This window comes from Vidua chalybeata, chromosome 1, assembly GCF_026979565.1.
Source record: "Vidua chalybeata isolate OUT-0048 chromosome 1, bVidCha1 merged haplotype, whole genome shotgun sequence".
Taxonomy (NCBI): domain Eukaryota; kingdom Metazoa; phylum Chordata; class Aves; order Passeriformes; family Viduidae; genus Vidua; species Vidua chalybeata.
This window is the reverse complement of record NC_071530.1, coordinates 56,939,541-57,227,898: the sequence shown is the minus strand read 5'-3', so window position 1 is coordinate 57,227,898 and position 288,358 is coordinate 56,939,541. Positions and strand designations below refer to the sequence as shown.

Genomic DNA, 288,358 nt, shown 5'->3' with positions numbered 1-288,358 from the left:
ACTACAAAAATGCAACGCAAAATTCCAAGAAGATAAATTGACTTGCTATGAGTTACTAAAAAGGATGTGCTCACATCAGATGGTTCATTTCAGAGTTAGAGAAAGCACACTTCATTTCTACAGATTTATCCAGCTGAAGCTCTTCTATCCTCTTACTCTGGGTGGAATACCCAACAAAACAAGTTATTCATGTAACATTTTAAGTACTGTAGATATGTAATTCATACAAAGTAACAATATACTGTTGTATGGAGACAGAACACAAAAAGAAAAAAAATGTACATTTGCACTTAAACTGATATTTCAGTGTGAGGGAACATTAATAAATTTCTACCAAAATGGTTGAAACATAGTTTTCCCTACACACTTGTGTACTTTTCCATTTTATGCAACATAGTTCTGAAGTGTTTTACACATGAGTGTGTAACACTTCATACTATACAGACACAAATAAGTATATGTTTAATCACTGTGTGTGTTTATTCAAGCCTGATTTGTCTCATGATACTGAATGTAAAAGTCATAAAAAGGGAGAGCTGATCCTGGATCAGATATTCCTGTCTGCAAATGAGAATTCTTTCCCTTACCCACCAGCCTACTCCTCCCACACCAAAAAGAGCCTTTATCAGAGTTGATATGTTCCCCAAACATCTAGTTTCTATTAATCTTCATGAAAATAATTTCTAATTAACAAATTATCAATCCTACATTTGTACCTACATCTAGAAGGGTGTATGTACACAACATATCTCAGCTTCCACTGGTGAAAGAGTGAGATCAAAGCCATGAGATACTGTTACAAAATGCTAAAAGTATTCATGCATTTCAACTAACAGAAGATGAAACTTGCTGTTTAGAATCTAATCCCAGAATTGAATTTAACCTGTTATATTATTTCACTATATATTCAAATATAGCTGAAACTAGTAAGACTGAAAATAGTAATACACCTGAAAATAGTAAGACTGATTATTTAGTCAATAAATAGCTGCACTTCAACAACAGTTAGTTGTACAGTTTTCTCTTCTATTGGTGTTACCAATATCAAGAACAGGATCTGCCTTGGCTGGTCTGGCCCTGCTGCTGAACCAAATAGCAGCAACTGTGGTGTTTCACCCCAGAGACACTTTCAGCTAGCTGGATGTTGCAGCTGAGCACATGGAGACAAGTCCAGACATGCCGAAGCTCAGGTGGTGGCAGGATGGAGCTTCTTCTCGTAGAGGGTCTGCTTCCTCAGGATTTTCTCTGCCGGGTAAGCTTTTAAGGCTTGGTGAAGGACAGGAGTCAGTTCTGATGGAGGGTTTTAATTCAGATCTTTTATTCTGGCCCGCAGGCCTCTGAATCTAGCAACAGCTCCAAGCAGAACTCCCAGACTGCATGGCTGCTCACCCTTTTACCTGGGGAGGGGAGGAGGGGACGCGTAGGGAGCCCACCAACCAGGTAAGGGAGAGGAGGTCTCAAGGGACAAAGACCACCTGGATAGCTCAATGCCCCCTGGGGGTGGAGGGCATCTTTTGAATCTGCCCAATCACTCGACACCCTTTCTGGAATTCCAGGAGTGACAGACAGTGCTGGCAGGGGTCAGGGTGGGGAAAGGAGGGGTGATTGACACACCTGGGAGGACATCTTCAGGAGAGGAACCAGGATTCTGTGGTAAACCATGAAATCACACTGCAACACTCTTCTCTTGCTCCCTCAAGAAAAAGAACCACTACCAGCATCACGACAACTATCAACCCTATCTGCTTGCTCTCCAAACAAATTTGATTCTTGATGGCGTTTGTTTAACTGATCTCTATCCTAGAGTTACCCCCCTTGGCTGTGAGATATTTCACAGTCACATTTCACACTGCTTGCATGATGAAGGTGATTCATAATTAGTTACTTCCACATTGTGCTCATATTCAAGTTAAGTCAGACCCTCTATCCTCCTTTTCTAGTCTCATCAGGGTAACATATTTAGGATATATTTCCTGTAAGTTCTCATTAAGAAGGAAGAACTTTCTGTACAAGTATAAGTATAAAGGATTTTTTAGCTCTTAAAACAAAGAGTGGAAATTAGTCATCATGCAAATAGGCTCTGTGTTGTTTTTCAAGTCCCAGGTTACTAGAATAACTGAATCCTCTCAATTCCCAGAAATGTGGTAAAATTTAGGCTGGAAAGAGGGAAGAGATGAACAGGGAGTGAAAAAAAAGTCAAAACAAAGACTAAAGAGCTATGACTAACAAAACGAAGCAAAAGGAGGAATAATAGACACTTTTTCTATTAGAACCTAATGAAACTGGCAGTAGTGGTAAAACAAAGATGTTATTGTTATTCCTACACTTTAAAAATGTGATGACAAACTCGTGAAACAACAGTTCTTGATTAGGTCCAAAGTGCCATTAGCACCTGAATAAAAAAAAACTTATCTTGAAAAAAATGCAAGGCATGGAGATTATACTGGTATATTATGCCAAAACTCATAATCATAACGTGATGAAACATGTGACACAAAAAAAAACTATCACTGTAACACTCTACACAGTAAGAGTGTTGTATTATATGATCTTTTAATGTTTACAACAAACAATGGTATCATCACTGCAGATATACTATGGTGTAAATACAGCACACCTCCACACTATCAAGAGATGCACAGATTTGGAGTGCATGGTGTGTGAAGGGATTTAGGTCCAAGTACTAGTTACAAGCTGCAGGCACAGATATGCAAAGCATAGCCAAGTATTTATTTTACTAAGTATTTTTGTGATTATAGGAAGCATTCAAACTTATATTGTTTGAATTCTCTGATCTCTATAAAGTTGAGTTGACTACTTCTCATAAAATTAAATTGTGTGAGACTGTATAGTTACCATCCCTGCTTTATGAAAATATCATGAAATAAACAGCTAGAAAGGTCAAAGGATTTTCAAGGATTTCATGGTCTGTGAACAATAAAGTTCAGTTCATACAGGAAAGAAGATATACCCAGTCCTGATGGACAAGAATATATATTTACAGACTAATGGAGGGTCAAACCAACCCCTGTTAACTTTGTTTTTAACAGCATCTTTTCAATGAGGTGCTTCTCACACTACTACTTACATTTACTTGCTAGATTCTGATCAGGGAAATTCTCTTCTGTCAAAATGTGGTTTGGCAGTTTCACTTCTGAAGAAAAAAAGAACACAGCGGTAGTGTAAAATGCTCTTTGTTTAAGAAATGCTCAGCAGCTGAAAGTGACACAAAGCAGAGGCCAGAGAAGCAGAAAGGACTTGATAGTACAAACTAAGTAGTTCCTACTTCTCTTTGTTCCTGCTTTTTTCTTCCTGGCCATCTTTCAAAAATCCACACTTGAAGATTAAAACATTCTGACATTGCAAAACCAACACAGAAGAAAATTCATTGGCATATCCAGATTATAGATGTAAAGCATGCGCAGAGTACCAGGCTGAAAAGCACAAGATATGTGCTGCTCTGGTTATCTGCTTTTTAGATATTTCAGGTTTGATTTTCTAGTGGCACAAATATGACAAGGCAGTAGTTAAGGCTTTTACCCTCATTGCTCTTCTGTGATCAAATCACTCTCAAGGCCTATCATGGAAATTTCTGCAACCACTTTAGCATCTCACTGAATTTTAAAGGTTAAAATCCTTTGAATATAGAAACATCAAAATCAACAAGAACAAATATGCATATGCTACTCATTAAAGGAATACATTGTTCTCATGAGACTCTTCTTAATCAATATCAATGATCTCTTCTATAATAATCTATATCAATGATTTTTCATCAAAGAAAACATGTGAAGCACCAGCTTCAGTGAACAAAGTCAGATTTTTGAACTGGACAGGTAACAATCTACAGAAATGAAAACATTTCCATTTTGTTTCACTCAGTATCAGAATGGGACGAAAGGTAAGCAAGAGAAGTCCCAGAAGGCCAAAGAGGAAAGACCTAGAGTTCTTCCCTACAACTCCAAAAATATAACTTAAAGGCCCTGTTCTGCCTGAAAAATGGGTTTCTCAGTCCTAGGGCAACAGAAAACATACAATGATTGGCTACAACAGTTTCTATTTTCTCTTTGCTTTAAAAAAAAAAAATTATCAAAATAAAAATACATTAATTGCTTCCCTGAAAAACTTAAGAGTGGGAATAAAACTGGCATTGTCCTTACATAAAAAAATAAAATTAGAGAGCCTTTTGAACGTATTGATGTTCCCTACAGAAATCATATTCAGCTCCATGCCATGTCAAGGATGTATAGTTATTGTTCCCTGTAGCTTTTCTTCATGAAGAATGAGGACTCAAAAACATTAATGCAATAAAGTAAAAGAAACACTCATTTTTGCTGGCCATTGATGCAGATAAGAGTAAGAAATGATACCTAAATTTATCTGCATGTTTCATTTTGAAGAATTATTAAAACTGCATCTAACTCCTATGACATTAAGCATTCGTGCCTAATAGTACGGGCCTAGTGTCTGCTTGTGGGTGAAATTTTACAAACCTTAGCATAAAAAGGTTAATCTCTTGGTGCTGATTCTGAAATATTATACCCTTTCACACATTCACTTTATGGTACATTTGGTTGTCTCACTTAGTAGCATTGTCAAATACAGTATTATCCAGCTTGATTTAAAATGCAAAACTAAATCTGTTGTCTAAAAAAGGCAGAGGAAATAAACATTTTAAGAAATGCTTGCAACTATTTAAGCAACTAATGCTTCTGCACGAGAGAGATTGAAGGCTGAAACCTTGCAAGAGACAGAATTCAGAATTCTTTGGAAGTCCATTGTGATACAGAAATAAGATGTCCCATTTAGAAAATGTTATGAGGACTCTGCTAAGAGGCCTACAGAAATATGTTCTTTAGTAGGAGCATGTAATACTAACCTCTCACATGGCATTACTTTATGGGTGTATGTCTAACAACACTTAGTGAATATTTAGCTTGTTAAATCAATTTTGATTTTTTTTTTTTTGGTCATGTTGTCTTGGTTTGAGATAATTTAAAGAACACTCTGAAATGAGTTGTCTCCCTCTATGTGTTCAATCTATCCCTTTCCACCAATAAGGACTGAATATAAGTAGATATAAGTGAAAAAATAAGTTTACTAGCAAAAAGACAGGCAAGAGAAAAAAAAAAAAAAGTAAATTACTGCTAGATACCAAACTATTAAAAACTCACACCCCCAGCCCCACAGCAACAAAGAGAGACCTGAAATATGATAAATACCCTCCCCAAGATAGCACTGGGCAGGGACAGCCTCAGGCCTGTAAGACAAAGGAACAAGATCCCTCTCGGGAAGCAGGAGCCTCATAGAGCAGTTCCAGCAGCAGATGAATGTCCAACAGCTTATCTGGAGTCAACCTCCTCCCCACAGACTAGGCAGCAGGGCAGGCAGGGCCAGGCGAAGCAGCTGAGCTGGAGCCACTTGGTGTTTTCTCTTCTTGGCTGAGCACTGTGGATAGTGACCCAGATTGGGGCCAGGGATGCTCTGCTACTGTTGGCACGATGCCTCAGCTGCAGAAAGGCACCTGTAGAATTCGTCCCAAGGCAGGTCAAAACTGCAAACTGCAGCCTCTCTGAGCCAAAGGAAAAAAAAAAAAAAAAAAAAAAAGCAAAAGTGAACACAAAAAGGGAAGAAAAAACCTTTTCCTGAGCAGAGCAAAGACCAAGCAGCATGTGAAGCAAATGCCACATGGCAAAGACCTGGGAGCTGCCTGGGATCACCAATTTAAAAAATGCCAGCGATACCATCCCTCACACACACAAGGTTCTCATTTGTAGTGTCTTAAATGTACAATAACAACTTCAGGGTACAGGTGGATATGGAATACAATAGCATTATGAATCACCTCAGTACATATGTATTGAATTAGGAAATAAAAATACAACAAATTATAAGAAATAACTATGGCTCTAAGTGATTATTTTTGAATCATATTTTCCTTCTGTTTTTCAGATTCCTATTACTTATTACATCTCCTTCTATATTTTTGCTTAAGCTGATGACCCAACTGTTGAATTTGAACCTAAACACTCTAATTGAAGTAAGGCAAATTTTTATTATTTATGTTGAGAGAGGAACTAATGAAACAGAAATATCTTCCCTAGAAAGGTCAGAAAAGGTAACAAATGGTCAGAAAATGGAAAGTGTTAGAATCAACATCTGTTACTTTTGGTACAAAGACTTCCTATATTTACACCAAGATGTTCATCTAAAAGGGTTTTTTTAATCAATTAGGAAAATCTGTAAGGTAATTTCCCTTTACAGAGCGGGTATTTTCCCATTCAAAGAGTAAATCCAATATCATAAATTGCTCTGATATTCTGTATATTTCTTTCTTCTTAGATTTACTGCTAATACTCTTAGCAAAGATTTTAAAAGAAAATTAAGTGATGAATGGAATAGGAAACAAGCAAGCAAGGAGAACTTCTTAGGCTAAATTATAAAAAGAATGTGTATGGCTAGTGGGAGTAAGGTCAGATGATGTGTGTGTGTTTATATGAAGTAGAAAGTTTCTGACCATTTCTGCTTAAATTATAGGGGCTTAATTCTGCTCCTCTTCCTTCTCTTTTAATTCAGGGTGTTGAGTACCCTGAGAACAACCTTGCCAGTAAAGATTGAGGAAATGAAGGCATCAAGTATCTTAGCCTTTTCCTCATCCTTTGTCCCTATGTGTCCCCTTGCATGCAAAAAAGCATGGTAATTCTCTTTAACCTTTCATTTGTTGCTGATGTATTTATAGAAGGTGGTTTTGGTTGATTTTGGGGTTTTGTATGGTAGTAGCAAAATTAAGTTCTAGTTGGACTTTGGTCCTTCAAATTTTCTCACTGCAGAACATTGTGACATTCCTGTAGTCCTACTAAGTTATCTACCTCTTCTTCCAAAGGTCATAAACTCTCTTCTTTTTTTTTTTTTTTTTTCTGTCCTGAGTTCCAGCCAAAGCTCTCTGTTCAGTCAGACTAGTATTCTTACCCCATCTCATCTTTTGGCACATGGGCATTGGGTTTCTCCTGTGTCTTTTAGATTTATTACTTAAAACATGTCCTGCCCTACTGGAGTCCTTTGCTCTTCAGGACTGCCTCCCAAGGGAATCTCTCAACCATGGTCCTAAACAGGCCAAAATCTGTCCTCTGAAAGTCTAAGGTGGCCATTCAGCTGATCTCCCTCCTTACTTTTCTGACAATTGAAAACACTATTATTTCATGGTTTGCCAAAAAAAGTCTCCAACAATCACAACAGTAACAAGTCCTTCTCAGTTCATAAATAGCAGGTCCAGCAGGGCATGTGCCCTGGTTGGCTTGCTCACCAGCTGTATCAGGAAGTTCTATTCCACACACTCCAAGAACCTTCTAGACTTTACTCTCTGCTGTATTTAATTTCTTTCAGACATATGGAAAGTTTAGGTCCCCCACAAGAACAAAGGCCAGTGACCATGAGACTTCTCCGAGGTGTTTATAGAATAATTTATCTGCCTCTTCATCCTGGCCAAACAGCCTATAATAAAGAGCAATCAACTTCCTCCTCAGGTTACCTTAGCTTTGTTTTGAGCTAGTTGAATTTAGAGTGTTTGGCAAATCCATTACATGCGTTTATGAATGCACGTATAAATTATTTTTCTGAAAACAAGCATTTTATTGGCATAGAAATAATACAAAGTCATTCAACACCTCATCCTCCTAAAAAAAACATATTGATACAAATCTACACAAATAAGTAGTCCATCATAAGGAACTGTAAATGGAAGGCTCACATATGTGGAAACCCAGGGCACTGGGAATATTTCTCTGACTGCTCTGGGGTGTCCTGACCCCCAGGGGAGCACTGAATTTGACCGTCATTCATGGAGAAAACTTCCAAAGCCTCAAGGTAAACTAGAAACCACAAAGTGTGAGATAGATTGTAAAGATTATAGATAGTAGTGTAGTATGTCACATGGGTGAGAAATTTAGGTTTTGGGATTTTTAGTATGTCCTAGATGGGTTCAAGATGGAGGATATAGGGTGTTGTCTTGAGTTCCTTTCTTCTTCTTCTTCCTCTTTCTTCTTGGGTTTAGGTGGTGTCTTGCAATTGGGTAGAAGAATCTGCATTGTGGGTCTTTAGGGGTCAGTTATTGGGTTAGAAAGGAAAAAAAATTAGGTGTTACTTCTTAATTGCATAGCTTAGTTTTTGATTAGACTTAAAAGGCCTTGTAACATGAAATTGTTAGCCATTTTTGTGCTGTTTTCCTGCACGCAGAATCTGGTTCAGACAGTGTGCTGAAGTTTTGATAAGATAACAATAAACAAAAGCTGAAGACCGAAAAAGTCCAATGCGTCTCTTGTTCCTGACACAGAACTGCTCTAGAAGGGTCTCCCCTGCCAGGGGAGCTCCCAGGAAGTTGCCCAACTTGGGGCCCACAAACTCACACACATACATTCTTATCAGTTATGGATTTTGCTGTAAATGGAAAGAAACCCAAAAGATACCTGTTTTCAAATAGAAACTTCTAACATCAAAGTGAAATAATATCAAGTGAAATACAAGAACAATTTCTCTATTATACAAAGTTTGATTGGATAATTTGAAAGGAAAGGAACTTGAGATCTGTCAAACAGAAGGCAAGTATTAGTACTTAGAAACAAGACAAACTGATTACTTCCTCTGGGACAAAAGTAATTTTGTTGTTGGAGGAACTAGTGGGATTAGTATGGGGCAGATTTGTTTGATCCTCTTATCAAGAAGATACTGTGTATTAGCATCTAGTAGAAAGACATCCCTTCAACTCATTTTGCTATGCCACAAAGCCTAGAAGAATACTGTAGGTTTGAATGTGTATTTTCCCATTCTGGTTTAAACTCTGTGCTACATTCATTACATCCAGTTATCAACTGCATAATCAAGAGAGATAAAAGTTGAGGGAGTAGAGATTATTAGAATTTTGTAGAAAACATGGGGAAAGCTATATATCCCCAGATACACAGAAAAAAAGGGTGAAGACATCTAGAATAACTGTATCCATTTACCACACTCACTTTACTTGTCAGCAATAGACTTCTGTTCCTGTAGTTGAGAAGAAACACAATACAGATGCCACTCACAAGCTGACCTCTTCTAGGCATGATCCACAACAACAAACATCAACATTGTTGAGGTCTTCTTCAGACTTACAGTCTATGTGTGGTGTACTTTACAGAGTTGTGCAATTTTTTTTCTCTGAGTGCTATTAAGAAATTTTAGTGCTCTTACAGAAATCCAAATTCCCGAAGATTATAACTGACTAGATGATATTGGCAATGTCACCATAGCAGCACTACAGGACTTTGACTTCACTTTCAAAAGCATAGCAGACCTTTTCACAGAGTGACATCTACTGCTTCAAAATGCACATTCATACCAATATTGATCTGGATAATTATCTAACTGTGGAGTTAATGCATACAGTTTCACTTTATATCAACCTTTCCTGTACTTTCCTGTGCTTGATGTGTGGCTTTTGGCAAGATCATAAAAGATATGACTCAATCACTTGTCAGCACGATTTTTATGAGCTAAGAATAATTAACTAGTAAGTAAGCTTGTCTCTAAAGCAACACCTTAATTGATTATTAATTTTTGAAGCATTGTGTTTGAAGTGGAATTAGCAAGAGACAGTTCCATAAGTTTCCCAATGATTAGGAAGCATGTCTGGAAATACTCAAGGGAAGTGTGTAACCAGCCATACATATGAATAATTAAAACAAGTTTGCCTTGCTTCACTAGTGACTAAATTTTCCAACACCTTACTAAAATAATTGTGGTTTCTTTTTAATTCTTAATTTAAGATCATTATACATTTACTATAAAATGCCCAAAAGCTAACACCAAAAGCAATATTACTCTGGACTTGCTGCCCCATTAGCACAACAAAAATGTTACTTTTCCTATGTGTTGCTTACTTCATGGTCCTGAAGTTACTGAGCAAGATGTGCTTGGGACTGAGTACATGAATATCTGTTTAGAGGACAGACCATTTTCTGACACTGTTGAACAGGATGGGAACAGAGAACTCCACAATAGAAGGCAAAGAAAATGAACTCTGATTTATTTCAAATGTACTGCGCTATATATAGAGAACATTGAGAAGACTAATTTCATTGGTCTTAGAGAAAAAACATCTCACACCATTGGGGTACAGTGAATGACGCACAGCAGCAGAATATATCTATAAACAATATGAACAAGATAGATTAGAGAATTATTTACATTCTTTCCCAACTGCTTCCCAGGCTCTTGCCTGGTTAGAAAACCCTTTTCTCTTTCTCTCTGACTGAGCTGAGAATATCCACATTTCCCCCTTTTTGTTTAAAGAAGGAGGCGGTGCTTGTCATCCTCCTGCAGGGCCCCTTGCAGGAAAGAGGACAAACACAACTCCGAGGATTATCAGTTGACAATCGAAACCCCCATCGGACATTAGCTCAGTTCAGTCAAAGAGATTTTAACTTATTCTTATATTATAAACTCTCTATCAACTTAATTATTAATTTCAAGAAACCCATCACCAACTCCAAAACATTGTTAGTCTGCATGTTACACAGGCAGCCTAACTCATCAACAGTCTGTTTCCAGAAACCAAACAAATGTTCACTCTCCACTCGTGGAGGGACCAGCTGGCTGATGGTTGGTGTCTTGATCATCATCTGAAGACCATGATGGATGGTCGGCACCACGGTCACTGTCTGAAGGCCATCTGCCAACCACCTTCTGTTTCTGCTGTCGCAGGTCAGGGCGAACACACCTCGCAGGTATCCATCGTACCCTGGTACCTGTGGAGACACATGCATACCCAAGTGGCCCCAAGTGATGAGGTCGCACAGGCCTTCCCACTTGTTTGCGGCAAGGTCCTGCACCCAGACCTTTGCTCGGGGCAGGTGCGTCTCACCCGCTGGATGCAATGAGGGAAAATTATTCAAGATAACAGGAATCTCTGAATTTTTCGGCACTGTCAAATGGTTGATTGTATATAAAGCTTTCTCCAACCTACTGTGTGGGGTCTCCTCTGGCATTCCCCCTTTTTGTTTTTCCAGAACACGCTTTAGAGTGTCACGAGTGCGTTCAACAATGGCTTGACCAGTTGGCGAATGTGGAATGCCAAATTTGTGAGAGATTCCCCACAAGTGTAAAAACTGATGCATCTTCTGTGAGACATAGGCAGGGCCATTGTCAGTTTTCACTGACAATTCCCAAAACTGCAAAAGCCATCCTCCAATGGGCAATCACATCGCGACCCTTCTCTGTGAGACCCATCTGTGTGAGCAGATGCCCACATGGCAGAGGAGAAGGTGTCAACGGACACATGCACATACTTGAGTCGACCGAACTTGGCAATGTGAGTAACATCCATTTGCCAAAGCTGCAAGGCCTTTAGGCTTCTGGGGCTCACCCGTGCCGGTAAAGGTGCAGCAAACCCATGACAGTCAGCACAAGAACTGACAATGTCACGAGCTTCGGTTGATGTCAGATCGAATTGCTTCAGCAAAGTATGTGCACTTTGATGAAAGAAATCATGTGACGCCTTGGCTTGCGCAGTTCTATCAGGCTGAGCCGCCACCCATGCAGGGTTGGCCAACCTGTCAGCCCTGATGTTACCTTCTGTTACAAAACCTGGTAAAGTGGTATGACTCTGAATGTGCAGGATGTAGTACGGATGAACCTAGGCTTGAATTGCGCACCACAAGGCTCTCAACAATTGGAACAAAACTGCATTGTTGACCTCTTTCAGCAGTGAGCAGTCCAACCGCTGGGTTATGTCTGCAACATAAGCAGAGTCAGTGACCAAATTCAAAGGCATCTGAGAAAATCTCTGAAATGCCATTGCAACAGCTTTCAGTTCAACCAATTGAGCTGAACCAGACACATGGCCTTCCAACACTTGCCATCCAGACTCATCCTTCCAGGTCACAATGGCCTTTCCCGTTTTTCCCAAACCGTCGGTAAAGACGGTCGGTCCCCACAGTGGCACTCGACTGTTTTTCGGTCGTACGGACAGACTGGTTGTTTTTGCCAGTTGCAATAATTTATGACTGGGCAGATGGTAAACAATTTGCCCTGGAAAATTTTGCAGTGCACTTTGCAAGGGAGCACTGTTAATGAAACACCATTCAAAAGTTCCACTCCACTGAAAGAACGATTCTCGTGGCATCAGCTGCCATCAATTGTAAACACCGATAACGGCATTTGATTATCAACTGGGTGAATAAATCAAGCAGCAAAGATGCTGTCTTTTTCAGTTGATGGGGCAAAAAGACCTACTCCAAGATGTGCAAAGGATCAGGCCATTTGTCATTCCATTGGCCAATGACACCTGTGGGATGACCGTCTGGACATCTAATGAAAATAGTGATATCAATGGAAGGGTCTACTCTATAAACTTGATGAGCAGACAAGCCTCCACCAACGCTTGTCGTGCTTCAGGAGTCAATTTCCGAGGTGAATTCAGATCTGGGTCCCCCTTTAAAAGGTTGAGCAGCAGGGACATCCGCCCTGTGGTCAGTCCCAGATAGGGACATAACCAATTGATGACCCCAAGCAATTTTTGAGCATCATTCAGGGTCGTGATAGACTTTGAGAATTGCACTTCTTGATGCTGAATAGTTTGTTCAAGAATTTTTACTCCTAAGTATTTCCAAGGAGGATGGCTTTGAACCTTTTCTGGAGCCACTTGCAGTCTGTAAGAATGCAAGGCGGCGAACAACTGAGGCTGTACCTTCAGCAGTTCCTCCTGAGTGGGTGCCGCCACCAGGATGTCATCCATGTAATGATAACAATACATGTCAGGGAACTGCTCGCGGACTCCTGACAAGGCCTGAGCCACATACCATTGACAAACAGTCGGACTGTTCTTGCAGCCCTGTGACAAAACTTTCCATTGATATCTCCGCACAGACTCAGCATTGTTGATGGCAGGCACAGTAAAGGCAAACTTTGGCCTGTCATCAGGATGCAACGGGATTGTAAAGAAACAATCCTTTAGATCAATGATTAAGATTTTCCATCCAGCAGGGAGCATGGTAGGTGAGGGCATACCAGGCTGCAATGCCCCCATACTCTCCATGACTGTATTAACTTTCCGGAGGTCTTGTAACAGCCTCTACTTCCCCGACTTTTTCTTAATTACAAAAACAGGAGTGTTCCAGGGACTGGTAGAAGGTTCAATGTGTTCCTGGCGAAGCTGATCCTGAACTAAATCATGAAGGGCAACTAACTTTTCATGTGGTAGGGGCCACTCGTTCTCTCAGACAGGTCTGGTCACCAGCCACCATAAAAGCAGCATAGGATATTCTGCACCCTTCTGCACAGTGACCCCTATTAAACACCCGTTCTGATCCGTATCCCTCAGGCCTCCAGCACATCCCGCCCCCAAAGAGTGATTGCAGCTGCAGTAACATAGGGCTGAACCTTAGCAGTCCGCCCTTCTGGATTTTTGATCAACACGGCCTGCCAGCTCAGAAATGTCTGCATTGCACCCCCCAACCCTTCAATGGCCGCTCCCACAGAATCCAAAGGCCACTTAGGAGGCCACGCAGAAGAGGAAACGACTGTCACGTTGGCTCCGGTGTCGATCTAACCTTGCATCTGAATCCGAGGCAGATTGGCACCTGGTAAAATCACGGAGCACGTCATCTGCAGACAGTCAGCAGAAATGACCTTGGACCAGAAGATTTGCAGCGGTCCTGTGGATCTGAAACCACCATCCCCATGCGTCCGCTGGTCTGCCCTGGGAACACATGACTAGAAATGCACAAGTTGAGCAATGTGGGTCCCTGCCGGAATAATGACAGGAGGGGAGGGTGTGGAAACCATGGCACAAATTTGGCCCGTAAAATCAAAATCAATGACACCTGGGTGCACAAAGATTCCCAAAAGGGTAGCACTAGATTGTTCTACCAACAATGCACTCAATCCATGGCCTAAAGGCCTGAATGCGTTCAGAGGAATCTTATGCACCTTACTAGAATCTAAGATGACTACTGCTGCAGTGTGTACATCCACCTCGGCAGAGCCGCAGGTGCTTGCACTGAGTTGGCTGAGACACCCTGTGCTGGTGCCGTGCCCTGGGGGACCACTTGTGTTGGCACGCAGTACCCCATGCGCTCTTTCCCCTGTTTCCCGAGCCCGTCAAATGCTTACCGTTAGCATGGTAAGTAGACTTGCATTTGTTTGCAAAATGACCTGGCTTCCCACACCTGGAACAGAAAAAGTTAGTCTGGCCATTTCCTCACTTTTGCCCCCTGTACCTGCTTGCCCTTCTTTTTTCCCTTCTTGTATCAACCAGTCCCTGAGGATGGCATGCCTGCCTGCAAGGTTGCTGCCAGAACAGACATTTTACGGTCCACCGTACCAACCCTGGAACAAGCCTACACCATGTCTGTCAACAATGGGTCACCTGGCAGCGTATTTATAATTTTCCTGCAGTCCTCATTTGCATTGTCCCTTGCCAAAGTCTTGCACAAAACCTGCCTTAAATTTTCATCCTCAATCTGCTTTTCCAAAGCAACTGCAAGCCTTTCAACAAACGGCAAGAACAATTCCTTGGCTCCCTGTATTATCTTCACATATCGTTGCTTCGGAGCGGCCATCTCCATAGTTTTCATCAATGCCGCAAAGCCCACCTTCTGGGCCTGCTCAGGTATGATGGGGTGCCAAGTAGCCTGAACATCAGGATTGGCAAAGGCATTCTGCCCCATGAGCGCATCCACCCCCACACAGAATCTAGGGTCCATCTGAGGGTAATGCGCATTCTCAGTTGCAACCCTTTTGGCCAGCCTCCTCCAGTTGTTCATAAAAACGTCAAACTGCACAGGTTGGAACAACACAGAAGCCAGATGTTTAATATCATAGGGAACCAGCAGGTCAGTGTTCATCACTCTGAGGACCTGCAGCAATGGAGCAGAGCCCAACCCATATTTTGCCACCTTATCCTGCAAATCCTGCACAACCTTCCAGGCCATAACCTCATGCCTGTCCTGCTGTCCCAAATTCGGGACCGCCTTGTGCACGGGAAAGGCCTGAAGCTTAGGTTGTGGTGATGCCTCATCGCCCTCATCCTCTTGTGCCACTTCCGGAGAGGCCAGAGGAACCAACTGACCGGTAACTACAGTCTCCTTTCCCTGGATCAGTGGGTTCAAGACCGCACCCCCAGTTTTTCCCACCCGCTCTATCAAATCTCAATCACAAGCCTCCAAAGCCCGTTCTCTTACCGCTTCCCAGAAGCGGCGGGGATTTATCGGCCGCACAGACACTTGACAGGGAGGCAGCGTCCACAGATTTCTCTGAGACGCCTGTCCCCCCCAGCGGTGTCAACGTTCTGACATTCGGTCACGCCCCCTCGGCGGAGTGGGGCAGGACAAATCTTCACTGTCGCTGCCAGCCTCCTGGGACGGGAGCAAGCGGGACAGCTTTCGATCTGCATGGAAAGGCGGGCTGACGGGAGGCAGTGAGGCCGGAGAAGCGGCTGTTGACCGCGAAACAGAAGAACTGGACACAGCTTACGAGCCCGCAGTCCCCGAGAAGGAGGGGGCAGCCGCCGGTGATGGGGCGGGGACTCGGTGGACTGTCCAATTGCAGGCTGCGGCACAAAGGGATCAGCCGGAGCCTGCGACACAAGGGGTAGGGTGTGCACCGAGGCTGCAGTCATCGGAGGCACAAACGGCACTGGCTGCTGGAATGCAGCAGGCAGTACAGGCACCGAAGCCACAGCAGTCGAAGCAAGAGGCAGAGCTGCCGCTGCTGCTGGAACGACGGGTGAAACGAGGGACAAAGACGATGCTGTCGCTGCCACAGCGGACAGGGCAGCGGGCAGGCGAGCCCTGCGGTCGACAGGGGTGGCGCCATGGCAGAGGAGGCGGCGGGGGGCCGCGGGTGGAGCGACGAACCCCGCGGCCGGCAGGGGTGGTGCTATGGCTGGCGGGGCGGGGGGAGGCCATGGGTGGAGCGACGAACCCCGCGGCCGGCAGGAGGGGCGCCATGGCCGGCAGCGCGGAGGCTGTTCCCTCCCCCGGCACAGGAGCCAGTCCCACAGAGGGCAGAACGGAAAACGTCATGGTGGTCCCACCCAGAACATGCTGCTGCACAATTGACGCCGGCACTGCAAAAGAAATTAAGTCAGCCGGTGCACCTGGCGCACCATGGGGCACACCAAGAGGCAACTGCGCCTGCCCCGTTGGCAGAACTGGGGCCCCCACAGGCGGCGGGGGGCGTGCCAGGGGGTGGGTCAAGGAGTCCATCACCAATCCCGGCGATGCCTGGGGGCGGGACCCATGCATCTGCGCAGGCTCCATAGTTAACAAAGAAGGGAAGCCGGGGGCTGTAGCCCCCGCTGCGTCACGTGCCGCGGGCCACACCCCCCCCTCCCCCCGCCTGCAGGCCGGAAAGGGGAGCCAGCAATGGCTGAGTCAACGGAGCCGTCTGTTCCACCACCGGACGGGCTTCAGCCGCGACAGCCCCCAACAAGCCCTGCAGTGTCGGGTGTGCTGAAACTGATGGTTGTGGCAAAGGCACCCCCGCTGCCTCCTGAAAGGCGGGCGATGTCACTGGCACCACGCCCACAGTAGAGTGCGACGACAACGTGTCGCAATGTGTCGGCAACGGCACAGACTGCTGCACAATCAGCGGCCGATCTGTCAGCAAAGAATATCTTGGCTGAACATAGTCACAGGGATGGGAATAGTTGGGCTTAGCATGAATTCCCAGCAACATGTAAAGACCGCGGGGCATCCCAGCGTCTCTCGCCGACCCACTCTGCGCCGGGGCGGGCCTGAGCACCACCCCACCTGCCTGTCACCCACTCATTCCCGAAACGCCGCTGCATACCGAAACGGCATCCTCAGTCCCCGAGAGTTCCCATTTGGAGTCACTGTTCCTCAGGGTCTTGCCACGCAAGGCCGTATAGATGCATCCCCAGACTGTGAACAGTACATCTCCTTCAGGAGGCATCGGCCCAAGTCGCGCCAGACTCTACGATCAAAGGCGCATTCAGGATCCGCAGGGAATCCACGGTCCCGAGCCCAACCCAGGAGTATGACGAGCTCATCATCAGAGACCTGGACCCCCATGTGAGGGGCACAGCTCCGCCAGGCGGCCAAAACAAACCGTTCAGCCGTAGATGGCTGGTTCCCCATTGTTAGAAAACTCTCCCTTAGCAGACGTCCATTTCAAGAGACAGACAGTCCGGTACTTCAGGGAAAACCGTCCCGCTCAGTTCTCGGCTTCTAAGAGCCGACCCGCGGTCCAGACAGGACCAAGCCTTCTCCAGAAGGCATGCGGTTTCAGCGTTACCTCTCTCAGGAGGGCAAAGGTGTCTGGCCAGAGCCTCCAGGCTACTGGCATGGAGCCGCGGCCGCAGAACCCCCCTCAGGGCGCTGGGGCTCGGGACTTCAGCCGAGGCTGCAATTCCACAAGGGGTCACCAGATGACGCCGTTGAGCAGGACGGGAACAGAGAACTCCACATTAGAAGGCAAAGAAAATGAACTCTGATTTATTTCAAATGTACCGCTCTATATATAGAGAACATCGAGAATACTAATTTTATTGGTCTTAGAGTAAAAACATCTCACACTATTGGTGTACAGTGAATGACACACAGTGGCAGAACATATCTATAAACAATATGAACAACAAGATAGATTAGAGAATTATTTACATTCTTTCCCAACTGTTTCCCAGGCTCTTGCCTGGTTAGAAAGCCCTTTTCTCTTTCTCTCTGACTGAGCTAAGAATATCCACAATTTTCAGTATTTGAAAAGACACATCTACTTATCATGAAGAGGATTATAGTAAGGTGTCTACTACTTGTATATATTTGCAGTGAAGTACAGCAAACCCATAGTTATGCACTTCCAATCTGTTATTACCTAGCTAATTTATTTGAGAAAATACCTTTTACTTAGTAGAGGATCTTTACCTTAGAAAGACTGAATAAAAATTTGTGATAACATATGAAGATCTCTATCTTGTTTCCCAGAACAACTGGGTTTTTTGCTCTATATTCGCTTGTGTTTTGCCCACTTTAAGGCTAAACAGTTTAAATATTAACATTACCTGTGAAAAACCTTTCTATTTAATTACACAGCACTAGTCAGCAGAAAAATTATTTCCTGATAACATAATTCTGATACGGCTGTCATACAGCACCAACAAGTTTTAGAGTTGGATGAATCTCAAAATCCTTTTTGTGTAATTTGCGCTAAACAGATCAGTCCATACTTTGTTTATATCAGGATAGAAGATATTTTCCAACTCTAATTAAGTTATGATTATTATTATGATTATGATTATTAATTTCTTACCGAGGTAAAAGAAGTTCACAAAATCTTTGCCTATTCTTGGATCACTCTTACTTCTTCCAATGTTTCTTTGGCACAAAAATCTTTTGTATGCTCAAAGAAAACTTACAGTATTTTCAAGCAATAGTCTCTGTTTTGTGATTCTATGTGAACCACCGTTTGACAGCCAAAAATTCTTCTTTTCACAGAGAAAAGAAGTTGCCCTTCCAACTAGCACATCACAAAATCTGGTTTACATTACTAGTTTTCAGTTCAGCTTCAGTATAAATTTCTTTGCCTCATGTTTTGCCATTTTCTTCAAGTCGGGATCTAACCAAAATGTCGTAATGCTCCACTCTTGGTCGTTCATTAGAAATGGTTTTCTTACCTGAGAACAGCAATAGCTAGTTCTACCACAGATTAATGATTAGGTGAGGGCTCAAGTGTACCATACCTTTACTGTAAGAACAGATATATCAGCTTAAAAAATCTAATATTTGAAGATTTATACATTCTCTTTTCTAACATACCCATGACTACCAATATGGCTCTAAATCTCATCTGTTCATTATCTTGTAAAATTATGTTAAAACACTTTTTCATAGTGTTTCATAGAAGATAAATAGTAACATTCTATACATTTCTGTGTGGCATAAATATCTAAAACTATGTCATGTGTATGTATTTTTTGTAATAAAGGAGAATGCTAATATGGTATTCAACATACAGCAAACAAATATTTCCATATCTTTGTTACATGTAATTCTAATTGATGAAAGTACAACAGTTCCACCAGGTAGAGAGCTCTTGTATAGTGCTATTGGGTTTTGGTGGCTTTTTAAATTAAGATTAATTTACATTTTATTTAAATAGAATAAATAGGTTTCTCTTTCTTTTTTTTATTTTGTGGTCTGTTTTTGCTTTTCTTCATAAATAACTCTTCCTCACATCTATTGTAGCTTCTAGAACTGTATGTTTTAGCTGGAATATTCAAACCAATTTAAATATATAAAAATTAAGGAATGTTGAATGAGAGGAAAAAAACACTAAGCACCAGTTCAAACAAGTACAGCACCTCATGAACAAACTTTTCTATCCACTTTCTTCTGCTATTTTCTTTATAATTTGGAACATATGCAACTAGTTTTGAGACAAGTGGAACTATATTTGTGATCATATTATTCACCACCTTTCAGGCATAAAAGAAAGACAAAGCTATTATTTTTACATCTCAAATTAGTCTTGTATGATAAAATAAAACATCTTTTTAATTACTAGTTTAAGTTTATTTTTGCTGGCATAGTGTTTTGGAATCACATGATGATGGATGTACTTAATCTCTTGTCTGCTTCCTGTGACTTAATATGAAGCCTTCAAGCTGCTGTCACTACTTAATCTGATTCATTAACCTCATTATTGCAAATCAATCATTTTCATCATGCTACTAAAATAAATCAAAATGAAAGACAGAATTTATTAAATACTTTAGGGAAGATGTAACTAATCCTGATACATGGATTTATATTATTATGGAGAAATGTTACTCTGCTCATAATTGAATGGTTACTTTGTAATAAGAAAATATTTTATTCTCTTAACTTTTCCTCCCCCATCAACCTTACTGATGAGACCTAAAAAGTAAGTTGTTTATTTAAGTATTTAATATAATTTAAAATTAATTCAAAGGAAGAATTTCACAATTTCCTAAATATTGGAGTTATAACACATTGTTACTTGGATCAGAAACTTCATATTTTATATTGTGATATTCTGTGGCAAGATACACAAAGAAGTTATGAATCGAGAGTGCTGTACTCACTTTCTTGCCAAATGCCTCATCATGGCCAGATAGGAAGTAAATCCCTTCAAACATCAAATGCTGCTTTTTTTTTTTTTTGCTTCTTTTGGCTACTTCTATTACTTCCTGTTCCTATAGACTTGCAATTCCTTTTCTTGCCAACAGCATTAATGAGGCAAAAATGAGAATATCTAATTGGTACTGAACTAAACTGCTCCAGGTTTGTATTCTGGTACCTGAAACAAGAAGAAGGAGAAGAAGGAGGAGGATGAGGAGGAGGAGGAGGAGGAGGAGGAGGAGGAGGAGGAGAAGGAGAAGAAGAAGACGAAGAAGACGAAGAAGACGAAGAAGAAGAAGAAGCAGAAGAAGAAGAAGAAGAAGAAGAAGAAGAAGAAGAAGAAGAAGAAGAAGAAGAAGAAGAAGAAGAAGAAGAAGAAGAAGAAGAAGAAGGAGAAGAAGGAGAAGAAGGAGAAGAAGAAGAAGGAGGGGAGGAGGAGGAGGAGGAGAAGAAGAAACAAAGCCAAATAAAAATAAAGTGGTTTGAAAAGTTGACATTTTCTTGAGATTTTTTTCTGATCACTCTGTTCATACAATATGTATAGCAAACAAGTACATAAACCATAGATTTAAGCAGAAATATAATAGAATTTTTAAATACCAACCCAAGCATTGCATTGTCCATATGATTTCCCTGTCTGAAAATCTGGATGACACTTCCATAACTTAAGGGGATCATAGGGATAGAAACTTCAAGGAGTGAAGGGTGCTTTAGTTCTGAAATAACATGGTCCAACATGTATCTAAATCCTCCATCTAATGAATATCATTCATTTAAATTTTATTATGTTTTTTATTGCCCTTTCATGTTTTAATACATAGGGCAGTTCAAATGCATTCCAACTTTAATGTTCTAGATTTCAGATTATGAATTATTTTATTCAGTTATTTTTTAAAAATAATTACTTGTGTAACAAAGAAAACCTCTAATATGACAAGGTACTATGTGTGAGTAACCAGTACCTGTACACAAGTGCAAGACTTTCCTCATTGTAAGGCAAACACCCACAGTAAAGAAATTAGCTTTGTGCTAATTTTAGTGCTTGATAAAGGAGAAGAAAATCCCCAGTTAATTCATTCAAATACAATAGTGCTATATGGGGCTTAATAATCACAAAGCAGTTACAAACAGTTATTATAACATTGTAGAAAAGATGTTTGATTTTAGATAGACCTGAAAGAAAGCATTCTGCTGAACATAACCAATATATACAATATGTACAAGATATTTTTACAGAGCTTAGTGCAGGGATTCCCTGAACAGGTGTGTGATATTTGATTGTTTAGATCTTAAAGAGTTCTATGGTTGTGAAATCAAGGACAGTAAATGAATTCTTTTTTCTTTATAGTTATTCTGAAATAACCATATTTTAAATTTAATCAACGTCACAACAACAAAAAAAAAAGATGTTACGGCATAAATCCTATGTTTAGATCAGTCTACGTAATTGCAGTGTTTCACTTTGAAGTCTGTGGCCTTCTCAAAATTCAATACAGAAATATAATAACATTCCAAGGCTAGAGAGGTGATTTTGGAACATCAAAAAGTATGATTACCTATAGAATATTTTCCCATTTACACCAGCCATTAAAAAATAAAAGAAACAAAGTAACAAGAAAGAAAGAAAATAGGAACCCATGAACTGACTCTTGCAGAAAATATGGCAGTCTTAGACCAGTAAAGTTTTTTAACATACATACAGGGGTAAAAACCAACTGAAAATACAGAAATACAGCTTTATTAAAACGATTAATTCTTAATAAATAGATTAACATCTATAACAGGTGTTGAGCTCATTCATAATTGTTTCCTTACAAGTAATAATCTAGTAATATTGGCATGCTCTGAAAAGGCTATCTTGGCAAGAAATCTTGAGTAGGTAACTTTCCATAGGCTTGGCAAAAACTAAAAATTTTCTGATTATGTGCAAATCTCCTTCTCTAAAGTTTAGTGCCCAAATCCGTCTGGCAGCTTAAGGCCTAAATAATTCATCTCCAACTATGAGAGACCTGAGAAGGGAAGAATCTTTACATGCCCTTTCCAACTGCAACTAATATTTTCAAAATTTAAAGAAGTGGCTTGCAAGTTGAAAAGGTATTATATTAGAAGGTTAGTGTTGAATTATTTTGGCATCGGTATGTAACTGAGTAACTTTCACTCAAATCAAGGGCATCTCAATAATAATTTTATGAAAAGTCAGAGAAAGGAAGTATATACAATAGCTTGGTCTTCAAATTAAAAAACAAAATCCTAAAATCAATGGGCACTTTGAATTTATCACCTTCTCTACCACAAAATATTTTAAAGTATTCTATAGGCAAACTTAATTAGATCTCTTGCTGGTACACAGTACATAGCTGTTGAGGCAGGACGGGAACAAAAGAATTCCAGTTCAGAAGGCAAGAAGGAAAACTTTACTGATTTATTTCAAATACATCACTCTTTTTATAGAGAACATCGTGCAGACTAATTTCATTGGTCTTAAAGTAAAAACACCTCACACCATTGGTGCACTCTGAATTGGGTAGCCCCAGGTTTGCGGTGAAGTCCCAAAGGTCTTATGTCTTTTTACCAAATTGAGGACAGAAACTTCTGGGCTTTTTGTCTTTTTAAGCAGACAAAGAATAATTTGGTCACTCCGTCAACAGGGGGCACATTTCTACACTACTGAAAACTAATTATTACTTTTAAAAAAAATTACTGGATTTTAATTTGACCTCATGTCATGCAAATTATCAATATAACTTCATGGAAATATTTTCCATTTTTTTTCAGCCAAAGCTGAAAAATTTCTGTTAAAAAATGTTGTGAGGAGAATTTATTTATAAAAATAATATTTTAATCAAATATACTTTTCCTGCAGTTTTATGGCGATTGAAAATTAACAAAATTGCGAGTATATGTATAATCCAACCTCTTGAGTCTCACACAAGATGAAATGTTCTGGAGTCTAGCCATTCTGAGGTACAAAATTGGCAAAACTCTTCCAGGTTAGTTTTTGTAGGCTATTTCTTTTTATATATAATTTTATAAATATGTAAGTGTCACTCTCTTAAATTCTTGGTTATGACCTAGTATGACCATGTTGAGTCCTCTTTTGAAGACTGGGCCTGCAGCATAGTTCCAAAAAAGAAATAGGAGATTCCTTGCCTTTTGCAGATGCAAAACTTGAATGAATATATTTGGTCCATATATTTGGGACAATGATGGCTGGCAATACTGAGAAGAACTAGGTAGAAAAGTTAATCCACGTAGTCTCAGCTAACTATCTCAACTTTTAAAATGTCATTTGAGGAGAAGCACTGAAAAGCTCTGAAGAGAGACCATACTATCACAAAAGAAAACCAAAAAGACCTTATTTACTGCTGAAAGGCATGTGGCAAAGATACCTAGCTTCAAATCAAAAACAAGACAAAATTAGATCAATTTTGTTGCTGATGCTTCCAGGCTGCTGTAGAAGATATAGCTTACCTTTGTCACCAAATGCAAGGGTAGTGAATACTTTGAATTTTGAGCTTAAACATGCCCCACTTGTATCTAATTAATTCTCCTCAGGAAGATTCTTGCAATTGTTACTCCATAAATTCTGCCGGAGTGAGCTCAAAATATATATACACTTATGTGGGAAAAGTGACGGGAGACAAGCACATCCGATGATGATCATCAAGTCTCGTTTATTCAAAGCATGCAAGTACATTTATAACTATAATAATAAGGCTCATACATATTGCAAAAGCTAAGCTCCTTACTGGTTTGTGCAATGAAGATCAGTCCCGCCTCTCGGTACTTTCCATGGTGGCATGTTCCTCATGCCTGTGGTTACTGCCTCTTGATTTTCTGTCTGCAGACCTTGGTTACGCATCTTGTTATCGTATAACACCTGCCCTCAAGGGCACAATGACCTTGAGGCCTTAGGCCCGCTTAACTAGCTGAACTGAATCATGTCCTTTATCCCTTAAGCAATCCTCTACAAAACTCTCCACACTTGCCCCGTTTTCTTTTTGAACTAACAAGTTGGCTTGCCACATGTTTTGAATTACTCATTTGACTAACCTTTGAATGCAACTGAATAAACACGGCAATATTAGCAAAAGCAGCAAAACAACAGCTATAATTCCTACTGCATATATAATCACGGTTCTTAGCTAGGGACTAATTTCTAAATTCTTAAGCTATTTTTTTTTATTTCTAAACTATCTTCTTCTTTTAAGTGATGTACCCTTTGCTGTAACTCTTTGATTTTAGTATGTATTGATTTTGAATGGTCTGAAAGGTTCATGCAACACATTTCTTTAAACTCTTTACATCTGTGTCCTGGAGATAGCAGTAAATAATTAATGGCTGCTGTATTCTGAAGCACTGCATGATTTATACTTTGCACATCTGTGGTAAGCATGTCTAGTATCTTTGACGTTCTGTTAAGTTCATCATAACTAACATACAAAAGTTTTACTGGAAGTTACTTTAGTTTATTTAAAAATAAACTAAAGTAGAAACTTATAGAAAAAAAACAAACAGCTGTCACTTTTAGTTATCAAAGACACATAAAGTGCATTTTTGGTTATCTCTTGGTCAAACAGCTGTGGGTTTAAAAGCTTGATTTTTTTATTTTTTTTTTTTTTAGTCTGGTATTTTTAACAAAAGTTTAACGATATTCTAATATTTTGATGAATTTTTACAGCACTACTAAACTTAGTCTGAAAAATCTAGGCTCTGCTTTAGCTCTTTTAATTGCTAACTAAGTATCTAAAGAGTCACTTGAAGCTTTGTACTAGTAAGAAAAACTACCTTTTCTTTTCTGTCAAGCACTATCTTGCCCAGTTAACACTGTTTGCACACTCTGTAAACAAGAACAGCTTAAAGCATAATTAAAGCAGAACACAGGTTTATCTTGAACATCTTCTTCTTTCTTTCCCTCTCTCTCTCACCCCCGTCCCGGTAGTGTTTAATGTTTGAGTGTATAAAGCATTATTACATTCTTAACTACAAAATACTGTAAGAGTTACAACAAAAAAGCATACGTTGAAAGTGACATAGCAATACTGCTTTAATAAAATGGGGTATTTTGGGGAGATCTAAGATGTGCTCTGCTAATTTTAACTCTATCTTTACCTCATTATAAATATGTTATATTGCCAGGAAAGTTACTAATAGGGTAAAGAATGCTGCACTGGTTAGAACCACAGCAGCCATAGTTGTTTTTTATAGCTCCTTTACTGTAATTCATTGACTTTTGATTCTAGGAGAACATAAACTCGCCATTTAGAAATAAATTACTAATTTTGAGTAACAGTTTAAACTTGATTAGCACTGTATAATGAATGGCTACTTTTAAAAAATAAAAACTTTATATACTAAAAAACATGCTATATGTTAAGAAACTACTTTTTCATGTTTTATCATGTTGTTTACAATTTTTACTTGTTAAAGTCTTTCTTTTACTAGTTGAAGAATCTACAGCACTTAAAATTTCAAGTGTTTGAACTGAACATGATTCAATTTCAAAAAGTGCTAAATTAAAAAAAAAACTTGCACATGTAGCCAAGCTCTCATAAAAATCCTTAAACAAGGTAAAAAAAACTAGCCTCAACGAAATTATGGGTTACTAGCTTTATACATGTTTTTAAAGCTGTATAATGTTTACCTAAGCACTCTACTTACTAGCATCGGAAGTTTAAAAACACAGAACACTTTCAATGCAAATTGTTTGCAGAGTGCACCCTTAAACATATGACTACAACACTAAGCAGAAAACCTTTATTTTATTTGGCTATTTAGACATCTATGTCACATATACTTACTTATCTATTTCCTGATAGCATTACATTATCTATTAGGGCTTCTGAAATAATACAGAGCTAAAAAACTTAGAAGAGACTAGTTAAAAAAAAAAATAATCTACAACTGTATAGCTTTCCTGCACACAGCAATGTTGTGCAACTGATTGTTCAACGTAACTAAGCTTAATGGCATCTAAACAGGCAGGCCTGGGTTTGGAAGCTGTCTTACGTCAAATTTTGACCATGTAACTACTCTAAATAGAAAGGTCAAAAAAAAAAAAACCTCATCTCTTCTTTTTCTGCTGCCTCAACATTTTCCTTCGCTTAATTATCATATCATGTAGCTTCTCTAGTCCCTCTTTAAGTCCGTCTCTAATGATTGCACAGGTAGGCTGCAAATGCCAGGGTGTTGAAGAACTCAGCTCACTCATTGCTAACATTTTCTCTATTTCAGAAAGGGAGAGGGAGTTCCTTAGGTCCTGCTTGTTAGCAATGATAAGGACAGGCACGCCTTGATTCTTAGATAGCCTAGTAATTTTATGTAGTTCTGTTTCGGCCTCCTCCATCTTCTCAACGTCAACAGAGTCTACCACAAACACAATGCCATCAGTGCACCTTGTGTACGACTTCCACAGCGGCTTCAGCTTTTCCTGGCTGCCTACATCCCAGAAGTGGAAAGTGACCGTCTTTGAGTTGCCCAGCATCACTTTGATTTTCTCCGTGTTAAATCCTTTAGTGGGGACAGTGTTGACGAACTTATTGAACTGCAGTCTGTAGAGTACTATCATCTTCCCAGCGCAGTCTAGCCTCAGGATGACGATGTGAAAGCTCTGGAAGGAAGGCAGGCTGGAGAGGATCGGCGTCTGGTCCGAGAGTCTATTTCCCATTGCTAGAAGGGAAGGTGACAGCAGGCTGCTACGAGCAGAGGCAGCTCCTGTGGCTGCGCTCGGATCTGCTGCTCCCTCAGCGCGGGGAGGGGCGCGCTGCCCGCGACCCCATGTCCACGCGCCGCCACTGCTCCTGCGGCCGCTTCTGCTGCGGCTCTCGCAGTCGCTCTCGCTGCTGCTACTGCTGCAGCTCCGGCTGCCGCAGTTGCTGCTGTCGATGCTTGGAGGGGCACAAGGGCGGCTAACACTTGAGTCTGTGATGCCTTTGCCTGCTCTTGTAACCCCAGCCCAAGTTCTTTGACAGCCTCAACTAAAAAAGCCTGTTGCCCTGTTGGCATTGTAGCCATTCTCTCTAATGCCTCTTCTATGGACCAATTAGCTCGTAATGTGTTAAGCACACTCCTTGTAGATGCATTACAATTTTGCAAAACACACTGTTTCAATAAAGCACCCCGCATATACTCGAGTACTCCAGCTCTCTCTATTGCTGCCACTGCCTTGTCAATAAATGCTCCAAAGGTTTCATCCCTCCCTTGCTTAATCCCCATATATGCTGGCAAACCTCCTGGTTCCTTCACCTTTTCTATAGCCCGACGAGCCAACCTCATTGCTTCCCGACACTTATCAGGTCCCAGTAATGCTTGTGCCTCTGTACGAAAGTACAGCCCTGTACCCATTAATTCCTCTATAGTAACCCCTTGTAGCAGATCTCCTGGTTGTCTCTGCATGGCTATGGATTCATTAACCTCCGTCTGCCAGTGTGCACTGAACAAGAGCTGCTGATGTGGTGAAAAAATAAGCTTAGAAATTCCTCTGCAATCTCCTGGTAACAGTATGTTCGTACTCCAAATATAATCTAGCATTTGCTTAACTGGCTCACTAGTTACCCCAAATTGGCTCACTGTAGCCCACAGCTGTGACAGTAACTTCCAATCTAATGGCATAATCTCTGCTGTTCGACCTCTGCCTGCTGCTTGCTGATAAAGTATGGGACAAGCCAATTCTGCTGCTAGCTGCAAATCTTGCCCATCTCCTCCGCCCATTTCTTCTTTTGCCAGAGCCGCCCAAGCCTCCCTCCGATCCTTGGCCAGGGCCTCCGCTAGGTCAGATTCGGCCCCAGGGATCGGCTCACTGACAAACGGATTATCGGGGATCTGCGGTCTCCGATCGGGGGGGGCTGGAGGAGCCATGGGCTCACAGCCAGGCTCTGCCTCCGTACCCACCGAAGTGGGACGTAATGGAGGTGGTATTACCATAGATACAGCAAGCGGCATTGAAATATCAGGTAACCATTCCCCATTATAGGCTTTATTCTTTTCCTGTGTGGCAGTTGCTTGTTCAGCAGCTTTTTTTTCTAACTGGCACTGTAACAATTCAATCTGCACTGGTTTCCACAATTTTCCCATTTTGTTAGCTGTCTTATCATCCTCTAAAACCGCCTCCCACAACTTATCTCCAAACTTTCGCCATTCGGACAGTTTGTGTACCATATGGGGATTCACAAAAAACCCTTTATCATACCCATATGCTAACAACCCCAGCAATTCCTTCTGCAGGTCAATTCCCTTGACCTGTCTTTTCTGCAAGAATGCAGTAAATAAATCATATGCTGCTTGCCTCTCCATACCTATTTCATCAGTGCTGTTGCAGCCCTCCAAGGTCTCGGCAGCACGTATCGGCCAGGCTCGCCTATGCGGTCACCTGGGGCGCGGTGCTCCTGATTCTAGCACTTTTCGCCATCCTTGCTGCGACAGGACCCGAACCCCTTCGTCACTCCACCGTGGTGCAGCTGGTATCACGTCAGGGTCACCATTTGTGGGAAAAGTGACGGGAGACAAGCACATCCGATAATGATCATCAAGTCTCATTTATTCAAAGCATGCAAGTACATTTATAACTATAATAATAAGGCTCATACATATTGCAAAAGCTAAGCTCCTTATTGGTTTGTGCAATGAAGATCAGTCCCGCCTCTCGGTACTTTCCATGGTGGCATGTTCCTCAAGCCTGTGGTTACTGCCTCTTGATTTTCTGTCTGCAGACCTTGGTTATGCATCTTGTTATCGTATAACACCTGCCCTCAAGGGCACAATGACCTTGAGGCCTTAGGCCCACTTAACTAGCTGAACTGAATCATGTCCTTTATCCCTTAACCAATCCTCTACAAAACTCTCCACACACTTGCATCCTCGTGTTTCGTGAAATCTATATGTCCCTTTCTGTGGTGGCTAACAACTGGCCTGAAGGCCTCACAATTATAAATAATCCCAGTCTTATAACTGAAATATAACTAATTATGTAAGTGCCTTGATTATCTAACTCAACCAGTGTGGACAGTGTGGACTGTTGGAGAGCAGGCCTAGTTCACTGGGGACACGAGCAGCTATTGGCTTGTTGGCCAGGTGGCAACTGGTTTGGCCAATGGGGATTAAACGCACAGACCTTCAAATCTATATAAGGAAAAGATCACTCAATGAAAGCTGGCTGTTGTGCATGAACCTTGGTATGTTTTGTTGCATTCCTGTCTCCAGCACCAGTGACACCTTTCTCCAGCCTTCAGTTTTAAGGCAACAGCAGTGTTCTGCATGATTGTGCGGGCCATGAAAAAATACCATGTTGGATTAATGCAGGATTCCCAGGGATATCTCTCAAATTTGTCCTCAACACAGAGTTTTATGTGAATATTACTAAATGCATATTGCCATTTGGGACAAATGTTCAGTGGAACACAAATTTGACAAGAAACTTGATAGACAAGTGTCGTGGTTTGACAAGGAAGTGAATTTTTTCAGGAAGTTGGGGTCAAACCAATGAGTGGTCAGATTTGGATACTGATGCTTGGAGTGACCACTGAAGGCATTGGACACGCCTCTGAGAACACAGGAAGTTAAAAGCAGAGAACTCCCAGGGGAACGCTGTCTTTGGTTTTGGTAAGCAGAAGAGTGCAGACCTCCCCCGCCCAGCCACTGGCTGAGGGAGGGGAAGCCATGCAGCCTGTGGCTGAGGTAGGCCGGAGCCCCAGAGAGAGAGACAGGGGTGAGGGGCATGGAACCAGGCTGGCCCCCCACAGGACAGAAGGGTGGAGAAACACTCAGATGTCCCAGGCAGCCCCCCTTAAGAGAGAGGGAGAGAGAGAGAGAGAGAGAGAGCGAGAGAGCCCGTTCCACCTGGAAATTTGATGTCATGTGCCAGCAGAGAAGACTGAGGTGCGGGGGGGAGGCAGGTGCCCAGCTGTGGGAGTTCGGCAGCCTGCTGTGAGATCTCAGCCATCCGTCCTGGGAGGCCAAGACTTTTAACCCTTTCCAGGGAAAAGAAGGCTTTGCAAAACACTACTCCTCCTTGATTTGAAAGAGAAAAGAGAGAGTCTGGGACCTGAGATGTTAGAAAAAGAAATCCTAGGTGGGAGGAGATGATGGAGTGGCCTTGGCTGGACTTTTCTTGTATAGCCATAGACTGAACCAATTTCTCCTGCAACACAGAGACTACATTTTTAGGGGGATGCAATGACTTGAGCCAAGGGAGTGCAGGAGTGGGAGTGACCTGCTTCAGCAACTGTAAGTACAGGAGTAGAGTGAACAAAGAAAAGTTGAGGAGGGTGTGGTGGTGCCCTCTGTCTCCAGGAAGAAGGAGATCTCTGTTCTCAAGACATTCAGCCCCAGGGGAGGAGAAAATGGGGGGAACTGTTGTCCCAAAAATCAGAAACTGAACTGTTGTTCTTTTGGTCCTTGGCAAAGCATCCTTAAAGGAGCCCTATGAGCAGTTGCAGTCCATGCACAGTGGTGAGAGCACTGTGACATGGAAAGGAGGGTGTCACAATGGCAGATTTTCTCCAGGCGGTTGCCATGTGTGACATGGAAACACAAGAGGTTGCAATTGTGTTTCCTGGGGGTCTATGGTACAAGAGAGACTCCTCTCTCCCTTGATGAACTAAGAATTGATTATCTGAAAGGTGGTAACTTGATCAGGAATCCAGGGTTGTCTCACTGTGTTTTGGTGGAAATTGGGTGGAGGGAGGAGGAATGTTTTGGAGGGTTTTCATTCTGGATTCAGTGTGTGTCTTTTATTATAGTTATAGGGTAATAAAGTTTTTTACTTTGTTTTTAAGCTTGAGCCTGCTCTGCTCTCTTCCTGATCACATCTCACAGCACTCATTTGGGGAGGGTGTATTTCCATGGGGACACTGGCATTGCGCCAGCATCAAAACATGACAAGTCTTAAAACACTTAATAGATGCAGCATTTACTTTTACCACAGAATATGTTTAAGAACAGTACTATTTGTAAATATTATGTGTGATGGTCATTTGATGAATACAAGTGAACTCCTTTGACATGGAGGAAAACAGCAGTGGGCAAAGAATCATGAGTAAAACTTCATACATTTCCTTTGCTACGTGGTAATTCTTCTCCCCTGACTTCCCCCCTAATTTTTTCCTGTACATTTGTTATCAAATTAACTGTCTTGAAAAGATGAAGAACCCTGAAAAGATTTTGTCCGTTTGGAAACATGAACCTAAAATTACAGCATGTGCCTTATGCTCACTAGTGAGAGTGATATCACATTTTTAACAGGTAATTACTGCAGTATGACAAATGTGTAGCATTAAGAGCTGAGCTCATATGAAAGGAGTGTTTGTCTTTGGAGTTTTCCCCCTATAATGTGCTTTTAATATATTCATAAATTATTTTATTTATCATATTTATCCTGCAGCATTCTGAAAGCTAAAATTTTATATAATTAAAATCAACTTTGCATTGACATTAGCAGATTCCTTTGAAGCAGATTTTTAGTAGCCTCCATAATTCAGAAGACAGAATGACTTTTCTAAATTATGTGAAAAATAGAAAAGTATTTTCCTGGGTGACCCAAAAAATGTGTATTTTATTCCATTTTTCTCTACATCAATCCATGCAGTTTGTGTTACCAAAATAGAAATTGCCAAATTGCCAATTGTGTTACCAAAATAGAAATTGCAGTTTTGACCCCAAGTTTGCAGGGACTGGGGGATTCTCAGGTTCTGTTTAAGAGAAAGGTAACAGGCACACAAAGCTCTCTTCCATTCACACTGGGCTGCCAAGAGAGTTAGCTAGGGTAAGTTCTCTGAGCCAAGGCAGCATGAGGCAAAATCCTTCTTTTGTTTCTTTCTGAGGTCTGTTGGAAGTTGCCTGGCACAGATCTCCAAGAAACTGCAAATTTCACAATCCAAAACTTTCTTTCAAATTTCACAATCCAAATCTTCGTTTCAGAGAAGATTTCACAATACGCAGCTGTACCACCAAGCTGGAGCTGTTGGGCCTGCACTATGGGTTTCAATGCCCAGTAAGTCCATTTTCTTTCTCCAGAACACAGCAGCAGCTCAGGACTGCAGCACCAACATCAACTGGGTCCAGCCAGCCAAAAAGAAGCAGAGGAACTAACACCACAGGGGGAAGGTTGAGCTGAACAGGGCTTCTCTGCCATCTTATCTTTGCCCCATGGGCCACACAGTTGACTAAAGAGGTAGCCATATTGGGCGAGGGATTTGTCTATGTTTGGGGTTAGGTTTCTTCAAGGAATTTTCTTCACATTTGTTGTCATGGAAATGGCAAACAGATGTTGATCTTAGCTGGGGGTGTAGCAGTCTTTTACTGGCTTGCAGGGGAGACGGTTGTGGTGGTTGGTGCTGGACTTTTCCAGCCTAGGAGGTCTGGCGCTGGTATGAAGTTTTCTCCTGACTGCCTATTGGTGAGGCCACTGCTTACAGTGAACTGCCAGTGGACTAGAACTCACTCTGCAGCACCCACTCTCATCAGGAGAGACTCCTACCATCTGTGTGGGTAATTCCAAGGGAAAAGCCTGGGCATCCACCTCCTCTCTCTCTCTGTCTCTGGAGAGACCATCTCCCAGCTGCTGGTAGACTAGAACCTCACTAGAGCCACCATTGCCAGGATACTGCACCAGACACCTGAAAACACAGGGAAACCAAACAGCCTCCAGCCCCTCTACCTTCTCTCTCTTGCCAGGGCCACCATAAACCCCTTGGGAGGCTCAGCGCCTGTATCAGAGCATACCCTGAAGCCACACAGGAGTCACTACAGCCCCTCTGCCTCAACACAAGCCATCAGTACTCCCTACCAGCTGTAGTCATAACTACACGAAAGGGCGGGAGAAGGCTGTTTTTGTGTTGTTGCTGTTGTTGTTTCTGTTGTTATATGTGTGAGTGTGTGTGTGTATATATATTCTAGTAAAGAACCATTGTTATTCCTTTCCCCCTATCTTTGCCTGAAAGCCCGGCAATTTCAGAGTTATAAAAATTTGGAGGGAGGAGGTCATCTTCTCCTCTCCAGGAAGGTTCCTGCCTTCCTTGGCAGACCTCTGTCTTTTAAAGGACACTCCACCATATTGCTTTGGTCCCAGGGAGTACACAGGATTCAGCACATTAATATCTAGTGCTTATTACTGTTATCTTGGTTGTTGCTGTTTTGTTTTTTAGTAAACAGTTATTTTTTCACTTATACCTTCTTGCATTCATCTCTCCTTATTGGTGAAAGGGTTAAATTGGTTAAAATTATTTAAATTAAAGGGGAGGGAGCTTGCTTCCCAGGTTCCACCATGTAAATTGTCTTAAACAAAGACAAGTATGTAATGAGTTTTTCTTACTAATATATTATTCCAAATATTTTCAGAATTTAGTAAATAAATTTTGAAATTTAATGTGAGAAATTTAAGTCATTTGAACTTAACAAACTGATTCCTTACCGTCAAAGCGAAGTTGACAACCTGAACAAATACAGGAATTTCAAGGAAATTCTGAATCTTTAGGTTCACATCCCTAACATTCAGTTCAGGTCATATGTAACACTAAACTGAGTCCCATTTTAAACACAGACAGGATTAACAAGCCTTAAACATTTGTGTCTATAGTGACAAAAAAAAAATTGTCCCTACTGTATCTATTTGTTCAAATGTTTGAAAAGCTCAGCTTTTAGCTGATAGAAATGTTTCTCCTATTTTTAATATTTAAAGAGATTACATATTTAAAGAAAACCAACATTTCTTTTTCTCTTGTGAAGCAAGGTTTCTATTCTCCCATTTATCTCTCTCTGCAAGAGACTCAATTTGACATTGTACACACTACTCAAATGACACTTGATCAGTTTGATTTAAAATGACATCCAAAATGACATATTCTTACTGAAAATACTTCATGCAATACAATTAAGGGCTTCTGCCTTTTTCATGGTAGGTAACCATTGCAGTTTGACATTGGCAAAATGCCAGGCTCTCATGAAAGCTGCTCACTCACTCTCCCCTGCTAGAGCTGGACAGAGGAGAGAAAACTTTAAGGAACGGTTGATGAGTTGAGAAAAGAACAGGGATGTGATAAATTGAGGCGAATAATTTGATTCAGCCTTTTTAAGGTCAATTAGAATTTTATTAATTACAGCAAGCAGTAGCAAGCAAAAAAGCACTGGGTGGGTAGGGGTCTCCAAGCTGCCCCTCCTGCAGTGTCCCACACTGCAGTGCCCCACACCCCACTCCCTTATTCAGTCTCTTTTTATAGTTTCTTGGAGGTTTCTTCATTCGTGTCTCTTGCGATAGCGGTGTGCGTAGCTTGAGCATCCCTCTGCATCGTCTCTGCGTTGTGTCGAGGCAGGTGATCATTGATTTCACAATCGGTTCCGGACAGTGATGGGCGTACCCAGAGCACTCCTACGTTGTCTAGTCCGGTGGCCGTTGCCTGGTGGTCGTTGATTTCATAATCAGCTCCGGCCATCCCCCAACATCCTTAGCCTGTGTCTGCAAGAGAAGCTAAGAAAACCTCCCTATATGGTGATTAATCATACTTGTGATCTTGCGGTTTTGCAATATGTCTATAGTCTTGCAATATGCCTATAGCCTTGCAGTTTGTAGCAGTTGCTTCTTTATTGTCCTTTTTTTAGTAAAACCCACAAGTTGCTGTTTCCCAACTTCACAAATACTTCCCCTATCTCCTAACAAGCAAGCTAATCCCTTATACTTTAATTTTATATTTCCTCCTTTAATATTCCAATTCTTTTGATGAACAAACAAGTTACCACAGTTTATCACAATCCCCCATTTTCTTTTTTACCATTTTGTTCATCAAATCGCTTTGCTGCTTCGTATGCTAGAAGTAAAGTGTCTTCTATTTCAGGACAGTTTTCTTTCAGCAGGATTCCATGAGTTCTAAAGAGTGAAGTCAAAGTAGCCACGCGTTGCAGCATCCTCCAATTCCATAGGAGTGTTAAAATGGACATTATTAAACTTATAGTGACCAGAATTAGTAAAACTATAATGGGGTGACTTAAAGTGTTCATGATCCCAGTTGCAGTTGGTGACCATCCGAATAGTGCATCCCACCAGTTATGGCTTGCATCCTTTTTTACTCTTTGCAGGACTCTGTTTATTTCAGTTATGTCATGATGGACAGTTATGAGAGTTTTTCTGCCCATTCTTGTGAATTTCTTCTATAATTTTGATTAGATCTTGGTGTTTCATTAATTGTTTAACCAGGGTTAAATTCATTCCAATGGGTGTGGGTGGTAATTTGTTGTATGTTGTGTAGTTTGATTTTATTAATTGGTGGGATACAACTGGTGCTGAGTAGTTAAAGTCGCACCCAGTAACTTTGATAAAGTTGCAAATACAGAAATTGGAATGATTTCTAGTAAATAAGGAGACCTTGATCTTATCAATTTCTATAACCTCACACACAGTCCTTAAACACACACAGCCATTACCTATATACACTAATACAGTTCGTGGGTTGGGGTCTGGGTGGATTTCAAAGTAGCAAATGCCTTGGTCAGTGTCAAGGCATACGTCTTGAGCGCTAATTAAATTAGTCTCACAGATAAATCCCTGCTGTTCCCGAGCAATGCAAGGCTCTAGGTTAATGGTTTGCCATTTCCCGTAGTTTTTTTCCAGGCCCATACCCTATGTTCTGAGGGGTATAATACTGACTTTTCATTACTTATTCCTAAGGCAACAATAGGGTGTATAGTGTGAATTATGGCATTCCGTATAGTGAGCACAAAGGCAGTAGCGGTGTTAGTGGTGGGATTATAGGTAAAATTTACCAAGGTCCACCAAGATTGGGTGTCCCTCTCAAAGTCTGTGGCATTGTCCCAGATGACCCTTCGTACTTCAGTTAGAAACACCCCCTCACTTCCTTCTCTTATGATTAAAGCTGCTGTTGATTGTATCCATAATTGTGCTTGTATACAACTAAGGGCTAAAGATATGTTCTCTTGTGCCACTTGTAACATGTCTACCAGTAAGTCATGGTTGTGATCCTCAATATCTCTCCATCTTGGCAGTACCTTTGAGACTTGCCACTGATTATCTCCTAGTGCTAATAGAGATGACTGTAAAGGCTGCTTTAATTTTGTAAGATCGTTAGTTGCTGCAGCTAATTTGTTCATTAATATCTCAGAGTCAATCCCATTCAAAAACCCCCAATCCGGTTCCTAACATCCCGGTTAAATCCCTTCGCATTCTACCTCGGAGATGTACTTGTTTTTGTAGCCACTTTGTCCATCCTTCGAAGGATGACCTTAGGAAGGGAGAGCAGGCTGGCTGAACTGCCGAGATATTAGTTTCCATTAACAGTTCAACACGTTTAAGGGACCATTCTGGGTTAAAGAGCAGTTTTTGTTGACCCGTATTTCTTATAACATATGGGCCGATTTCATAAACCTTGGGTTCAAGATTGAATGGTATATTTTGGGTGTGTACTTGAATGCTGGAGTGGTTTGTAAAAGGCTTGGCCATGGCGTTTATTATAAATTTGAAAGACAACCCAATGGTGTTGTGGGCCCAGAGGCAAACCACGTCAACAGTTTGTCTTAATGTGAAGTTATACCAACAGTCTAATTCACTTGGATGATTGCAGACCTTCAAATGCTTGTGATTATCCACACTGATTTGGATAACTTTATTGTAGGTAGTCCCATTAATCATTCGACACCCTATCTTAATTTCCTCTCCTATGGTTCCTTGAAGTGACCACCCCTCCTGTCTTTTCCACTCCTGCTTAGTATATATCTGGTTATCGTGCATGACTAGAGTTGTTAAATTTAAACCTTCTAAATCAGGCTGGCTTCCCATAGATCCAGTGTATTGGGTAAAGGCTTGGGACCACAGCCATTCAGCATTGTCTTGACCAGAAACCCCACTAGGACAGAGCAATAGAAAACTAATAATTTGCCAATAAGGGTGGAGTCCTAGCCTTGTTTTTGTTTCGCAATATCCTGCTTTCCCCTTTTGGGCTTGCTGCTCCCTTGGTGTTTCGGAGGCACTTAGACTGGTCCTTTGAGGGAGCCTAGTACTCGGCTGGCAATGGTTGGAGCATTTCAGCATTGTTCCACTTAGAGGGGGCTTGGCCTTTTCCTCTCTGCCTCGCTCGCCGACTCGGGTGCTTCGAGCCGCGAGGTAAACCATCTTCTCGGCAGCAGTGGTACTCGCCTGAGTGTCCCCTTTTCCGCTCCTGCCTAGCCTTGTTCTGTTCCCAGTTCTTATCTTTGACCAGAAGTGGGTTGCAAGGAATCCCCTTCAGTTCCTTTCGACAACACCCTTTTATTATCTGAGAAGCAAATGGAGTGGGCTCGTTAGTATGTAAACAAAAATACTCAGGGTATACTCCCTTGGTAAATATTTCCCACCACTCAGATCCAAAACTGACCCACCGATTTTCCAATTCTCCTATCCTTAGCACAGTTTCAGTTAGTTTTCGCTGAGTTTTTATAGCACTCAGTACAAACCCCAATTGGTGGTCTTCCCCTCTGGCAATGGACCCACCACCGTTCTTGGCAAATTTTACATATAAAGCACACAAAAGGATAACAATCTCCACAACCTTCCTTATTACAAATCACTATAGAGTCTAAAGCACACAAAAGAATAACAATCTCCACAACCTTCCTTATTACAAATCACTATAGAGTCTTCAGCTAGTTTGTAATTGTATCCCTTTTGCTCCCCCTTATGGTTGATTTGGATAATGTCCACAGAGTTCATTAGTTTTTCTTAAGAGTCACTTTCAAGTTCCCAGGCTGGCTAGTCACTCTCCACTGGTTATTTGTGGCAACCGGGCCTTTCACTCGGCTGGCGTGAGTCCACCCCTTTTCGGCCATCCTGACTGCCGTTTCTGTGGTAAGCAAAACAAGAAAAGGACCGTCCCACATGGAGTTAAGGAATCTTCCTTCCAAGACTTAATAAGTACTTGATCCCCTGGTTTTATCTTATGGATTGTGATATCCAGAGGTGGTCTCTGTGCCAACACTCCTTTCTTCCTCAATTCCTGCCTTCTGCTCATAATTTGGGTGATGTAAAATTTAATATGAGAATCTTTTAGGCAGGGATGATCTGTGGGGGCTTCCATATCATAAGGCATTCCAAATAGCATTTCAAATGGGGAGATTCCCACATCAGTTCGGGGTTGAGTTCGAATGTTCAATAAGGCAAGAGGTAGGCACTTAACCCATGACATTTTTGTTTCCAGCATTAATTTTGTGAGTTGTTTCTTTATTTCTCCATTCATCCTTTCCACCCTCCCCGAGCTCTGTGGATGCCATGGGGTGTGATATTTCCATTGAGTTCCCAAAGCTGTCAGGACATCTTTTGCAATTTTAGAGGTGAAATGGGGTCCCCGGTCCGAGTCTAAACACTCAATTAATCCATACTGGGGGATAATTTGCTCTAATAATACTTTTACCACAGTGTTCGAAGTAGCTCGGGCCGTAGGATAAGCTTCCACGTAATGGGTTAAGTGGTCTACCAGTACCAATAAATATTTATACCTCCCCACTTTTGGTAATTCTGTAAAATCTATTTGTATATGTGAAAAGGGTCGTTGTGCCAGTTCCCTTCCGCCCATTGGTCTTTCTCTTAATTGTTGTTTATTTATTCTTTGACAGGTTAAACATTGTTGGGTTACCTGTTTTGCAAGATTATAGACCCCTATGCACATATATTTAATTGCAAATTGGTCAACCAGGGCTTGAGTTCCCCAGTGGGTTTTCTCATGGATTGCTTGCAGGACCCTCATTGCCATTCCTTTTGGGAGTACTCCCGCCTGTCCGGTAGTATCCACTTGCCTCCCTCTTTTTCCTTCACCCCCATTTGGTTTAATTTTTGTTTTTCCTGTACCGTGAAGGCTAACACATGGTTAATGGAACCGGCAATGTTTCTCTTGGGGGTTATCACAGGCACACTGTATGGAATCAATTCCGTATGCATCCCAACAAGTCCAACATGGTTCTTCCTCTAAGTCAGCTCCACAAGTGGAGCAATCTTCCCTTTGTGCGACCCCCCCCTTATATGGTTTTAAACTCATTAGAGCTGCCTTTTTCGCCTCCTGGTCGGCTAAGTTATTTCCCTGTACTGAGTTTCCCATCCCCACTTGATGTCCTTTTACATGAACAATAGCTATTCTTTCCGGACCTCTCAAGGCCTGGAGCACTTTCCAAATTAATTCCCCATGTATCAACCCCTTTCCCTGTGAATTGATAAGTCCCCTTTCTTCCCAGATTTTACCAAATGTATGAACCACCCCATAAGCATATTTTGAATCAGTATAAATGGTCCCAACCTTTCCTCTTAAGTAGTTCTAAAGCTCTGAGTACTGCATACAATTCACATGCTTGTGCTGACCAGCTGGGACTAAGAGGACCAGATTCTATTTTCTTAAGAATCTTCCCATCCACAATAGCATACCCAGATTTCCTTTTCCCTTCAAGGACCCGAGAGGATCCATCTACATAATATCGATATCCTTCTGCTAATTCCTCCTCTTCGAGATCTGGTCTTATTTTTGTTTGTTCCTCTATTTGCAAAAGACAATCATGAGTTAGTCCCACAACTGGTTCCCCATATAGAAACTGGGCTGGATTTTGTAAGCTTGTGGTTTCAATACTTAACCTAGGAGAAGAAATTAGGATGCCTTCATACTTTAGGAGTCTGGCATCTGTTATCCATTTATCTGCTTTTTGTTGTAGTACTCCACGGATGTTATGAGGAGATAGAACCTTCAGTTCACTCCCAAAAGTTATCTTTCCTGCTTCTTCTACCAAAAGGGCAGCAGCCACTATTGATTGCAGACAGGCAGGCCACCCTCGACTAACAGGGTCGAGAAGCTTTGAAAGATATGCCACTGGTTTCTTTCCTCCGGCCCATTCCTGGGCTAACACCCCGTACGCCACCCCTTCATTGACATTAATGAATAAAAAGAATGGTCTTTTTAGATCCGGGAGGCTGAGAACCGGGGCACTGACGAATTCAGTTTTTAATGATTTTAACCGGGTCTCATCCTCGGAGCTCCATTTTAATAGCCCGTCTGTTGTTAATTTTTCATACAGAAATTTAACTTTCCCACTAAAATTTTCAATCCATTGTCTGCAATACCCAAAAAGTCCCAGTAACTGTCGAACCTGCCTTTTAGTTTTTGGAGCTTCCAGGGAAAGTATTCCCTGGACTCTATCAGTATCCAATTTCTTAGTCCCCTGAGTCAGCCAGTGTCCGAGGTACTTAACTTCCTCTTCCACAAATTGTAATTTCGACTTTGAAACTTTGAGTCCCTTAAGGCTTAAATAATTTAGGAGTTTTATAGTTTCTTCCCTTACTCTTTCTTCTTCTTTCCCTGCAATTAATAAATCATCTACGTATTGTAGAAGCATAGTCCCCTCCCCCTGTGAATATTCTGCCAATATTTGTTCCAGAGCTTGCCCAAACAAATTTGGGGATTCACTAAACCCCTGGGGAAGGACTGTCCACCTCAGCTGTTGTTTTCTATGTGTATCCGGGTCTTCCCATTCGAAAGCAAAATAATCTCTAGAAGTTTCCTTAAGGGGACAGGCCCAAAAAGCATCTTTAAGATCTATTACACTATACCACTGGTTTTCTGGGCCAAGTTGGCTTAAAATAGTATGTGGATTGGCCACGACAGGGAATCTTTCAACTGTTCTTTTATTGATTTCCCGCAAGTCATGCACCAATCTGTAACTGCCATTCGGTTTCTTTACCGGCAGAATGGGGGTATTGAAAGGGGACATGCAGGGTTCTAAAAGTCCCTTTTCCAAAAGTCTCTTTATTTCTGTTTTTAGTCCTTCCCTCCCCTCCTTGGGTATGGGATATTGCCGAATCCTGACAGGGATTTCTGGGTTCCTGATAGTTACCTCAAAGGGTTCAATATTTAATTTCCCCACACTGTCGGGGGTATACCAAACTTCTGGGTTAATCTTTTTCTCGTCTTCAGCCCGGAGAGGATATAGTTTTACTGTTAGTTCTCCCTTTTTTGCCTCTATCCCTATCCCCAACTCGACCATTGTTGTATTGTGTTTGCTATTACTATTGTTATTACCCATGTTATATGGTTATGATGGTTTGCCCCTGTTGCTCCCCCACATCCCTTTGGTTCCTTCCTTGTCACTCTTCCCTTAGACGACCCCTGGACTCAGCAGAACTGCTGAGTCATTCCTGTGTCCCCTCCCTGGTGCCCTGTCCATCACTCGGCGGCCCATTCCCACCACCTGGAAACTTCCATCAGGGGCGTCGAGTGATTGGATCAGGACCAGGGACCCCTCCCCTACCTCCCCTTAATAGGTTGTCATCCCTGTCTGTTTCCTCGAAAGTCACTCCCCGGTTTGTCCCTATTGGTTGTTCTCCCCTTCCACTCCCCCCTTTATAAGTCGCCGCAGAGCCTTTCTCGGGGCTCTCGTCGGTCGGCTGGAGTTAGGTGCTGTTGGAGCTCTTGGAACTATCAATAAAACCTGACGTTTGCCCCCGAGGAGAGTCAGCCTCTTTTCTCAGTGTCTCGCCGTCCCGTCACTCCTCCAGAGGCACCCCTGGCAAGCCCTTCGGGGAACCCAAAGGGGGTGCCCTCTGCCGTCGCCGTGTCACCTAGCCGGGTCACTTGAGCGATCACTGAGTGGACACGACGGCAGACCATCAAATCTCTCCCTAATAGATTATAATCTGCTTCTGGAACTAGTAAAAATGACCCAATTCCTAATTTAGAATCACTTTCTAAGAGTACATCCTTAATTACAGGTACTCCAAAGGGTTCCCCTTTCGCCCCAATCACCTGTATTATTTCAGATGAAACCTTACACCCTTGGGGAAGGGTCTGGACGGTTGATCTCTCCGCCCCTGAGTCCACAAGGAACTCATATTCTTGTTGCTGGGGACCTATTTTTAATTTTACCAGGGGCTCTGTTCTTTCTCTTGTCCCCAGCAGATAGAGCCCCCGACCCCCCTAATCTTCTTTGAACTGTTCCTCATCAGCAATCCTCTGCCGACTCTCTCTCCTCATGTGTCCCTTCTTCCCACAATAGAAACAGACAATGCTCTCTCCACCTCTCGACTTCCCTTCAAACCAACTTCAATGCTCTCCACCTCCCGACTTCCCTTCAAACCGACTTCGCTGCTCTCCACCTCCCGACTTCCCTTCAAACCGACTTCGCTGGACGTCAGTCTGACCTCTGGAATGACCTCCAGTTCTTCTTTGGGGATTCTGTTGTCCCTCCCTTACTGCTGCCAACATGATTTTAGACTGCTTTTTAAAACTCTCATCTTTTCTCCCAACACACACCTTTTGAGCCTCTCGCAACAACTCATCCAATCCTCTCGCTTGCCATCCTTCTAATTTCTCCAACTTCTTCCGAATGTCTACCCAAGAATCGACTACAAAATGCACCTTCAAAAGTGTCTCACCCTCTGGGGTATTGGGGTCCACCCCTGAATACAACTGGAAAGCTTTCTTCAATCTCTCCCACTATCCAAAGAGCTGCATATTCGCTCTCCTCTTGGTTAAAGGGCTCTTTGGAGTTAACATATATATTTAGATCTTGACAGATCCAATCCTCAAACAACCCAAATACGAGCCAATATAGTTGGTTTCCCCTTATTTGCTTACCTCCCCAAATTTCCATACAATAATGGATCATTTTAACCTTATCTTTTCCTTTTCTAGAAGGAAAGGCATCCCAATACTCTACCATTAAGCCTAGTGGACTTTCCTCTGGGATCTGAGGAAGTTTTACCGAGATTCTCCCACCCATGGGTTCAGCAGATTTACTTTTTCTCTGACCCATCTTCTAGAGTGCCTTCTCACACTCAACACAAACAATACGACAGTCGCTTCCCCCAATTCGTGGCCCACTCCGTCACTGGATATGGGAAACGCACTACTATGGGGTCCACACTCACTTGGGGAATCTGAGCTGCCAGTTCCCCTCTCACACACATGTTCGCATTCGCTACACTCCAGGACTCCCACCCCTGACCGAGCGACCGAGCGGACCGGACTACTCACGTCTTTCTGGCGCCTCCGTTTCTTGACAGGGGCTTCGCCCTGTGTGTCTTCTCACTCACCTCAATCACCCCGGGACTACACACCCCTAAACGACTCTTAATGACCCCGTTTCCGGGGTCGAGGCTTTGTCCCTTTCACACACACTCCGGAGCCCACTTGTACGGGACCCACCGAGCACATACACTTATACCAAATTAGTAAGCCGAAACTTGGGGAAGTTTCTCCGGGGATCCCCTGCCCCAGGAACTTTGATGCAGTCCACCTCCACGTCTGGGTTAGGCCCGCTTGCTCTCCTCCTAACCCAGGAGCCTCCCCACCGAGGGTAACTCAACGCCGAGGGGGTGCAGCTCTCCCCCTCCTACATCACCCAACCCTGGAAAAAAGAGGCCCACCGCCCACCGGGGGCTACTTACGCTTCCTGCGTGTTCACTCTTCCGCGGTTCTTCGTGCACAAAGATTAACGGGGGTAACTTTGCTTGCTACTGAGTTTTAGGTTCGTCGGTAAAGGCCCAAGGAGGAAGCCCCCCCCTTAGGTCCACCGCAAAAAGGCGGTGGGGCGCCTCACCCTAGTGGGGCCTCCCTCCCGGGTTTCTTTTATCCAAGTCACGGCACCAAATTGTGATAAATTGAGGCGAATAATTTGATTCAGCCTTTTTAAGGTCAATTAGAATTTTATTAATTACAGCAAGCAGCAGCAAGCAAAACAGCACTGGGTGGGTAGGGGTCTCCAAGCCACCCCTCCTGCAGTGTCCCACACTGCAGTGCCCCACACCCCACTCCCTTATTCAGTCTCTTTTTATAGTTTCTTGGAGGTTTCTTCATTCGTGTCTCTTGCGATAGCGGTGTGCGTAGCTTGAGCATCCCTCTGCATCGTCTTTGCGTTGTGTCGAGGCAGGTGATCATTGATTTCACAATCGGTTCCGGACAGTGATGGGCGTACCCAGAGCACTCCTACGTTGTCTAGTCCGGTGGCCGTTGCCTGGTGGTCGTTGATTTCATAATCAGCTCCGGCCATCCCCCAACATCCTTAGCCTGTGTCTGCAAGAGAAGCTAAGAAAACCTCCCTATATGGTGATTAATCATACTTGTGATCTTGCGGTTTTGCAATATGTCTATAGCCTTGCAATATGCCTATAGCCTTGCAGTTTGTAGCAGTTGCTTCTTTATTGTCCTTTTTTTAGTAAAACCCACAAGTTGCTGTTTCCCAACTTCACAAATGCTTCCCCTATCTCCTAACAAGCAAGCTAGTCCCTTATACTTTAATTTTATATTTCCTCCTTTAATATTCCAATTCTTTTGATGAACAAACAAGTTACCACAGTTTATCACAGGGAGAAAACACTCCTGTTGCAGTGTGACGCCACCTTGGAGGTATTTGGGCTTAGCCCAGCTGTGTCAATCACTTCTCCTTTCCCCACCCTGACCCCTGCCAGCACTGTCTGTCACTCCTGGAATTCCAGAAAGGGCATTGAATGATTGGGCAGATTCAAAAGATGCCCTCCACCCCCAGGGGGCATTGGGCCATCCAGGTGTCCTTTGTCCCCTGAGACCTCCTCTCCCTTACCTGGTTGGTGAGCTCCCTATCCCTTCCCCCTGCCCTTCCCCCAGGTAAAAGAGAGGGGAACCAGGCAGTCCGGGAGTTCTGCTTGGAGCTGTTGCTACATTCAGAGGCCTGCAGGCCAGAATAAAAGCTCTAGTTTAAAACCCTCCATCAGAACAGACTACTTTCCTTCACCATAGCCTTAAAGGCTTCTCTGACAGAGGAAAACCTGAGGAGCGGACCCTCTGCAAGAGGAAGCTCCATCCACCACCACCTGAGCTCTGGCATGTCAGAACTTGTCTTCATGAGCCCAGCTGCAACATCCAGCTAGCCAAAAGTGTCTCTGGGGTGAAACACCACAGCTGCTGCTATTTGGTTCAGCAGCAGGGGCCAGACAAGCCAGGGCATGTCCCATTCTCAATATTGGTAACACCAATATTTTGGCGCCCCAACATGGGGGCTGGTTCGAGCCTGCCACCCCAACGGGACGCTCCAAAGCTCCCAGAGCCTCACAAGACCATGGAGAGACTTTAGGGCAGCTTGGCGTCCACTGGCAGAGCTGTGAAGACATAGCTCTCCAGCAGAGACTTTGGGATTTATCCCACAGAAGACTCATAGACATTCTGTGCCTCTGGGAAGCGCTGCTCCTTTTTGGTGAGCCAGACCTTCTGAGGGAGAATAGGGTAGCTCCTGCTGCCCCGAGGAGTCCTATTCAGATGAAGACCCCGCCGGACCAGGACACTGACCGCACCGAGCTGGGTGAATATCCCTGCTCCATAGGGGGGTGGGAAGCTCAAAAACAGTCCCTGACAAGGATCTTGTTCTTTTTCACTCTTACTTAAAGCATGGAAAGGCTGCGCAGCCCCGCAGAGTCAGTAGCGAGCACGCTAGGTGCAGCCCTGGGTCAGTGCAGCTCTGCTGTTTTTAGAACCCGTGCGCTGGTGGCAGCAGTGGCAGCGCCGGCTCAGAGGGAGCGGGGGGGGCTCTGCCTGCCCCTCCCCTTCGCAGCGGCGTGGTGCGGCATTACTGCCAGTGGCAGTTTTAAAAGCCGCACAGGCTGCTGCACGGTCAGGGCTAAAACCTGGGTGCTTTCACTTCTTAACCACGGTTTTTGGAAATCGGTATCGAATTCGGTTTTGGTCTTGGTCGGTGTGAGGTTGTGCTGTGCCTTTTACATCTAAAATCAGGGCTAAGCTAAGCACGGCACAGAAAGGAGTATATTATCAGATTATAGGAATTTTAGTTAGCGGAAATGTATAGTCTTCTAAGGGAAAATTGAAACAGTTTATATGGTGGCTTTTTCTACACTTCCCGCAAGTTTCTCCCGAACAAGTCTACAATACCCACTTTTGGGACACAGTGGGTCACAAAATTTGAACAATCCTGTTATTTTAAATCATGTTCTTTCATTGCAGTCTTCAGGCGTCATCCTTTGCTAATTGCTTATATAAAATCTGTCTCAAGTTATTATCCTCAACTTGCTTTTCTAAGGCTGCTGCAATTTTCTCAACAGATGGCAGAAATGGTTCCTTTATTTCTTGGGTTATCGTCACATACTGTGGCCTGGGAGCAGCCATTTCTATAGTTTTAACAGTGCCCCAGTGCCTATCTTTTGACCCTGCTTGATAATCCCAGGGTCCCAGGTAGCCTGAACATCAGGATTAGAAAAGACGCCGTTCCCCATAACAGCATCTACTCCAACGGCATATCTGGGATCAGCCTGAGGTAATTGCAAGTTATCTGCTGCAGCCTTATCAGCTATCTGCCTCCAGTTGTCCTCAAAATCTCTGAATTGCACAGGTTGGAACAACACTTGACCCAGATGTTTAATATCAAATGGGGCAAGCAGATCTGTGTTTAACACCCTGATAACTTGCATAACTTCTGAAGAACCAAGCCCATAATTTGCTACTTTATCTTGTAAATCTTGCACAATCTTCCATGGGGTGACATCATGCATGTCAACTTGTCCCATTTTGGGAACAGCCTTAAATACAGGAAAGGCTTGGACACCCCTTTGTGGGGCTACACTGCCTCCCTGATTCACCTGCAAACTTCCAGTAGAGGCTGGAACAACCGCTTGACTTTCCTTTGTGTCTCCCCCCCTGCATCTACGGTCTTGATAATGCCACTGCCAGGCATTCCCATCTTCTCCAGCAAGTCCCAATTCTCCATTACCAGAGCTCGCTCTTTGATCAGTTTCCAAAAATGTCCAGGGTGCTCTGGTCACACGGTGACCTGAGAGGGTGGCAATGTCCACAGGTGGCTCTGAGGCATTCTCGCAGTTCATCGGTGACGCCTCTCAACTGCCAAGCCACTCCTCTGCTGTGGGACAGGCTGTGGACTTTTATCTGTGTCACTGTCCACGTCCTGGGGTAGCAGCATGTGGGTCAGCCTGGAGGAAGTGGAGGAGGGTGGGCTGGCTTGAGGCGCTGAGGCGGTTGGGGTAGCTATGGCGGGTGCTGCATGTCGATACAGCAAAAACAGAAGGCATGTCAGGGCAGGGGGAGGAGGTAGTGCAGATGCTTGCGCTGACCCTGCTGATGGGAATGAGGGGGCTGAGGGGACAGTGGCTCCTGCCACGCCACCTGGCTGCAGTGGAGGTACCCCTGGTGCCACTTGAGGCATGGAGAGAGGAGGTATCGGCGCGGGAGGAAAGAAGCTGTCTGCTGCAAAAGCTCCATTGCCGCTGCTTGAGACGCAGAGGGACGAAGTGGCAAGGTGGGAAACGAAGCGGGGTGCCACAAAGGCTCCGCCACTGCTGCTTGCGGTGCTGGGAGAGGTGGTGTTGGGATGAATGGAGGAGGACGCCCAGAAATTTCTGGCTGGGGCTCGGATAACGAAGTCCTTGCAAGCTATGTGACCGGTGACGCATATGTTGGCATTATATAGTCACGGCAAGAGGGATGTATTGGGGAGATGTAATCTCATGGCAAGGGATATATTTTATGAGCAACTTCTGTGTCCCTCAGGGGTCCTGACGGAACTGAGGGAAAGCCACTAGCAGCCTCCTCAGCCTCCTTGCCTTCCGGCACATCAGTGTCCAGTGATGGATCATCCACCCCCTCTGAGTCCACCACATCCATTTCACCCTCCCCAGGTGTCCCGTTTTGTAATGCTTTAAAAAGAGTGCCCCACATAACAGCTAATTCAAATGCATCCTTATCTCCACTGGCGATTTCTTGCCACAGCCAGTCTCCTAGCGACTGCCAAGTGTCTAAACTAAAAGCAGTCCCAATGTCCAGCGAAAAATCTATGAGCCTTTGTCCAGAAAAGCAGGGCGTACATGGAGTGATCCAATACAGCAACTCCCATGCATGGCAATGCGTCCTTCCGCAAAAAAAATGCGTCCTTCCCTATTCCTCCGTATAGGTTTGATTCCCCATCTTGAAGGAAATCTCTTCCCAGCAGTCTGTCTAAGCAGTGGTTTGACCCGGAACACAAACTCTCACTTGCTGGGGACCCGTCCTAGTAGTCTCAGCTGTCTCCACTACCTGTGGTCAGAAAAGACCAGCTCCCTCTTAGGAGGGCATGAGGAAAAGGCACCATACTTCTCATCTTGGAGGATGGGGACAACTCCGAGTCTCCAGTCTTGGCTGCAGGGAACATTGGAGATTACCAGACTCCTTGTTCGTCAGTCTCGGCTACAGAGGACGGCGGGGTCCACCAGATCCCTGGTTCTTCAGTTTTGGCTGCAGTCACCTGACGTCACTGTTGTATTGAGGATGGGTGAATAAAGCAACATAGACTCTAAGGTCTCAGAAGGCAAAATGCAAAGTTTATTAGAAACCAGCCATTCTTTTTATAGACAGTTATAATAAAGGTGGACCTGATTGATCCTTAATCAACACCCCTCACACCATTGACTAATTAGGAACAACACCCTTCTTGCACCTCTTACAAGTAAACAACAGGTTCAAAACACCAGCTGCAGGATTGTTTTAATTCTTTCTCTGAGCTTTCTCAAAACTTCCCAGAGGAATGTCTAGGAAAGTTTATCTGACTCTTTCTCTTCCCAGACTCTCAGTATCCACAGTCAGCCTCACTGATCAAAAATTCAGTGAATTATGGTATCTTTGGATAATCTTTTAAGAAGCCTTAAATTTACACCCAAGATGAATGCTGGCTATCAGGCTGGAGTTCCATAGTTTTTTAAAATAGAGTAATTTAAAAGGTTTCAGTGTTTGTGCAGGCCCTGACCTGGTGAGAACTAGTCAATCATAATACATACTTGTATACTGTGCCACTTAGATGTATTCAGGTTATCAGTACCCACTTCTGTTCTCAGTCTTAATAATTCAATCAACATAATTCAACCTATTAAATTCAGAAGGGTGTTCAGGACAACAGGCACCTATCCCATTATGAACAGTAAAACAATACATTCAACAGAATAATAAGCACCACTGCACAAAAATGCCTACAACTGCCTAAACGTTTACCATCACCCAGGGTCTGCCATAGCTGGGGAGCCCCTTTTCCTAGCAAAGACTTGGAAAACCCCTCCTGGGCAAGGCCTCAAAGCCTACCTTGAGAAAGGGAGTCCAGCTTTTATAGGACCAAAATTACAATTCAAAGTGCCTTGATTTCATTTTTAGGACAGAAACACCTGGGCTTGATGGCATACTTCCCCTGCCAGCCAGGGCCATGGCTTGACCAGAGCCAAGACCTTGGCTGGGAGGTTTTCCCTAACATATCCTAAAAACAAACCTCTATTAATATATACAGGAAAAGTTTCTTAACATAAATAACTTAAAAATAATCAAAGGAATGTACACAACTAACATTGAACAATATCTTATGTGTGCCAGGCATTGAGTTTAAAGCTTAGTAAAAATACATACTTAAGAGATGACATTCAGATTTTGATTTCAATTTTGTGAAGTATTACTAAATTTTGCAAATGCATCATCAGTACATTTAACAACATCCCTCTCTGGAATCTGTAGCTGACATGATCTTACACCAATTCCAAAAAGGCACCTTTAAAAACCTTTAGCTTATTTCTAAGTGGATAAATATTAAAACTAGTTAGCAGAATTAAACACCTGCATCTCCAGAAGTCATTCCTGTGCATAGTTAAATGCTGCAAGATAATTTCACATTTAATAAAGCAGACTTGCATTAGAGTTGTGTAAGTCATAATCACATCTAAGTAGTTTTTGTTAATTCAAAGTTTACAGCAATATCAAAAAAGACTTGGCAAACATCAATAATATTTAACAACTCACAGATATGGTCCTTAAATTCCATAATGCCAGACATTTCAAAATTTAGCAAGCTGTTGGTTGTTGTTGCGTCTTTCTACTGCTGGAAACTTCCTGGCTAAGAATTTCTATGGTAATCACTTGACTTGTCGTGTCTGATTATCAGTTCTTTGGAAGACCTCACCAAAGGAGCCTTCCTCAATGCATCTCAACTTGGTAAATAATTCTGGGTCTGCTCTGCACATCAGGCATCTGCACCACCACAGGCAAGAGGGCCATGACAGGCTGCAGTGGTCGGGAAGGTGCCGCTCACTGCTCTCCACGGCTACCTGGCCCATGCCCCGTTCCCCAGTCCCAGGGCAGGGGTGGCTGCTTGGGTCCCCTCCAGGGTAGTGATTCTTGGCACAGAAGTGGTTGGTTCAGAACACTGTGTTGTGCTCTGGCTGTAGACAGTTGTTGCTAGACAATCTGACTCGTCGCCCGCTTCAAGGTGGCTCTCGGTGGCATGCAGTTCCGGTCCATTGGTCCCCAGGGTCATTCACAGCCGGTAAGGTCCTCCAGCCACTCGGGCACTGACAGTGGTGCTGTCTGCCGCAGTGTCCCCCAAGCTTCTCAAGCCCCAGCTATGGACATGGCAGAATGCGGTGTTCCGTGGTTCCGGCTGCTGGCAACCTCCTGCTGGTGCTTCCAGGTTTGGGCGGCCGCAGCTCCGCACCAGCCCTTCTAGCACTGAGTGTTGCTTGATTTCTGAGTTCCACATGCACATTGAAGCTGTAAGTGGGTGTGCCAAGCAGTGGCTGGGCTACCCAATCAGCTTCAGGCAGGGGTGTGCTGAGTGGATTTACAGTGACATGGGATATAAAACAAGATTCATATGGCTCTGGAGGCCATGACACAGATGAGCCCACTGTGTCATGTACGCCTGTGCGCTCAATGCTGACGGTGGTGGCTCAGGCACTTGTGGAATGGGCAAACCCGCACACAATGCAGATGCTGCCAATGCTGCTGGCAGTTTGGGTGGTTGCAGCGTAGGTGAACCTGCATGCGATGCAGATGCTGTCAATAGCAGTGGCGGTGCAGGACCTCCAGTGGCATGGTGAGGCGGCGCCACAGGGACAGGGAGCTTGGGTAACAGTCGCTCCCTCCTTGGCTTCTCGCCTTTCCTCTCCACCCACATGCCTGAGATGGCATTCACTCTGCCTGGCGCTCCACCCCGCTCTCCATCCCTGCTGGATGTTCCTGCAGGCAGGGCCCATGGCATCTCAGCTGCAGCTCTAATCTGTTTTAAAGTGTCCAGCACCAGCCAACAGGTCATTAAAAGTCTTTATCAGTTCTGTCCAGTCCATGGCTTTTGCACCACGACAGCAAGGCTTGTAGAACCTGTTCATATATGTATTTTATCTTCTGTTTGCATAAAAAGAGGGTCCATACCGATACCATGGCATTTTCTTCAGTGGAAACTTGTGTCCCCATGTCCCCAGTGGCTTTTTCTATTTACACAGTCCGGACCTTGGCAGCAAACCCCACTGCTGGCAGCTCTCCCTGGCTGCTCTTCTCCGCTGGGGTTCCATCTCTGCCACTATCCCCACAGCCTGGCTATTACCGATCACGTAGAGTATCACCACTTGTCACAGTCAAGATGGACATGCGACACAACACTCGAGGTTCATGCCACAACAACCAGCTTTTATTGAGTTCCTTTTTTATAGTTTTAGAAAGTCCACACGGTTGGTCCCAATTGGCTGAATTTCATTACCACCCAGCTTACTGGCCAATAGCTATCTGTGTCCCTAACAGCCTAAACTGGTTCCCTAATGGTCTAGACTGGTTGAGTTCTATAATTAGGGTTATCTATAACTGCGAGGCCTCCAGGCCAGCTGTTGGCCACCACATGTCTCCACTACCGCTCCTAAGAAGCTGCAGAGAGCACTGTAGCCACCCTTGAGCTCCCTTCCCTCCAAACTACATAAGCCCAGTGTCCTTAGCTGCTCCTCAGAGAAAATACCTGCCAGTCTCTTCCCCAGCTTTGTTGCCCTCCTCCCGATTCAACAACCTTCACATTATTTTTATATGGTGGGTCTCACACGATATCCCATTGTGAGGCCATGCCAACAGTGAATACAGCAAGATAATCACCTCTTTGGACTGTGTTTGATGCATGCCAGGACTTGGTTTGCCCTCTGGGCTGCCCAGGCTGCCAATATTGATATTGGCATGATAATGAGCCTGCTGCCAATCAGCAATCCTAGCCGCCTTCCCGCAAGGCAGCTCTCCAGCCACTCCTCACCCAAGTTAGACTTGTGCCAAGTGCTACTCCATCCTAGATGCATTTAGACTTGTTAAATGTAATCCCTTTAATCACTGTCCAATGCTCCAAACTACCCAGATCCCTCTGCAAGACATCTTGTCCCTCAGGAGCACCAGCAGCACCTCCCAGTTTGGAATCATCAGCAAACTTGCTAATGGTTCATTCAAGCCTGCATCCAGATCACTGAGAAATATATTGAACAGAACCGGCCCTAGAATGGAGCCCTGAGGAACACCGCTGGTGACCAGTCACCAGCCAGATGTGCCCTGTTCACCGCAACCCTTAAGCTCTGCCCTTCAGCAAGATCTTCACCCAGCGCACCATGAACTCACTCATCTCACAGCTGCACAACTTGTCTGAAGAACAGCCTTACCATGTAAAATACTGAACCAATTCCTTGTTTAGCTTTGCTTGTTTGTGCAGCTATTGCTTTACCTGCTAACCTGTCTTTTATCAACTCAACCCATGAGTTTTCCCACTTTCACTCTTCCAAATCTGTCCCCCATCCTACTGCAGGAGAGTGAGAGAGTGGCTATGTGGGGCTCTCACTGCTTGCATTGCCAACGCCCATCAGCAGGTCCAGGATCTGCTGGGGGAGAACAACCTTTGTTCAGACAAGCTCTGCCTTCTCCATGTGTGTCCCTTCTCCTGGACCTGCTGCTCCCATTGTGCTGCTCCAGTGTCCACCACAAACAGGTGGAAACCAAGAAGTAGAAAAACACAGTAACAGCTCTCAAAAGAGTTGCTCAGGAAACCTGCATAGGGCTGTGCTACTGTGAGCTGCATCACTACAGCTTTGTGTCTACATCATTCCATCAGCTGGCAAGAGGTCAGATCAGGAAGAGACAAAAAGGCAAAAAAAAAATCAGGATTTCTATTGATTTTTTTTCACTGCACTTTGCCTTTTATAAAGGTCTCAGAAATGGATAATTACATGAGAAGCTGAGCTATAAGTTTTAAAAATTAGCATGTTTCGAACCCTGAAGAACTTCTGGAGGACTAGCACCCAAGAACCCCCAAAACCACAAAGCAACCTTTGGGACATCTTTCCTGATTTCTTGAGTATTCTTTGCAATTTTTAATTTCTCAAGGTCAGCATTTTTTTTTTTTAACAGGGAAAGGATTTTACATTTTCCTTAATGACCTGGTTTTGTCTAGATCTTCCACTTTTCAATTTTTTCCTATATCACTGCCCTTATGTAAACCTAAATGTAAGGCAAATTAAAGACTCAACTATAGTAATCAGAGTGATCCCCAATGGGGAAGAATGATGTGCAGGACTCCAATTATTTCAGAAAGCTAATTAATTACTTTATTATATTATATTATAGTATAACTATATTACACTATATTAGACTAGTAAGAACTATCACTAACTAACTAACTAACTAACTGGAAATCCTGTGATTCTCTCCTGAGAGTCTCAACACACACATGGATCCAATTGGTCAATGAATCCAAACACCATCACCAGAATACAATCAAGCCATCACCCTGGGTAAATAATCTCCATACCACATTCCACATGGGCACAAACACAGGAGCAGCAAATTAGATAAGAATTGTTTTGATTCTCTTTTCTCTGCTTCTCTCACAGCTTCTCTCAGGAGAGATCCTGAGAAAGCTAAGTCTCTCTCTGTTCAGAGGGTATGTGAATACCACATTTCCCCATTTACTATAATAAAAAGAAAAGGAGCTGTGTTAGCAATTCTTCTGCTGGGCCCTTGCAGAAGAGAGAATGAAGACAGCTCGAGAGGTTCCCTTAGCAATTTGCTGGTTGTCAATCAGAACCTCAGTCAGATGCTGATGTAAAATGATAGGGAGATTCTTTACCTGTAGAGTATCTACCTCTATCATATCACTAAAACAAGGCTTACAATATAAGAAACCCAAACAACAATGCAAAGAATGCTCATTGTTTCAAGTCCAAATAGCCCAGTTTCAGGAGAAGGTCCATTGACTGGAGATGTTCATCTTTGACATCCTTGAAGGTCCTTCTTGATCCTGAAACAGAGAACAGCTGAAGAAAGTCACTAACAACTATTAGAAATCCATCAGATGTGACATTATCTAACTATCAAGCACTATTGAGAAATCTCTGGAATGCCATGGCCACAGCCTCTAATCCAATCACTTGGGCCGGCTGTCTCGTGACTTCCCAGTACTTTGAGCTGGTAGCTCTTTGAACCTTTTTTTTTTTTTTTTTTTTTTTTTTTCCCAAAAAGGCCAGCAGCAGCAGCAAGTCTTAGGACCCTAGGGTGCTGGGCGGGGTGGGGGACCCAGTCCGGGTGGGCGGACCAAGGGACCCAAACCTGGCAGTGGGGCGGGGAGCCCAGCCCCTCTGCCGAGCCCAAATTCATTCAGCTCGGTCCCTCCCCTCAAGTGGTATCACTTGAGGCTCCAGGACCTGGGCTCCCCAGGACAGCCAACGCCCAACTGCAGATGGGCGATTCATTCCAACCTTTGTTCTCACCGCTCGACCCCACCATGCTGCCAGTGCCTCGGCAATTCCTCCGGCATTTCGCCCTCCCCCTGCCCCACCCAGCCATGCACCAAGCCACAGCTTCTCGGGGCCCCACCCCTCCTGCTCAGCGAACGGGAGCGGACACACAGGGTGCTCCAAAGCACGGCAGGGGAGGCGTTATCCCCAGAGGAATCTTCAGATTTCACAGCATGATTGGGCTGGTGCTCAGCCGCGAGGGCACACCCCTGCTCAGAGCCAGGCTGCTGGTGCATGTTGCTGTTCCTGCCCGCATTGCCTGGTGACCCAATGGAATCAATGGGGGGTGGGGCAGGCGGGAGGGGCGAGGCGGGTTGGGGATCTTCCTCAGTGTCACGGCTGGGCAGATGGAGGTGGCAGGGGCAGCTCCACACCCTCCCGCCACACAGGAGGAGAAGAATCCAGTGGTAGAGCTGATCCACACGCTGCAGGAGGAGGAGGAGGAGGAGGTGGGGCACCAAGCAAAGCCGCTTCAACGTTCTCCGCCAGCGGGGTGGATGAAGCCAGAGGCGCAGCAGCGGGCAGTGCGTGAGGCGGGGCCGCCGCGGTCGGAGCTATGACAGACAGCGCGAGAGGCAGGGCTGCCGCCGCCAGAGTGGTGGGGTGCTGGTCGGCACAGGGGCCACAGGCACGTGAAAAAACGCTGCGGCAGCTTCTCTCGGTTCCGGGGTGGGGCAGAGGAGGAGGCGGTGGTCCCTCCTCCACTGGTGAAGGCAAATGGGCAGAAGGCACCACGGCTCCACTTGAAACAATTGCTGATTGAGAAAGGGGAGCTGCTGAAGGCTTCGGTCCCTCTTGTGCATGCTTCAGGGAAGAAAAGAAAGATGCTCTGTCTGCACCATGGGCAAAGCGGGCCCCCCCTGTCCCGTGGTGGGGGGAGAAACCAGAGGAGACTGTCCTTGAACAGATTTCTCCCCTGCCAGCTTGCCGGGGGGGGGGGGGGGCGGTTCTGGCGGGCACCCACCCGGGGCGAGGCGATCCTCCACGTCTGAGGCGGATGTGCCGACCGAGTCGAATACACTTTTCAAAGGGGTGTCCTTCCCCCTCACAAATCTGAAAAGCAGCACCCAGGTTGGCAGTTGCCAAAGGATTTTCCCAGTTCAGTCGAACTCCCCCAAAAGGTAAACACCCAGGGTGTCCCAGGCCTGCGGATCCTGGGAGGAATCCATGCCCATGGGGAAGCCATGACCTCTTGCCCATTCAAAAAAGTTGTAGAGTGCTTCGGTCAACACAGAAACCCTGTGGTCATGAACGAGAAGCCTCCATGTGGTAAGTTAAAAAAGACTCTTTGTTCATCAAGACAGAAAGGAGAAGCCTTGTGTAGATAACAGAAAACCGCCAGACAGAAACTAGTTAGTATGTTGATTACTTAAGTGGTTGTGTAATTAGAACTTAGGTGCATATGGAAAAGACCATTACAGGGCCGTGGACTTTCACCAAGGAAGAAGAGAGGAGCCTTCCTCAAACGACCACCAGAGAGTAGAAGAAGACCCCCTAGCAACAGAGGGCACAAGCGCAGAGTACACCCAGAGATACCGCGGCCCCGGAGAAAAAGAGTATAAAAAGACTGTGGGAAGGGGGAAACGGTGTGAGCCGTTTGCGGAGCGGTAACTCCCCGGCTCCACCCAGCGCTGTTTGCTTGCCATCGCTTGCTGTAATCAATAAATTTCTGATTGACTCTTGAAAGGCTGAACAAATTATTCGCCTCAATTTATAATAATCTGGTGCCGTGACTCGGATAAGGGCTATCCACTGGAAACTCCTCCCGGGGAGGCGCCCTCGCTGCTTTGGCAGCGAGCCCCGTTCAGGAGTCCCCCCTCTGGGACCCTTACCGACGAACCCAAATTCAGTGGCAAGCAAAGAATAGCTGGCAACCCCTTAATCTTTGTGCACGAAGTCCGGGCGAAGACACAGGACTGTGTAAGTACCTTTCAGTGGTCCTTCGGGGCTACTGAGGTTGCTCCGTTCAGAGGGAGCGGGGCCCGCTCGGTTGGGGTTGGGATCCCGGAGTGTGGTGAGTGAGACGTCTCTGTGAGACGACGTGAGTGTGGACCTCATAGTAGTGCGTTTCCCACACCTGGCGACGGGCTGGGCCATGAATTGAGGGAAGCGAAGAGGTGTGTGTGAGAAGGCACTCCGGAAGATGGGACAGAGGAAAAGCAAGCCCTCTGGTCCCATGGGTGGGGGAAACCCTGTAAAGCTTCCCCAGATTCCTCCAGATAGCCCATTAGGACTAATGATTAAAAGTTGGGATTCCTTCCCTTCCAGGAAAGGAAAGGACAAGGTGAAAATGGTGCACTACTGCATAGAGGTTTGGGGAGGGAAACAAATAAGAGGGGACCATTTGTACTGGCCAGTGTTTGGCTCATTTGAGGATTGGATATGTCAGGCTTTAAATATTTACGTGAATTCTAAAGAGCCCTTGAACTCAGAGGAGAGCGAGTAAGCCTCCCTCTGGATAATGGGGGAAACTCGCATTAAGTTGTTTGCACTTAGTACTAGGGAAAAAAAGAAAAGATTGAAAGAGGATACAGACCTACCCAATTCCACCCCTCCACCCTACATACCTCCTCCCCCTCCGTCACCTCCTCTACCACCAGCTCCCCCTCCCCGTTCTCCTCCCCGGAACCTTTACCCTCCCCTGCCTCCACATTCACCACAACATCCTGACCCCTCTGCCCCGGCACAAAACGACTCAGCAAAAGATGACTCGGAGGGGGATGAGTTGAATGCTGAGCTCCAGGGGAATAACCAGTGGGTAACTAGAAGCCAGACTAGGAAAAGGCGGGAGGAATTGGGATTGTTCCCACTCCGAGAAGCAGGAATGGGGATGGTCCCTAACCCTAATGCAGGGCAACTGGGGCAACCAGCCCAAATCTTAGGAGTTGGATATGTGTCTGTACCCTTGAACTTGGGAGATGTGAGGGAGTTCAAAAAGGAAATGGGACATCTCTTATAGGACCCCCTTGGAGTCGCCGAAAGGTTAGACCAATTTCTGGGTCTGAACGTTTATACTTGGGATGAGATGCAATCTATTTTAGGTATATTATTTACCTCTGAGGAAAGGAGGATGATTAGAGATGTAGGGATAAGAATATGGGATGATGAACACCAACAAGGGCCCCTCGCAGACACCAAGTGGTGTATAAAATTAGGTCCTCCGGGGGTTCCCTGGGTTCCCAGCCAGTCCGGGGGGTGATCCTCGGCTGGCCGGTCCGCAGGGAGGGGTAGATGTAACCCGGAAAGCTCCACCAAATAAAGACGAGACGTCTCCCGAGCAGCAGGATCCGAGAAGTTTATTGCCAGGAGCAGCAACCTCCCGAAGGAAGAGCTGACTTCGGGAGCACAGCATTCGGGCGGGACCGAGAATATAAGGGCAGAGGGATAGGAGTGGCTAGGGCACAAACCAACCAATGGGTAAAGGGTAGAGGGGAGGAGACGGGATGGGGTGACATGTAATGAACCAATCGGGATACAGGAGAGGAGTGGCATTCTAACAGGGTCCAATGGGATTAACAGAAGAGAAGAACTTTCTAGAACTGGGGAGTGTGTTAAGCTTTGACAGACAGCCTCAACTGGGGAGGGAAACAGCATGTGATTGACAACTTTTGGCTATATTGAAGTTGCCTCCCAAGGGAGGGCGGGGACCCCTCCCACAACTCCCCCTTTTTGGTTTATTAAAAAAAACATTTCCCATTGTCCTAGTTAACAATTTCTTAAAGATGGTTAACGCAACAGAAATTAAGAAAATTATGATTAAAACCCAAACTAAACCTTTAACAATTGGAATGGCCCACCCAGGAACACCCCATTGAGAAAAGATCTTGTTCACAGCGTCCACAGCCCCAGTTTCAGTCTTTAAGTCCTTTACCAACGCCTGGATCCGCTGGATGCTGGCTTGGATGGATGTGCTCTTCGATGACAAATTGAAGCAGCACATCCCCTCAAAGTCCTCGCCACTGTGGCCATGGGCGAGCAGCAGAAAGTCGATGGCACACCTCCCATGGCCATGCAGAGTTGTTCCTGCCCGATGGACTTTGCCAGCATGACCCAGACGTTCTCTTTGGGCTGTGGTACGATCCAGCTTCCTGCTAGGTGACTGCTGCAGGAAGCCGGTCACTGCAGGGTGTTCTGGCTGCTGCGACTGCCATTCTGGGTGGACCAAAGTCTAATAAATAGACACATAATGGAAATAAGAATAGTGACCCCTTTGAATCCCCATCCTCCCCCGTGTAAATCGAAATAGTAACAAAACAGGAAAACAAAATCAGGTCAGGTATGAGGGAAGAAAGGGTGAGGAAAGTGGTAGGACGGAAAAGGGTGAGGGATGGTAGGGGATGGGGTCAGAGGGTAAACAGTCCAAGTGGGCGGGAAATGCAGGTTCGTTATTAAAGTCCTGACGGCGATATTGGCTGGTCTAGTCGTCTTCCTTTTTCTTCGACTCCACGCGACGGCGGTTTCTGATGGAGCTGGCGTCTCGGGGGAGTGTTCCGGGGGTTGGCTTTCTGTAGAGATGTCTTCCCGGTATGGTTTGATGAATTTTCCGGGGATCCACCTGGGGCCCTGTTCTGTTGAAACACATCCATACCCTCTCCCCCACGTTATTAGAGGGTATGGACCTTTGATAACTTTAGACTCAGGGTCTTTTATGAGCACAGGAGGCCTCTCCTTCAACTGCGCCCTGGTGTTATTATGGAAATGGCGCAGGATCGGGGGATTTGGCTCACGGTCTGAACAGTTCATGAAATTGAGAACGTACAGGGCCTTGCACAACCTCTCTACAGGGCTCGTGGTGATGGCCGAATCGTTTTGTTGTTCTAATAATTTTTTAATTTCCTGGTGTTTCCGTTCCACGATTGACTGCCCTGTAGGGTTGTGTGGAATTCCAGTAACATGGTCAATGCCCCATAGTTGCACAAATTCCATGAACTGTTTGGACACAAACCCTGGTCTGTTATCAGTCTTTATAGTTTTTGGGACACCCAGAGTGGAGAAAGCCATATATAGGTGTTTTATAATGTCTTTGGTTTTTTCCCCCGTATGTGTGGAGGCGAACACTGCCCCCGAGAATGTGTCCACCGACACGTGGAGATATTTGAGCCGCCCAAAGGAAGGAAAATGAGTAATGTCTGTCTGCCAGATGTCCAATGCTCCCAGTCCCCGGGGGTTAACCCCCGTCGCTACTGATGGTAATGCGTGGGACTGGCAGTTGGGGCAGGTGGCTAAGATGGCTCGCGCCTGCTCCTTAGAGATCTTAAATTGGCGGCATAGAGCTGGAGCATTCTGATGGTAAAAGGCGTGGCTCATCTTAGCCTGCATATGAACATCTGGCAGGGTGGGTGCCAAAGCTGCTGAGTTTGCAGTGTTCACTAACATAGCCAGAGTGTCCGCTCTCCGGTTGCCCTCGGTGATGTCTCCTGGCAGGTCTGTGTGTGACCTAACATGCAAAATATGATAAGGTTGCTCTCTGTGGGAGATCAGCCAAATTAGTTCTGAGAGCAAGCTATAGAGCGTTTTGTTTTGAATTTCTTTGAGCAGGGCATGTTCGGCCCGCTCTGCTATCCCGGCTACATATGCCGAATCAGTGACCAAATTGAAAGGTTGTTGGAATTTTCTGAAGGCTCTCACAACCGCTGCAAGTTCAGCGATTTGGGGGGATCCCTGAACTATTTGGACGTCAGATTCCCACTTCTGACTGTCCGGGTCCTTCCAAGTGATCACTGATTTGTGGGATCTTCCTGACCCATCAGTGAACACTGTGAGAGCATTTTTTAATGGTATTTTGCTTTTAAAAATTTTTGGGGCCAGATATAAAGTGTCTTTAAATAATTTGTGCTTGGGATAGTGTATCCGAATTTGACCAGGATAGCTGTCTACTGAAATCTGCAAATTTTCATTTGTTTGTAAGAGGAAATCCAATTGGTCCAAATTTAATGGTAAATAGATGCATGCTGGGTCACACCCTGCGAGGGTCCGGAGGCGCTGGCGGGCCTTAATGATTAGTTTAGCCATGATTTCAGGAAATGTTGTTACTGTTTTAGCGGGTTGGTGGGGGAGGAACAGCCACTCGATGATAAGGAGTGGGTCTCTCTGGCTGTCATCCCACTGGAATAGCAGGGCATGTAAGTTGGGAGACTTACCCAGGATGGCACACTGGATTGGGAGGGACCGCGCGACCCGATGCGCCTGGCGGGACTTGATAGCAGCTGCGACTCTCTCCAAGGCCTCACGGGCATCCGGTGTGAGATGTCGTGGGGATGCCAGGTCACCGTCGCCTTTCAGCAGGTGGAAAAGTGGCGACAGCTCCTCTGTGGTGAGTCCCAGGAGAGGTCGAATCCAGGTGATGGTACCGCAAAGCTGCTGCAGATCCCGCAGGGTCCGTGGGTCGTCCTTGATGACAAGAGACTGGGGCGCGACGGTCCTTCCCGTAATCAGGAAGCCCAGGTATTTCCAGGGGGACGACAGCTGGATCTTGTCTTCCGCAATTTGAAAGCCCGCAGCTTTGATGGCTTTAACTGTCCTGTCTAAGGCTGCTTGTAGATATGTTGAGTTAGCAGCACAAATCAAAATATCATCCATATAGTGAAGGATGATGGCCTCTGGGAAAAGGCGACGAACTGGGGAAAGGACCTGTGCCACAAAGGTCTGGCAGAGCACCGGAGAATTCTTCATTCCCTGGGGCAGAGTGGTCCATTGATACCGTTTGTACGGCTCACCTCGGTTGATAGACGGAACCGAAAACGCGAACCTGGGAGCATCTCCGGGGTATAACGGGATGTTGAAGAAACAATCCTTGATATCAAGGATTGCGAGCTGCCAATCCCGGGGCAGCATAGAGGGAGAGGGAAGGCCCGGTTGCAAAGGTCCCATATCTTCAATAACATCATTAACCCTGCGTAGGTCTTGGAGCAGGCGCCACCTGTCTTTGCCGGGTTTTTTAATAACAAAGACAGGTGTGTTCCAAGGGCTGGTGGAGGGTATTAAATGCCCTAGGCGCACCTGCTCCTCTACTAGTTCGTTGAGCGCATTAAGTTTTTCGATTGGCAAGGGCCACTGGTCCACCCACACCGGTGTATCAATTTTCCAATTAAGCGGTGGGGAGGTGCGCTCCGCAGTGGCCCAGACTAAAAATCCCACGCAGGGCTAGGGATGTCGAGACGGGCACCCCATTGGGACAACACGTCCCTGCCTAATAATTTGATATTGGCTGCAACTACAAAAGGCCGAATTGTGGCAATCTGGCCCTCCGGTCCCTCTACACACACGAGGTGCTTACTGCGTCGGGAATTGACGGCTCCTCCCACGCCGGAGATTGTGCCACAAGGGGACACTAACTCCCAGTCGTGCGGCCACTCTGCCTGAGGGACGATGGTAACGTCCGCACCGGTGTCTGCCATCAGGTCCAACGAAATGTTTTTCCCCTGAAAGATAAAAGTAGTTTTAATGATAGGTCTTTGTCTGCTAACGTTCTGAATGAAGAAAGCAGAAGGGTCTTGATCCGTAGGAAAGTCTGATATAATGTTGCAGCCAGTGTCATTGAAGTGCATATGTGAGATGTAGCCAGTGTCCTTGTAGTGCATATGTAAGATGTAGCACAGAGCTAAAGGAGACCCTCTCGGCAGAGAGAACGGAGGATGATGGCACACCACGGAGACGTTGAGCTCTGCCCCTGGCTCGAAGTAGACGACCTCCGGGATGATGGTGAGGTCGTCCGGCGTGCTGATGGAGTCCCCGATGAACAGCACTGTGACTGGGTGGTCGCAGTATGGTGGCGGCAGGAATCCTACCGGGACACGGACCAAGTCCTCATCCGGAAACATAATGTGGATGGAACTCCGGAGGACTTGGCGGCGGGCGCTGTTCAGTTGTTGAGTCCGTCTGAGGAGTCGGAGCCCGTCCTCCTGGCTGCGGATGTCCGGAGAAACGTGCCGTTGGGGCAGTGGTTTTCCGGGAGCGATGGCAGCACAGGGCGTTGGGACGGGCCATTTGTTGTCGTAGCGCGGCCCCTCAGCGCGCTCCGCCTCCCGTTTCCCGGCCGATGATAACGAGGATTCCTGTAAGGTGGTCTCGGGGAGGGGTTATACTGAGGGTAGGACCTCTCTGGTGGCCAGTGTGGGCAATTGGCTTGTATATGACCCAGCTGGCCGCAGCCGAAGCAGCGCGTGTTCATGAGGTCCACCATTGCCTCCCCCACACCCCTGCTCACCGCAAACGCCACAGTCTGCTCCATCGATGCCGCTTTTGTGCACGCCTCGACCATCTTGGCGATGGTCGGCTCCGGATCCTGGGGGAGAGCTCGCAGGATCTTCTTTGTCTCCGGGTTAGCGTTGGTCAAGGCCATCTTGCGCAGCAGTTCTTCTCGAGCCTCGACGTTCTCAATCTGCCGGTCTATAGCCTCCTTTAACCTGTCAATATACTTAATAAAAGTCTCATCAGGGCCCTGGAGGATGGATGTGAAGTTCTGGAGAGGGGTGGTTCCATCAGGTATTTTTAGTAGGGCCTCCTTCCCAGCTTCTCGGATGTCATTTAGCAGGTTGTCGGGAAGGAGGATCTGATCTTCTGGTTTACTAAATTCCCCTTCCCCTGCCAGCGCCTCCAGGCCCTCGGCGCCATCTCCCAGCACCTCCTTAAGGTTGTATTTGGTTAGAATAGGTTTTAATAGCTTTTTCCAATGTATTTCCCACAGAAGAAATTCTGTGGGGGACAGCAGAGCCTTTGCTATATATCGAATGTCATGCTGCACCAAAGTATGTCCAGTAAACGTAAGGTCCAATATGTTTTTAAAAAATGGGGAATTTCTCCCATAGTCCTTGGCTGCCTTCCTCAATTCCTTCACCTCCGTATATGGCAGCTGTTCCCACCGTGGTTCCTTCCCCCTCTTGAGCCTAACCGGCGCCGCGATTGGGCCTAGATCCCTGGCGAGATCTAGGTCCCCATCCCTAATTGCCTTGGCCCTTATCCGGGCCCAGCCCTCCCCTGGCTTGGTTGTTGGCCGGGGGTCGTCATTGTCCTCATCCTCTTCCGAGGATGAGGCAGGACAGGCTAGGGCTCGAAGCCTCTCCCTTGCCGGTGGGTCCTGGTTATGAGAGACCCTGCAGGCCAAGATGGCCTGCTTCCGGCAAGGCCTACTTCCGGTTCCGGTAGCGTGGGAACCGGAAGTGGCAGGAGAGGGGGCGTGGCCTGACCCACCCACTGGGGCATGGCCTGACCCACCCACTGGGGCGTGGCCTTCTGGTAGGCCTGTCCCACCCACCAGGGGCCCGCCCAGGGGTGTGGCTAGGGAGGCAGGGTGGGAGGGTCCCGACGTCACCGAGATCGATGCATGATGGGGGGCGGGACCCGACGCGGGGGCGGCAACCGACGAAGGGGGCGGAGATGGTAAAGTGGCGGGAACCGGAGGGGTTGAGGAGGAGGAGGCACCATTTTGTGTCTCAGGGCAATCGGCCACGAGGCCGCCGCCATTTTGAGGTATTATTAAAACAGAACTGGAACTGGGAGTAAAACTGGGGTTGGGGGCATGAGGATCGAGGGAATGGATAGGGCTCGTGCTGGGGTGGCCAGTCCCAGCACAAGAGAAGGACAGAGTGGAACGGGAGGCAGCAGGGAGATGGTGGCAACCCTGTGCCTTATTTTGGCAGGATCTATCTCCCGATCCACCCTTAGGGGAAATGGGGTTAGGAGCGAGGGGGGCGGAATAAGGGGTAGGAAAACTGGGACCCGAACTTTCCCCTTTTAGTTTAACTAAATTAAAAATAATATCATAAATAGGAAAAAATCTCCCGACCCTAAAATTCCCAGAAACTTGTAAATCATAAATATAACGCCCAATTTTTCCCCAGAATGAAATAGAAAGAACATCCTCAGTAGAGGCATCTGGAAAATGATCAAAAATGAAAATAACAAAAGATTTAAGGACCCGCTTATTAAAAGAAACATTCCCCAACTGAAGGGTAGCTTTAACTTGGCAATAAAAGTCTCGTCTTGCAGGGGAGAGGCGGTTACCCATCTCCTCACTGCAGAAGAGAATCCCCACCCGAGCAAAGGAAAAGGAAAGGAAAAGATAAGAGCCTGCGTCGGCTGCTCTCCTCGAGCAGCTGCACTCACCCAACTACGACGCGGCGAAAAGAAAAGGCTGAGGTGGGGTAGTGGAGCTCTGCTGGTGTCGTGGAATCCGGGGCTTCCCTTGAAGCTGCAGAATCGGATGTCCACGACTTGTCAGCAGATCCAGGAGATAGGAGTCTTCTTAAAACAGAAGAACAGCTACTCCTGGGATTGGCGGCGAACGGCGCTTTAGTCCCGCAGCGCAGGGTCACAGATCCTCACGCGGCAGGAGACGCTCGTCGGAAACCGGGGCAGCGATCACCGTGTTCGCGGCGCCAATTGTATAGAATTAGGTCCTCCGGGGGTTCCCTGGGTTCCCAGCCAGTCCGGGGGGTGATCCTCGGCTGGCCGGTCCGCAGGGAGGGGTAGATGTAACCCGGAAAGCTCCACCAAATAAAGACGAGACGTCTCCCGAGCAGCAGGATCCGAGAAGTTTATTGCCAGGAGCAGCAACCTCCCGAAGGAAGAGCTGACTTCGGGAGCACAGCATTCGGGCGGGACCGAGAATATAAGGGCAGAGGGATAGGAGTGGCTAGGGCACAAACCAACCAATGGGTAAAGGGTAGAGGGGAGGAGACGGGATGGGGTGACATGTAATGAACCAATCGGGATACAGGAGAGGAGTGGCATTCTAACAGGGTCCAATGGGATTAACAGAAGAGAAGAACTTTCTAGAACTGGGGAGTGTGTTAAGCTTTGACAGACAGCCTCAACTGGGGAGGGAAACAGCATGTGATTGACAACTTTTGGCTATATTGAAGTTGCCTCCCAAGGGAGGGCGGGGACCCCTCCCACAAAGTGGCCTATGCAACGCCCTGACTGGAACAACCAGGATCCGCAACACAGAGCCCATATGGTAGATTTGCGGAACATTATAATACAAGGAATAAGAAGATCTGTCCCTCGAGGACAGAATATTCACAGGGCTTTTCGAGAACAGCAAAAAAAGGATGAAGACCCCACAGAATGGTTGGAAAGGTTGAGAAAAATCTTTCAGTTATATTCTGGAGTGGACCCTGATACCCCAGTAGGGGAGGCCTTGCTAAAAACACAGTTTGTAGCAAACTCATGGGTGGACATTCGGAAGAAGCTAGAAAAATTGGAGGATTGGCAAGGAAGAGGATTGGATGAATTATTGTGAGAGGCGCAGAAAGTTTATGTAAGGAGGGAGGATGAAACTCATAAAAAGCAAGTTAGGATGATGGTAGTGGCAGTTCGAGAAGGGCAGAAAACTGCCCCCTCCCCTTTACAGAAGGGGGCAGCCGTGTGGGGAAGTAAGCGAATTCCAAGGCGGACTGATGGGATTGATGAGAGGAAGGAGGAGAGAAGAATTGCCTGCTTTTACTGTGGGAGGAGGGGTCACATTAAGTGGGAATGCCGACAAAGGATGGCTGATGAAAAACAGTTTCAGGAAGACTGGGGGTGTCAGGGGCTCTATCTGCTGGGGACAAGAGAAAGACGGAGCCCCTGGTAAAGCTAAAGATAGGTCCCCAGCAGCAAGAATACGAGTTCCTTGTGGACTCGGGGGTGGAAAGATCAACCGTCCAGACCCTTCCCCAGGGGTGTAAAATTTCATCTGACACGGTACAGGTAATTGAGGCAAAAGGGAAGCCTTTTGGAGTACCTGTGATAAAAGATGTCTTTTTGGAGACTGATTCTAACCTGGGGGTGGGATCCTTTTTATTAGTTCCCGAGGCAGATTATAATCTACTCGGACGGGACTTGATGATTGAACTAGGAATAGGAGTGGAAGTAATAGAGGAGAAATTGAGCATAGAACTGTGTCCTCTACGGACCACGGATTAAGCTAAAATCAATCCAGAAGTGTGGTACACCCCTGATACTGTAGGAAGATTGAATATCGAACATTTTGAAGTAACCATCCAGGACCCTGAAATACCTGTGAGAATAAAACAATACCCTCTGTCTCAAGAAGGGAGGCAAGGGTTAAAACCCAAAATTGAGAGACTCTTAAAACAAGGTCTCCTCGAACCATGCATGTCTCCTTTTAACACACCCATCTTACCTGTAAAGAAACCGAATGGTAGTTACAGACTAGCTCATGACTTAAGAGAAATTAATAAAAGAACGGTTGAAAGATTTCCTGTAGTAGATAACCCATATACACTTTTAAGTCAATTAGGCCCTGAAAATAAATGGTACAGTGTAATAGACTTAAAAGATGCTTTTTGGGCCTGCCCTCTTAAAGAAGCCTCCAGAGATTATTTTGCCTTTGAATGGGAAGACCCGGATACCCATCGAAAGCAACAATTAAGATGGACTGTCCTCCCTCAGGGATTTACAGAATCCCCTAATTTATTTGGACAAGCATTAGAGCAAATATTGGCAGATTATTCCTTAGGTGAAGGAACAGCTTTGGTACAGTATGTAGATGATTTACTAATTGCAGGCAAGGAGGAGGAGATAGTAAGAAAAGAAAGCATAAAGCTACTAAACTTCCTGAGTTTGAAGGGACTTAAGGTTTCAAAGTCGAAGCTACAGTTTGTAGAGGAAGAAGTTAAATACTTGGGACATAAGTTAACCAAAGGAACTAAGAAATTGGATGCTGAAAGGGTCCAAGGTATACTCTCATTACAAGCCCCACAGAATAAGAGACAGATACGGCAGTTGTTAGGACTTTTTGGATACTGTCGACAGTGGATAGTGAACTTTAGTGGGAAAGTTAAATTCCTGTATGAAAAGTTAACTCAAAAAGGATTACTCAAGTGGACACCTGAAGATGAGGACCGACTAAAGGCCCTAAAGGTTGAATTGGTAAATGCACCAGTCCTCAGTCTCCCTGACCTAAAAAGACCATTCTTCCTATTTATTAATGTGGAAGAGGGAACTGCATATGGGGTGCTGGCCCAGGACTGGGCCGGGAACAAAAAAACCAGTGGCGTATCTCTCAAAACTTTTAGACCCTGTTAGTAGAGGGTGGCCTACCTGCTTACAAGTAATAGTAGCTGCTGCTCTCTTAGTAGAAGAAGCAGGGAAAATAACTTCTGGAAGTGAGCTGCGGGTCTTATCTCCTCATAACATCCAGGGAGTTTTGCAACAAAAAGCTGAAAAATGGATAACAGATGCCAGGCTGCTTAAATATGAGGGCATCCTAATATCATCCCCTAAATTGACTATAGAAACTACCAGTTTACAAAATCCTGCTCAATTCCTATATGGGGAACCAACTACTGAGCTGGCACACGATTGCCTCCAACAAATTGAGGAACAAACCAAAATACAGCCAGATTTGGAAGAGGAAGAACTAGCCTCAGGGGCCCGGTTATATGTAGATGGATCCTCTCGGGTTGTTGAGGGGAAACGGAAATCTGGATACGCTGTGGTGGATGGAAAAACCTTCAGGGTAATAGAATCTGGCCCCCTTAGCCCTAGCTGGTCAGCACAAGCATGCGAATTTTATGCAGTACTCAGAGCATTAGAATTGTTAAAAGAAAAATCCGGAACCATCTACACTGACTCTAAATATACTTATGGGGTAGTACACACTTTCGGTAAAATTTGGGAAGAGAGAGGATTAATTAACTCACAAGGAAAGGGGTTAATACACGAGGAATTAGTCCGATGAGTTTTACAAGCTCTCAGATATCCGGAAAGGATAGCAGTAGTGCATGTCCGTGGCCATCAGACAGGAATGGGAGCCTCCATTAGGGGAAACAATTTAGCTGATCAAGAGGCCAAGAGAGCTGCGCTACTGACTTTAAAACATAAGCTTGAGGTTACACAAAGGGAGGATTGCTCTGCTTGTGGGGATGATTGAGGAACAACACCATGTTGGTCAGGTTGTAAAATGTTTGGAGATGATTCCGTAAGAAGTGCTTGTGGTAACCCCCAAAAGAAACATTGCTGGTATCATGGCTCAAAGAAATATTTACTAACATTCACAGTACAAGAAAAAGAAAAATTAGACCAAATGGGAATACGGGAAAAGGAGGAAGGCAAGTGGGTATTACCCGATGGTCGAGAAGTACTCCCAAAAGGAGTAGCCATGAGAATCCTGCAGGCTATACATGATAAAACCCATTGGGGCACTCAGGCCTTAGTTGATCAGTTTGCTATCAAATATATGTGTATAGGGATCTATAATCTGGCTAAACAGGTAACCCAATGCTGCCTGACCTGTCAAAAGGTAAACAAGCAGCAACAAAGAGAGAGACCAATGGGTGGGAGAGAGTTAGCACAAAGACCTTTCTCTCATATACAAGTGGACTTTACTGAACTACCCAAAATAGGGAGGTACAAGTACTTGTTGGTATTGATAGATCACTTGACACACTATGTAGAAGCATTCCCCACCGCCAGAGCAACGTCTCATGCGGTGGTTAAGATACTTTTAGAACAAATCATACCTAGATACGGGATGATAGAGATCCTAGATTCTGATAGGGGCCCCCACTTTACTTCAAAAATAGCAAAAGATGTTCTCACCGCCCTGGGGACCCAGTGGAAGTATCACACTCCATGGCACCCGCAAAGTTCTGGGAGAGTGGAGCGAATGAATGGGGAAATCAAGAAACAGCTAACTAAATTAATGCTAGAAACAAAGATGTCTTGGGTCAAGTGTTTGCCCTTGGCTCTCTTAAATATCCGCACTCAACCCCGAACTGATGTGGGGATATCCCCTTCTGAAATGCTATTTGGAATGCCCTATGATATGGAGGCCCCTGTAGATCACCCTTGTTTGAAAGATTCTCAGATCAATACCTATATTGTGCAAATTATGAACAGAAGGAGAGAATTGAGGGAAAAGGGGCTGTTAACTCAGAGACCTCCGTTAGACCTAACAATACATAAGATTAAACCTGGAGATAGAGTACTCATTAAATCATGGAAAGAAAATTCTTTAACACCTCGTTGGGAAGGCCCCTTCATTGTTTTGCTCACCACAGGGACAGCAATTCGGACCGCCAAGAAGGGATGGACCCACGCAAGCCGAGTTAAAGGACCGATCACTACGGCTGACCATTGGAGAGTAATGAGCCAACCCGGAAACCTGACGGTCACCTTGAAGAAGAACTAACGGACTCAGTGTGGGTAATCCAAATAGACCAAGAGGGGGAACAGAAAGGATACACTTACCCCTCGGCTGATGATTATAGAGTAGTATCTAAAGAAATACGTGGTGATTGTTATCCTTTTGTGTGCTTTGTTTGTAAAACTTGCCAAGAACGGTGGTGGGTCCATTGTTGCAAAGGAAAGCCACCTACTGGGATTTGCTCCAGCTGCTGCAAGCTAGAGCGAGGATTAACAAGAATCATATTAGAGTTAGGAGAATTAGAGAATAAGTGGGTAAGGTTCAAATCAGAAGAGTGGTGGGAGGTTTACAGAAAAGGGGTTAACCCTGAGAATTTTTGTTTCCACCTGAATGAACCTGCCCCCTTTTTTGCCCATATTGTAAACCGGTGTTGTCGGAAAGAGCTGAAAGAAATCCTATGTAACTCATCCCCGGTCAAGGATAAGAACTGGGAGCAGTATAAGGCTAGAAGGGAAAAGGGAATGGATGTGCTGGAGAGTACCGCTGCTGCCGAGAAGATGGTAATCCCTGCGGCTCGAAGCACCCGAGTCGGTGGGCGAGGCAGAGGGGAAAGAACCAGGCTCTTCCCAATCCCAAGTTGAATAATACAGAAATACTCCCGACTCGGTATTGATAATCTCCCCAAAGGTACTGACTCAAACACCCCGGGTAGACACAAAGGGCAACAAACTAAAAGGGGAATAGTAGGGAGTTATGAGTTAAGTGCAAAAACAGGACTCCATCCTCCTTGCCAAGTTATCATTATTGTAACTCTGATTATGTTATTGCCAGGAGGATATTCTCAATTTTCACATCAACCCTTTAAGTGGATACTAACCCGAGTAGATGGGAAGGAAATCCAAACTCCAATATCATCTGGATCTCCTAGTTTTACATTGTCATTCTGCACACTGGCCCCCATCAAACCATGTCTAAATAAAACAGGTTTCTATATGTGTCCAGCATCAAATCCAGGAAAGGGATATTGCAATTACCCCGGGGAATACTTCTGTGGGTATTGGGGCTGTGAAACAATAGCATTGGATTGGTCAGTAGAAGGAGATCAATGGCTTACTGTTTCTTGGGGACCCTACGGCTGTAAAGCTCCGCAGAAGGACTGGTTGGGCGGCATAGTCAATCAGGGGAATTGTCAGTTTGTGTATCTGAATGTAACTAAACCATTAGATCCAGGATGGACAGTGGGACGGACATGGGGTTTTCGGTACGTGGAACCTGGTAAGGACAGAGACAACATGTTCACCATAAATAAGGAGCCTATCTCACCAGATACCCGACCAGTAGGCCCTAACCCGGTAATAGCTAAAGATGGAGAGCCAAGCTATGTTGAAATACTCAATAATCAAAGTAACGCAGGAATGGAAAATTCAACTGTTGTCACCCAGACAATAGCACCCCCTAGCGAGGATTCTCGATTTAACACCCTTTGGAAGCTGGTAGAGGGAGTGTACCAGGTCTTGAATGTAACTAACCCCCGGCTTACAGAGCATTGTTGGCTATGCTTTGATGTTAAACACCCATTTTATGAAGCTATTGGAATATCAGAAAAGGCAAGACATGCAAATGGCAGTAACCCCCCTTCATGTAATTGGAAAGATCCGTGGGGGCAAGGAATCACATTGGCCTCAGTAACAGGGAAGGGGAGATGCACTGGCCAAGTGCCCCAGCACATGGAATTCCTGTGCGAAATAATAACTACAGCAAAACGAGAGGATAAGCCAGCCAAGTGGTTACTCCCTGCTAAAAACACAAAGTGGATCTGTGCAAAAGGAGGACTCACACCCTGCATCTCCCTGGAAATTTTCGATGAGACCTCAGATTACTGCATACAAGTAGTCATAATCCCAAAAATTATCTATCACCCTCAAGACTATGTATATAACCTACAAACTACCCCAGCACACCATCTACAAAAACGAGAACCTTTTACTACACTTACAGTGGCTGCTTTAATGCTCATGGGGGGAGCAGGTGTAAGCACGGGAGTGGCCTCCTTAGTAAAACAAACAAAAGAATTTCACTCTCTAAGGGTAGCAATAGACGAGGACTTAGAGCGAATAGAGCAATTGATATCAGCCTTAGAGAAATCAGTGAGATCCCTATCTGAAGTAGATTTGCAAAACAGGAGAGGATTGGACCTCCTGCTCCTACAGCAAGGAGGGCTATGTGCAGCGCTCAGAGAGGAGTGTTGTATCTATGCAGATCACACAGGGGTAGTCAGGGATACAATGACAAAACTAAGAGAAGGATTAGAGAAACGAAAAAGGGAAAGAGAAGACCAACAAAGTTGGTATGAAACCTGGTTCAACAGTTCCCCGTGGCTGACTACCCTATTGTCCACAATGGCAGGGCCCCTAATTTTGCTGATTTTGGGACTAAACTTTAGCCCGTGTATTTTGAATAGGATCATAGACATAGTAAAGGGGAGATTGGAGGCTGCTCACCTCATGTTAATAAGGGCCAAATATGAACGCGTACCAGAGGATCCTGAGACTAATGAAACCTTAGCCCTTAGCTTACAAGAACTAAAAAGGTTTGATGAACAAAATAAAGAAAAAGAAAAGGGGGGGGGATTGTGATAAGTTAGAAAAGACTCTTTGTTCATCAAGACAGAAAGGAGAAGCCTTGTGTAGATAACAGAAAATCAAAGGAGAAGCCTTGTGTAGATAACAGAAAACCGCCAGACAGAAACTAGTTAGTATGTTGATTACTTAAGCTGGTTGTGTAATTAGAATTTAGGTGCATATGAAAAAGACCATTACAGGGCCGTGGACTTTCACCAAGGAAGAAGAGAGAAGCCTTCGTCAAACGACCACCAGAGAGTAGAAGAAGACCCCCTAGCAACAGAGGGCGCAAGTGCAGAGTACACCCAGAGATACCACGGCCCCGGAGAAAAAGAGTATAAAAAGACTGTGGGAAGGGGGAAACGGTGTGAGCCGTTTGCGGAGCGGTAACTCCCCGGCTCCACCCAGCGCTGTTTGCTTGCCATCGCTTGCTGTAATCAATAAATTTCTGATTGACTCTTGAAAGGCTGAACAAATTATTCGCCTCAATTTATGACATCCACAGTTCCAAAGTGAGTCATTCTCCCCAAGAATATCAAGTGCTCAAATTGGCAGACATCTTTTCGCAAAGTCAAGCCCATCCCAGGTCAGGGGCAGTGCTATTGTTGGGAGAGCTTTCCCCACCCCAGCCTCTAAGGCTACTGGGCCAAAACACGGTTGGAAGAGACTGGTCTCCCTGCTAGGGATATGAGGGAAAGGACATCATTACCTCTTCAGGGAAAGCAGGCAGGGTCCAATTGCAAGCAGGCTGTTCAGGGCTCCACAGGGTCCTAGCGAGGGTCCTAGCGGTGTCTCTCATCCCGTGACTCCTCAAAGGGTCTCCGGATGCACCTTCTGAGAGGGTTCAGCAGAACCTCTTGTGTTCAGCCTTGGCTGTGAACTCCACCCAAACCATCAGGGTTCTGGTTCTTCAGCCTAGGCTACAGCCAACGTCCAAAGTCACCACTTATAGTAAAATGTGGTGTCTGACTGGCAGGAAGAATGATGTGCAGGACTCCAATTATTTCAGAAAGCAAGTAAATTACTATATTATATTATATTATATTATATTATATTATATTATATTATATTATATTATATTATATTATATTATATTATATTATATTATATTATATTATATTATATTATATTATATTATTATATTATATTATATTATATTATATTATGCTATAACTATATTACTCTAATAAGAACTATCACTAACTAACTAGAAAACCTGTGACTCTTTCCTGAGTCTTGACACACACATGGATCCAACTGGTCAATGAATCCAACCACCATCACCAGAATCCAATCAAGCAATCACCCTGGGTAAACAATTTCCATACCACATTCCACATGGGCACAAACACAGGAGCAGCAAATTAGATAAGAATTGTTTTGATTCTCTTTTCTCTGCTTCTCTCACAGCTTCTCTCAGGAGAAATTTTGGGAAAGCTAAGTCTCTCTCTGCTCAGAGGGTATGTGAATACCACATTCAACCACCTAAATTTTAACTAGAGTAGAAATAAGTACTAAGAAAATAAATTAATTAAATTCCCACTTATTCTCCCTGTTCACAATATCCCACTTTCCAAAAACCCTAGATCTAGTTCTGCAGCCTCCTTTTTTTCAAGGCTAAAGTTTTTATGTTTTTTTCACAGCATACCATACTGCTATCTTCCTCTCTAGGAATGGTGCTCTTCCTTTCTCAGTACAGCCAAAAGGATCTTGAGGATAGTGGGCAAGATTCTACATGGCTATAAGAGCACACAGGTTTAAGGACAGAAAAGCCAGCTCTAGAATACAAACATATACAAACAGAGAAACATGTCCAGAGATACCAAGTCAACCTCTGCTACTGCAATTAAATGTAGAAGGAATAGGTCAAAGTCATTATTTTTTTGATATACGTCCCTACAACTTTACCCACCTCAGAAATCACAATTCACAATTTTACCATAGTATTAATGTTTACAGGCATTTGCCTACAACTACTTGTCTAGTTTAAAGACCAAAACTTGAGACTGGGTTTTTCCTTGCAAGCATCTACCATTTTATAAATGATTAATCATCTCCCCAAAACAAAAACAAAAATAATCTAATCAAGTCTTGTGAAATATTTTACATTGTTTTTCTTTTAATGGTTCTAGGATCTCAAACTCATGTGGGAATTTTTTTTTTGTCTTTTCAGTAGTTTCTAAAAGTCTGATCTATCACAACTCAGCAACATCTTGCCTGATTCTGAAAGTACATACACACTTAGATAGCCTTACTGTGAACATAGTACTTTACAAAAGCCTTTGTGTGTCGTGGTTTGACACTGGCCCAACACCAGGCATCAACAAAAGTCACTTGCTCACCCTCCCCTGCCACAGCTGGGCAGAGGAGAGAAAAGAAAAAATTAACAAAAGGTTCATTAGTTGAAATAATGACTGTAAGAAAACACTTCAAGGGCAAAACAAGCTCAACTTAAAGTTGCAAAGTGAATTTATTACTAACCGAATCAGAGAAGGATAATGAGAAGTTAAATAAGCCCTTAAAACACCTTTTCCCCCCCAGCCCCTCCCTCCTTCCCACTGACTGCGTGGAGGCAGGGCATGGGGGTTTTGGTCAGTTCACCACCCCAGATCTTCTTCAACTGCTCAGGGAGAGAAGTCCTTCCCCTGTGAGACCGTGGGATCTCTCCCATGGGAGACAGTTCTCCAGCATGGGTCCAATCTCACAAGCAGTTCTCCCAAAACTGCTGCAGTGTGAGTCACTCTTCCACAGGGTGCAGTCCTCCAAGGACAGGCTGATCCAGCCTGGAAGCAGGGGCCTCTTCTCTTTACTGGGTCCCCCACTGGACCACAGCCTCCTTCACAGCCTCCTCCATGCATCCACCCATTCCAGCATGAGCACCTCCTCCATGGGCTGCGGGTGGATCTCTGCATCCCCTGTGGATCCCCATGGACTGCAGGGGGACAGCTGCCTCACCATGGTCATCAATCACTATGGCCTGCAGAGGCATCTTGGCTCTGGTGCCTAAAGCACCTCCTCCCCTTCCTTCTCCACTAACCTTGGTGTTGCCGTGTTGTTTTCCCTCACATGTTCTCACCTCCTCCTCTTCTCTGTGATGCCTGAAAGATAGGCTGGAAATAAATCCCCATAGACCTGCTCTATAGAGCAGGTATTTGTTTACTGCAGCAGTGGTGGTAATTGGGATGGCTTTGCCTAACTCACCCACCTTTGTGAAGTGCTGTGTTGTAGCAGCATGGTAATACGGATGGTGTTAGCTGCTACCTTCCCGAAGCGTCTTCTGAAAAAGCCGCTTAGCAAGTACAGACAGTCACTCAATCCACACTCACACACCACAGACAGGTAGCGAAGAAAGACAGAAAGGGTCCCTGTATAGAGTTCCAGTGAGGTTTATTGTAGAGTCACACTGAAAGATTCCAGGGACAAAGACAGGCAAACGGTGCAGGGCTCTGCATTAAGTATGGGGTCAGGAGCCAATCATTTGGGGGCACAGGGGTAGTACAAGGGCAGGGCAAAGGGCAGTGACATATGAGGAAAGGGCATATTAACATAATGCAGGGCATCATGGGAGAAGCCCCTTTTGACTCACCCTGAGGAGCGAGATATGCTTGAAGCCTCTACTAAATTCTTCCAAGGAAATACCCTAGAAGTTTCCCTAATAGGCTCATAGGCCTCCACACTGTGGTATATTTATACAGTAAGTACTGCTTAGCATCACTATGTACTTACAACATCATCGTGTACACACCAGAACTAATTTACATTGTATGATCTCATGGTTATTAGTTCTTTTGCACTGCGCTTGCATCTTCCCAATTCAGGGGTCGTCAGGGGTCTTTGATGAAGGCTTCCAAAGTCATCTTTGCATCTGAACTTTTCAACTTTGTCTTCGAAGCATCAGTTATGGTGTTCCTTGGTCTGTCAGTCTTTTTGGCCTAAATTCTTTTTGTGGTTAACTGGCTCTGTATTTGCTAATTTTTCATTAGCATTATACTTACCTATCTCTAAAGCTATCCACCTGGTGAGTTTTTTCTTCTTTTTTTGTCTATTCAGCATTAAGCAACTAGTAAACCACATACTAGCCATTACATTGTATAAAAAGTTATTTATATCAGGTTATATAGGTATGAAAGTTATGATTCAGATTACATAGGTATCAGGTTATACAGATATATAAAAAGTTATGATTTAGGATATATTGATATCAGGTTACATTGACATATCAAGTTATATTGATATGACTCAAGCTATATAAGCACTTTGTAATTTCGATCTAAGTTATATAGGCATCTCTGGCCAGAAAATACTGTGCCTTCATTTTGTTTTGATTTTCTTCTTAAATATGTTATCACAGACATATTACCAACCTTTCTAATTGGCCCAGCTATGGCCAACAGCATGTCCATCTTCAGAGCCATCAGGGATTGGCTCTGCCAGAAATGGTTGAAGCTTCTAGCAGCTTCTCACGGAAGCCACCCCTGTGGCCTCCCTGCTACCAAAAACCAGGCCATGCAAAACCAATGCATTGTGTGACAGTGCACACAGGAAAATGTATAGTCAGACTGCATGTCAATGAATTGGACTAAGATTTAGGCATGGAAATATTCCACACCTAACAAATGTATCAGAGGTAGGAGTGTTGTAGTGTACAGCTATGCAAACGGAGCAAAAGGGCTTTGTGAATTTGAAATGGGAGTTTCTGTTTCCTAAACCTAAAGCTGGAGTTTCTATTCTGTATTTTTACGTGTATTCATCCTTCCCCCTGAAGCTATTCCCATTGGATTTTACCTATAATGTATTCATACTGAGCATTGTTCTATTGGTTTCACCTTATCTCTTATTTTCCCCTACATAACCTGTAACTCAACCCCTGATCATTGTCACTTGTATGTGCGGCATTCGAGCAAATACAACCTACTTTGGACTGCACAACAAGTGTCCAATCTCTTGAGTCTCTTTATCCCGGTCTTGATCGTGCTCTCTAAATAGCTCCGCCTCTATCAAACGAACCCCCAAAGGTGTTTGTTGCTTCTCTCCGGCTGCTCCTGGAAGTGCCTGGCCAGCGCCCTGGGAAAGAGGAGCCGGGCGAAAACAAGGAAGTCAGAGAGAAAAGAAGCAACATAGGAGCAAGCAAAATTCTGAGTTATTCAGCATTTTATTCTAACAAAATGAGGCACACAAGTTCTAAGTTACAGTGAAGGGTGACTAAATATTACCACTGAAGAGATTCAAACTATGTTAATTCCATTTCTGCTGAGAAATAGGTATGGATGGGTCCCACGTAAGAAGCAATACCAAAAAAAATATCAAATCTGGATGTTCTTCAATTGGCATGAGACCAAATATATATTTAACAGGAACAAATTTACGTACAGGTTTCAGAGCATATATATACCATATACTATAGTTATGCCACACTACATGATCAATACCACCTTTAGGGATTTTTTCGTAATTGCCTTGTGACAGAGCTTACTGACACATGTTAAGCTGCATTTCCTCATAAAAATCCTTAACAGACTTCTAAGTGCTATTTCAAATATCTGGTACCAGGTACTTGTTATGGAAAGAGACTGAAGTGGTTATAAGTTGTTTGAGTGCTCCAACAAGGTAAATTATTCCTTCTAGTAGTTACTTTTAGGGGTTGTTGTCTTTTTGTCAGTTGGAGCAAAACATGCTTTTACATGAGAGTAAGACTCCAAGTTTACTGTAGAATTAAGTTCTATGAATGCATTTTAACTATTTTTATATGCAGGGAGAAATCTGTGTGCTGTGAAGCTTCCTGCTGAAATCTGAGGGCCTCCTCTCATCACTCACATACCCTAGGTATTAGTAATTACCATGTGCTTTAGTGGGAGTTTCAAATTAGCTTGCAAACAGAAAGGCTTGAAACTAGTACTTCAATCAACATAGTTCTATTTATTTTTAAAGCTGGATTATTCTACTAGAGTAAACACAAGCATATAGGTCTCCTGGGACAATTCCATTCCTCATTTTGATTCTCCATCTATAGAGCATTTCATTCAATTTAGTTTTCCTGTATTTTCTTTCATACCTGCCATCTGCTTTATAAACAAATCATGACTTGTATATAATACACGTGGCAACAGAAAAAAATCCAAAAGTCAGATTTAATTAAATTGGATACAAATAGTTGTAGATATTTAAAACAAAATTTGAGGACAGTATGTAACATAAAATAAGTCACTGCTACATAAAAAGCTAGTTCTGCTTTTTAAACAACTCTTCAAATAATGCTACCAAAGATATTAGCAGATTTTTACAATTATGAAAATGTATTTTAATGAGTTTAAAGACTTAGGTTTTTTTAAAGGTCATGCAGAAATTTGAGGTGAATCCATTTGTAAACACTGCTTATCTTACTGTAAAGGCACCAGTAGTTAGCTGCAACTCAGAACACCTTGCATAAAACACTGGCAAAACTGTGTACCTAGAGAAGGAATCTTCACAAGGCAAAGCACCACCTGTTTGTGGGCCACAGAATCATAGATCATAGAATGCTTTTGAGTTGGAGAAGATCTCTAAAGATCTTTACAAGGGCAGGAAGACCTTCCAACAGATCAGGTTCTTAAAGCCCAATCCAACCTGGCCTTGAACACTTCCAGGGATAGGGCATCCACCCCTTCTCTGGACAACCTGTTCCAGTGCCTCACTACCCTTTGACTCAAAGAATTTCCTCTTCTAAACTTACTCTCTTTCTGTTTAAAACCATTACTCTGCTACCCATCATCCAATCACTGCATTGCCTGATAAAAGAGTCCTTCCTCATCTTTGCTGTAAGCCTTCTTTAAGTACTGGAAGGCTGTGGTCTCCCTGGAGCCTTCATTTTGTAAGGCTAAACCATCCATCAGCCTTTCTTCATAGGGGAGGTACTCCAGCCCTCTGTCTACCTCCATGGAGTCAGCATGGCTTCATTAAGGGGAAGTCATCACTGATCAACCTTCTGTGATGAAATGACTGGCTTAGCTCAAGGGAAACCAGTAGATACAGTCTTCCTGGACTTCAGTATGGCCTTTGACACTTCTATCAGATAATACCTTCATAGACAAGCTGTTGATGTAGCTAGATGGGCAGACAGTAAAGTGGATTGAAAACTGCCTGTATAGCTGGTTACTGACACTGTTGATGAGCAGTGCAAGGTCTAGTTGGAGGCCAGTAACTAGTGCTCTACCCCAGGGGTCCATACTGGGTCGGATCCTTTATACCATGTTAATCGATGATCTGGATGATCAGGCAGGGTGTATTCTCAGCAAGTTTGTCAATTACATAAAACTGAGGCTGTGGAAGCTGTGCAGCCTGGCAAAGAAGGCTCAGGGGGAGCTCATCAGTGTGTAAAAATACACATTGTATTTATGGTGGGTGCTAGGCTCTTTCCAGTGGTGCTCCTTAACCGGACAAGAGGTGATTTGCACAAACTGAAACTCAGGAGGTTACCTCTGAATATTAAGAAACACTGTGAGGGTGACTAAGAATTACCACCAATTGACCAGGGAGACTGGAGATTCTACCTTTGGTGAATTTAAGCTGTTTGGGCAAATGGCTCTAGAATGCCCCTCTTTAAACAATAGAGTTGGACTAGATTATCTCCTTAGGCCCCTTCCACCCTCAACCACCCTGTGATTCTGCAAATAATAAAACATTAAAACGGGTCAAACATTTGTACGTTGTGAAACACTAAATGTCTTCAAAGAAAGGGAATAGTTCCGGTTTGAGATCCCTTGTGATATGTGATGCAAATCCCTTCTCAGTTATTCAGCAAGATCCTTTAATTCTCTAAAAAGCTCCCCTTTGCCCTCTTGGTAGTTTGCCAGATATGCTAGGTCTCCTGCAAGCTTCCTGTTTCTGACTTTGGCTTTAAAAAACTTCTTCAGCTATTTGCCTTTGTAATTTCCTTTGTCCACAGCACCTGATACAGTTTACACTACTGTAACCTTTATTCTAGGTATCAACAGCAGAAGCAGATGAGGGATTTACTCTGCCTATCTCGTGGGTCAAGTTTTCTTGTCCCAAGAATTTTCTAATACAAACATATAAAAAATTACAAGGCAGCAGCTTCTGCCCCTTTTATAGAGTCTGGCCAAGTGCTGACTTGTTTAGCCTTGCCAAAAAAGACTGAGGGACACAAGGGGGAGCAGATTTCCTGCTATAAATATCTCAAGGAGAGAACAGTTATTGATACTAAGAGAACACTGGTATAAGAACAACTGCATATAAACAAGTTGTGAAAATATCTAGGATGAATCCTGAAAGCAGATTTTCTTCCACTGGAGCAAAGAGACTCCAGAGCAGCCTTAAAAGGCACCCAACAGCAGCACACATACACAATGACATCCAGGTTCAAGGACAACAGTTTAACAGGAGAGACTGGACTCTTGACACAGAAGATCATTTTACTATTGCATCCTTGTCATCTGTTCCACATTATAATTCATCCTAATAAAAGACCAACACTTTTAATAGATAGATCTCACTTTACAACCATGCATAAACCTTGCAATCACCTGTACTAAAGAATGACAGTCAAGCACACTGAATGAAAAATTCCTGCCAGTGTATGCCTCACTGTCCTGGGTTACAAGATGTGAGTGGGGGTGTGTATTCTATTATCATCTGTTAGTGGTGGGGGCAGTTATCTTCTGTTATTTGGGCAGTTTTTCTTTATCACTTCCACAACCAATCCTCCCTCCAGGGAGGTTATCTTCTGTTAATGGGCTCACTGATAAAATTACATCATCGTATTGTGAGGTGCTCTGCCCAGAGGGACAAGCCAAGCATTCTGACCTGGATATAATCTGAGATTTGGAACACCACAGGCAGCCTTTTCCACTGGATTCCCAGAGGAAGATCAGGCCTATCAACACCACCACTGGATCTTCAGAAGAAAACTACAGGATCACTGTAGTGACCCTTCTGCAGGATCACTGCTCCAACAGAACCACACTTGTCACTGCAGGAGGACTGGAGCCACCATTCAGTCAGACTGCTACCAACACCCTGACCAACAGGGTGTCAGCTCATGTTCTGACTCTGTCAGTGTTGTTTTGTATTACTGCATTTTTTATTTTTATTTTTTTCCCTAATAAAGAACTGTTATTCCTGCTCCCATATCTTTACCTGAAAGCCCCTTAATTTCAAAATTATAACAATTTGGAGGAAGGGTGTTTATGTTTTCCATTTCAGGGGAGGCTCCTGCCTTCCTGAGCAGACACCTGTCTTTTCAAACCAAGACACTCACAGAAAAGGCATAAGCATGACATATCAGAGTTTATCAGCCTCAGAAATAACCCTGATAAAGCATGTATATAACTCAACCTTCACTGTCTGTCTGATGCACTGATTTTGTACCTGTTTCAGCCAGGGGTTAAATTTCTCAGCACTCTCTGGAAGGTTTTCCAGCATAAGCGCAGTGGAGGCGAAGTTAAATGGTTACAATATCTCAGAGGATGGTATCATATTCTTCCTTCTTACACTGAAATATGCAATGCAAGCAATAGATACTTTTATACCATTATAACCACAAATTAACTAGGAAAATCATATGCTCCAACTGACCTGAACCACTAACACAAGCTCACCTGAAGTCCTTGAAAGAAATCTCAAACATTTCTTATAACTAAACCCCAGCACCCAAATTATTCTTAATTCATGAAGAAGGTTTTACTTATTAGCTGATTTCGAATGCCAGAAGTTAACTTTCATTCAGAACAGACTGCCCTGTGACATTGCGTAGTGGAATTTCACTTTTGTAATTTTATTATAATCTGAAAGAGGCGGTCTGAAGAGCAGAGAAAATTACTATACAAAGAATCTATAGAACATTCATTTATATAATGAAAACCTTTAGAGGCTTCTTTACAGTTTCAAGAAAAAAGTAAAACTTTTCACTAGTAGGAAAAACCAAGAAAGAAATATTAAATATTTAATGACAGTATTGGATACAGTCAAACCATTAATTAAAAATGTGGCTTTTAGCATTTTTGTAGTTTAACACTGTATGATTATAATAGTGTATTCACGAACCACATTAACAGGCGTCTGGCTAAATATATGTGTCAACTTGCTGCCATTAGTTATGAAATTGCATACACACATCGACCAAAAATCTTTCAGGAAAGTGCTATGTAAAGATTAGTCTTGCATTTGCCATGAACATATGAGTTCAATGAATATTTTTCTACACAGACTATATAATGGTATATACGGAACTACCTGGCTTTGTCAATTTTTAATTCATTAAAAAGCAAATGCACGTGGCAATATACCATCCAAAGTAATGCAAAATAGAAAATCTCCCTTAGAAACAGGGTAACTTCTTTTTTCCCACTTACCAAGTAGAGCTAAACTCCTAGAAAATACCACCAGGATTGTCAGCATGCAATCCCTCATGCTTTTGAATTCAAGCACAAGGAATAAAAAATAAGGTCCTGAATGGAAATGACAATACACGGGGTAAAAAGATTTTATTTTCAGCTCAAAGGCTAACACTTAGTGTCTAAGAAGACACACTAAAATTTATTATCTATATAAGTGAAAAAATACAGTTTAAAAAATCCTCCTCATTTCAATTCTTATAACACATCAGATTAAAATCTAATTGAGACTTAAATCTACTTGAGGTATCAACTGAAGAACTTCTGTGGGCTCCAACAGGGTGATGAGATCAGGCAATCTCATGTACATCATGGAGATTCTCATGGAATCTTTGTACACCAAAAGAATCTTAAAAGAAAACTTGTTCTCACATTTTATAAAAGGAGCAAAGCTCCTAGATGTAAGAACTTCATTTTTTTTTTTTGGATGGTACATAAATACTGTTTAAGTAGTATACCTCTGTGCCAAAAGAACAGAATTGTAACAGAATTAGTAACAGAATGTTACTAATCAGAGGTACTTGCCTTTGTTGCTTCCACGGTAGCTATTGAATTCCACACTTTGGATTGCTTCACCCTTCTACAGATATCCAATGCCTACTGCTACTAATAAATCACTTCCTGGTCCAAATACATTAAACTTCAAATATTTCTTCTCTCTCTCTTCCTCACCACCTTCCTCTTAAAAAACATAAAGTTATTTACACAAAATTGTAGTTACACAAATAATTTGGTAACACTTCTATGGTCACTGAGTAAGGTTTAACATGGTCCTAATACTTCAGGAATACAAAGAGAGCTGTCAAAAAACACCCCATACTTTATACAGGATAAATGTAGTTGAAAATGTTGGATAAAAGGATTAAAATCTACAAGTGGATAAAGTGGCTCATCTATCGAGTTATCAAGCAAAATACAGAATGTTATTTTATTCCTCAGGTTATTAATATAATGCTGACAGCTACACATGAAAGAAATAGAAGAAATGAAATTTTTCAGCACTTGCCACACTGAAGTTGCATTATAACCATCAGTTCCCATACAGGAGTCTAGTACTGCTCTTTTTCATTGAATGGGAACTACACAGAAGATCTCAGTGGCTTACTCTCCTTGTTCAGGCTTCCACTGTAACTTATTGCATCAATTTTCTATAAAGCTAAATAGCACTTTCTTATGCATTTCAAATATCAATGTGTTAAGAAACATAAAGAGATATGTACAGGTGTGATGGATGTAGAAATCAAGACATAAATGCTCTCAAGAAATGGGACGAAGTAACAAAATAAATTCCATTCACTTCCTGATTCCCTAACTCAAGGAATAACAAATCAAATATAGTTCCTATAGATGAAAAGAAAAAACGGTAAAATAATCTTCAAAACTCCAGCAAAATAATGGGGTAGAAGAATCCATAAATATAATTACATATTCTGTAGGGGAATAAACCAGTATTGCAGAGGCAGAAAATGGGAAGTGTCTTGTCACTGTAAGACAAAAGACAAAATATCCGACTACTGTCTCTACCAAGGCACAGGCTACACACACATTTACTTACACAAAATAGTGCTAAAGGTAAAGCTCAACAGTGGTCTAGTTTAAGAATTATCTCTCTGATATACCAAGATCTGAGATCCACTATAAATAATCTGTCACCGGTAAAAATGAATAAATTATATAATCTTCCTCTTTGGTTGTCCCTCATTTTTATCCTGTAATTACTAAAATGCTTAATCTTCCCTGCTTAGTTCTCTGTATTAAAAAATTACAAAAACCGCCTAATAATAGAACAGATTTTCACACCTCTTTTTGTTCTGCCACTTCTGCTTTATTGTAAAATTTTCAAACTAAAACAGCTCAGCCTTCTTAACACTAAATACAGAGCAATCTTCCTGAATATTCCACACTGCCACTCCTTTCTTACCAGAAAACAACTTGCACAGAAGTTCTCTTCACATACATCTTCCCCTTTCTCTATTCAGTTCTCATCACTGATCACAAAGACATAGGGAAGAGCAAATAATTTTCCTCAGATGATCATTCTCCTAAAAGCATGTTTGCAAGGCCTATAACTACCATTGATGAAACCATGGCAAGTGCCTTTGTGGAGGTTTTACAAAACACTTCCTGAACAAAAAAGTAGTGCAAACTACTAAATATTTCTGCTCCAATAAACTATGAGAAACAGCATGTGGAGATACATTAGAAACCCATCAGGAGAAAAGTTCTTCATTTATGCTTCATTCAGGTAAGGGCTACATGGTTTAGTGTGGCACCCAGCTTCTTTTGTTCTGTCCTCTGATACAAAAACTAAGAAATAGTGCTTTTTGAGGCATCTTGAAATAAAAGCCTGAGCTCTTGCAAACACAATACACAGATCATTCTCTGCTTTCCTTATTGGGAATGACAATATTCAGACATTGTTGCTGAATAGCCTTTCTCCCTCTCAGAGTGATTTCCTTCAGTGAAGTCAGCGATGAGTTCTGAATCAAGGATGGAAAGGCATCAGATCTTCTTCTGGGATCCAATCATGACCTTTGATACAAAGTTTACAATGGCACTGGCAGGTTGTTCTGGATCATGCTCTGCAAAGAGGTGGCATACGTTGTCTGTGGCACTGCCTTGCTTCCTGGCAATGAACCCAAACACTCTGCAAGGGCAGCAATCAAAGTATGTCAGAGAACTGACAGATACGCATTGCCTAACTTCATAAAACAGAAAAGATACTGCAAAAACAAAGCACACATAGCAGACTTCTGTGTTCTGATGGACAAGGTTCCATGTGGCTGCTAAATGCAGTGGTCCAGATGGACCAGCCGGCTCATTAGAGAATCAGGGAAGCAGACTGTCTCCTTCCTTCTACTCTGTCCATATGGCATCCTGTACTGTTTGCTGTCAGAGACATGCTGTTAACCCTGGAGATATATTTCTGACACATATCTCAGAATATATATCTCTCTATATATCAGATATAATCTGATTCGATACTGCTGTTCTCTAACCTAGTTTGGGGGGCATGTGGTGTGGTGTGGTGTGGTGTGTCAGGGATTGCCCAAAGAGAGGATTTTGAGAGCCACACATCTTAGTAGACAGAGTATTGGAAAAAGGATTTAAGCCATCTATTTCTGCTCCTTTCCAGAAACAAGTGCTGAGCCTCTCTATTTAAGTTATTTCTTTTGATTAAAGGGTGACAACAACGTAATCATGTATTTATGCCACACACTAATACTAGTAGGAGTGTTTTAATCTATGTACCAGGAGATGGATTTTTTTTAAAGCTATGAGTCTAAGTGAGAAAAGCTTATGTTAAGTCTTGTTGGACAGGTGGAACACAAAACTGAGAGAACAAATATCTCCGATGCCTGAAACCACAGTCAAATCAGAGACTCGCAATCTAAATAAACCATGCTAGCTCTGGCTCCAGACTTCCCATCCCCACCCATGCCATAATTAAGCCCCAATTTGCAGAGGTGTAGATGAAGTAACAAATTACAGAGGGCTGAGAGGCTTTTGTCTCTGAACAGATGCTTTCCCTTCCACATCTCAGACAAAAGTAATTTAGAACACCAAGAAACTGATCACTTTCATGATATTCCTAAAACATTCAGTTAAAAGAGACTCTACTTACTTTGCAGAAAGGCCATCTTTCATCCACCTTGTCCATTAAGAAAGCAGTAAAAAAAAAGAGAAATAAAAATGTTCATTTTAGTTTGTTTGTTGGGTTTTTTTGGTAGAACAATACAAATAACATATTAAAAATACTGCTTGTCGTACTTACTTTCTGTCCTGTGGATCCAAAGCACAGAAAATAACGGTGTTGACTGAATAATGTCGCCGAAAAAAGAGTCTGGATAGGAAGAAAGAAAACAAATTACAGAAACAGTAAAGATGCTTACAATTCTAAACAACAAACTAATCTGAAAAATAAATTGTATTCGATTTAATACAATATTTTTTGCTATCTTCGAGTGACTTTGAAATCCACATGAACTGCTTCAAACCAATAAATACATGTTTCAAACACTAACGTAAAGTTTTTTGAACTAAAGGAAAACTGATTCTCAAGCTAGGAACTAGGAGTATGAAATGTATTTTTTGTAAAAACTGGCCACTTAGATTCTATTTTAGTGGGACAGACAACTTTGTGGAACTTACGAATAATTTGATCATATTATGTTTCAAAATATTCACACTCCTAGGCATTACAATTAAGGTAAAGGTTCTGTGATCTGCTACAAATGATTGCAAACCCCATGGAATGAAGAAATCTGGCACTTTTTTTTTTAACCTATAATGAATTCCTGTTGTCCTTCGTTATTGTAATTTTTCAAATTGGAAAATTTTGTGGTAGCCTAACTAGCACTTATAACAAAGTAAATATAAATTAAATTTTTATCATAGTTTTTTACAGGCTATCCAATACACAGTTTCAGATCCTGGAGACACACATCATCTGCTTAAGTCAGGTCTGTTCAGTGATACTGGTGAAAGACATCATGAAGATAAATTGTTTCACAGAATAGGTTCAATATCAAATGCCAGCAAAGCCAATACTTTCCTAAGAAATAACAATAAAAATTGTCATATAAAAGTGACCTTCCAAAGGTAAAATATGCCAGGTGGAAATAAAGTCCACAACTTAAAAATATATTTTCCTGTACTACAGCCATCATACACAGTCACCATCATTCCTATAATCCTGGTATCCTCTGAGACAGAGATTGCAAAATGTAACTAGGAATGTTAAATCAACAGTGGCCAACCTGACATGGACAGGGCCAGATATTCCCTTCCCATCCTTATTTGCTTACTTTCTTTGATTATCTGTCAGTGTGATTCCCTGAGCAGACACCTTGAAATGGACAACGGTTGAGATAGGAGACGGATCTTGCATCAGCGTCAGGCTCAAGGCTTTCTGTACTGCCTGGTATCCTGTGAGGGACTCCATCTCTACTGAATTCAGGTACCAAACGTTACAAGCTGTAATGAAAGAGGGGAAAGATTTTGAGAGGTCATAGGCCTTTTACTCTCCCTTTGGTATTAATACTTTTATATCAAAGCCAATGACTATATTTATCTATTACCCATAGATATCCTGAAATTTAAATAAATACAAGACAACACCAGAGAGTACACATGTAAGTAGTTCTGGAGCAAAGGCATTTCTGAAAGAATAGGGATATTTTGCTTTTAAGTTCAAATACATCAGCCAGTAAGAAAACACACATTTGCAGCATGCGTTCACACATTCTACAGTTTCAAATATTTAAACTATATTCAAAGGAAACCATTCACTTGATTGGCAAGACAAGAAAGTTTTCACACCAAAAAGAACTGAGGGTTATTTCAAAGCTCATTTCTTATTAATTCTCATTAATAGTGTTCTGTACATTTAATGATTTCAGAGCAAGTAAAACAATTTCCATACTGATAAAAATTACTGACATACATTTTTAGGCCTTTTCTTTATTTCAGCATGCACTTACTTCTAAAAGTACTATTCCTCTTCTAGAGATATTAGCAACTTCTGAAATATCTCTATAAAATAGATGCTCACTGCATCTAGTTTCTAAGGCTACCAAACAGATACTTTTTTTACACAATTTTGTATCAAATCTGCAGTGAGCACTAGGAAAATATGTATTATTATATAGCATTATACAGTAGTACTGTACTACTGTATAATACTACATAGTACAGTGCCATCTAAAGTATGAACTATTATATGGAATTAACAGAATGATTCACATGCTTACTATAGAATTGTGGTATAAAGTCAAACTTACAAACAAATTAAGAACAAGCAAGAATGATTATACAGATCCATAGTTAAACACTAGCACCAAAATATTTTGTGTTTGGTAAAAACACTTGTGTGGGTATCCAGGACAAAATTTACAACTCTGTCAGTTGACACATACAAATTACCATGGCTACATTTCATCTGTTTAGCAATTTCATTTGGCTTGCCAACATTACCATAAAAGCAAAGATTTAATTTAATCTAACAATTTATATTTTTGTTTAGTTATTCTATAATCTGTTTTAAGATTTCTCCTGTGACTATCTACATAAAATTATACAGCTAGACACTGGCACTTTCAAAACAACCAAGTAATCATACAGTTTAAAAGTGCATAAGCCTAAGTTTGACTCCAGCATAATGATCAGCTCAGTAACTTCAAGCTCTGGAGTCCATCAGTGAAGGAAGGGATCCTGAGATTTCATTTATTTGATTTGCAAGTCTAAAATTTCAAAAATACATTTTTGCATTGCTGTAAAAATGTCCATAATTTTTGCTTGAATCAATTAAATTCATGCAGAGAAGACTTAAGATGATGAGTAGCAACCCAAAACTGTAATGAACATTCCAAACCATAAGCTCTCTTCTTCTCCCCTCATTACTGTGTATGGTCACTACAGATCTAAAGCTCTTCACTATCCTGTAGGTCTTTCCCCAGAACAGGAAGATTCCCTTCTTTTACAGTCACACACATCAGAGTCCCTTCCTCTTCTTCCACACAGTGCATTGCTGTCGACAGACTGTTTTCAGGTTTTGTTTCTAAATGAAATTTCGAAGCATTTTATCTAGATTGCCCTCAAAGTGATAGCTCAAACAGCACTTACCCAATACAGGGTATCCTTTGCCTCTGTAGCACAGAAAATAATAAATGGAAACTTTTATGAAAGTGTTGCAAAGTGAAAACATGTTGCTTTAAAAAGGAAAGGAGAGATAATGAGAAACACAGAAAGATTTGTCATTAAAGAAAATCATGCATGGCCGGACAAGGTATCGAGGACAGTAATGCTGGAGAAACCATGCTCCAACCTACAACAAAAGGAAGACCTTTTGTTCAATGCAGCTGCCCTGCAATGCTGCTGCCTTCGTCTTTCACAGGTGACATTTTGGAGCACATCTGTGCCACCAGCGACAGCTTAACAGTGCTGCTTTCAGATTGGGAATGTCCTGTGTTCAGAATTCTTAGTTTCTTGACTGTATCAGTGTAAAGAGAATTAAGAACTGCAATTTATTTGAGCAGAAAATTTTGTTGCTGAACAGGAAGATTAATAAAGCAAGGTGTATTCTAGGGAAAAGCCTCTTATCTGTATGGTTTCCAGTCTTCAATTGTCAGTGTCTAAGAAGCAAAGGATTTCTAGTAAGCTTCAGCACTTAGAACCTGGAAATGCTCATTAGGTTTTTCAGGGAGATATAAAAAATAATCATTCTAGGAAAACACGTTACTTTTTTGCTTGTGGAGTGAGAGAAGTGTGGGTATAGAAGGGCAAGGAGAAAGTGTATCTGCTTTAAAGCTTCTCTGAAAGGACTCAATTTACATGTTTTGAATCTGCACTTCAGTTTTGAACTCCACAACTTGAATGCTCTGTGACTGGAAAGGGACCCCTGATGTATCAAGGAAAAAAAAAAAAAAACTCTCATAGCTAATTTATCTATTTGGGTTCCAAATTCTTGTTTAAAATCAACAAAAACATCAAAACAGGTTAAAATCAAATGTACTAAGTACCCTAAATTATCCATGATACGACAGCTCCCATAAAGACTTATCTGACTACCGTCCTAGCTGAAGAAATAATTCTTTTTCTTTGAAATTTTGAAGTCAAAGCAGATTGCTGCACAAGCAAGGAGCAACACTCTCTCCAGAGCTGGCCAGTTTGACAACTGCCCCTTCAGAAGTGCTCTAAAAATGCATGAGGGTAATGAGGCAGCATTCTTAGAAACACATGCTTTGCCACAACACTCACTTGTGGATCCAGGGGTAGGCTGAACTCAAAAGAAAGTGGCAAATGTAGTGTATTCCTGTGCTCTAATGGCACTAGTTAGGTGGCTTCTGGGGAGAATGCGTAGCAACCTGAAAACCAAGGGCCACTGCAGGACATGGGCAGGATCCCCTGGACATGCCCAGTGTACATCAGAGTAACACAATTGGTTGCATTTCTACTAAGGACAACTTTAAGATTATACAGGAGTTCTTAGAGCATTGTCCAATACGGTGAGTTAGAATGCCACCACACTTTTTCAGACAGGCTGTTTAATTAATTCTCTGGATCAGCTGCACACTAACAAAGCAGATAAGAAGCAGAGCACACCTCTACACAGCTCTTGCAAACATCCCAGTTTGAGAGCCATACAGATAGTAACAGTGCATAGCAACAAAATTTGGACATACGCTGGTCATGGTTTTCTATCACATCAAATAAGCTTGCAGTAACACAACTCAACTTGCCAGAATGGGTGCTGCACTACACATAAGAATCCATAAAAGCATCCAGTGGAAAAGACATATGACATTTCCTAAGAACATGCAGCACCAAGTGAAGTAAAGAGAACTGTTCTTTAACATTTTTTTCAGATTGATGTAACAGTAAGCATTTTGCAGTGGTATTGTTAATGCCTATGATGAGAACTTAACCCTAACTGAACACCTTCCTTAGTTAGCTTTTGCAGACCTCACACAGAGTTCTTGAACCTCTGCAACCACAGGTTGAAAACAGCCTCTTAAAGCTTATCAGTTATGAAAGCAATGTCTTGCTTAAAAATTGTCATGTTTGAAGTAACCTACGTATACCTCATATTCTCATGGGACACATGATGGGAAACAAAACACAGGGTTGTAGCACGTAGGAGCTGGTTGCAGAAAATAGAAAAAACTTGCCCTTTACACTTCTACCCAGCACAATAAATTTAGCTGCTACCTTTACATATCCTTTAATCCAGTCTAAGCTTCAGCTTCTCCCAACCTGTAAGATACAAACTTTAGTAACAGTCAAATAAAAGGATAAAAGTTTAACAGACCTGCACCCTGTTTGAGAAGCTCCGCAGCTGAGTTTGCAGCAGTTTGTGGAGAAGTTTCTGCTATCTCCTCCAAGAGATCTGCAAAAAGAAAAACACTGTCCATGCCTTGTATGGACTTAAATCAACAAATCTAAGTCCACAGTCATTTATGAGCTGTTACACTTATAACTGTGATCTCATCTACTGGACAACTCTTGGCCAGAAACATGAAACCACTTTTTATCTGCAATTATAATTATCTGTGTATGTTTTGTGCTGTGTCAGGGTTTTTTTTTGCCTCGAGCACTGCAAGCAGGATGCTTAACTTTTGTTTCCTGACAATAAAAGACACAACACAGGCATATGCTGTAGGGACTCACATGATTACACATTAAGACAATACTTACAGCTGTATTCCTTCACTACAGCCAAAAATATATTGACTAGTGTGATTTTAATGATATAATTTGATTTGTATAATTTACAGTAATTTATACAGAAAGACTGTTACCATGATGAAATCAATTAATTATATTTTGATTCAGAGGATGACAACAAAACGTTCTTCTTAAGTTGAAAAAAAAAACATCTGTACCATTAAGACAGCAGTGGAATGTTTCCTCCCAATTGATTGTTAAAAGTAGTAAGAAAACTGTCCACCTACATGTTATTTCAGGTATATAAATGCATGTAAGATCTCACTTACTGCTGCCTTTAGCATGAGGCATGCCGTCTTTGAATATAATCAAATAAGGAAGAGAGCCATACAACAGTTTGAGGAAAAGAGCCATAACACAGTTTATACTCGTGACACATTCATATGGTTAGTTACAGTTATCCAAACATTTTAAATACTCCAGGCACTGTATCCTGTCATTAACTACAGAAGACCATCTTAAAATGCATAATCAAATTGGATTAAAAAATAAAACCAAAATAAAATTTCACTGTGGTATGTTTATTCAAGACAAGGCAAATGTTCCAGACCTATACCTCTGGAAGAACAGAATAAGTTTTCCATCTTAGGTGATGGGGATAAAGAGAACAAGCCAACCTTCACATTTTTTTGCCATATAAATGCATGAGATCTCTTGTCACATCTACCACAGCATATTTTTCTGCTAAAATGGTTGCATTGATGTGTTTGCATAAATCAAATGCTATTTTTGTATATTAACATATGGTCTGTGACAAAAGTTTAAGGGGTTCAAAAAAGCCTTTAAAGTCATAAACCACAAGAACATTTTTCAATAATGTGTCTGGGGTTAACTTCATGGGGAGAATACAAGACAACTGAATTACTGAACAAGCATGAGCATTTTGTTTGTGTCTTAGAGTGGTTTATGAAATCAGTATCAGCAAAATCAGAATCATAATCCGATGAAGCAACATAAGCTTTTTGATAATTTACTTGAACAATATTTGATCCTGTGCAAGTTGCTACACTCTTCCTGCCAGTGTCGCACTCACGGCACCATCTACTCTTTATCTACTTGTCCTTTTGCTATCCAGACCTGATTGAGTGGTTAAACCTAACCATACACGGGCATAATGTTATGTCCAAGAAGTACATTTGTCTTCCCACATGGTAAATTACTGCATGGATTTCCATGATGAATATATATTTATGACTGGAATATCACAGTACCAGTATGCTCACAACCACACTTTGGATAAGGGTCATCACCAATACTGAAGACAATGCCACAGCTTCCTCCTTGGTGAGGTTTTGCTTAGATCTCAACTTGTGACACATTCACCTGCCTTCAGACACTGACACTTTGAAGCAAAACTTGGCTGGAAATATCTCTTCTGTACTTCAACAAGCATACCTCTGTCTGGGATGAGGAGCTTGCAGGGCAATGCCAGTGGAGTGATGGAATGCTGATACACTAGAGCTGTCAAACTCCCTGCGATCAGAAAAGTAACAAGACATGCACAGTTAACTTGGTAGGCAACAAGAACGCTTAAGTTATGTTTACTCTCAAGTATTTTATAGAATAAGGGCCCCCTCTGCTTCACTTTAAAAATCTCTTGGGACCTAAGCCAAGATCTTCTTGAACTCATTAATCACAATCATATGTTCCCTTCCCCTCTTTATATACACTGCTTAGATCCTAACCTAAGTGTCTGTGCTTCTGTCATGGTTTGACATGAAGTGAATTTTTTTTCCAGGAAGTTGGGTCAAACCAATCAGTGGTCAGGTTTGGATATTGGCACCTGGAGTGACCACTGAAAGTATGGACACGCCTCTGAGAACACAGGGGGCTAAAAGCAAGAACTCCCAGGAGAACTGTCTCTTTGGTTCCAGTTGTCAGAGAGTGCAGACTCTCCCCTGCCCAGCCACAGGCTGGGTGGGGGAGGGGAAGCCACGCGGCCTTGTCCAGGTAGGCCGAGGGGCTGAAGGTCTGGAACTGAGCCAGCTCCTGCGGACGGAAGGGTAGAGAGAAGCGGAGATGCCTTTGTCCCCCCCCCAGAGGGAAAGTGACAGAGAGCCTGACGGCACCTGGAATTTGCCGGCAGAGGAGACGCAGAAAGGGGGGGATGATGCCCAGCGTGGGAGACGGGATGCTGGACAGAGATTTCAGCCATCCAGGGAGTCTGAACTTTTAACCCTTTCCGGGAAATGAGGGCTTTGTAAAATATTACTCCTCCTTGATTTGTAGTGGAAGAGAGACAGTCCAGGACCTGAGATGTTAGAAGAAGAAATTTTTAGGTGGGAGGAGATGATGAAGTAGCTTTTGGCTGGACTTTTCTTGCTAGCCATAGACTGAACCAAAATCTCCTGCAATAGAGACTGCATTTTAGGGGGATGCAGTGGTGACCCAAGGAGACCTGCTTCAGCAACCACCAGCGAAGGAATGGCAAGAACAGAAGAAAGCTGAGGAGGGAATGGTGATGCCCTCTGTCTTCAGAAAGAAGATGTTCTCTGTTCTTGGACCCTTGGCCCCAGGGGAAAATGGGGGGGACTGTAGTCCCAGGATGAGAAGCTGAACTGTTGTATCTTTGGGTCCGTGGCAAAGCATCCTTAAAGGAGCCCTATGAGCAGTCTGTCCATGCACAGTGGTGAGAGCACTGTGACATGGAAAGGAGAGTGTCACACTGGCAGATTTTCTTTGGGCGGTTGCCATGTGTGGCAGGGAAACACAGGAGGTGGCAACTGTGTTGCCTGGGGGGTCTGTGGTGCAAGAGAGACTTCTCTCTCCCTTGATAGTTTGAGTATTGATTATCTGAAGGGTGGTAATTTGATCAGGAATCCCGGGTGATGTTCCATGGTGGGTGTTTTGGAAACTGGGAGGAGGAGGGGTGTGTTTTAGAAGGTCTTCATCCTGGATTTAGTCGGTGTGTCTTGTGTAGTAGTAGTTTAATAAAGTTTTTTTTCCCTTTGTTATTAAGCTTGGGCCTGCTCTGCTCTGTTCCTGATAACATCTTACAGTATTTATTTGGGAAGGTGTATTTTCATGGGGGCGCTGGCATTGCGCCAGTGTCAAACCATGACAGCTTCAAATGAAGAAAGCACAAAAATGACAAAATCAGTAACATACACAAGTCAGTAAATTCTTTTCAACACTCTTAGCTTCTGCTACATTAAATGTAGCAAATTCTTATGAAGGTGGCAAGAGCACAAGAGGTCGCTTATGCTACATGATGAGGTAAAATAAAAGCAAGTTCTACCTCTTAGCCACCTAATCTTCATCATATAGTGTTCTGTCTACACACACCTCTATTTTGTAATTCTGAAAGTACAAGAGATAGTCCAGGTAAAACCTCTTCTATTCAATGCAGAAGTGATGTACTTAGCATTCTCTATTAAATGACTCTTCTATTCAAAGTCACCCTTGCAATTCGGTCTTGGCTTAACTGAAGTAATTCAATACTAGTTATCTTTGATATTAGCATGTGAGACTATAAGGAGTGAGAGGAAGGCATAGTATTCATCAGCCTGTTTGTACAAAAAGCCATCCTTCAATCCCATTTACTAACATTACAGCCATGTGCTGGAGAAAAATCCCAGTTCAACCAAAACCAACCACATCTTTACAGTCCATCAAAAATTTATTTGAAAAAGAATGATAACCCAATTCCACAAGGGTCTTACAGAAATGCAAAGACTGATCAATATTATTAGTCCTTCACAATCTTATCCATAAACATGTGTAATAGTGCCTGTTCACCTACTTTGTGAACCAGTTTTGAGCCTGTGTCTTGGGTTACAATGTGGGGTGTAACCAAGCTATGTATTCTACTCCCATCTACATTAATTCTTGATGAAGTGTTAACGGTGGGTCATTTTTAACAGCTGTCCAGTGTGCACCCAACCCTTCAGACTGCAAGCTGGGTATTAGATAAGGGAGAAGAGGCAAACCCTGCAAGGCACAATGGTTTTCACAATTAACTCAGGCCATGGTAACTACATCCATCCTGAGGGAGTCATCTCTGCTCAGGGGCCATCGGGCCATCCTGGACTATATGGCCCTAGCAAGAATGTATGACTGCAATGACTCAAGAGTATTACATCATTCCATTGTGAAACTCCCCATCCCGAGGGAGGTACCACCTGAACGTGACTATTTATCATCTGGGGTTTTGGGGACTTGAGGCACCACCACCATTGCTCAACAGATGTAGAGGAAGACCAAACCTTTCACAGGACCACAGCTTTCAACAAGACTGCAATCATCACTTCAACAGGACTGCAACCACTATTTAATCAGATTACGACCACCACCCTGACCAACAGGGTGTGAGACTGTACTTTGACTTAGTGAGTTTAAGCCAGTTTTTCTGTATGACTGCATTTACTGTAATATTTTTTATTAAATTGTAACTCCAACCTGCTCTCAAAGTGTTTGTGTGGGGTTCATCTCTCACTGTGGTTTATTTTCAAACCAGCACAGGCTGTACAAACTGAAAGACTAGGAGATGTTCAAACGAAATGACTAGTAGGGCTACATAGGTGCCTAAACAAGTACTTCAAGATTGAGGTAGGAATGGACTAAAAGTTCTCATTTAAAGTAAGTCTCATGCCAAATACTGATAAACTTCAATCCACCTTTATTTTAAATACGACTTTAATTTCACATCTGTTAATTTTATGGTAGATGACCCTTTCACAAGTATATTTGGTGTATGTGACAAGGCCTGTAACAAGGGCTGGGAGGGCTGCAGGATGACCTCTGGGTAAAGTTCATGCCAAACACAGCCCATTCCAGCAGACCCACTGCAGGGCACCTATGGAAAAAAGGCTGGGTGAGATACAGCAGAGAGAATGCCACGGACAGAGAAAGAGGAGAAGGAGGTGCTCTGGGTATCCAAGTTGCCATCCTCCACCCTGTAGCCTCTGGAGGATCTCACAATGGAACAGATGGGACATTTTCTGTGGTTAACAGAGGGCACATGTTCAAACAGATTTTTTTCCCCTGCAGGATGGCAGCCTACAAGGAAAGCCCACATCCCAGGAAGGAAAAACTGGGAGAGGGATGAAGCACCATCCCTCACACCCACTGCAGTGGGCATGAGGAGTCTGGGAGGAAGCAGTGAAATTGAGCTTGGAAAAGAGGAAGGAAAAGTGTTATTTAATACTTGTCTTTTCATGTTAAGGAAACTTCCCTGTCTGATCATCCAAGAGCCATTCTGGCAGTCACTCTTACACCACCTGAGCAGGTACTCAAAGCCCCTTCACAGCTACACACCCCACACTTATATACACACTGTATATACACAGATGTTTCCTCAGAAGCTCAACCCCAGGTTTCCCTTAGCAGAGTCTCAGACTTCCAGATCATTAAAACAATTTAATTTTGGTGCAACAACTTAATAACAAAATAACAGCTCAAAATGGGAGCCTCCGAGGAGAGATACCCTTACAATCAAAAGGCAGGAAGGTCTAGGGGTTGGCTGCTGCTGCTGCACCTCTTGAGTGCCTGGTCATCTGGCCACACAGGTCCCCGAGCCCTTTGTTATGCAAAAAGTCAGCACGTCATGGCCTCTTTCTTGCCTGGGACACCCATAGATCAATCTGCAGTTTGCACTTCCAGCTTGCAAACCCAGCTATCTTCACTGAATGTATCCCTCAACATCTGACTGCCTGAATATTTATTTTAATTGGAAAAACATTAAAATAATTTTCCCCAATTGAGTTTCTTTTGCCCTGTAACTGGTTAGCATCCCTGTTTTCATCTCAACCCATAAGCTCTCCCATCCTATTTTCTCCTCCTACCCCAAATGAGTGGAAAGCAAATGAGTCAACAGCTAGGTAGGTCTTTGGCTGTTTGCCATGACAGGTATTGTACTCCCATCATATTTTATTAAATAATGTACTGACATAGCATAATGTATTTTGTGAATATCTCACTCTGGTGTCATTTTTAGCCACCTAATATGCAGCATAAATATAACACTGGACAAAAGGTCCCAAATCAATTAGGATGATAAGAGTGATTTAGCTCAGCTTTCTGCAGCAACATTGGTAGTGATAGACAAGCTTGACTGTTTGAAGACTGGTCATGTGCATCTATGCTAGAGTGCCCTGCACATCTGCTTAAGGTAAATGTGTAAAAAGCTCCTGGAACCTTGGAATGGGTACCTACGGAAGTCACCAGGACTCAAAGTAGTCTCTCATTTGTATTCTACCCAAGTCAGCACTTGCAATGCCAACTGTTTCCATCTTCTCAGTCCCTGTGATGCACAGTACTTACCAAAATATGGTTCATTCGGGCATCCTTTCAAGCGTACCCCCTTCTGAGTACACTCAATCAGAAAATGCCTTACAAGTTCATTTGACAAATCTCCAACTATGTTGAAAAAGAAAGTTCATGAAAAGAAGCAATTAACAGACAACTCTCACAAACTAGGTCTTTATGAAGCAGTTTTTCCACATTACTACCAAATGTTTTATATACAAAATCCAAAGAATACAATTAGACCTACTCTGCAAGTTACAAGATGTATTTGAAAGTTTGTTTTTCAAAAAACAAATAAGCAGACAGCTCACTTTTAGACAGCCAGAGGAAATGGTTTTATATTCTTAAGTGACTGACATCCAAATATACACTGGTGTCCAAAAATGTCCAAATATGGTCCCAGCTACAGACAGGAACAGAAATTTGGAAAATGAATAGTTAGAAATTTTGATGCATTTGCCCATTAAAAGAACTTGTATCCAAAGTGACAAGAAAGAGAAGTATGAAAAAAATATTCCCATTTCTAGAAGTTCCCCAGATTAAGAGTAGATTAAGCTACACAAAAGTAATGATGGCAATTCTCTCAGTGCATTTTTATGTTTCCAAATGTCTGCAGTTTTGTGCTATGTCTCTGCTCCTGAAAACAAACATTTACATGAAACACTAAGGTTTCACTAGATTTTAAGACAGTTTTAATCTCAGGAATCTAAAACAAACCAAAACTGTAAAGGTGGATTAAAAGAGGAGATTCAAAGCCCAAGAGACATGTAAAAATTCCCTCGAGATTTATCATTCTTTTAAACATGTACATATATACGCAGACATATAATTAAGACAAATATTTCTTGGAAGATGGATTCACAGTATTTCATACCTGACTACAAAATTAATCCTTCTCCAAATAGTTAAAAGGTTATTTCATACCAACAGGACAAAGCTATCAAACCATTCAAACCTTAACAAAAGAGCTACAAACAGGTGTTCCTTTGATCTATCAGGAAACACCTCAAGGGTTGACTTTCAGGCCAATACAGATGACTGCATTAATATGGATAGCAGAAACTTCTATGCAAGCAAATATTGCACTGATCACTTTTTCAAACAGCTGTTATGCTCCCACCAAATGAAAAATAAATGACTACAAGATATGTGGGGAGGGAAAGCCTGGAACAAGACGGAACCATCTGTGCCTTCTGGGATTAAACAGTGGAAACAAAAAAAGCTAAGTATCATGAAGCGAGAAGTGGAAGAACGCTAGTCTTACTACTACTAACATAAACTGTCTCTTAAAGACTGGCAGAGTTTGAGCTTTCATGTCTTCCTGGACTTTACCAATGATTATAAGAAAAGTCTACTAAAAACACCTTACAAGCCACTTTCAATTTGTCTCCTAGTTGTTGTTATCATCACCCCAGTACGCCTACACTTTTTAAGTCATTGGAGTGGTTCTGCTGATGTTTATTGGCAACAAAAAGGACTACATGGCAAATTGTTATTAAAAATTGTTTCAAGACACGAGACTAAAACAGATTCAAATTGTTACTGTGATAGAGTTGAACTGCTAAAGTTGCTGCAGAGTAAGCAAATCCAAACCAACAGCCAAACAAAAAAACAAACAAAATCAGCCAAAACCATACTCCCATAAAAACAGCACTAAGAATAAATGCTTTACTGTAATCTTAATTGCCTACCTCACCAGTCATTATGTACTAATGAAACATAATAAGCTTTTTAAAACAAAGACAGCAGCAATAAAAACCACTCCACTAACCTTGCAGTAGTACAAATGGAACCAAGAACACTACAGATATTGGCTGCTGAGTTTCCATATACCAATTAATGATTTCTGCATGTTCTGCTCACTTTATGTTTCACAACTGTCAGGCATGAGTTATATATGGAGGGACTAGAGCTGACAGAGTAGATATATAAATCACCACTTCTTTTGAACAATTATCCTTAAGAATCTCTTCAGATTTATATCTGAAATAGAACTGTCTCAAAACAAAACTTTGGGATAAAAAATATTCAGCCCTCCAGCCGAGTGAAAACTTTACATTGTAGCCTGTGAATCAAATGCAAACTTCTGATTGCTAGGGAAGACCAATTGCTGAGATGACATTGAATTTTGTTACGTTGATGAGGTACAACACATGCACAGCCACAAAAGAAATCATGGTGAAACCATACAGTATAACAGGCATTGTATCCAGTCTCATTTAACAACACATCAAATATAACCTGCAATTCAAGCTGCACTTATGAGATGAGGGGAAGATTCCAACAGATTGCTACCCACAAATAAGGACTACCAACTATGTATAGCTTTTTAAATAACATATAGAAGTACCTTTCTTTAACTGTAGCACAGAAGGAGGTGGTGTGGCAACTTTCATTGCCAGGCCATAGGCTCCCCGGAAAGAATGACTGTCTCGAACAATGAAAGCCCCAGGTTCCTTTTCCTTGAGAACAGCAATGGCTGCAAGGGATTCCAGAAAAGAGACAAAACTCAAAAAACAGTTTAAGAACAATGCACACACTCAAAAAGTACAGTAGTACAAATGTATAATGAATAGGACACCAGAAGAAGTAAGATCTTTTTCTCTATCCTCATTGCTATACAACAAAACACAATCAAGCATATTTGGGGGACCTAAGAGGAAACACCTTGTCCAAATCTCACAGATACTTATTTTAAAAGAATCCTGAAGTACAGAACCCTGATTTTTACTGGTTTTTAAATTAAGAGGAGTGTTCAGATCCCACCAGAATTCCTACAACCAGTGCAAGAGCAAGTCTACTTCTGCTTGTATTTTGTCAATTTGTTAAAAGATTGCCACACTGACTAGACAGCACTGTTTTTCACTTCCTATTCAGCCTCAACAGGCAGAACAGATGCATTCTCATCCACCAAGTTTTTGTCCCTGCAAAGCTACCTTACTGCCTTAGGAGTTTTAAAGCAGAGGAAGGAATGTAAGTGTATATTTTGCTCTTTGAAGTATTTTTCATCTGTATTTTGGATCTCTTCTGAAAGTGCAATATGAAGACCTCTCCAAAAGGAAACACTTGCAAAAGGGAAATTGCTGCTACTTTGCACAAGTCAGTTGCAGACTTTGAAATCTAGTAAACTTATTTTGAAAACAGACAAAAAGTTAATCTAATGATTTATCTTAATAAAATCTTTGTACTTTGCTTTCTTTCCTCCCCCATACAAGTTTTAGAAACACTTGTGTATACCAGTATACTTCGTTTCTAGAATTTCCAATCATCAGTATGCCTTCAGAGAAACAATAGAAAGAGCCCAAATTTGATGCTGGACTCCTTAATTAACTCCTTAATAATGTATGACTGTTCATACAGAAAATGGATATTATGCATATGGGGCACAAAGGCATGTTTTGCAAGGACTGAGCAATGTTTACAAAGCAAAAGTTATTTTCATGAAAAAAGGGGAAGTAAAAAAAAAAATCAGGAAAATGCAGACATAATTCTCTCTTTTGTCTTGTCAAAGCAAGTAAAGCAAACATGTATGCATTCTATTCTCTTCATGTGTCACGTGGCAAAAGAAAGAACCTCTTTCCACAACAATATGTCTTGAAAGGATAAGGATGAATACACAAACCCCTGCAATTAAGCAGTACATAGCACTTCTAAATACAAAGGGATACAGTAATAATTTGTCACAGGAGCAGTCTATTAAACACAGGGGAAAGAAGATAAAAAAAAATCAGTAGGAGTACCTTAAAACATTTTTTAAAGAAGTTCTATTTAAAAGATGAAAAGAGACATATTAAAAGGTTGGGAAGACTGTTGTTTCATTTGTTCAAGCAGTCAGGTTTAAAATTGCTTTATATCTACTTCCCTCACCAGACACACATAACATGAGGTACTTTTCTGCATATTTAAAGACTCTCATTATGGGTGGTGAGTAGATAACGTGAAGGGGACTGGAGTGAAAAGACCAGCAAAGTATCATCCAGAAATGAATGAATGTTCTGTTTTCTGTGATCTTTGTTCCCCTGGCATCATATTTACCACTACAAAAGAACACCCTCACCATCTGAGAACCTAATAACTAGACAGACATAGCAATTCATCATTTTCCAATAGCTGAAGTTCACACTATTTTGGTTTAGTATGAATATCCTTCTCAATGCAGAACTAGTTAGTGATTTTTCCTGACAACCACATTTTAAAAAATCCCAGTTTAAAATTCTGCTTTATCTCATTAATCATAATTCACTATAGCTGAGTATTACAGTAATAACACAAGCACAGTCAGACGAACTGCATTTGGAAATCACTGTCAGAGACTGAAATTATATAGTTTCATGGCTGAAAGACTTTTGTAAAGAAGTTTTGCCCATTATGGCAAAAGTGTATGACGAAGCTACAGCAACGAAGCTGCACCACCGAAGCTCACCCCACCCTGAATGGACCTCCTGACTGAAACCCTGAACTGTGAGTTAAGCCACCTAAAAGAGCTTAAGATAAGATAGAAGTGACACTGTTTTTCAATCATCTCAGGTTTGCGAAGAAATTGATAAGGCTGGGGAAGAAGGATGCATTCACAGGAGGGCCAAGCTCAGCAGCTGTCCTGAAAATCATCCCCAGCTGGCTTCAGGGTGGAGGCCATAGCCCACAGGCTTATCTGCAACCAGGTTTGCACAGACTCCTCCCCAACCAAGGGGGGAGGAGGATAGTTTTGGGTATATGTCATGACCTCTGGTCAGAGGCAGTGAACATCCACCCTCCTTTACACAAAGTGGCTCAGCTGTAAAACCCCCCACTCTGGGAAAGCCACATCCACACAACACTCACATGAGGGGCAGCTGAGGAATGTCATAATCCAACAAAGACCCCTAAAGCACTCCCCAGACTCATTCCTGAGGCCCTGCACCACAGCACTATACACGATGCAAAGTGATGAAACCAATTCAGAGTCTTGCAAGAGTGAGTATCAAACTTCAGGGGAGGTACCTGGGCACTCCCACCTGGCCCAACTTGTATTAATCTTGGGACCCACAGAGGGATGATATATTTCTACTTAATCTGTTCCTGTCACTCTTCCTTTCCCCCCACAACCTCTTCTTCTATTTCTTTCTCTTTCACTGTTAAAGAAAATATATCAATTTTTTGGTATCAACATTTAATCTTGTTTGGTTTTAGTCTCATTTCACAGAATATTCAAACCTGAAGTTTCTGTCTGGAATCCACAGAGAGCTCACTTTGCTCCTCTATGATTAGTGGATTGTAACAAGCACCCAGCATGCTTGTATACATACTGCTGGAGGGACAGTGTGTAAGTTCATAGAATCATGGAAGAATGGCCTGGATTGGAATGATCCTTTAAGATCATCTACTTCCAGTGCTCCTGCCATGAACAGAGACAACTTTAATTACACCAGAGCCACATCCAGCCTGGTCTTGAACATTTCCACAGATGGAGGGCATCACAGCTGCTCTGGGCAGTCTCTTCCAGTGCCTCACCACCCGCACAGTAAAGAATTTTTTTCTAATACTTAATCTAAACCTACTTTCAGTATGAAACCATTTCACCTTGCCCTGTCACCACTACATGTTCTTCTAAAAAGTCCCTCTCCATATTTCTTATTATAGGCTCCCCTCAGGTACTGGAAGGCTGCAATTAGGTCACTCTGAATTCAGTCTGGAGAATTTCTTTCTCCAGACTGAAAAATCTCAATTCTCTCAGCCTTTCCTCATAAGAAACGTACTCCATCCCTCTAATCGACTTGGTGGCCCTCCTCTGTACTCGTTCCAACAGGTCTGTCTATGTCTTTCCTGTATGCCAGATGCAGTACTCCTGGTTCTCATAATTATTAATTTTCACGTAAGTAATAAAAGCTTTCTTCAGTTCACTCAATAATACATCTACATATAAAAGTACTGTATCTGCATCATACATCACAAAGATGTTGTTCCATGGTAGTGACCTTTAAGAAATAAGGTATGTCGCTTGACAGTGAAATTCAGGCGACAAAATGACTGGTGGGTGAGGATGCCTTTGTGGTGACCTAACTAATGAATTATTCTGAGATCATGTCAGAAAAGCACACTTGTACTCAAAAGTTTCAAAAAGCAGACAGCCATTTGGTGTTGTTTCATGCATATCTGCCATTTGAAAATCTGCAGCTTCACATCAAAGAGCATTTGCAGCAGCTACCACAGGTAGACTTATATTACTTCATAGTTTATTCAGTTAGACTAATAATTTGTTTGATTGACTGAATATTTTTCAGCACTCCGCACTCAAATTCAGCCTTTCAACAAAAGAAACAAGAGGGGTTGTCTGTGGCCCTTCTAGGTTTTATATTTCTTTTAGAGATCAGGTATGTATTTAAAATCAAGACTTTACCAACTAGCTTTTCTATGAACGGATATGTCAGAATATTTATCAATTGATATACCTTGTTCTCTTGAAATATCCGGCTTATACCAGAACTTGGATGTGTCCTGAACAAATTTTACGGTCAGATGTTTATCAGCTGTGTTTTCTGTGAAATAAAAGGGAAAAAAAAGTCAAGAATTTTTTAAAATACAAAATCGTTTTTACTTTTCTTTCCAACTTCCAATCACCATGATTACTCAAAAAACTCATCATTAGGACAGTTTAGAGAAACTGAGCTGCTTTAGAACTAGCAAATATAATAACATATACTAAGATTCTGAAAGCATGTTCGATGTTTCTTTTCGCAAAATCTATAAAATATTAAAATATTTATTTTAGTTATAAAGATGCATTAAATACAAACTTCTCAATAGGGCCCAATGAACACTCATGTACATCTTTTACTTTTCTTGGCACAACTCTAAAAGGTGTAGAGAGAAGCCAGCCCTTTTTAAATGAAATTGGACTCAACACTCAATGCAGGTCCATTGTAGTCTGACAGCTGAAAAGGTAGGCTGCCCAATGGCTGACTTCTAGGAAGCAAAAGAAGAAATCTGAAGCCTTGTTTCCTGAATAATGCATGCAAAGACAGTGAACTGGCACCATTTACTGCAAACATTTAAGTCCTCTGTGCCATTCTCATTCCACTACTTTTTTTTTTTTCCCTCTCCACTTTTAAACCCCCCCCAATTCTTTTCATAAACTCATATAAAATCTAATGTATTTTGCATTTCTCTGATACAGAACCTACCTGGCACTGGGGAAGGGCTTAACATTTTTGAGAAATCTGGGAGGACATTTGGGAAGGGAATGCTGATTGTGCTTCCACTGTGAGGGCTAGAGAAGCCGCTTGAAGAAGGTGACACAGAGGCAAAGGAACGTTCTCCTTCAGAGGACCTCTTCTTCTCTGGAAGAGGCGGTTGAGCATGTAGGTTCCCTCCATGGTGATGCAGAACTGCACTGTTCTGGCTGTTGGGTCCAGAGGCCACGGTAAGAAAGTTTTGTGTCAAAAAGTCATTGTCATCAGCACTTGCCACTGATGAGCTCAGCGTTTTAGATGTGCTAGCACTGGCTATGTAAGTAGCTTGTGTCTGCTCTTGGGGGGAGCTACTGTCCCTGGTACCTGCGCTGTAGCTCAGGTAGGCATGGGCACTGCTGCTGATACCATGTTCTTGGTGTGGCTCTGCTGGTGAATTCTCCAGGCTGCTCAGGGTGACAACTTGCATTCCTGGAGTTTGGAAATGAGACAGGAGAGAGACATCCTCCACAGCACTTGAAAATTCAGAGGGCACAAGGTAACCTCCTGGCTGCCTGGTGTTTCCCATTGAAAACTGGGTTGACAGGGAAGCTTTAGAGCTGTTTTCATGATATTTTTCATTATATTCTGCTGCAGAAGAGCTGTCAAAAAAAAAAAAGCTAAAAATTGAACACAAAAATAAAACACCAGCCACATAATTCCCTTAAAATGTACTGTAAAACCCGTACTTCAGTAGTCATTGAAAGAAATGAAACATCACACTCAGGACAAAAATCTCAGGGTGCTCTTCGAAAACATGCTGGACCAGGTAATGCAGCTGGATCAGATTCCAACCTTACCCTAACCAATAACTTCTTCAATGTACATCATTATGCTATGTCTTATCTCATCCTCCGCCTAGCCATGTGGATGGGATAGTTTCTGAGTTTGCACTGTAAACCATTCCATGAAATTAATGACAGCTAAAAATACTTCTCCCTGTTTGAGGGGGTTAATTTTAACATGAATCAGTTTAGTGAGGCTGTTTGCAGCATTGCTTCATATACAGTGGTCTTGATGAGCTAAAGTGCTACCTAAAAAATAACAGTAGGAGGCAACAATCTCTTATGCCAAAGCTGCATAGAGGTAGAGGTTTATGGAAGAAATATGACACAGCCATACCAGTTCTTACATGCAGAGTGTCTTATGCTCACCAGAATAAAAATGAAAATAAATGGGCTGAGGAGGTGGTTATGCACCATCATACAACAAACCAGTAACTACGATAATGGTAAGAACACAGTTCACAAGGAATAACTTGTGGACCAGATCTATTTCAATACAATTTATATTAAAAAAAAAAAAAAAAAAAAAAAGGAGGCAGGTCCACTGGTTAATTTATTTGACAGTGGAAAAATTCTGATTTATAGAATTAAATATTTCAACAGTAAACATTCTGTTTTTCTACTGGGTAGCAATTCTACCTGTTCAAGTTAAAAAAAAAAAAAAGTCCTTCCAAACAAAAAGAAACTAAGCATCTGATAAAATCATTTAATAAAAGTTTAAGCTGTCTCCTTGCTTCTAAAAATCAAATGCCCTCAGGCAGTATCTGGAAAATATTACTAATATTACCAAATCCAGAGAGAAAAAACTCATTGTGAAATGCAAAGATAAAAATCTGACATAAGAGACATATTAAAAAAAAAAAAAAAAAGGATTTTTTTTTAAAGGGAGTTGTGAAAATTAATGCCAGTAGATTTAAACAGCTCAAATTAGAAAGGCCATTAAAAAATATGGAAGGTAAGCAAATTGAAGAAGACATTGCTGCAGAAATAAACCTCTAGAGCTGTAGCTATCTTCTAGGTGAAATAAAAAAAATATAGAAAAAATATTTAGAAAGAAGTTAACAAGATTTTCTAGATAAAGTCTGAAGTAGGAATGTAAACTTGATAATGACTGAACTGCCTGATAAACTTTTAATACATATGCACTTGTAATTGTACACTGCCTCCTCTGCAGCAAATACCAACATTATTTTGTTCCATCTTAAGGTTCACATGCATTATCACAAAACCAAAACATTCTGTCACAGTCTTAGTACTAACTGAAAATGAAACCAATTAGATTGGAAGATAAATAAAAGATAAATAGGTAATGACATACTTGAAGTACTAACACTCTGACACTCCAACCAGAAGTATTCCCAAATACTTACTGTGAAAAAGGAGCCAAATAGCCAAAAACAAGAATAGGACTATTAACCAGAAAGGAATGCTTTTGAAGAGCGATAGAGAAGGTAACTTCTTCAGGTCTAATGTACCACCTTGTCCATTGAGTAAATATAGTGCACAGCTAATGACTGATCATGCACTTTTATGGTCTTCTGAACGTTCAAACAGTAACTAGGGACTCCTTGTTTGTTTACTGTTTCTTGCAATTTCTTAGCTTATGCTGTAAGCTCCTTTGTACAAGAACTGCTTTGTAAATTTATACTATTCACCCAGTTGTCTAGAGCCCTACATGTTTACCACAACGTAATTATAAAATAATAAAATTTCTAAGCCTGCTGATCCATTGAAAGGTAATCAGCTATGAACTACCAAAGCATATCTACTGACATTTTACTGACTAAAAACATATGTCTGCAGTGAGAAGAGTGCTCCCTTTTTCTCATATACAGCTTACTGCAATGTGAATTTTCAAGTTAAACATCAGAGACGCCAGTCAAGCACACAGAAAAATATATATGAGCTTGCGTTAGGACAAATAACATAACTGAGCTATAAAATTCTATTTATGTTTGTCTTCTCACTTATCTTCAAAGCTAATTGTGTCCATCACATAAAAGTAACACCTGTGTATGTGTTAAAATCCAGCCGATGGAAACCAACATTGGTCACAACCCACTGTCATAGCATGATGTCCTTGATGGGGTAATAATTAGCATTGACTCTATGATTCTAGAAGGTTGATCATTCACTTTATTATACTACACTATACTATACTAAGTAAGAAACTTATCGCCTTTGCAGACAGTCTGATACTGACAGACTAGATTGGTCTTTGAAACTAAACACTATTACTATTGTCCAATTAAGAAATCACTCTTTGGTAAACAAATCTCTATAACACATTTTACATGTTTACAATAACAAGTACAGCAAGTGAAGATAAAAATTATTTCTCATTCCTTTCTCTGATCTTCTCAGAGCTTTCCCCAGGACAATGCCTGGGAAAGTTGTGTACCACTCTCTGTAGCCAGAGTTGCAGTTACAACCCACCTCAAAGTTCTTAGAAAATGGTCTGCAGGGAAGATGTAAGCATAACGCCTTGGCTGGGAACTATCATTATGAGAACTAAACAATAATGTAAGTGAATCTTTTCCTACCTTTCTGCCCCTGGGATAGGACTGCTATTTCCCAGAGTACATGAAGATGCAAAACAGCGCTGAAAGGAGGGATCAGTCTGCATGTTGGCCCTCAGCAAAGAAGAGTTTGTGCCCACGGTGCCATCAGACATCACCACAGAGAGTTTTATGGCTTCCATGTAACTCTGAGATTCTGCAGCAAAGAAAACAAAGTAAATGCAAATTTAAAAACAACATGCATTTTTATGAACCTTGTACTGAAAAAAGTACTCATAAAATAGTTTAGTTTTCTCTTAATAAGATTATAAGGAAGGTTTTTTGTTTGCTTGTGCAGTAGATATTATTTCACAAAATTATGTTGATTGCTGAAAACATCCAGCAGGTCAAATAGCAGAGGGAATAGAGATTACAGAATTGCTACACTTAAACTGTTTGATCAGTTCTCCAGAATACATTCTCTAACCCTGAAGATGAGAATGGACTGTTTGTTCCAAGATGCTTTGCATTTCACAGTCCACAGTGTTAATCAGGTATGTCTAGTCAAGTGCACCATTTGCACTTAAAATACCAGTAGAAAACTGTGTGTCCTGGTCCCAGCCATGACAGAGTTAATTTTTGCAGTATGCCTTAGGGGGCACAGCCAGGACCTGGAGTTATTGTATACCACCTCATGTCATTGCTGGGGGTGGGGGGAAGGAAGTCACTTCCAGGGAGAAAGGGTCCTTCTGGTTAAGAAAGCATGACGGAGGGAACAGGGGGTGGTAGTAGCAAGCTAGAGGGTCTCAGCGTGGGGCCCACTTGCTGAATGGGGCAGGGGACCTGGTGTATAAGGACACAGATGACACTGAGGTACAACCTTCTTCATATCAGTCTTTATCAGTGAGACAGGACTTTGGGAACCTCAAGCCCCTGAGACCATGGGAAAAAACTTGATCAAAACATACCCTCAGTGGAGGAGGACTAAGCAAAGGAGAACTAAAACAAACTGGACATATTTGAATCCATTGAGGACTGAGAGGTTGAACACACGAGAGCTGAGGGAGCTAGTTGATACCCTTCAAGACCATTCTCAATAATCTTTAAAAGGTCTCAATGGCTGGGAGACATTCTTAAGAACAAGTAGGGAGGAAGTATCACTCATTCCTCCAAGAAAGGTATTAAGGATGATCCAGGGAATTGCAGGCTTGGTTAACCTATCCCCAGTCTCTGGAAAGGTGATGGAGCAACTGGAACCCTGGAAACCACTTCCAAACACATGTCAGAAAAAGGATTGAGAGTTGTCAGCATGAATTTACAAAAGGGGAATTGTGCATATCCACTGAGATCACTTTCTTCAGTAAACCAAGTAGCTTAGTGGCTAAGGGAAAAGCAGTGGATGTTCCTCCTCTTTAGTAAGGTTTTTATCTTGGTCTTCAGTAATATCCTCATAAACACACTGATAAAACAAGGGTTTGATAAGTGGAAGTGAGATCTAATAAAAACTGCCTGAATATCTGGACGCAGAGGCTTGTGATCAGCTGCAGCAAGTTCACTGGAAGGCAAGCCATAGCATTATACCCTGGGGCTGATACAAGGAGCAATAGTCTTCAACATCCTTCATTGATAACACTGATAATGGGATGAAGTTTCATCAGCAAGTTTTGCAGACAACAGAAAACTGTGAGGAGTCATTGACAAACCAGATGTTTGTGCTGCTGTTCATACATGTGAGAAATGGGAAAAAAGGAATCTTAAGTTCAACAAGAAGAAATACAAACTCCTGCAACTGAGAAGGAATAATCCGTGGCACTAGCACATGCTGGGGGCTGACTGGCTGGAGACAGTTCTGTGGAGAAGGACTTGGTGGTTCTCATGGACAATAAGCTGACCATGAGCCAGCAATACAACTCCATGTCAAAGGTGGGTAATAGTACTCCGGCTTGCATCACAAAGTCCTGCCAGCAGGTCAAGGGAAGTGATCCTTCCTCCCCACTTAGCATTAGAGGCTACATATGAAGCTCTATGCCTACTTATGGACTCCTCAGTACATGAGAGACAGGGATTTGCTTGAACAAGTCCAGCACAAGGTCACAAAGACACCATCACTGGGACTGAAGCATCTTTCATAGGAGCAGGGGCTGAGCCTCGGACAGCTGGGACTGTACAGCCTGGAGAAAAGAAAGCTCAAGGGTATATTATAACTGTGTATATAAACCTGATGCGAAAGCATGAAGGTGCCTTCTGCTCATGAAGGATGAGAAAAGGACACAACTTTTGGAAGTTGAATGTTTAGCAGCACATGGTTTACCTGTAGTGCTGGTTTTGTCCAGGGTAGAGTTAACTTTCTTCACAGAGGCTAGTATGTGAATCTTTTGGATTTGTGCTTAACACTGTAATGATAATACAGAAATATTTTTGTTATTGCTGAGCAGGGCTTACACAGAGCCAAGGCCTTTTCTGCTTTTCATAGTGCCGCACTGGCAAAGCAGTTGGAGGTGCATGGGAAGGTTGGGAGGAAACAGCCAGGACAGGTGACCCCTACTGACCAGAGGGATAGTCCAGACCACATGACATCACAGTCAGTATAAAAAATGGGGGGAGGACAGGAAGGACATTTGGAGTGATGGTGTTTTTCTTCCTAAGTGACCATTACATGTGATGGGTTCTGCTCTCCTGGGGATAGCTGAACATCTGTCTGCCCATGGGAAGAAGTAAAGTAATTCCTTGTTTTGTGTTGCTTTTGTGTATAGGGCTTTTGCTTTCCCTCTTAAGCTGTTTTTACCTCAACCCATGAGTTTTCTATCTTTTACCCTTCCAATTGTCTCCCTAATCCTGGGGGTTGGAGAGTGCCCAGCAACTGCATTGAGCTTGGCAGCTGGCTGCGCTTAAACCATGACACCTGTGCAGCTACAGTTTTCAGGTGTAACTTTGTCCACACCAAAGAAGCAAAACAACTGTAACCTTTATTTCCTAATAGCCTGCAAACAGCACCAGAGTAACTGGTTTCTAAACTGACTGAAATAAGAAATATGTTCATCTTAATTATACTGCACATAAATACTACAGGATATAGCTAAAACAGATGCATTTAGATGAGGAATGATGTGAATGCTACTACTGCAGAGCTTTATACAGGAACAGTTTCATGCTGTTTTTCAGAGGTACACTTAAATAACCAGTCAAGCTCTAACGGCGATTACATTTAATTATTCTGTATTTAGTATTAAAAAGTCAACACCTATTCAGAGGTCCAGGCTCAGCAACACTGTTTTCCATGACAGAAGACTCTAATTCTACAAATGCCCATGCATCTGAATAGCTTCATTCACCTGAATAGTCCTACTGACCTCAACACTGGCAGGACTGAATCCCAGTAAGACAGTCACAGATGAAACAATCTCTAATTACTATCTCTTGAGTTGATACACTTCCAAAGAATCAGGGAGGGGGAAAAAAAAAGAACCCAAAACCAAGGAAGTCAGGGAATAATTCCACTCCTACAAAGAATTTAGATCACACTAATGCATCTTTTCCATAAGCAAACCTTCCTAATGTAAAAAGCCACTGAAAACAAGTCAAAATGAATATTGTTTTCCCTTCAATTCATGGCAGAGCTTGGTTCTGCTGTTACTTGAATGAGGAGTGTACAAGGTACCTAAAAGATATGTCTGAGACAAGAAAATCTTCATGCTAGTGCCCTGACTATAAACCATCTGAATTCATCACACAGCACACACTGAACAGAGTAAACATTTAATTGGATGAGGGAAACAGAAAAACTGCCTTTTAACAGAAACTATCTTTTAACTACACCATTACTTTAATGATATTCAAAACAGCCATAGAAGTGAACTTTAAGGAAATACTGCAGAAATGTTTCATGTGGAAGAGCTACAGAAATCTGAATCTGTATTTACCAGATCAGCTACATTTACAGTCATCCTCATACTGGTGCAAATAAGAGTCAGAAAAGCTGGCTGCACAAACCCATATTGGTCAAAGTGATGTACTTATGAAGACTACTAGAGCCTCCCCAGAAACACAACTTTGATAAATCTCCAGAGACCAGTATTTGACAAAGTATCTCAAGTGCAACAGGCATCTCATCTCTGCACATGAACGTGCACGGATGCTTCCCAATTACATTGCAGGTTGAGACGATTCTGCTTCTAAATGCATTCCCCACAGGAACAGGAATTACAATCCCAAGCTTATCTACACATGCTTTCTTGTTTTCATGTCTCCGTGTCTGTTCTCCTGATACCAGACTATATAGGGGAGTCACTGGAATCCAGTTACCAAGAGTCTGAAGGCAAAGAGGGGAGGGGCACTCCTTCTGAAATAGCTTAAAATCTCCCACTCAGCTCAACTACGTGCATAAAAGCTAGTCCAACAGATTTACACAGCAAATTCCACGCCTTCCACAGCACTTGCTTGAATAAAGGGACCAAAGTTTGATTCTTCCCCGTTTCAGGTCTTGGATTGTTGCTATTATCTTTAGAGCTTGAGGGAACGATCACTGTCATGCTCACAGATGCCTTTCACACTCCATTTTCACAGGTATAAAATATAGAGTGAAAAGCTACTGGCAGCCAGGCATGTAAAACATGCAGAAAAAACACAAACTAGATATAACTCTTCCCAGGCTAGAAACAAGTATATCTTAAAAGAACTTCCCATGAAAGCAGCCTTATTTTTACTTCAATTAAAAACAAACCGTCTGGGTATTTCAGCTATGTCTTCTGATTGATGCAAAGTTCACCAGTCAGGTGTTAACCCTTTATCTCACAGAATCAATAATTCTGCAATTTCATAGTTTCTACAGAATTAACTAGCCTGGCACATCTGACAGAAAGCAAATCATCAGTACTTCTTGGTTCAGGCCCCTACCATGCCATTTATAGCTGTGAAAACACTGACAATGTAAAAGTGCAGCTCCTTACTTCAAGAAGTGACATGACAAAGCCAGGATCATTCACGTTTGTATCTCTTCATGCACCCAGGTCAGACCTACGTTTACTATCACTGATCATCAACTTTAACAGCAGGACCTTAAAAGGAGCTGGACTCTTTGCACCATACCCTACTGAAAAATGACATTAAAAAAAGAAAAGAATAGTAATTGTGTCAACATGCAAGGCACAAAAATATCCAGTTCACTCTTCTACTTGGCAGCAAAAGGTTAAATCTGTAGAAGTTGCAGGCTTTTTCCAGTTGTAAGCAGAAACTGCCGGGTGTGCCGACGACACAGCCATATAAAGTACGATCTTACAGATTAACCCATACTTTAATCTACTAAACCTATTGAAACAGAGAACACACACCCCCCCAAAAAAAACCCCAAAAACAAATGAAACCCCAAAAAACAAAACAAAAACCACAAACAAACAAAAAAAAATACACACACACACAAAAAAAAAAACCTACCGAAAAAGAAAAACCCCAGAGTAGCTTAACTCACACTATGGTCCAGATCCACTAGCATACCTTTTTAGTAGGTTCTCATGCATTTCAAACTTCGTAATCCTTTTCACGAGAAGGTGCTAGTTAATGTGGATTGTATCAGCTTGAAAACTCAAGTAAAGATCCTCAGTTACATCTTCTGGGGAAAGGGAGCTTTAAGTCAGTATTCTGCTTCCAAAACACTGAGCTCACTACCTCACAACTATCTGAGGCTAGTATAAAAGCTGAATGGACAGAGAAAATAATACGGCTCTGAACTAAGTAATGGCCCACCTGAGCCAGATAACAATCTAATGCTTTTCCAAGTCTGTTTGCACTCTAAGATTCTTACAGGTTATCTATCTTCTCTTTCACTCACTTGCTTTTCCAAATACAAAGGTGCCAAAAATAGTAAGAGAGACCAACAGTCTCTCCTGCTTTTGGCCAAAGTATTAACTTTACTGAAATTCTGACCTTTTAAACTTGTTACATTGTGCTTTCAATCTCACTAAAATACAGTGACCCAAATTATTCCCTTATATGAAACCCATCAACTTTGGTCACACTGCTCCTTCCTTTTCACAGAATACATGGAAATCAATAAAGGAAGCCTAAAGTCTTGTCTTTTATAACTTCAGATACCAGGCAATGGAATAACTTATTGTGTCTTTTGCACAGTACATGCTTTCCTATTCAAAGTAAGTAGCTCCACTTCTCATTTAGAAGAAGTACATGTTATGTACCAACACAGAGTCAACTTTGGTTCCCACACATCCCGAAAACCCACCAATACAAAGCAGAGAAAATGTAACAGGATTTTTCATGTTTGTGAAGGAAAAGACAAAATTACTATTGCTAGGAGATTCTGCTAATGCCTGTTTTGAGTAGACCAACCCTCTTTGCAAGTATTCAGTCAGGCTGAACCTGGGGAAAGTCATTAAGACAGTGGCTCTAGCATCCAGGCATTAGCCTCTCTGCACATAAAAAGGTCTGCTTTAGTTGCTTCATCTGAGAAGAATCTCAATGGAATATGTATTACATGCTTGGATAATACAGAAAATACAACAATGGAGTGGCTGACAACTTCAGAAATAAAACTGCACAACTGGAGAGGCAGTGAAGTATTTCTCAGAGACATTTATTTGGTGGAAGAAAAAACATGTTCAACAATTAGAACCCAAATTGCTAATAATTAAATGTAATGTACATTACAGTACTGAAGCTTTTTAACTTCATGTAATCATTGATTGTGTGCATTTAGAAAGTGTTCACTGTGTTTTGGGAGCCTGTAAGATTCATTCAGAATTTAAGAAAAAAGTCATTCTTGCCTTATGCCCGAAAGAGAGTTGTAAAGAGAGCTGTTGCCCCTTGAGAAAGCATCCTTAGCATAGGAGTCTTCTCCAGTCAGCACTGGGTGCAGAAGTCTGGCACTTCACCACAGTCAGTGGAGACTCTGGTCTACCAGGAAGATTCATGACAAAAGTGGGAGTGTATTGCTACATTCCTGTCTTCTGCAAGTCCTAGCTCCCATAACAGCCTGCCAGTAATAGCCATATGCAGCCTCTGAAGCTATGCCAGGTGTCAGCTTATCTCCAGGCAACCATAGGCTGACACATTGATCAGAATCAAAAGTATGATTTACGAGACCACACTTTACTCCACCCTAAAGCCCTAAGACCTGCACTATATGGCTTCTGTTCTGAGAAAATAGGTAGACTGTTTTACAGGTAACTTGGTATCATACATTCATTCAAACATCAAAATACAAATAACTCCTATTTGCTGAACAGAATTAACAATACAGCATCTTGAAAGCAGTAAAATCCTTATCATGACTTTCTGAACAACTTTCTTATACTAATTCATTTCATTCTCCCAAGGAGTACCAGGGGAAAAAAAGAAACTTCCCCAAGGATTAAAGCCATCAGTTACATATGTCTTTTCATGTATTTTAAAAGATCTTGCAGATGCTGTGCTACTGACTTTAGGCAAGCTTTGCCATCTTAGGAATGCAAATCAGCTGCAAAGGCATGTCCTCAAGATTTCCAGATCACATGTAACATAAAATGTGATTAAAACACTCTTTAGGAGAAAATCACTATCAGTACATAACGCATAAACAAGAGTACCCCTATTCTGTCTCTACATACAGCAGTAGTACACTCAGCATGTACACTCAGTAGTGAAAAAAAAAATCCAATAAAACAATTAGAACACAATTATTAACATGTCCACACTAATTTTACACAGCAAATTAGTAAAATGGCTTTAGAAACAGACAACTCCATTCATATCATGGTTCATCTCACAATGGAATTTCAGGCATTCACATTGCTGAATATGACAATTTTCATCAAACCATAAAATTAAATTGCAATAGTTTTAGAGAAGAAAAAAAGAACCTAAAAAACATGCAAATTGTACCTTCCAGTGAATAGTAATACTTTTTCAGGCAGAATGCACTGAAAGACCAAGCACCTTTCAAGAAAAGAGTAAAATACCGGCCAAGTTCATTATCCATTAAAATTACTTGAAATGTCAGCAGATGCAGGTCTAAGCTGTCTGTGCTGAACTGAAAAGTGCCACTCATGTATACTGACGAGATACACTGCAAAGCCAAAGGCAAGGAGGCAAGGGTGAAGGTAGAGAGGCCAAACTGAGTGAAAGAAGGGACAGAGCTTGAGCCTGACTTTCTGACACTTCTGAGAAGCAAGCACAAAGACTCACTGACATTTTCTATTTTGTATTAGGATCCTATATACTTTTCCTAAGGTAAAAGAGAGAGAAAGAAGGAGTTTTAAACTCCCCTTTTTCTGTCTCAGTCCATTTCCCCAGTGCCAAGAGGAACCAGAGAGGTCCCAGTAGGCAGCTTTTGATGTTTGAGGCATACTTGCCTCATAGAACAAATGGAAGCAATCAAAATGATGTTTGGACCTTCTATCAAAACTCTCACTTTGGTCCTGTTCTTCTGCTGTGAGAAAAATTCTGCCTAAATGTGACGATCTTCAACCTGTTCACTTTTCCAATCACTTGCCTGCAACATAATGCTGAACCCAGCTCACTGCAGCCTGAATAACAAAGTGAGGGTTGTGTTTTGATTTTCAAGCAGTATACCTAAACCATTTTATTTTAAAACCAGAAAAAACTGACTTTTCAAAGGCTGCTTTTAATAACCTGAAATTGAAACTGGTAAAAACAAACTCAATTCAGTTTATCTTCAGTGTTGTTCACAAAACACATGAACTGAGAAGTCTTGCATTTTTTTGCTTGGTCTGTCTCTCGAGAACTGTGATTCAGTAACTCTCCTTTTAGGGTTGCAGTTTTTACCCAACCATGTGCTGCTACTGTTTCAATAGAAAAACTGTTTGCATTAAGGCAGTAGGAACCAGGCTCTTTATTCTGCTATATCCTGTACACTGTAGCATGTAATATCTGGCTGCTCTAAGACTATTATATTTTCATGGAAAATTCAGAACTGAAGTAAGAGAGTGTTTTACATGTATTACACAAATACACTTTGTCTTAGATGCACAAATTAGACCAGTTACCCTTCCAGTCCTAATGGTACAACAAAGTGTTCTCACTAAGCAAGAAAGCAGAAACAAAATCTTACACCTTTCATGCTTTTGAAAAGAAATCCAGTGCTGCTATAACATTACTAAAATTTCCTCAGGGGAGGAAAAAGACTCAGCCTAGACAAATTTTTTCTACGTGGACAGAAATTATGTATACTCCAGGCAGCCCTCATTTCTTCTACTTTGAAAAAGACCCACCACGGCACACAAAAAATTGCAAGGCTTCTTCAGCAGGACAGTGGCTAGATAAAACTCTCTAGCCCTGCCTCATGCCCTCAATCTTTTGTCAGCGACTGCAGAAAACTCCCATACTGACAAAACTCCTTGTCTGCAAACCTTCTCAGTTTCTGGGCAGACTCCCAACGTTGTTACATGACTACAAAAGGCGTAACTCTTCCTCCCACTTAATTTCTACAGAGCTCGCAGCAGCAGGCCGCAGGCTGCGTGCGTGCTCCCAGCTCCCCACCCCGCCAGCGGAGCGGCCCCCTTGGCCCCTATCTGAGCCTGGTTCGCTTTAGGGAATTCCGGCCGCCCTCCCCTTTTTCCGGGGTCACGTTTCGCTGCCGCTGCGGCGAGCGCGACCAGCCAAACACAAGACCAATCCACATAAACGAGTTTTCAGACTTAGCAAAACGCACAAAACAGGGGCGCAGGGAACCACAAACCTACCTATGGAAGCCATCGTGACAGCTGCTCCCCCGCGGGGCTGTGCGAAATTGTCCTTCCCTCCCTCCGTGCCGCATACTGCCTGTGGCTCACCGAATCGAGGCAGCGGGGCGCGCCGGCCCGCCACGCAAAGCCTTAGGAAAAACAATTGCCCTCATTTGCCAGCACTCGCCACTCTCCCTCGCGTGTTAGAACTTCACCGCAAAGTGGGTTCCAGTGTCTGCGGCGAAAGAAGCACAGGCTCCCTTGTCTCAAAACAGCCAGCCAGATGAAGAACGGCCACAGTTCACTTCGTCCAGGCAGAAAGTAATTCCCCGATAGTTGTTAGATTAGGCTTCCCGCTCGCTCTTCAGCTCGACTGCCCATTCAGTGTATGCCCGCTGTGCTGACTCCACCTCATTTACGTTTGACTTGTTCCCTCCCTTTCCCCGCCCGGCTCTCACCGCCTGTTCCACGCAGAGCTCCGCTCCCAGCGGGTCCTGTGCTCCGCGCAGCGCCGCGGGGGCCAGGGAGACTGGGAACTTGGGTTGGAGGGAGGGGTTGTGTGTGGTGGTAATTTGGTTGATTTTGGGGGTTTTCTTTGAGTGTTGGGGGCCGGGTGTTGTTCTTCCCCCACCAACTTCATTTGACCTCACTTATTTTGTTTCTTTCAGAGAGATGCAAGACACGGAACCGACAATTGTCAGAATAGTGCTTTTTAATGTTGACCAAAGCCCAGCTACTCTATTACACCAAAATGGCCCAACACTCTCGGATAAATTTAACATCCAGAACTCTGAATAAAGTTTTACTCGCTTCCCAAGTCTTACTGTGTTGCATTCAACATCCCACTTGCATTGTTCTGAACAGGTTTTATTCACAGGTCAGGAAGACGAGTGGAAATACTGCAGCTCCACAATGAGCAGCACATTTCCTTTTCAGATTGTTCATCAGAGCCCAGCACACCGTATTTTCTGAAAGGATCACTGCAGGAAATTACTAGATCTAGATAGAAACAAATACAACCATTTAAAACTTTCCCATTATGAATTATTCTATTGCTTTCAAATTTCTACCGGCACCATGTTTTGAATGCATGTACTAAACCATTTTGATAATATTAAAATACACAAGCTGGCTTGGTTATAGAGATGAGTACTGGTAAAGTAATTACATTTTGCTTTCTTTCACAGACCATAATGTAAATCAAACTACTCCTTCATAAGAATATTCATTCCTACCACTGTTTTCCTTCATAGCAGCTGCTCCTATTAAACATGTTGCATAAAGATTGCACGCAGAAGAACCAAAATAGCAAAGGTTAGTTGTGATATACACCATATTATCAGGTAAAAAGAAGAGAAAATCTTGCCACAGAGTCAGAAGAGGTTATTATGGTTCAGAAGTGATATCAGTTACTTTGAATAATTTATTATAAAACCACACTTCGTCTTGGATGCTTCCAGGCAGAGCCAGATGCAGTCAAAAAAATTGTTCACACTCCTATAAAGAATAATGACTAGAGAAAATTTCTCTCCATAGAAAACATCCCTGTCTCTACATAAAAAGCACTGTAATCATTGGACCTTTGGATATCTCATTTCTTTCCTGATTTTCAAATCTTGACAGCTTTGCTTGTTTGGCTATATACACTTGCTGAATTAGAAGATGTTCTGGGTTGACTGTATGATGCTTTTATCCCCAGTCGTCTGTTCTGTTTATGCTGAATAATAAGTTTTGCACCTTTAAGACTTGTTCTGAGAGTGAAGCGGGGGAGAAGAAGCGTGCAGTTTGTTTTCAGAAACTGCACTCACTCTTCCACATTCCTTCTCCTGGACTGTGTTGTCCGTGGATGAACAGACGGCAGGACAGAGCTCTTCTTTGCTTTTACTTAGTTTTAGCTAGCCAAGGCAAAGAAGTTCCCTGGACTGTGGGGTTTTTTTCCCTGTTCTTTGGACCTGTTTAAAACTGCTCTGGACTGAACACCCAGAGGAGCACCAACAGCTCGCACCTGTGGCCCACTGGGCCAGGCCTGGGCCGTGGCATTTCCAGTGCCGGAAGGACTGAAGAGAGACTCAGTGAGCGAAGCTGCAACCCAGGGAGGGGACTTCCTGAGTTTGTCTCTCTTTTGGAGCAGCAAGAGGTTTTATTGTTTAATATTGTTTTTGTTTTCTTGTTTAATAAACAGTTTTTTCCACTTTTTTCCAAGGAGGTATTTTTTCCAAACCGTTTGGGGGAGGGGCTGACTGAATCTGCTTCCTAGAGGAACGCCTTTGGGGGTTCTCTCCCAGATTTGCCCTGAACCAGGACAGAAGGGAACAAGAATAGTAACCTTTAACAAAGAAGATAACAGTGGTCTGAGATTACATATGAAGAAGGTTGGTTAAGTAAGAAACTTACTGTCCAAAGTATTATAAGGATGTAATGTAAGCAGAAATAATGTAATTAAAATATTAATATAATTGAGTTTTGCCAGCATTTATCAAATTCATCCTTTTAAAAGATTTTTTGCATGGATCCTTCTAACAGACTCAGTTATACTTAAGGGGCTACTCATCAAGAAAAACCCTCTGACATGGACAATTAATAACAAACAAAAGGGCACATAATAAAAATCTCACCTTTTGCTTCTTTTTCTGTCACAAATTCAAAGTTTCAACCAGATGAGACTTTCTTCTCCAAAGAAGAAAAAAGTCTGAAACTCTAAAGCCAGAAGATAGAAAGGGCAAGGTTGATTGCATACAAAAGAAGAGTTAGGAAGGGAAGAAAAGGCAGTGTTGGATGTCTCCAGTGAGGAACTGATTTGATTTAGGTCAGTGTGTAAGGTACTGCCATCTCAAAAGGCAAAAGTCTGTTATTTGGCAAGAAGAATTGGTTTCCTGGCTGTTCCAGGCACAGGACAGGAAATCAGGATCAGGTCTTTCAATCTCTGCCAGGTGGTACCAGTATACAGTTCTCCTAGATATAGGACATAAGATTCCTGGTTTGATCAGAACCATTACACTGCAAATTGTAATGAAAATAGTTTAAAATGTAGGGCTTGAATTGTAACATGCACCTTTGTCCAGCAAGAACTCCTGAAGCGAAGTGGCTATGCCATGTTTTTCACACAAATTCAGCAAACTCCACAATTTGTTAAGGAATGTCATGTGTTTCTCTCCTGCTCTGATGATTGACAGGAATGTAGGTGTCAATGTCAAGAAGATTGCTCATTTTGGATTTTGTCCACAAGATGCCTGAATATAAATGGCTTTGTGAAATAACATGCCTAACTCAGGCATAGAAAAACACAGATTAATTTGGTTTTCTCCTCCTCTGCAAGAGGGAATAAACATGAAGAGAATTAACATAGGGGAGAACAGCATCCTAAAAAACAAAGACCAATATGACCTTTAGACTATAAACAATTAAGTAGAACTGAATGTGTATTTCCTCTCTGTTCCCACTCAACACTGGAAGGTCTGTCATTCTGAAACTACAGAATATCTTTAACTTGTGAATGCAATAGACAGACCCTCCCATTCACTCAAACACAGGATCATTTAAAACTGCATTTTTTTTGAAAACGTGTGCTCACAGCTGTACTTTGATTTTTGGAGCTCTCTTCTTCAGCCTTCCCTCAAACTACATGGATTAATCTGCCACATTACAGTCATGAAGTGCCACATCATATAGTGGGAGGCCTCACCCTGGAAAAGCTGAAAAAAATTTATAGAATCATAGCAAGAGCAGTAGTCGTTCCCCTGTTTTTTGTTAATTTAACCTTTTCCAAACAAAGTGACTAGTGACATCTCAAAAATGTATGCTATGCACATGCACTGCAAACAAGCAACCTCAGATATGTGTAAAAACAAACACATCTGCCAGGATGTCTGCTCATCCAATCACATATTTCTATTAAAATTGTTTTTAAGTTTCTGTCAATGGTTTATTGTTTGCATCTTCAAAAGAAGCAAATATTAGTGATGGGTTTCTCAGCTTCACATTATTTTGGATTTTATATACGTGTAAGATATTATTCATTGATATTTCAATGGATATATACAAAGATAGTTATTTATCAAATGACTGATTTATGTGGGGAAATGCATTACTTTTTCCCATGGAAAGCAAAAGAAAGAGAAAAAAAACTCTCTAAAACAGAATGCTTTAAAAACCTTTCAAGTAATCACTTTTTCAGTGGTTCTTAGCAAGAAAAAAGAAAGAGGAAAAAACCAAAACCAAACCAAGACCACCCACCAGTGTATTATCAGGGTGCATTTCAAATTTAACTGAAGAGGCACATATGCTTTGAGACCATGATCAAGTAACAATTGAAGCATTGTATAAACACATTTTTCCCATGTAATATTTGATTATATAAACAACTTTTTTTGGCATTTGGAAATTCAGAATTATACAGATTATTTTATTGCCTGAATTTTAGAATTTTTGAGCTCTGACAGATACTAGTGAACATAACAAGCAACTGTGTTCAGCACCCTTGGAAGTGCCAAGTGCCATCATCTTTTCAACTAATAAATGCATATTCCAAGTACAGTCAGTTATCTTGTATGGCAAGTATTAAAAAAAAAAAAAAAAAACCACAAAAAAAAAAAAAAAAAAAAGAAACAACCACAAAAATAAACAAACACCAGAAAATGCTACTGCTTTCTCTCTAGAGAAAATGCCTTTGGATTAGAGCTGCAGGAAGGATGAAAGCTGCAGGCTGCACAATTAAACTTTCAGATGTATTGGTTCCTGGATGAAAATACAACAGGCAATAACGTGTCTTATGCAAAACTTCAAGTTTTTTCTCAGTTAATAAATCCTTTTGAAATAAGGCAGTTGTTTCATTTTCAGTTCACAGTGGTATGAAAAGTTAATCAAGACAAAACATACAGACTGGATTAAAGTGTGGTGCCTCAAATAAGGGAAGTGCATAGAGGGTGGGTGGGTTCTTGATGAAGAACCCAATCAGCAGTTGCTTGATTTAATGCTAGTAGTGAGGGATCAAGGATCACTCAGACTTGATGAAGTACCATTGATGAAAGATGCAAGAGACTTTAAAGATGTCCCAAGCTAGAAACCTTATTTCATATGAACTCCTGTAGGAAAACTCCTTTGTCACAAGATCTGCCATTCCTTTAATGCAGTTCAACATTTGAATTCAGGACAAAATAAATGAACGAGAAAGTAGAGAGCCTCTTTCTGTATTTAGGGTCTCCAATACTTGGATACTTATTTCCCATGAGAAAACTTTGCTGGTTGAGGCAGAAGACTCCATATAACTTTTCAGAAGTGTCTTGGTTCAAATGGATAATGCAGGCAGTGCCAAGGGACCTCTGAAAGGGCCATTTCTAGGAGAACAGTCTCAGTTCTCTGATTTACATATCTATCAGCACTTTGCCCACATTGAATGAAAATTCATCCATTAAAACAAACAAATCAATGTAAATACTTGCACAGAAAATTAAACACACAGTATAAAACAAAGTCTTTCCAAATCAGTATCTGATTCTATCTCCAAAGCAGTTTTAACAGGGCAGTTTTAATGGTTTAAGGCCCATTCTGATTTATGATCACAGTGTTTCTGCCCAGATGCAAATCCTGCTACAAAAGCAAGGGAGGGAGGAAGAGGAGACAGTGAATAGTTTCATAACATCTCTTCAATGTAATGTTTGAAGAATCTATCGGTGGGAAATACCAAATGTAAGAAGATTTTTTTTTGAGTTTTAGGCTTGGCTAAGATAGACCTCAAGACTGGAGAAAAATATGCTTAGCAAGATAATAGAAGGTTTTAAGCTTAATAATGGTGTATTGTTTATTGTTAATAGAAGGCATACATGCAAGCATTGTGTGAACCAGGCGTACATGTGCGGTTTTAGTGATTGGCTAGAACAATTGTCTGTAAACTTTAGCAATATGCTATTGGCTAGAAAGCTTTTTAAATGCTCTGTAACAAAGAAATCTTTGGCTGCTGCTGGTTGTACGTGAGCTGTTGCCATCTTTCTATTGTCTTAACCATGTAATGAGGCTGATGCTGCATTAAAGCTCAAGGAATGTATCCCAGCAGTCCCATCCTGTTTGTGAAAAAACCTCCAAAAACACCTATCTTCTTTTTTTTTCCCCTTCAAATTCCTCAGTATCACAGAGAAGCTGCACATGGAATTATATATATGTGCACTAGATTATGCATTCTGCTAGCACAGTATTTTCCATGACCATCTGTAGTATTTGAATTTTTCTTATGTTCAACGTGATGTTCAATATGTAGGTCACAGCAGACTGTGTCCCTTTGCAGAAGTTTAACTCGGGGAGCTGTAAGAACAATTAATCATGAAATATCTTTGTCTTAACATAAGCACCAGATTTGAAGAATTATTGAGTCTGTGATCCGATACAACACTGGCTACAAACCAAAGTGTATTCATGTTCTGGAATATTTTATCAAGCTAGAGTATCCAAAACCAGTGGAAGAGAGAGTATATTTTAAAGAATGAGTTTTCTTATGAAAATCCAGTAACGAGAGTGGTCTATTTTGTCAGCTTTAATGTATCACCCAAAGAAAACACCCATTTATATTGTCCCACTGTTTTATCATCACATACTATCTGCCATGGACTTGGCATGCCCTAGCTTTTTATATTCAGTTATGTATAATAATATTCCTTTCTCCTCTGAATCAATGACATATTAGAATGTTTGCTCAGTGGCTAATATATGTACAGATTTTTTTAAGTTTTATGTAGAAACATATAGATGCAAACAAAACCTGTCCATATCTAGCTAACTAAATGGATTAAACTCTAAATAATTTCATCTCTAAAGCTTTGGGAATTTAAGTAGTGTAGACTGGGACAGTTCCTCCCATGAAAATCTCCGTCAAACTGAGGCAGGAGGGGGCGGGGGGAAAAGCTCAATTACAGCTCATTATCAAATAGCTCAGTTGTAGACACTTACACTGTAAGGATTGTAGTTAATACCACTCAGTGGAGGCATAGACTACAAGTATTTTAAGTTATTTTCAGTTCCATTCTACTGTTACAAGAAATTTTCCACCATTCAAATTGATATAAACCAAATGAAATGGTTAAACTTTTTAGCACATGAGATGGAATATTATTACTTTTTCTGTGAATTTAAACTACTAGAGTGAAATCACTGATAATAAGTGTTACTCATTTCTCTGCAGGCCAAAGAAATACAATATTTCCATGACTGTATTTGAAAGATATGTTGAGAACGGTATTATAATCAGTGGCACAAAAGGAAAGAGATCTGTGACAATGAAGACTTGAAAACACATCAAGTCATCTCCAACCTTCCTGCAATAAAAACTTTGTATAAAGATTAGTTTTACTGAGCTGAATGTCTCAATGAAAGTAACCCAGAGATAGAAAAGTGTGATAGATCATAGTACATTATATTGACTTCAGTCTTTACAACAACCAAGAAGTGGTCTCTGAACATTTATGATTTTGCTTTACAGCATTCCAAATGCTCTTTCTGGAAGCCCTCATTAAGTTCATGCTGGTAGAATAATCCCAACAGGACATCCAAGTAATTTCCTGCTTGCTCCTGAAGCCTATAGAGGCTTCTTATGCACTAGTAAATGGTGAAACATTAGGTGTTTAATTATAAAAATATTGTGTAGATGAACACTGTATTCAGCCACGACATAAACATGTCAAGGGCAATTGCAGGACAATGCAAAACATAACAGAAATCTGGTGTATCTGCTTTGCATTAAATAATAAATTTCCTTTCTCTACTTGTATTTTTTATTTTTCTTTGATAGCCTCAACAAAGAAACAAATGAAAACCCACTAAAATAAACAAAACATCAAAAAAAACCTAAACACAAAAATTACAATAGCAAAAATGTAAGTGCACCGGTTTCCAGGAGGACAGAGTTTATGTTAAAGATCCACATAAGTGGATGCATTGATGTTCTAAGCAAATGAACCCAGATGTTTGGAAAAGTTTTGAATCTATTACTTGCTTTGGACATGTATGTCTTACAAAAACAGGTAAGAGGAGGAGAGAAAGACAGGTATAAATGAATATTACATGAAAGCTTTTCACATTGTGGAGAAAGTTTTTGCCCATCATAAACAGGGAATTTTTCCCTTCACAAATTAGTTTCACTTTTATTCCCAAACTGACCCTCAGTTTAAAAACGTTATATTTTTTAAATCGAAAAATAAAGCAGTATGTATCATTTCTCTTGCAATTAAGATTGGAAGAAATGACAATCCTGGAATAACAGCATGATACCACAACAGCATAAAATTCTAATCGGTAATAGAATTATACAATAATGAGGCTGTTAGGTTGTGGGTTTGCTTTCCAATACATTTATTAAACAGTCATCACTCTGCTGGATGATGTAATATAGTAAGTCTATGTTAGTCAATGAGGGGAATTAGGGCTACAATGTCTCTGTCAGATAAAAACAAAGTCTGTATGAGAAAAATTGTGGAAATATTCCAGTATGTGGTTTTGAAGAGCTCCACAATGGCATGTGGAGAAAAATTGCCCTTTCTAAAATTTTTAGAATAGATGCAGCTCATACACAAGCTTTGGGTACAGTACGTAGTCTAAGCTCCATGGAAGAGATGAAAAGGCAAGGCTTTGCACATGGTTGAAGGCTCAGAGATTCCTTATACTGGCAGCAATGCTTTCAATTTGATCATTTGCACTGCTTGAGGTACACAAGTCTAGTTAGGCTGTTCAGAAAAGATGGGAAAAAGTGACATCATGTCTTCTCTTTGTCAGTACATTGATAGGATAATAGACAATCTTCCCTTGTTCCACAGATCCCTCTCCTCTGTTGCAAGACAGTGCCTGTTTGTGAATGCAGACCTTCTGCAAAGTTCTGTCTATGCTTTGACCGGGGCTGAAGAAGGGACAGTCTTCACATATAGCCTCATGGGTGGAGTGGCAGGGCAGCGAGCCAGCATTCAGTCCCTGGGCAAAGAGCTTGCTACGCTTTTATATGTTATTTCTATATACAAAGGGACTTGAATTAACTGTCTGCTGTCTGACAAAAGAGAGCCTTATGAGTTTCAAAATGGCCTACTAATAGTACTTCAGTTCCTTCACTGATATGTGGGATTCTCTCTCCCATGTAATATACATCAGCTATTGTGAAATTCCAGAGAGATGTATCTGGGTTCTATGTGGAACAGCCCTATTTTTTGAGGGGTATTTATAAAACTAGCCAATTTATAGGCCACTAGCCAATTTATAGACCACTTAGGTTCATCTCAAGAAACAAGGTATCTTTCAAAGACAATTCAGAATGAACTCTGTGGGTGCTGTATTACTTTCAAGCTACGTAAAGTGAAGAAAAGGGCCATAAAACCATAGCAGCAAGTGATCACTGGAGCAGTAGCACTGACACAAAGTTGACTGCATGCATACAGACTGAGGTAGGTTAAATTTACACCTGTTTGATAAAGAACAAGGCTCTGAAATCCTGCATGCAAGACATCTCCAATAAATGTACAGGGAGAGTTAGGGCATAGCTAATGTAAGGGAGGCAGATACATAACACTACTAGATTGGAAAGAAATTAAGATTTCTAGGGATAACAGACCTCTGTTTTGTAAGACTTTATTAAAGACAGTGTCCTTAAGTAAACAGGTTAAAAATCAGATGCATTCAAGATACTAGATACACAGTTTACATTAATAACTTAAGAGAGAATTTTTATATGTAAGGACTGGATGTCATTGCAATTACTGATTTTTTTTTATTAATTTTATTTTATTATTTATTATTTATTATTTTTAATTACTGATTATTTTTTCTTTTAAAATATATACTTTTGTACTTTCCTAAAAGCACAACAGAATCTCTTGATATGGTAAGTGCTAATTACACTGAATGCTATTCTCCACAAGGAAACAGGGAAGAAATAAAACAGTAATCCATCTAGATAATTGATAACCAGGTTACGGCATCCTCTCTGGTAACTTAAAAAGCAGATAAATAGCAAAGCTGAGATGCAGAACAAAGCAATTTTGAATTCAAGGGTGATCTGAACTGAGACAAAAGTAGTAATATCTTAATGGCAGAAATTAAGACTCCAGAGTCCATGATGCAAAAGGCCTTACGCTGTTGAAAATCTCTGAAGAAGTCAGTATGTTTCCTGACTTTTACCAAAATAAAGACAATGTAAGCATTTAAAAGAAGAGCTGGCTGCAAGGGAAAGTACTAAAAACTGAGGCTGTTAAGAACTCTTGCAAAGTGCACACTCTAAGAGTGTGCACTTTGCAAGAGTTAAACTTTTATGGCAGGTGCATTAAAGCAGTCTCAACCCACGAAGAGCTGTGTCTATTCCCTTCAGATTCTTGGCCTCTTCAACACACAAAACATAACACTCTTGCTCAGGGCATGAATTAGGGATTAGTAGCAGAAATAAGAAGCACTTCTTGCAAAAGGAATCAGAAGCATAGAAGCAAGTACAGTACATACTTACTGTAGATACAGGCAATAATTATAGTAGAAGTGAAGAAGAAGAAGAAGAATTTTAAAACATTTAAAGTATTATTCTTACTTGCCTCTGACAATAGAAATTTCTGTGCTCTGATGGGAAAATCACCCAATTAACATTTCTATTAATATTTCTAGGAGATGCTTGCAAACAGGTGTCTTTACTGCATGTTTTCTAGCTGACCCATCTCATACACTTTTAACCTTTAACTAATTAACAACTAACATCTTTAATGTCACAATACATTATGTTTACAGCTAAAACCAAAGCTGCACGGAGATGAGCACTTAACCTGCAGCATTCAGTACACCTTGAGCTTCATTTTAAAACAGGCACTCAAAGGAACAATTGCCTACTTTTCTAATAGTTAGAATAATTATTATGAGTATCTAAAACCAGCATTTGAGAGATGACATCATTTAAAATTAAGCAGGAGAATCAAAATAGAGAAACACATTGAAAGCCAAATAGTTTTCCAAGGCAAGTCTTAGCCCTTAGCAACATTAATAGAAACCATTTATCAACAAAGTTCAGTAGATCAACCTATAATTGATTTGATGAAGTTGTCCCCAGGGGGATATAAGCCACTAATTACTTAGAAGTAGGGAGAACCATAAAGAGATGTCTTGAACCAGGTAGAAGATTTTTCTAAAGATGATTTTATTCTGTGTTGACATTACTTGCTTTTGACAACTATTAAGTGAGGCAAATTGAACGTAAAGGGTTTTTAAAGTTAAAATTGAAACACTCTTATTGCATCAAAACCCATCATCAAATTTATTGAAAAGTCTACTATCAAGATCCTCCTGGAGAAGACAGTCACAGCCTAAGCAGTAAAACTATACATAATATACATGAATTTTCATGTGAACATCACGTAATGCGTAAAATGAATGCCTGTGATTTTTATTCAGGCTTTAAATACATTAGCTGGCTTCCTGCTATGTCCAGCACTTTCTGATGCAGTCCAGAAAAACTTTTTTCTTTTAAATCCTATTGTTTTCAAATAATTTTGCACAAAAAAGTTGACGGTAACAGTAGCTTAGCTGCTATTTTTAGTAGCAAAGAGTTAAGGCCTTGAAAATCATCCTTTATTATAAAAAATCGTAACTAGATCATATATGTAATCATCCACTACCGACTACTTTCCCATGGTTGCACATTTACAAAGTGTATCATGGCAAAAAAAGCCCTCCAGAACATCCATTCCTCCAGTAAAGGATCTCCTTGACTTGAGCATAGCTACTGTCAAGTTCTATTCTCAGCTTCACTTTGCTGAGAATAGCTTTGCGCTTTTCACTTTTTCACTGGCCTGGAAAGATGGCAACATGAATATCACCCATCTTTCCTGAGATGGAGACAAAACCTGCTTAAAATCACAAAGAACTCAAGTCTCCTGATAGTGGTATTTTGACGTCATCAAATATCAGCAGAAAGATTGAGGAAACCATGCAAACACAGAGAGAGAACAAGAGCAGGATAGCCTTAAAGGCTGAGCTGCATTTCCTCTTATTTCCATGACACAGCTGTCTAATTGCTTCACACTAAATTTGCACAATGAATGTGAACATAGGACTCCCTGTTGGCAGTTAAAATCTGGAAGGTATTAAATATTTCTTGGATAATTCTTCATTACTCACTTGTTTTTGGTGTAATTAAAATAGGACTGCTAAAATCTGTTTCTCTGACTCGCATATCTAAATTCACCATTTGTATGTCCTACTTATAAACCACTGTTGTGTTAGTTGCCTTCATACACAGTTCATTTTCACATTACTTAGGAAAGAGGGGTACCTTACCAGAAATGGTTCTGTACAGCTCAGATGGGCTGCTGACCTTTTGGCTAGAGGTAATCTGCTGATGGCATGGTGGAGGTGCTGTCACTAGGAGAGAGGGAAAAGGGCAGTTCCTCTTCAGTAACAGCTAAAATGTTAATAGTGCTATTTAAATAAATAAATAAACAAAGAAACAGTAATTTTCTTACCGCATGTCACCTCTGGTGACAGGGGAAAAGCTGATGTGAATGTGGCGGCTTCATTTCCATTTTTTATTGTGGAGAAGACTCCCCCATCTATTTCATCTTGGTAATGTACAACAATCATCTAAGAGAAGACACAAAAAAGCAAAATTATAGTGTGACGATTTTCACTTAACCCTGTGACACAGTGGAGCATTCTTCATCAAATTACAGAAGGTTTCTGTAATCAGATGCATAATGCAATCTACTGTTCCAGCAGAGAGATCCTGGAACATTGAAAACATGCAAACACAGAACAGACAAGAGCATCCTTAAACACTGAATTGCATTTATGAGGTGAATGCAGTTACTTGTTTTTATTGCCATGATGCAACTGCCCAATTGCTTCATATTAATTTTGGACACAGAACATAAGACTTCCTACTGGCCACTCACTTCAGTATTTAGTGAAAAATTCTTGATTGTTTACCTCCTTGGTCTTCCCTCCAGCAACCAGTGATCCTGGAATTACAGCCTGGTGACTAGCAGGAGACTTCATCCATCCACACCTGTTATAGGATGACTCCTCAGGAATATCATTGTCATACTGCCCAACACTTAACTTTCTGAGCCTTCTCCCTGTTGCATCATCATCTTGCATACCTGTTGCTGAAAACAGGCAAGCTGATTAAGAAACTATTTTTTTTCCAGATAGAACTATTAAAACAAACTTCACTATTCTGTCTGTAGTGACTATAAACAAGAATGTTCAAACTGTTTTACAAAACCACATAGGTGGGGAAAAGATACCAGTTGTAATTTCTTTGCTGACACCAGTTGGAAAATATTTGCAGTCCCCTTTGTTCTAGAGGAGTAAGTTAAGCAGCATGTTTCTCCTGATGCTCATTTTTGAAGCAATCACCCTCAGTGCAATTGGAAGAGCAAGCCAGCAGGGGCTGCTACGGGCACTCGAAGAGAAGCCTCTCTGTGGCCTCTCTGTGGAGAAACGAATCTCTGTGTCATTTCTGACACACAGTGAGTGGCTCTTGGCAGAAAAACAATTGCGGCTGTCCAGGGCTGCATTTCCCCCGCCTTTCCCCTCCCAAAAGCAGATTATTTTTAGCTAAAACAGATCCCGGCCCTTATAAACTCAGTTCACTGTACACCTTTTGTGACATACACAGCAATCACACTTAATCACAAAAATTAGGTATTAGCTACACACAGAAGATGTAATTCTTTTGAGGAACAGCACAGAAGACTAACCTCAACCAGCAGAACAATCCAGAATATTCAAGAATATAAAGCACTATTTGTTTCCAAAGACATTAAGAGCACATCACTAGATGCAGAGCTATGATTAGCAGGATTTTATACATGGTCATCCATTCCAAACAACAGGCACTTCCAGATTACTCCTGCAACAATTGCTTTTTCTACCCTTCTTAAATCAACAATAAGGATCCGTAGAACTTACTGGGTAGTCACTAAAACAACCACATGCATAGTAACTTTTCAAATACTCCTCTGAGAGCTTCTATGGTCTATATATATGCAAAAAGATCTTTGAGGATTAACTATTTCTCTTAAAAGAGCTGAGTATTTCCACAACTTCTTTTTCCATAATTTCTTTAATTGCTTTAATTGCTTGGTGTCATTTAAACCTTTACAGTAATTACCAAATGTAAGTATGTGTTGTTGAAGCACATCTCTTACACACCCTGATCATGGAGCCATAACACTAGGAGTCCAAAGTGTGTCCTTCATCTAAACCAGCAGGAGGACTTAATCAGCAACTTGGGTAGAGAAAAATGATAGCATACACCTTACACACACATCGATTTCCTAATCTGATGTAGCTGATAGAAGCTAAGGTGTAAAATCTGGCATGCAGCATAAGAGTCTGTGTTATAGACATTCCACCTTGATTACACTACATAATTATAAAGCATTAATTCACATATACATTTCTGTATAGTGGAACACTTTTTATTCAAGCCTGAAACAGAGACAGGGATTTTAGACTAAAATCCATGATACTTAACTGGTTCTGCATTGACATATGTATGTATCAACCTGAGTAACTTGCTGGCAAGTAGTAGCTTATCCTAAAAATATTAATAAATCTCTTGTTAAACTACAAAACTAGACCCTTCCAAAAAATCCATCTCTGATAGCATTTAAGGCAGTGTTACAATAACTACTATTGAAGAAAATAAATAAATACATACAACCATGTTAGTAATTTTTGAGAATTCCACCAATAAGGTAAAATTTCAGGGTCCAAATACAGCCAGTTATTAATTTTATCGAGTCAGTATTTATAAACCTAGCACATTTGGAAAAAGACACAACTGAGATTCTGGTTTTATGGTTGCTGCAACCTGGAAAACTCAAAAACTTTTTAAGCATCCATATTTAACTCCTTTTTCCTTGACTTGAATCTTTATGTGTGGTCTCTTATTTATGGAAAGAGTATGTGCTGAAGACCCTGTAAGCAAACTAGATGCATCACTCAAGATTTTCGAAGCCAGAAAAGGACATGAAATCACAAATATCTTCTAAACCTCTTACATGATACTAAACAGTCACAGTGAATTCTATGAAATTGGAGACATTTAAGAATGTAGACTGAGTTCATACTATTCCAGCATTTACCAACATTTGCATTGCATTTCCTTTTTTATTTGTAATTTCTGTAAAGAAAAATGACTGAGAATCACTGCAGAATCTCAGATGATTTGAGACCAGACACTCCCAGTACCACCACTTCTCCACAGGAGGCAGCAGAAGCCAGGAAGAGCACATAAGAGTTTCACTGCATCTGCAACGAAGTTACAAAGCCATACACAATTTATTTCAGATTATTTCTCTTAGTTAATATGGCCTTGTAGACTACTTTATGATAAAGACTATCTATGTTTGGATGGGTCAAAAAAGACCTTTGAAATTTAACACAAGTTTTGCTTGTCATACTAATGAGAGGATTTCATCATCAATAATATTGATACACTCACGAAGCTTGTAATTTCTACAAAGTTAATGCAGTCCCCAGAAAGCTACAAACAGGTCTCTCTGGGAAAATAGACATTTTCCTTAAATAGACTGAAAGTGCTTTACATACCAAATTACCATCAGATGCTGGACAACAGAGAGCAGAAGTTGAGCTGATATATTTCAGTAAAGCTTAAAGCAAATAAATCTAAGAAAATTAAGTGAAGGAGTGAGCAAAAAATTACTTCTACTTATTTCATTCATTTCAAAACTGTACTTCATAATATTTTAGACTTATATTTTAATGTTTTAATAATTAAATATTTTAATATTTTAGACTTACTAATTTGAAAGGAACCTTTTACAGTGTACAGTGTCAGTTGCCAAGACTTCCTAGAAGTTACAAAATTCATTTTTATTCTTATGATTTAGCTTAAAGTTTTGGCAGAGCTTCATAAATATCCCAGGAGCACATATTTATTTCTTCGAAAGCATTTAATATACTGTCCTTTCTCTCTTTCCCAATGTGAAAAGTGATTTTTCCCTACAAAAGCAATTTTATTTTCCCCAATGAACAAATAATAACATTCCAACAAACTGGCATCAGAACAACATCAGGTACTTACCTCATCAGATGGTTATCACCATGCAAAAGCTACAGCTAACAGAAGCATGGCCAGTGGTTAAAGGTTAATCATTGTTTGGTTTCTTTAACTGCTTAGCTTTCCTCAACTACTATTGAGAGGTATTTGTAACTGTTAGAAAGAAAACAACGCTAAGCTTAAAATCTTGTCTCCAGTGGCTTATCAGTAACAGTGCTGTATCCCATTTATTAGCAAATTATCCAACTGGTTACAAATATAATTCCTTGTGATAGCATTGAAATATAAATGTCTGAATGTGTAAAACTGATTTTAGCCACTTGAATTTCAATCATCAATACCTGAGCAACAGTTAAGATAATTTTCTCTATATATAGCTTAAGCAGTGTTAACTATATTATTTCACAGGCAGCTTCTCACTTACTTAACTTCTTTTATTGTCTAGCAAGATTTTTGGAATCTGCAATTCATTTCAATTCTAATCCTTTCACAAGAGGAAACAGGTAACATCTATGTGGGAATCCTTAAAATCAGAGGGTTTGGGGAAAGCTGCAAAAGGCAGGCCTTGGAGACAGCAGAACTGCAATTAGAGCTAAGCAGTAGCCGTAAGATTTGTCAGCAGCAAAATTATACAAGAAGTAGAAAAGTAAGGACAAATTGAACAATGGTCAGTGTATTAACGCATGTCTAGAATAACTCCCTAAGCTACAGAAAAGTTTATCTAGCAAGATATTAGGAAGTTCTAAGCTTAATAATGGAGCTCTGTGCATTGTATCTTAAGGCTTCCAAGCAGGTATTGTATTCAAAATAAGCAAGCATTGTTTTAACCAAAGGAACATGTGCTTATAGTGGTTGGATAGAACTACTGTCAATATGCTTTTGCTTTGTGTGATTGGTCAAAAAGCTTTTAAAGTAAGTTGTAACATTAAGTTCTTTGTCTGCTGCTGGGGATGTGAGATGCTGGCATCTTTCCATTATCATAACCATGGTAATGAGAGTGATGCTAGAAAATAAACAGCTCAAGACATGTTCCTCAGCAGTCCCATCCCGTTCATGATTTGTACATAGACCCCCTGCAATTAATTTCAATTCTAACCCTTTCACAAGAAGAAACAGGTAACATCTATACATTCAAGAATATCTGACAAAGTTTTAAGTGGTTTAAGAAAATGATATGTTTTTTAAGAAACAAAAGGAAAACTTACTAGGATGTATGCTTAATCAACCAATCAATACAACTTAACAGACTTTGCAGACAGACAAGCTGGAATTCATTGCCTGTGTACAAGCATGTTACACACAGAGAGGAAAAGATAAAGTGCTTGCATTCAAGTGAGCTTCTTACCACAGCTCCAACTGGCGTGGAAAGCTAGCATGATATAAGAAGCTCTACCAGTTCTACCCACAGAGCAATAAAATGCAGGGCTCTGTTGTGAAAGGAATCGTGAAAATTTCCACAAAACTGATTTTCCAATGTCCCTTTCACAGACCTCAGCAGAAGTAATGAAGGCTGAAATAACACTCTGGGGAGAACTCTGTTAGCATTGCAGAAATTCCAGAAGTCCATGCCTACACTGCAGTTTAAAAAGACCTATCAATTACTGTGAAACAAGGGGATACAATCCAACATGAGGCTTAAGAACACAACAAGGAAAAATAAGTCTGTAAGTTAACTTCTAACAGAGGAGCCTTCAGGGACTATCCCACATACTAAAAATGTTACCAACAATGCCATCCAAACTGAAAGTGATCTCCTCCTTTGCCACCATTTATCTTCTACATAAGTTCTACATTTATCTTCTACACAAGTTTAAGATTTTTAAAGAAGGTATGCAATGATCAAACTTTCAAAACAGCTTTATGCTTAAACCATAGCAAATCTACTTTAAAAATTTAGATTCAGCTTTACAATCATTATTACATACTGAAAGAAAAAGTATCTTCAAAGACAGCAAGACAAAACTTGAACTAAATATTGCTGTGGTGGAAAAAGGATAATCAAATATATAGCCAGTTGAAAAACAAAATCTCTGAATATTCTGAGTGACCCAGCAGGATCACTGAGTCCAAATCTTAAATGAAGTATGAGGATTGAACCCATGACCTTGGTGGATTTGTGATGCAAATACTAAACAAGGATCTTGATATGCTCAAACTTTCAGGTTCCCAGATCTTTAGGAACACTGTTTCAAAAGCATTAATTAGAAAACAAGCCAACTATGCTGTGCCTGTGATACATTCAATGCCTTAACCATTCTAAAATGTAACACAAAGTGCTGCTTAAGTCAGAAAAATCCCTTTATTCTTGAAAAAATACCCAATAATTAGCAATGATTAACAAGCAAACTAGTATTTTTAACCCCAATTTCTAACAGCTAGTAGACTAGGAGTGTAAACTCCTTATAACCAATTAGTCTAACAAGCAAATGAAAAGGTCTAAACTCTATCCCAAATTTAAGCAGACCATCAAGCATAGGACACAGCAGCTCTGCAGATCTATCACTTTAGGTTCAGAGCCCATTTACATTATGCTAAGAATGGGGAGCAAGCCCAGTGCAAAATCCAAACTCGTATCTCCAAACCCATAAAGAGAATTCATAATGGTAGACTCAGGCCCACATGCTGAAAATTACAAGACTTCAAAATTTTGTGGTGTAAGTATATGGCATAAATTAAAAATTATTGTGCTGCTAAATGTAACTAAAATTCAATTTTAACTGTAGCTTAAGAAGTTATTTAATTTAATTTAAAAACTGAATCTTGTTCAGTTATAACTTAAAACTTCAATTTTTACCTTTGATTTACCTAAAAACTCAAATTTAGTGTTAACTACTGTAAAATTAACTCCCAAGTCAGGCACCAAAATCTTCCTGTACAACAGAAATGACAAGTTTTGTAATGTATTTTACATACAAATAAGGCAGGTAAAAAGTTGGACAAGCTTTGTTTTTCTCTCACTTTACAACTTATTTCAGAGGGACTATGCTTACCCACAGAATAGCACAGTAAATGGGAACATCAGTGCTTTTAAAAAATATTATTTAATAAGGTATGCAAAAAGGATTTCTTTCTCTCTCCTTTGTCTGCAGAGACACTGTAGCATGATTTACAATACTGTTATCTTGGGCCATCTCCAAAGGTTTATTTTTGATAGAGGAAAGATCTGTGAAGGTATTCCAGACATGTAATCAGATCCTAAGCCACCTCAGTTTTATTCATTTCGCATTGTTAATTTGAGAGACGGAGGCTTTGTTTAATGTTCAATTCTGTGTTGAGCTGATAAACTCCAAGTGAAATATAAGGCTGTATGAATTGTGTATCTCTGTAGTTCCTACAGTAGGTAACCTAGGGAAATTTTGAGATCGTAATTTCAAACACCATAACTCATGCGTGAAGAAGAATTAGAATTACCTGAGAGGAACAATATAATTTCAACCTTATGGCAAATACAGAACCTCTCTTTGTCATGCTGGCAAATTCAGATAGAAATGCATATCTTGGTCACAGTCATTGAAAAAGGCTGCCCCAAATACTGAATGCATGTGTTTCTGTGTTCTGCCTTCACTTGATCACATAATTCCTCACTTGCATCTAGTACTTTTCTAAAGATGCAAATTGTAACATTTTAACCGTGAAAAGGTGGGGTACACAGATGAGACATGGGTGACAATGATGGTCAGTTATAATGAAAATGGGTAAAAACCTTTCTGTTCTCTACATTTACTAAATTCTTGCTTTTACAATTTTGTAGGTTGAAGCAGAACATTGATTTAGCGTTCCTTTTTTACTGAACAAGCATAAGCCTTGTGGTAAAAAGATGGCTGATTTGAGAAAATAAGTCTTACTAATATCTTTAGCAGTAGACTGAGGTCATATGTTAATTATTAGGTGTAAAAGAATATACAGAGAGTGAAGTAAATGGCTGAAAGAAAATGGCTGAAAGAAAATGGCTGAAAGAAAAGCTTATACACACATCAAAATTTTTTCATGCTATGAACTTCCTGTCATTTAAAATTAAGCACTCCTGTAGTACTGTGTCATTAGTAAATGGCAGCTTCATTCACTGTCAGAAACTCATCTGTGTGTAACTCAGCTCAAGTAAAAGATAAAAATTGGAAAAATCTTAATAAACATTGCAGTGATTCACCTCTGATAAGCATGACACTGAAGGAGAGAAAAGCTCATCAACCATTGCTCTGCATGGTTCATAAAGATACATCCTAGCAAAAAGAAATTCAATGATCCAAAAATGCTAAGCACTTAACACAAGAAATCATTTCAGACAGAACCCAGAACTCTGCTGCATGGGCAGTCAGTGGTTTGTGCCAGGTTGACCTATGCTAAGGATACATGTGTATAAAAACATCTAGGAAGAAGCATGAAAGGATAGGTTGTAGCCTATATGTCAGTCAGTGCAGAATCATATGAGCAAATAGAGGCAAGAATGCACCATAATGTACATCCCAGCTGACACACACACATTTCATTCTTAGGCACATTCTTCCAGCTTTGCAGGGCACTGGAAACATGCACACACTTTAAGGCATGTATTTTCTGCACACTCATGCAGGAAACCAGATAATTCCACCATCCTCCTGTAATCCAACCCTCAAGTTAGACACCTAGCTCTATGCATCAGCAAACTTGCTGAGGAGGCACTCTACCCCTTCATCCAACTGATTAATAAGTTTAACAAGACTGGATTTAGATACTTGAACTACAGGCATCTGTAGACTGTGCCACTGACCACAATCCTCTGAGACCTGATATGCAGCCAGTTCTCAATCCAGTGATTCAAAACAGTGGTGCATACAGGGAAAAACATTCATTCAATTTACCTGAATGAATATTAAGAATGGGTGTTCCTCATTCTTAATATTCATTCAGGTAAATTGTTTTATCCCTATGCTGGTTTGTGCACACCATGCATGAATAAATATATGATTCTGTATATTTCAGTGGGGTAAGTCCAGATATATAAATCAATAAATTCTACAGCACTTAGAAAATCAGTACGTGCTGGTGACCTCCTAGTCTCAAGCAGAGGTGGCAGCATGGCACATATATGTGTTGTTTTACCTCTAGAGCCCTGAGTAGTTTTAAAATCAGGCTCTTGCTAGTATAAATTGAATGTTACTTGCAGAAGTCAGAAATGGAACATTTTAGCACTTGACATAAAGACAAACTTAAAAAAAATTATTGTTCTAAAGCTATACAAATTATTTTTCTAATTTTGTTTAATTAAAGGTTATTCTTATGTTCCTTACTACTAAAGTCTTTCCTCTTATACTGTGCCCTGATACTTCCCCTCAGATATCCAGGATTTTAAATGCTGTCTATACATTTATATTTGATTCCCTTAAATATGGAAATTCCATAATTTAGTTTTTTAAAATACATCCTCTTCCAGATCATTCCCCAAGTACAATTATTTTCACTGGTCTTTATTTACCTGGCATTAAAAATGGAAGGGAAATTACAGGGACTTCTAATTCCTTTGAGATGACCAGAAACTCTGAGAAAATTTCAAGTATCTCTTTTAAGCTTCATATATTCAAACACTGAACTGTAAAAGGTGGCTTATTCTAAATGATCTCTTTATCCCCTTCACTAGATTTACTGTACATAAAGAGAAGAGTGTTCTCCTGCTGGAAAAATCTCAATTTGACCATCAGCTAATAATTTGGAAAGATTCAAGAGAATTACAAACTAATGCCACTAAATACATATTGTGTATTAAAAGTAAGCAGTGAAGCATCTCACATTCATTAGTCATGGATTTTTGGACTTCTTCAGTCCTCAGTTACCCTTCTAAACACAGAACTGTGATTTCACCTTCCCTACAAGAATCACCATCCTTGATCACATAGGCCCATGAACAGACACCACATGCTAGTTAGGCACATTCATGGTGTCCTATGGGGTTTGAGCTGTAGCAACTCATTTGTGTCCACTGAGGGCATAGGCAGATCTTCTGTCATGCTGGCTTAACACTCAATCAAATCCTAGGGACACAAGCAAGTCTTTCATTGCACCATGACTGGAGACAAGAAGAGGAGGAAGAGGAAGATGGAAGGGGAGAAAGGGAGGCAAGGGTGTATGTTTTGCCAGAGAAATTAGACCACATAAAATTTCCAAACATGACAGTAGGACAGGCAAGAGCTTATTTGTCACAAACTTTAGGTTGACTATTAATAATAGGTTTAGTGGACTTAGCCAGAGGCAGACTACTCATCCTTTTGCAAAGCTGCTAGTTCTAGTAGCATTACTTAGGCAATACAGTTAGCAAGTGTTGTGCATTTAATTCCATCAGCTGTAATAATTTCAGAGTCAGAGATAACAAACAAGCACTGTGACTTGCACATTTTTAAACAAAAACTTTCCAAAAGAGCATGTCTTAAAATACTTTACTGGCAAATATTACTTTATTTGTGAAAACATTGCATAGAAATTTAATGCCAGCATCATTACTCTGTATTTGAAGATAAAGTGGTTGGAACTTTTTCTCCTAATTTAAATCGAAACTGTAATAATGAAAAACCTACACCACCAATGCCTTCTAAAAATGTCTCGATGTACAAATTCTGCTTCCTTATAACTTAAATTCACAGCAGCAAAATAATCCCAAGAGATGATCTATAACAGATAAGAACTTCCTGAAAAGTAATTTTTTCAAGCAAAAAGGCAAGAACCTGCAAAACTTACTTACCTTACATCATTTGATTCCATATCTTGGATGATTATGTAAAGAGGGCATCAGAAATAACCCCTTGATAATCATTGTCAAAAGTTTTAAGCAATGACCTGAGGGTCCTGCTGTACCATATAATGAACACACAGGTGCTAGAAAAAGAATGATTTTCAGAAAGTATAACAGCTTACCATGTCCAGAGGCATTCCTGTTTCTGATCTCTAATTTGTCACGGAAGCCAGACCTACTGTTAAGCTCTTCCATGTGTGCATCAAGGCTGCTGAAGCCATTTACTTGATTTCTGTCACTGGTGAGAGTGTTAATGCGGGTTGGGATAGGTTCAAATGTAGGGTCTAACTCCAAGATCAGCCTGTTCAACTGTTCAATGGACTGATCAATATCCAAAGTTGGAGAAGGTGGTACGTCTCCAGCATTTTGTCCTAGATCCAGGCCATTTGTGTTCCTCTCAGGCATTAGCCTTGACTTAAAATTGTCAGCACTTGCATGTTCTTCAGCTTCTGCAGCACCCAGCATGCTTCCTAGCCCTCTCTGCACAGCATCTCTGCTGCTAGAGCCACATGTTGGAGCATCTGCAACTTGGGACTGGCTCTGTACACTGCCCAAATTCTCCACAGTGTTATGAATGCCAACCATAATTTCATTCTCTGGGGCAAAACCATATTGGTGAGCAGTGACCATCTGCTGCTGGCATACCCAGGTCTGAGTAGAGTAGTTACTTGGGCCATAGGCTTGTAGATGGGGTGAGACAGAAGGATTCTGTTGCGATTGCTCAGTTGACTTTGGCTCAGTGCTTTCAAATAATCTCTCAAAGAGGGAATCCACACCAATTCCCAGGTCTGCAGCAAAAGCATTGTGATGCTCTTCCCCAGCATTACTTCCAAAGCCGTCTGAAAGAAGTGAGTTTTGACTGCTCTTGTGGCAACTGAAGTTCCCTAGGTGGGTGGAGTGCTGCCCTTCTGAGGCAGACAACGTCCCAGTGCTGTCTACACTGTGAAGGTCATGATTAGGCATTTCATCATCCAGAATATCAGTCTCCCTGTCCTTCATTTTGGTGACTTCATTCATGAGAATGTGAGCTGGCACTATGTGGTGAGTAGCACTGTACTTGCTTTGAGCATCAGTCATATCCTTGGTGGTGCTGACAGAATCCTCTAGTCCAAAGCCGCTAAGTAGCTGGTCTAGTTCTGCCTTCTCTTGTGGGCTCAGACTCCGTTTAACTCCTGGGACAAGGCATTCCTCAGTTTTGTCTGTTCTGATGGAAGCTGTGGAGTGTCCAGAATCACTACTGACAGAGAGGGTGTGATCACTGTGATCAGGACTGTCTGTAACATGAATACCCCTAGCAACACCAGAGATGTTGTCTGAAGAGCTCTTCTTTCTCACTTTTGCATACAGACTGCCATCAATGGGACCTTGGGTACGGAACACTGTGGAGATATGAGTGAAAAGGAAAAGGAGAGATAAGGACAAGGCATCATATAAGGGCTTTGACTAGTGTCATGCCACAAGTATTGTTAACACTAATGGTATTGTTTCTGCAAAACTAAATCAACTCTACAACTACAGCAAATACCAATGACCAACAGAGCAAGAATGGTAGAAACCCACCAGCAATACTTGCCTTTAATATATATATATTATGTAATTATTACTTTGTCCATTTTTACTTGATGGTCTGACTATACTACAAAGAATACTTTTCTCCTTTTCTTGGTGTTGCAAGGAAAAGACAAGCTTTTAATCAGAGCTGCAGTCCTTGGAATATACATAAAGCCTCTTCACAAAGGAAGGCACAAGTAAATGTTAAGAGTATGACATTTCTGACATGATTATGACATATAGGGGGGACCTGGTATGCATGTCATGTTTTTGTTTCAAAGAAGGACTAATGAACTTCAGTGGAAGCCTCCACAGAAGTAACTATATTTGTCTTACTCCCTTCTAAAACATCACACCAAACATATCACACAGGTTAGACCAATATGAGGTTAAAGTATCGCTACTGAATTTTTATCCAGTGCTGAAAATGAGCACAATTCTATTTTTCAAGGAAAGTTTTAGGAATAAATATGTCTAGTGTCTGTAATGCCAAGAAAGTAAAGTAAGTAGTTCCACTTTCAAAGGACTTAATGTTCATTTATCAGAATATTTATATTAAGCAGATATTTCTGAAAAACTTTTCCTACTTATAGTCTGAGAATGGTTTGAGATGAAGAAAATTAAACCATTACAATTTAGGAACAGGCAGACTTTTCTCAAAGGTAACCATCAATTACGTCTGTTGTAGTTCCAGAATCAAAAGCCCTATGGAGAGCCCACTGCATTTCAACATCAACTCTACCACACATTTTCAAAATATATGTAAAATGGCATCATGATCATGAATTTCCAAACTAAGAAACTTTTCTAGGCAATACCCATTTAGAAAAAGCATTATGCAGAAATTGTACTCACAATGGTAATTAATTCATTGGCCTTTATAATGGCAAGAAAAGTGGTCTGGTTGGAAAAAGTTTTGGGGACACACTGACAAGGTTCCATCAGTTAAAATACTTACATACTAAAGGTTATACAACAGTTTTAATAGATTTCAGCTAAACTAAAGGACAATCATTTACTTTCTAGGGACTAGGAACTATTACTTGTTTGATGTTGATTTTAAAAACAGCACATGCAAAACACCAAAATACTCCTTTTCAGAAAAAAATATCAAACTGAGCAAAAAGGAATGCAACTCCCCTTGCTGTAAAATTTCTCTGTGGATTAAATTTGATGTGTAAATTCCATGTTGAAAAGGGCTGCTAATGCCTGAGGCTGAATGTCTGTATACAGATACTTAAAAACAGTATTTTTGAAAGAAGATGTATCAAAAAGTACAGCCAACAGACAGTTTCTCAGGCTCTTGCATGCTGTGATTTCTCATAAGCTCTCATGACCTTCTAGGACTATGAAGCATACTTGGTGTTTCATATGAAGTATTTTGATACAGTTACCACAATAAAGTACAAGATTTTAAAAACAAAACAAACAACAACAACAACAACAAGAAACTGGAACTAAGAGTAACTATTAGGTGGGGTTTTTTACTGTATGCTTGGTTTTGAGTTTAAAAAACATTAAAAAAATAAAAAAAACCCTGCTTTGTTTGGAATAGTTGTATATCCTGACAAAACACAGACTTGAAAAAGTTACAGGTATGAACTGGAATGCAGTGAAGTCAATCCGGAACAGTACACTTGAACGATTACAAAGTCTTGTCTGACTGTTCTGTTACTGAAAACTAGGCTCTGTGCTTTAAAAATGCTAGTCAGCCTAAATACTGTAGTGGGTTGACCTTGGCTCTCATGCCAGGTGCCCACCAAGCCACTCTATCGACTTCCCTTCCCAGAAGGACACCAGAGAAAAAATAAGATGGAAAAGGTTGAGAAAAGGCAGTTTATTAAAGCAAGAAAAAAAAAGAAAGTTTGTGCACTTAAGCAAAGGGCGGGGGGTGGGGGTGGGGAAGTGATCTCTACCTTCCAGCAGAGAGTAACGTTCAGCCACTTCCCAGAAAGCAGGACTTCCACACAGAGCAGTTGCTCCAGAAGGCAAACATTGTAAAATAACAAATGCCCCATTCCTCTTCCTTGCCATAGCTTTTATATCTGAGCTGACATCATATGGTATGGAATACCTCTTTGGTTAATTTGGGTCAGCTATTTTTGCCTAGATGTGTCTCCTTCCCGGTTATTCCCCACTCCCAGCCCACTTGATGGGAGGAGGACATGAGAGAACTGTTAAAGAGACAGCGCTGATAGTGTGCCAGTGTTGCTCAGAAGCAGACAAAGCACTGGTGTGTTGTCAACACCTTTCTGGCTACCAATGCAAAGCACAGCACTTGTGAGAGTTTCCTAAGGACAATTAACTCCAGCTCAGCCAAACCAAATACAGTACTTCACACAAGATCAAACATTCTAGCATGCAGATTTGGTTCTCCTTGCAGAAATGGTACGTACAAAAAAACTCTCAAATTCTCAAGTACAGCCATGGAAGCAATGGAACCCTCTATTAGCCCTTCTAGTACCATAATATAGTACCATACAAGCATAGTGGCAGAAGTACAGACAAAAAGACAAACACACTGACAGTGGACTACTGACCCAAGGGTCTTACACATGTGCACTCTTTAAGTTTCAGAGATAATCCTGTCCTTCTTCCACTAATACAAAATTATCAAATTTATTCTGCATCTTGCTAGGAATGCTAGGCAACCCCAAATATTTAGCGGTCATCCAGCTGTGAATTGTACAGCTTCCACTCTGAAGAAGATACACAAGTATAGCTTACTTAAAATTTCACTTAGGAATAAAAAGCAAAACAAACAAACAAACAAAAACCCCTAAACAAAAACAACAACAAAAAAGCAAAACCCACAAACAGAAAATTAAGTACTGCATTTGTGTGTTAGTAGCCTTAACTTAGCCTTAGCCTTAAACTACTTCAGGAATCTCAGATAGCTTTTAAGTAAGTTTTAAAGCTTTTAAAAGTAAACAACTTTAATAAATAAATAATAATAACTTAAATAAATAAATAACTTTAATAAATAAATAGCTTTTAAAATTACTTAAAAGCTATCTCTCCAGGGTAACCAAAATTTTATTGTATTCCATATCTATCTGTGTCCAAGATTGTTCTTGTTTCCTTAAGACCCAGTTCTGTGGCTGGAAACAGGGCAGGAGGTTGCCAGGGTTTCTTTACAAAGTTAGAGCACCCAAGCCAGGTTCTCTTTTCCCTGGTGGCTTTTGCTCAAGGCAGAGGCTTGACTTCCTCAGAGGTTGTTTCAGGTAGGTTTTTCTGGGCTCACAAAAATAACAACTCAAAAAGCTGAATTTCACAATCAGAAACTGTTTTGGAGTAAATTTTGCAAACTCTGTCAGCAGCACAAAGCCTGAGCCAGCCCCAGGTCTGGGTCACCCCACATTGATGCTGGGACACCATTTTAGGAAAAAAGACATCAGTGCAGAAAGTCTGGTCCACTACCAAGTTTCAAAAATCCTGTTACAGGCAGGTAATATGATTGGCTCTCAAAATTAAGGGAGGAATATTGTGTGTATGTTAAGAGAAGTTCTGTTTATGTATGGTTATGTTATTGTAGTTTGTTGTTTGGATACCCTCTGTTCTCCCCATAGTCCCCTTTGCCCCCGCCCCCTGTACTGTTGCCACTGGACAGCCTTAGTTTTCAGGGACGTGTGGAGGGAAAGCATGCACAAATGTCCCTTGCATGGGGCAGCTGGGAATGGGAACATCTCACCTCCAATGAAGTTGCAAGGTTTCCACCAATGGACAGCAAAGAAGAGTTAACTGGCAGACTTTGGGAGGGGCCAGGGTTGCCTGATGCAACACCAGGGGTATTAAAGGTGGAGCAGCCATTTTGTGGATGAGCCTCTGGCAGTCAGCTATTCTCCCAGTGCTGTCCCTTTTTCATTATTCAGTCCTTTGTTGTGTTGTTAAGGTTTAATAAATCTTTAAAATTTTAAAGTGAGCAGTCGTTTCTCACAATCCCTAAAGCAATTTCTTGAAATAATGGCTTCCCAGACAGAAGTCTCATTGATCATAAGTAGGATGGTGAGCCTGACAGACATTACTTTTGATATTTATGCTAGAACTTGAGGAGCCATATTATGTGTCTAGAAATGAAATGAGAAACAGAAGAATTTGGGACCTGCTGATTTTTGGCTCTAAATTTAAATATCAATACAATATTATTAGACGTCACACGAAAACAACTGTGATTGTGGGTCAAAACAATTTACTTGCAACTAGACAATTTACTCTAATAGATAGCTGCCTTTTTAGGAACCAAAAAATACCACTCTGCATTATAAACAGGTAAGAAAGAATGAAACTCATAGCTAAACAAAAATCCAGTTGTTCCTGAGGAGTCTGGATATTTAAACTTGCAGCCTCTAACTGTGAAAATAAAATGTGTATTGCACATACCAAAATTATTTTCTAATTTGCACAGCTGAAGGAAAACATTCCTAGATTAATTTGGTGCTTTTAATTTTAACTATCATCAGAAAATATATCATAAAACAGTTTAGATTGCAAGGGATGACTAAACATCATCTAGTTCCAACCCCCCTGCCATGGGCAGGGACACCTTTCACTAGACCAGGTTGCTCAAAGCCCCATCCAACCTGGCCATGAGCACTTCCAGGGATGGGGCATCCACAACTTTTCTGTGCTACCTGTTCCAGTGTCTCTCCACCCTCTATTTATTCTTTATATCTCATCTAAATCTCTCCTCTTTCAGTTTAAAGCGTCTCCTGTCACTACATGCTCTTTTAAATAATTGCCCTCTATATTTCTTGTGGGCTCCCTTCAGGTACTAGAAGGCCACAGTTAGGTCACCCCTTTTTTCCTTTCTCATTTCCAGACTGAACAAACTCAATTCTCTCAGGCTTTCCTCACAGGAGATAAGGAAAACCATCCATCCTTCCAACCAACTTGATGGCCTCCTCTGGTCTTGCTTCCTGTGCTGGGGACCCCATAGCTGTATGCAGCACTGTTGGTGGGATCTCGCCAGTGTGGAGGGGGTGAATCACCTCCTTCACACTGCTGCCAATACTGCTTTTGATACAGCCCAGGACATGTGGTTTTCTGGGCTGCAAGAGCATGTTGCTGGGTTGTGTCCAGCCTCTCAACCACTAGTACTCCCAAGTCCTTCTCAGCAGGGCTGCTCTGGATCTGTTCATCACCTAGCTTGTATTGATACTGGGGGATGTCTAGACCCAGGTGCAGCGCCTTGCACTTGGTCTTATTAAACCATAAACTATATATATAAAAACTATAAATATATACAACCATAAATATATAAAAGCTATATTCATATATGGTTGGTTTGTTCACAAAACTAGGACAAATGAACTATTAAAATACTACAAACCTGCAAAATACAAGGGTTTGTAGTCATTCTTCTATTATATAACACCTTTATTTCATATTCTACCTCTTTCTTAAATGCAATTTTAGAATACCTCTCCACTATGACTTTTGGATTTTGACTTTTGGTCATCATCCATGTGTTTCCCAAAAAAGGTGATAACCTACTTAATTGTAAAAGTAAAGCTATGCATATAGGCAGGGAACAGTTTTGACAAAAGAAAATGAGAAAACATAACAGCAATGCAAAATTTCATTCTTTACACCTTGCTAAATAATGGTACCGCAGACACCATATAAATTCAATATCTCATCTCCATGCACAACTCAATCCCTGCTACCATTTTTTCCAAGGAAGCGACACTTTAAAATGCACAGTAATACAGCTGTCAAAAAACAAGATTACAAGAGAGGTGACCTAAGTAATGCTGGAATTTAATTAACTAAACCAAAGGGGCCTACTTTCTTTCAACCTGACCACACTTCCCAGGAGCTGTTCCAACTCTCTGAACTGCCCAGGCTGAAGCCCGACAACATTGCCATGCTGAATCTGAATTAAACACACACTAGCTGATTTTCCTAACTGAAAATCTCAGAGCAAAGGTTATGTGTGTATTGTCACTCCTCTACCTGATAAACAAAGAGTAACTTATTTAAAAATTATGACCTGAAATACTAACACATACCAAATTTAGTGACATCCTTCCAAGCCTGTGTTTTCCTGGCACTTCTCTTCTTGAAATCTAAATACCCAAAGTCAGGCTTGTCAATTAAAAATATTTCCGTCTCTAAGCCTTTTGACTTGTCCCCACAGCTACCCACTGTCCATTAATCACTTGGGAAAACATACACAAATAAAAGCCAGCTAGGTAAACTCATACACCACAAATTCAGCAAGAGCTGTTCTGATCCAGTCCACCTGAACAAAAAGAAGATGATTGCAAATACACTTTTTTTTTTTTCAAACTGTACCCTTGTTCATGTTGCAGCAGAAAACATTATAGAAGATCTGGATTATCTTTTATCAACCTCATAAATAAATATTTTTACCTTCAGGCAAACCTGGACAAGTCCTGAGCTGCATTCTTTTCAAGTTAAACTATTTTATGTGTGCTTCTCTTTTCCTTTCTCCCTCTCTATCAATGACAGGCCTTCATTCCTTACAAGCTCTTCCTGCGTAACTCCTATAAAATCCAAGGAGAAATACATGTGGTTTGTATTTCCAGCTCTTGAACCACAACAAAGCCACTTACCTCTTTACTAGGCATGACCAGCAATTTTCTGCAATAGTCAATCACTGCTTTATTTATATCAACTAATATTCTCTAAGCAAAACCCTGCACATAGGAAAACCAAAGTTAGGGCAAATCTCTGAGCTTAAAAAGGCCAGAAATGTCTCTACCCCTGCTGTTTGAGCTGCAGCCACCGTTTCTGCTCCTGGAGGTAAGTAGTTTTGCTAAAGAATCGTGAGACTTGTATCAGCCAAAAAAGGCAAATGAAAATGTAAACACAAGGGAGGAGCCGGAGGAGGCAATCATGTTAAATGGAATCTGAACTATTGCAGCAAAGGAGGAGTGGAAACAAGTTGGCTGAAAAGGTAATTCAGACTACAAGGTATTCCCTTACAGTGGTTCTTTTCACATTCTGTTTCAATATCCAAAGAAAGCTGAGTGCATTTCAGGTTTTAGATCACTGACATCATTCTTCCCAAAATAAACAGCTGCTAGAAAAAGTTGTTCTCCCGCACTGACCAATCAGGCTAGACACTCAAACACATCTTCAAGAATTTGTGTATTGCCGGAATTCTCAGGCAGGAAAAGCTTTCTGGCAGTCCTGTAGCAGTAACACTTATTTTTATCTAACAGCTGCTGCTCTCAAGCTCCCAGATCCCAGAAGACTTTACCGTCTCTGGAATGAATCACCTCAAACTAGGGAAAGTGAAGCTGTTAGTTCCTCCTTTAGTAACAGCTGTATCTCACCACAGAGCAGCCCACAAACTTCTACTCTAAACATAATCCCAAATGTACACGTGCATCACCACCAGACAGCTGTGCCCCTGGACAATGTTCATTTTCTATTTCAAGGACTGTCAGCACTTTAATGGCTTCTCAGCTGAACAAAAGATAAAAGTGGTTCTTGTATCCTCAAAATACATCTACCTGCTCATTGTTTATGTAGGAGTTAAAAATTAAGTTCAAACCTAATTCAGAAACTACACACTTTTTGGTTCAAGTGTTGCTGTTCTTGCAAATCAGTAAATGGTTGCACATGAAACAAGCCAGAACTCCGATAAAAGACACAAAGCACACAACACAAGCTATGCTAGCAGTACTTTTCCAGAACCAGAGAACTGGCTTTCTCATTTGGGATGATGCAGAATTGCTTTTAAATTTGAAACATCCACCTTTGCCTCAAAGATATGAAAATAAACAAAGAAGTATATTAAAAACTCCTAATGCAAACTGATGAGTCTTACTTAACATGCAAATTTAGTTTTAATCTCAGTGCATTTTGGTTTTCTGTGAGGAAAAAATCCCAACTGTTTTCCTTGCTTCAATTACAGACCTCTTTTGCTCCTTCATAAAAGACCAGCGTAAGGGCAGAAATTACTCCCAATCAGAACAATATAATTACTTCAGGATTCACCAGAAAAAGGATTGCTACTGCTTCATGGTGGCCTAAAAAAACCTGTCTCTTGTTCTGTAAGTCTTGCTAGGAATTTGTCATTTGACACTCATAACGAATTTGGTATCTTAATTCAAGTTAATTCATACACATGCAATGATTCTATGACCTCTTACATCACGTACAAATGGCATCATGACTGACAATGCCATCTATTCACATTTCCTTTGTTTACTAGAGTAAACACTCACATATATAAGACGTATAAGGTAGTTCAGTGTATGCGTACTTTGGTGCAGACACAGAGTGGGGATTTAATTGCTCCTCCTTCTGATCAAATGATGAAAGCATCAAATCCTAATTTGTACTAAGGCATTTTGGATTGTTTCTTCCTTACACTTTTAATCTCTGATGCTGCCATGCTAATTTTACTCTCAAGCAAGTATGTTGTTAAAATACATCCAATACCTGTAACATCAAGAAGGTTATTTTTCCTTGTCTAATGAAGCTAAACAGATGGGATGCCCTATTGCCTTCAAAAGAAGGAGGAAGAGTTGTTCAGGAAGCAGGTGCAGGGAAGGAAAACACCTGTGGAAGAGGCTTGCCTCTGATGCCTTTTTTGAGCTTACCTAGAAACAGAGGGCAGACAAAGTTCAAAACATAAAAGCAGATATATTTAATAAAGGGCATTCAGGTATATTAAGGGCAGATGAAGCCTCCCCAAAGGGCTACACCCAAAATTAACAATGGTCACGAGTTTTTCAGACAGATATAAGTTTGGTCTATTTACATATCAGGGGTTAATCCTCCAATTACAGCTTCAGGTAATGAAGTCATATTCCCCCAGTTTGCTTCCCCCAAATTCACTTTTCTTTATACTTTTTGGGGCCTGAGGCTGTAGGGTGTCCTTGAGTTTCAGGCCTAGAGGAATTGTTTTGTCTGACCAAAATGTGTAGACAGTAGCTAACACTTTAGATGGAGTTTAGAGCTATGCACTAATGTAGTAGAGGATGTGAAAAATAAAAAGGCTAAAATCTTAAGGCATCACCTCTTGCAACTTTTTATTCAACCTGGTCCATTAAACAGGTTGTAGGATTGCGTGAGGAGGCTTCTCCTGTCATATCTGTACATGGGAAGAGATACTGATTTAGACATTAGTGTTTAAAAAAACAACATTAACAACCATAGATTGAAGCTGACATGACTAAGAAACAGGCACATGCTAAAAGATAAATACAAACCTACTAAAAAAAAACATATAAGCTGGGCAAATATAGACTTGGTTGAAAAAGCAGTGTTACATGGCCCCTAAGTTAAAGCTAGTCTGTCATGGTTTAACAGATTGTTTGGATTTTAGTTGGGGAGGCAGTCCATGGCCTGCAAGGGTGGTTCTCTATGGGGACCTGGCAGAATCAATCAGTGGGCTATCAGTTAATCTAGTTTTGAAGATTGACACCTGGTTAAACCACTTAAAAGAGTTGAACACTCCTCTGTGGAAAAACACATTCAGAAACAAACAAGGCCTGGGAAAAGCTCTCTTGCTTCCGGCCTTTGCAGAGGTAACTGGCCAGGCTGGCCCCTTCCTGAGAAGTCTGCCAGCCCCATCATGGTAGGGTGGCTGGGGCCCCTTCCTGGCGGGATCAGGCCCCTTCCCAGCAGAGCCCGTCACTCCATGCCACCAGGGGCCATCCCAACACTGGGAACAACCAGACAGCCAGGACCAGCACCGGGAGTGGCCCCAAGGCAGGCGCTGGGAGTGGCCCCAAGACCAGGAGCGGCCATGTGGTCAGGAGTGCACAGCCAAAATTGGCACAACCAGGGTAGTGCCATGTGGCCGCAGCTATCTTGACATGGCTTGCAGTTGACTTTGTTTGCTTAACTGCTTTTAGCCAGCTATGCTGTGGACAGAAGGACAAAAGCAGTGGCAATTTTTTCTTTTTCCAGCACCTCGCTTGAAGGAAAGTCGTGGAGTGGCACCATCAGCCAGCATGACTTAAGCAGTGCCAGCAGAGACCCTGTGATCAGCAGCAAGAAACACAGCACTTCCTTGATTGCAGAGCCTGGACAAGAGTAACCTTTCAATGCTACAGAACTCTATAAAAACTGCTTCCATTTATAAAGCTTGAGAACAAACCAACCTACAAACACCAATTCTCTCCCAAATCAGGAAAAGGCAAGGGTAAAGACATGTAAAGAAAACAACATGGGTCACAGAGGTCAGTGAAGACAGGGTCAAATTCTAGATGGGAGGAGATTGAGGAGATGCCTTAGTTTTGGGCTGAAATTCTCTGGTAAGGCTATGGTGATTATATGATTGATATATTAGACTTTGTTTTTTCCCTGTAATTCATGGAATGCATTGGAGGGCTGTAGCATTCTAACTACAGCCGTGAGCAGAAGCACCAGTGTTGAAATAAGCAGATGTTGCAGTAGCTGTAATCCAAAGAGAAGCTTAAACAGAGAGAGATGAGAGAGATGAGAAACTTTGCCCCAGGGATGGGAGAAGAAAACCTCTGTTCCCAGAGATAAGAGAACTTGTGTTTCTATACTAAAACAGCTCATCCTTAAAATAGTACCCCAATAAGATGAAATGAGAAAAAACTTCCAAAACATGGGAGGGACTTTGCGATTGCAGATTTCCAGATGCCTGCTGATGCGCTGTGACATTAACACCACGAGAGAACTGTTTCTTGTGGAGAAGTCTCCATAGCATGATAAGAGAGACTCCTCTTCCTAAGAGAACTGAAAAAACACTATTTTAGAAATGGTAAACTGACTGCAAGTCCCAGGTTTTGTCTTTACATAGTCAGTGTGAAAGAGGGTGTGGGAGGAGAAGAAGTGTTCTAAACAGAAGATTTATTCGTATTTTTTTTTCTTATTTTTTTCCTTTTACTTCTGTTAATACAGTTTTCTTTATATCCTTTAAAGTTTCAAGCTTGTTTTGCCTTCCTCCTAATCCTCATTGCACAGCAGAAAATGAGTAAATAATTCTAGTGGGTGCACTGGTGATTTGGCCAGCACTAGACCCACTACATTGGTGCATTGGCCACAAAACTCAGATAGGTAGATCAAAACCACTACACTTAATTGTTGTTTCTGCCCGGTTTTTGAACCGAAACTGCCACATATTCACAGTCATGTGTTACCTTCCTCCTAGTTTCTACTATATGAATCTGCTGCACTGAAGAGAGTGGTCTTTTGCACAGTCCTACGAAAGTAGAACTGCAGAGAACATTTAAATGTCGCATAAACTACATTAACATCTATTAAACCACTCAAATTTCACCCCATGGTCTTTGGGTTTAGAAGTGTAATGAAAGCTTTTGACAGAGGGCTAGTGAATAAATCCATGGGATAACAATACTGCCTATTACTGAGACAGGACAGAAATAAATTGGAGGACATTAAAATGCATTTTTTCTTTTGAAAGAAAAAAGTTGGCTCTGCAGTAGCTTGGAAGTATTTGACAAGTGCAACCCGTGCTTCAGATAAACCTGTGCACTGTTAAAAACATTGATACCAAGGGAGGCAAGTGTTCCCAGAAATGGAAGTACAGGTAGTGAGGGGCAGGAGGCTCACAGAAAAAAATCCAGGGGCCTAGGGAGCCCTGGTTCTCATCTCTTCTTGTCTTCAAAGATAAGACTTTCAATATTTAGGTAAGGTATCACTATTCCTCTTTGGCCCTTAGCATTTTGGGGAAGAGTCTCTTTTTATCTGAGCTAAGTTTAAACTCAGCAGAACTGGCAAATGGTACCTAAGAAAATCACTGCCTCAGGTCACTAAGTAAATTACACATAATTTCTTATTGCAGACACTCTCTTATCAACATGGTTATATGTTTGGGTAAAAGGAAAAAACTAATTTTCAACAGAACTGGACAGGCGAAGTTCTGGAGCTCAGATTAGCACTTAAGTGAACACTCTAGACTTTCAATGAAGTGTTCAGTATATCTTATGATACATTCCTAAAAGAGACAAGAAAGTAACTTTGAATGAGTAAATCTTTTGAAAGTCTGGCCCCTGGCTGCACTTAACTGTTGGCTCCTATCTGACCTATGTAAAATATATAATAATTTTCTTTTTGGTAACCAAAAAAAACCCAACAAAATCAAACACAACCAAAATTCCAAATCCCCAAAGCATAAATCCAAAGAAAATACCCTCCAAACCAATCTTAGTTTATCAAGCACAAACTTGAATACATCTGTGTGAAATTATATTTACTCCCTAACACACTGAGGTAACAAAAAATTCAAGCCACAGTACTGTTAAAATTAGTGCTGTATTAATGAAGAACGCAAAAGAGAATTGCCTTTTGCTGCACATAAGAAATGAAACCTTGTAATCCTATGTTTGCGTTCTATGTTTCTAACATACTAAAGAAACCATCCTGTATTAATTTTCCTCTAACTCTTTGTCAGCTTCATTATTACATGGATGAACTAATTTAAATTAGATCTGTTAAAGAAAAGAACATACAAAACTTAAAGACATAGAAGAATTAAGTTTTCTCCAAGAAAAATCAATTGAAAGCAGACACTCCACAATGTTTCAGACACTGTTTCAAGCTGGCAGCATTTTATAGTGTAAATTTGTCTATCTTCTATAGGCTTCTCTATTTTTACTGTCAAATAGAGGAGAATTGTTAGAGGACACATTTTTATCCCTACCTTCTACCAAATTTCTCTTTGTCTCAAAAAATACTGCATCCAACTGGTGACAAAAACCTGAAATTAACATTTATTCACTAGGAATTTGTTCTTCAACTTCACTCACCAGAACTGGCATCAAAGCTGCTGTTTTCTTTGGTAGTCATCTGCATTCCTGTTACAGTACCAAAACCAAGCAGTTTTGCCTTAACTTTTGAGTTTTGCAATATTAAAGGGGCCCTCTGGGAAAAACAAGTGTTTAACAACATACGAGGGCACCTCCCTACTGAATATTTACTTTGGGTTGAAGAGGAGAAAAAAATCTCAGTAAAAGTCAAACATCCTGTCTCATCACATAACATGGATGCATACCAGAATGTTGGTTATTTATTGCCTCCATGGAAACATTTACTGCGTACATGGAGACACTTCTCAAATATTTTCCTTTATGAGAATAAAAAAGCAGGAACAAACCAGTTTATAAATATTTGGCAAATTTAGACTGATTGTTGTTGATTACAGATACAAAAGACTAAAACATTTGGAAACACTCCTGAAATATAGGAATTTGAATTCACTCAGCTCTACCCTATTTGGATTAAAAACATCATTTTTATGCCAAAGCTGTTTCTGTTCTAATTGTCAAGCACCACTGAGCAAGCAAAGGTACTTTGCTGGGAAAAAAACAGCAAGGCTTTGTTGAGAAAGAAATTTAAATATCTGCTTTGTGAAGACTAAATCAAAGTCCTTCATTTGTCATTTTAAGCAATTCTAACATGCACATGTGCTTCTCTTTCCACAGACTGTAGAGCTGGAAGACAAAAGAGTGCAGAGGGATTTAGCAGTTGTTAAAATAAGTGAAATGTCTTAAAATGGAACACTGAACAAGAACTATGTGCATTTCTATTGCCAATCCACTGAATTCAGTTGAACCAAAACAAATACTATTTTGGCCAACAATGAACATTGGGATTACCACTTTTCTTTATTAAAAAAAATTAAAATCCTGTATCTCAGGGAACTGAATGCCATACACACAAATGGCATTTTCTCTCTAGAATAATTTTAGCATGCTATCAGGATACTTAGAATAGACTTGAGATAAAGCAGTCAGACAGTGCAAAAGGAAGAGTAGCATTCATCTGTTCTTCCAATAATTCACCTTTTCTATTAAAATGAGTTTATGTTCTTTAGAAATATATATTATTTTAATATATTTTTATTTTAATCTCTTTTTAAAATCTGATTTCATTTTCAGAACACTTCAGAGCCCAGGCTTTTACCAAGATCCACTGGCAGGTTTCATATAAACTGATGGTTCCTATTCAAAAAAGACCTGCATTTTCAGGAGGAGGGAAGTGTTTAAGAACAGTATCTCTTATGCACTATGCCAAGTAATAATCCTGGAAATTATCACTGAGAATTAAAAATAAACTCCTCAACAAAAGACAAATCAAACCTTTACCATTTTCCTCAATCCCTCTCGTCTGGGGAGAGGGGCGGGGGGAGCTTTTTTCAATATTATTTGTCAATTTAATATTTGAGAGAGATTTCGGAAGATACTACATGTGTGGCCACAGGTATCTTGCTATTTTGCAGCAAATGAACAACCTTTTGTAAATCCATACACATTCATTGTATGGTAAGTGACACTTTAAAGAAAAAAATAAGAGTGCTCAGAAAGATCAAAAGTCATTTATGGTCCTTTCTATCACAAAAGTCCTTCCTGACTTCAAAACCACAAGAAAAAGCAATGGCAACTATGTCAAACTTCTACATGGCAGTGGGAAGATCTGATTCTTCTAGTTCCAAAAGCTACACTTAATTGCATACTTTTAAATGAGTGTGTAACAGAAGTCTCTGTGCTAATGTACTGCTCAAGGAGGAGGAAATCTGATATAAAGTAAAAATTAGGAACTTAATATAATTTTTCATCTATTATGGAGGACCACTTCCCAAGGGATCTGAAAAGAAACAGTATTTATAAGAAGAAATGCAAATAATTTATTGCTTTCCAATTGTCAAAATTCCTTAAGAATATTAAGAATGAAGGATAAGGAACTAAATTCAGATAACAAACTGAATACAACCTGGCTACATTCAAAACCTATGTACAAAATCTTATTAACAAATAATTCAAGATAATTTAAAAGGCAATTCCTTATGTCCAAAATACTGTATCCTGCCAGTAAATGAAGGGCCTTTGGGTATATTTTTCTTTTATCATATCTTCCCATCTTTTGTTCTTTTGGTAATAAAGTCAAATACTTGTCCCATTTCAAAAGAGATACTACTCTCTTATTCACTTCCAATTTCTATTTTAACACAGCAACTTGGAAATACACATTCCATGCACATATACCTACAACCTACAAAACAATTTGTGTTCACAAGGCTCTGCTGTAGCCTTCCTGACCACCTTAGTAAGGAATTTCATGGGCCCACATTTTTTGAAATTAACAAAGAGGTGTATAACTGTAAGATAAGAATGATCTGTCACACTTATATCTCATGCTATTCCTACTGAAATCCCTGTGAGAAAACAGGTACAAGTAAAACCATGAAGACCAGCTCCTACATAAGGATAGGGATTTAACTTAATGTAAAGTAGAACTGAAAAAGGCACTCTATATAGACTTCCCTGAACCTTGAATATTTCACTACTGTTATGCACTTTCAAATGTACCATGTATTGCACCTTTATATCTTCTGAAGTATACAGAAGAGATTCTCTCTCAGACTTCAGGATTACAGCTAAAGGCCTCATATTCTAAGGTTTTTTACTTTGATCAGATTCTGATGTGAAATCAGCATCTTCTCTTAGTGGTCTCTCACCTTAGTGAAAACTAGGATGCAAATACATGTTTTTAACACACAACCATGATACTAAACATCTGCACAAACCCTAAAAAGAAGCTTGTCTTGGTGTTTATAAATCTTACACAGAAGATGACCTAACTGCACTATATTTACCTTAAACAGCAGACTAAGCTCAAACTTGTGTTAAGTAAAGACCCCATCCTTAAGAGAAAATATAGCCGTCGCCTGTGTATGTGCTCCTCCTCCTTGCCCAGCCTATGCAGACACATTACTCTGCCTGCAATTCCCTTATTGAATATCATAAGATAACAGTCTGCCTCATAAATATTTACTTGAGAATGGAATAACTATATACATCTAATCATGTGGTATATTTTCTAGCTTAAACTCAAGTGGGTTTTTTTGCAGATGTACAATGAAAGTCTCAATATCTATGCTATCACATCATATTTCTGTTATAACTCAGGTAATTTAAAAAGTATCCTGCACACAAATTAGATATAAAATTCTATTAAATAGCACATACGACTTCTGAACAGCAGGCAAACAAGCTAGTTGTACTTGTAAATAGTCTCTGACCAACTCTTATTGAGGACATCAGACCCACTAATGAGCAGCATACAGTTCTGTATCTTCCAACAGTGCTGCCTGCATGTTTATCTCTGCTTTCAACTTCCTGTACTGTTGTAGTTACCTACAATGCAATGCATGAGGATGGAAGGTCAAATCTACCTAGTCAATCAATCTCAGCAATTAAAAAATATTTGACATCAATGCATTGCTTGTTGAGGGCTAGGTATATGCAAAGGAAGGGGGAAAGGATGGCAGAGAGAGGAAGGGAAAAGAATCATAAATTATATTGAAACATCATGGGTAGGAATTAAGACATCACCACCAGTCAAGATTCAGTCTCTCTGACATTACTCCTAAAATACACTGCACAGTCTCATCCAACTGATGACTCTATATGGAATGGTCTACCTGCCACATGCAATGACTGTTCTCTTTCCACCCTCTCTATTCCCCCAGTTTTCTGCATATGGGAGTCTGCTGTGCATTAGGAAATACTCTTATTACAAGAGTGAGGCAGTAGAAGAAGGTCAAGCTCCCAGTAAGCTTCTGCCCTCATTGATGTGGTCATTAGATGGTCAATGCTAAATCCAGACTATAAGAATCAATTGAAACTGAACCTAGAGAGCAGCTACCTAAGTATCCTAGCTTCATGTGTCTCTCATTTGATAACTACATGAAAAGCAAAGCATTCACTCTAGCAAAACATCAGGAGAGCATTCACACTGGAGTCAGAATCTGAAGGCAGCTACTGGAGGTTTTCGTCTTTTGTATGTGCCATCTGATTACAGAAAAAAAAATCTAAAAAACCTGAAAACAAGTACATTTACAAAGGAAGATATGAAAATAGGCATATCCTTTACTGTTTGTTTATTAACAGCCTAGTGCATGTTCTGAAATACTCCAGATAACATAGTAATCAAAAGCTACAAACTCACCATATAATTTTGTTCTTAAAATTCTATATTAGAATTCCAACTAGAAGCTTTTGAACAAAGAGAAGATGTCTCTAGGCAAATTTACAAGTAATAAAGTAACTTCTATCAATCAGTTGTCTCAGTTCATTCTGTGTATTGACAGGGATCTCACTTAAGTACTACAGCTTTCTTTCCTAAATTAGAACCACTAATGCCAAATAGGGAAGGGTAGACAGCTACTTCACACATCAATAAAATAGCATTCGCTTCAAGTAAATGAGGTCTCCTTTCTTCTTTCAGACACTCTGGAACTGTTGCAAAAGATTTTGCCCTGGTCTAATGTGACAAAATTACTCACCTTCCCCATCAGGGTTCATATTTTCATAGGAATCCCAGCGTATTAGTGGGTCTGATGTATTGTAATCAACTATTACTCCATGATCATTCTGAAGGTGTTCACATCCTAAAATGAGACATGTTTGAAACCAAAAATTATCCGTCACATATGTAACTATATACACACACAGATGTATGTATGTAGCCGTCTGATAGATGTTTGCTCCCTGAATGGCAATACCCTATTCTGAAATGCAAGAAGCACCAGAAGGGGAAGAAAGGTTAAATAAAACAGTTTAAAAAAAAAGAAAAAAAAGCTTAATTTATAATTCAGAAAATTTTATCTTGAGCTTTTTGATTATGATGTAGGCTGAAAACTTGGATCAGTCCCTAAACACAACTAACAATGATGATCCACCCAGCCCTAGAGGGTCAGACATGATAAAGAGCTTCTGAGAATGAAACCATGGGTATCTATAAAGGAGATGGTTCTAAAGGAATGATAAAATTAGGCTTTGTTACAAATTTCATTCTGATTCATATAGATTATCATTCTGATACCAGAGCAATTTATGAACTAAGGATGAACAGGAAGAGCTGAAAACTGTGATTTCATGTCCCTTCCAGTTCCCCCAAGATGGCAGCACTGCAGAATCTGAGACTAGACAGCTGGCTTTCAAAGTGTTTTGCTGCATTTAAGTATGTTCTGCCGAACATACCTGGAATGTTCAGCAGTAACCCATGCTTTTGTGCCCTTAACAAGCCATTAAATAATGTTCAGGTTTTAAATGGATACAATGAGGAATTTAGGCATAGTCCAGTGATTCAAAAGCAAAGCACAGGCATCAAGAATTCATGACCTTGAACTTGGCATTGATACTGTTAAATATCAAACAGACTGTCTTTTCTATTATGTCTAGATTAGGGAACAAAGAAATCCTCAGTTATCAAACCTTTGGCTGTGTCTACAAAGTAAGTCCTACTGTAAATTTTTCTAAAGCAACAGTATTATGCACACACTGTGACATTTAAAAAAATAGTTACAATTAGGACAAGAATGTCCTGTACTTTTATGTGCAGCCTGGAAAAAAACATCTATAGACTTTCTGTGAAGACATTTGTCACAAAGCAGATTTATAAACTTTATTATTAAATATTCAGGGATCTTACATTCTTGGCAATTGCATTCTTTCTTAAAAATATCACAGTCAGTTATGTTCTAGAACACCGTGTCCAGCTTCAAGCTACAGAATACAAGAATTATATTAATAAATTGAAGCAAATTCAGGGGAGCATGACCAGGGTGCTCAGGACTGAAAGACTTTCCCTGTGAGGAAAGGCTGAGGGTCAGGGCTTCTTCAATCTGGAGATGAGATGTTCTTGACAAGGAGCTGACAGCAGCCTCCCGAAGGCCACAGAGGAGACACAGTTTGGAGAAAGGCAGAAGGAAAATAAACAGGCAAAATTTGAATCTAGAAAAATTTAGAGTCAACATGAGAAAAAAATAATTCCATATGAGGACAGTCAGATGTTTAAATAGTCCACCCACTGAGGCTGTGATGTCTCAGTCCTGGAAGTTTTTCATTATTTGACTGGACAAAGCTGTCACAGACCTCAAAGACAGGGAAACTGGTCTGATCTCACAAATGACCCTTGTTTCAGCAGGAGGATGGACTAGAGATACTAGATTCTGTAGTATTTTCAGATATGGAAAACTCATTTTGTAGAAATTGTAAGTAAGTATTTCAAGGTGTCATGAAAACCAGGAAATAAACTCTCCAACCAATTCATAGGTTAGAAAGCCAGCATTTCTAGCGGCACTGGCTGCATTGGGATTTCTCCTGAAAGCAGGTACTCCCAGTAACTTAACAGACCAAGTTATATTCCTGAAACAAATACATACTCATCACATTTCCTGAATACATGCATATATGCTAATTACTTCTGTGGACTTATTTGGATATGGTTCCAGATTTTCTGATTAATCTTTTCTCTTTGAGAGTATTTCAAACATGTGATGATGTCACAACGTACTTCTCTTATCATTCTTTGTTCTGATAGATGATCCTTGTTCTCCAAACTAAGGTCTCTACTAGTACATATTAATCGCTAATATAAGTAAATAAGGAAGCATTAGCTGGCACAAAACTTGTTAGTCACAGAATGTAGAGAATTAACACAAGGTCACATTTATCTCTGGTATTTGTATTAAGCACTGTATGGTGCAAAACTAAGCATTAACCAGAATCATATACTATTGTGCTAAAGTTAAAGAATTTTTCAACGTCTTCCCAGACCGCTGCATAGATGACTTCTTAAAAAAAATATAACTTGTTGAGTAACAAAGTTGAGCTGCTCTTCCTAGCCAGTTAATTCCTCAGACAGCAACTGAATACAAATACCCAGTTACTTAGAACCTTATTTTTCAACAGCTTGAAGCCTACTAAAAAATCCACACCTTTCATTTGTCATCTAAGGAAGGGAAACTTGAAAAATTTGGTCCTTTTTTAGACATGCGAACTGGCCTGTCTTCAACCACTTACTATCCAGAAACATTTAGAACAAGCTAGACAAATTAATTTATAAAACTGGTTTTCTCTTTCTTTTATAGCTTTCAAACAGGCTAAGTGAGATTTTTGTGCTCAGTTGGACAGAATCCAACTTCTTAGTGGCTATGGCCATAATTTTCTAGATTATCAAACTCATGTGGAAAAAAAAGAAAAAAAGAGGAAAACATGCAATTCACAGGACAGCAAGGACACTGAATGGGAATATGTATGAGACAGACAGTTAAGGGTGTTTGGTTTTCAATCAGTCTTAGGCAGAATCCATACGTTTTGGGACACCATAAAATGATTAAGAACACATTCATTAACAGAATTAAGCTGCAATGATCTGCATAATCTTAAATTCTTACTGCAAGTAAGAATTATCACATAATCTTAAATAAATTAAAACAGAATTTTGAAGTCATGAAGAATATCCTACAAGCCAACTTCAAAGCAGAAGCATGTCCAAGAAAACTACAGCTGTATCTCTTTATGCTAAACTGAAGACAGTCCAAACTTCAATACTGCAAACATAATCAGTTATGAAAACATCCAAAAGAGGTTATGGGATAGGACACTGCTGTCACTTATGCCGATCCAAGCCACCTACTATCTATGTTCTACAGAAATACACAAATGTTTTCTACTAGTTGTAGCAAGTGTTCTGGTATAGCTTTAAAAATTCTGGTGACTTCTATGCTGATATAAATGCAGAGTCTTTATTAACTTTTCCAAATTTAAACCAGTAATTAATATATTTTAATGAAAAAGTAAAATTTCAGATTTTTTACAAGAGAAGTGGAAAAAAAGAGGGAAAAAGATTTTTTTTTAATGTGTATTTCAATATGATTTATTTTCAAATTAAGCATATTTTTGGTTCTCGATGCTCACCTTGAATTTTCTCTGGAGTTCCTGAAAACACTAATTCCACCTTACTGTAGTCAGGGAAACGGTCATCTGAGAACAAAGGACAGGAATTCAGCAAGATGTTTTCCAGGAGAGCAGTTTCAGAGCACTCAGAAATCAGGATTCTCTATGGCTATCTATATATGTACCCTCATCACTCTTCCCTTCCCAATTGCAGCTTACTGATCTGCTTTTAAAAGCCACATTCTTTGTGCCACACATTCTCCAGAAAAGTCCACATAAATGCCAGTTGAAGTCTTGCTTGCTTTCTAGAACAGTCAAAAGCAGAAGAGATGTACAGTTCCTAACCCTCTCTCTAGACAGTAGACAGATGTGGCTTATAAAGAAAACACACCCAGAAAAATTAAAATTGTTCCCCCTCTTGCCTAAAGCACAATACTTGACCACAAAACTTTTGGAATCCTTATGTTGCATGCTGCAGGAAAATATGCTTGATTTTAGTTTGCTAGTAACATAGGCTGAGGAAGTTCCAATCCTGCATATAAACACAATAAAACTGACAATATGATTTGGAAAATATGAGGACTAGTGTGACACATTTTCAAGTGTGTCTGAAAACTTTGTGTCCATTCTTTGATATTCTAAAGCATATTAAAAGACTCAGACTATGCCACAAACACATTATCAGACTTTATCACTGTTTCACTAGCCAGAAAAGGGAATTATTTAGCTCATCTTATTTCCTTCAATGATGACAAAGAGAGTCACCATTTAAATGAGGGAGAAGGTGATAAGGACTGTGTAAGAGTATCTGAATTATTCTGACAAGTTAACTCGCTTGAAGAGCTTTTCCTGTCATTAGGGTTTTACTGGTATTAAACACTATAATTTAACAAACTCAAAGCAGTCTCCTTTTCCCCAAAAATAAGTAAGGGAAAAAAAATAATCCTTTTGAAAACAAGTTCTGAAGAAGACCATCACATACATATGCTTGCATGCCCACACACATACACATCCATCCAACCACAGAAGACAAGTACCTTTGTTGGCATTATCCAAATCTTCTTTGCCAAACACCAAACCATGTCCTTGAATAGCTCCAGTGTGAAACTGAAGGCGAAAAATCACATCACGAGTAGCTGACCTGTATTTTTTGTGATAACATTTCATCTAGAAAGACAGAGCAATGCTTTATGTCAGATAGTATTTTCTTACAATTCTGAACAAATGTATATACTAGTTGCTAATTAAAGCAGCCATAACACAATTTATTGTAGACACATCTGATGTTGGAAGAAGCAAGGTATGTGTTATTCAATCCTTTAAGATTACACAGGCCCAAGGCAGGATACTTCTAGATATGTAAAAAATAATAATCACTATTTTCACCATTATCAGTCACCTATCAGTAGGTTATGAGCCAGAGTCATAATATCTGGCAGTACAATATTGAAATGCTGACCTGTATACAGATTTCTTCCCTACAAAATTAATTAGTTTCAGCACACCCTTTTCAAAATAACTGAAGAATATGAGGAGTTTTTCAAAGCAAGCCCACAAGCTGATTATATCTATTTTAGGACTTGTAAAAAACCTGCTCTAATGATAGGATCTTATTTTAAGTTGATAAGGAAGTTGATAGTAGTTTTCACTCCTTGGCTAGAACACAGAACTCTACAAAAACATCTAGTATGAATTTCAGTAGCTAAAAGTGAATTCTATACCCATTCTCTAACACCAGCTTCCCTTAGACAAAATCTATGGATATTTTACTTACTAATTCTCTGAGTCTACTGTCATACAAAGGCACTCAGCATTCTTACAGGAATATGTAAAAATTTTGGCAACCTCAGTCACAGGATTGAAAATTTTGTTATACTATCCTGATTATATCAGGATTTTATGGTAAAGCAGATATTACTGAAATGTATTAAAAAGAAAACAAGTATCACTTTTATTAAAGTCAGAATAAGAAAAGCATCAGATAGAAAATGCCAAACAATTGAAGAGCATAGTTATTCAAATGAAATAATGCAAGAAAGATGTAAGAGTTTACAAAGGATGCTTCTGAAAGTTGGGGTTAAAACACAGTTATGAAATTCTTCTCACTACAAAATTTGAAAAATTCTATCAAGCCTTCATTATAATAACCTCATGATATCCTACATTCCAGAAGTCACTCAGCACTCACCATATACCTGGCACACAGGACAACTTCTGAAATATTTCAGTCCATATACCAGAAATGTTTTCTTGTCAAGTATTCAGTATGCAAATCACATATTCCTAAACCATTATAAGGGCTGGGAGCTTCTCTATGCATGTAATCTCTATTTCATCTGAAAGTGAGGAGGTTGTTTGTTTGTTCATTTGTTTTAAGAGAATGCCCTACAGTATATTGGCAATACCAGGTAAAATAGTATTTGCTTCTTTTTTTGGACAGTTCTTTATATGCACTAATTGTATACACACCCCTGTTAAAGGGATCTACTTCCTTTTAGTCCAACACAACTAAAGTAGTGAAGCATGACTTCACTACTTTAAATACCAAAAGGTAAGGTATGAGTAACAGTTTGACTGCTTGAATCAATAAACAAATGCTCAATCTCCAGCATGCCAAGCAATTCAGTAAAGACAAAACACCATCATAAAGGATGAAAAAGGCAAGTTTGCCCAGAAGTGAAAAATGGACAGAAACAGAATTATGAGAGCCCTGATGAGAGATATTAGAACTAACTTGTTGGACAATTTTTTTTTTTTAATCTAGAGATGGGGCAAACTGATAGGCATTTTAAAAACTTTTATTTTCAGTCTCCTGAGAAGGCTGAGACAATACAGATGTTATAATTCACACCATCACAATCAGAAGTCTACGTTTTCTTAATTACAATACACTATAAGTGTTTCTTGGCCTATCAGCTTTTTGCCACACTACGATGTGTAGATGCTTTAAAGCTAATAATCTAAAACTACCCCTCATGGGTCTCTACAAATCTATTTCCCACATTAGCCTGCTCCAAAATGTGGAATTGGTATGAAAGTAACTGTGATAATTCCATGTAATTGTATTATGTGAGCAAAAACACTTGAAAAGAGCATATTTAAGTTTATATACATTGAACCATTTTGGCTTTGCACAGTTGTTGGATTTACTGAAAATGTACTGTCTTTTACATAATCGCATTTATAAAAATACTGAATGAGAGGAGTTCTTCCTTCTTTCTACTTTCTAATTCAAAGTACCAGCCTTGGATTTAACCTAGATTAGCTTAAAATTAAATAATTTAAAGTTTTAATTCACTTAAGTTAAAATTAACTCAATTTTTGCTCTAAAGAACTTACCTACAGAGAATTGCAATTTTTAATGAAAATCTGTTCTCTTACAATCAGTAATATTTTACCTCTATATCCATAGACTAAAAATATCTTTTAGTGCTCAGTATGCATAATAAACTTTCAATGAAGTCTAAGTGTAACTTTGAATTCTGAGTTCACTAGCTTTTGATGCCATAATCAAGAATTAATGCAAGCCACTGCAATGTGCTGGAAAATTCCTATATGCATTTGCAGATGTCAGTGCAGCTTTTCAACAGCTGCATCTGTTCTGTATCACCACATGCTATTCACATGATGTTAACAAATTCCCTAAATCTAAGGCAAGAAAGGCTATTTACCTTTTTAAAAGCAAACAAACAAACAAGCATGCATTTCAAGTAGTTAAACCTTTTGGAATTGGAAGTGAAGCATATTACAGATCATTATTGTTGTCTTATACCACTGAAAATTTTGTTTAGACATAATAAAAAAAATTCAAAACTGAAGTCTTTGTTTAGGAAATACTGAAGTGCTGAAAAAGACACTGGTTTGCTCAGAATTATCTCAAATAATAGCATGAGATTAAGGAAGATTATCTCTTTTAAAATGATGCATTCCTGAAAAGCTATGTGCTCTTTTTTCATTCTAAAATCTCACTTGAGAGATATCGAGTTTGTCTTAGACTGATTTCTGTTGTGATGTATTCAATTCCTTAGGCACAAACAGTCCTTCAGAAAGTAACAAAATGTCCTTAATTTGAAACTGTTTCAAACTTTCAGAGTATGCCAATTTATATTAGTATGTTTTACAATTGTTTCTCCCTTTTTCAGTGAAAGAACAAAAAAACATATACAGAACTGAAGGGGGAGGGAAAATAAAAAAAAAAAATCTGATACCAAGAACACTGTTGTGGTTTAGGAATATTATTCCTCAATTCAGTGTTCCCACTGAAACACTTCAAACCACATGCCACTCAACCACACCCTCTCCCCTTCTCCCCAGCAGCATGCTGAAGAGAATCGGAGGCGCAAAAGATAATGATGACGGACTGAGATAAAATCAATTTACAGTGAAATAAGACAATGAACAGTAACAGCAACAATACAGAGTGTACAAGATAATAACAGAGTGTACAAGAAAAAAAAAAAAACAACAAATGAATGAGTCATATACAATTGCTCAAATCTCCCCCCCACAGAATCCCCAACAGTGCCCAACTGCTCCTTCCACCATGCAACACGAACCAGAAGGAAGCCCTTCCCCATCCCCAAGAAATTAACGAGGTGGTATAAAATAACCTCTGTGTCCTAGTCATGCCCCTTCTGGCTATTGCAAAAATTAGACCTATCCTGACCAGGACCAGGATATTATCCACCCCTTATTCTATGCCATCTACATCATGCCCAAAACCCACACCTTCCATCTATACACACACACACACACACACACACATACATACATACATATATATATATATACATATATATACATATATATATATACAAGAAGAGGTATAGTTTCTATAGCCATTGGCCTAATCCCTCCAACTTGTCTGCTGAGTTCATTCAGTTTATGACTGTCACTTCCATCTGTCCTAGATGTCTTCTAAGGCGGAAGGGCTGTTGTGCTGTTGGGTGGTTGCAAGCTGCAACAGGAGCTCATGACTGGTGTATCTGGAGCAGTCCATTCTCACTGTTCATGGCAGTTATGACATACACTGGCAGTGTCATTGAGCAGCCAACATTATACAATTTAGTATTACTGTTCTCACCCAAAAATGAAGCCCCTTTGAAGTACACACCGCATTTCCCCTGTACCTCTGCATTACACACCAAGTGCACCCAGGTCCCTTTATAAAAACAATACCATGGATGGGTCTGCCTTTGCTTGAAGCAGAACTAATTCAAACTGTCTTGCCTAACATACTCCTCATGCACTACAGGGCCTTTATTCCCTTCAGCAGTATGTGGAGGTTTTGATTGGGCAGGGCCAGCTCAATTGGTAGAGTTCTAGTGTTAACTAACCAGGTGGCCTCTGCTACATCCCAATTTTTGAAGGTCCCACCATCCATTGTTTTCAATATGGTTTTAACAGTCCATTGTAATGTTCAGTTTTCCCAGAGGCTGGTGCATGATAAAGAGTATGATACACCCACTCCATACCACGCTGTCTGGTCCAGGTGTCTATGAGGCAATTTTTGAAATCAGTCCCCTTGTCCAACTCACTTCTTTCTGGGGTGGCATGTCTCCACAGGACTTGCTTTTCAAAGCCGAAGATGGTGCTCCCGGCAGTGGCATGAGGCACAGAGCACATCTCCAGTGGTTGCTTCCACCATTGTAAGAAGGTAACGCTCCCCTCAGTGGGTTTGCCTGAGTGTGATGCAATCAACCTGACAGACCTCCTCATATTTGTATTTTGACCATTGTCCCCCATACCACAGGGGCTTTACCTACTTGGCCTGCTTGATTGCAGCACATTTCACAGTTATGGATAACCTGGGAGATAGAGCCCATGGTTAAATCCACCCCTCAATCACGAGCCCAGCTGTATGTTGCATCTCTTCCCTCATAATCTGAGGTATCATGGGCCCACCAAGCCAGAAATAATTCACCCTTATGTTGCCAGTCTAGATCCACCTGAGACATTTTAATTTTGGCAGCTTGATCCACCTGTTTTGCAACCAACTTCTCTATCCAGGTAGCAATGTCTTGATATAATTCAACAGCCCAGATAGGTTTACCTCTGTGCTACCAATCTTTTTCCACCAGTACAGACACCCCCACAGAGCACTTGACACCATGCGAGTCAGTGTACAGGTAGAGTGCTGGCCATTTCTCTCATTCAGCAATACCTAAAGCCAACTGGATAACCTTCAGCTCTGTGACCTGACTTGATCCACTTTGTCCCTCAATAGCTTCTGCTACTTGTCACATAGGACTCCATACAGCAACTTTCTGTTTTCAGTGTATCCCTACAATACAGCAGGAACCATTCGTAAAGAGAGCATATTGTTTTTCATTTTCTGGTGCTGATTATATAGTGAGGCCTCCTCAGCACGTCACCTTCTCCTCCTGCTTCTCTGATGTTAGTACAAAATTTTTGCCTTCAGGCCAGTTTGTGTTGACTTCCAAGATCCTTTGGCAGTTGGGGTTTCCTATTCAAGCTAGCCAAGTGATCAGCATGACTCACTCCATGAAGTGTCAGTGGCATGTGTGAAATATCCTTTGAACATCCAATCCAGCACTGGCAGCTGAGGTGCCAGGAGGAGCTGTGCTTTGATGTCAATCACTTCTGAAGCAGCTCAAACCTTCATAAGCTGCCAGGATAATATATATATTATACTATACCTTCATAAGCTGTCAGGATCTCTTTTTCATAAGGGGTGTAGCAGGCTTGGATTCCTGACTCTGGAACCCTAGGGCTTGTCCTCAGGTCTCCCTGGGTACCTTTTGCCAGACACTCCAGGAAAGACCATTCTCCCCAGCTGCAGTATAGAGCACACTTTTCACATCTTATCTTGTCCTGATTGGCCCAAGAGCTACTGCATGAGCAATCTTTTGTTTGATTTGTTCAAAAGCCTGTTGTTGTTCAGGACCACACTTAAAATCATTCTTCTTCTAGGTCACTTGATAGAGAGTTCTTACAATCTAACTGAAATCTGAAAAATACATCCTCCAAAAACCTATAACAGCTAGGAAAGCCTGTGTTTCCTTCTTGCTAGTGGGGATTTTTTTTACCTACATCCATTGGAACCTGATAGCACTCATCTTGCCATTTTACTCCTAAAATCTGAATTTCCTGGGCAGGTCCATTGACCTTACTCTGCTCTATGGCACATCTGGCCTTCAGGAGGACCTGGATTATATTCTTGCCTTTCTCAAAAACTTCCTGCTGTGTAATTCCACAGAATGATGTCATCAATGTGTTACAAGTATTCTGGAGCCTTGCCCTTTTTCAGTTCAGTCTGGATCAGTACATGGCAAAGAGTGAAGCTATTTCAAGTCCCGGAGCAGTCCATTTCAGGTGTACTGGACACTCCTCCAGGTAACATCCAACTGTCGCCTGCACTTTTCTGCTAAAGAAATGGAGAAAAATGCATTAGCAATATGAAAAGTGACACCACTTTGCTGCCTTGAACTCCAGTTCATAGTGAAGTTCCAGCATGCCCAGCACAGCAGCACTCAAAAGTGGTCTCCACTCTCCAATGGACTTATGCGCTGGCCATACAGGACTAATAAAGGATGAGTGAGTCTTGCTGACCACTCCCTAGCTCTCTGGAGGATGAATAATTTCATGCATGGAGAATCATGGTGTCACAGTTTGTTGTGCTACTGTCAAGGATACATTGTTGTGGTAGTGATCAGTACCTACTGTTTTTCAACTCTCAGAAGTCCCACAGCAGAAGGGTCCTCTGAGAAGCCAGGCAAGGTATTCAGCTGTCCAATTTCCTCTGTCTCCATAGCAGCTATGCCAAAAGCCCAGTGATGCCCTTTTGGGTCCTCAAAATACCCTCTACTAAAGTAATCTATGCCAATGATGCACAGGGTCTCTGGACCAGTCACAGCTGGGTGTTTTTGCAATTCATTCCCAGACAAGCTCACTACAACTTCCATTACAGTCAGCCATCACTCCGGAAACAGCAAAAGATTCTGCCCCTACATACCTTGAAGGCATCAGGGTACATTGCATGCTGGTGTCAACTAAAACCTTACACTCATGTGGTTCTGTCCCTTTCCCACACCTGGCTGAAGGCAGGGCCCCTCCTGGTAACAGTACTTGTTGCTCATTTCTTGTAAGTATGGAGGTCCCTTCAAGAGCATTGGAAGTAGCATCAGTCCTCCTATTATCTCTGAGGACTTACTCACTGGAAACTGGAGCACGATATATCCTTGAAGAATTTCCTGTAGTAGTTGTGCTTCCTCTCAACTCACACACCAGTGCTGCTAGGACAGAGGTGGGTTTTCCATCCACCTCCATATATCCTCCCCATGGTTATGCAGGTAAAACCACAGGTTACTTTGTGGTGTGTACCCTCTCTATTGAGCAGGACAACGCTTGTTGCTAATAGCAGAGACTGGTCTGTATTGGCAGGGCACGGGACATTTCTTTAAATTGCTGGTAGTCCTCTTTAAATTGCAGGAGGTCCTGGGACAGCCTTTCCATGGACAGGATGCAGGCCCATAGGGAGGAAGAGATACTTTCTTCATATAGCCGGAGTTTGGCAACCAAATTATCCCCTCTTTGTTCACCTTCTTTCCGTGACATCACTGTCAATGAGTTCATACACAGCAATGGTGCACTTCCTAGGAACTTCCACTACATGCAGTGTTTGTGTATACCAGACTTCATCTGGATTTATAGGGAATTGCTCATTATTTTAATCCATTATAAAGTATCTCTGGCACAGCTAATTCTCTCAAGTACTGGATACCTTTGTCCATGGTGTTCTACTTGTCTCAGTGCACTAATACATCATCTTTGTTTAAGATACAAGACACTCTTTATACTTGACAGGAGTCAGCTCCTGAGGCTGAGACGCTGTCCTCTTCCCAATCCCAACGTACACATTCCAGGACAGGGATCCCAGTTGCTTGGCTTCACTACCATCTGGTTTCATATCTTGGGCCACAATATCCCAGTACTGGACAAGCCACGTCACCAGGGGCTACCCAGCTGATGGCTGCAATCTTTACTCATAACTCATAGCTCACCCAGGGACAGAGATCAGGTGATTATCTCTAGCCCTGCTTCTTCGTCTTGTGGAGTGCCCTACTGCCTCTTCATCCCTCATTATGCCAATTGATTCAGTCTTGGATTTCTTCTTCTGTATAGGGGCAACTGCTACCAGCACATGTTGTTCCCCTGGTTCAGCTGCAGTTTGAGTGGCCACAGTGCCTGTTGATCTGCTTTCCTCCCTTCCCCCCGAGGGTGCTGTCTGGTAATGAGCAATGTTCAATAAACAGCAGCCAGAGTCCAGAACATTGCAAAACTTCACTCCTCTCTGGAACTGCCACAGCATTTCTTCTTTTGCATATTTTATCACTTCAACAGAGTCTTGTAGTTGTTCAGAGGTGAACTTACAAGCCATTGGAGCAGAACAGTCCTTCAGAAGCTGGCCCATTTTCTCCTACCTTCCATGCCACTTATGACTACCCACCCTCAGGGCAGATCTCTGAAAGACCCTCCTAAAAGTCTCCTGTAACTCTAACATGTGGACCAGACTGAGGAGAGCTAGCAGACCTAGCCACAAGAACAAGCTTTCCTAAATATCTAAGGGGAATTCAAAATTCTCAGGAACTGTTATAAGAGGTCTGAAAGATAAAAAGGAGGTGAAAAGCTGGGGAAAATTATTCTCCCTTGTTCCCCACACAAACTGGGTATGATTATTAATGGACTCCCAAAGGTAGTGCTGGAGGTAAGGGCAGGAGAGCAGCACTCAATACACTTCCCAAATGACCCCCATTGTTCTTGATGTTACCACATCATAAGCTTGTATCACATAATACATCAACAAAACAATCCTGATCCCTCTCCTTGATCTGGAAAATATCATGAGGTATGGAAACATACACAGTAGGTACCATACCACATGGACAAATCAAACAACATTGTCACCAGTGGCTCTGGACCTAATGCAACAAAATGCTTAGATGAAATTTGTTTCAAACCCACTCTGGGCAGACCTGTTGCTATCCTAACCCTTCGTGCCTAACACTGGGTGCCAAATAAGACTACTGTGGTTCAGGAATGGTGTTTTCCAATTCAGTGTTCCCACTGAAACACTCCAAACCACACACACTACTCAAGCACTACCCCTCCTCCTCTCCCCCACAGCAGGTTGGGGAGGAGAATTGGATGCACAAACAGTAACAGCAACAATACAAATGACAGAGAGTACAAATAAACAAAACTTAGACAATTCACTCATGATTGCTCACAGACGTCTCCCATTCTTCCTTCCCCCTACCTCCCAAAAACCCCAGCAATACCCAAGCACTCCCTCCATCATGCTACCTGACCAGGAAGGAAGCTCTTCCCCTTCCCCTGAAAAATAGCATGAGGTCATACAAAATAACCTTTGGGTCCAAACCATACCCTGTCTGGCTACTGCAAAATTTAACCCTATGCTGGCCAGACCTTGGACATGATCTATCCCTTATTTGGTATCTCACCTTTTTGAGTACCCAAACAATTTAGAATTACCTAGGTATTTTCTTTATAGCAGATAGTTTTACAGTTGTGCACACTGCCTGCCAAATTATAGGGCAAGATATATTAATGCCAAATTACAAATCCTCCCCACAGTAATCTTTATAAAGAAAAGAGCAATACAGGCCTTACTGAACTTGGTGATGCTATAAAATGAGAATGCTGACAGCAATTGTTTTGAAAACAATTTTCTCCTAAAAACCTTCTTGTTTAAGTTTTACAAGAGTTTTTATTCCCATGAAAGCCAAAGATGATGACTAAATTAACCTAAATTATTCTGTAGTATCTCCAGGCATTTCATAAAATAATGTTTTTTACAACACAAAATAGGTCAGAAACTGTAAACTAAATGTCACGTCGATAGATTTTCATTCCATACAATTAACTCACCATAATATCTCCTTTCAAAAGCTGGGCAGGGTCTATAGCAATGCAGATTCGACTTTGATTTTCTGACCCGATGCTACTTGACAGAAGGAAAAAAAAAAAAAATTATTTAAAGACACAAAAACACAAAACAAACAAGAAACGCACAAATGAAAGTAAAAAAGGCTATGTAATTCTGCAATCATGGAAATTAAAACCTAAGTTCAAACATAGTGGAAAATGCTTACAACTTACTATATTCCAGATGTATAAACTGGTTGCATAGCCTGGTATAACTTCAGAAAAGGCCAACAAGCTGAAAAGAAGCCAACAAAAAATGCTTTGTAACATTCAGATATAGGAAGCAATTACAACTAGGAAGTTTCATGCACATCCAGACTGAGTTAAATGGCACATAAGTGGCAATGCTGGATTGTCAAAATACCCTTCAAAGCAAAATTGGCTAAAAGATTGTTTTTTCTTTTTTTTGTTTTTGTTTTTTTTTATTTTATTTCAGACTAGTTTTGAATTCAATAGGGAGGGACTTTAAAGTATTCTAGTAAGGAAGGAAACAAATTCTGCATGAAAACAGAATTAATAAAGGAAGAATGATAATGGCCAAAAGAAAGGAAACCCCCAATATAAAATATTTTCCAAAAAACCAAATTATTTGATCTTCAGATTTGTTTCAAAATCAGTATTTAAGGCCCTTAAATTTCTACATAGAACAAGCAATACTCTAACTTTATTAAAGCAGTTATTTTAGAAATAAAATCAGACTAAACAAAAATGACAATATAATCATTGCAAATTCATGCTGATTATATTACAAAAGACCAGTGCTATTTTACCTTCGGATAATAAAAATGCAGAAACACAAATCATAAATCATTAAGACCTCTAAGTTCATCAAGTGCAACCATCAAAGCTGTATTCCTTCACTGTGCTCTAGCACATTATCTCATTCTATCATTTTAATTTTAAATCCACTTAGGATAGCAAGCCACATTAGTAGCAGTGGTGAGGCCACACTTCAACTACTGTGTTGAGTTCTAGGACACTCACTTCAAGAAAGACACTGAAGTGCAGTAGTGTGCTCAGAAAAGGTCAAGGGAGCTGGTAAAGAGTCTCCACACATTCCTATGAGGAGAGGCTGAGAGACCTGGGTTGTTTAACCTAGAGAAAAGGAGGCTCAGGGAGACGTTATCACTCCATATAACTGCCTGAAAGGAGGTTGTAGTAAGGTGGGAGTCAGGATTTTCTCCTGGGCAACTAACTATACGGTAAGAGGACATAGCCTCAAGCTGCACAGAGAAGGTTCCTTTTGGACAGCAGGAAGAACTTTCTCACTGAAAGGGTTGTTAAACTTTGTAACAGAATGCCCAGGGAGGTGGTGGAGTCACCATCCCTGTAGGTGTTCAAGAAACAACTGGACACGGCACTTAGTGCCATGATCTAGTTGACAAAGCGAAGATGGGTCAAAGGTTGGACTCGATGATCTTGGAGGTCCTTTTCCAAACTAAATGATTCTGTGTAATTCTGTACACCCTATCCAAACAGCTTATCCACACAAAATCCAATCTCAAAACAGAAAAGAGATTATATTTATAATCATTTCCCAAAACAAAGAGGAACTTACTGTGAAAGCTGACCAGCTTCCCAGATCCCTTGCAGTAACAGGGACCACAACTGTTCAGAGATAGGCAGACACAAATAGCATCAACTATTCATTTAACAAAGAACAAGAAATTTATTTCACCTGCTCCAATTTTTACTCTTAGAATGCTTCTCTTCTGGCTACTTTATAGAGAATATTTGGATGGATATCAAGAAGATATTAATTCTAATTTGAGATTCATGCAGGCTTTCTAGAAAGTTACAAAATGAAACAAGACTTTGATCCTACACCTGAATAGGAAAAATTAGGTACTTCACCTCCGCCAGCATGTAAGTTGGGGATGCCATGAAGGATAACATAGTGCAGGAAAAGAGGGGTTGCATTCATTTTCACAGACCCAGATAGAAGGCCACTTAAGAACTGCACATATCTGAAAACAAAAAGTTTGTCTGAATTATATAAAACCACTAATACTAGAGAAATACATTATTTACACAATGGCATTTTCTTGTGACAATGCACATAGCTCCAAAATAATAATCTTCAAAAAACAGCATGAAAAGACATTTTCATTTACCACTGTATTAAATCCATGGCTGTTACATTGCCATTGTTGGTATCTTTATTTTGGTTATTTACATTACTACTCTAAGTAAGAAATTAAGTAGAAGAGACAGTAAAGTCAATTGTTTTGGTACACATTCCTAGTTACAACTGTAGTCTTAAATGTCTTTCACAGCAGCATGATATGGTTTCCATCCAATTTACAGTGAAGTCATCTTCATTAAAACAAGAGCAAGAAACGCCCTTGTCAGAAATCTTAACATTAAGGGCAACGTGGTCAAATAACATCTTCATAATGAGAACTCATTCAGCACGAAACAAGAGGAAAACTAACACAGCAATGTGAAAATTATTCTGTTTCTGTGATTTAATACGTGGTTTGGTCACAAGCTCATGAGCAAATACATGCTAGTAAACATCACTGCAGTGTCTTTAATTTTTCCACTGGCTTTGAGTCCCTTTTTTTTTCCATGCCTATGAGAAGATCTTCATTTATCTTCCTTCATAGTCTCAGGAATGTATAGAGTAAAATCACCTTTTTTTCACCTTTATGCACAGATCTCATTAACTGAACTCCTGGTAACACCACAAATAAGGATATCCTGCTGAGTAACAACAGCTTTTCTACCCCAGAATGGGGGTTGTGAGTAATTTAAAATAGGTTTCATTTTACAGACAGCTTGCAAAGCTCAATCTATTTTAAATGCTAAGAAAAGGCAACTTTTTTTTTTGTTTTCTCCTTCAATCTTTCTGAAAGGATTTGGTACATCAAAAGCACAAATTTTACAAATTGACACACTTGACAAAAAAAATAATGTGTTAAAATGTTTTGTCAGTGACCTCTCACGACTTTAATAAAATAGTTTATTATTATCAATGTGAACATTTTCTCTTTACCAGCTTTTAATTATTACAAAAATTATACTGAATTTTTGAAAAACTTTCTCAAGGCAGTGCATTTAAGGGGCCTAGAGACAGTTGGCTTTTGATAAGAGCGTTAAAAGATTTATCCCGAAGGTTTATGAGAAATTTTTTTCATATGAAGGGTCTCTATCTGCATTTCTCATTCAGAAAAATCTTCAACTGCTTATCTGAGAATGGATTCAAAATAGATCTGGTCTACAGTTACTTTTCTTACCATTGTTACAGTACCCAACTAGCAGTAGGGAAAAGCTAAGTGACTTAATGGCCACAATTTATTTTTATCTGGACAAGATTTAGTGAAGAAAAGGTTTCAAAATGTGAAAAATGGGTGTATTTTCATATTTTACGATTTGGAGATCCACTTAAATTATACCCATTTATACATCAACTGGGTTTTAACAAGGATATCACTAATTAATTACCCAGCAATGGTTTCAGAGAAAAAGCATATTAAAAGGCCACTGACTGATCAGAATAGGAACAAAGGAGTACAAAATTATCCACAAATATTAAGAGAGTTGGTTTTCCTTTCTCTGCAATAAGATTAGTGGCCACCACCAGGCCAGGCAAAGTAGGAGAGGTGAGATTTGGGATAACAGTTCTGACAAACAGTTTGGAAAACTACCTCTGTTCTTATGAGAAATTACACTCCGAAGTATGTGTATATGCCTGGAAGATGGCAAGGGCAGCTCAAGTTCAGTACTGGTGAACAAAGATGTTAACGCCATCAGTCAAGAAGCAAACTGAGTATCTCTGAGGCCCTCCCTCCCAGAGTTACCCCCAGAAGAATTAAGCAAGTGTCCTTGAAGGGGGTATAGGAAAGATAGATGCAACCATTTATATCTAGCATCTAGCTTTAGGGCTCACATACAGTTCACTTAAGTCAGTAGGTACTGAAGCTTCCTGTCAACGTGGTTGGAAAACTGCCCTGATGCACAATTCACAGGCTGTCGTGGAGGTTCCTGGCTCTCACCAAAATATGCCTGCTATCTAGAGCTTCTGTATGGGAAGATTAACAATATCTCTTTCCTTTTGCTGCTATGGTTCACACTTCTCTGTCTGGTAGGCAGAATTCTCAAATCCTTATTACTGAAATGCGATACACATATATGCAAGTACAAAACTGAAACAAAAAAAGGCCAGTCAACTTCTATTAATGAAAAGTTTATTTCAAGTCGAACGGAATGTTGTGCTACTATTTTTCAAGTTAAAAGGAGCTGTGCACGTCATCTAATGGGTTAAAAAAGTAACCAGTAAGTTTTTATTTAGAGATTAACAGAACCAAACACCTTACGCAAGTTGTTACTACTGATTTTTCTGTTTTAATTATTAGCAAATTCCTATACTTTACACAACTTCTAAACAACCTACTGCATACACATGGTTTAAGACCAAAAAAAAAAAAAAAAAAAACCAAAAAAAACCCAAACAGTAATTACCAAATCAAACCTAGGTGATATTTTATATTTCTAAAAGAGATTCACCTATATCACAATTACTTGTCTGATGGATATCAGTCTCTTTTGGTACTGAATCCTTCAATTACCTGTCATAAAAACAAGGTACATAGTGAATCCCAGAACTATTCACTTTAACAAGTGCTTATTACTTTGAATCCTAATTCAACCTTTGTCATAAAGACAGACTGAAAAGGTAACACATCCAGATAAACATAATAAATATTGCATGCTTTGACAAACATTTACTAGCATGGACATGGGGCAAGTCCATAACCTGCAGATCCTCTAAACAAGTAGTAAAAAGATCTTTATTGCACACTAATCAGCACACTTCCCATACTCATCATTATACCACAGAAAAATTAGTTTATTGTTATCTTGGAACAATCAAGATTGTGACATCTCTTTGTTAATAAACAGTGCAGTGAGAACCCATTTAGATAACTACGTGGTACAAAAGGTCTTGTCTGTCTGGGACCACATACAGGAACTGAAGGAGAGATCTAATCGATCAAGGAATAATAATATAAGATAAAGTGCTGAGAATTCAGGAATCACTGGAGGATCTTGTAGCCTTCACATAGCTGGGGAGGAATTAAGGGATGGGAGCAGAAGATAATTAAGACATTTCCTATTGATATAAATTAGAAACAATTTGAATACCTTCTTTGGGACGGCTGCATTAAAGCTGAAACTTTATCATCAAAAAATTTCTTCATAGCAAATCTGTCTAGAGCCTGATCAGCACTGTCAAGAAAGAGATACATGTTATTCTTCTTCAGTGTTATCTCAAAAATTCAGCAGGCTACTGCTTGAAATATGCAAAAATATTTGGAAGGAAAAAAGGAGGGAAGAAAAATAAAAAAACAAGCACCTAACTAGCAACTCTAGTAATTTGGACATTGTGGACAATGATGTCTATTCCACTGACACCTTCTCATTCAACACCTCAAGATAGCTTCCTTCCTGAGCAAAGCACCTTCCTTATTCAATGAACTGAACTGCATACTTCCAACACAAATACATTGAAATCAGAATGCAAAAAACTTTGGCAGAACCAAACAGCTTAGGCTCCTAAAGAAGGATACTTGCATAATTTCTTGCATGTGCCACTGGGAATTCTCTCTATAAAATGCAAACTTATTTTCTTTTTCAGAAAGAACTGTAATACCAGGATAGAGGTTAATTTAAGCAGTCAATAATTTTCAGCCTTTGTTTCCCTTCCCCAGCACCCTGAGCCATCAAGGAAGAGACTGTCTTTGAAAAGGAACTATTTTACATCAGAAAACCATAAACTCAGCAAACACACAATCAAGGAGCAACATATTCCAAAAAATATATTTTCTTCTATTCTTTATCCAGAATGGCTCTTATGTGGGTCTTTTTTGGGTGAAGGAAGGCAAGAGGCTACAGAAAAAAAGAAAAAGAAGTGCCAAAAATCAGTAAGAATGCTGTTCATCACATATGCCAAGTAACGTGCTATGGTGATTCTTTTATAGCTATTCCAGATAATAACAATGTGTTTCATAACAGATATAGTCCACATTTTTAATTTGTATCAGAACATAAAAGATCTGGAAGTTCCAAAATATAAGAACACACCAAAATCTCAACTTTTAATTTCCACAACTAGTTCAACCTAAATGAGTTCAGAGGAAAATAAACTTGTGCAAAGTACACATATGCACGTCAGGATAAAAATGAAATTTATGCCTGTTCCAAAAATTTATCAGAAGATGCCAATTGTCTTGACAGGGTGCTGGATCAGGCTAGAAAGTCAAGCCTTTTCTTCATGGGTGTTAAAAATTACATAGTGTGTACTTAAAATATTCTTGACCCAAAACCTCTTTCTCACCCAATCCATCATGTATCTTCATTCATCTTCATCCACACTGCCATCCAGAATTTAGGCAGCCCATTCCTACATAATAGCCAAAACCTGCTAGCACTTCACTTGTTAAAATAGAGTTTACCAACAATTGCAAAGAGCTCTGTTTGACCTCATTAAATTTGATGACACATTAATCCTTCCTAAATGAGAAAATTTGATATTACAACATATATCTAAAGGGGGGCTGCACCAATAAGGATTTTTCATAGAATCATAGAATGGTTTAGCTTGGAAACTACCTTAAAGATCATCTTGTTCCAGCTCTCTTGCCACGGGCAGGACACTTTTCACCAGACCAGGTTACTCAAAGCCCCATCCAACCTGGCCTTGAGCACTTCCAGAAATCTGGCCTCCACAACTTCTCTGGACAACCTAGTCCAGTGTCTCACCATGCTAACAGTAGAGAATTTATTCTTTGTATTTAATATCTAATCTAAATCTACCCTCCTTCAGTCTATAGCCATTCTCCCCTTGTCCTGTCACTGCCTTACTTTGAAAAAGTCCCACTCCACCCATCTTGTAGACTTCCTTTAGGTACTGGAAGACCACCAGAAAGTCTCCTTGGAGCCTACTCTTCTTTCAGACTGAACAACCCCTTAGCCTCTCTTTACAGCAGAGGTGCTAAGCATAAATTCACAGGATTTCACTAAGCCTAGAATTTTTTGGCATGTTGTCGTGGTTCAGGAAGGGAATTCCCTAATTTAGTACTCCTACTGATGCTCTCCATACCACACTGCTGCTTGTTCCCTCCCTCCTCTCCCCTTCCCTGCAGTGGGATGGAGAGGAGAATTGGAGGCACAACGGCAAAGATCACGGGTTTTGATCTTTAAATAAGAACAATTTACTGGACAGAGGAATGAGATTAAAAAATTAATAGTAACAACAACAATACTAATGACAGAGGGTAGAAGAAAGGAAACATTATCGCTCACTGTGGAAACCCCCAGTAATAGACAATGCTGGATGGCTCATCTGCCACACTTTCTCAACCCGAAGGGACCCCTTCTCCCTTGAAGGATCCCCTTCCCCCCACACCTAGCAATGACATGAGGTGGTCTAGAATAACCTCTGGGTACTGGCCATGCTCCCTCAAGCATACTGAAAAAATTAACCCTGTCCTGCCCAGAACCAGGACACCTATGCATGCTGACAAGTATGAACTTTCTTTAGTGCCAACTTCTTCAAGGTCTTCTTGAAGGAATATGTCCCCTGTTGACAGAGTGAACAAATTACTCTATGTCTCCTTAAAAAGGAAAAAAGTCTAGAAATTTCTTTCCTCAATTTGGTTAAAAGACACTTCATAGGACCTTGGGGATTTCACCTCAAACTTAAGGACAGTTAATTGGACAGAAGCTAAAAAGTCCCACCTAAGCAATTCACTAGAAAAAGAAGAGAACAAAAGAAGTAATCACTTTTGTGAAGTGTTTTAGCAGGAGCAAGAACCTCTTGCCCTGGCTCAGTTTTAATCTGTCAAGAGCTTTGTTATTTTGCCTTTTATTAAAACTTTTCTGTTTCCAACACTGTCGCAGAAGCCATCCTGCTTCTTCTATGCCACCTGAGGTAGCTGAGTTACCTCCTGTGGTATACTTTTCCCTGCGAGCTTATGAGATCTGGCTTGAAAAGATAAGTATCATCTTCTAAGTACCAATTCAGACACAGTAGATGGCACCCTTAACAGCAGCACCTGCAGTAATTTCTGGTTCTGCAAGGTTGTTGTGTACCATTTTCAGGAGTCTTGATAATGCTAGGGATGAACAAATCCTAGCTGGGAAACCCCCAACCTCATCCTTACACAGAAAAGTTAAGCTTTGGATAGCAGCTGCCAGATATCCAGAAAGTTAGAGGGCTTCCAAGCTCACTCCTCTCCTGCAACTTCACTGGAGGAATCCTGTATTTGTTTGGGGTAAAAGGTGGTACCTTTAATTGCTGGGCTTAACAAAACACCACTTGAATGTGACTGTAATGATGTTATTATAATATATTTATAGCCAGGTACCACCTTTAAGGATGACATAATACTGCAACACTGAAATCACACCACAACGTTACTACCCTCATTTGACAGTTTTTGTCATTCACAATACTTCTCAACAAAATATGAAATTGTGGCAATCACTGAAGCAAGTGTTTTTTTCAGCACATATTAGTGTACACAATGCACTTAGTTTCTTGGTCCATAATTACTTATAAATTTGGTTTACCTGGTTTGCCTGACATCCATGAATAATTTGCTATCAACCTCTAGCAATTCAAGACTCCGTCAACTACAGTTGTGGATCAAACCTATTACTGACATGCTGTTGTGAATTCAGGACCAAATTTGATTTAACCATGACATTTAGAGTGTATCCTTATTTTAATACATTTATGTATGTATATAAAATGTATATACATACATTTATGTATGTGTATAAATTAAAAAACCCCAAGGGAAAACAATATTATTAGAATCCCAACAAAAATCTCCAACACAGACTTCATCCTTTTTGAGACAATTTCTCAAATTGTATCTTTTTGATATAAATTGTCATTCCATAATTTGAGCACTCCAAAAGAAACAATTAAAACTAAGTAATCAGACACCTACTGTTTGAACTGACTGCAAACTAAAGTCTAGATTATTCCTTACAATTCGTTCTGCACTTGGATAAATGTCTAGGAATTCCCTATTCAAACACTCTTTCCAGATTTTAATAACAGTTTTTCTTAAGTACTTAAGGAATAATTTCTCACCAATTCAAGAGGCCACTTGATGGAAGTGGCAAACAGAGAGGTTTAACAGAATAAAGATAGTACCATGACATAAAAATGGTTTCCTGTATGTTCTATCATTCATCTGAAAACATCCTTCAGAAAAGTTTTCTGCAAACCAATAAAATCTCAGTTTCAAAGTGACCTTAGGCTGTCACCTAATCCAGTCTCCTACTGAAAGCAGGATTACACAAAAACTGTCATGAAAACAGACTCTGTTAAGAAAGACATGTTCTAAAACTCTTTGAGAAGAAAACCTAACAAACAGTAAGCTGACAACAGTAATCAACTAAAAGGCATTTTCCCCAATGTTTATTGTAAAAAAACACACAACATGCATTATTCACACTTACCTTGCAGAAACATTGGTAAAGTGCATATATGATGATATGACTACACCTATCCTTCCTTTTCCTCCCTGTATTAGGAAAAAGGGAATCATAACTTACATTATGTATTACATTATTGGACATTATTATATTTAAGACTCATACTAAATACAATTTCAAGGCAAGAGATTCAGAGTCCTTTTGCCCATGCACCCTGGGTTGATGGAATGTTGGAAATAATGGGCAGCAGCTTATCTGTCAATGTAAGCTGGCTGACAAATGACATAAAAACCCTCTAAGTAGAATTTCTACGTGCATGCCTGTCAAATCTTACCAATTAAGAGGAATCAACTGGGAAAAAAAGAAAAAAAATTGTATGAACTACTCTAATTTTGTATTATTTTTTTCAGAGGTCATTCACAATAAGTCTAGACAATGCTGCAATTCCCAGGATGAAATGCTATAAAATACCTATTTTAGAAAGAATAGGCCTTTCTGGCATGTTTTCACATTTTTACTTCCCCAGCACCTGAGATTCATAGTAACTGATTTTCTGTGGATAATTTTTAAAATGTTCTAAAGTATTTTTAAATAATTTACATAACAAATGCAGTAAAATTTAACAAGCAGTAATTCTCAAAGTTTTCAAAATATTTTCAGTCTCTCAGCTGATAGTAGTTGGCCGTATCTATTTCTGTGGCTGGAAACCTATATTAGCAAAAGGCATTAATCAAAAACATGAATTATCAATTTATATATGTACCTAGAAATACTTTGTTCCCTTTTGTTCCATGTATGGGCCATTTTCCTGGCTGCATTCCTGCAACTAGTAAGATTTCAAGTGTTTCATACAATGACATTCTGCCTGGAAGAAATTTGGGACTGGAAACTACACAACCTGATTTGAAGTTTCCAACCCATTATCACCATCATTTTGTTGAGAGTAACATCTGCCAGTGATACAAAGATATCAAGATTACATCAAGTGTCATGAGCACAGCTACCAACTCAGTTCTGAATTCATTTTATCCAAATTTAACTAAGGTTTTTCTTTATTTCTGTTTATTGCGAGCAAGCAGGAGGAAGCAACACAGCAGACTGGTAGCATTGCTCTAATGCACTGCAATGATGCTGTCAATTAAAATCCTTCAAAAGTATCCAGAAGGTCCTTAATGACCTGATTTCCTACAACCATACAGAGTCTAAAGACATGATCTGTGATACAGTGCCTATCTTTTTCCAGCAACAAAACTCATGAGTGTCACAGAATATGGACCATCAAGCTGGAAAACCCTCAAGCTTCTAAATACATCTACAGAAGTAACAGTGAACTTTGAAGGATGAAGTAACATCGGTTCATGCTATACCTGCAGAAAGGGCTAGGACTTAAATCATAAAAAAGAAATCTTTAACAAGCATAGAAGGTCAGTGGATTTAAACTTATTTACATCAACAGAAGATCTGGCATACTGCTGCCAACACTGAAAACAGATCTAACTTCTTTTTTTTTTTTTTAATAAGTAAAGGACAAGGTTTTTGAAAATGAATACAAAGTCATGCACAGCACTCACTCTGCAATGGATCACCACCACGTGTTGAGGATCATTGTCCAGCCAGGACTCCATAGCCTTGCAGATGGTGCACACCTTATCAAGAAGTGGAGCATGGAGATCAGGCCACCCCACATCCATAATCTGCAATTAAACCAGTAACATTTACGAGAAACACCTTGACACTAGTATCACATGCTAAATTCTGGACTCAAATAAATGTCATGGTTGAAAATCTCCACAACTTTTCCCATTTCATAATCATAATCATAATCATGCAATTCAATTGTCATGATGCTTACAGGTCTCTACAGGGGAGGAGGGAATTTGTGGGTTTTTAAGATACTAGTACTTTTATAAAAGATAAACAAAAAACTTCCTCCTCCTTGCCCATCCCAATCTCACCAAACACTTAGAAGTGACAATATTTCTGAAGGTCATGATTTCTTACATTATTTTTTGTCTAGAATTTCTGGTATTTTATACCAGTAAATTCAATTAGAATTAGAGCAAATAATGATTTTTGATGGCTTTCATTTTACTTTCAATTTATTTCCTTCATGTGCAACATGATTACAGCATGTAAAAATTTTGTTCAGATTTTCTATTCACTACATAATACAGTTTACTAAGCCTATTTTTATTATATGCATATTTACTAACAAAACATATGCAATACATACAAATTATGCATTCAACATATGCCTAATATTAAAAAATACATCCTTCATGATCAATAAAGCATGCAAAAATTTAAAATTAAGAGGGGTTTTAGTACTTTCCTCAGGTAGATTTTCTCTGTAAATCTACTGCTGTAAATACACATCTGTGCCACTCTGTCTGGCCTTATAACAGATGCTGAAGTGTATCTGCACACCATTTCTTACAGCAAACAAACACATCAATTGGTGAGAAGGAACAAGAGTCAGATATCAATCATTCTGAAATTTCTTATGTCTCTATTGTGCAGAGAAGCAACTACTCAAATAGTACAAGAGGGAAGTCCTTATCTGAATCAAGTTCACTAGCTTCAGCTGACTGTATATTACAGTACACAATCCCCACATCCTGTGACTGCACAAAATAGTATACTTGAAGTAAAATTTGTATCACCCAACAGACGTTTTTCAGAAGTCACAACAGGCTTATGGTCCTGTGTATAAAATCTAAGAAAACAACAGGTATAGCTGTGTAAAAATAAAACACAGATCTAACAGAACTTGAGAAAAAATAAGAGGATGCATGTGGGGTGTTTTAGTATCTTCCAAAACTACTTCTCTTACTCTGTATATCAACACTTGCATAGCTTCAGGGCTTATCAGGCCATTTAAGTTGTATTTAACACTAGAAAGCTATGTTATGGAAGACAGTTGATACCTTTGGGTTAAGCTTGGCAAGGTCATACCTCTTTTCAGAGAGGTTTAATACCTGTTCAGAAAGAAAGAAAAAAAAATAAAAAAATATTAACCATCAAGACTCTATAATTTATGTAGTAAATAGATGTATTTGAAACATAAAAATTACCAGAAACTACAATGATATGGCTTCAGGTTTGCCCTCTGTTCTACTAAACTAAATTAACATTTGACATTAGGTAGCACTAGCGAATGTATTTTAGATATTTAGTTATTTTACAATAAAACTAAAGCTAAACTTAAATGCACATTTTGAAAAGGGACAATTTAAATTCTACTACACCTTATTTATTTCAAATGGCTTTGAGTCAGAGGTATACTGAGAGACCTGGCTACCATGAAATATAATGTAGACCATAAGAATTAACAATGAGAAGTCTGGGAGTGATACACTGTTAAATATTTGAATTCGTGTGCCTGACAAAAAAGTATTGGTCTGTTAAAACTTTGCAGGGAAGATATGACATACCTATTTAGCTATAACTTAGCCTATGAGATCTTCCAACTTTTCTGTTAACCCACTCACTCCTTTCACTGTAGTGAAAGGAAAACTGTCGCCCTGGTTATCAAGAGTTTTCTAAAGCCTTCTGAGTTTACATTCTTGTAGAGAACTTTCTCACACAACTTTCTGTAAATAACCTATTGTTTTGCATTCTTTCATAGAGGCGGAGAAATTTGATGTACAGGTAGTTTGTCCAGTGTCGTTGGAGAGGTGGCACGTTCACCCTCCAATCCACTGGCATCTTTTGAGAACTATAAAAGATTGGAGTCAGAAAAAATAAATTAGTCTCTTCATCGTGACCAAGGCTGTGCTGCGTCGTTTTTGCTTGTGTCATTTGGTGACAGAAAACAACTAGAAGAAATGATAAATGCTAATCAGTAGTATATGTTCTGTTATCTGAGACCTTGACCCAATAGAAGAGTAGAATTTTTCCCATCTACTTCAGCAGGATTGCTGACTTGAATACTATTTTGTGGAGGTTTTGGGGTTTTTTTTCTTTGCTGATTCACATGCACCTCTTGTGCAGGCTGAAAAGGTATTCAAAATATGAGAAACAAAAGGTAGTTCAAAAACAAACTCTCTGAATCTACAACCTGGCTGTGCTTTGTCAGGTTATTTTGCAAATTTGCAGAGACACATTTGGAGCAGATGGCATCAAGCTTTCTTTTTATCAGGACAGCTAATTTCCAAAGTACCCATTAGAAAATAAATTAATAAATAGAACAGAACTAGAACAAAAAAAAAAAAATCTCAACTTTGCAAGAAAAACTGACTACAATCCCTTTCAGAGGCAGAGACTACAATCCTTCTGAGACACTAAACCAGACTTACCATATATAAGATTTTTGTAATACAATGAAGTATTAAGTGAGATTAAGTGTAGTGGAGAGACTACAAGCTTACAGTGTTATTGCATGGAAATGGCCAGAGAAAAGGTGCATTTGAACCTATAAAGCTTTACACACAGGTCACCTTCAAACTATTAGTAATGTGTGCCTTATAAGCTACCAATGCCTGATGGAAGGGAAGCCAAGGGCAGCAAGGCAGCATGCTGAGGACATTAGTCCACATCACAAGTTCAGTCTGGTTTATAACGCACCTATGACATCTCAGTTTGTGAGAAGAACATAATGTGTTTAAATCATTAGTGGAATCTCTCCAGTAACTAATTTCTACTGTGAGTAAAGTTCATGTTCCTGAAGTCATGGATTTAATTCTAACAGTTTACACACAATCAAAAGACAGTACAAGAAAAAAAGTCAATTAAATACTGGCCTTGTTTTAAGTTCACCGTCATAGAACAAGCTGAGACAATATATGCCATGGCAGTAGCCAGTAAACAGCACAAGAGATTAACAGCTTTTTGTCAAGATTGAAAAAAAAATCTGCACACGGAGCTCACTATACGTTTGTTTGATTTCCTATAGAAAATTAAATGGCATGAAAAATGTGCCTAAAACAAGTTAATGAGGAAGAGTTGGACAGAACACATCAACAGCAACCCTACTTTTCAATGTTGCCTTCACAAGTGAAAACATGACAGTGAGAGACTATCAGATACCCACCTGAGAACCCAGATGTAGCTCACTGCTACAAATGAAGAACACACTCCTCATTGCAGGGTGTGTATCTTTTAATAGCATGCTTTGGACAATAAAAATGGTCAGTGCAATTATTCTTCAGCATTTGACTATGTGTTTTCACCACATCACCACAGAGACTGTACTGCCCCAGCAAAAAAAAGTGTTTTCAATATCTAGCAGCTTAAAACACTACTGAAAATCCTGAACTTTATTACAAGGCTGTAAAGATGGCCCAAAGAGTGACTTTTAGTTTATAAAGGTTTATGTGGACATAAAGTAGTCTTCCTGCATGACAAAGGAATATGTGTCACAAACGGCTGATCTTACACGTACCAAGTAATTATCACCATGTTTGGATTTGAGCATTTGTGTTACTTCTTGTAGATTGTCGAGGTAAGTTTCCTCAGAACAGCCAGAAGGGAAGGACACAGCAATAATCCGCTCTGTGATGTAAATGAGGTCAAGTTCAGAGCCTTCCTCCATAATGTGATCAAAGTCTGCACTTCTGGGAAGAAATTAGATGTGGCAGTTTAGAGTAATGCAGCCAAGAAGAAACATAGCATATTAATGAGAAGAAATTGCAACTTAGACTCCTACAGCCAAGCATCAGATGTTTCCATGAATTTCATTAGAATTACAACTCATTAAATGCCTACAGAGCTCAAAGTATTCAGTTCAGAACACAAATGGAGTTCTTCACCAGAATTCTTTACATCAAAACTGTAGGGAAAAATCTCTGCAAACAATAATGTGGGAAATTAATACAAGCACAACAAATTTGTGAGTCAAATAGAAATGTATAGGTACATCTGTCTGTACACATCTCTCTGTAGAATTCTGCAAATGCTTTAAAAATTGGAAGCTTGACCAGCAATCTGTAAAACGCTGCAGATCTTGAAGCCTGCTCCGAGTAAAACTTAAGTGAATCTAAAACCAGTCCCCAAAGTACAACAGACGTGAATGTAATTAAATTAATTTCCCTGGTTAGTCTACAAATACTTGTCTTTCTTTTCCAGGTGATGGAACTTTTCCACAACTTTGTCCTTCTTAATAAAGTATCAGAAGATCACCTCAGTAAATTCATCTAGTCATTTTCTCACAAAAGCATTGTAAAAATGGAACTTGCATAGCAGATCATATCTTGCAGAAGACTGAACTCACAGAAATCACAACCACAAATAACAAAGCCTAAGCCCACCACTGCACCACATGATGCTGCTACATAAATTTGAAAGAAATACTTGCCGTGATACTTTGTCACAACTGAAAAACGAGTTCTTCAAAACACTGCTGGAATTCTGGAACAAAGAAAGCAGAAAAATCAATCCAGAATCTTAACTTGCTGTCACTGATGTCAATGTTTCTGCCGTTTTTCCTCATTTATGATTTGAAAGACTATAAGAACAAGAGGATACAAGAGGATCATTGCCCTATGTTTTGAATGCAAACACTGTAGTTATGCCCAAGTTTTGTCTTTAAGAGCCTCTTCCAACTCACTACTGCCAGAAAAGTCTTTTGTGACATTTTTAGTGCTCTTCTTGGCATTAAGATTAGAGAAAATGTAGTGGGCTTTGAGAAAATGTAACTTGAATTTTTGTATAAACCTGCAAAAGAAGTTCCTCTCCATTGATTTTCTTAAGACAATATTGAAATATATACTTCTGTATCAGACTCCTGAGAATTTAAATATTGAAATATGTATACTACTGTACCAGACTCCTGAGAATTTATTCCTGAGAATGTGTAGTAGTTTACTTTTGTGGTTCCATTTGTGCAGTAATAGTAACTATGAATGAAAAAGTGTAAAAATATACTCCCATATGAACCATAGTAATAGGATTTGTCTCACCTAATTGTAGTTGTCTTAGATTTAAGCTCCAGTGTGATTGTCACCCAATCTGTTACATATGTAACAGAGAGAAAGAGACATTTGGAGGGGGCAGTACCCCTTCCTTCCAGGACAGGTTTAAAAAGAAAAAAACCTACAAAAAGACAGCTACTAATATACAAACATTAAATAAAAATAAAAAATATGATTCCATTTACATTTAGCTATGTCTATATATATTTTAGCTTGTGTATATTTTATTTTATGTAGTTTTTAATTCATGTGTTTTGTATATTTTTTAATTTAGCACTTAGATATGGATATATTTTGATACAGAAAATCAGAAGTTCAATTTAGTACCATGCATCAGTAAATCAATAAGAGAAAGAGTACTCCCTCCTCTCCCAGCCCTGAATTCATGCTTAATATACAGACACATGCACATAAAAGCTTATTTATTAAGAGTTACAGCTGAAAAATTGATAAACCCTATCTATTTGGGCTACACACAACAAGTATTCCCAAACCAGATAAACTGAGTTTGAATGGAAGATGCCTTAGAATTTTCCATAAAATGATGCTGTGTATCAAAATCTGGGAATAGCTAGGACACATATAAGCATGAAAGTGGCACCTTTTCTTTCAGAATTTCTCAAAATGAACTGTTCTGGCAAATTTTAAAGCACAACTGATGGCATAAGGTGCATGTCATGTAAGTGTTTGGTCCCAGTTTCACTAGTTTCTGTCTTTACTTATACAACAGAAGAGGAGGAAACTTCATGGTATTTTCAGCCTCTTTTTACCCAATCCCTTCTTAGAATTTTAAAGGCTTTAGATAATATACCACGGGTGCCAAAACAAGTAAATAACTATAACTGAAATTCAAGACATAGCTTTTGGTGTATTTTGTTTTGGTCTTGTAAATAGAAAGCAATTAGAAGCAGGATTCTACACTTCCTTGGCTTCTGTTGGTGACAGATGTATCCATTGCTTAAGTACTTCCGTGATACTAAAAATTTCATGACTAAACTGTCATGTATCCTGAATAATCAGACACTTAAAACAGCTTCCTCTGGTAAGAAACTTAGTCATAAAATCATTCTGTATTTCTCACTGTTGTGCCAGATAAACTAGAATAAATCCTAGTAGCATGCAGTGAATAAGCATATGAACAATAACATAATGCAAACCACTAGCAAAAAGAACCATTAGTGAGATACATATTTACTGTATGCATGCTGTGTCACCAAACCATCAGAAAACAAGTTTCTCCAAAGAGGATTCAGCAGCACAGGGCAGACAATCCATAAAGGCAAATCATCTCCATCCAAGTGAAAACAAACAAACACAGCTGCTTGCTACACACTGGAGTGATAATGGCAAAAAATTTGACTAACCTTCCAGGACAGCAAATGCCATCTGGCATATCCCAGAATGGACAATTAGACAGAAAATCTCACAAAACTATGTATGATTTTCATTTCCTGACAACTAACAACAGTAGAGAAGATGCAGGGCAAGGAAAAATACCTGGCTAAAAATTTAGAGTTGTAACTACAATAGATTCAGTGAAACTAATGCTTGATATGTTGTGAGTAGGACAGACCACCCTGAGAGTATTCTTCTGTTAATTTCTCCCCGTGATTCTTGTTCCCCTGCTTCCCTGGGAATGCCTGGCAATGCTGCCATAACCTGTACACCTGACAGTATAACCAGTCATATAAGAAACAGTTTTCAATAAAGTAAACAACTTCTATTCACCTATTTATTCCATTTTAAGCAATTTTGATATTCCAAACAATACCGCATAGAAGTTATCTCTGTGTAAGCAAGTGGAAGGAACCATTTGGTCAAATTTACCTGCATTTGCATGAAAACCAGCAGGTAGAGGCAATAGCTTCTCAACAAACAACCATCTTCTCTCCAGTCACAGATTTGAATTAATAAGCAAATTCATTGCATCCAAGGTACTGTCATTGCCCTTTTCCAGTAAAAACTCAAGCCATACAATTCTCTCCTTTGACACAAATTGTATTCCTTCTTTTACCACCATTGGCTCCTGCATCTAGTACTGGACTCATCACAGAGCTTGTGACACCAACTTTCTCAAAAATTAAGTCCTTAGACAAAACCATCTGTATTAGTTTTGCACAGCCTGGTTTTTGGTAGCAGGGGGGCCAGAAAGATGGCTCCTGTGGGAAGCTGCTGGAAAAGTCACAGGTTTTGCTCCTAGTCAGAGAAGAGGAGGAAGTGAGAACATGTGAAGGAGAACAACATGGCAACACCAAGGTCAGTGGAGAAGGAAGGGGAAAATGCACTCCAGGCACTGGAGCCAAGATTCCTCTGCAGGCCATGGTGAAGACCATGGTGAAGCAGGTTGTCCCACTGCAGTACATGGGGGATGTAGAGATCCACTCGTAGCCCATGGGGGAGGTGTCCACATTGGAGCAGGTGGATGCCTGGAGGAGGCTGTGATCCAGTGGAAGACCCAGTGGAGAGAGAGGGTACCTGCTTCCAGGCTGGAGCAGCCTGTTCCTGGAGGACTGCACCCCGTGGAAAGAGAGATCCATACCACAGCAGTTTTGGAAGGACTGTCTGCTGGTTGGAGGGAGTCACATTGCAGCAGGTGTGGAAGGCTGCTGCTTGTGAGAGTGGACCGACACCAGAGAAGTTAATGGAGAACTGTCTCCCATGGGAGGGACCCCACAGTCTCATGGGGGAAGGACTCCTCTCCCAGAGCAGCAGGAGAAAAATCTCAGTTATGAACTGACCAAAATCTCCATGCCCTGTCTCCCTGCACTGTCGGTGGGAAGGAGGGAGGGGCTGGGGGGAAACAGTGTTTAAGGGCTTATTTTACTTCTCATTATCTTCCTCTGATTCTGTTAGTAATAAATTTCACTTTGCAACCTTAAGTTGAGCCTGTTTTGCCCTTGAAGTGTTTTCTCCCGGTCCTTATCTAAACTCATGAAGCCTTCATTACCTTTTTTCCCTTCTCCTCTGCCCACTTGTGGCAGGGGAGGACAAGCAAGTGACTTTCATGGTGCCTGGCGTTGGGCCATTGTCAAACCATGACACCATCCCAGAGTTTCCTACAGCCAAGACAAGACATGATACAGAAGCTAAGAAACAGTCCTATATTTAATTCTGAATCATTTTCACCAGCTCACAACAGTCACTAGACTTAAGTTTCCCAGTACAGCCTGCTGCCAATGCAAGTGTAGAAAGTGAGCCAAGCAGTCCAATTAAACTAAAGCACAGATTGAACAAAGCGGACTTTTGAGATCAGCCCTGTTTATTCACCTTCTTCTGACACCAAAGAGGGTGATTTTCTTAATGGATTTTCTGACTTGCTTCAAATAGCAAGCTTGTGCTTGTCCCACACAGCAAACAGCATCTCATCTTTATAATCTTACTTTGAGCTGCTTCACAGCTTCAGAGCAAAAACATGACAAAGGTCATATACAGGACATCTCACACCATGTGGCACAGAGATAGCATTGAGATAATTTTTCCACAAATCCAGAAACAGAAGGAATAAGAAATAACCTTTCTGCTAAATCTGCATCCCCTGTCCTATGCTGAAAGACTGTCTCTCAAAGAAATCGAGACAATCAAGTAAAAAATAATGCCTGCAAAAAAAAAGTAACAGTAAAAAAAGTCATTATCTCAGCTAGATGATCATTCTCAACTTTTCCAAGAACAGAATAAGGAAACTTGGGTTACAGCCGGTAGGCTTACATACCTCATTAGGCTTACATAGTTCATAGGCTATCCTCTAACAGAGCTTCTGACACCAGAAAGATTATGAAAAGGACAAAGGATGAAGGTGTGGGAAGTAGTAAAGGTAAGAAGATCTCTAGAAAGCTGTAAAAGCAGGCCTTAGAAACAGAAAGAACACACAAAAAGAACACTTTTTTTTTTTAACACAGTCGTTTAGTCTTCAGGCAACTTTAAGAAGTAACAAAAGCAGAATTTGTGAGTTGAAATACATGGGAAAATGTTTTGCCAAAAAATAATTCACAAAAGGTATAGAGCAAAATCGAGTGTTATACTGGTGCTGGCTAGCTTTACTTGCTTCTTGCAGTACTGATTTGCCTGTAAAACAACCAAAACCAAATGTTTGAGTGACCTTAGGCAAGGCAGCAGGCTCAGACACCATATGCCTGTCCAATTCGAACCTGGAAAAACCTTTTTCAACCTGTCTAGTCGGTGTGCCAGTAAAATATTAGCCAATACCTCTATATTATGATCTCTTGACCAAAAAACAATAGTAAGCCAGGTGAAGTTGCCAGTGGGAGCAATCCTATAGTTAATTGGGACATTTAGACTAAAGAACTTCCTAAAGCACCTTCTAAAGCCCAGGGATTGGAGATTCTTAGTTCCTTAACAATAGATTTCTGTCTTACGTTTTTACATAGCAATTGGTGAGACAATGATCCTCCAAAATACAATGTCATTCCCAATTACCCTGCTTACAGAAACTCGAGTTTTTGGTGTAATTACTCGGATAGTTGGGGTGGACTTTACCAGGGTTGAAAATATCCACGACAATTACCAAAAGGATGTTAGTTCATTTGTGGAGATAGGACTTAACATCATGTGTTGAAGGTAGTCCATGCAGTATTAGACAACTTACTGTGCTAGCACCTAGTACTAAAACCTAGTATTAGTCATTAAGAAGAAACATAGAGTAAAAAGATTCACCCATCAATATGAAGAAAATTGCAACAGTGATTTTAGGCCCTAGAAAGCTGTGAAAAGACTTTCAGCAGGTTTGCTTCTATCCCAGCTTACTTCGGCCATGGCATTGAAACAGTTATATCAAGTTAGACATTGCCTGAGTAAACAAACCAATGCCACATCCATTGCAATTAGTGATATGCTAACAGACGTCAGCAGTGTTAGACATACTACTCTTCAAAACAGAGTAGCAATTGATTATCTTTTACTGGCACATAGACATGGTTGTGAGGAATTTGAAGGATTGTGTTATATGAATCTGTCTGGCCATTTTGAATCCATTCACAAAAGCATACAACAGCTGAAAGATCTAACAGCTCAAATCAAAGAAGACAGTAGATCATAGACAATTTGTTCAAAAGATAGAGCTTTGCACCTTAGTTAAAGAAACTTTGTAAAATAGGTTTATATGTGTTAGTAGTTTTAGTGGTGATACTAGTAGTAGTATCTTGTATACTTCAGTGTGTGCAACAAATGATAGACAAAACTATCAAAGAAGTTTTTATCGTACAAGAGAAAGATGCAAGAAATAGAATCACAGAAAATTCTCAAGATCGTACAGAGATAGTAGATTCAAGTATAGACATAAATGAAGGCTTTAAGTTAAGACCTTGGAACAAACAAGACTTATTAGAACAGTAAATAGTAACTACTACCAGGTTTTACTTATATTCTTTGAATATTTTTTACAGCAGATCTTTTATAGCATTAAAATTGCTGTAGTGTAAAATAGCAATGCTTAAAACAAGCAAGAGAAGTACCTCAAACAAGCAAAAAGAAATACATATTATAATAGAGCTAACACAAGGTAGTTAATAAACTACAAAGTTAAGAAAGTTTCTTCGTAGCTGTGCCGAGAGGGAAATGTGTGAAATAGTAAAGGCAAGAAGATTTCCAGAAAGCTGTAAAAGCAGGCCTTAGAAACAGAAATAACAGAAAACTTAGAGCTAGCTGCAGCTGCGAAGTCTGAAAGTAGAAAAAGTTACAATAGTACAGCAAGCAAGGACATGAAACAATAGCTTGAGATTCAGGCTTGGCTAAGATAGACCTCAAGACTGCAGGAAAATATGCTTATCAAGACAACAGAAGTTTTAAGCTTAATAATGGTGTATTGTGTATTGTTAATAGAAGGCATACATGCAAGCATTGTGTGAAGCAGGCGTACGTGGGCTTTTAGTGATTGGCTAGAACAATTGTCCGTAAGCTTTAGCAATACGCTATTGGCTATAACGTTTTTAAAATGCTCTGTAACAAAGAAATCTTTGGCTGCTGCTGGTTGTACGTGAGCTGCTGACATCTTTCTACTGTCTTAACCATGTAATGAGGCTGATGCTGCAGTAAAGCTCAAGGAACATATCCCAACAGTCCCGTCCTGTTTGTGAAAAACCCCAACACACAAGGAAGTTCAGTTTTGCCTCAGACAAATTCATTTGCATTTTTGCAGTATACTCAGTTACTACACAGCTCTGGAAAAGTAAGTAAATCAAAAACCTAATATGTGACCTACTAGCTTCCAATACCAAAGTAAAACTAGACATGTGGACCACACATGGGCTTAATAAATCCTACATGGGATTATGACTTACCCCTTTTGAGACTGGAATCAAAGAAAGGCTAAGAAAGCCAAATGAAAAATCAAGCAGTTGCCTTTCCTAAGACCCTGTTGCTGGCACTGAACTACAATACAATAGTATCAGTAGAATGATATAGCATCTTCTTAAACGTTATCTCAGCAAAATATAAGAAAATCTGGTTTCAAGGACTGGGTTGTTCTAAATAGCTGAGTCAGCTGTACATCAACCATATATATGTTCCTTTGAGGAACTACACTGCTGCAAACCCAGAGCTACAAGATCTGGCATGCATTCATGTACCTCATCTGTTTCTCTCGTGGGCTCACTCTTGAATGAAAGCATTAACAGGCATAAGGATTGATGAGTAGAAACCACAACTATCTGAAATGTCAATCAATGACAAATCTGTGACTTAAAGGTATCAGGACATTTTGAAAGAATGACATTTATCTACTTCAGATATAAGTATTTTATTTGTGCCTATTTTTAATGGTGCTATAAGCAACAGAGGATTTGATTAGCTAATCTGCATAAAATTACATGGGTTTTACACAGATTTTAATAATCTTATGAAACTTCTTCTGTGTGATTGTTCACCATTCAAACAGCATAAATAAAAATACAAATAGAGAGACTCATCAGCAGGATACCGGAATGCATTTGAACCAGATCTGTGATGTATTTTCATTCCTCAAGCCATGGACAGGAATCAGAAGAAATTCTCCAACCTGTTCCAAGGCACAGTGTAATAGTTCTATACACTCCAGCATACTGCAGAAAAAGAGGGCAATGAACTACACTGATCGTTGGACTGCACACCATAATAATTCCTACTGATACAGTGAAATATGTTTGGATGTTTTGGATGAGAACCAGAATTTGCATAATCTTTTGGCTTCTGGCTTCAGAATGATTCCAAATGCAGAAAGTATTCATGCTTTGTAAATAAAAATGTCTCTACGCTATGGTGTATCAATTCCTGAAGTAAATATTAAATATTAATTTAAAATATTGTTTTAGTTGACTCCACAGAAGAGAGTTATTTCTACTGCAAGCAGCTATTTGTTTGAGAGTAAATTTAGTTTTGTATACGGTGGTCCATAAAAATCCTGATCTGTTCCCCTGTGCAGTGTAACAGCAGGAATCCAGACAGATGTGACCCTTGCAAATGGCAGTGTCAACAGAACTTATAAATCCCTGCTTGCTTTCTCTCTGTCTCTTAGCAGCTGGCAAACTGCTCCCATGATTCTTTCCTACAACATTTCAGCCAAAACTGCCAGGCTCCACAAACAAGTTCACTGTGGGGCTTTGTAGTCCACCTCAATTTTAAAAAAAATATGTTGGACCCTTGGATATAGAGTTCTACCTACCAATCTGCCAGGGCAAGAAGGAACTAACCAGGGCAGAAAGATTATCTTCCAACTTACTTAGATTCAATAAAACAGCCCAGCTCATGTCCTGAAAGTTCCTTGTACAGCTGGGCTGTCTATCCATGGTTTGCTCTCTCTTCATAACAGAGAGAAGGCACATAGCACATTTCTGCTACTAAGAACCCTTTAGAAGAAAATACTGAATGCATGTAAAGTCATTATTCATGTGAGAATGAGTTATAATTGTGTCTTACTTAGTGTAAAATTTTACAGGTATACATGCTCACATTTAGAAAATCATATTTCTTGAAGCCTTAATTCTACAATATCCCAAGAATAGGAGTTCACACAAAACTTTGTGAAGTTAGCACCTAGCCCTAATCAGCACAATTGTCTTTTGCACACCTGCCTGGGTGAATCAGAGTTGTGTCAACACTCGAATGACTGTGTTCCTCTACAAATCTATGGGGAAAATTAGTATATCCATATGTAAGTATTACTACTTTAAGTATTAGGAAAGGAGCTTGCCTCAACTGAGTAAAATAATGTATGTGCTCCAACTCCAGTTGTAGCATAGTTTCATAATTATGCTGGAGCTTTGAAACAGCTTCCTGAATGAGTACTATTCACAGGCAATGTAATTAAGCACAACAGACACAGCAGAGTGTAAAGGTTTCTGCATTAATTCACACCTACCACATTGTGAGGCTCTGTATGGCATGACAAAGTAGCACCTAAGACAAAGTTTTTGTATGTATGCGCTCTATTTCCTCTAAAGAGATAGTTATGTGCAGAGTAGAAAAAAAAAAAGTGGCAGCAGAGGGAAAGCCTTCAGAATGGATCTCCTGAGTTTCTCTCAGACCTAGTTAAGATGCAAGTGATCAAACCTGAAGTAAAACTTTCACCACAAATTTAGAGCACCGATTAACTAAAAGAAGATTATGTGCACACAATTCTTGAACAGAAAATGACAGAATCATTTCTGCTAGCCTTTAGCTGAAACAAGAAGTTCAATTTATTTGTTTTAAATATGTTAATATTAAGAATAAAATAACATTCCATGAAGAAGTCCTTTAAATGTAAGAAAATGCACTTTTGATTTTCCAAGTAAGAATGTGCTATCTATGCCTCAGAGCTACCCTGAACACTAGAATAAAGCTAACAAAATTTTGAATTCTAGGTAGCATCACAACCGAGGTAAAACTGTCTTGGCTGATGTTTGCACAGCTTTCCTATAAAGCAGTAAGTGCTGACATTAGAAATATTCCATTAGCAGACACATTTCCAGGAAAAAAAGCAAGTTTTTCTTTCCTGGACCAGATGCCATGAAATAATATGAAAAGGAGAGAGAGAAAGAAGCAATCCCAGAGACAAGAAACAGTTAAAGCAGTTTCTTCCAGTTTAGTTAATAAAAAAAAGAACAAGAAGCATGGCACAAAATCAGAAGGAAGAGAACAGAAAGATGCACCTCCCGTTAGCACCACACAGATGGGATGTGTGCTGCAGTCACAGAACAAGACTTGCAAAAGCCTCATCCAAGCCTCGTCTCATGGCTGCATCCAGCTCCACTGTCTGGGACCAGTGTTCTATGAATCACCCAGCCTTGTAGCTTTACACCTCCTCTCTTTCCAAATGGACATCTATGTTTCAGATTGGACCTTTCTTCTGCACGTCAGTCCAAGTCAACCTTTGCTCCTGGAATATACTGGTTCAAAGAAAGTAACTACTGACAATATCAGGAAGCTTGCTAATGGTCAAGTAATAATGAATGCAGAACACAGTAAGACAAAACACACAGCTGAAAAAACATTGCTTGCTATTAAGGTTGCATTCAAAATGGCTTTGCACAAAGTATTACATGTACAGGGAAAAAAAGCCAAGAATCTTGGCTTGTGTAACAACCAGTTGAAACAGGAAACCCTCTGAAGTATTCAGATGTAATACAAAGATGCTAAAAACTTCCAACTAGCAACTAGATCAGAGAGTGATCTCATTATTTTGCTTCATGTTTGTTTCACTATAAGCAGTTGTCAAAACCAATTATTCATATGCAAATAACTAAGAAGTCTGCTCTTTTCTGATTTTTTAATTTTAGTCATTTTGTCTAGTTAAGGAGGAAAACAGTGAACTGAAAGGAGAAACAACCATGTCACTAGACATTTTAGCTGGTCTTAATATCAAATATATTCTAGCAATTAGAAATAATTCTAATTTTACTGAAACAGAGTAGATAATAGCATGGATCCAACACAGAGATACCCTTTGTTGTAGAAAAACATTTATTGTCAGCCAAAGGAAATACTGCTAATAAACATAACTTCTTTGAACATCTCCTGTCTACACAGGTAGTCAGGGATCAGAACTCTTCACGCCCTGCACAGAGTGGCAGCAGCAGAAGCCTGCTGTGGAAACCCAAGGCACTGGGAATATTTCTCTGTCTGCTCTGGGGTGTCCTGACCACCAGGGGAGCACTGACTTTGACCCTCATTCATGGAGAAAACTTCCAAAGCCTCAAGGTAAACTAGAAACAACAAAAGTGTGAAACAGATTGTAAAGATTGTAGATGGTAGTGTAGTATGTCACATGGCTGAGAAATTTAGGTTTTAGGATTTTTAGTATGTTATAGATGGGTTCAAGATGGAGGATATAGGGTGTTGTCTTGAGTTCCTTTCTTCTTTCTTCTTCTTGGGTTTTTTTGGTATCTTGTAATTGGGTAGAAAAATCCGTATTGCAGGTCTTTAGGGGTCAGTTATTGGGTTAGAAAGGAAATAATTTAGATGTCACTTCTTAATTGGGTAGCTTAGTTTTTGATTAGACTTAAAAGGCCTTGTTACAAGAGATTGTTAGCCATTTTTTGTGCTGCTTTTCCTGCACGCATATTCTGGTGCAGACAGTGTGCTGAAGTTTTGATAAGATAACAATAAACAGAAGCTGAAGACCGAAAAAGTCCAATGCGTCTCTCATTCCTGACACAGAACTGCTCTAGGAGGGTCTCCCCTGCCAGGGGAGCCCCCAGGGAGTTGCCCAACTTGGGGCCTGCAAACTCACAACTGGTGCCCCTGCGTCAATGAAATCAAACTGAAGAAATCATCCCATGGAGTCCCTGTGTTATGAACAGTTTCCAGGTGTTCCCCAGAGACACGGGCAGGGCCTTCCTAGTTCCCATGGCAACACTAAAAGAAAACTACTAACTCTAGCTAAGTACCGATATTGAAATGCTAATTAGCTAATTGCTCTGTTTGTTTTCTCTAAACTACCTGGGGACAACCGGCCCCCCACCCCTCCACGCTGCCACTCTGGGACTAACATGCAAATAGAAACCCCTTAGGATCATGGGAGTATTTTTAGAAGGAAAAAAAAGAATATAAATCAAAAACTGAACACAGTAGAGGAGTCTAGGCAAATTCCCTAGCTGAGGAAGAGGGAAACACAACCCCTGATTGACTTTTAACTGTCGCCATCATCTAAGAAAGAACAGACTATATTAGGCTCTGAGAAGCAGGGCAATAGAGACACAGAGAGCCCTGGTGCTGCCACCATGGAAGGAGCGGGGACAGCTGTTGTTCTGGACTTCAGCAACGAACTCTGCACACCACGTCTCCTCATCTTCGGGCCACCAGTGTGCCACAAGGAAAGGAGAAAGGACAGCTGCTGCTCGGGACTCCAGTGACAGACTCTGCACGCCGCTTTCCTTCCGGCTGCCTGGGAAAGCTACGACCGCGGGGGCGAGCTCTGCGTCGAGCCCCCTGCCCAGCTGACCTCTTTTAATAAAGAGCTGAACATTAATAAAGGCATTAGCCCTGTTCATTTCACCTGGAACAGAGCCAGATCCATCAAAATTCCTCCAGAGGTGAAAGGACTCAGCTATTCAACATCTCGATTCCTTGTGGCGACAGGAGTCGCATCCTGTGCACTGCTGGATGGACCTTGGGACTGATAGCTGAACCCCAGATTCCATAAGCTCCCAAAGGGACCAAAATGGGAGGGACAACTCTCGAAAAAAGAGGCAGATGCATTCCAGAAACTAGAACACTTACTGAAACAGCACCCAATTAACATCCCTGAGAAAGACTTCAAATTCCTGCTGGTGTGGCCAAGGAAAACTGACCCAGCTGTTACAGAAAAAGATTGATTTGAACTCTAGTTACGGGAAGATGCTAGCATGAAATTATATAACTGCATCACCTCACAGGATCCAAATGCAGGGGCGCAGACCCCCAGGGCAACTGAGACTTTTTCCCCAGGGGCAGAAGGGCAGGGGAGCCTGCTGCCCCAGCACCTGGATTCCAGAACTGTCCCTGAAACTCGTGACCCCCCGTGCGCACCTCCCCCTCTCCTCAATTCCCGGAGGAAGCCACTTCCTTTGTGGCTGAAGCCACTCCCTTTGTGGATGAAGGGGATTTTCCTGTGGAGGAGGAGAGGCAACAAGTCCCAAACTTTTGAGTTCTCCTCGGTGAAGAGGAGGGAGACGGGAGACAATGTGTATTTTTTTCGATTTCCTTGCGTCTCTGCATGTTCCTGGGGTGGGGAAGAGGGGGTTGGAAGATCCACCCGTCTCCCCGCCACTTTCCCCCGCCCCTTTCCCCGCCTTGGGAGGTGTCACAGTGGCAACGCCTTGGTTTTCGGCGGGCTGCCCACAGCCTCTGTCACCGCCCAGCCTCCAAAAAAGGCATCCCAAGGGCACGCCCCGCTCAGTTAGAGCGGCCCCGGGGCTGGCCGACGCCATCCAGGTCCCTCCCACCTCCGGCCCTGAAGCCCGAACCGCGCCATGGAGGGCGGAACTCACAGCAGGCAGGTCTGACGTCACCACACGCCCCTCCCGGCAGTCCGCGCAGGCTCAGTCCGTGCCAGCGACAGCGCATGCTCCCTGTGCACACCTAAGGCAACCCGCGGCCCCTCCCATCTCCAGCGGAGCCACAGGCGCCCCCCCCCACTTCCTCCACTGAGGAGGCGGTCGTGCCTCGCCGGCGGCCGATGCGGTCAAGTATCGCCGAGTTCGGGCAGCTATCATTTCCCGAGGAGGCACATCCCGCTCCACTCTGTCTCCGTCAAGCAGAGGCGCTCTCCACAGACAGGGGACGCCCTGAATTACTGGGGACCAGCCGGAGAGCGGGTGGCTAACTCCCCGGTGCTCGACAGTTTGAATCCGCGAAAAGTTTACAAGATACACAATCTGCGCAGCCAGGAGCTGCACAGACAGATCAGGCTACGCAAAGTGCGCAGCCACCACAAACAGCGGAAAATAAGGAAGTAACACAAGCCTGTGCAAGTGGAATTGCTTTTAGTGCCAGCAGGGCGGGCTCAGCGGTTCCGCGGCAATTTTTAAAGGTAACAAGTACAGCTTTGCTTTCAGCAGGTTTGCAGAGCCCGGCGGAGATGAGCCGGGGTCAGACGGAGTTTGCGAGAGAACAGAAACCGCTCGTAACGAGCGAACGGGAACACGGTCCGGATTGCGGACCGGGAGTTGCAAACACAGACCCAAAAATCACAATCGGTGCTCACTAACGTTCATAGCAGCTGCGGGGAGTCTCCCTTCCCTGCCTGCTTTCTCTCAAACGCCGACAGACTGCATGGCAACAGCCATTCCCCCGACTCCGGGAATCCAAGCCGCCACTGATGCGGGGAGCCAAAACCTACGGCTGTATACCTGAATTCAGCACTGCCCACATTCACAGTCAGCATTGCCTGCTACAGCCCAAACACAGGGCTCGGCAGCACCGGCACTGGCGGCGGAGGCTGGACCTGGATTGGGTTCCATACAATGATACTATCCAGCAACAACACCACTGCAGCCAGTGCAATAGTATTATAAGATATTTTTTCAAGTTTCCATTTTAAGTGAACAGAATACAGTAATTATATTCCCAGGTAAATGGGAAATCACCGGACAAGACACAACACTTCTAAAATTGGAAACCACAGCTCATTCCCAGGTAAATGGGAAACCGCCGGACATGACACAGCACTTCCAAAACTGGAAACCACAGCTCAGGACACTGAACCATCAACAGCATCACAAAATAAATGCAACACACACAGGACTAACACTGTGAAACAGATGCTCATTTATTGCAATAGAGAGCTGTTCTGAAACTGAACAATACATCGGTGAAGACCATGTGCATTTTGCAAGTCCTTTCTTCTGTCCCTTTTTAAATTTTAGCCTCATTTTCACAGTGGCAAATCAAACACCTGCATCACAGTTGCCGACTAGTAGTTAACTACAGGCATCTCCCATGATTTACTTAGAAATCTACAATATTTGACATCTCTGTTAAAAGGTAACTCCAAAGGACTTTAAAAAGTTTACTTTTTTGTCTTATTTAGTTTATAAAAATTGTACTAAAAGTGTACTTATAAGTGCTGTTAGTATTGAAATGGGCTGTACTTCCTATTTGCAGAAATTTCTACATCAATTAGACAACTGGGTTCTACTGTACTTCAATAAATGTCATAAATACTACTTTTACCAGGAGTACTACAGCCAAAGTAATAAAGGGTTGTGAAGTGGCACCTAAGTTATTTTTTAAATAACATGGCATAGCAACTGGAACAAATACTAGCTAAAAGATCAATTTCATATTGAATAAAATACAAAAATTAATATTATTCTTGCAGAAAAAAGAAATTGACTTTCTGAATGCCTCTGAATACAGTTTTTGAAGACTATAATATTTCCCTTTACTTCTCCCCTGCTTGATTTTAAAAACAAGGCATGCAGAGTTCATTTCATTGTTTCTGAAAAAACTCAGTGGTGGAAAAAAACACTAATGGTCCTAATCAGAAGCTAATTTCACACAGTACAGAAACCAAAGCGCATAATTTGAAAATGGCTAGCAACAAATGCTTTATGAAGATGTGATACAAATAAGCAGGCACAAGCAGGAAAATAAATCTGGCCAAGTAAAAGAAAAAAGAATAAACAAAATAGAATTACTTACACTTCTGGTTACAAGATTTTTAACCATCTCAGAGTTACTATTACTAGCCTGCAAAAGGAGAAAAGTTATCACAAACTACTTTAATTCTCCAGATAGCTTAAGTATGTTCTAAGAAATCCCCTCCTAATGGCATATACATGCATTCACAAACATACACAAAAAATCATTCAGAAGTACACATTCATTCTACAGTATTAATAAGCTAACGACCTTTCAAACAGATATGGAAAATTAATTAGTTTTGCATTATCGTCCTGCATATTCAGGTCTATGTGACAATTACTCAGCTACTGGGAGAGTTTATTCCAAGGTACAATATCTATGGAGATGGACGTTGCTAACCACTTATTCTCTTTTGCATTTTTACCCAATCTCTCATTTTATGCTTTTTCATGAAAACAGACACTTGAGTGGACATTAATTTAGTGAACTGATGAGAATTTTCTGTAAGTACTGTACAAAAAAATCTTATCAAGGCTTTAAAACATGCTAAATTGTATCAATGGAGGCTTAAAACAAACCTTTTAAAAGGAAAGAGCCAATCCATTACTATAAAAAGTCTAATATCAGCAGTGGGACAACTAAAAATTGGCCTCTCAATCCTGCTGTGGGAAAGATGTTTTGAACTAGAGAGGCAGTTTCATAACTGTCAACTTTTTTTGCTCACTGAAGTCCAGACACACTCTAGTTACAAATCTCGACAGGAAAGAGCTATAGGCTTTCAGTGTGTATAAATTACAACACCTTCAAAACCTTGCATAGTTAAATGAACCACACACAGTTTACCCGGGCATACATCCCACATAAACCATAATGCTTATAAAGTGAGACTGGCTTACAGTTAATCCATGAGAATAGGCTTTGCATTTGTTTGATTTTATTACTTAAAAGCTTTACTTACCTTATCAGCTATCCAATCTCCAGAGTTGAAAGTACAAATCTGTCAGTCAGAAGAACTAACATACAGACTGATCAGTGCTGTTAATTCAACCCATGAACCCTATTGTTTGAAACTTCCAGGTTCTTCTTACCAGATTAAAGGTGATATATAGGACAAACAACTGTATAACTGTAACTTTAGTTACCATTATTTCAGTCTTAGCACATCCAGTGCTACCTAGGAAAAATACACAGACTCAAATAGAAAAAGGAAAAACACACAAAATACAATTTTTGGATTCACTTGGAAATCTCTGTACAAAGAGACTTCATGAGGTGCACGAGTAGAGCACTTGGGAAAACATACTGTGCACTTTGGCCCTTCACCAGAAAGTTCATACATAAGCTGAACTCAGCACCCACTCTTCAGCAACAAGCCTATTTGTGTAATTGCATACAGAGACATAAATTAGGCTTACACCTAAATGTGTGCCAGTTAAAAGGGGTTTTGTCCATGTATTTCTCAGTCTGGCACTGGATTGGTATAATCTGCAAGTTTCCTAGGATAGCTGTAAGGTGGAATATGGAATAAGAAGCAAGAAGCTCTTCTCTTTTAATGTTTTGAATTTGTTCTCCAGTTTGTCAAGCTTCTATTGAAATGTCTCATATTCTCTCACACTGCTAGACGCAATAGCTCTGTCCAGTACTGAGAGGAAACAGAGTGCTAAAAGCACAGGGCTTGACATAGCTATCTCAGCTTGCAGGATTACACTGTTTCCTTTTTCTTCTGACTTAAGAGGAAGACTGCTGAAATGAGTTGTGCTGCTGAAAGAACCATCTCAGGTAAACAGATGTGTTTGTATACACATGGAGTGTCTGTATGCATGTATGTAATAAGGGATTACACTCAAGCCTTCATACACTCCCTTCACAGCTTTAAAATTGTTGCCCCCAAGCCAAATATTGCTATTCCTGCTTCCTATTCATCAGCTCTAGGACTAAAATTACAAATAAACTCCTTGACTAGCTAACTTCTGTGGTACATTTGTTAGAGATGTGGACAATCCAGCTTCAAGTCTCTGACTGAACACATATGAAGAGGGGCTTTGAAAGTATATTCTAATATCCAAGCTAAACATCTTAACCAAGACTATCAGCCTCATTGAGATTGAAGACTTAAATTTCAAATTCCTAAAGTTTTAATGAAGGCTTGACACTTCCTTTGAAACTTCAACATTATTTACTACACTGGCATGGGGTGACCATTCTAACCACTCTAAGAGATAGCTGTGCCAACTATAAATCTTTCTGGTTTTAAGTCCTAAGAAAAATAAAAAGGAAGAGATGACACATAAATCTATGAGACATTCAAGTGAAAAAAAAAAGTAAAGGAAAAAATGTATTAAAAAAAAAAAGAAAAAGAACAGCCAAATCAATTTTACAATCTCTGTAACAAAACTCTGAAAGTCCTCCCTTCCCTCCTTCCCTATTCATCTCATGGCTGCTCTTTCCAGTTTCTGAGTCCTCTTCCATTTGGAAGACATACTGCCATAGGCAAAAGGTCTGATATCTCACATGGAAAACATCACCAAATATTAAAATATCTCACCACATCATTTTTGGGGTGTTTTTTTTTCTAATACTATATGTAAAAGGAGGTTTATATGGGGAAACTGTGATGTGTATTAAGAGAATTATTTTCCAGATGTAAAACTAGAAATCAGAGACAACAGAAGATGTGATGCCCATCACATTTCATTAGCCCCATGTGTAGTTATTATATTTAAATTCAACATAAGATATTGAACACCATGATAACAGTATACTCAGTATATTATGGCTAACCTGCATAACACAGGTATATGCTTTTGACTTCACTGACATCATGGAAACATACTGGGACAACTCCTATGACTGGAGTTTTGGAATGGAAGGGTACAGACTCTTTAGGAAGGACAGGCAGAGATAATGAGGAGGTGTTGTTGTCCCCTCCGTGAATGAGCATGGAGCTCAACCTCATGATGGATGAGGAGCTGATTTGAAAGTTTACAGGTAAGGATGAACGTGGAGGAGGGCAGAAACAGATGACATTATAGTGCAGGCCTGCTACAGGTCACTTAAGGCCTGTTGATGAGGCCAAGTTGATGAGGCCTTCTGCAGTAAAACAGAATGGCCTCAAGGGTCACAAGCCCTGGTCCTCATGGGGAACTTCAAACCCAGTATCTGTTGGAAGGATGACACAGCAGGACACAGGCAATCCAGCAGGCTCCTGGAACACACTGATCCTGTCCTTCTCCAAGTGACAGGTGAGCCAATAAGAAGAGCTATGCTGGATTTTGTTTTCACCAACAAGGAGAGGGTGGTAAAGAATATGAAGCTCAAGGCAAGCCTGGGCTGCAGTGACCACAAAGCAGTGAAATTCTAGGTCCTTGGGGTAATGAGGAACATGCACATCTAGCTCACTACCCTGGAATTCAGGAGAGCAGACTTGGCCCTCTTCAGGGATTTCCTTGGTAGAATGCCGTGGGCTTAAAGCTCTGGAGGGAAAAGGGGCTCAAGAAAGATGGATGAAATTCAAGGATCGTCTCCTCCTGGCTCAAGAGCAATGCATCCCTACCAAGAGGAAATTGGGCATAAATTTCAAGAGGCCTGCATGGATGAATAAGTTGCATCTGGACAAACTCAAAACACAAAAAGGTACGCTCCAAAAGGTGAAGCTAGAGACTAAGAAAAACAGAAAAAATGTCTAAGCAGCCAAGGAACTGACACAATTAAATCTGGCCAAGGGCATTAAAAGTAAGTTTCCATAGGTGTACTGGTGATAAAAGAAAGACTAGGGAAAATGTGGGTTTTCTCAGGAAGGATATGGGAGACCTGGTTACCCAGGACATGGAAAAGGCTTAGGTACTCAATGAAGGTAAAGGCAGGGACTGGAAAAATGAAGAACCATCTGCTGTAGGAGACCACAAGATCCAAGGCCATTTAAGGAACCTGAAGGAGCACAGGTCCATGGGACATGATAATAAACATCCATGGGTCCTGAGGGAACTGGAAGTGGCTAAGTTACTATCCAACACAGTTGAGAAGTTGTAGCATTCCACTGAAGCTTCAACTGACTGGGAGAAAATTAAACATAACCCCCATTTTTATAAAAGGAAATAAGGAGGACCCAGGAAACTACAAGCCAGTCAGTCTCACCTCAGTGCCTGGCAAGATCATGGAGCAGATCCTCCTGGAAACTAAGCTAAGGCACATGGAAAATAAGGTGCTGGCCAACATGGCTTCACTAATGGCAAATCTCACCTGACAAATTTGGTGGCCTTCTATGACAGCATTACAAGAACTGGCAGATGAGGGAAGAGCGACTGACATCATCTACCTGATCCTGTGCATTGCATTTGACATTGTCCCAAAGAACACCCTTGTCTTTAAATTGGAGAGACATAGATTTCACAGATGGACCATTTGGACAATTAAGAATTGGCTGGATGGTCACAGTGTTGCAGTCAATGGCTTAATGTCCAAGTGGAGACCAGTGGCATTCCTTAGGTAGCTGTTGAGACTGGCACTGTAACATCTTTGTCAGTGACATGGAGAGTGGGATCAAGTGCATCCTCAGCAAGATTGTCAACGCCAAGTTGTGTGATGTGATTGGCATGCTGGAGGGAAAAAATGCCATGCACAGGGACCTAGACAGGCTTGAAAGGTGGGCCTGTGTGAATTTCATGAAGTTCAACAAGAGAAAACCCCAAGTCCTGTTGGGACAATCCCAAGCATAAATACAGTCTGGGCCAAGAATGGATCAAGAGCAACCATGGGAAGAAGGACTTGGGGGTGTTGGTGAACAAGAAGCTTGATACGTCTCAACAAAGCATGCTTCCAGTTGAGAAAGCCAACAATATCCTGGCCTGCATCAAAAGCAGTGTGGTAAGCAGGTCAAGACAGATTGCCCCTCTGCTCCTGTGAGAACCCTGGAGTGCTGCATCCAGTTCTGGGGACCCCAATACAAGAAAGATGTGGACCCACTGGAGCAGGATCCAGGGGAGGGCTATGAAGATGATCACCTCTCCTATAAAAACAGGGTGAGAGAGATGGGGTTGTTTAGCCTGCAGAAGAAAAGACTCCAGAGAGACCTTAAAGCAGCCTTCCAGTACCTAAAGGTGGCCTACAAGGAAAGTGGAGAGGGACTTTTAACAAGTGTATGCAGTGAGAGGACATAGGGGAATGTCCTTTAACTGAAGGAGGATAGTTTCAGATAAGATATTAGGAAGAAATTCTTTACTGTGGGGGTAGTGAGGCACTGGAACAGGTTCAGAAGCTGTGGATACCCATCCCTGGAAGAGTTCAATGCCAAGCTGGATGAGGCTCTGAGCAATCTGGTCTAATGGAAGGTGTCCGTGCCCATGGCAGGGGAGTTGAAACTAAACAATCTTTTAAAGGTCCCTTCCAACCAAACCATTCTGTGATTCTATCGTTCTACCTCTGCACCTCACCGATCACAGCATTTCAATATCAAACACAACAAAACATCCTTGTCACTCCCCAATAAAGACAGTTCAAAGGAAATTAGATTGACACAGTTAGAAATAAAAACCACTTTTACGTGGAACGAGTTAAAATCATTCTAAAACCAATCCCACCGCTCTCTCCTACCATTATTGAAGAAAACCATCACAGATTTTTCACAATGACTCCCTAAAAACAGCCTCTCTGAAGGAAAAATGAAGTCATTATAGCAAAAGATAAAATGACACCACTTATAGTTTCTCCACCTTTGTTAACTTTGTTTCACGCATCAGTAGGGCTACCTTACCCTGAACGCTTCTCATCTGGATTGCACTTCAAGGACATCCAAAACCCAATTAATTCCCCCTTTCTACCCTCAAAATCTACCAGGTGGTGTTGTGACATTTCTCCAAGAAACTGGCCTGTGGTTTGACTCCAGCATTTAATGACATTAAATGAGAACAATCAAAAGCAAGTTCATATGTAACACTTCTGCCACACCATTTTACTTATGATCAAATACTAAATCTTTGCACCAACGTGAAAAATCTAAATTAAATGAAATAAGTATGATTTCTGACATGATAGAGAACTAAAATTAAATGGAATGCCAGAGGCTGAAGTTTAGTTAAGCAATAAAAAAACAGAATCCACCATTATATAGCAGTCAGACCAAACATCAGAATATTACCTGAAGTATCACGCTTGCTTCACAGTTCTATCTGAAGAGAAGGATCCACATAGGTACATGATTCATTGTGCTTATTACAATGAATTCTGACCATAGGAAAAATTGATTTTTAAATTAAGACTACAAGATTTGTCTTTTCCTTTTGAAAGACAAGTGGCAGTCCTCAATTACATTGCAATAACTAATGCCACAGTCTTTTATTATTTCAATATTTGGCTAGCATTCCCTTAAAGTGATGGCATTAGTACTGTCCTATCCTTTCACACATTCCAGCGTTGAAAAAGCATTTTCAAATATTAACCAGAGCCATCTTCACAAGGGACATAAGATCTGTCACTCTCAGGATAAGCTATGAAAGAATAGAAAATTATGCAGATAAGCAGAAAAAAATACACCCTGTGGTGGCTATTTCCCTTTTCCAGTGTGAGCTGTCAAGCAGAAGCTATGCAAGCCCATTTGCTTGTCAGTGAAGTCAAACATAAAAGAAAAATTTCTATGCCATCTGAAAACTATCGATACTGAGGAATCTGAAACATGGATAATTTTGCTTTAGAAAAAGAAAGCTGGGAAGGCAGAAAAAAAACATGCTATACCTTGAAAGAACATCATGCTTCTGGATTTATCTACTATAGTAATTAGCGTTACACTTCTGAAAAGCAGATGCTTCTGCCTTGAAAAAGTACTACACTCAGTAGAAAGGTTTGAAGTCAATTTGGAGAAAATAAACAAACAGGCAAACTTGGCTCTGGAAACTACCAAACCTTTCCCTCTTGCTGATTCCCTGTTTCTGTCGATTGTTCAAAGAAAGCCTACTTTTCATTTCAATTTGGATGAATGCCTGGAACTGAACATACTGTATTATAACAAAACTTCATATTTGAATTCCTATTAAATCATGTAATCTTCTAATATTCCTAGAAACAATGTGAGCCCTCTCTCCTGGCAAATGCAATGACTAGCTTTTGAATTGAGTGTCCCTTGCACAGCTCAATTCAGGATCACTGCATTTCTTTAATTTGAGGGACTGGGGTAGCCAATTCATGCAGTTTTATTCTCTGCGCTCTGTTATGTCTCTAAGTCAGAGACATTTAAGAACAAGGCACTGACTACACTTAAAACAGCATTTTGGAACCTCAACTCTGCATGTCTCTGAAAAGCCTAGTCTTACTCTTGTAAGCACTTGAAATCTAAAACTAAAAAACAAACCTCAAAGAAATGCTTTATAAAGAGGCCCACACCAGCCCGCTTCTGGAGAACTGAAATCCAAAAACGTTTAAAACACAATCACATCAAGTATTTCAAATCAGGCATCAGCTCACAGGTTTTGTCAAGAAAGTGTCTCATTAGTCTGTTCTTCTGCATATCTATGACTACAAATCAAGAAATTGAGAAAACTAGGAAAATCTTTTTAAGAAGCTGAAAGAAAAAAAAAAAGGAAAGTAAGAGAAAAGCACAGGTCAAAGTTTAATAAAGAAAAACTGAACAGCAAGACAGAGAGAGCTTTAAGAAAAAGTTTCAAAAAGTTTCAAGGCACCTTTGCTTCCTTGTGAGTTCAAGAAAGCTGTATGAACCAGAAGTGAAGAAACATCCCTCCTTAAACATTTCTTCAAAGCCCACAGTTTTCATGGAGATATAAGCACTATGGTTCTGGATGGTGACAGAGCAGGAACTGAACAGACAAATACAAACCTCCAATGGATATTCCCACCTTTTGCAAACAAACCAGAGAACAGAACAAGGCTGTTGCGTTTGCCCTCCCATGATGCGCAGGCACATACATGAGACAGGCAGCTATAGCCTGCAGCACTCCCTTAAGAACTGCTCTGGTGACAGTCTTGGAAAGAGCCAGGAGAGTTCAAATCAATGGAAAAGTCTGGTAGATTTAGCACGTTCTTCATCTTCACCAAATCATGACTGCATATGCATATAATGCTTGTTTTGCATGCATCTCACAGACACTTATTACAAACCAAACCCAACTGATAAATTTTTCACAAAAGCTTTTACTGATGTAAGCCAGAAACCAAATTCAGAGCTGGCAGAGCAAAATCATTGTATATGTCAGATTCTAGCTCAGTTTATTTATGTCACCATACTCCACTATGTTTGGAGGTAATGCCTGACTAACCCAAATTAACATATTATATCTTCTAGTAATGAGACCTAACTTAAAATGAAATTGGAGAATGCAATCCTTCATCTACATGCACAGACCTTTGCAATACTACAAATAATTATTCAACTTCCCATTTCTTAAAAAATCTCTTGCATGCCCATATTAAAAACAGACTGACTGTGTTCCATGGGAACAGTAAATTGTCTCACATTGTTTTTCTCAAAACATGTGTTTAAAAATGAATGCAGTAGGGATAAAAATTCATTTTTTCATATTCACTGATCTTTCTTATACAAAGCTTCTGGAGAGGATTGCATTCAACAGCATGAAAAAAAGGAAGGAGAGGGTTCTTTTGCAACAGGGGACAAGCATTCTTTCAAACACTGTTAAGAGTACTGAATTTTCTTAAAGTTTCCTGTTTTCTTCCTCACTTTACCCATATATAATTGAGAGTTTGGTTTAACTTTTATGTATCAACATGGATTTTCAGGTGTTAGTTTTAAATTTTTTTAAGAAAATATTGGCACTAGGTTTAATGTATGTAGGTGTATATATAAACTACCATGGATTTCAAGTAAAAAATTAGATAGGCAATTAAAATGAAGCCTTTGTGACTTCATACTCACATTTTCAGCATTTTTTCAAGGTACATTCCTGCTCCTTTTAAAAAACCAAATGAAAAACACACATACCCAAAAAACCCAAAGCAAACCAATCTCTATTTCTCCCACAATTACTTTTACTCTGTTCTCTTCCTATTTTGAAACAGTACAGAGCACAATCTGACTCACTGTTCAAAACCAGGTTTTAGTTTGTTAGGAGGGGCCTGAATGTTCAAGTCTTTGATTTTTCTTTCTACAGGCAGAAAAGAGGCTTGTATAATTTAGGACAAGGGGGTGGGAATCAGAATCATTGTGCCCTTCTCCAATTTCTATCAAAATTATCAAACTTCCACTCAAGACTTAGCAAAACAACTAAACAAACTTCAGCTTGAAGTGACTGTTATGGTAAAATATACTTTACAGGTATGTGCCCATTTAATCTGTCCACATTATAACAGCGAGTTATGAAAAGTGATATTTAAGTGGCAGACTAGAGGTATGCGGAATTCTTTGGTAACCATTTGGAAAAAAAACGTAAGAAAAAAAGTGGGGGGGAGGAAATTCAATCAGAAATTTCTGTGCTGAAGATCACTTTTTAAACGTGTCTTAAAACTGACAAGTCATGCAGTCATAAGGACCATTCACCAATGAATTAATTTTAAGATAAGAATTCATGTATGTAAGAGGTTTGGGACTTCACACATTTCTTTACTTCAAGAAATTTGGCGGCATAGGTGATGGCACTCTGAGGAATTAATATTTAGTTTGCTTTATTCTTTTCAAAGATACACTATCATGAAGGACAAAAAAAATTCAGTGAAGAAGACTAGCTTACTATCCTTTTGAAGCATCTTAAAATACCCTAGACTATTTCCTGGAATCTAAAAATTATCTTTAAAATAATATCCTTTCATTGGCTTTCCTTTTAATTTTTATATTTTTAAAGTAATAGATAAAACAAGAAGTATTCAGACCTTTACAGTTAGGACCTAAACATTTTCTTATTTTGACAGCACTAGAGAAAAAGACTTAAAAGTTGTCAGCATTTTTTTAAATTAAAAACATCAATTTAAGAAATACTATCAGCTGAATAACTAACAATTTTTTCAAAATAAGATCCAATAATTCCAGTAAAGGCCATTTAAACATACCTACCATCTTTGATTTTTATTTTTTTAATTTAATTTTAGAAGTACTATATAAGCTTATTCATCTCTAAGGTAAAAAACAAACAAACACAGTGACCATGCCACTTTTTTTCCCCCGCCTTTTTTTTTTTTTCAGTTTTTGGGTTAAGCTATAAATCTCTGTAATGGAAGACCATTCCCACAAATAGTCCATTGTTTCTTCATGAAATAAAATTAAGTGCAACAGAATATATCATCTTTGCTAAACATTTGAATTGAATGAACAGAGCTAGACTATCATCATCCCACATTCTGAGGAATGTGCATGACACCATAAAGTAAGTAGTATTAGAACACAGGAACTGCTTTATATTTTAGCATCTGAAAGTCCAAACAGCTGCATTGAGTTGATAGATGAGCCTCCTGATGTCATTACAAAGTTTCACGACATGTGGTTCATGAGAAATGGGAAGGGCACATTTGATAACAGACAAAAGAAAATACTCAATAAAATACAGATTTTGAAGAAAAAGAACATCTGTAAATTTCATCAGGCTTCAACAGTCTTCCAAGAAATATGTCACTGAGAGTTTAATTACTATCTTGCTATAAGCCAGTTTAATGAGCACAATATAGGCAACCTTTACACTGACTAAATAGATGCAACACTGATTTAAAGAAGGCATATGTATTGTTTATTCATGTGAAGACTAAAAGGTTGGAATTCCTTGGCTGGAGTGAATGGGGATAAATCCATGGTTCAGCAGCAAATTATGATGCCACAAAGTTTTGTTTAATTTGAATAGATGTCACCCTCCCTATTATCTAAACCTCTCAACTATTTATTCTTGATGTTGTCAAAACTTTACACAAAACTTTACACTCAAAATGGTTGTAAAAGAAACTGCTTGCAGCTATTCCTCCTTCAGAACAACAGAACTCTTCATTAAATAGAAAAAATTTACTTGTGCTGAACAAAGACTCCTAATATAAAAATGTCACCACATTTCTCACCAAAAGCAAACCACACTATTCAATCTCACTCTCAGCAATAAAACATATTATATACTTTATAGTGAAAATATTTCACCTACAGATATCCCTGCAAGAAATTTAAATAGAATTCCACCCCTTCTGCCCAAACTATTAAATGTTTATTTGGTGAATGAATATGCCTCTGTCTACATTCCTGCTAGTAAACTAAAACAGGTTAGGCCACTTATGCCATCTACACCCTTTTTGTGTCAGCAGGTCTATATTATATGACTATATTATCAGCACTGCCCCATGTACACATAAACCAAGTTCACATAAACCAAGTTCAATCAGAATTATTAATGGCTAGTAACATATCCCAGGTTGCTATATGTTTAAAATTTCTTCTGAACCACAGTAACTGGTTTTCCATTTCAGAATCAATACTTGGGTTGTGTGCACAAGACAAAAGAAAGAAACTGCAGTTGCCCCTAATACTGTGAGCTACAAAGAAAGGGTTTCTTTTCTATTTATAATTTTTGCAGTGATGCTATACAAGATCCTCAGACTCTGATATGGGTTAATTAATAAAATTACTGGGTCAAATCTAGGAGAGACCTCCAATGAGTTGATACTTACATTCCTCATAATACCAGAAATTACTGATTTTGGTTTCCAGACTTTGCTTTACATGGTAATAATTTTAAAAGCACTTTTTGACTTCTGTGGTTCATGATAGGTAAGTACCATTACCTCTATTTTTCCAGCAGGGAAATCAAGACACAAAAATATACAAAGCAACTTGGCCATTTCACACAGCAGTGCAGAAGTGAGAAGTGAGATGTAGGATTCCTAATTGCCAGTGGTTGTATCGCTTACCTACAATACACAGAGTTCTTGGCTGACACTTGTGCATCAGCTGTTGGCTGATTAGTCCTAGTATTGACACTAGCAGCTGCCAGTGCTGGTTCAATAAGTAACTGTTACAATCCATCTTCCAGGCATCACTCACATTACCCTTGGAGCTAAAACAACCAAATACAGTATTGCAAGCGAGAAAAGGCTTAAGGTTTTCCTATCCTAACCAAGTATAGGTTCCACCAGGAAGAAAAAAAAAAACAGGTCCCAAATAAATCTTACACTACTTGTACTTCCAAACTGACATGAGACATCAGTATGTTGAAACAAATAATTACTGAAGTATTTTTTATACTTAAAGCACACAAATAAAAGCATAAAACATGTGGATTCCTGCATGGGACAGGACACAGTAACAAGCTTCAGGAATAGACCCTTGATTTGCCAAGCCTTCAGAGAGGAAAGGTGATAGCACAGTACTGAAATAATAAGAGATTACAGGAGACTACAAGAATAATCTAACCTATAGCCTAATAAAACCTGATGGATATCAGTAGTGCCAAAAATACTTACCAGCTCATAGCTGCTTGGAAGAAAGCAGGGTGTCAGCACCTGGAATAAAAAATGATGATAAAATAAGGAAAAAAAGATAGTACCTTTGGAGATGTCCCAGCTGCATTGTTTGAGCTCTGTCCAGACAAAGAAGCACCAATCAGATCAGATGCAGAGCCTGAGCATCCACTGCTGCTCTCAGCTGTACTATTTAGTCTCAGCTCCATAAAAAGTTAGCACTAGCTCAATGCAAACTCAGTGCCCTGCTCACATACTCTAATCAATGAAAAAGGTTGAAGACTAATGCCTTCCCTCACATCACATATACAAGGAAACATTAAGGGTTTTCTCCCTTCCTCTATCCTTTATAGCATTCTTTAATCATCACCTCAGTTTTAGTCAGAGTAAATATTCTGCTTTTCAAGTAATCTAGAACTTCAGCAGTTCCCAACACTTTACCCTTGTTCTGGAATTGACTTTGGGTCATGGGTTTAGCAGAGGAAGCAGAACAGATATTCTGTGGACTCACATATCTTCACAGATTTGTCTCAAAATTAAAAACACTTCCTATGAAGAACCTTGTCTGTATACATCACACCAAAAAACCCAAACCACCTTATTTTGATATTCAGAAACCATAACACAAAGAAAGCCAGGAAAAGCATGACTAACTTGGATTACAGGATGATCTAGGAAAAACTAAGTGTTAGATTATTTCTACAATCTCATATAGCAGTAACCCTCAAATCTCACACATACAGTCTAAAGACTGTAGGTTCATCCCTTTACACCACTCAGCTGAGCTTCAGTAGTAGTCATCATGCATGCTCACTTTAACAAGTATCTTGAGGTTAACCCCAATGAAAACTGTTTCATTTAACATGTTCACCTTCAAAATTATGGCTCTCCGAGACAGATTTGTCTCTCAGCTGTGGGAGACAGCTGTGGGGAAGACAGAGCCGGGATGCCATTGGAAAGCACCATCATTTAACATAGAGGCTGGTGTAATTTCCCATGATTCCTTGCTTTTTCAGGCAAAGGGATGGTTGTCAGTCACCAGGGTTCACTCCCCGGTTCTAGAAAATACTGTATCCCCTGTTCCCTCATTAGTACTCCCTGGAAAACTACTCCCTCCTTCCTTCCCCATGGGTACAGGTCAAGTCACCCCACTCCAACTCCTCCCCTGATTCCTCTCCCTATTGGATGATTTGTATCCTGACTCTTTCAACCTCCCCTCAGTGATATATCCTAACCCCTCTGCTGGTCCTGGCTCTCGGATACCAGTTCCCTTCAGCAGAGGTTGTGCTCCTGCTTCTACCCTGCCTCCTTGGATTTTACCCACTCCTGCCCTGCCTGGACCCTTGGATTTCTCCGTAACAAACACTGCTGGATTTTACCAAGAGCCCTCTCGTCATTCTGATGAGGCTTTATTACACCATCTGGGCTCAGGCGTAAGGTGGACTGGGGGAGTTGCCAATGCAGGCCAAAGCACACACTCAGTGCTGCAGGCACCCTGACAGCACCTGCCCGGGGAAGCTATTTAAGGCCACCCACACTCAGCCAGCAGAGTGGAACCAGAAACTCTGCAGCAACACCTGGACAACAAAGGTAGAGTTTTCTTTCAGAACAGCTGCTATGATCTTCTGAACACTCCTATGATGACTCAATTCATGGTACACAGAGTGGGTTACTGAGTAGAGGGGGCCTCCATGCCTCAGGTCATTTGTAATCCTTAGAATGTTAAAAAGAAGATGCAGCCCATGCAACAGAGCAAGCTGCAAGAACAAAAAGAAACATCAGTTCTGTACACCACACAGTCAAAGAGTCAAAGGGGCTACTACCTGACTACACAAGGACAACCCACTCCAGCTTAAACACTCAGGAACAGCTTTTAACCACTAGCATGGAAGAGACAGCATTTGCCTCCCTAAATGGTTATGAAAAAGATCGATCTCCAATTCTCAATGCTTCTAAAATCATAAATTACTCATAAAAAGGAAAAAAAAAAAGTAGCACATTGTTTCTTCAACTCACAGCTCATTCATGATCTCTAGACTACCCCTAAAGAAAACAGGACAGACTGAACTCTTGCCGTTTGTCTGCTCTCCCCTCTGACTCCTCAGTGGGCTTGCAAGTCCGAGGTTTTAATATGCTGCATCTCTGCAGTTCATTTTGTGACTGCGACTCATGATTCACTACTCTATCCAACCAAACACCCATACTTCCATACATGGAAGATGTTAACTAACCTGTCATAATAGCATGCCTATTGCTGGAAGCAAGCACATCATCTGCCTTGGAGACTTCTTGCCTGACATAGCATTTACAACTTCATATGCCAACTTGAATTACAACCACTAACTCTCCTTTCAAGCCAAAGTGACAAACCATCAAGCAGAACAGTGTCCTGTAAGAATCAAAGCTGTAAGAATCAAAGCCACATGCACCCTGCACCACCAAGACAAGCTGCAAACACCTGCATCTAGGGAGGAAAGACTGTCTCAGTTGTCCTGACCATGCAATTACCTTGTACTTATAAACTGGTTTTGCTCATGTTCTCATTAGCAACACCTAAGGTTAAAGTAGATAAACATGAAATTTCAATTTCTTTCCTCTCACTGCATATACTATAAAGAAAGAATTAATGGAAACATGAAAGGAGCTGGCAGACTGGCTGAGTAGTGCAGTGGAAGAGATGAACTAACATTACATGCTCGTGCAATTAATAACTGGAACCACTGTAAAATAAAATTGTCATCACTGACATATATAAATATAATCTCTGCTGTCTCCCTTCCCTCCACTGATCAAAACCCTTGAGGAATCAAGCATATCTTTACCCCTTTGGCTAACAAAAACACAGTTCTACTGTAATTTGCTTGCTAATTACAGCCGACTCACTGCCTAAGAAAAATCCGCTTTCTTCTGACACAAGAACACTGGGGACATCCAGTGGACAAAAACTTAAGAAGAGAACTGCAGATCTCTAGAGATTTGTGGCATCTTATTCAGGCAACTCTGGACTGTGAGAGGATGAGAGCTAACAATAAAAATAACACTTGATTGTTTTTCTTCCCTAAACTCCTCTATACTTGAAACAGCTATATATTGCAAACTGACTTTACAAAATAATTTCATCTTCTTCTGATTCTGTGTCTTCTGCACTTCCTTTTAACAGAAATCAAAGACTTTGATGTTCTGCTGCTGTTTTTGAGCTACAAAACTCAATGAACCACCCAAGATACACTGACTTCTTTTCTTCTAACTCCATATGCACAAATCGCACATTTCTTCCCAGATGAAGCAAAATAATCAAGACCTTGCTGTATTCCAGTTTCAGTTCTTCTGAGCAGTTGAAGCAAATTCTTCCACTGTTTGCCCAGACACAGGCTAAAAGCAAGAGAGTTTTTTTAACCTGTTAACAGATAACAGAGGACATTATGACACCCAAACAATCTAGATTGAGAATATATGAGTGGCTCCAATTGTCTTTCCTAGTTTTCAAAGATCTGGGACATGCTAAAAAATAAGCTCTCTAGAAAAAGTATAGAGCTAAAAAGTAAAACAGCAAGACTTAATCCAGTGATAATGCAGAGACAGAAAACCAAGTATAAAGGTCTCAATCATTGGTTTAAAAAGTTACACACTGTGTACCAACTGCACAAAACAATAAACTTCAGAAGGACTTTTCTAGTCCACCTACTGAAGCTACAGCTAATCTTAAAGACATCTACAATAACCAGGTTTGTCAGCCTTCAATAGTTTCTTTATTCTTGTCAGAAATGTACTGCATATGCATTACTGTAATATTTCATAGCTCCACACCAAGGTGGATTTAGCTTTTGTACTTCTGTACATTCACATACTAACAAGCTATGCCAGAATGTAAGAATGCGTTGCTTACTTTAAGAAATAGCTACCTTTTCGGTGCCCAGCACATAGACACAGAGGTACCTTGTTAGTCTATTCACAAATAATCAAGCAACTATTTCAAAGACAAATTACCTGTTCTTGCATACACAATTAATATATAAACATTTTCCTAGTGTGATATTTCCTGCATTCAGCCTTAGTTTGAAAAAGTCCAATATAGATGGAAAAAAGATTTTAAAAAATTATATTATGAAGAATTCTGATTCCAGTGAATCTGCGGGTAATTTTTCTTCATATGACTATAACATCAGTCACATCAGTTAATGAGTAACTGACTAACATGACTGTTAAGTCAAATTTAAAAAAAGTCAACAAATGGCAGGATATCTGGTGCTAGGGAAATAAAATCTGTTCCCACTTGCTCTTAATAGTAACACAATAATGCACAACACGCAACAGTTCATTGGCTGGGATAACCAGTAGTTACATTTCAGTGATTTTTTTTTCCACTTCCAGATGCATATTTCATTTTTATCTTCCTTCCTTTTTATTCTCTTTTTGCAAGAAGTATGTGATTTTTCAGAGGAAGAACCATCTTCAAAGAATGAGCAAGTTATAACCGAAGGTGCATTTCAAAGTCCAAATCTCAAACACTATTTTATTGCTTCTGCAAAAGCAATTTAACCACATAGCTATAATGAATCACTTTCTTTCAAACTACAGTTTTATCAAGTAAGAAATTCCGGCATGTCACAGGTTATGTGTAACACAAACTATGTGCAGGGGAAAGAATCTTCACCTATAAAGTAACCTACTAAAAAACCTGTTCACTCTAGGTCACTACTTATGTTACAAAATGGAGGAGAAAGGGTGAGAAGACCTGCAAAATGAAGTCACTGACATTCTGCAAATAGCGTGAAGTTATAGTCTTGTTAGGAGATTTTTTGAATGTTACATAGATAACTGTCAGAAGCCTACATAGTAAGCTATATGATAAGCTCGTGGACGTATTTAATATGAATATATATTTTTATATATATATACAGACATCCTTTTTTTTTTACTTTTTTTTTTTTATTTTTACATAAATGACACACACCCTTTATTCCAATCTAGAACTCTCGAGTTAAGCCTGGGGAAAAAAAAATTTGCTTAGTTGCTTAGTTTTCTTCTTCTGGCATGCCTGTCAGTTATTATTCCCTTTTTCCAACCTACCCTCCAAAACACTCAAGACAAATGCTGGCTTTCTTCATGCTGTGATATTTTATTTTGCAATGTCATAGTCCTGACCTACGTCATTAAAGTTCTTCAGTTCTCTGAAGAATACACACAAGTCAAAGACACTTGGTACATAGGTTATTTGGAGAAAAGATTTTCTTAAATCCTCTAATAGAACAGAAGGTGCTTAGAAGCAAAAATTGATGAGTTTCCCTTGATAACTGTAAACTAGTAAACAGAGATGAAGTCCTTTCCTTCTTCAAATAATAGGATGTTCAAAATTAGTTCAGAAGCAAAGGAAAAGAAAGTCAGAATCTGGGTGTTGTTAACAGGGGTTAAACCAGACAGCAGGAACCAAGATCTTAAAACTAGATTTTACTGGACTTTGCACTAGCTCTCTGCACCGTGGTTTAATTTGCCACCCTGAACTGTAAATGCTAGCTAGTGCCCCTCCTGATTTAATCTGTGTAACAGATGAAAGAGCTTTATAAAGTAGGTTGAAATTATTTAACACAAATAACTGCAAAAATATAGCATATTTGCTCAAAATATCTCATTTTGCTGCCTCTTCAGCTAAAAAATCCTAATTTTGACAATTCTATACATCTGTCTGAGACTTAACTTCTGCTTTCTTTGTATCTGATCTGACCTCTTCAAGCTTTATGAGGCATAGATTACTCAGGGAACTATGCTACCCTTTAAGGATTCCATGTGTATGTATTTTGATACAATGTCCATGAGAAAACATTCTTCATTTGCAAAGCCAAACAAAACTTGCAACATTACCAGATATGGAGGGGGCCAGGAAGCAGAGGGGTTCTTTGTTCTGCAAACATTTTCCTCTCCCAAAAGAACGAACTACCAGCATGGATTGAATTTTCTTGAATGGAAACAAACTGTGTACCAGACTGGCTGTATCTCAGAATTCTGGATTTATAACACAAGTATCGGTCTGGTTTCTCAGGGTTTCAGTCTGCTTCCAACATCTGAATAATAGTGATAAGAGCTTTAGGCATTATGGTTCCTATGGTCATAAATGGCACTTCAGTCAACAGCATCAGAAGTTTTAGGGTGAGGAGACAGGATTTTTGTCACAACAAACTGCATATATCACTACTCAGAGCACAGATTTCACTGCATCTAGTGTACGTCTAGGACCTGGGACAGATCTACGCCCATCAAATAAAAGGATGAAAGATAAAAGCAATACTTAAACAATAAGCATAGGTTAAAATGGGGGAGAAGTGTGGGTTGTTTTCTTTTTTTTAATATGTATTGCAGGACAGAAAGGAATGGGGTAGTAGAGAAGGGCACCAGAAGGCAGCAAATCAGTCTTTTCTACTCAACATCACAGAAAGTTATGAAGGCAGAAGACACATGTCAAACTTGTTGGTAAAAAAGCAAAAATCAAAAATTAGTTTGGGGGTCATTGTGGTTTTTTGCTTTATTTCCCTACATTGGATGGTTGAAAACCATCCATCTACAGGATGACTCTTTCCATCTCCCTAAGGTAAATTTAGTGCTTAATGTATTAAATTATAAGAAGGAAAAATAGCTTTTTGCATCAGGCAATACTAAGATGCATACAGCAATTTAGCACAGGCCTGATTTCAATCTGTGACAGAAGGTCTGCAAGAATCATGTCAAAAAGGCAGTGACCTCTCCAGCAGGAAGTTTATAGAAAACATTTGCAAACACTTTAGGAATACGCTGCTTAGCAAGCCAAAGGAGGCTAAACTAGCCCATAGAGTTGTGAACCAAGCAGGACGCTTCCACTTTCCCACAAGAAGTGGGAAAATGCCATGATTTAAAGATGCAGTCCCCTCTGTGAGGACCCAATTTACCCATTTTGGAGATTGAGTGCATTTTGTTGGAGGTTGACATGGAAATACCTGAATTTTACGGCATTATTTCTGACTTTTATATATCACAATACTGACTTTAACAGCTGTCTAGTAATTTTCAAAAAGTCCCTCCTCTCAGAACACATTAGAATAAAGTCTTAAACATTTACATTCCAAATATATCTTCCGTTTTCCAGCTATTCGGAAAAGAGATAATGCAATAAAATGGTACAGAATGATATTTAAATACATACTTTATCATCAAAACTAGCTCTCCCAGACTAAGACTGAATTTGCTTTATTATGCTTTAACTGTAGAAAGTATTTTAAATGCTTTCTTCAGCTACATAGAACAAGACAAGGGAAGCAACCTTTTAGAAATAATTACCAGTAAAATGCTATTAAATGCTGTATTATCAACAGAAGTAGTAAAAGCAAATTCTAACAAAGCTTAGACATTTCAGTTAGCTGATAAAAAAACAGAATAATCAGTGCTGGGATAAAGCTTCATAATGGATAATAGTCATTCTGTTTCCACCAAATTGTGGTTATTCATTATGTCTGTCTCCAGTTTTCAATCTTCTATCAAGCCCGTAAGGCAACTCCTCACTGTTGGAAGTTTTTTTTTTGTTTGTTTTCTTTTTTTTTTTTTGTGGGTTTGTTCATTTGTTTGTTTTTGTTTTTGTGTCTTTCAGGGAATTTTCTCCTATGTGTTGCCTAAGAGATGGTAATTACAACACATAAGAGACAAAAGATGTGGATGGGAGGAGGAGGTGGGGGAAGGGTACAGTTTGCTACCATCTCTTAACTGGGCAGCTTTCTCTTGAGAAATGGGAGATACCACAAGATTTTGGGTGGGGGGTGAGGGGCTGGACTCCGTACTCACTCGCTCTCTCGTTGTCTGGATCAGAGGGGAGACGGTCGTGGTCTTAGTGTGGGACTGTTGCTGCAGCGAGAATTCACTGCCACCGTGGAGTTCTGTCCTGCAGAGTTTCTCCTTACCATGGATGAGCCTTTGTTCGTAACAGCGGCCACTGAACTGGGACCTATTCAACATCTGATTGCACTGGAAAGGACCCTCACCATCTACTCGGATGCCTCAGGAGAAAACCCGGGACCCTGACCCCCTTCCACCTCCGGCGGGAGCGTCTCCCGTCTGCTTGAGGGAGCCTAGCCGCCACTGCCCAGTCCCACTGTTTTCTGCCACTACTTCGGGCCTTTTTTTTTTTTTTTTTTTTTTTGCTTCATTTTAATCCATCACCCTCTGTCTGCCGGGACACCTCGCAGCTCCCGCTATGGCTTTGGAATTTTTGCTACACTTTGTTTGCCACCCTGGGTGTGCCTGCCTTTGCTATTCCAGCCTGCTATTCTGAGGTTCCTGCTACAGCCCATTTCGCCATCTGGAGGGGCACCGAGACAGTTGCCCCCCGTGCAAATTTCTACCGTTTCCGCTGGCTGAGCTGCCATTACACACACAGAAAGAGGCAGCTGAGTTCACCGCAGCGCCCCCTGCAGCTGTGGGGGAATCATTGCACCTGCCCTGCATGACCAGGAGCCACCAGCACCCCTGCCAGCTGTCACCGTAACTACAACAAAGGGGAAAGTGCTTAACAGCCGAGAGAAGGCTGTTACGGGGTTTCTGGGGGTTTTTTTCTGTTTGTTTTTGCTGCTGTTGTTCTTGTTTGTTTGCCTTATTATATATGTGTGTGTGTGTGTGTGTGTGTGTGTGTGTACTCTAGTAATGAACTGTTATTCCTTTTCCCATATCTTTCCCTGAAAGCCCCACAGTTTCAAAGTTATAATAATTTGGAGGGAGGAGGGTCATATTTTCCATTCCGAAGGAGGTTCCCACTTCCTTGGCAGGCACCTGTCTTTCAAACCAAAACAGCTGCAATATAAGCTGTCCAACTTTTCAGATGCAATACTGCAAGAGGGAATTCAACCAGTTTCTATGTGTATGTATGCTTCATCAAAATACCCAGCAAAAGCAACATAGTAAATAAAAGCAGCACAGCAAAAGCAATACAGTATTACACAGCAATGTTGCAGAAGGCTATGCATCACTGGGGCCCAGTGCATTTGGCCTGCTACCCAATTACAGCCACTGTTGATACTCAGAATACCCTTCAAGATGTTGCTATTCCCTTTAGCTGTAATAGTGGATGTGCAGGCAATGCCTCTTTAGTAGAAGCCTGGAGTGCAATGTAAGTAAGGGCAAACAACTTTTTGCAACAGAAACTGAAGAAGAAAGGAGTGGTATATTTTTGTAAGCTAATTCCCATTTCCCAGAAACAAATATGGCATGAGCTACGTAATGTTATCTAAGGGAGTGTTCCAAGCAGCAGCAATGTAAAATGCATAGCTCCTAGATTCTTTGATCCTAGTTTCAAAGTCTAAAGGATGCTTTTCTTCTTTTAAAAAAAAGAAAGAAAAAAAGTTACACAGCAAGTCTGTGTGAGATCTCTTGCATCTATACAAAAAGAATCGGAGCTAATCAGCTAATAACTGGACTAGTAAAGAGGTTCTTCCCCAAATCATGCAGAACAGGACAGGTCATGGGAGGATAAAACAACCAACCAAACCAAACCAAGCCAAACAAAAAACAATAACAACAACAAAAGCTCCTAAAAACATTGTAAAGCATCCTGAGATATCTAGCAGAAAGTTCAAATCCATGATGAAAAAGTAACTCATCCGTATTTTGGTGGTGAACAAAGACAAGCAGAAATCATTCTGTTATGAATAGGGTTCCATATGTCCAATTTCATAAATCACAAGATTGAAATTTAGCAGCAATTTTTAATTGGGGTGTAAAATAATAATAATACAATCAAATATAATGAAATGGTTACAAAGAGTTATTTGGCAATGGTTCGGATAAACCATAAGCGAAACTAGGCAGGGTACGGGGAGGGTTTCCCACCCTACCACCCGTACAAAGGGCAAAATAATCCAAGCACAACTTTTATACTGTATGTTAATACATATTCATCGATAGTTCCTGTAAGTCTCCTCCCATTTTCGATTCTTGAAATCTACGTCATTCTACTACACAGCTCATGCTCCCACTGCTGCTATGGGGTCTTCTTGTCTCTTTGGGGGTGTTCTTGGAGGAAGGCCAAAGGTGTTCCTCACATGTCCTCTGAATAACCTGGCAGGTGGCGCATGCACATTGAGATTGATGCCTTATGTTCCAATTGAGCCTTATTATTTCATAGACAAGACCACTATTTTAGGTTCCCTATCTGGAATGGCCCCAATTTTATTCATATTCAAGGTCGATCCTGCTCTGGAAGTTGTCTTCTAACTTCAGTTGATGCCAGTTTTGGTTTGGGAATCAGTTGAGTTCCTCCATTCCCAAGGCCAAATCCAACTCCTGCATCCTACTTTCCACATGTATTCTTGAAGAAACCCATCTGCTTCATAATACTAATCACATATACTTTTCCAATTATTTTCCCAAATTATTGATATAAGTACAACTTATTCAGCACGAATCACATCCATTTACCACAATTCTGTTTCTTTCTCTCATTAATATCATCTCAGTATCTTTTCCCCTTGCCAACATATTTTTTTATTTTCAATGAAGAAGAGCAACAAAAAAAACCCAACCTCAAAGTTATACAAGTATGTTGGAAGTTAGGATTTTTTTTTTCCTTTTCTCTAAGGGAATTTTGTCCCATTTGATGCCTGAGAGATGACAATGACCAATACTCAAGAGAGAAAAAAAGATGTAGTCAAAGAGGAGGGGGAGGGATGGAGCTGGCTGCATCCAGCTGAGGGGCTTTCTCTTGGGAAGAACAAAGATAACAGCCAGATTTTACCGGGGGGCGGGGGGGGGAGGGGGGGGGGGGGGGTGAATGGTGGGGCTTGGCTTCTCTCTGTCTCTCACCCTCAGGATAGGAGGGGAATGAATGGTCGAGTTCCTGCTACCATGGGAAGAATTCAATGCCACCATGGAGTCCAGCCCGGCTCCGCTTCTTCTTTACCATGGTTCATAAGACCAGCTGGTGAACTGGGACCTTAGTAACACCCAGTTGCACTGGAAAGGACCCTCATCATCTACTCAGGTGCCTCAGGGGAAAAACACAGGACCCCTCCCCGAGGGACGCATCTCTCTGGCTGTGTACGGCAGCTGCTACGGAGAAACCCAGCTGCCACTGCCCAGCTTCACTGCTTTCTGCCGCTGCCTCAGTTTTTGCTACACTCTACCCTGACACCCAGTCTCCACCCAACCAGCCCTCCCCCACCCTGGACTCCTGCTAAGGCTGAGGAGTTTTCTCTTACATTTTGTTTGCCACCTCTGCCATTCCACCAGAATCAGCTGCCCCAGTGAGGCGGTAAAGGAAGCCCCTTACCTATCTCTCTTGCCAGTGTACCCACCATTACACATGTAAAGAGAGACAGCTGAGCTCGCACCACAGCGCCCCTTGCAGCTGTGAGGGAATCATTGAACCTGCCCGGTCTGGCCAGCAGCCACCAGTGCCCCTGTCAGCTGTAACCGTAACTACAACAAAGGGGAAAGTGCTTAACAGCCAAGAGAAGGCTGTTACTGGGTTTCTGGTTCTGTTTGTGGTTGCTTCCACTGTGGTTGTTTGTTTGCCTTGTTGTACATACATACATACATGCATACATACATACATACAGATACATATATATACACTAATAACTGTTATTCTTTTCCCCATATCTTTCATCTGAAAGCCCTGTCAGTTCAAAGTTATAATAATTTGGAGGGGAGAGGGTCACGTTTCCCATTCCAAGGGAGGTTCCCACCTTCCTTGGCAGACACCTGTCCTTTAAACCAGGACAATGTACCAGCTGGGTCTTAAACAACAGAATCAATTATCTGGAACTGCGGAAGAGGTTTTACAGCAACTTCTGTGAGCCAGAGAGAAGTTTGATAAGAGGATCCATGTTTACCCCTGAAAGAATTTTCTACCAAGTTCATTGACATAGAAAACAAGAAAGAAAGAAGGATAAATAAGAGAAACCTGCAACTGTCTATTCCAATAAACATTTTGTTTGTCTTTCCTGACCAATAGGTAAGGTGTAAAATTATGTTTTGTAAGAATGTATAAAAAGCATGTATGGTATAGTAAAACCGTCTTTGAAGCCTTCTGTAAATGGAGTGTTGCTTTGTACTGTGACTGTCTCAACTGCAACATGAAACTACATACACTGATGGGTGCAGAAATCTTGAGCCTTAGAAAGCAGTCAGAAAAAAAAAAAGATTCATAGAAAAAGTCTGAATTTAAGTTATGTGCTGACTGACTACTCTGAAAATCAGAAAATAAGCCTCTTCTAAGAAATAATTGATTATTGAATTTTATCTTCTTTTCATAATTTTTTAATATTCTGTAACAAATGCTAATAATTTCATTTCAGTTATTCGAAAGTCATAAAACATGCCAGTCAGTATCTAGATATTAGACTATTATATATTTTTGGTACTCCATATGCTACTCTTTTTGACAGTCAACACCCAAATGGCTGAGAGCTGAAATGAGAGTTTCCTGTTTTAATCATAAGGCACACGTATTAAATTGTTCATCTCCAAAACAAGTTCAAAGAATCACAACAGTCTCTAGAATCATTTAAATATCATCACTTCTGGAAACTCTAGTTCTATGTAGCACCTACCCAAGTAAATCTGCGAGCTACCAATGTTATCAACGAACCAGATTCTTTCTTATACAACTGGTAGAATTCCATACTGCAAGTACTATTTGGAGAACGAAAGCTACTGTGCAAAGAGGGATCAATTACTTCATCTGGTCTAATAAAAAGTAGATCTTTCTACTAAACTGTTTTGCGTCTACCAATAGACCACCATTATTATAGTATTATTACTAGTCCTTATTGAATGTATATAGGTGATGAAACCCTTTAAAAGGTAGTATCTTACTTAAAGATATAATTACCACCGTATATTTTATCATCTTATTTCATGAAAAAAACCCAGAATTCTGCATTTACCCAGCATACAACACAACACAGTGATTTGCAAATGCACATGTACCATTTTTACTCAAAAGGGGAAATGCTTAGCCTACTGAAACTTGTATTTACCAGAATTTACCAAAATGTCCTGAAATATCTCTAAGTCCTTCACAAAGCAAATATTCTTCTCTTAAATTTAGTTATATACCTTGGATACACTGAACCAAACAAATGCTTGCAAACATCAAGGTAACAACACAGATATTAGGTCTTGATCTTTGGTCTCCAGAAGAGACTATAAAATATGCTGTCTTAAGTGATAGCAAGTAATAATCAAAAGTTTAAGTTAAAAGAAGGGAATATTACCCCATAAAAGTGCTCCTGGAAAAATAAAGCCCTCCAAGAGTGCTAGATTTAGACTGAATCTGTAAGTGTCTCTGATTTTCACAAATTTAGCAATGGGGAAAGTAAGTCACATGAGACCATGGAACTACTGATCTCATCTTATGTGAAAGGAACTTGAAGATTTTCTAAAGTAACAAAAATCTAGTAACGAAACTTAACTGGGGGAATCTAAGTAATCACTGAAAATTAATAATATGTTTATGCTTTTATAATACAATGCCAAAAGTTTGCCTTTAAATATCTGTTGCTGTACAAATTATATATATTTGTATGGATGTGTGCATATATACATACATGAGGGCTGATATACAGGTGTGCAAGTGTCAGAGACTGAAATAATATAGTTTTTGACTTTCAATTTTCATTGAAGATTTTTAGAACTGTATTACAAAAGCTGCACAGAATACCACCACACCCTAAACAGACCTTCAGAGTGAGGCCCTGGACCATTCACTGATGAACATAAGGTAAAACTCAGGAACTGGAGACATTCACAAAGCACAAGCTTAGCACCTTCGGGGAGAACATCACAGCCCCAGGGCAATCAGCTGCCAAGCTTCCCACAGACCCTCCCACCAAAGGGTGTGGGGAGAGAGGCTCAGCATGCAGACCAGCTCAGCTGAGGGGCCCTTCTCCTGGGGAAAAGCTTATCCACAGCAGAAGGGGGTGACGCGACCAATCAAAAGGCCATTCCCAAGGGTCTCCAGACCCTGCACTATAGCATCTGAGATGATGCAACAGACCCTCAGTGTTGTAAGGGACAATGTCAAACTAGCCCCCTGCAAGTGAGACGTTCCTACCTGGCCCAAAGCATATATTAATCCACAGAATTCTATACTCCTCAGCATGCGGCGGCATAGTGTGAGACCCTCACCACCAAGAAGACCAGATGGAAGGGAGCAATAAGACATCATTGGGACCCTTGGATGGGTGATACGCTTCCACCGAACCTGTGTCACTTTCTCTCCCCACACCCCACACACACAATTCTTTTCTTTTCTTTCTTTCTTTCTTTCTTTCTTTCTTTCTTTCTTTCTTTCTTTCTTTCTTTCTTTCTTTCTTTCTTTCTTTCTTTCTTTCTTTCTTTCTTTCTTTCTTTCTTTCTTTCTTTCTTTCTTTCTTTCTTTTCTTTCTTTTCTTTCTTTCTTTCTTTTCTTTCTTTCTTTCTTTCTTCTTTCTTTCTTTCTTTCTTTCTTTCTTTCTTTCTTTCTTTCTTTCTTTCTTTCTTTCTTTCTTTCTCTCCTCCTTTCTCCTTTTTTCTTTTCTTTTCTTTTCTCTTTTCTTTTCTTTTCTCTTTTCTTTTTCTTTCTGCCTCTACTACTATTAAATAAAATACATCCATTTTTTGGCACCAACATCTAACCTTGTTTGGTTTTAACCCCATTTTTGGGTATATTTGGAACCCCCCAAGTTCTTTCCAGTTTATACACAGAGAGTTAGTGTTCTTTGCTTTTCTGGGCTTAAACCAGATCATAACAGCATGTATACCATATTCACTCAGGTATATTTTTTTTATTTTCTGGCACAACCGTGTGATTTGTATTTCATCCACTTAACTTAAAACATCTCCTCCAGTGGGAAGAATGAGAAATTCAACCACTGGTGCAAATGTTTCAACTATATTGGGATTTTTTTTTTTAATCAATGGCAAGAACAATACCCCAGCTAGGCATCTTATTCTTAATTACCTCATACAGATTTTGTTACCTCAGTTTTGAATAAATGTAGATCAACAGCAAGAAGGGAGGCCAAAAAAACATGCTTACCTTTTCTTCACATTTCCTGTGGCAGGCATACTTGCAAACTAAAAAAAAAAAAAAAAAAAAAACCAAAAAAAAACAAAAAAAACTAACAAAACCCAAACAAACAAAAACCAAACTAACAAAAAAACACAAACCAAAAAACAAAATGTATGACTAAAAAAAAGAGTAGGTGGATTGTCCCCTCCTTTTCTTTACATCAGCTTTCTATAAGAGACCTGGCCAAACTCAAGTCTATATCTCTAAAAGTATTTACATCCTTCAAAACAAAACGAAACTAAAAGAAAAAATGCATTTTAGTTTTTACCCATTCCTGAAAGATTAGTTAATTACAGCAGTGTTGTCAGATTTGTGCATTCTATCAGCTCCTGATACCATATGTCTGGTTAAACATCATGGGCTGAATATCTTGACACTTACCTTTAAAGCTTCACCTATCCAGAAATGTAACCATTTAAATATCACAGATATGTTCCCAATGTATACCTCTGAATCTTAGTCATATCAGCAGGCCCAGAGATGTAAGAAAAGCAGGTTGACTTCAAACTCACAGGCAACTAGTACTGGCCAGACTGTAATTTCTGATGATGACATTCAAGTTATACAGTGTTTCAAACATTACTTTCAAGAGGTAAGCACTTCATGTTTTTTAAATTCCTTCTTCCTAAGAGCAGGAAAGGATGAATTGTACCAGCAACTTTAGATTCAGGAAACAGCATTTAACTTAAAAAGTAGCCAGAGGAGCAGTGATGTAACTATGATGCAAAGCATAATAGCTAGAATCTGACACAAGCTGGTTTTTATTTGATTTTCCATATGCACTTCCTCCTTTACTCTGAAATTTGCTTTAATTCCATGCAGAGTCTATCCTTTGGGTTACCATGAGCTAACCTGTATTTTAAATTCAGGAAAAATTTACTTATTCAATCTCCAAGATCAGTAAGCTGCAGAATACCATAGAGGTTTAACTGCAATATTAACTGAGGCATAACCTCAGACCACTGAAGCTGAAAGTCATGTTTGTTTCTTTGTGCTTCCTGACCCAACAGGAAAGATACAACTACCAAGGTGTGAGGTCAGCAAATTCTCCTACTCATTTCAGATTCAAGTGCAGTAACTTATGAATGAAAAGCCCTCATGCTCCAATCACTGCTCAGGGGGAAAAAAAGTAAGGTTTACTGACACATCATCTATTCTATCTTGTACATGCTATATTCATTTTTTTTCCCCACATTTAAATTAGGACCAAGTTCTTTGTTCATAGTGCCTTACAGGATCAAGTTTCTTTATTCTCAAAATGTATTAACATTCACACAAATACACTATTAGCATTGATAATGATCTATACCACTTAAAAACTCTATCAACCTTAAAACAAATGGAAGACTGCTCTTAAACCATGAGGATAAACTTAATTTTCTTGCATGACAGCATAGGGGATAAATGGCTAAATTCATTAAGTTATTTCACATACCAAAACTGTCTATTTAGTAGAATCCATACTTTATATCAGTATGATTTATCGGCAATGGAGATAGGCAGGGAGACTGAGAGGTGGTCAGAATTATCGCCGGCTGGGGGACTATGTACAAATCACGAACGGGATGGGACTAGTGAGGAACGTGTCTTGAGCTGTTTATTTTCTAGCATCACTCTCATTATATGGTTATGACAATGGGAGATGCCAGCAGCTCATATCCCAGGCAGCAGACCAAGAACTTAATGTTACAACTTACTTTAAAAGCTTTTTGACCAATCACACAAAGCAAAAGCATAGTGACAGTAGTTTGATCCAACCACTATACGCACACGTACTTTTGGTTAAAAAAATGCTCGCCTATTTCAAATACAATACCTGCTTGGAAGCCTTAAGATACAATGCACAGAGCTCCAGTATTAAGCTTCAAACTTCCCAATACCTTGCTAGATATACCTTTCTGTAACTTAGGGAGTTATTCTAGCCAAGTGTTAATACACTGACCATTGTTCTTTTTGTCCTTACTTTCTACTTCTTGTATAATTTTTCTGCTGATAAATCTTATGGCTACTGCTTAGCTCTAATCACAGTTCTGCTGTCTCTGAGGCCTGCCTTTTGCAACTTGCCCAAAACCTTCTGATTTTTAGGATTCCCACAATTCCCCCTCTCGGTTCAACTAAAAAGAAACCTTTGTAACCTTGCTGTTTATTAACTACTTTCTATTTCATAGCTTTACTAGAATATATCTGCTTATTACGTGCTTAAAGCGTCCTTTGTGCTTGCATTAAGCATTGCTATATAACAATACAGGAATTTTAATGCTGTTAAAGTCCCATCAATTTAAAGAGCATAAGTCATATCTGAGAGCAATTACAAGTCATTGTTCGAAAAAGTCTTGCTGGTTCCAAGGTCTTAATTCAAAACCTTCTTCCATGTCTATACCTTTATCTACTATCTCCGTAAGATTTTGAGAACTCTCTGTGAATCCATTTCTTACCTCTCTCTCTTGCATGATAAAAACTTCTTTGATAGTTTTGTCCATCGTTTGTTGCACACACTGAACTATGCAAGGTATTACCACTAGTACAACTGCTAAAACACCCAACACATATAAACTTATTTTACAAAGATCCCTTAGCCAAGGTGCAAAGCTCCATTCTTGGAACAAATTATCTAACTATGACTCACCATCTTCTTTAATTTGAGCTATCGAATTTTTCAGCTTTTGTATGCTTTTGTGGATGGATTCAGAATGATCTGACAGGTTCATGCAACATAATCCTTCAAATTCCTCACAACCATGTCCATGTACCAGTAAAAAAAATCAATTGCTGCTCTATTTTGAAGGGTAGCATGCCTAACACTGTTAACATCTGTTAGCATATTGCTGATTGCAGTGGATGTGGCATTAGTTTGTTTACTCAGCCAACATCCAACCTGATCTAATTGTTTCAATGCCATTGCTGAAGCCAGTTGGGGTAAAAACAAACTTGCTGAAACCCTTTTCACAGCATTCCAAGGCATGAAATCACTCTTAAAATTCTCATCATAGTGATGAGCAGATCTTGTTCCCCTATATTTCTTCTTAATGACTATTTTAGCAGTAGGTTCTATTACAGTGAGCATTTTAGTGCTACATGGGTTACCTCTAAGGTGTGATGGAAGGCTTTGCCAAGCCTTGTCTCTACAAATGAACTAATATCTTTTTGGTAATTGTCGTGGATATTGGTCAGCTTCGGAAAGCACATTTTAACTCTCTGAATAATTACACTAAAAAAATGAATTTTTGCATGTAAAATAATGGGGAGTAACAATGTACTTTGGAGTATCACTTTCTCGCCAATCATTAGCTGTAAATGTAAGGCAAAAATCTATCGTTAAAGAACTGAGGATTTCCAGTTCTTGGGGTTCAGATATTCCTTTGGGAAGTTTTTTGGCCTAAATGTTCTAATTTAATACAGGATTGCTCTTATTGTCAATTTTACTAGGCTTACTGTTGAATTGCTTTTTGACTAAGGGCAAATTCTTCACTGGCACACTGACTAGACAGGTTGAGAAAGGTTTTTCTGGTTCTGAATTAGACAAGTCTATAGTATCTGAGCCTACTGCCTTGGCTAAGGTCACCTAAACATTTGTTTTTGGTTGTTCTACAGAAAAATTTGCACTACAAGAAGCAATTAAAACTAAATAACACTAGTGAATCATTCGATTTTGCTCTGTCTTTTCTGTCAGCTACTTTTTGGCAAAAGATTCTCCCATATTTATCAATTTAGAAACTTTGTTTTTGACCTTAAAATAAAATTTTACCTTTGAAAATTTAATAGAGGGGATCAATAACATAACAAAACAAAAACCATGCTTTTGCCAAAAATTAGCTCTACAAAACTAACAATTGGCACATTTATAAATAGTATAGAATTAGAAGATTGTAGATTCTACTGATGAACAAGGAATATTACGCATGACCAGTGATCTCTCTGTCCAGCTTGCATTTGCGTACTTGCTTTTATGGTCATGGACTCGTCAACACGTTTTTGGGTGTGATATGGTTTGACGTTTTTTGTTGGGACCCACTTAATTCCTGCACCTGTAGAGACAGAAGCATACTCTTTGCCCTAAGTGATTAATCGGAAAGGAGACATTCAATTGGTTTTGTCTCAGGGATTCTAATCAAAACAGGGGGATTTTCTTTCAATTTTGCCTGTGTGTTATTTGAAAAATGCCTAAAAATTGGTGGATCGGGTTCTGCAACAGAGCTGTTTAAGAAATTAAAAACATATAAAGCTTTCTTCAACCTCATCTGTGGTGTGACCTTTATTCCCCCCTTCTGTTGATTAAGGATGTGTTTTAATGTTTGATGTGCTTTCTTAACAATTGTTTGACTTGTGGGAGAATGAGGAATACTAAAGATGTGATGAACACCTTAATCTTTTAAAAATGTGGTTAATTTTTGAGATATATATGCGGGACTATTGTTGGGTTTTATTTTTTGGGGTACACATAACGAAGTAAAAGCTTGCAAAAAATGGTAATAGGCATGATTACTTGTTTAACTCATGTGAAGAGAAGCAAAAACTGTTATAGAGAATGTGTCTACTGAAACATGAATATTTTTAAATTTATCAAAGGAAAGGTATTTAGTGATATCTGTTTGCTGTAACTGTAGGCTTTGTAAACTTTGTGGGTTGACTGCTCTTGTAGAAACAGGAGGTTGCACAAGTTGATAGTTAGGGTAAGTACTCATGATAGCTTTAGCTTGACTTTTGGAAATATGAAACATTTGTAAAAGTGCTTGTGTGTTTTGGTGAAAAAAGGCATGACTCAATTTTATTTGTTCACAAATGTTTGGTAAAGTGTTTGAAATAACTATTGTTAGTTTGTTCTATTATTTCTTTTTACTAAAAAATCTAGGAAGCAAAGAATGAGCCTTAATATGAGAAATAAAATATGGATTAATTCTATATTGTAAAGTTGTATAAAGACATGAAAGTTAACGATATAAAGTGTCATTACTAAGATTTTTTAGAACTAATCTTTCTATTCTTTTAACTATATTAGCAACATAAGCAGAATTCGTAATTAAATTAAAAGGTTGTGGAAAGAGCTGAAAAGCTTGAACTACAGTAGGAAGTTTAACAATTTCAGGAGATCTTTTTACTATTTGGATATCTGATTCTTAAGCTTTAGTTGTTTGGTTTAACTAAGTTATGGCTGATTTGTGACTTTTGTTAGATTTATTAGTGAAGAGAGTTATTGCATTTAAAGGTTCTTTGCTTAGTACAGATTTCTTTCTAAAACTCAAATTTAGTTTGCAATAATTTGTGGGCTGGGTAATGAACAGAACAAATACTTGGGAAGTTTAATAATGCATATTGTAAATTATTAGAATTTTGCATTGTTTAATTAAGATAATCTTTTTTTAATGGTAAATAGATAACTGTAAATTTTTGACTCATTAAACTTAACAATCCTGTTCTAGCCTTAATTACAATTTGTGCTATCATTTCTAAAACTGTAAAAATAGTCTTTGGAAACTTGTAGGGAAGAAAAACCTATTTTATTATCAACAAAGGATATCTTTTAGAAGGATTCTATTGAAAGATGAGACTACAAAGTTGCTTATTTTTTTAAATGGCAAAAAGGAAAGGCTTTTTTGGAACACAGCGATGAGCTTGTCGTCTTTGGAAAACTTCTATGACTTTGTCAAGAGCTGTACGAGATTTAGAGTTTTAGGAGAATTGATGATATAACTTTTTCTTAGTAAATTAAAAAGTGGACTTACTTTATCGTTGGTAATTTTCAAAATAGGTCTGACTCAATTAATTTTTTTTAGAAGTTGTAATAAATTTTGAAGATTGTTGACACTGGTCTGGAGTTGTATTTTTGAGGTGTAATTGTTTTTTTAGTCATCTTCTATCTCAGATATTTTTAGGGTGGAACTTCTTGAATTTTGGTTATAGAAATTTCAAGTCTAGTATTTTGCATTTTAGTAACAATACTAGTACCAGTTTGCTCTATTTTTGGTTGTGTTGGAGCTGCGATGAGCAAATTATCTAGTAGTGTAGAATCAGGGATCTTGGATACTTCTGTCAAACTGGAGAAAAAGCTTGTGTAACAAAATTTTGGCAAATTATAGGCAATTTTTTTATTTTTTGAGGTAATGATTTCTAGTGGTATCTCTGCATGGGTTCTCTGATTGATGACTGGCACTGAAAAGGCAAATTTTAGAGTATCATTGGGATGAAGTGGGATGTGGTGTGGAAAAATAGTCTTTTAAATCAATAACAACTAGAGGCTAGTGTTTTGGGATCATTGATAAAGAAGGAAGTTTAGGTTGAAGAGGTCTTATGTCTTCAATTACTATTGTTTTGGGTCATGAACTAATTTTTAGAAGTCTGATGTCTTTTTGTGGAATGATGAATATTGGTGAATTTTAGGGACTGCTTGTGGAAGTGATGTGACTTTGTTGTAATTGTTTCTTTACTAATTTTTTAAGGATATTTAATTTTTTCTCTCTTAAAGGCTATTAATTAATCTATATAGGATGATTAGTTTTCTAGTTCAGTTTTAAAGTGGAAGGTTTTGACGTGGTTTTTATCACAAGCTTACTTTTAGTTTTGTTCTCCATTGGGCTAGGACATCTCTCTTCTAGACAGTGAGAGGCTTTTGAACAACAAAAGGACACACTGTCGTCTTTCTTTTAGGACTTGTAATGTTAATCATGGATGCACTTTGCAAACACACGGTAGCTCTTTTAATCTTTGTGAGGGAACTTGTAGGAGCTACTAAATTTCAATCGTTGAGCTAAAACGTGAGAAATTACAGTGACATCTGTACTAGTATCTGGTATACTTGTAATATAAATTGTTTTACTATGATGAGTCAAGCTACAAGTCAATTTTGGTTGGGTTGGTTGTGGTCTAAACATTGCACTCAAAAGACTTTAGGACTTGAGGTACTAAATGGCACAGACATAATTGAATTTTTTGGAAAGTTGTTTTGTTTGGGTGTATTCATGGGTAAAAGAAATTTAATAGTTATAGGTGTTTTGGTGGAATTACTATAGGAACATTAAGTGTAAGAGCTAAAATTACTAACTCTTCATTACAATTTACTGAAACAACAGCTGGAAGGACTGAAAGTCCTAACATTTCGTTGCTGGTTTTGCTTAGAATAAAAAAAAATTGTCTTTGTTGAAAAAAAATTGATAATTCTGGTAGAAATGTTTTCATAACAAAAATTATTTTAAAGGTGTATCAATTTTGAGGAGGCTAATTTGAACTTTGTACTTGAGGGTATTGAGTTGGGACTGTTTGAGGAATGGTTGACTGAGGGATAAACAACTGAGGTACCAATACTATTTGACTGGGTAATTGACTGTAAGGAGGTACTACTATTTGTGGTGAAGCACAGTGCTAATCTGCGCTCTTTTTTGAGTTTTACGATAAAAGTTTGCTATTGATGTCAAATTGAGAGTGACAGTACTTAGTAAGATGCTTCTCTTTCTGACATTGCAGGTAAATAGAATGTTGTTTAGGTTGGATTGTTTTTGTAGGTCAATCTTTTTTTAATATGTCTTTGTTTACTACAAGCAAAGCAACAAGTCTTTTTATCAGAGTCTTATTGTACAGTACCAACAGATTTTTTTTTAATTTTTGTTTGTGTTTTTAGGGCTTTTTTAAGCTTTTCTATTTGTTGTGTTAAATTTTTTCTTAAAGCTTTTGCTAGATTATTTATTAAAATTTTTTAAACTTTTTTGAGATTCTGCAACCTGTTTTCCAAAAGCATTAAGTTGCACATTAGTAAGATGTTGTGGAGAGGTGAGATTGCTGTAAGCTGTTAGTATCTGTGTTACAGTTGGAAGCTGATTAGGTAAAGTTAAAATAGTTGTTTTACATTCTTCTTATAAGTTCTTTGACATTATGGTGAGAAAGTTTTGTATTGTGGATTTACATCATTGTAACAAAGGAAAGGAGTCGCTTATTCAAATCTGATTTTTTTTTTCCCTAGATTTTGATTAATATTAGACCTATTAGGTGGTTGCAGTGGAAAGTTCACCTCTGCGTTTTGTTTTTCTCTCTCATCACTCTTGTGTTTGATACAGAAGAATAGGTAGTGTTGTCACAGCAATCAGCTGTCTTAGGAACCTTGCTAAGAAGTTCTAAGGTTTTGGTAGTAGTGTCGCTGCAGCAACAAGATTTTTGGGATCTTTGCTAGGAAGGGTTGGGGAGGAGAGCTCTAAGTTCTTGGTAGAAGTGTTGCTGGAGCAACAAGCTTCTTTGGGACCTTTGCTAAGAAGGGTGGAGGACAAGAGTTCCACATTCTTAACAGCGCCCCCCCATTGGGAGATAGTGCCTGAGGAATGTGTTGTATTGGTTACAGAAAGAAAGCTAGAGCTTGTAAAATCACGCCTCAGTTTACTAAATTGGATCTTTTTAGGTTCATACAAATTGGGCTGCTCTCAAGCTGCAGATCTTGAATTTGTATTTGTGACACTTTTTAATGAACTGTTACAGGCTCCACACTGTATCTCTGCTCGTGGGGGTGTCGCTGGAAAACTGTTAGCTCTAAACTGTAATCTCAGCAAGCTTTTTTCCCCCTTAGCAGCAAATGAGATAGGCTTCAAGGCTTTTAAATGATCCATCTGTGTCTCCACAGAAACTTTTTTGAGCTCTCCCGCCTCTACTCTATCTATCTCTCTGGGCAGAGCATCTTAGCCCTGCTCAACCTTTGGTTGCTGCTTGTCGCCTCTATCTGCTCTCCTGCTCACTCCCTTGCAGACAGAGCCAAACCCAAAGCTCCCCCTCTAGCTACAACTGGAGGCTGGGGATCTAAAAGTGGCGAAAATCTTCGAAGATGTTTGGGGGAGGAATTAACATTAAAAGAGTTTTCAGAACTACAAAGCAATTTGCCTGCTTAAGCCCGATCTGGGGTAGCTTTTGGGGAAGGGGAAACTGTGGCAGGGGTGACCCCTACAGCCCCTCGGTTAGGCAGAGTGGATTTAGAGTCCACCTCAGCAGACTCTGATTGCACAACTTCTGAACACGATCTGGCCGCATTTTGCTCAGAAAAGAAGTAGGGCACAGAAACAGCAGCCCCTGTTTTGCAAAGCTTCCTTAAACTCTCATCTCCTGGACCCATTCAACTCCCAACTTCTCTAGAACACGACCTTTGACCCCCCAGATTCTCAGAACACAAAAATCTTGAATGCTTTCTTGGGAATTCTGGAGGTGGATGATTTCATGGAGGAATGGGAGAAAGCCCAGTCGTAGTATCAGTGACACAGGGAGTCCCGGAAAAACACAGGACACGACCAAACCTGGAGGCTGATCTGATTCTCCCTTCTTGGGGATCGGAGTGTTGTTCACACTGCCTGGCAAAACCCCAGACACACCAGAAGAAGGGAAGGAACCCCGAACAAAACCCGAGACCCCCTTAGAGGAGGACAAAGATCTAGCACAACTCGGAATTAAAGTCTCAGAACCAGGTGTACTGTTTTGGTGTTTGAGAAAGTCTTTGTTACAATCATTCAGTTTAAAGCTCTGCATTAAAGCTCTAGAGACAGGCATTAATTTGACTAAAGTCTCCTCCTTTTTGAGAGAGACTAGATTGTAAATTTTCCAGTTTATCTGGTCCCAGAAATCAAAGGTAAAAGCAGACTCAAGTCTATATTTTGAGTATTCACTTTTACCCAGGTTAATAGGTCTTTCAGTTCATGTTTTGAGATATCTGAACGTCCTTTATCTTGTAAAATTGTCTTAAGCCAGTAAAAGACGTCCCATTCTGGTTTACATAGATGGCTTCCCATCTCATTGCCCAGGAGCCCCTAAAGTTACTACTTATTACTTACAAGGATATCAGCTACAGACAACTAAGGGGATGATCCATTCCTCTTCTTAACAACCTGGGCCTCTGATGACTGCAGTGTCCATGATCATCTTTTTTATTCTTTTAGTCTAACCGTACTCCTCACAGAAGAGCACCATTTATCGCTGGCTGGGGGACTATGTACAAATCATGATTGAGACGGGACAAGTGAGGAACGTGTCTTGAGCTGTTTATTTTCTAGCATCACTCTCATTACATGGTTATGACAATGGGAGATGCCAGCAGCTCATATCCCAGGCAGCAGACCAAGAACTTAATGTTACAACTTACTTTAAAAGCTTTTTGACCAATCACACAAAGCAAAAGCATAGTGACAGTAGTTCGATCCAACCACTATACGCACACGTACTTTTGGTTAAAAAAATGCTCGCCTATTTCAAATACAATACCTGCTTGGAAGCCTTAAGATACAATGCACAGAGCTCCAGTATTAAGCTTCAAACTTCCTAATATCTTGCTAAATATACTTTTCTGTAACTTAGGGAGTTATTCTAGCCAAGTGTTAATACACTGACCATTGTTCTATTTGTCCTTACTTTCTACTTGTATAATTTTTCTGCTGATAAATCTTATGGCTACTGCTTAGCTCTAATCACAGTTCTGCTGTCTCTGAGGCCTGCCTTTTACAACTTACCCAAAACCTTCTGATTTTAAGAATTCCCACAAGAATCTGTCTTTATTGTGGACTACGTATGCTTATATACTATTCCAGGAAGGCTAGTAATTTTTTACTACAATGATTGGATCAATCATCACATAAACAAACTTATACATTTTGCAACATCTCTTGCTTGTAGAAGTCTTGATGCAATCTTCTTTCTTGATTCTATCTTCTTGTTCCGTTGGTTCTTACCAAAGCATCCTGATTATCAAATTTCTTATGCTAATCAGGTCCAAAGTACAATGATTAGCTTTAACTTTGCAAAAGGTTAACAAATGCTCTAAAAATATACATATTATCTGTTTATTCTATAAGCTACTTGGAGATTTCCTCCAAAAACAAAGATAACCACAAAAAAAGTAAATAATAAAATGGTGAATCTGTCAGAAAGGCCTGATATTACAGGCAAGGTCTCATCTACTTTATAGATGCTTACACCTTGATTTCTGTGAGACAAGAAGAAATATAAAACAGATTTAATTCCATGACAACTTCCATGATTTTGCTACTGGTTCATGTAAAACCAAATCACAAATATCACCAAAACACAAAACCTCTATTAAAGTTGTTGATAACTAAATGCAAGCATTGATTTTATTTTTTTAAGTTTCCATATACAAGGAAATCAGTGTTTTCTGCACTTGTGTAACACAACATCTCTTACACTTTTTTCTGGAAACAAATCACTTGAGTCAGATGTGAACTTAACCTTGACAGCAACTTCAAGACTGAGCCTTTCAGAAGCATCTCATTCAAATTCATAAGCAACACAGAAATACAGCATAGAACCTCCATAAATAATTGAAGTGAGAACACTTCACAAAGCTATATTGCTATATTTTAAGAGACTCAAAGGAAACAAAGACTAAAGCCTCCAGAGATAATTAGTTAAATACAGTCAGGCAAAGCTCTCTGACTGAAACGAACTGTATTTTTTCAGGTGTTTAGATTTATAACATTCTGAGCATGGAAATTTGATTCACAAAGTACTTAATTCCTCCTCATAATCCAGAAATATTCTAATCACATCTAAATCCAGTACTTGCATGGATTAGACTGAGTTATTACCTTCTCTTCTTCACTATCTAGTAAAGCTGATTATGAGAACAAAAATGGATAGAAATAAGCACTCAAGATGAGATCACTATGCAGATGCTGGGAGCAAACAAAGCATTCCTTTGTGCTCAGATGCAGAAAGGAGGTTCTCCATCTTCCCTCTCAGAAGAACTTTGAGCTGTTCATTGCATACGTTGCTCCTAAAAGGCACACCAGCTATATCCCAACAACAGATGGGATGGATCCCCATGCATAACTGATCCAAACTCTAATTCCCTTTTCTTGAAAGGTCTGAATTTTCCTAGTTTCTGCCCAGAACAACAAAACTTTACATGACTGGGCCCATTTTAATGGACTTTTCTTTGCATTTACCAGATGCTCAAGTGTTCAAAACAGACTACGTAATTTACATATGTCCTACTGAGGTACAGCAAGCATCAGAAGTTTTTGTTTGCTGGTAAGGTAATATTTTTAGGAATATAAGGTTCTATATATGTGTGTATACATTTACAGATATATACATGTGAACATATGCACACAAATATATATAAACACGTATGTACACATACTCCAAAAAGCACAGAAATCTTGTTTTTAGTAGATGTGCATTCAGTGGCTAAAACTAACCTTAAAAAGGAGAAGTAGCAGCAGCATTTGAAAGAGATGAAGATATTAAGAAAGATCTATGAATTGGCTGTAAGGAAGCACACAGGCACATCAAGAAAGAGTGAATAGAATAAGGCCATGCTGTAGTGGTCAAGTTTCTGAGCATAGACAAGTACTGGAGAGAAGCATCATTGCCTTTCCAGGCACATCCTTTCACAATGTAATTCATATGGGTTTCTCCACTAGAGCTGCTAGCATTATGAACAGTGAGAGATCACTCCCTTCACCAACACTAGCAAATTAAACACTTACCCATAGAGAGAAATTTATTTGCTTGCTATTTCATTATTTAGAATTCATTGTGCCACATGATGAAATCTAAATGATGATGAATTCTAAATTCATTCATTCATTTAGAATTCTAAATTCTATGATGAATTCTAAATACAATGAATTCTACTACATTAAAGAAATGTGTTGCCTGGATGATTGCACCCCTTCAGACCAAGGCTGGTTTTAGCTCAGCCTAGGCATTTACTTTCGAAGGCCAAAAGAGCAGCATTATACAATAATTGCGCAACCCATGTGTCCTAGGTTGAAAAGCAAGATGTTTTCTATTTGCCATCTGTATGACAGTTGTCGTGAGCAGTTTTTCCTTATCTCTTCCACAATCAATCCTCCCTCCAGGGAGACATCTGCTGATAATGGGCCATTGAGTGTCACTACATGACTGATAAGAACTATAACACCCCATTGTGAGATGTTCTGCCCAGAGGGAGGAGCCAAGTATTCCTACCTGCATACAGTCTAGAGATTCTGGCCCACCAGCACAGCTTTTTCTGTGCTGGATTTTCCCGGAGGAACAGCTGTCTCTTCCACTGCCTCTTCAGAGGAATACTGCACCCTCTTCTACAGGATCACTACTCCAACAGAACCACACCTGACACTCCAGGAGGACTGCAGCCACAATTCCATTTGGACTGCTAACAACACCCTGCCCAACAGGGTGTCAGGTTGTATTCTGACTCTATCAGTGTTGTTTTGGTTTACTGCATTGTTTATTATACTTTTTTAATTTTCTTCCCTAATAAAGAACTGTTATTCCTGCTCCCATATTTTTGCCTGAGAGCCCCCCTTAATTTCAAATTTATAACAATTCGGAGGGAAGGGGTCTACATTTTTTCCATTTCAGGGGAGGCTCCTGCCTTCTTTAGCAGACACCTGTCTTTCTAAACCTAGACACCATGTCTTTTCAGTGCAACAAACATGCAATACAAAATCCTACTAATAACTGAACAACTGGTGTGTTGATAGTATGCTAAGGAAAACACATGCAACTTACATTTAAAAGATCACAACAAACAGCTTATATTGAATGCTGGCATCCTTCAGGCAAAGCTTACAAGTGAAATGGCACTCAGCTCTTCACAGGAATACAGCCTAACTGTATTCCCATTTTAAAATGTGCCTGAAACAGTCCAGAGGACTTAATGTCATACTCTGCAAGGCTACTTCAGTTCTTCAGCAAAATAGCTGAATGTCTGTATCCCACACACAAGTTCTCATCAAATACCAGACTTTCCAAATTTATGTTCAAAGATTCTGGCATCAGCTTCAAGAACAACTGTCCCAAGCTGGCTAGTAGTAAAATGGAGACTAAGCCATATTTAGTCAATTTACAGTTCTTAAACAATAGGGAGAAAGAAGGAGTAAGGGTATAAAAATGAAGATGTGTTAACTCCTGCAAGATACCAATATTGCTGCCAGGGTAAAGAGAGAAGAATAAGCATAGTGAATCATATTTTTTAGACTTAAGTTCCAAAGGTTTTGTAAAATGAAAGTTCTGCTTCTTACATTCTTGTAAAACCACTAGCAATGAATTTACAAAGAAATTACTGCTGTAAATGAACCGCAGAATGATTTTTGCTTAACCAGGACAAATAGCTTAACCTTTTCTCTGTCTGGTAAGGGCTCTGCACCTTGACACATTTTAGCATTTAATGGACTTATGTTATGGCAATATGTTTCATATATTCCATCACACTGCACACGTAGTGAATATGTCTGGTTTATAAAGACAACCATGCACTTAACCACAGCTTTTATCAAGTGATTCTCTGTGATAGGTTTTTGTGTGTTTGTTTTTAAACCTTACCATGTGTGGCAAGGGTAGAAAGAAGATAATTCAGGAATACTCTTGGGGTAGAAATTTGCATATAAATAGAGAACCAAAGAGATGTAACCCAGTTTAATGCCTTTCTAATCCCCAAGAAAAATTACTTGTTCCAAAAACATACACCAGACAGGCCTGAATATTAATTTTTAACTTCCTGGTGACAAAATAAACTAGGATACCAAATCAAAGGCCTAGATATTTGAAAGATGCTTTCCTTCCCTCAGCATCTCCAACTCAGCAAAATAGACACATGCTATTAAAGATAGGTTTTGACAGTAATAGAAGAGTCCTTGAAAATTCACAACAATGTAATCTAAACCAAGCATATAAAAAGATTTGTGTAATCAAGACTTAAGTTTTATAGTTCCCAACTCCAGACTTCTCTCTTAATACCAGGACAGATGGGTGTCAGAGGGTAACAGAAGTGGTGGAGCCCAGCTATTTTAATATGTAGGCTGGTGATACTGCTACTGACCAACAGCTCACACCTGCAGGAAATGTCCTACACAAAATCTCAGGCCTGTCATTGGCTCTGAAGAAAATATATTTTCTTTTTGTTAAAATATCTTGATTTGGTTTCTGAAAATGCAAATTACAGCCACCACAACAAGATCTCCTTGGAGCAGAGGAGAAGAGGCTATTTTTGAGCAAAATCTCCCAAATGGCTACTGGCTATTGCGGCATTTGCTCTTTTCCCCGGGTCCAGGGCAGCTCTGACGCCCTCCGGCACCGCCTCCCCCCGGACTTCCGGGTTCGCTGCTTCTCTCCCGTGTGCTGCTGGCACCGGCACGTGGCTCAGGGTCTGCCAGGTTCTGTTGCTCGCGCTACGGGTCCGAGGCGAAGAGGGAAGGAATGTCCAGATCACCCACAAGGAAAGCAGGAAGGCTTTATTGTCACTGAGAGCTGTGGTGGGGGGGTAGCAACCCGCGCTTTCCACTCCACGTGAGGGAAATGGCGGCAGGACCTGGGAGGGAGCGGGATGATATAGGGGATGTGATAGCGAGGGCAGACACCGCCCGCAATGATGACGTAGGACAGCGACCAATCAGAGAACCCCGCAGGGCGGGCACTGAGCCTCGAGCTGAGTGGGATCGTGGGGATGGGGCAGCAGACATGGGGTTTCCCAGGGCCAGAAAGGGGAGTGGTTACAGGAACAGCAGAGGGGATAGCCCAACGGCAGGCAGCATGGGGGGGGGGAATGACACGGGGGAAGCGCGGGGTTACACAGGACTCAGCTAGCTAACACAAATAAGAACCCCTAAAACCCAATCCCAGGATGAAACAGCTACAGTAAAACTGTCTGGTTGAAATGGCTTTGTAGATGAAATGTTGCTACAAGTGCAGTTTGCTGACTATTTTTATTTCAACTAGTGTTTAATAATGTTGTGATCAGATTATGAGGAAAAAAAACTCACACCACCACACTCTTCAGCTGACCTATTCCTACCAACTTCACAACAATTCAATTCAAGAAAAAAATCAAAAGGAAAGCAGCATGAAAATCAGACACACAGAAGTTAAGTGCAGCATTAAAAATAGGTTGGTATGCAATTTTGTGTGAGGAAGTTTTGTGCATTTCTTCCCTCAGCCCTCTTTGTGTAGAGGGTGGGAGAAGTGTAGCCTAGCTGGAAATACTAGTCATTAGATGCAAAAGTAAACACTTCTATTTTTAAGAAGTTACCAAAGCCACATGCCAAAGATGTCACTACTCTAAGAGCCACATTACAGCAACAACATCTGCTGGTACATTTCCTGTGCTTCAAATATTATCCTTCATTTTCTTTTGTTCTGTTTCTCATATTCAGCCAATCATGGTCTCCTCATCTGAATATTGCTCCCATTACTTCATGACAGTGACATCGTTTTTGAAGATGAAGGCTGTAGCGGTTTTGGTTCGTCAATCTGAGTTTCCAAGCCAATGCACCAGTATTATGTAGTGTGTTTAGTGTTGGTCAAACGCCAGTGAACCCACTAGAAATTATTTATTCATTTCTTGCTGTGAAATATAGATTAAGAGGAGGAGGGCAAAAGTGGTTCAAAACTTTAAAGGGTATAAAGAAAACTTTATTAACAGTGAATTAAAAGAAAAATTATATGAAAATCAGAATAAACCTTCAGAACACTTCTCCCCCCACATCCTCTCTTCTTTCCCACCAACAACATAAAGAGACAAAACTTGGAATTTTCAATCAGTTTACCACCTCTAAAATAATCTTTCTTCAGTCCACTTAGGAGAGGAGTTGCTCTTGCCATGCTATGGAGACTTCTCCAGAAGAAACAGTTCTCTCAACAGTCTTGGCTTCCACGTCACAGCCAATCAGCTGCCTGGGAGAGGAAAATCTGTTCACAGTGTGAAAGTCCCTCCAATGTCTTGCAACTTTTCCCAAAGCTGCTTTCATGGGCCATGTCAACTTATGGGGTACTATTTTAAGGATGAGCTAGTTTAGCATAAAAACACAAGTTCTCTTCTTTTATCTCTGGGAACAAGGTTTTTCTTCTTCTATCCATGGGGCAAAGTTTCTCATCACTCTCATCTCTCTCTGTTCAAGCTTCTCATTGGAATACAGCTTTGCAGCATCCACACACTACAGCATGAATGCCCTTTCCTCATGGGCTGCGAGTTAGTGCTACATCCCCCCATGCACTTCAAGAATTACAAGGAAAAATCGAAGTCTAATATATCAAAAAATATATCTTCACCATAGCCTCAAAAAAGAATTTCAGTCCAAGACTAAGGCACCTCCTCAATCCCCTCCCATCTAGAATTTGATTCATTTCTTTACTGACCTCAGTAAAGGTCAGTGTCTCATGTTGTTTTCCCTACATGTCTTCACCCTTTCCTCTTCCTGATTTGGGAGAGTATTGGTGTTCATAGGTTCATTTGTTCTCAAGCCTTATCAATTGAAACCGTTTTTATAGAGTTTTACAGCACTCAAAGGTTGATCTCATCCAGGCTCTGCATCAGGGAAATCACTGTGTCTTTCGCTGCTGGTCACATGGTCTCCACCGACACCATGCGAGCCTTGGCAGCTGCCAGCTTTACTTGGCACTGTTCCTTCCTGCAGAGTGCCAAAACCAAGAAAAGCTGCTGCTGCTGGTTTTGTCCTTCTGTCCACAGCATGGCTCACTAAAAGCAGCTAAACAAACAAAGTCCATTATTTCGTGTTGTAGTGCGACATCTATGAGCCATGCTGAGGCAGCCATGGTCGCACGCCTTTGTCCCGGTCATGCTGATTTCAGCTGGACAGCCTCAGCCACATGGTCCCTCCCAGTCCGGGCTGGCAGCGGCCACATGGCCAGCCCAGCTGCCCACTGTGCCAACCACAGGGCCACTCCCGGTGCTGGTCCCCACTGTATGGTTGCTCCTGGAGCCAATATAGCTTCCAGCTGGCATGGCGTGGCAGCACCAGTAGAACAAAGGACTAGCAGGGTCTGCTGGAAAGGGACCCGGCCCTGCTGGGAAGGGGCCCCAGCCACCCACTAGGATGGGGCCCAGCAGGCTCCTTGGTAAGGGGCTCAGCAGCCCACTCACCACCCATCAGAGGGCAGAAATCTCAGCTGTGCTGCATGCCAAGCCAACCTGACCACACGGCGCCAGCCCAGCCCAGCCCTGTGGGCCACGCAGGGGCAGCCCAGCCTGGCCCAGCCCTGTCTGACCTGGCTACATGGGGCCGAGTCAGCCAATTACCTTCTCAAAAGCCAGAAGCCAATAAAGTTTTCTCTGGTTTGTTAGTTTTTAAATGTGTTTTCCCACAGAGGCATGTTCAACTCTTTTAAGTGGTTTAACCGGATATCAATCTTCAAACCTAGCCAGATTTTTGGTTCTTCAAAACTAGCCAGCTCATTGCCTCCACCAGATTCCCCAGAGGGAACCACCTCCCCCAGCTGAAAACCAGACTTCCTTAAACCATGACCAGGCTAACAGACAGTTATGGGAAATTTGTGCAGAACTTCAGCATTTTGTTGGGGGGGGGGGAGGGAGGGGCAATACAGTGTTGTGAATGAGCCTTCCCACTGATAAAATATTCCACTTGCTGTTGCCAACAGTGGAAAATCTTTATTAAGAGAAAAATAATTTGGAACTACAGCTGCAATATCATGTGCTTTCTTTTCCTTTACTCCCACCTTCTTCCTGTCCTGTAGAAAAATCTTGACCACAAAAGGTTTACAAAGGCAGAACAGTAGCAACAATGAAAATATTTTAACATTTTAAGAAATACTCATACTGTTAATTTCTCTGATCTTTTTAAGCTACACTTGCCAGTCAATTATGAAATGGATAAACCTTACTCCACTTTAGAAACAAAGGTTATTTTTAGACCTCTTTCCTCCAGCTAAAAAGATAACCCCATTTTGTAACATTTCATCCAGAAAACCATTTCAACCAGACTGTGGATTACTGCACACAGCAACCCACGTGAAACCCAAAAAATGGCTGGACTGGCTTCAGCTTTTTTTTCTATCTTCAGCTGCAGGCAGTGTAAGATCTCAAGAGCATGCGTGGCTGAGATAGATCTCAAAAACATATCCTGCATAAATTATGCTAAGAGCAAGGATCAAAGAAAAATAAGAAGAGATCAGCTTAAAATGGGTGATCTCCAAAATATATAAGAACGCAGATGTTGCTAGATTATGTGGGTAAAACCTTATGGGCCTGGAAGTTCTGATTCACAGTTGTTCTTAAAGCTACTACAAAAAATATAAGTGACAAAGACCACCACATGATGAGAATATAATATAGGCTATGAAAAGAAAATCATCAATATTATCTGAATATGATCAATATGATCTGCTGTCTTGGTTTGAAAGGACAGGTGTCCTCTAAGGAAGGCAGGAGCTTCTCTTGAAATGGAAAATACAAACACCCTCCCTCCAAATTATTCTAATTTTGAAATTAAGGGGCTCTCAGGAAAAGATATGGGAGTAGAAATAACAGTTCCTTATCAGAAAAAAATAAAAATTAAAGGAAAAAATAAAAATAAAAATGCAGTAATACCAAACAACACCGACAGAGTTAGAATACGGCCTGTTGGGTAGGAGTCCAATTAAATGGTGGCTGCAGTCCTCCTGGAGTGACAGATGTGGTTCTGTTGAAGCAGTGACCCTGTAGAAGAAGGGTGTAGTTTTCTTCTAAATGTCCAGTGGTGGTGTAGATAGCCTTGGTCTTCCTCTGGGAATCCAGTGGAAAAGGCTGACTGATGTTCCAAATATCAGATTATATTCAGGTAGGAATGCCTGGCCCCTCCTCCCAGGTGGAGCATCTCACAACGGGATGATGCAATTTTATCAGTAATGCAGTGAGACTTAATGGCCCATTAACAGAAGATACTTTCCAGAGAGAGGACTGGCTGTGGAAGAGAGAAAAAAATTGCCCTACCTGGTTTTAACAGGTGGCCCAATTAACAGAAGATATCTGCCCCACCTCTAACAGATGGCAATAGAATACACACCTCTAGCCACATCTTGCATTTCAAACTTAAGACATATGCTTATATAATCAATATGTTATGACTGTAGCCTGCCTTAGTGTCTTGAAGCTTTCTTCATTTACCAAAACAAACTCTTCAGTATTACAACAATTTTCTTCACCCACCTTTTCTTTAAATAAATTTTATCTTCCTATACATTATTCCTGTCTCCCATTGTAGTTGTTCCCCCAGCCCTACCCCTTGTTTTAAAGCTAATTAAAAGGGTGAAGTTGTTTTTGAAATGCACCAATATTTACTTTGAGGTTCCTCTCTTCACATAGCATATGAAGTTTGTCACATTCAAATCATATACTCTAAAGATACTAGCATTTAATTTCACATTTTCCCATTAGAGCAGATAACTCTAATTTCCATTTACCCTTAGGAATTTTATGTTCCTTTCAAGTGGGCTAAGCTTATAAAATTGCAGAAATATCAGATGAAATAGCCAATAGTCATTGGCTTTGCTGGGAAAAACTGTAGAGTGAGGGATCAAATTTACTTTTTATTTAATTATTTATTGGCCATAATAAAGAAAAGTTGAAGCTTTTTAGAAACCTTAGGAGCACTAAGGTCAAAAGTATACAGTTTAAACGTTAATTTTAAATTAAATAATGACAGATCAAATTCTGGTGTCATTAAGTTGGTGCTTCTGAGGTAAACAAATAGGGAACTCGGGTTCTACAGACAATTTTCTGAAACACCATATAACAGCTGTGAACATTAAACATTCCACAGAGGTCTTGGCCTTGTGTATTTTTTATTTTTAAGTTAGTAGGAACTTACCTTAAGAGATTTGTGCTAAAATTCCTCCCCTCTCCCTGAGTTCTTACTAAGATACCAATATTCCTTCAAAGGATGTCAATTTTACCGTCTCTCTCAGCTCCAGAGTGGGTATGTTCAGCCAGAATGCTTATGTACCAGTTGCGTAATGCCTACTGATTACAGGGGCTTCTTTTGTATCTCTATATGCTCCAGTAAGTCTTTAATCATCATTCCCTTTCATGGCTGTGCTGTTGTTATGCACATAACTTCCATGGTGCACATCGTTTCCATAACTGACTAGCTAAGCTCTGCACTGAAACATTAATGCATATCTTGAAGAATTGTTTTAGAGTACATTTTACTAATCCAGTGGAACTTGCTGTTTACTGTGTGCACCTTTTATCTAGAGAATAGGGGCTGACAATCGCGAGCTTCCTCTGCCACAGATGGGCTGCAGTCCACATTTCTTTTTTCACTCTCCTCCTTTCTAGGACAGTACACTCTGTGTCACTCATATCCAGGTCAACATCCACCCATTTCTGAGGGGTCACTAAACAGACTTCTCTGCTTCAATTAACACAGTCTCACTTGGACATCCTCACAAACAAGACTGACAGACAAATGAACTTTTACAGCAAGAGCCTGGGTCCCAACCTAACTCAGCCTTGCTTAGGCAATTTGTACTCTCTCTTCCTTAGAGTTCACCAGAGCTGTAAGTTATTAATCTGCTTTAGGGACAACAACAGACCATGCCATTTGGTCCTATAACCTGCATATCCTGCTTTAAATTGGGAGATAATTAGCAGTTAATTACTTAGGAGAATAGTATGGTTTTCTGGTTTGTTTTCTGCTGCTTCTTGGTGAGTCTAAACCACACATACAAAAGATTCAAAGCTATCTTAAAACAGTCCCTCAGAAGACAATCTGATTTGCTGGATCAGTCCTCAAGAAAACATGTAAGTGTACAAACACCACACAGAGAGCAAATAGCTACATGATGGAAATCTCCTTCAATTTGATGACCATCTTTTCCTTTTCTCAAAGACTTCCCATGTTATAACACTGACATGAGTAGATGGGTATGCCTGTTGCCATAATTAATGATCTTGTGGTTAATCAACCAATGTCTATTGCCTTAATTAACTAGAAGATGGTTTAGTTATGTTGAACTTACAGTGTGTGTATATATATATATATATATGTGTGTGTGTGTGTGTGTGTACATATATATAAACATAAATATTAGATAGATAGCTAGACAGATAGATAAATAGATAGATACATAGATATGTCTCATAATACACCTATGTAAGCACATTACAGGATCTTAATTCACAAGGATCACTCAGTGGAAATCAGACTGACACAAACACTCCTACTGCGCTGCACTCTTTGCCATATAGAGCCAACTGCAATGCCACTAGCCCAAGCAGGATACAAATTCTAGCTTTCTAGTTTGTCAATTCAAATTCAATTTCAAGCTTTCTAGTTTGTCTGCCAGGACTGTAACAAGAGACGCACTTTGCACATTATGAAGATGCTCATATATTATTACTGGTCTTAGTACTTCCTGAAAAATAGAGTACATAAAACCACCTGCAACATAATAATATAAAATTAAATATGCATATATTTACACACACAGTATGCCCAAACAATTTGTCATGTCGATATGAATCTTAATATAAAAATGTATTTTGACTTGCCATAAGCAATGAATTTGATTAAATACAGAGGGCTTTTTCAATTGAGTAACTCCAACTAACCCAGAAGTGAGATATTAAGTGGATCACTAGCCAACCACAAGCACAGTCACAAACAAGCAGGTGAATTTCCAAGGAAAATATCAAACCTCTTAAAGAAGAAAAATTGCTCCAATTGTCTTCAAATCTTGATCTATGGTCTGTAAGCATGTGAAAGCGCTTGATTAAACACAGATACTGCAATTTGATGAGAACATAGTTTCTATCATTAACCTGCTCAACGAAATGGTTCAGGACTTATTTACTGTAAGCCAATTAACAACTGAATGAAACACATGTTAACACAATTTACATTTAAAGATGTATAATACCTTACAAATAAGACAAGAAGATTAATTATATTCTTTATTACACTCAGCTTGCACATAATACCATGGTAAGTGTTTCTCTGCTCATAATAGTTAACAGCACATACCAATATAATCTGGCACCTCTGGCTAACATTTATACATGGTTTAAAGTAAGAAAATATCAAAGGAAGAAAGCAAAACTCAAATGTAGTCAAAGCATCAAGGAAAAAGGTTTTCAGAATAAAAAAACCTAAGAGAGAGGAACTAAAATTCTACAAGAACTCCTACTTGGATCACTCCAAAATATATATTTCCAAAACAAACACATTCATAGCTACATTAGACTAACAAAAAGATACTCAATTCATTCAAACAACCATTAATGGTTTTAAGTTCAAAAATTAGCTTATGGAATGCTTTGTATTGCATATAAAGCCTCACTAGCAGCCAAACCTAAACTAGGTAACTTAATTTTCAACTGGAGATGAGGAGAGTTTCATCAAAAGACATCTACACAGTGCTTCAACTTTTCACATATATTTCACCCATCACATCAATGTTCTAAGAGCTGTGAAATTATACTTTCTTATTTAAAATTACTCAAATCTCCCAAATCTGGTCTCCAGCTTTTTTACTTGCCAGGAAGTCTAGAAATTAAGGAGATTCAGAGCTCTCTGTTCTACACTAAAAATTATTTAATCACAACACAACAAAGATAAATAATAATTTTTAAAAGGAAAGGAAAATAAAAGACATTTTTAACATATGTTTTATATATATAAAATATAAAGTAAAAATAATAAAATAGAAATTTACTTGTAAAGACAGAAATTACATCCTTATGATAGCTTGTTTACTGTTGGAACCCAGGGCACAGGGAATACTTCTCTGCCTGTCCTGAGAAGTCCTGATCCACAGGAGAATACTGCTTTTAACCTTCATCGATGGAGAAAGCTTCCAAGACTTTGGGATGAATTGGAATCTATGAGTGTGTGAGTTTTGGTTTTTTAGTATGGAGGTAGATAGAAGACAAGATGGAAGATTTTGGGTGCTGTCTGATCTCCTTCTTGTCCGTCATCTACTCCATTTTCTGCAGTGTTGGAAGCACAGAGTGACTGGTTAGAAAGAACTGCAATGCAGACGTTGCGTGAACAGACAAATAATTAGCTATTGGTAGAAAAGTAGAAATAAAGTACGTTCTAAGAGTTAGTTGGACAAAATAGCTTTAAAAGACCTTGAACCTGTGTGTCTTGTGACTTTTGGTGCCTTCTCTTTGTCTAATATGTAGACAGCATGCTAAACTTTTGATAAGAAAAAAAATCCAGCAACCTGAAGACCGAAAAAACCAAAAGTCCCGTTCGTCTCTCAATACTGGCACAGAACCTTTTAGGGGTCTCCCCATCAGGGGGATCCTCAGGGCAGGGGCATTTTCTACATTTACAAATAAGGCAAAATAGTGAACATTCAACATTTAGGGCAAGCAGCTTAAAACAAAAATCAAAAGGCTCCTGTAACTCTAGTGGCCTTTTGCTAACCATGTAAATGTGCAAGATTATTATGTATCATTTGTTTAGCTGTGAATTAAGTTACACTGTACTTCAGGGAAAATCAAATCAGAACATTCAAGTTTGAGGTAGTGTTGAAAAGACACGGGGAGCTGTGCAGGCCTGGACTTACTGCAAAGTATGCTGGTACTGTCGAAATCAATCCACAGCTTTTTGTCCTTACTTCATAATGAGAATCTGTATCAAAGACAAACATGCTTACCATGCAGAAGAAGAGCCAGGAGCTTCCCCTCCTTCAACTCTCTTTCCTTTTTGCCACTGCTTTTGTAGAAAAACTGTAATTGCGAATGCTTTACTGGGATGAAACGATGTATGAAAGGATAAAGGGACACCATTCAAAGGTACCTTTCATTCAAACATTCATTGTTCACAATAAGTTTCTACACACCACATTTGCAAGACAGGGCTAAAAAACACATCTCCCAAATGACTACCACATACTACTAAAAACCTACACAATACCCACTCACAACTTTTTTATCACACTTAGATATAGTCTTAGATATAGACACAGATGTATCATAGACATGAATGTATTTGAATGGGGAGTGTATTGGAAGGAAGTGGCATTTAAGAGACATATAGATGTGTCCCTTTAGGACATTGTTTAATGTTATACTTGGAAGTGATGGGTTAGCACTTGGACTCAATGTCAGAGCTCTTTACCTGTCTAATTCTATGCATCAAAGTTCTGATTCACTCCTGATACAGCACTTTTTACACTGAAGCTAATCAAGACGGTCTTTAGGCAGTTCCTTCAGTAAACAGTTTTCCTTCCAAAAGATTTCTGCTAAATTGAAAACAACTAAATCCTAAGAACTTTGGAACCAACCTCCAGAAGGACAGATAGAAGAAATTTTTAAAGAAATGCGTACATAATTACCACTCCTATGATGATAGCTATAATGCTGAATATATAGCTGTTCTATATTGCAGTCTGTACTGTAGCTCAAAAAAATGGCCACATTTCTTCCACATCCTCTCACACTTCCCTCTCAAACCCTCAGAGGGATCCTAAGGTGTCTGAAGAATATGGAAGGGTGGAGACGGGAGAAGGAGATCCAACTAGAACCTGAAGTTGGTGCAAAAATCTCTAAGTGAAAACCGCAACTACTTTTTAGATGAACAGACAATAACATTCTCATTCTGGGAAGTAGACCATGCATATAGCAAGTAAAGAAACTATTTGATAAACATAGAATAACAGGAGTCAAACATTAACCAGGTGGAACCAGGGGATCAAAAGTCCTATCACTGGATAACCAGCAGAAAAGACCTAATGAGCTTTCCCAATATTTCATTTTATCGGGTATATTTTATTTCACAGATATCCCCATGGAGAAGATGAAAGGATGCGCAATTCTAAGGATGTGCAGCAAAGGAGGAGAGTGAGGGAAAACAGTAGTAAGGTGCAGGCAGGAATGCCATAGGCAGAAATTCTCTAGTCTGTGTTATCCAGGAGATCTTTACTCTTTCTGTGAGTGATTAGACTAAAGGACTAAGGATTAGACAGAGCATAATGCAAATGGAAAAATTAAGGGAAATACACAACTGCTCTTGTGATTCTTTTTTTTCAAATTAACATAGATAAATCCTTCATGCCTCAGGGAGCAAGGGTCACACACTTCCTCTTTGTACACTGAATTCCAGAGCCAAGTGTCATCCACCATGCAGACGTCACACTCATACGCCCTTCACAGATTCTCAGCAGGCACTGCCTTATTTTGTCTGAATAGCATAGTAGTAAAAGCACATGATTATACAAGTCCAAGTACCTACTACAGAACCCTATTTCCTGACAGTAGCAGGGAACCTTACTGTACAAAGAAAGGAAATAAACTGAAGGTAACTTAGTCCAAGGGGAATTACCAGAAACATGTATTCCTAGAAACCTTAATATAAAACTAATTTTCTTAACAAAGCAAGAAAGTAAAAACCACATCATGTATTACTCACCTCTGCAGGAAATTCCTTGGCTATCAATGACTTGTTTGCAGAATCCACAGATATTGGATTTCTTAAAAGACTTATTTTTGAAGGTCTGAGACCTTAAAGCTGTTTCTTGAGGCTGGAAGTCAGGAGAATAACATCAGACCTTCACTCAGCTTTTGAGTCATAATTTTAAGGGAAACATAAATAATTTTAAAATAAAAATAACAGTGGTGTTATATATAGTAGTGTGTATATATATATAGTAGTGTATATATATAAAATAATTTGACAATATACTTTTGTATGTAATACAATTTAACAGTAATGTTATATTTAGCAGTATAATAGCAGTAACATGAAAGTGCTCTCGCTTGTTCGCTCATCCTTGCTCTTGTTCCCTAACATAAGATTTGCACTCTCAAGTGTGGGAGACAACAGAATGTGAGGAACCTCTTCCATATCAGGACATGGCCACTGCAATTAATTTTTTATCATAATTTCACAATTCCCTCTATAACTTATCTTTTAAGAGGAAATACAGAATAATGTCTATGATATGACCCAACAGACTTCTGACCTAAGGTCTTATCTACATAAAAACTAGCATTGGTTCAAAATATCATAAGTACGGCCCTATCACAGTAGCCAATTTAACCAAAGCCTTAAAATCCGTTTGTTTCTTTCCTGCATAAGAAACATGCACTAGTTTAAAGTAGCATCATTTCCACAGTAGCTGCAATATCATATTGAAATATAATGCAATTATTAAATTTCTAACTGGGGACAGAATTCAAAAAGTCAATACCATATTTGGAATGTGTATTTTATGGCTTCTATAACTTAGGTAACATTGAGGTAGAAAAACAGAGAAGGCTACCAAAAGCCTTTGACAGCTGTTATCTTTTCTAGAAGGTGCAGAACAACATTCATGTTCATTGGCAGACTTTTTGGAAATATCAGTTACCTATTCATAAATAAAAATACATTTCACTAGACCATGAAAACCTCCAAACGCTCTTCATATTTCTTCATTTTCATTTCACATTTGCACCTTACTGTCCTTAAAATACTGCAAACAAGCCTGCATTCAACACTAACACCTGTGCTGAGCTTTAGCAGCACAAGTGTCTAGAAGCAGAAAGCTGTCCCATGGCTGGACCATTGCAGCACCAGACTTCCACTCATATGTTGGCTGAGAAAGTTTCCCAGCATGGTGCAATGCAGAAGGTAACATGGTAAAGAGGTATAACAAGATTTCTTTGTGACTTTAAGCAACTTACCATGGCTCTAGGTGAAAGGTTTATTGACTCCAAAAATAACTACAACACAACTACATGACAGGCAGAAGAACAGTAATAAAAATCAATTACACTTTTCACATACAGCCTCCACATGGACCTATCCAAAACTCCACAGAAGCCCTAAGGAGCACAGATTGCAACAACTGACCACACTGAGCAGCGTGGGGACTCAGAGGCTATCCCCACTAGGTGTTCAAGTCAGCTTGATCTTAGGAATAGCTTCAAGAAATACTGTTGGTCTCATCCATAGTGTAAAGCCAATTCACTTACATCCATAAGCAATAAATTAGAGACTACAAGAATAAACTTTCAGGAAAATCTTTCCCATGATAAGGTATATTAATCAGCAGAAATTAGTGAGAGAAATAATCTACTAGTCCACATCCTTGGAAATCTAAAAGAGAGGATGAAACATTTGAGAAATACAACTAAATTGTATACAGTGGTTAAGAGTGTATTGGGTTTTTATGGCCAGGTCTTGGTGGGCAGGGTGACTACAGCAGTGGCTTCAATGAGAAATTGATAGAAGTTTCCTCCATTTCCAGCACAGTCAATGTCAGCTGGCTCCAAGACAGCCACTGCTGGTCAAGACTGGGCCAATCAGAAATGGTAGTAATGCCTTTATGATAACATTTTTAAGAAGAAAAAAGTTATTGTGCAGATATAATTTTGGCCAGAGAAAAGCAGGGTGAGAATACGTAAGAGGAACCACTCTGCAAACAACAAGGTCAGTTGAGATGGAGGGAGTGGAGGTGCTGCAAGCATGGGAGCTGATATTCCTCTGCAGTCTGCCGTGAAGACCATGGAGAAGAAGCTGACCATCTGCAGCCCATGGAGGACCACAGGGATGCAGAAATCCACCTGCTGCTCATGGAGGAGACCCACACTGGAGGAGGTAGATGCCTGAGAGGAGGCTGTGAACCTATGGGAGGCCCGTGCTAGAACAGGCTCCTGGCAGAGACCTGCAGACTCTTGCAGAGGACGGAGCAGGTTTCCTGGTAAGATTTGTGACCCCATGGAGGACTCACACTGGGGCAGGCTGTTCTCAAAGGACACATGGAACAGTGACCCACATTGCAGCAGTTTATGCAGAACTGTAGCCTGTGGGATGTATTTGCATCAGTGGAGTTTGTGGAGCATTGCCTTCCATGGGAGGGCCCTCATGCTGAGGCAGGGGAAAGACTCCTTTCCCTAAGCAGCAGCAGAAACAACTTGTCATCAATTGATGTTCATCCTCATTCCCTATCTCCCTGTACCACTGGCGGGGAGGAGATAGAGCTGGGAAAAACATAGGGGTGGGGAAAGATATTCTTAAGGTCTAACTTAGTTTTTCATTATCCTGCTCTCATTTTGTTAACAACAAATTCAATTAATATCTCTAATTCGAGACTAGTTTGTCCATGATGGCCTTTGGTGAGTCACCTCACTCTATCCTTATCTCAACTCATGAGCCCTTCCCTGTCCAGTTGCAGAGAAAAGTGATAGAGAAGCTTTGGTGGGTGCCTGTCATCCAGTAAGGGTCAACCCACTACAGTCTTTTTAGTGCCAAAACCTAGGAAGGGGTCTGCTGTGGTTTAAGCCCAGATGGAAATTAAGTACCACACAGCTGCTCAGTCAGCTCCCCTCTTTCTTCCCCCTCCACCTCACATGTAATGGGGAGAAGAATTGATGCAAAACTTGTATGTTGAGACAGGAACAATTTATTATTAATTATTCTTGTATTGTACTTAATGTTCAATGGTAAATAATAATGATAATAAAATGGAAACAGTAAGCAATGCACAATGCAATTGCTCACTACCCGCTGACTAATGCCAGACCACCCCTCCTGAATGCAGATCAGCCACCCTTTCAGTAATTCGTTCCAGTTTATATATATACGGCATGATGTTTTATGGTGTGGCATATCGCTTTGGTCAGTTCAGGTCACCTGTCCCAGCTACACTCCCTCCCAGATCGTTTTGCTCACCTCCTCAGTGGCAGAGCATGAGACAAGGGGGAGAAAAAAGTTATTGACTTAGTATAAACACAACTTACAAAACACAAAACATCAGTTTGTTATCAACACCGGTTCATACCAAATCCAACACACAGCACTGTAACAGCTACTGAGAAAAAATTAACCCTACCCTAGCTAAAACCAGGGTAATTAGACACTTTGATCAATCCTTGTAGAAACCAAAGGCACAAATTCCCCTGTATGACATTTGCAGCATGTTACTTCATGTTAAATTTGAAGATATTGTCAAAAGTATGATTCGTATCAAAAATAAAGAATAAAGAATAGCTGAACTCCAGAATTACATAGGAACATAGCTGATGGCAAACAGATCAAAGGTTTTAGTTTTGAAAATCTCCGTCATGATTGGTTTTTTTGCCTTTGAAACTACAGGAGATGCTTTTAAGGAGACAGGGGTCTAGGGGGTCTAGGAGGAAGAAAGTGTCATTACATGCAGGTCACTTCTCTAATCCAAGACAAGGAGGTTCTGTACTGGGTTTGGGCATTGTTCCCAAAGAGCTGGGAGTTCCTCATTTCCATAGCCTCTTCTATATATATATTAAAAAAAAAAAAAAAAGGAAAAATAAAAGCAATCTCCACTGGTTGCTGCCATTTCTTTTTGTAAACTTCTAAACAAAAACCACAATTCTCATTTTAGATTTATCCTCCCTTCTTCCCTGCAGAGTTCTACTTTTGGGACATGTTTGTGTCTCTCTCTGAAAATGAGTTTAGCAGAGCTTGCACTTTTGAAGAAATTAATGGATAAACTTCACTGTAAATTTATTCTGTTGCTAGGCCTGCTTCTCCTTATTTCCTACCTAACAAACACTTCTTCGCAAACCTTGGCACCTGCACTATTACAAAGAAAGACAACTGCCATAACTCACAGTTTATATACTGGAGTTTAGTGTAAGTAGGTCTTGACATTAGTTGATCAACCAGTCAACCTGTCCATTTAATTTATAACATAAACATCAAATGCAATTTTTCTCTGTAGCATTTAGGAAATATTCTGCATTGCAGTCTTGGCATCTGTATTTAAAACTGTGCATGTTTGTTCCCTGTTGTTCATTTTAGGCCACTACAGGCTCTCCAAGCAATTCAGTTGAACAGTTCATTTAGGAAATTCAGTGCCCACATCTCATAGTCTCCTTATACAAGAACTCAGCATAACCTACTGTGAAATCTACAGAAGCCTAGACAAAGGTTTCTTTGTTGTCACCTGGTACAGCTTTAGTGGAGAACCACAAAGAAAGACACCAAGGAAAAAGAAAGACAAATATATAAAAAGAAGGGGGAGGTGGGAGTAAGGGAAGACAAAGTAAATACACCAGACAGCAAGCAATGCTACTTTCATGTGGCTCAAGATTGGAATCCAAAGTGCACCTAATTTTTAGGAGCAAAAACTGGAAGAAAATAATGCAGAACCATAGGCTCCAGACTCAGGTTTTGCCCAAAGAAAAGGCTGTAATTACATGTGGTCTCAATTGATAGCATTATAAAAATTACGCTGGAAATATTTTGCCACGTTGTGCTCTCTTTGGCATGCAGAAATCTAATGAAGCTGGAATTCTGTCCCAGACTTACATCAGTGTAACTCTGCAGATTGTGTAAAAACTTACAGATGCATCCTCAGCTGTCCTCATCAGATGATGAATTTCAAGTACTTCTCATGACAGAGCATTTCCATTAGGTAGCTACAGGCTAAACATCATCAGGTGCAAAATTCACAGCAACTCTGTCAAAGGCAGTTTACACAAAAAACTCTCCAGACTGAAATTAAACCAATGTATATTAAAACAGTCAAGATCCACAACTTTGTTTTTGGCAATACCAGTCAGCAATTCCTTCCTGACAGAGACTTAACACCGGTTCATTACACCTATGGAATAGGTATTCCTAATATTATTCTCAAATATCATATCACAACATAACAGGTAATGTTTCAATGAATAATAGACCTAAGCAACATTAGTTTATTTCAACTTCCTGTTTCCAACATGTAAACTGTGATTGTAATAACAGTTCAGTCTTTAAAGAGGCAGTCAGAGGGTTTAGATATTTTATCAAATAATCAAAAAATATTAAAATTAAACCTTTTCAAATAATCATCACAAAAACTATATAATAATATTCACACACATACATGCTCCATTAAAAACAAACCAAAAAAAGGCACTTAGCTGAACAGAATTGGCTCCCTACAAAGTCATCCAGGCGGTGATTAATTTATATTTATGAGAAAATTTTCAAAAATCTAATAAAAAATGATTACACTTTTGAAATGAAATAATTTATTTCAGGTGTTACTCTGTGTTGATGAGGTAGCCAAAACATCTTTGCACATTATTTCTCCATTCTCCAAAACTTGTAAAAAACCATGTCTCATTCCAGCTACAAGAAAATTATATACAAAGCCCTATTAACTTTCCCTATGGCAGACCCTAGTCCTGCTGAATTCTACATGGCCTCTTAGCATAAGAGCAGAATCATATAAAGCAAAATATGTTTTGTTCACTTCCCACCTGTGGTCATACAAATTCCTTTTCCTTATCCTCTAACTTACCAACCTATACTGCAATTTCTTAGGACTCTCCTTGTGCATTCTTCTACTCTCCAAGGTAGCTTTAAATCCACTGGATTATATAATCCTTACAACTATTATTTTAAATACATGGAGGGAGGGGACAGCAATGTATCAGCAGAATAGGTATTTTACCACCTTTTATAGGCTAAAGAAATGTCCATATGTGTTTCCAAAAGAAAGGTTCAGACAAGAGATGACTGAAAGAAGTCTTCATGAAAAGTCTCAGCTCCAGTTCAAAAAAGGAAACCTTTGCAAAACTAAGCTATATAAATAAACCATATCACTAACAAAAAAACACCAAATAGAGTTTGGAATGTCATCTCTCAGCCCTTTCTGTTAAGTTTGCTCATTGTCACTTCTCTACTTCCTCTCTCCCTTCTTACTTGAAATGCATCACAGAAGTTGCAAGATTTCTGCCCAGTTATTTAAAAATCCCAGGGAAAAATCAAAGAATAAAAAAAATCTCTTCAGGTTATCCACACTTTCCCATAATCAGCATTCCTCAAGCAAATAATGATGAAATAGAGCTTCCCAGAATACAGCAGTTGGTATTATACTGATGAAACAAAATAGTTTTGAGTTTCTCTACTCTCCACACAGTAAAAGCATTTTCTAACTTTCCTCCTCCTGAACCACTACTCCACATTTGCTGCAGGTTTCATTTCCAGGAAAATATTTAAGAATGCCTACTGTGCATACAGACCAAGTAATATATTGTCCATCTCTCCTCTAAATCTGGCTTTTAGAACAGGGCTGACCACAACTTCTTGGTGACTAAAAAAACTGATTATGTCAAAAGTCTCACACAAGGATAATATGAAAATACAAGGAAGAATTTCCCAGAAATAGCAAAGAGCATAGCATATGAGATTCTCTGCAGTTCTCATATGAGAATCTCTTGGAAAACATATTATTGCTTCAAATGTAGCACTATAACTTAACCAAATGACTAATCAACTAAACCTAGCATGCACATTTAACTACTTCCACAAGTACCAGCAGTGAATATATAAATACTGTAGAACCTATGCTACATGACAAGAATATGGGATGGTGATGAAAGAATTAGAATACCAAAGTATTTTTACATTGGCTGAAATAAGGCATTTCTGGCTGTATATACATGCATGTATGCATAAAAATATGGTTTTATTTTTACACGCACATCCTAAATGTACACAAATGGCTAGTTATACTACAACACTATTACTAAATAACTTAAGAAGAATTTCAAAGACAATGGAGTCTTTGTTATAGATACCCCATTTTCTCCTCATTCATTCAAGGTGTTTCACAGAAAGATAAACTAGTAGACCAAGCTAGAGAAGAGAGCTATGACTTAGGATCATACAACCTGAATCAGCCCTATGTCTCCAAGTGGAGTCTGCTCCCGACTTGTGATTCAAGTGAGAGCACATGGAGAGTTTTTCCTCACAAGTTAGTGAGGAAAAAAATGTCGCACCACACCAGTTGAGTAAAGTTCATGTCAAAAAGAACAAAATAATGTCATTTGGTAGTACAAAACTGCCTTACTATACAAGCATAAGGGGTCAAAAAAGTAACATAAAATGACAGAAAGTACTTTTTTCCCAGCTTGCTGAAAATATTTGGTGTTACAATTTCAAGCAGCAGAGGCCTTTGTAGTTTCTCAGACTAAAGAAATCCGGGTCTTCATTATTTTAATAAGAAATTCTGCCCAGGTACCAGGGTTTCAAACTGATACACTTTTCAAAAAACAAACAAATAGATAAACCCAACCAAAAAAAGCCCCTGAAAAGCAAGTTTCTGTCCAAATGACCTTACAAGCCATACAGATTTAAAGAAGGTTAGAAGTGAAAAGCATCAACACTCAATGTTTATTCAGTGTATCAACAGCCAACTGCAAAAAACATGGCTGAAAACATAAACTTTGCTTTACTGGGTTAGCACAATATCCACCTCCTTCACACAAGTACTTAATTGTTGTTTCAGAGAGACACTATTCAAGCAGAGCAAGCCAGCCCTGTCTCTTCTGCATCCCACTCCCTTCATGCTCCTGCATGTACCTGCATGCTAGAAGGTCCATCACAGACCCATCCTCCCCGTTTGTGCTAATGGACCCATTTCCCACTAATTCTGTCAAATTCTTGCTTTGAACACGCTGGTACTTGTCTGCCCCACAATATTCTGCAGCAGAATGCTCCAAAAAGTCATACTCTCCTTGTTTAAAGTATCTTTATTTGTACACTTTAAAGTAAACTCCCACTATGTCTGACACTTACTAGTTTCTGCATTGTGGGGCTGCATAACTTGCCCTGTATGTTAACCTACCCAACAGCTTTATGTTTTTGGAAAACCAAAGTTAAGAGTCCTCATCTTTTCAGTCCCTTCCCAAAAAGCAACTATTCAATCCCCTTCACCATTTCCATAACCCCACCACATGCTTTATATATAGGCTGGGATCTCACACATGCTTCAAAGTTTCAAGTTAACAATTCAAAAGGATAAATTTGCTCCACAGCCTATTCACACAGCCTAGTACTCTAGATCTAGATTTCCAGACATAGCTGCTTCTAATTCCTGCTGTCAGAATAACAAAAAAACATCTTGGTAGCTGAAAGGAAAATTGTACTGGCCCTCACACAAAAAGCTTTTCACCTCAGCTCTCTCACTTACAGCTCTGAACTAACAAGTTAAAAGCCAGACAGACACAAGGAAGCACAAGATGCAACAGAGAAGCAGAACAAACCTGGTCTCGCTCTGGGTTCTGGAATGCGGGTCTGGAACCTTAGCTACTCTACCAAGTGACCTGTCCAGAGAGAGCCATGACTAAACCTAACAGCAACTGCTCTGCTCCCTAATAAGAGAGTGGATCTATGTCTCGTGTACTATTCTTTCACACCCATTTGTCCTTCGTAGACAGCTCACCTCAGAGGAGGTCCTTTATCTAGACCATCTAGGTCCTTCATCAATTGCAGGTGCTCTTCTCAGAAATTTAAATTCTTGAGACAAAGTACTATCAGCTTTCTTTGAAAAATGATTTCTACCCGATGCAAACGTAACATAAGATAATAAAGTGTTTGAAAAAGACTAGTAATTAGATACATTTATTTTCCCTTTTTAAGCTTTAAAGTTGACCACCTCCAACTTTAAACAACAAATAGAAACTTCATCATGTTTGCAATTTTCCAAAAAGTTCTTCCCCTTATGATCTTGGCTGAGATTTCAGCCCAGGAAATAATAGGTCCAGATCTGCACAGAAGTGGGTAACACTTGCTGAAGAAAAACAGCGCCCAGGATTGTCTGAATGCATGCCCATTAGTAGTCTTAATATTCCTTCCAGCAGAATGGAGGCAGAGTAACACGCCTGCTGGAGAGACGCAACCTTCTTGCCTTTCTCCGGCCAAATCCTCACTGCTCTTTTATCCTAATATCCCTAGGAATCAATCCCCTGTATAGAGCAGTGGTTCATTCCCACTCCTCCCAACAGGAAGAAACAGGGGAGCCTGAGGTTCACTCCTCGCATAAAATAGCAGCAGGTCTCACATCTTTTCATTTCATCACTTTTTTGCATTTTTGTTTCCACACCTCCATTTCTCCACTGCTCATGCATCTGTATAAGCGGAATAGCAATTAGGAGACAGATGGGCAGTCCATTAAGACAATCATTACTCCAGACACTGAAAAACTTGTCTATTTTATCCTCATCTCATTGGCAAGCCAGCATTTGTTCTGTATGGGAAAATACCACAGAAAGGAAATGTCTGAAAGCAGCAAAGGACTGTTCTTCACTTTTTATGAAATTTCAGTGATTGTCAATGGCTATTTTTCTTCTTTGTTAACTGAACTGACCTTGTCTTCTCTGAGACTGTAACACTGCTTTTACTACGTAATGATGGGAACTCCCACATAGTCAGAACTAGACAGCTGAAGACTAGAATTCAGGTATTTAAATAACAGGAGGGAAAAGGCCACAACTGAACATACTTGGTTTATTTTCTGTTTACAGAAAAAAAAATGAAGAGCATAAGAAAAGTTAAAATTCAGATACATCAGGCATCTACCCTCAAAATATTGCCAGGTAACCAGGTTTTTTTAAAATCATCTTACACATAGAATTTCCAATCAAATCTTTTCCCACTGCAGATGAATCCTTGCATATACACAAACACATTGAGTTTACATGTATGTTTCCCCTCTCTATCTTGATAGTCCCTAATGAGACTGTTTCCAGAAGCAACAAAGGACTGCAGCAATGAGCAATTATCCTCTTGTAGCATAATGCAGATACAAGGCCAAATACCAAAGAGCTACCAAGAGTTCTCTTGTAGTGATTTCTGATGTTAACCAGATATTAAAAACAACAAAAACAAACAAAACAATAATTTAAAATAAAAACCACAAAAAAAACCCAACCAGGAAATCTACCAAGGAAACAACTAGGAACAATCTAACAAGGAATAACCAGGAAATTTACCAGATTCTGCAGAGAAAGGAGAGAAAGCAAAAGAAGTCAGACCTGCACCAGAGAAAGGACAGACAGAAGGAGCTATGTGTCAGAACACTGGTCAGAAGAAAGACAGCTGAGAGATGTATGTCACTAAATCAGTCACTAAGAAGTTGACAAAATATTACTGATGCTAATGTAGTGAATATTTTTACCCATTTAATTTAGGCTCACAGCTTGAGTTTTCTCTCCTACCCTAACAATCCTGCTTGAGGCAAGTGTGCTACACTAATACATATTCAATGTAGCACTTCAAGCAGGTAATGTGTGCAGAACAGAAGTGATATCTTACAGACTTATCTTTTCTACCCACTATCCTCCAGAAAAAAATCAGCATCCAGGAGAGAAGTACACAGAGGTAAGGAAGCTGACAGCTGCACACTGCATATATATGTGCATTCAGCAGCTGCTGTACTAAGGAAGCATAAACAGTGAAAGTACATTTATCAAGGAGGTCATCAGTCAGACCATTACATCTTTAAAAGCAGAAGATAACAAGCTTTCCAAGTCTGCAGGAAGATCTCATTAAAGGTATTCAGCAGGATGAAGAAATGGCAATCTCAGTTCAGTTTCCTCCTCTCCCCACACATATCCTTATTTACTGACTTCATTTTAACCAACACTATCAGCATGGCTCATAAGACCTACTGACAAAGACAGTATTGGTGACTGCATGAAGTCTACCTGGCTGTTACACTTTGAAAGGCTGGAGTTACACTAAGCAAAGAACAGACTGCACACCAGCATCTGTGGCCAACACATCTTCACTCAACACCTCCACTCTCCACATCAAAGCAGGTACTTCAATTTATTCCTCCAGGTCAGAAGCAATGGTATTCCAAACACTCCTCTTTCAGTGTGTAAGCAGCTCTGGTTAAGCAATCCCATATAGATTACCATCTGCACTAATGATAGTAACTCATACTGAAAACAACACTCCGTGTGTATGCCTGGAATTATTTCCTTATCTATTTCCTCTTTTTATTTTTATTTTTGACTATTCCAAACAGTAATCTAAACCAACATATTTTATATAACAACTTAAAATATAAGCAATTTTTTGCATTTCATTAAACCCAAGGACTCCAAATTTTTTGCTTACAAAATTTTTTATTCAGTAATTTAGGAAGCAGGAGAGAACCTCATGTGGAAAATTAAAATCTCCATTGTGCACTTCTGGGTAAAGCTTAAATTCTTTCATAACATCTAGTTTCACTTTTTCCTGCTCTTTTACTGAAGCTTTGACAATTTTTTTCCATCAAGTTGTTATCAACCATTTTCAGGAAACAGAATCTAACTAGTATTACACAGACTTCTACAAAAATTTTTCTAGGATAAATGTCACTCCAAAAATCAGAAATGTTTGCTCAATAATCCTGCTCTGGAATGCAAATTCTTCTTTCATTAGAGAGCAGACAACTTGTGGTTAGTCATTTATTTTGTATTTATCCTGGTGTTCCTGTGTGGTCTTTGAAAACACAAGCTGATGAAAAACACTACTTTGAACTGTATATTTTGCATACCTTCTGGGATTTTTTTTTTATTTTTGATAATACAAGATTGGTGGTACTGACCACTGAATACAAGTGTTTCTTGTTAAAGCAGTTTACTGGATCAAAGCCTTGATCTTATTCCTTAATGACTACTAACCACAGACAATATACAGAACCCACACTCACCACCTAAACAAATCAGATGAAATTTTGAGATAGTGCAGGTACTAGGTAGGTTTGTATCTTTACTGAAGAACATGAATGACACACAAAGAAAAAAAAAACCCAAACAAACAAATAACAGCAAGCACTAGTGTCAAAACTTCCTAGTTAAAACTATCATTTGCATTACAACATTTTCATGATGCATAATGATTTTTAAAAATGCTAAGGAGGAATCAGTGTTCACCTGATTGTAACAGACACATTGCTCACTGCGACAAACAGAAAAATAAGGCTTCTCTTCCAATCTGCACACTGCTTCCAGCTCTAAACAGCCTTTACACTCTGGTACCTCAATCAGTACTATGGAAAGTAGGCTGTTCAGGCTTTGGCAGACATGCTGAGCACAAGATGCACTCACCCTTTGCCATACAGGAAAGGGAAAGCACTTGACATGTCAGTTTCAACCTTACCTCTATTTAAGAGAGCAAATGTTAAGAAATATTTAGCAGCAAAGTGTACCATGTGATGGTAAAAGAATGCATCAATAGAAAGCTAATAACCATAATTATACCTACTTCTGCTGAACCTCAGATTTTTATACATAAAAGAATTTTAATTAAGTTAACCTTAACCCCACCTTATTAACAATCATTTTCACAGTCACCAGTCACAGGCTGGAGATGGGATAACACCCTTGGCTGCCTGTCCAAATTGTCTCTGCCTTTTCAGTTAGATATTCCCGTTCAAATGTTTACCTCTAGCAAGAGTACAAGAAAATAGCCACCTTGACAAATTTCATCAATTCAGGTCACTGAAGAGTGCAGGCTGCAACCAACTGGGACCACTCTATGTTCTCATCCAACCAAGAAAAGATTTGTTGCTACTGGCCTGAGGCTTGGAATTTTAATTCCTCTCCTCTACCATATGAATGAACCAGAATAATGTAAAATGGCATAAATACAAGGATCACATTCAGCTACAAGACCTAAAGCTCTTGTGGAAATGGAAATCAAACACAAGAGACATTTATGGAGTTATTATACAGCGCCTGCTCTGTGCTGATTAACTTGGACACTCACCCAAGGACAAATAGTTAAACTATTAAATCAAGAAAATTACATAAAATGCAACTGTTGCTTAACTCAACTAACCTGCTCTTTTCTTTTGGCTCAAAAAACTACACACTTTAAATTTCTAAATAGCCATCCTAGTTATTTCTCTGGCACTAAAATCAGGATCTCTTATCACAGCAAATAAAGAAAAACTCACCAAGACACATGCTTAACTTGATTTTCATGATCCTTTTCCAATGCCCAAAGAATCCACTTGAAACACCAACTTCTTCCTTCTACCAACAACAAAGCTCCACAAACCCTTATTCTTATCAAATACTCTCCAATCTCATCAGTATGACTTCATCAGGGATCTTCTGTTTCCATTCACATTTGTAGCACCAAGGGTACTTTCATATTGGCACACTGGAAAAGTATTATTCTGCTTTTTTACTCTTTTCTCAGAAAACAAGTTTCCTTTCAAGCCTTCATCAACTTTATCATAGGTTAAATTTTTTTCTTGCACTTTTAGAGGGTTTCATTCATTATCAGAGCAGTTACTACTCCTGCCCCACAGGAAAAACAAAATGGAAAGCACTTTCTAGAATAGATTCTTCAAATAAAGTAATTTTCTAAATCACATCAATTTACAAAAGCAATAGTCCCATGATACACTTGCCAAAATCTGAAATTTCGTGGAAATTAATAACAAAAAGCAGGTGAGACCACAGAATGCTTATTTAAAAGGCTTAGTTAGTTTTGACATCCAATTATTTTGGTAACATTTTCATTATTACAGAGTGTATCATGTAGTGTATCAATATTGCTGTTGAAATCAACTAAAACTTCTGAAGCATCTTTATTGCCTGGACATGTTTGTTTGCAGGTCTGTTGACAAGGCAGGTCTGCAGGCTGATATTTTAATAAATGTGAAGGGAAAACACAAATATTGTTTTCTCAAAACCTGAGGTGTGTCTGCAATCATCGATTACTGAAGAAGAGGCAATCTTTCAAAAAAAGCTACCAAGTCTCATCCAGCCAAAAGTATTAGCAGGTCTTCATCACTCCACAGATTTCACCCAAAAAGCCAGATGGTTAGAGGTTTTACTATTTCAAAATACTTTTATCTGGCAAAGTAGACTTCTTAACAAGCAGCAAGCCATTTGACAAAACTAAGCAACTAAGAACAAGGAGGGATTCTGTAGTATTGGGAAAACACCATCTGCAAGTGTACAGTTAGCTATTCAAGATTTGTATGTTGACCTTTTAGAATTACGTGACTTTCTTCATATAATGCAGTTTAGGGCAGGAAAATTTGTAAACTGTCAGTATATATCAACATAGGCCCTGTCCTTGCCCTTACAGCAAAAGCAAAATTTCCAAACAGTAACTCACTTTCCTACAAACACATACGAGGATACTGAGCAAACTACAGTCAGAATACACACTGTTCTCCCAAGCAAGAGTGTACAGAAGAGAAAGGGGAAAAGAGAGACCTGCCTCTTCATAATGTTCTTTCAGCAAAGATTTATAATGCCTTAATGTTGCCAAACAAACCTGATACTAACAGCCAAAGAGAGCCAGTGGCTATATGCTTGTTTTGTTTGTTAATTTTCATTACACACAAGATTGTAAGGCAGTAAAATGTTTTATAAGCTGCAACTCTCAGCAGTAGAGAAACCACAAGGAATGCACAGATGTGACTATATTCTTCCAAGTTAAAAGCATTACTTCAGAAACATCAGCATATAAAATATGTTGAATCACTGATGAATGAACACACTTCAGTTTGCCCACGAGCCAATTCTCCAGATGAATTGTTATGAGCCTGTTTTAAATAAAGGGTTGCTTCAATTAGTGAAATATTACTAACTGACAGGGCAAATTCCAAAAATACTTCACTAGAATTAGAAACCTTTTTCCCCTCACTAAAACAATTTTAAATAGCACTTAACCCCTACATAGCCACATAGTTACACTCTAAGTATATCCATTTCTCTTCTGTACATCAAAAAACAGTTAAGTGAGAAATAAAAATATTTACCAAAGGATCTGAAAAAGCTTTCCAATATTATTAGCAGAGATGAAGGCAATATTTTAATTCAGACCTGTATGAGATCCGACTAGGTCTGAATTTTTTTAAAGGGGGCAGAAGGAAGGGTGGCGGCACAGGGGGAAATGTGTAAAGGAAAGCAAAATGCCAGACAGCTGTTCAAACCAATGTTCAGTTCAGTTTAAGTTCAATTCACAGCCTGTTATTACACCGACTGCAACTGTCACCTTCCCCTACCTGCAATTAATTGTCCACCTTTTTGCTTTCCAGTTATTCTTTCACCACCTTGAACAACCTAACACACCACAGTTCACCATGCGAACCCAAGACTCCAACGTGTCTCCATGTCCTCCATACAGTCACAAGCATATTATGTTTATATATGATAGCAGCTTGAACTCTGGAAATCAAAATTTACTGCTGATAGATCAGGTAGTAAATCATCAATACCAGCACAGAAAATTTTAACATTAAAGAAATAACATTTTCAAGCAAGTAAAGGATAAAGTATTTTTCTTAGAGTAAGTGATAAAATTTTTTTAAAGCCAAAACAAATTCTGCAATTTCGTGACCTGAACTACTGTATTCTATTCACCCAGCCACTACAAATTAATATTTTCCATGCAAAACATGTACATATACCCAATCTATTAATTGTATAATTCCTGTACCACAAAATATAGATCCCCTTTCTGCTCTTACTGTTTGCAGGTGCTGTGAGTACAGACAGATGTCTTCAGACTAAATTATATGTCTTGTCATAGTAACACTTTGTAGAAAATTTATTGTCTTTCTATTACTCTGCCTCTTGAAGGATGCCTGTGTTTAACTGTGTCTCTGTGACTGAATGTGCTTTGTGAATATCTGCTTATAGACTTCTTGGTTTATGTGAAGCATCCTCCAAACATCAGGCTGCCTGAACTGAGATTCAATGTTCCAGTAAATTCAGTCTCAGGAAAGCAAGGTAATCCTACAAGGTCATCTAAGTGAAAATTTCTAGCAGAATCAGATGACCTGGAATTTAGACTCATAGTTGTCCAACTCATGCTGTCATTTCCAAGCATTCCAGTCAGCATAAACTCGCATAGCTTATAATCTACTGCAATGCTTACTTGCATCATGACCTATGCTAACCTCTTCACCACTGACTGACCTATCTAAATCTAGAAGCAAATACTTCCACAGAGAAAGCAACAAAAAATTATCCTCCAAGGTCCCCCAAAGGTCTTCCTATAATAAGTGCCAATATCTCAAACAGTCCTCAAAAAAAAAAAAAATTTTTTTACAGGTATTGCACAGTTTATGTTCTTTGACTCACTCAATTTGCTTTAGTCATCAGCTTCTTTTTTTAAAGAGACATTTGTTAAGAAAGCAATTAAATTACTAGAAACCACTTACTGCTTCTGAAAAATGGTAGCAGATGGCAGAATTGTCAATTATTTTAATTTTTTTAATACTACTTTATCACCCAAGGTCTCTCAAACACACACAAAAAAAAAAAAAAAAAAAAAAGAAAAACCATGATTTATTCAGTTTACTCAAATTTAACCCCAAATACTCAATCTCCTGTTAGCAGAGGCCCAGCTACTAGCAGGTGACAGTCACTGTGAGTTCAGCAGGTTTCAACTGTCCCTGGTTTCTTTTAAAAAGACCTCTGTGAGGTGGGTGAGAAGAGTGCTTCTTTCCTTAGGATCCCAGTGCACCTAGAATGAGCCACAAACTACAAAAGCATCAAGGTAAATCATCTAATCAAAGCTGGACAGACTACATTTATTCATCCTAGAACACGGCCTTTGTCAAACACATTTTTGAAAAAAATTCCGTGAGATCTTAAAATAATCAAAGCATGATCCCAATCCAAAGCAAACTCCTAAAATCTTTAAATGTAGAAGCAACACTGGGGGAAATTCCACTAAAAAAAATCTATAAGCTTATGCCAGGACTCTGATTCATGCGCTGCTAGTTTGTATCTTAATAAGAAATAAATACCCTCAGAGAGACGAAATGTTCAAAATGACACATATGCACATAAAAAACTTTTGAAAATGTCTTCTGGACTGGGGAAGAGGAAAGCGATTAAATCTCCGTAACCTGACGAGTGCTATCTTATCTGCAGGATAAGCACCTAAGCAGAATTCTGAGAAAATACAATGCAAAGAAAATCCTCATTCTTTTGGAAAATCTTGACTTATAAAAGAGCAACTTGAGAGGAGGCAGGGCAATACAAGTTCAACAGAGAACAAGCTTAACTGTCTTTATGATGTTTGGTTGAGAAGCAGAGCATAAATTTTGCTATCACCAGCCCCTTGTCTATGTATATGATCCCTTCTACCCACATTTAAGAGGTCTGAATTTGAAATAAACAAGAAAAACATATTAATGGGGGTGAACTATTGTGGATTGTCAATAAATACCATTTTCCTAAACTCACTAAAGTTTCTACACAGTAACCAAATACTACAGAGGTGGCTCGGAGTGCTACTGAGCAATTTTGCTTCCGTCATCCTGCAGAATGCATGATGTTGTTCTGGACAATTAGTGTCAATTTCTTCAAGAGTTGTAGCTTAGGAGTTGTGCAGCCCTGCTTCCCATCTACATACTTCTTGCATTCCCTGTACCTAGTCTGGAACTCCATGTCAGCAGACAGAGAAATGTCTTACAGCAGGCAAGAATGAACAATCTCTTCCCAATTACAGAGTCATGTGTGGGCTATAAGCAATTTTCCCAACATAAAAGGAAGGTGGGAATCTGCTATTCCTATATTAGCAAGCTAAAACAAGCCAACCCGCAGATGGAAAAGATCAAAGCATCTAAGTCACCTCAAAATTAATCCCCTTCAGGAACGTTCAACACCTCCCATCCACACATACTATATCCCTCTAGTCCCTCCCAGAGCAAAAAGTTAAAGTCTTTGAAATTAGAATGATTACCCAGAATGCTGTCATGGTTTGACACTAGCCAAAAGCCAGACACCCATGAAAGTCATTCACTCACCCTCCGGGGTTCATGAGCTGAGATAAGGACCAGGAGAAGACACTCCAAGGGTAAAACAGGCTCAACTTAGAGGTACAAAGTAAATTTATCATTAACAAAATCAGAGGAGGATAATGAGAAATAAAATAAGCCCTTAAAACCACTTTTTTTTCCCCAATGCCTCCCTCCTTCCCACCGACAGTGCACGGAAACAGGGGGCAGAGGTTTTGGTCAGTTCATCACCCCAGATCTTCTTCCACTGCTCAGGGAGAGATGTCCTTCCCCTGTGAGACCATGGGGTTCCTTCCCACAGGACACAGCTCTCCATTAATTTCTCCAATGTGGTTCCAATGTCATGAGCAACAGTATTCCCAAAACCACTGCAACATGAGTCCCTCCCACAGACAAATGGTCCTCCCAAAACTGCTGCAGCATGGGTCAGTCTTCCACAGGGTGCAGTCCTTCAAGGACAGGCTGCCCCAGCCTGGAAGCAGGGACCCCCTCTCTCCATCAGGTCTCCCACTGGATTGCAGCTTCCTCCAAACATCCACCCACTCCAGCATGAGCACCTCCCCCATGGGCTGGGGATCTCTGCATCCCCTGCGGATCCCCATGGACTGCAGGGGCACAGCTTCTTCACCATGGTCATCCATCACCATGGCGTGCAGACATATCTTGGCTCCAGTGCCTGAAGCACCTCCTTCCCCTCCTTCTTCACTGACCTTGGTGTTACCATGTTCTTTCCCTCACATGTTCTTACCTCCTCCTCTTCTCTGGATAGAAAAACATTGTGCCCCCACTTTGTTTTGATTTTCTTCTTAAATATGTTATCACAGAGGCATTACTGTAATTTCTAATTGGCCCAGCTTTGGCCAGCGGCCAAAGACCCATCAGACCCATCAGAGATTGTCTCTGCTGGACATGGTGGAAACTTCTAGCAGCTTCTCACAGAAGCCATCTCTGTGACCCCCCACTGCCAAAAACCAGGCCATGCAAACCAATATGGCTTTACTCACATTTCAGTCCAGCTCAGCCTAACCTCATTTTCTGCATTAAGCAGAACAACTATGTGTTGTAGATGTCGGCGAACCCAATGGGAAGAATAATGATGTCTAACTCCATTTCAGAAGGCTGAATGATTTCTTTATTATCATTATGTTATAAGACATTAATATGCTATATAAAAGAGGATACTAAATACTACATGCTACTTTCTCTAACTATCATATCTCACTCCTCACAACTCGTGACCCTGTTCTCCAGAGTCCAGACACAGGTGGATCCGATTGGCCATCAGGCCCAAACAATCCACCATGGTCCAACCAAGCGCTCACTCTGGGTAAACAATTCTCCAAACACATTCCACAAGAGAAAAACAAGGAGCAGAAATAGAAATTGTTTTCTCTTTCATTTCTCTCTGTGCACCTCAATAAAAAATCCTGAGAGAGAGAGAAATGTGCTTGCCACAACTATGTTTTCACAAAATCTCACACCTGTAGGGGACATAGTGTCACTTAAAAGCACACAGCTAAAGGCACTAACCAGGACAACTGGGTCTTTTATATGAAGTGTTAATTCAACTAGGGGCTGCCATCTTCACAAATGAGCACAAGCCATTAGAAAACAATTCTCAAATATTTTTCTGATTATTTATCAGTTCCTTCTAGCAACACATGATCTTGCACCACATGATCATTGACCATTTTGAATCTATATTCTTAAACTAGACTGAGAATCAATGCTTCAGTCCTGGTTTTCCACAGAAGTACTGCTCTGTACTTGCAGATTCAAGATGTCACAGCTGAACACAGCCACTCTTTCCCAATTAGCCCCCAAATCCTCTTTCTTGGTAAAGTGGTATATTATCTCCTGCAGACCATAATGAAAGCTGGAGAGCCTCATTAAGTAGTCTCCAGCTTTCAGTAAAGGTCAGCCTGTTGATACACTTTATTACCCTAACATACAAAGACAACTCTCTTTTCAGGGCATAATGAGCATCTGCATTTCAAAATAAAATAGAGTAGCAGCATGTATACACACAGGGACAGTCAAAGTGTTTCAATGACATAGAATTAAAAAGTTAAAACTGCAATTTTTTAAAATTTGTTTTCTTCAAATTATCTTTACACAACAGACAGAGCAGGTATTAAACAAAAGAATACTCCCCACAAAAGCTAAAAGATTTTGACATGCTACTCTTGCACTTCCTGGGGAATGGAGTTTTAAGTAGCTTCAGCATAACTCCTCTAGAGGTTCATTTCCTAGATGGAGCTATAAATCTCATTATGCACTTTATCAATGCTAACAATAAAACTATTGTGCTTCAGCAAAGCTACTCCTTGGAGAAAAGTCCAGTGCTTACCAAGGCTGGGGCTGGGGGAGGGGGGAGAAAATATCACATATTAAGCACATTCCAGACAGCAGTACAGAAGTCAAAGCAAAATATCAGACTGAAAAGGCAGAATATTTAAGCTGCAAAAGGCAAGAACTCCAGGGAAGAATATTAAGTGTCAAGCCAGAACTAAAACTATTTCCTCCTCTGCCCCATCATTAAGTGTCTTGAAACACATACGTAATTTAATATAGACAGACAAATTTAACATAAGGTTCAAGCTTGCACATTTAAATATACTTTTGGAAGGCAGGCAGGCAAAGGAGCAGCAGGGCAGCACCAAAATATTTTATGTAACCACAGTACATAAGACAGAAAGAAATTAGACAAAAAGAATACTAGCATCCATAAAATATTGCAGAACAAAAAAAAGCCCTCAAAATAACACAGAACAGCTGGAATCAACTGCATCAAGGCCACTGCTGAATACCTGCTAAGTTACAAAAAGCACAGAATTTGTTTCCACAGTCATAAAGAAAGTATGCAAGACTTGCTCATATTTATGTGCTATATTTTACTTATGGATTGAAGATGCACTTCTAAAACATGCATACTGCTGATATTTGAAAGCCAGTTTTATTTCAACAAACCATACTCAAAGAGCAAGAGCAGCTATAGCAGGGTTTTTTTTTTAGATGTTTATACCTTACAGATTAAAAAAAAAAAAAAAAAAAAAAAAAAAAAAAAAAAATCCAATATTGGGGTTAGACCAGAGCCCCAATAGAGAACAGACAGAAAAATTTTAGGAAATAGGCCAATAACAATCTCAGTGGTTCAACTGAAATCTACTAATCCAAACATTCATTACTTAAAATCCAGTCTACTACTAAAACAACCCCTACTTTTTCCCCCACAGTTTGATCTTAAACACTCTAACCTATTGAATTTGCCACTGGAAATGCCAGGTTTCCCAGAACCTGCAGTAATAGGTTGTAATTGACTTTTCATCTTCCAAATCAAATCCATCTCAACTGAAAATAAAAACAGTCCTAAAGACTGAGTGTGGCTGATACCTGCAAGAATAATTGAATGACTGAAAAAAAAGATAGCATGCCTCAGGAATTCCTTATTTCTAACTTAGTGAAATATTTTGTGTTCTTGAATGTTTTCAGATGTTTTCCAAGTACAAATTAAATTGATTACATACTAAAATCAACAGCAATTAATTAAACCATAGACCTAGGTTCTCATTTCTTGACCACTACAACAGTGTATGTGCTTATTAGCTATAATCAGGTAGCAACACATTCATCAAAGACAGAGGGAACAGTTTGTTACCAAAATCCAGGCAGATAAAGTTTCTTCATATATATATATAATAAATTAAAAAACAGCAATCACCCATAACCTGGCAAACATACAATATCAACAATTTGTTAAAAATTACATTTCAATTGCAAACATGACAGGAAAGTCCACCAGGTAAACAAAACCTAGCACATATTTTCAGAAAATCAGATGTTCCCAGAAGTACACAATACCCACAAAGATATTCTGTATAGCTACTATTTCCAGGACACTGACTGTTAGAAAAGTATCCTGTTACAAGTCACTATCATCCATTCATCAAAAGCTTGCATTACAATTATAGTAAAAGTCACACCAGACTGTGGAACACACATCATGTCTCCCTCTCCACTAGCTTCATGAGAGGCAGAAAATAAGGATGCTCACAATGTGGTACAGAACCTAACACTGCTAAAGCTAGGCTTTACAAACCATCCAGCTCTGGAAGAAATCTCTAATGGAGTAATCCACTAACTTGTGTTTCGTATAAAACAGTCAGGAATGCCTGACCTGAGCATATCTCAGTCTCTCCTGTTACAGCAATTGCTCTCTTCATACTAAAGCACTGAAGCAGGAAGGGGATAAATCTGCATGTACAGCATACTAAGAGGCATACTGGAAGACCTCTAAGACAGTACACTGTCCTCTGACGTGGAAGGCTCACCTTCAAGCTCCTTCTCACCTCTTCTTCCAGACTGCAGATGAGCACCCCAAACACAGTGCTGTGGTATCTGTCTTTTCTTGGCTCTCTGAATGGTAGATTATTTATTTACCACAATGGTCTAGTCTCAGATTCCAACACCAATTTTACCCCCCCTTCTTCACACTGGGCTGCCCTCAATTCCCCCTATGCTGCTAAACTACCAACTTACCTGTCTAACAGCAGCAAGCTATCTCTGCTAACCACTACAAACACAGCCACAACCCTGAAACAGCAAAAAAACCTCAGTATATCAGAGGATTGAGCTACTGACACTACTGCTGCCAGAGGACTGGGAAGGAGGATGTAGCCACTTACGCAAGGACAAGAAGCAACAGCAGCATCCTGACACTGACCAGCAGCATGAAAGACGGTGCAGAATGCAGAACACAGCTCTCTGGGCCCTCCTCATCCTCTCCAGAGAACAGGTGGCAAGCCAGATCAAAGTGTTCTCTGGGTCACTTTCAACTGCAGCAACTTGCTGAATCACTAAACCAAGAGATATGGAAACCTGAGTGCACAAAAAAAGGCCCCAAAATGCACTAACTGAGATTAATAAAGACAATTAGGACATAAAAATGTCCTATTTTGGCTATCAAGAAGGTTCGCAAAAAGCTGATGTTTTTGTCTGCCAAAAGATAAAAGGTGCAACATGCTTTATATGGCACAAAGAAACACTGATAGAGAAAATATTTCAGCAGAGATTCTGGTATCCAACAAGGTAATATTACACAAATAGAAATATCCCTCGTCAAATTAGACACTAGTGATTTCTTTTTACCTTATCTCCTCAAAAGAATTTTAGTAGTACTAGCTGCAGAAAAAGAACAAGTTCAGAAAGACCTATGAAAGAAGGAAGGCCACCCATTTTACTTCAGCTAAAAAGACAGCTGTAAATACAGTTCTTCTACTGATCAATGAGAATGTGCTTACAAAGCATAGAATCTGAGGAATGGTATGCAAGGTATACAAGGTAGTACGGTACATTGAAAATTTTGTATATGGTCTAATGTACATTCTTCCTTTCATTGAAAAGAGCTCAAACTCACATCACAGGATTCCATAGTTTCCCCAACTAAAATTATCCTTCAAGAAAAACCATAATACAGCATTTTAATTGGAAGTAAAATCAGATGTCTACAACCACATTTTCAGTCCGTCTGCAAGCATATAGATTTGACCAAATGGAGAGGAAAAAAGATGCCCTCTACTCTGCTTTTCTTGTTTGGTTTGTTTGTTTCGTGGTTAAGGCTTAAAAGATACCATTACCAAAGTTTTGTTTTTTCAGTAAATTAATGCAAGACAAAAAGTTAAAAAGCTAAGCTCTAGAGGTTTCTCCTGAACATATAAAACCTAATAGACTGTTCTCCAAACACCACCATTCTTTTTCTTATTCTCCAAATCACAAATAAATACATTCCTAAATGGATTCACATCCTCTTTCTGCCATCCCCAAAGCTAAGAGAGTGTCTGCACAGCTCACGGAACTACAAAGATATAACAGCATCTTCCCTTCTTCTGTCTCTGAGGCTGCTTAATTTCCTCAGATCCTTTTAAGTGGATGTACACTGAAAGCAGGCTGCATTAACACATCTGTCCATTAGATTGCTGCACATCAATCTGCCACCTTATGCCTCAAGCAATTAATTATCTCAATTCTGTTATCACACAGGTCTGTACCTGCAGGGTAATTAGATAGTAGCATGGTGGGGTAGGCAAGATGAGAGAGAGAGTAGTGAGCAAAAGAAAAAAGAAAGGTGGACACCTAATCCCTGTGAAGCAAGGCAATGTTAATTTCCTGTCACTGGCAGATCACTACAACAGACCCTGAAGACTACTAAAATTCTGGCTTAATATATCAAACACAGAAAAGCTATACTCTTTTCCAGAAGTTAACAAATCCTGAGTATGCAAATCCAGTTATATTCTTAAGTTGTGAAAAAAAATAGCAACTTTAAAAGCAGTTACATTGTGAAATACATCAGTAAAGAAGATGACCAGATCAAGTGGGGAAAAAAGGGTGAGGGGGCACTTACATGGATTAAGTGTATTACCATTATCACTGCAGACTCCCTCACACTACCATAAATGCAAGAAAACTTCAGACCTACCTCAGGGTGATAGTAACTTGTTACAGGATACTTTTTTAAACAGTCAGTGTCCTGGAAATAGTAGCCATAAAGAATATTTTTGTGGGTATTGTGTACTTCTGGGAACATCTGATTTTCTGAAAATATGTGCTAGGTTTTGTTTACCTGGTGGACTTTCCTGTCATGTTTGCAATTGAAATGTAATTTTTAACAAATTGTTGATATTGTACATGTTTTATCAGAAACAGCAGCCTGCTCTATCCCTAGGTGTAAAATAATATATTGCAGGCTGTTTCTCTGAAATTCAGTTTTTATCATCAAATGGCAGGCTTTGGGGACGCTAGCCTGCCAAAACTTTTAATAGCTTTGACATCTCCCAGATGCTTGCTTTCCCTACCCCTCACTAAAATAATTTGCTGCCAAACACCTGCAAATACTTACATACAAATCCCTGTTACATGCCTGCTGTGTAAGAAATAACTAAGCAGGAACCAAACTTAACTTTCAGAGGGGCTACCCAGTCAAGTGGTTTGCTTCTCACTTTCCACCCACAAAGGTACTAAGACCAGGAGAAACAGAACAAAATATCCAAAACCCAGCCCAACCAAAAGAAAACTCAAAAAAAATAGGAAAAAAAAAAGCTGAATCGTTCACTCCCTGTCTCCCACCTCTCCTATCACACATCACAGCTGAAGAGTCTCCATCAAGAGGTATTTTCCAAGAGACTCTACAGCAACAGGTCAAGTGTGTAGCCGATACATAGACTCTCATTTATGACATGGTAACTTCTGTTTATTTTCAGTCCTGTATTTGAGTCAAGATACTTCCCAAATGCAAATTAGTTAATAATCCCATTCTTCAACTGGCAGCCAGAAAAACACCAGTAGAAATTCTCACCAGGAATACTATGGAACTGCAAGCCCTAAAATTAAATGCTAACCAATTATTAGATTTCTATAGCATTTTTACTGACTTCTAAAATAATTTCCTTATATTGGTTCTCCTTCATTATACGTGTTCTGCAATTTCAGAACTACTCTATTTTAGTTACCATCTCTCTTTTTGTTAAAGAGTATATTCAGGAGACACATAGGTAGTTATACTAACAAGGTTTTATCCAAATAAGTGCCACCCATTTCTCAAGAATACCAACTCATTCTCTGTCATGGTCACTTCCAGAGAAGGGAAGTCAGACAAAAGAGATTAAGAGACTCCCCATCAGCTTTTTCTAATGCAAAAGAAATTGCTGTATTTTTCCAATATTATGCATTATTACATCTCTATCTCAGTGTTATCTTCTGATCTGCTAGCTATAGTCAGAGGCAGATAACCCTGAGGAATGGACTCACATGCCTCCTTGCAAGCAGCCCAGAGAGAAAAAGACCCCTGTTGTGAGTTCTGTGTTCAAGATATAAATATTTTCTGAATGACCAGAAAACAAGAGCAGGCCAAAGAAGGTAATGCCAATGGTGATGATATCTGAAAATATCACAGCTGTTCTAGTAAGACAAAGTGTAACCTGTAGAAAGGTACTTTGGATTAAATCAGAGATTGCAAGGAACACGGATTAAACTACTTTTGGCCACTGCCTTCTCTAAATAATCATTCCCAAGGGCACATGCACAGTCTAAACTGAAATAGAATGTTTTAACTTAAATCATAGAAAACTCTTGGTAATGCAGCACTGATTCATAAGCACATGTACTTCCAACAAATTACATGACTAATTAAACCTTCCAATAAACATGAGTTGTTAGAAGTAATCGATTTAGATACAAAAAAAAAAGCCAATTCTGCCTATGTAGGAAAAAAAACCCACTACTTTCAAAAACTCAGAGGTTCTCTTTCACAGCTTCAACCTCATCAAAAATCTCATTTGTTTAAGCAAAAGTCCTGCTTAGCCTAGACTAACTGTAGTTGTTTCTTTTAAAAATTAGCCAGCTTAAGACATCTGTAATCAAAGTTTAGCAGCATACAGAAATTTCCTATCAAATATCATAGAAAATAGTCCCAAAGCCCTTATAGCTTTCACTACTGTTTCAGGACAGGACAGGACCCATGCTGTTAAACATATAAGGAGCATTCCAAAATAAAAAATTCAAGTTACAGAAAATACTGTAGTTCTCACCTTCTCACCTAATCCTAGACTTGGAAATGGGACTCTTGCCTAAGGTCCAACTCCTTACCATTCAGGAGACCACCCAACATGGAGGATCACAGCTGTGGAGCCTGAGCCATCTAGCCTGCACTACTGGCCAGCACCAATGCCAAAAGCTGTTTAAGATCTGGACGTTTGTCAGAAGACATACAAAGATCCAGAATCTCGATCCTCAGTAAGGATTATTTATCTAAAAAAGGGACCAGAAAGCTTCAAGCAGCTGAAATTTAGTGATGGCAAGACACTGCCGACAGTTCAGAAAAGCTGGGCATCGGGTGAGATCCGGGTGGGTACCAAAGACAACATCATTTATTACACATACCAGCAGATGTGCTGAGGTCCAGGGCAGCCTCAGCAAGGGCTGTCTGTGCAGGACGAGCTAAGCGGGGAGGGGGGGCTCCTCGCTGGCATACGCACCCCAGCCCCAGACGAGGGGGTCTCCCTGCCTGACAAACCCACAGGCTGAAGTAACTTTTTAAGAGAGAAGGCGAGTGCCCGGCCACTAAGTTGGCCAGCCTGGATAGAGCTAGCGTAACTACAAAGATACGGGAGCGCCTTCCCACCCCCTCGGCCGGAGCCTGCCTGCGGACGGCACGGCTCTCAGGCCCGGCGCCATCCTGCCTTCCCTGCGGCGGCGCTCCACCACCTCTACCCTCCCGGTAATACCAACTCCCGAACACTGTCCCAGTGGTCGGCGCTCCCAATCCCTCTGGACTGCCCGAACCCCCGCCCGGCCCCACCATCGGGAACTGCGCCCTTCCCGCCCTAACACGCTCTGGGGCGAGCGCGCGGAGCCCTGGCGCCCAGTAGCGGCGACTGTGGGGGCCCCGCATCTCCTCAATCCCCACCGCGGCGGCCCCGCGGCCCGCCGAGGGGCCTCCCTCCCCTCTCCGCCGCCGAATCTCCTCCGCCCCACCAGGAACAAAGCCCCGCGCCGCCGCACCGGCTGGGCGCGTTCTCATTCCCGTGGATCACGACGGCCGACAAAGTTTACCTCGTTTTCCCGGCTCCGCGACAGGACAAGGCGGCTCGGCCGGGGAGCAGGAGCAGGGATCCCCCTCTCCCAGCGCTGCACACACTTGTTTTTATTTCCTGCGCTCCCTCCCGCCGTGAGAAGCCTTTAGCGTCTCGATCAAGGCTGTAGAGGAGGCGGGGAAGAGGCGCGTGGCACTTCTCCCGGCTTGGGGCGGGGGGACGTACGGGACAGCCTAGCCGTGCCTTGCTGCCCCTCACCCTGAGGCGGCGACACCAGCCCCCTCCTCTGGCCTGCTACCTGGCGCCATCTCTCCGCGGCAGCCCGACTGCCTCGTTCAAAAGCTGGTCTGCCTGGGAGGGGGGTGGGGGATGTTCAGGCCGGGAGAGCGCCGCCATCCCTAGGGCCCTGCATGGCTTGGCTTTCCTCCCTGTACCTCGGCGGCTTTGAGCTTAAGTGCAAGGCTAGAAGTTGCAGCTCCTGAAACAAGAACATTTACCTCTCTCCGGGACGGCTTGGCGTGGCTGCCGGCAGAGGAGTGAGGCTAACACCCATGAGCAGCCACGTGCAAAGCGGCCACAGTAAGGTAGCCAAAATCAATTGGGTGTCGAGAGGTCTGCACCTGTTAGTTTCTCAGCACAGCACCAGAGATGCAAAGATGATCCCTAAAATCACTGCTTAGATGCTGCCTAAGTCTGTAGATTCCCTGTGTACATATGTTCATGCAAGTACAGTTCTTTACTACACTGATATTTATGCTATTTACACGTCAAGAATTACCTCTCCCTTGAAGTAACTCAAGAAAGGGCAGCCCCTCACCTGGAGTTCCTGCAGGACATACACACACGGCACTGTTCTCTGTACCTGCTGGTTCACAGCTACTTCCACTTGCATAAGGAGTAACTTCCGTGACATAACACAGCCAAAGAGCAGGGCAGGAAAGAAACAAGTACTACTGTCCTTTTGCTCCACATTTCAGAAAGCAAAGGTTTTACTCCAGGTGCAAAAAAATGAGAGTTCATATCTTTCCTTTGGTGTAGAATTTCACCCCCAAAGGTACCCTGAAATTTAGCTAAAATGGATATAACTTGAGGCCATTCCTTGCAGATATATATATATATGTATGTGTGTATGTATATGTATATAGTTAATCAAATATTAACTGAAGCAAAATGGAACTCTAATAGGATGGGATTTGCTAACACACACCACACTATCAGATGGTAACTGAGGCCTCACTTGAGGTGAATGCGTATTACTAGTGACAAAGGAAAGGATTTGAGCATGCCTCTTATGACTAGGACCCCATGTAAACATGATGTGACCTGGTTGTAGCTTGTTCCAGAAACAAGCTCATAGAAGTGATAAGCAATAATAAAGACTTTATTACTCTTAGAGGCTAGATTTACAGTCAGCCTATTCTAGCACTAGGCACTTCCTCTGGCTGATTTAGGCAATACAGTGGCTAATATTTGCAATTCTGTTGCATTGAGGACATGGGACCACCAAGAAATAGAGATCTCTAGAGATCCCAGAGATGGGTTTCAAAGTTCAATGCTAAGTCTGTTTTTTGCAATGCTTCATATTATGGGAATAGGCAAAGTGCCTGCAACACCAACAAAAAAAAAAAAGCAGAATTACAATCACCTTCTAGCTTTCAAGCAAAAGTTCCAAAACTTGACCTCCAAGAAAAGAAGGCAGAAATTACTTTTTTTTTTTTTTTTAATTTAAACTATCATGATTTAGCACTCTGACACAAGGTTTTTAAATTCTTGCACTTAGGCAATATATCACATATTTGCAGATACCAGCTTACAGATGCA

At 40.2% G+C, this 288,358-nt stretch overlaps 2 protein-coding genes and 1 long non-coding RNA gene across 3 annotated transcripts; all 3 read right to left on the bottom strand.

Annotated features, from left to right (window-relative positions):
- Nucleotides 1-26,116: 26,116 nt before the first annotated feature.
- LOC128795157 (ADP-ribosylation factor-like protein 4A) lies at nucleotides 26,117-26,799 on the bottom strand. Its single transcript, XM_053955711.1, has one exon. It carries the CDS (start codon nucleotides 26,797-26,799, stop codon nucleotides 26,197-26,199), a length of 603 nt encoding a protein of 200 aa, XP_053811686.1. The 3' UTR covers nucleotides 26,117-26,196.
- Nucleotides 26,800-82,842: 56,043 nt separating this feature from the next.
- On the bottom strand, nucleotides 82,843-217,659 carry TNS3 (tensin 3). Its single transcript, XM_053958255.1, has 29 exons — nucleotides 217,655-217,659; nucleotides 205,328-205,375; nucleotides 190,120-190,172; nucleotides 189,208-189,379; nucleotides 186,752-186,802; nucleotides 185,396-185,518; nucleotides 183,849-183,913; nucleotides 179,517-179,600; nucleotides 176,223-176,335; nucleotides 174,543-174,603; nucleotides 174,312-174,384; nucleotides 164,438-164,567; nucleotides 163,422-163,487; nucleotides 160,004-160,108; nucleotides 141,312-142,568; nucleotides 131,324-131,502; nucleotides 130,861-130,978; nucleotides 130,676-130,759; nucleotides 108,774-108,945; nucleotides 105,401-106,047; nucleotides 104,669-104,755; nucleotides 100,591-100,719; nucleotides 98,256-98,351; nucleotides 93,390-93,467; nucleotides 91,579-91,656; nucleotides 87,578-87,746; nucleotides 86,545-86,613; nucleotides 86,395-86,421; nucleotides 82,843-85,416 (listed from the first exon to the last, which is right to left on the bottom strand). The coding sequence occupies exons 2-29, from the start codon at nucleotides 205,352-205,354 to the stop codon at nucleotides 85,272-85,274; spliced, it is 4,458 nt and encodes a 1,485-aa protein (XP_053814230.1). The 5' UTR covers nucleotides 205,355-205,375; nucleotides 217,655-217,659; the 3' UTR covers nucleotides 82,843-85,271.
- Nucleotides 217,660-251,078: 33,419 nt separating this feature from the next.
- Nucleotides 251,079-255,178, bottom strand: LOC128796526 (uncharacterized). Its single transcript, XR_008433831.1, has 2 exons — nucleotides 255,129-255,178; nucleotides 251,079-252,391 (listed from the first exon to the last, which is right to left on the bottom strand). It is a non-coding gene; the product is annotated as an uncharacterized LOC128796526 (long non-coding RNA).
- Between the last annotated feature and the right edge of the window lie 33,180 nt (nucleotides 255,179-288,358).

Coding starts and splice junctions, on each gene's coding strand:
- TNS3 (XM_053958255.1), bottom strand. CDS start 205,354: ATGGTTAAAAATCTTGTAACCAGAAGT. Junction 189,380..190,119: donor AGTTGTGACAAAGTATCACG/GCAAGTATTTCT, acceptor ATTTCTTCCCAG/AAGTGCAGACTTTGATCACA. Junction 174,604..176,222: donor CAACTTACATGCTGGCGGAG/GTGAAGTACCTA, acceptor GCTTCTTTTCAG/CTTGTTGGCCTTTTCTGAAG.
- LOC128795157 (XM_053955711.1), bottom strand. CDS start 26,799: ATGGGAAATAGACTCTCGGACCAGACGCCGATCCTCTCCAGCCTGCCT.